At 46.6% G+C, this 288,358-nt stretch overlaps 1 protein-coding gene across 2 annotated transcripts; it reads left to right on the forward strand.

The window, feature by feature from the left end:
* Window positions 1-8,509: 8,509 nt before the first annotated feature.
* On the forward strand, window positions 8,510-182,555 carry LOC144937541 (gamma-aminobutyric acid receptor subunit gamma-2-like). 2 transcript variants are annotated; one of them, XM_078864799.1, is made up of 10 exons: window positions 8,510-8,560; window positions 45,621-47,494; window positions 50,394-50,542; window positions 82,975-83,042; window positions 99,807-100,027; window positions 102,588-102,670; window positions 104,025-104,162; window positions 112,344-112,496; window positions 131,870-132,078; window positions 177,996-182,555. In XM_078864799.1, exons 2-10 carry the CDS (start codon window positions 46,872-46,874, stop codon window positions 178,281-178,283), a joined length of 1,932 nt encoding a protein of 643 aa, XP_078720925.1. In that variant the 5' UTR covers window positions 8,510-8,560; window positions 45,621-46,871; the 3' UTR covers window positions 178,284-182,555. The 2 variants fall into 2 exon arrangements, with proteins under 2 accessions (XP_078720925.1, XP_078720926.1); XM_078864800.1 differs by having other exon boundaries at window positions 177,999-182,555.
* Window positions 182,556-288,358: the final 105,803 nt, after the last annotated feature.

Raw genomic sequence — 288,358 nt, forward strand, 5'->3', positions numbered from 1 at the left:
AAAACATAAACTAATTCTCACGACGTTTCGGCCACAACGCTAGCAGCCGTCCTCAGGTGAAGAACAGGTCTGTTGGAAAGACAGCGTCTGAAGACGCTGTCTTTTTGACAGACCTGCTTGCGTTGTGGCCGAAACGTCGTGATAATTATTTAATTATGTTTTATTTTTATTATTTTATTATTTCCCTTCTACGTGACTTTACCGAAAGAACCAAGAAGACTGCCGGTGCATTTACCACACCGAAGGGCATTTTCGTAAAATCATACAGTCCATCATGAGTTGCAAAGGCGATCTTGTGCCGATCGTTCTTTGACACTGGTATTTGCCAGTACCATTTTGTAAGGTCAAGCTTTGAAAAGTACTGGGATCCCCCCAGTTGCATGAACAACGACTCAATGTTTGGGATGGGCTCAGGATCTGCCACTGTGATTCTATTCAAGCATCGATAATCCACACAGAATCGCACTGTGCCATCCTTCTTCCCCACACAGACAACAGGGCTCGAATACTGAGAGTCTAACTCCTCAACCACCCCCATGTTAAGCATTGCTTCCACTTCATGATCGATTTGATCCTTCACTGCGATTGGTACAGGGTATAGGTTCTGTCTCACAGGCGTGTTGTCTGTCAACATGATGCGGAAGATAACTAGTTCTGTACTGCCTGGTCTACTTGTGAGTACCCCATTATACCTTTGCAAGAGGTTCTACACTTGTTGCTGTTGTTGGGGCCTTCGGTCAGTGCCAACACTAACGGCCTGCCACCCTTCTTCTGCATTCCGTTTAATGGTACCAGACCAATTCCTGGTTCCTCGCCTACCTCCCCATCTTCAGCAAAGCAAATGTTACCCCCCATCACGACCTCCAAGTGGGTGATGCCACATCAGGCTTCAAAACAGGGGGCCTTTCTCTCAATATATTTCTCTAGGATGTTGGCATGACACAGGTGTCCGGTCCCGTTGACCTCTACCCTGTAATATGTCACTCCCACCTTTCCAATTACCATATACGGACCTTTCCATCTCAACAGCAGTTTGTTTTGCTCGGTTGGCAACAACAGTAGAACGAAATCGCCTACTATAAACTTCCGGTCTTTAGCGCATCGATTATATTGTCGCTTCTGCTTCCCTGCAGCTGTCCTCAACGACTCTCTAGCCAATTGGCAGGTTTGCTCTCGCCTCTGCCGGAGCTCAAAAACATGCTGGCAGGTCATCTTCACCTCTTCCTCAGTCTCGTCTTTTGACCGCAGTGTTTTAAGTATACTTACGGGTCCACGCCCTGAGCGACCATATAACAACTCAAATGGGGCAAACCCCAAGCTTTCTTGTGGTGCTTTTCTGTAGGCAAAAGGTAAAGCTGGTAAATATCTGTCCCACATTCGAGGCTGCTCTGACGACATACATCGCAGCATGTTCTTCAACTTCCCATTACATCTTTCGACCAGCCCATTACATTTTTGGGTTATACGGGGTCGTCCACAGCTGTCAGACAGACAGGAGTCTACTGATCTCCTTAATCAAATCTGCCGTAAATTGTGCCCCTCTATCTGTCAAAATCTCAGTGGGTACCACAACGCGACTGAAGATTTCGACCATAGCTTCTGCCACTTCAGCCGTCTCAATCGTTTTTAATGCCACAGCCTCGGAGTAACGAGTAGCGTATTCCACCAACGTTAAAATGTATTGGTGTCCCCTTTCTGTCACTAGAAGAGGTCCTACTAAATCAACACCCACCCATTGTAAAGGTGTGTCAATCAACGGCATCTGCCCTCATGGCACCTTACTTACTCTGCCCTTTCCAACTGTCCATTGACAGATATCGCATGATTGACAGTAGCGCTCTATGTCTCTGGCCACTCCGGGCCAATGGAAATGTGCCAATATGTGAGTCAGCGTCCGCATAACGCCCATGTGCCCAGCCATAAACGAATCATCTGCTAGAGCCATCACTTGATTTCGTAATTTCTGTGGGACAATCAACTGCGTGAACATTTTCCCATTGTCCACCCTTGGACTCTGGAATTTTCTTTGTAAAACAGCAATGATGACCATAAGTTGGCTAGAAGTTCCATTGGTTGTTTCAAGGGCCCGACCTAGCTTAGCTTTTTCCCACAAAGTTGTTAAACTCGGATCCGAGGTCTGTAGTTCCTTCAGCTCTTGTGATGTCATCTGCTGCCCTAGTATGGTTACCATCTTTAAGGGTTTCACCGGCATTTTGGCCTTCTTTCCTTGCTCACGAGTAACCACAACTTGGGCAATGTCTGCCCCTTTAGTGTTTACCCTAACCTCATGTTGCTGCAGCCCAGTCGTATCAGGGTCTCCCAGCTGGCGTGCCCCCAACACATTCCAAATCACTACATCAAACAATGGTTGGTCCATGCATAACACTTGCACAACCCGCTTTAAGAATGGAGAGTCGATTTCCACTCTTGCAAATGGACACCGACGTGCTGTCCCATCCCTCAATAAGCACACACTTGTTCTCCCTTCCAAGCAGCATTCCTCCACATGCACCTGGCCACGGTTATTTTTGACCGGCCAAGGCGCACAGTTGTTTGAGCCGAGGACAGCTCTGTCGCAAAGAGGGAGGGGGGGGTGGTGATGTAGTGGATGTCCGAGCCATCCTCACACAATCGCACCACACAGGCACACAATCTCCACACTCAACATAGCGCACACCAATTACACGCACGGGAATACACTAGACGGGGGTCAAGGGTTGAAGGGCACTGACGTCACACGCACACAGCGCGCGGGACAGAGATGTAGATTAGGAAGTGGGGTGGAGATATAGGATTTAAAAGGGGCTGTGAAACGCGTGTTATAGGTTGGTTTTGAGGAACGAGTGTGGCTGTGGCTTCAATAATAAAGAAGTGCTTAACGAGTCTCCGACTCCTCTTCATACGGATGGTCTTACTAATTGTACAAATGTGCACGGTGCTTTCTTCAATGAAAAAAATTATTATCTGTAAATAAAGTATTTAACTACGTACATATATATAAGGTTCACAAAGTGTACATATATCTTTCTTATTTGTATTATGCACGGAAGTATATTAGGGATTAATGAATCCGGAGCTCTAGTTGCCTAGTTCATTAAACGTCACAGATATAGATTTGTATGAATAGTGCATTGCAGTGGCCAAAGCGAGACCCATAAGTCAATAGAGTCTTGATTAAGCACAAAATCACAGTTTTCTGCGAGTGTCAGTAGTTTTCCTGGAACTGTATTAAGATAATCTAAAATGCAATGTTGTCAGCTCTTTTTTTAATTCATGCAGCTCAATGCAGGCAGTCCCGACTGTTCGGTGCTACAATCCCAATGGATATGAACTGTTGGGCACATTTCCATTTTTTGTTAACTCTATGGAATGACCACGGGAGATGAAGTTTTAGTATGCAGGAACACCTTTTAATGCAGAATTATTGGTTATAAGTACACTTGATACGTTACACAGAATGAGTCATTCTATGACAAAGGGGCATAATTACAATGACTATTTATTGCAGAGATTCGCTGTTCAAACCCAACACGCGGCCCTGGCTAATACCACAGGTGTGATATTAATACAACTACCACCCCCAAAATGGTGGGATGGTGGAAAGGTTGCATAGGACTCTGACATTAATGTTGTGTCAACTAGTTGACGAGGCGCAGTCCGATTGGGATTTGCACGTTCCGGATGTTCTTGTGGCCCATAGAATGGCCCCTCACACTTTTACCGGGTTTTTGCCGTTTTTCCCTATGTATGGGAGAGAATGGGACACCCATAGATGCTCAATTGCACACGGAGCTGAATAAAAGGAAAACGGCCATACCGAGCCTTATGCGCCTTACCCTCAAACGATTGTCGGATGTGAGGGAGGCATCCCGAGGGAATTCGGCCAGGTGACAAGCTGCTAATGATAGGCTGTTGTGGCTCCGGGAATTTGGAACCAAAGAGAAACCGGGGGGTAAGGTTTGGTTGCACTGCCCCCAGGTATCTGTGGGCACATTGCCTAAATTGTATAGACCATGGCAGGGCCGGGTGGAGGTTATTGAGGTCATAAGGCCTGAGTGTGTACGGATCCAGTTTGGTTGTAGGCATTGGTATGTTCACCTGTCACGGCTGAAACGGTTTTGTCCGCCTCTCGGGATCCCTTCATCTCCACTACCCAAAGGCTGGGTGGTTGACGTGTCTTATGAGCTGGGGCATACGACCGCGGAGGTCGTGCCTCAGTGGATGTCTGTTCTTCCACCCACATGATCTCAGTGCGCGATGCCCCAGGAGCCACCGGATGCCTATTAAAGAATGCAGAGCAGTTGGCACCTGCTCCTTCTCCTCATGTCGTGTCTTCTTCCCAGGAGGGGCTGCTCCCATGAGGCTGTCTTCAAGTCGTCCCAGGGACCCCCGGGGCGACCGAACCCACCCCACCTGGGGACCCGGCGGCTAGGACATGTTCGAAGCACGTCCGTTTTAAATGACCCTTTTCCCCACCGTCTTATTTATCCCAACACCATTGCGGATCGCACACATGAGCTGGATTGTGCTGCCGGTTGTACTGGGTCCTTCAAGTGCTCGTGGGTTATGACATTTTTATGGGTGTTGGGTGGTGTACATTGTTTGGGGGTTGCGTTGGTCATGTGTTCACGGAAATATATTTTTTGGGTGCTCCTCGGTTACGTACATATTGTTTTGTCGACGGTTGCTGCTTAATTTGTTGTTGTTCTTAAACATTTGGTGAGGCAGTTGCTTGAGTTATAGTGATCAGCTGGGATGGCTGAGTTTTACGAGCAGGGGGTGATGTAGTGACATATAATGGGTCACTACGGTGCTTACCGCCATCTACCATCAGAGAGAGGAATAGTGGGTATGGTAGCCCTCCCTGCCAACAGAGTATACGGTGTGATGTCATTGAAGAGGTTTCTGGGGCTGGCAGAGTAGGGGGCAATCGAGGACATAGTAGCCCGATTGGCCGGCAGGGGCACGTGATGGGATGTAGGCCAAAGGTGACAGAGGGTACATGTGTAGTGGTGATACGCGCTGGGGTAAGGATCGTGTGCCAGCGCGTAGTGATTGGCTGTGTGTGTTGGTGACGCGCGCTGACGGTGAAGGATCATGGGTCAGCGCGGGGTCATGGGTTATGAGGCGGTGATTGGCTGGGTATCGGTGACGCGCGCTGACAGCGAGGGGATCGTGTGGCAGCGCGTGGGGATTGGTCAACTAAGGGGGTGCTCACGTCGCGGTCCGCATACGCTCCGTCTCCCGGGAGCGGAGGCTATAGAAGGCGGGGCGCACAGGCGCACGGGGAGTGCGTGACCAGTGAAGACAGAAGACGGAGGAGGAAGAGATAGGGCCCTGAGGCACCTAGTCCCGCTGTCCTTGTAGGGACCGGGGCCCTGTGTGGCTCAGAGGCGGGACCTTGGGACCCGGGGCCGAACGTCCGTGTGAGGGCCGGCCCGCGGGACCCAGAGGTCGTGACCCACGCCCAAGCTGGGGTGGGTCTGTAGGCTCCACGGACGCTACGGGGCTGGAGTGGCTGTGAGCGTGCACCGTGAGCGTGTAGCGTGAGCGTGCAGCGTGAGCCGTAGTAACCACACGTGTCAAGTGGAATGTGCAGCGTGAGTTGTAGTGACCACACGTGTCAAGTGGAGTGTGTAGTGTGAGAAATAGTGACCACACGTGTTATTGTGGGAAGACAAGATTTAATAAAGTGTGCTACCCGTCAAGTGGTTTCCCGCCGTCATTCCGAATACTTCACATGTTATAAGGCCCAAAAACCTTCTGGTGAAATCTGATTTGAAGCTTTCGTGACTGCAGGAATCCATACTCTTTGGTTCTTGCGGTAAAGTCACCTAGGTAGAAAAAAAAATAAAAATAAAAATAATATATCACGACGTTTCAATCGCAACACAAGCGTTCGTCATCAGGAATTAAAAGAGGGGGACAGCTGCTGAGGCAGACTGTTTTAAAGGTTTAAAATGGGTGTAGCAGTCGACCTCAGGTTGAAAAAAAGAATCCAGCAGTGAAACTGCTGAACCAGTGAGAGAGCTGTTACAACAAGAGGTTATTTACATGGCGATGGGCAAGCAAGTGGAGTCTGAGCTGGAAAGGAATTCCATCCTCGGACGCAAGCATGTCAGTTGTGTTAATGGGGGAGATTAGGGACAGAGATTAGCATGAAATGAGCTTCCGTCGCCGCATAAGAGTATCGTCCCCGCATATGCGCACAACAGCAGTGTTAATGGGAGATTGCACTATGTTGATGGGAGAGATTAGACAGGGAGATTACGGGGATTAGCAAGTTAATGTCATGGTTATGTGTAACACAAGCTGCGGCGCTGCCAAATGTGCTGTGAGGCAAGCGCGTCCACGCAAGAAAACTACCGCAACGGTGGTTGCGCTAGTGAGACACACAGCCTGAACCACTGATACATCGAGGCTAAGGGAGCAGAGGTGGCCATGTTAGTGAGACCCCAGACCGTTAGTTCAGAGGTACCTAACAGGGCAATGCAACTCAGAGAGTGGGAGATAACAGCCAAACGGCAGGGAAGAATGGAAGCACCACAGCAAGTTATGACTTTGCTTGGTTAATAACGTCCTTCCAATGATTGCTCAGCTTATATCCATCTTCTCAGTTGAAATTGTCTGTGTTTATATATCTGGATGGCTTCATGGACAAATCTTTGATGGTAGCCCGAAGGTTTGCAGAGTACCTTCGTCTCGGAAAAAAACAATATCATGCGAGCTCACTGCATTATAACAATGATATGCCAATGCAAAGGTATTGGTTCTGCCTTGTTTCAAATCTGCCTTGTGTTCGCGAACACGGTCCGAGACATGTCGTTTCGTATCCCCAATGTAACTGCTGCCGCAGACACCTTAGTTTTTAGACACCAGGGTATTGCATGTCAGGAATTACATCCTTCACAGATGGGATCAAATCACGGATTTTGTGTACTGTATTGAATCGGACTTCTTGTGTTTATTTAAGATTTTGGAAATATTTTTGGTAACACCTGATATGTATGGCAAGGTGATGGTTTTGATTGGGTCCTCAGATGGTTGTCTCCCCATGGTTGAGGATACAGTATTGCAGATTGTGCGGTCTGAGTATCCATTGTTTATTTAAAAAATGTATCTACGTGACTTTACCGAAAGAACCAAAGAGTATACCTTCTGGTGAGTTCCAGAAGGGGGCGTGGACAAGGGCAGAGCCAGGCAAGGGATACGTGGAAGGTGACCTAGAACCTTCTAGTGGGTTTTGGAAGGAGGCGTGTCCGAGAGCAGAGCGGGGCCGCGCTGAGGGGCATAAAAGGGGGGTCCCGGGGCTGCATTGGTTCTGTTTGCTAGAATGGAACCCACCGTGCTACATCTTTTGTCCGATCTTTGGTCTTCGTAGGCTTGGCATCGTGGATCAGGCAGTGTGCCAACAGACCTGACCCATTTATGTAGTTACACCATTGTGGTTGGAGAATAAGTGGTGTTGCCTCCTGAATCAGGCTAACCCACTACATCTGGCATCAAAAGTTCAAAAATTAGTTGTGAGAGACTCTAGAGTAGCACGATGCTTACAAGAAAGAAGCTGCTCACCATGGTGTCTTCGGATGGGGAAGACGGTGGGGATGTGATTCCCCAAACAACCCCGAGTGTTGCGACCCCAGAAAAGTTTCAAGAGGCGGCTGTCCCAGCAGAGCAGCGGGAGGAAACCGACGTCTCTGCGCTGTCGTCTTCAGGAGAGCGCCTTGCCGACTTGTTATTCACAGCTGCAGCGCTAGTGGCCAAGCTCGACATGGAGGAGCCCGAGGAATATGCCAGAGTGCAGGAGCCGCACGTGGACAGCCCTGCTGCTGCTGGTTGCCACGCACGGGAAAAGGGGGAGCTGCTGGCTGCGCAAGCAGCCGCCATTTTGTTGGCCGGACAGGACGCGACTCCCGCTAAATTGGATTTCCCACCTAACTCGCAGGGAGAGCAGCGTTCTACGCCATCCCACCCATGGACAGAGTGACGCTGCCGCAAGCCTTCATGCAGATGGCGGCTATCTTCGACCCACCATTAAATGTTCGACAGAAGTTCACCATGCAAAGACAAGGGGAAACTAAGATGCACCCTCACCTTCTGCAGTGCACTGATGTAGCTGGCGCTGGTTGCCTACCCGAAGATGGAGCTTGCGGGGTTGAACTCATTTGTGCTGGAATGTATGTTGATGCTGGCACACGAATTTAACGTTTTTCTGCCCGCCAAGGAAGAAGATGACTTGTCTTCGCTCAAGGTTGCGCGCTGCATCTAAGCACACTTTAACTTGTAACGGCAAGCTGGGATGGCTGCTTGCACAGGTCGTTCGGAGATGCTGGAGAACGCAGAACCCCCCCCCCCCCCCCCAAGGTCTGCGCATCGGTCGACGTGGATTTCCAGGGAAAGTATGATGTGCATCGGCGAGCGGGCTGGGACCAGTGGAATGGGACTTTTCTTCGCTCGAGGGGTGCCTTAAGTGCGGCTTGCCAGGTCATGTCTCCAGGGGAACTTCTCCATGACATCGCCATCTTCAGCCCGGCCGGCCTCCGCTCCCCAGAGCCCTCAGGTGAGTCGTGATGCATCACACACCCGGCTGTCAGTGACCTCATGCATCTTGTTCATATGCTGGGCCAGATTCGTGTGATGATGCCCCTCGTTGTGTTACAGAGCATGTCGATCGGGTTGTGTCGGGTGGCAGATGGCCGCAGCGACCACGTCAGTGGTCCACGTTGGGACATCATATTGTCGCTGCGGCGGCAGGATCATCGGCAATTATCGGAACTGTGCAAGGTGTTGAGATACGGATGCTCAATGACACTGGAGCATCCGCTACCATCATTTCTGAGATGATTTTTAATACGCTGCCGCATAATTATCATCATCAGAGCCCCATCGGAACTCCATGTTTTGCCGCAAATGGTGAGTCTTTGGGTATCATTGGCAAAATATCAGTGACAGTCTGTATTGGCGAGATCCAGATGACAGGTCCGGTGCTTGTTTCAAAGTCATTGGCTGTACCCGGTCTGTTGGGGACAGATTATCTTGGCAGAATGCCCCTTAAAATCTTGATGGATCAAGGGTGCATTGAGCTGCCGTTGGGCTGCCGGTTGGCATTTCTGTCCTCTTCGACTTGATTGTGTACAGCTAATGCTACAGTTCAGGCCCTGGTGAGGGAGACTATTCGAATTCCCCCCAGTGCTCAGATGGTTGTTGCCCTTGCGGCTGCGGAAGCAGGTCTTCTGTTAACCTCTTCGAATAAGGCGGTCCGGGGTCTTGCACTAGTGAGAGCGCAAACCATTGTTAGAGGCGACCAGGAGCCCTTTATCCAAGTGCTAAATGCTGGTTTGGGTGCCACGGTGATTCAAGCAGGGACTGTTCTGGCTCATGCATCCGCCGCGGGCTGCGTGGCTACGGAATCGGAGTCCGCCTGAATTGTGGTGGCGGTGGAGCACGGAGGGGCGTTGGACAAAGCTTGGATAGATGCACTTTGCTCCGAGAGCCCGATTTGTCTAATGTTTAAAGGGCCGAATTACATGCACTTCTCAGGGATTTTTCTGATGTTTTTAGTAAGGGGAAGTATGATATGGGCCGCACGTCCCTGATGCATCACCACATTGATACAGGTAGTGCCGCCCCCTTTCATAAAAACCCGTATAGATTTAACCCGAAAGAAATGGACCATTCTTGATTTGAAGCTTTCATGACTGCAGGAATCCATACTCTTTGGTTCTTTCGGTAAAGTCACGCAAGTATAAAATAAAATAAATCACAACGTTTCGGGCACAACACAAGCATCCGCTTGTGTTGCTGTCTCTGGAACGGATTTCGGGAAGCTTAACAAGGTCCGCTTGTGTTGCGCCCAAAACGTCGTGATTTCTTTTATTTTATACCTACATGACTTTACCGAAAGAACTAAAGAGTAGAGAAGAGCCATGTTCGACAGGCGGTTGACAAAATATTGGCTGTGGATATCATTTCCCCATACAACAGTCCATGGAGGGCTCCCATTGTCCTTGTTAAGAAGTAGGATGGGAGTTTGAGATTGTGTGGATTTCGAGAAGCTTAACAAGGTTTCCATGGCAGATGTGTACCCACTCCCATGGATGGAAGACTCATTAGATGCCCTCTTGGGTGCGCGGTTCTTCTCCACCCTCGACTTGTTGTCAGGGTTTTCGCAGTTGCCTCTGGATGAGAGTTCTAAACGTTAAACAGCATTTCGTAGACCCCAAGGGTTGTTTCAATTTAACAGCCTTCCAATGGGCCTCCACTCGGCTCCGGCCACGTTCCAGAGACAGATAGTACTGTCGGGACTCCAATGGGATTCCTGTTTTATTTACCTAGATGACGTGATCTTTTTTAGACGGACGTTTAAGGAACATTTGCAGCGGTTGCGTGCAGTCTTTGTCAAAATGCGGGTGGCTAATCTTAAGTTTAAGCCACAAAAATGTCATCTTTTGCAGAAGTCTGTTCGCTACCTGGAGCACATTGTTAGTGAATCGGGAATACCTACTAATCCTGACAAGACTACATGCATGCGCACATGGCCCACCCCTACTTTGATGGGGGAGGTGCGTAGTTTTGTACGGTTCGCGTCTTACTATCGCCACTTTGTTCCCGGGTTCGCAACCATCGCGAAACCTCTTCACATTCTAAATGCTAAGGGTGAGAGATTTTGGTGGGGGGAAGCGGAGGAGGCTGCATTTGTTGTGCTGCGGGATGGCCTGGTCAATGCCCCTCTCCTTAAGTACCACCATTTTTCATTGGCATTCATCCTGGACACACACGGCTTCGATACAGCAATTGGCACAGTATTGTCTCCGTTCATGGACAGGGTGGAGTGCGTTGTCGCTTATGGAAGCCGAGTGCTGTCGCCCGAAGAGCAGCGCTACTGTGTGATGTGCCGAGAGTTGTTGGCCATCGTGTATTTTGTCCAACAATACCGTCCGTACCTTTATGTTAGGAAGTTTGGGGTACGCACTGACCATGCAGCTCTCCAGTATGCACTGCGGGTTGAACAGTCATCTGGGCAGCTGTCCCGGTGGTTAGAGATCCTTCAGGATTACTCCTTTATGGTCTCTTGAGGGCGACAAAAGATTTACCTAGTGGTCCTCAAAGCGCTATAACATCATTGTGCCAACTGCTCTGCGGGGTAGAGTTATACATGCTTCACATGAACGATTGATGCACCTTTGCATGCAGAAAACATTGTTGACTCTTAAGCTCAGGATGGCAGAAGATGTTTATAATGTGTTGAAAGGGTGTGTGGAATTCGCTCGCTGAAAACCCCCACCGCAAATGGCCCATCCGAAATTGCAATCTATTTGTGTGTCCCGGGTGAACAAACTCGTCGCGCTCGACGTTCTCAGGCCGTTTCCCATCACTCCACACGAAAATAAATATTTATTGGTGGGGGTGAAATATATTTCGCGTTGGCCGGTGGCTTGGCCGCTATCGGAGCAGTTGGCTGCGGCCATCACTGAAGCGTTCCTTCATGGTTACGTGTTGGATAACGGGGCCCAGGAACGCCTCCTTATGGACCAGGGCCTACATTTTTCATCTAAATTGTTGAAGAAAGTGTATGTTTTGTTGGGTACTAAGAAGGTCCGGACTTCGCCCTACCACCCCCAAACTGGGGGGATGGAAAAACGGTTGCATAGGACCCCGACTTCAATGTTGTGTCAACTAGTTAATGAAGCGCAGTCCGATTGGGATTTGCACGTTCTGGGGGTTCTTGCGGTCTATAGAATGGCCCCTCATGCTTCTATCGGGTTCTCGCCGTTTTTCCTTATGTATGGGAGAGAACAGGATCCTCCCCCCCCCCCCCCCCCCCATAGATGCTCAATTGCACACGGAGCTGAATAAAAGGAAAACGGCCATCCCTAGCCTTATGCGCCTTACCCTCAAACAATTGTCGAATTTGGAACCAAATAGAAACCGGTGGATAAGGTTCGATTGCACTGCCCCCAGGTACCTGTGGGCACATCACCTAAATTAAATCGACCGTGGCAGAGGTTATCGAGGTCAAAAGGCCACAGTGTGTACGGATCCAGTTTGGTCACAGGCGTTGGTATGTCCATCCGTCGCAGCTGAAGACATTTTTTTTTCCCACCACCACCCAAGAAAGCCAGTTAGTAAGGTTTGTCACGTAAACAAAACGTGACAATTAGTTAATAGTTCAGCATACCGGCATGTTGGAGAGTAAGCCGACAATTAGTTCCTAGTAAGTTACTAGTAAGCTACGTGTACTACTAGTAAGTTACTAGTAACTAATTGTGGGTTTCCTCTCCAACACATGTTTTATTTATATGAAAAACCTTACTAATTGTCAGCGTAGAGTGGTGGTGAGTCAACGACACATTTATCTTTATGCGATCTAACCAAAAAAGGCATTTATTGTGATTAATATTGGTCACGAAAGCCTACTACGCATTAAACTGATGTGTCTGCAGCTACACCATCACCGGTTTCACATGGCCAGGGAAGCTGATACGAGGTTTCTGGTAATATATCTTCAGAAGCATTCGCTCCAGAATTAGCTTTTTACAGAATTCCGTCGTTATTCACGAACTTGCAATCTGCGATTTTGGCAATGCGTGAATCGCATCTCAAACTCTACAAGACTGCATCGAGAAAGAGAAATAAGGTAATGAGATAAAAGTGATGAGAGAGACTGTGATGTGATAAAGTGATGAGATTAAGCGATGCGATAAAGTTATAAAGTCGGGCATTTGAAAGCTTATTTACGTGTAAAAGTAATTCATGAAAAAAAAATAATCATTATCCGTGAAATGTGCTATTCACGAGCATTTCCGGAATGCATCCCTCTCGAATAACGTCAATGTTGCTCAAATATTTTACTCCCAGAAGGCTATGGGGTTGATGGGTTGTGTAAAAATAAAATAATCTATAAATATACATACTAACTGTGCTAAACATGTTCGTATACTCCATAGCCGATGATAATGTTAATCCTTTGAATCGGGGGATTCGTATACGTATACAGTATTTGAGATGGGGTTAGAAGGTGGTGCAGTCACGTGAAATGAAACAGCTGCTGACGCTGAAAATGAGCTCGACCCTTTGAAACGCGAGACACTGTTATATATATATCCCCATCACCTCCTCTTCATGGCATATGGAAATAAATGTGAGCTTCGTAAGCTGGGTCCCTTTGCATACCGACCATCCATCCCTGGCGGTGTCCTCACACGCAACAATGCTGCAACAATGCATTTTTGAACAATTTTTTCAAATAAATAAATTTGACACAATTATGGCACGAGAGTAAGCACCCATAGGGACCTGTTCCTTTTCGAATTTAGGATCAAGCTGTTTAATTGGATGTTCAGCTGCAGAAATTCCCACGCGTGGAATGCGCCGTGACAAACAAACATCATGATCCTTAATCAACCGCAGCATTGTATACGATTCAGGAGTGCTGACTGCGGAACAACTTCAGAGGGCTGTCGGTATGAGATATCATAAGTAGCTGGTCTATTCAATGATACCACGTGGGGTAATTTTGTTGCAGAAACACTCCAGTCACAGTGTCTCCATGCTCAGCAGGGTATTGGTGTGGACTTCCTTGCATGTTTATAGTTGTGTTTTTATCTTATTTTTATCCACTTAATTGTTGTACTTATCTGTACGTTATTGTTTTCCAAATTGTGACACTCGACAAAAACAGTCTCTTTGTCAATCGGTTGATCTTCATCACCACCACTACCCACAACAACCATGCAGACTTATACACAACCACGTGAGCACGCTGTATCTCAACCATCTAAGGCTGCCTTAACAGGGCAGCAATTTGTATCTGGCTCGTTGTCACTGTGTCGGTGCCCCATCTTGCAATGGGAAGGCTACGTGAGTTCCCAGTCAAGGCCAGGCTTGATAAAGCGAGGATCGCTTGATGAAAAGTCGACAGTGGTTGCAGCTTAGCGAGATTGATTCTGCAATAGAAATGTTCAATGTTCATCCTACGGATAGGATGAACACTGCCCAGTGCTCATTTGCACATTGGGACGATGACTGTTCGGCCCACTATATATCAGATCTCGTATTTTTAGAGTCGCTAGCGCTTTGACAGGGCTATTATATAATCCTAACGGAGTCCATAATTGTAAACATCTTAATGTTGTCCACCGCTGCACAAAAGCTGTTTCTTAGCCTTGACATCACAGACAACTTTCAGTGTTATCTTTTCACAAAAAAATACAAAGATCTCCCATAAAGCCTTAACTAATTGTTGGGGCAAGTTCTGTTAGCGAGGGGGTGGGTGTCCAGCACCACGCCCGGACGCCTTTGTCTCCCTAGTGGCGATGTTTACGCATCACACGAGGTACTCATTTGAGGCTGGTTCAGATAATCGCTATCACTCGTATTGACTGAGCAGGAATTGAACTCGGGGCGCCGGGCTCGTAGCAGAGTGTGTTAAGCACTATACCACTGCTCCCCACACACACATATATATTGTGAAGCTGTTATAGCAGTAGAAAATAAATGGCAACTTCATACCTAAAAAGTTAACAGCAACCAATAATGCCATTAACGTCATGGAATCATTCAAATTAATATTTTTGGTAATTTTTTGCTCCGCTAACTTTAAAGCAAAGTTTTTCTCGGAAAAGATGTGGTGGTACATGCAATGGAACGTTCACTTCGACTGAATGCTCAGCAACACGACTGTTATTATTTTTCTACCTTTATTAAAAACATGGTGAGACTTGTTATCTCAAGAGAATCTCAATTATAAACACGATTGCTGAGATTTCTCTACAGCAATTTTTTTACATCAGTCAGCATACAATTAATATTTTTTGCCGGTCTAAGAAATTTTAAAAAAGCAATGGGAAAATATCTACACGTAAACGTAATGGCTTGCTGACGAGTGTTAATAGTGCGAAACAAGTTTGTTGTTTTGCACAATTGTTTTGAGTAAATATGAGCCGTAAAAATCTAAGGACTGTTATGCAAAAATGATTTACTTATTCATATTGAGAAGAAAACATCATCCTTTGGTATATATGTATACAGAGTGCTCAAAATGGGTTGTAAAAGTCCCAGTTTGAAACCTAAACTAAACTTTTGTTATTTTACCAGGTAAGTCCCACTGTGCTATAAGGCTCTTTTTCAGAAGCGAACTGACCACAAATGAAATGTATAGCAGTGAAATACTCTAAACGCATGTTGATTCTAAAATATGCAGGGATAAAACGGATACAGATCCACGTGACCACAGGGAGACCACGCAAACTTTAAATATACAGGCATCGTCACGTTTGGGATCGAACCCATGACCTCCTGTATACCAGGCGAGGTAGTTAACATATCCTAGCCACCGTGATGATGATGAGAGAGAGACACGCAAACTCCAAATTTACAGCAGGCCAGGGACATGCGGTCAGGGGAGGCAGGGGAGGCACAGCCTCACCTGTCATACTTCAATGAAAATAGCTGTTACTAAAAGTAAAAAAAAGGAATAATAAAATTTAATAAATGTTAAGATTTTCCACTGTACTGTGTTATAAATGTAATTTATGTACGATTCCAATCATTTTTATAGTCAACATCGCCAAATTGGCGAAGCTCCGCTGCAAATACAGGAAGAGACGAGAGGTGAGGCAGCGACGAGCTCAGCCACCCCTCTGATTGCGCAACCCCTCAGTAACTGGATGAGCGCGGGCAATAAGCGCGTGCCTATTACTATCTCAGTATGTCATGAATGTAATGTTTGTAGACCCCTTCATTTCATGTCAATGCTTTCCATACTCCAGGTAACTTAATTCACGTATGTGTATAAATATATTTAGGCTCGCTGGTCTCGTCATGAAACTGCAATGAAAAAGCACCAGGGGAAGGAGCTATCACAGCTGCATCACTCCATGAGGCCAGGCCCCCCTCAGTGTGTGAATCTGTCTCTGACACTAGCCAGTGCCTCCCCAGCCATTGACCTCACCGCACGTCACTGCAGCAGGCGTCAGGGTCGGGATTGAACCCACGACCTCCTGTATACCAGGCGAGGTAGTTAACATCTCCTAGCCACCGTGGCGCAGACTTATTCGACCGACATCTCCCTTTGTCCCCCCCCCCTCCCCCGTGGTGACACATTACAGCATAGGAATAGTAATAGTCCTGAAAAGTGCCGGGTGGCATAGCGGCACATACAGCAATACGTCTCTCCTTTTTTATGTCGTTTCGCAAATACATCGTCACTTTATTCTGAACACCACGACCTGATTCGCGTCGCGCCTCAACCCACACACGTACGCCTCGGCATACCCCGTGAATCGCTTGGATTAACGCCGTTTCGATACTCGTATCTGTCGCACCTTTCAGGAATGTATCAGCCCGACGTAAACCGGGGCATGACTGCGCTGGCACTGTTCTACCGCTGTGTTTACAATGATCACCGTACAAAAGCGTTCGGGCGGCGCTCAACTTCATTGGCAGTGCCGAGGAAGTGGTGGAATATTGCACAACCTCACGATGGGATGAATCTCTAGATCTATGACACGCGCATTATTTTTTTTTAATAACAAAAATTGACAAGGACTTCGCTCTGTGACTGGAGCTACCAATGATCCGGACAGTCTGGAAGTTGGCATCTGTGTTCGAGTGGCTGGGATTGATTCATACCGATATCTGGTGGTATTTTGTTGAATTATGCTGCAGTAGATCATGGGCGGATTTTGGGGTGGGTGGTAACGCCCCCCCCCCCCAAACTGTACAATTGTATTCATTTATTTTCAGTCGTTTACAATTAAGATTAAAATATATCAATTATATGCGCCCGTGATTCCTAATATGAGGGACAAAGCCCATTTCCCCAAATATAGAAGTCAAACTCCGCCTAGGAGTAGATTCCACAGTGGTGATATACCTGGGATGACTAAGAAATAATTTCGGCTTTGATCTAAGGTGGAAAAGGTGCCAAACCTAATTGAGACATTCACAGCCAATGCAGTGCTTGATTTGCGCTTGTCTTAAATAATGTGAATAATTTTAGCTGGAGCAAATAAATGCATCACGTTTTGTTGATAAACAATCCCGAATATTGACGCTCAGACCACCGTATCAGACACTAATTCTGCGATGTTTCAGTTGTCAGTGTCTCTATGACTTGACAAGTGACTACTATGTATAGGACATACATCATCATTATAGCAGACGTGTCTAAGACTGACATCATTTACAATTACTGTGCTTCGCTAGGTTGGCAAACAATGATTTCCCCTTTCACAGCCTCTCCCACGTAACACGCACGTTCACAATTTCGAATTACTGTTGTGTTCATTGGGAGTGGAACTGTGGTGCCGTGGTTAGCGCACTGCGCTATGAAACCCAAAGGAGTGGCATCTGAAAAAGTCCTGCTCCTCCACAATGAGAACCCACAATTACTAGCGCGGCGATGCGGCTTGCGTAAGCACTGTGTTGCAAACGAATTCATTCAGCATTATCTACTTCACAGCTTTTGCAGGCAGACTCGGACATGCACTGATAACGCCACAGAGGACACCCAAAGTCACTTCCAACAGAAGTATTTCAATAAAGTCAGAATATCAATCTTCATTGCAGATCAATATTTGGTACCGCACTCGTTGCAACGCGAACAACGCGAACAACGAGAACCGACCGACCGACGCAACATGAACGCAATGCGTACACAACACAGGCAAGGTTTTAGTGTCAGAGTTCACTCGAAAGCGGTGACTTTATCGCTTCGATGCGTCGTTCAGTGCACTGATTTTTCGATGATGTATGACAGAAGTCGTTTTAAGGTGGTGATGTGAGGGATAATTGAGACTAGCCAGCGTGGCAAAACCGCACTCCTCGTTCTCACTCTCAACAGTGCAATACCTCGGGCGCCCAAGCGAGAGATGTATTTGTCTTTAGAGTGTCGCCAGCAGTCTCTTTGCTGCACGGCCAAGCACCTCAACACCTGGCGAGGCAGGAAGGCCACCGGGCTGATTGCCTAAGGCTATAGACCACACGGACCTAAAACATTGAACATTTCGATTTAAAGCTTTCGTGACTGCAGGGATTCATCTTCTTGGTTCTTTCGGTAAAGTCACGTAGAAGGGAAGTAATAAAATAATAAAAATAAAACATAATAAATATGCTAAATTCCTCTTCAAATGCAAATTCTTTTGTCAAGGCTCTCTTCCTCCTCCCTCACAGCTTAAATAGACACTCCAAGCCTAAGACGTGTCATTTAGACTCTGTCTTATCGACAGACATGTTCTTCACCTGAGGACAGCTGCTTGCGTTGTAGCCGAAACGTCGTGAGAATTATTTTATTATGTTTTATTTTTATTATTTTATTACTTCCCTTCTACGTGACTTTACCGAAAGAACCGAGAAGACATTGAACATTCATTATTGTGTATTTATACCATTACCTTAGGACTGGATTCCAGAAATCCTATATTTCGAGCATCTTGGAAAATGATTTTTTTGCAATGACGAACAAGATGTGACGTTCTGCCGCCTTTTCCAACGTATCCTTGAGTTGATTGAAAACAAATCCTAAATTTCTGTAGTCTCAGCATTTCCATACAAAATACACAGCGACTTGACAAGTCCGTTCGTTTAGAATGAATCCTATCAGTCATAGCTTTATTTTCACTTACAATCTCCAATTCCAAAACAGCCGTAATTTGCATGATTTTCTTTGCATGAGCCTGATGCGCTGGCTGTGTGTTCCATCATTTCTACTTTAATAAAAATTCAAGGAGGATTTTTTGCAGAAAATTGAAAAGGGCTTAACTGCAGTCTAAGCTGCATAGGCATTGAAATTACATCTTAAATGTTGATTGGTGTAAAGTGATACATATTAAATAACAGGCACAGAAACCACTCAATTTCAATTAAAAGAGGGTGGGAAGTATTTCTGAATGTTGATTCGATGAATGAATTTTGAATGTGTCATTGACCAGCTAAAACTGTTGACAAAAATACATGTTTATCGAGCAGAATTCTTGGATAGATTTCCGAGGAGTTGGCAGTGAAATGAATTATTTTCCGGCTGTACGGGGATTCACACTTGGTGATCAAATTACGATTCCAGACTACGGCTATTATCAGTGGTGACCGATATCTGAATCACTCCTGGGCCTTCCCTTTCTAAGTTCACACTGATCACCGTACTGAAGTGTGGTGAAATAAACCCCGTGATCCCATATGGTGTACGGGGGAACACGATCCAGCAGTGGATTGAGAAAGAGCTGTACATTATTATTTTCAAAGCGGAGTGGAAATCAGTCTCCACGTTGAGCCAGTTTGCAGCAAGTCACAGATTGAATTCCAATGGCCGCACAAGTAATTAAGTGTTTGAAGTCATCACTCCAAATTGTATATGACAAATCTTGTGCCATCATTTATTAAAGTGGACTATGTGCTACACGATATGGTTATAGCCCAAATTTCATATTTAAAACATAATATATAATGTAGAGCCCTTTGTAAATCCACTGCTTAAACGAAGGTCCCACTAATGTCATGTAATCATGCGGGATGTTTGACTATACTTTACCTTGCTGGTCAGTAAGGGATTGTGAATCATGGGAGGGGGTGGGAAGCATAGGTGGAAATATCAATCTGTATTGATGTTGGCCGTCACCAGCAATTAAACGGAGGTTGCCAAGTTAAATTACAGACTGCGCCATGCACCACCAATCCATTCATTGCCCTGTGGGGTTTTTACCTGTGCCAAAATAAAACCCGTACCAAACCAATTACCCACGGCAAAAAATAGCATGGCACTCAAATTATTGCCGATACAGTACTTGCCAACATGTAATAGCGACGATTAAGAGACTGCATTGGCAGAAGTGCACAAGCACAACAACAAAAACTCACCACAGCCATCATTAAAATTGCCTTGTAACAGTAAAAAAACAACCTCGATAATAGGCCTTAAAGAATCCGTTTTTATGTTATAAGGTAGTGTTAATAGTGCAAGTGGTACGTTTATTTGTGCCCCTACTTGTTCGAGGATTGTCAGGTCTTTCTTGCAAATATAACTGAAAGAGATGCTCAGATTGATCATGTATTGTCACTGGTTCTTAAATTATTATGGTGTCAGTAAAACTGAGATGTGAATATTTTCAATATTTATATTTTGCATCTCTATTTCTCTAATCTAATATTCAGAAGCTGTCTTCTAGTGTCCCAGCCTAACCCCTCTTCCGATGAGTATTTTTTGTATCAATGCCTTGTTTTTAATAACTTCATAATTGACCACTGAACCAAATCCTCCTCGAAATAAAAAGCCAGGCATAATAATGTTGGAATGGAATATAAAGGAGAGCAGTGGCTTGCCAACATTTTCACCCCTCCGTCTCAATTCTGAAAAGCTCTTCTCCAGCGTTCACACCTCCATCTCAAACTTAAAAAATCTGGACACGGGTTCAGGTCATCACCATTCTCAAGTGAGGCAAGCTGCCCGATGACGCCTCCCATATCATTGCTCTCCATGGCTACTAGCTCATGTAGAGGGCCCCCTTAACCCGACTCATACCCTCAATAGAACCACCCTCCGAAATGAATCACGTTCCATCTCATAACCTTCTGTCCCAAAATATTGTTTAATGGAGGGATGGTCAACTAGACACTGCTTCCACAAATGGCATCTTTTGGGTCAATAAACTGCAGCTAAATATCGAAATTGTTTGATTGTTTGCATTCAGACATTTGCGAGATAGTACTTGACAGATGATTAAGGGCGCATGGCTGAATGGCTGTGACTCCTACAGGCTCCCCAGTTTGTTTCAAATATATTTTTACTGCATCTACCTCTTATCTTTTTATATTTATATGTTTAAGCATCCTTAAAATATTAATGATGCTTTTATTTATTTTAACGATTAAAATATGTTAATGTTTGGCTTATCCATGTTGCGCTAACCTGCTACTCCTGCCTGCTTTTATTGCTTTTGAGTTTTGTTTGTCTCACCACTGTTTTTATTGCTTCACCATTTTAAAATCAGAGTACAAAAACCACGTCCCGGTCTGGTTTTATGAGAGAAACCCGCTGTTCTGCCCACCAGCTGGCTTGGTTTTGTAAGAAAAGCCTGCTGTACAGGCCGCCCTGCTGACTTGTGCTCTGAAGAGAAAAGCCTGCTGTGTAGCCCTCCTGCTGGCTCATCTTGTGAGAGGAGCCTCATGAGAGAACCCTGGGCTCTAAATGTCACCCGCTGCCTCGGTGCTCCTGAGTTAAGGCTGCTGTATCATCCCACCCACTACTGGCCGTGCTTGCAGCTGCTGATCTGCTTTCTCCTTATCCTCCCCCCTGTGATGTGTGCGGCTGTTGCATGGAAGGTCAGCCGGGTGGGCTGATTCGAAACTGAGTCGAAGCGTTGGGCCACTTTTAAATCAGAAGGGATGGTCTTCTCCACTGCATGGGATTATATGGTTTAACTAAAATATTGAAACACACATTTTTATCAGGTAAGGCCCGTTGAGCTATATAGCTATTTTTCAGAAGAGACCTGGCTATCACAAATTATAGCTGAACGAAGTGGCTTATTGTGTGGAAATGTATAGCAGCCAAATACTCGAAACGCGTGTTTCTAAATGTGGAGGACCAGATGACCTGGAGAATAATCCACATGACCATGAGGGGAACATGCAAGCTCAAAATATACAGCAGGCGTCAGTCGGGATCGAACCCACGACTGCCTGTATCCCAGGCGAGGTAGTTAACATCTCGCCACCGTAGTGCCTCTATTTGACATGTATTGCTGGTATTTGGACTGGAGACCTGGACGTAAGTAAGAGCCTGGATTTGTAACTTGGACTGATGTACTGCACAGTTTGATGCCTTGTTTTCTTTATTTTGTCTGTGATGTGTTTGGGAAGATATGAAGACGCTCAGGTAGTGATAGACTTCCAGGAAAAGTGGAGGAAAACTGGGCCTAATAGGGGAATGGAAAGGGGTGAATAGGTGGCGGTAGTAGGGATACAAAGATGCACTGGATGAAATGGAGCCAGCAGATAGGTCCTTCCTGTCTGGTTTCCATACCCCAAAATGTACAGTTTTGCCATAACATTTAGCGAATAATTCCTCAAATTTTCCGGGTCCCTGATCCACTGGAGTAGACACATGATAAATAGTCACAGCCATAGAAGAGGTATACAGATGTAGCGTGCTGGATTCAGAAATAGTAGCACGGTTGGCTACGTATGGTGCGAAAAAGTTCAACATACATACGTACAAATATGCTCTGGGTCACCGACCCAGACAGAGAGAGCCACCTGAATTTATGACCTGATTATAACCAACTACTGTAAGAAGACATCAGATGTGTAGTGTACTAATTCAGAGACACGAGTAGGATGGCACTCTCTCTCGTTCATTCAGGCCTTCACAGCCCTAGGGGATAACTACATACCAGATCAGGACAGCCAACATGTTTCCAGACCCACAGCTCGAAGAGACGAAAACCATGACGATGGCAGCACGACGAGATCCACTCCAGATGGCAGCAGCCCCGACTGTGAGTCGGAGCTCGCCTTTTATCCTCCCCAGCGTGGCCAGGCTCTGCCCTCGGCCACGCAACCTTCTGGATTCCCCGGAAGGCTCCGTGCCTCGCCCACAGGTCCAACTGGTACAACGGGCTGCTACCCCCACTCCCATTCTCTACCAGTCCCCAGTGCTTTGCGCTCCATTGACTCATTCTCTGTCACTACAGATGTATTCCTGATGAATATTGCAACTTAAATGTTCCTTAATATTAATGTATGTACAGTATATCATATTTTCAGGTTTATTAAGTTTGGGTACTGCAGTGTTAATCTATCAATGTCTGGCCAACCAGACATTGAAACTATTATCCCATCATTCCAAAGCTTAAAGAAATGGTTGACAGGTTACATGAAGTGGGTAAATCCCGTGGCTTGTTAAGAATTCCAGGACAGTGTGTAAATATTACACTCTTAGTTTAAGTTGTACAAAAACAACAACACTCAAATTCATATACAATGTGTTGAAATTACGTAATTAGCCTCCTCCGTCAACTTAGAGCCAATTTAGACAGTACACCTCATTTGTATGGGAGACCTGGGAGAAGCTACAGGCCTGGAGCAGTGCACACACATGGTAGATGTACAGCACAATGGCCAAGCGTAGCTCCTCCTCAAGTGAACATTGGGGCAGTGGTCATCTCTGTTCATGGCCGTGAGCTGGGATTCAATTTCAACGTTTCCTTGACAGGGGGCCAGTCTGACAAATGGCCATTCACTTCCGATTTACCTCAAACTGGTGTTTAATTTATAGACCCATGAAATATGATGGGCTTAGTCAACTCGCAGATGGGATGTCAGCTCATACCTTTCCGATTAACTCAAATACCATGTTACAAGGAAGTATAAATATCACTATGTTTAGCCATTGCATTATGGATCATATCACACCATAAGGGCAACATTGGAATATACATGATCTTAAAATATACATATTTGACATAATCATTCAACTACATTTGCACAATCACAAACAGATATAAGGGTGTTTTGATTAGATGATTTTAATAACTGTGCATCCAGTGTCAGTAAAAATGATATGCATAGTATTTAGTGAATGGGCTATCGCCCTGGTAAGCATGTGCAATATTTAGTTTCTCCAGATGTTGCCACTAGCTGGCAAACATATAATGTGATCAAAAACGTCAGTGCCCTTGCACAACCGCATATTTGTAGAGCAGTGAGCAGTTCAAAAATGTTTAAAGATGGCATCAATGTATATAATGTTATCGCCATTTTGCAGTTTTATTCTTCTAAAATATCGTCTTTCCTTAAAAGCACCAAGGGTAAAATTAGAACAAGCTCGCTGTTATTAAATGTCCAGTTGTGTAAGGGTGCCCCCCATCTTTGAGCACGTGATGTCATATAGCAGAACGTCTGTGGCCATGCCCCAAGAGCCGCAAATGTTTTCACAAAAAAATGTTCGTGAGAGAAGTTTAAGAAATACTCAAAGTAGTATATGTTTTGTTAATAACCCACTTCAGTAATATGCTTGGTGATCATTGAGTCGTGGTTAACTTTGGTTTAGTTTTATACAACTGAAGATTACGCATGTTAAACAATGATCTGTGTCGTTATGTTTTTTAATAAAGTAAAGTACTACAAATATGTTTTAGTGTGCAAAAACTCGCTTTCATATTTAACATAACACACTTTGGTGAGGGATGTTATTAATTACACCCTGATGTGGATTTTAATGGTGGGGTGGTGGGGGAGGGGCATGTCTCAGACCGTGACACATATGTAGGGGTGTTACGGGAGGGCAAACAAACACACAAGGGGTGTTTGCGCCCGCACGCGTAAGGGTGCCTACATCCACGTCCGCAACGGTTAGCCCTGGGGGGCGGTGGCAGCGCTGTGATCGCCCACAGCCCCACCCCTCGGGGGGGAATTGCTATATAAGGTGGGGAGCCGGTGGGCTCGGGGCAGAGTGTCGAAGCTTAACCAGCGAAGATCGAAGGCCAGCAGAATAGGCCCTGGGATGCTGTCCTTCTAAGGACCGACCAGAGCAAGCCAGTGGCTCGGCCCTGAGAGCCCAGAGCCGATGCTTTTGTAAGAGCCGGTCTGGTTAGCTAAGGGTGCCGAGATCCGAGCTTGACCAGGGTCGGGTCAGCTAGCCTCCCCTAGCTCTCTAGTGGAGGACTCGGGAGCAGACTAGCCGGGATTAGCGCTAGTGGTGTCTCCCTGTTAGACGGGTGAAGGGGCCGCTACCCCTTCAAGAGTTGTGTATTTCCCCCGGTGTGTAATAAATAAGTGTGCCTCCGACTACATCGTCTACGTCTCCTTGAACTCACTACAACTGGAGTCAGAAGTGGTCTTCTAAAATAACCAAATGGATACAAGATGGACGACTCGTACCGGGGGACCTGGAGAGGAAGACACCTCGGCTGACTCGGAGCCTGAACTCGTCGAGGACGAGCCCGTGCAACCGCTGCCGAGTCCACCGCCACCACAGCAGCCGGACGGGTGGGGGCCGTCGGCTGATGGGCTGTGGGTGGCTCACTCCCGCCTGGCGGAGCTACTATATGCGGCAGCCGCCATGCTAGAGGAAATTACTCGCCTGGAGGTTGGAGGAGCAGCACGGTGCAACGACAGGCGACACTTAACGGCAGTTCCCGCCATATCGACGGGGCTGGAAGTTGAATTTGCTGCCATCAGTACAGTGGGTGCTGAGGGCGGGGCCCCGGCACATCAGGTGAGCGATGGTCACCAACCAGTGGTCGCCATGTCATCAACGAGGGCTGATCACTGCTGCCTCCGTTCAGCAGCCGCTGCGTCATCAAAAACGGCCGACTTTGGCGAGCACCAATTAACGGCCAACGCGTCACCAGCAGTGTGACCGCCGATGGCGTCCGCCATTCCCTCCAATACTGTACAGAATGGCGGGAACGGCAGCTGGCGATCTTCGGCGGTGGAGTCCACGTTCCAGCAACGTTTGCCAGTCCTCAAAGAGCTTGTTCCGGACGGCGGTGACTGGGGAGCGTTCGAAAGACGGTTCCTCGCCCACCAGGAAATGTCACGATGGACGGACGACAAGGCGCTACGCGCGCTGCCGGCGACACTGGACAGCAACGCTCTCGCCACCCTCACTACGGCGCTGAAATCGGCACATGCTACACTGCAGTCGGCGCTTCAACTCCTGTCTGCAGTCTACGGGCCACCTTCCGACTGCAGACAACTATTTTACGACGGACAACGGGGCGCGAAGGAATCGCCCCTGGCGTACTGCATGGCTCTCCTGGCCCTGGCGAAAACGGCCTTCCCGTGCATGAATGAAGAGGGAATGGACGCTATGGTGGCGGAGAAAATCTTGTTGCTGGCTGACGATTTGAACATCGTCGTCTTGGCGCAGGACGACAAGGACATGTGTTCCCTGCGGGCCGCGTGGCACATCCACGCTAACCTGCTGTCCCAACGTCGTAAAGCTAGCAAGGCGGCGGCCGGGCACACCGTGTCTGCATCCACCCTCTCATCGGAAGAGGTTTGCGCTGTGGGTCGCCCGACGGAGTGGAGATCCGGTGAACGACCAGCTCGGGATGTGCCGAGCCACCAGGATCAGCCCAAGCCGACTGGGGCACTCACACGGTGCTAGAACTGTGGCCTCCGGGGCCATGTGGCTTCTGGATGCCGGGCTCCTCGGCAGCACGGTGCAACACCTCTGCCAGACGACGCTCCTCTTCCCAAGGTTCCGCAGCGAACTCCGGCAAGTCGTGGCACCCCACATGTTCGGCCTACGCACACACCTGTTACTCACTCACGCGCTGCATCTAACGGGTTTCGAAAAGTGGGTGTCGTTGTGTCGAACTGTGCGGCGATGGGGAGGGCGTTCCAACCAGGCCAGTGGTCTGAGTTGGTCCACCTTGTTGTTGCCGCGTCGGCGGGGTCGTCGGTCATTGTGGAACATATCTATGTGGTGGAGGTACGGGTCTTGGTTGATACGAGAGCATCGGCAACAATTGTGTCCGATTTAATTTACAACATTCTTCCCGTTCAAAGTCGCCCTCTGCTCCCGGTCGATGTTCCATGTTATGCTGCCAAGGAGAGCTCGTTGGGTATTATTGGCCAGATCCGCGCACAAATTTGTATTGGGGACATCAAATTATACGGGCCGGTGTTAGTCTCCTCCTCTCTGGCAGTCCCGTGCCTGTTGGGGACGGACTTTTTGGCCAAAATGCCAATTAGAATACTGATCGACCAGGGATGCATTGAACTCCCTTCGGGCCAATGATGTTTCTGTCCTCCCCCGCTACTGTGCCTACGGCCTTTGCGACGGTACAGGTGCTCGTTACGTGAACGGTACGCGTACCGCCGGGAGCTCAAATGCTCGTGCCTCTTCGGTTGCGTCGACCTTTCGCTAAGGGGATTGTGGATCAGGGTGTTTTGTTGGGACCGTCTAGGCCCGGGGTCAATGGATCCAATTTGATAGCGGCCCAGACGATTGTTAAAGGGAACGAGGACCCCTTCATCGCAGTCCTCAATGTTGGGTTGCAAACGGCTGTGGTTCCTCAAGGGACTGTGCTTGCACACGCAACGCCGGTACCTTGTGAGGAACCAGTCATTGGGCAGGTGAGCACCGCTCCTCCGTCGCAGCCGCATTTGAACCGTGATGAGGGGTGGCTAGATGCGCTTTGTGCGAGATCATCGGACCTGTCCGACTCACAGCGTGCCAAATTATGAACCCTTTTGCTCGATTTTTCCGATGTTTTTAGTCAACACAAATATGATATTGGCTATACTAAACTGCTGTGACATCATATTGACACTGGTGACAGCGCACCAATCCGCCAAAATCCTTTTCGGTTGAGTCCCGCCGAAAAAGATCATGTCAAATCGGCTGTAGATGACATGCTAGCTGCAGACATTATATCCCCTTCTACCAGCCCTTGGGGTGCACCCATCGTGTTAGTCAAAAACACAATGGCTCTTTGCAATTCTGTGTCGATTTTCGTCGCCTAAACAAAATCTCGGTGGCCGATGCATACCTGCTCCCTCGAATGGATGAATTTCTTGATGCCCTGGCTGGGGCACGGTTCTTCTCCACGTTGGATTTGCTGTCAGGGTTCTGGCAGCTCTCTCTGGATGATGAATCTAAACCAAAAACGGCTTTCCGAACGCCGCACGGCCTATTCCAATTTAACCGCTTGCTGATGAGGCTCCACTCAGCTCCTGCAACTTTCCAGCGCTTAATGGAATTGATTCGTGCTGGCTTGCAATGGGATGTTTGTCTGATTTACCTAGACAATGTCATCGTCTTTAGTAAAACATTCGAGGAACACCTTCAAAGGTTGCGGGCCGTTTTTTTCAAGATGCGTGCTGCTAATTTGAAATTCAAGCCGCAAAAGTGTCACTTGCTCCGCGAATCTGTGCGGTATTTGGGTCACATTGTCGGACGGTCAGGTATTTCTACAGGTCCCGCAAACACAATTGTCAGCTCCTGGCCGACTCCCACCTCGGTGGGGGAGGTCAGGAGTTTCATTGGATTCGCGTCGTATTACCGGTGGTTTGTCGCCGATTTCGCGACGATCGCTAAGCCCTTACATGCCTTAACATCGAAGGGGGTCAAGTTTCACTGGGGCCAGGAGGAGGAGGCTGCTTTTCACTCCCTCCGGGACGCCCTGGTGGGGGCCCTGCCATTAAGTTATCCCGATTTTTCGCAGCCCTTCTTGCTCGATACGGACGCAAGCAACACGGGCATTGGTGGTGTGCTTTCCCAGGTTGTTGGGAGCGTAGAGCATGTTGTGGCATATGGCAGTAGAGTTTTGTCTCCGGTGGAGCAAAGGTACTGTGTCACCCGTCGGGAACTATTGGCAATCGTTTTCTTCATTCAACAATACCGCCCATATCTGTACGGTCGCTACTTCACCGTCCGCACAGATCATGCAGCGTTACAGTACGCCTTGCGGGTTCAACAGCCTTCGGGACAATTGTCTAGATGGTTGGAGATTCTTCAGGATGTCGATTTTGAGACTACATATTGGAAGGGTGTTCGCCACACGAAAGCAGATGTTCTGTCGCGATTGCCGCTCACTTCCGATTGCGCTTGCTTCCTGGGTTCGGGGCATTGCATACCTCCGAATGAGAACCCTAATTTGGTCCTTGCTGCCGCCGCTGATGCACCTTCAATTGCGGGTCCTATTGAGCAAGAGGGGAGGGATTCCTTGCTGGGGTTGTCCGTTGCGGAGTGGGGCCGCCTCCAAATGGAGGATACTTCCCTCCTCGCGTTGCGCCGTCGCGTAGGGGGATCTGTTCTGGGTGCGACGAATATTGACTCATGGGGATTGTACCAGGGTTTCCTGATGCATTGGGATGGGAGGTCCCGCCGCCACAGGCTGGTGGTGCCTTCCACACTGAGGGGTAGGGTGGTGTGGGCTGCTCACGAGCGGCTCCTGCACCTGGGGACTCACCAAACCCTTGCCATGATCCAGCTGGATTTTTCTTGGCCGGGCATGGCAAGGGACGTGGATGATCTCCTAAGGTCCTGTACTCAGTGCGCGCAACGGAAGCCACCAGCAAAGGGGTCCAATCCACTGCTGCAGTCTATTAAGGTCACCCGGGTTAACAAACTCGTCGCACTTGATATTTTGGGTCCATTCCCTACTACACCTAGGGGTAATAAGTACCTATTGGTTGGCGTTGAATAGTTCACACGATGGCCTTGGCCTGGCCCCTCGTCAACCAGTCGGCAGCAGCCATCGCCGAGGCCTTTGTCCAGGGCTACATCCTCGACAAAGGCGCTCCGGAGTGGCTGCTGACCGACCAAGGTAAAAACTTCTCTGGTAAACTTCTCCACGAGGTGTGCGAGCTCTTGGGTACGAAAAAGATTCATACCTCCCCATATCACCCGCAAACTGATGGGATGGTGGAGTGTCTACATCGGACTATCACGTCCATGCTATCTCACAAGGTGTCTGAATCCCAGACCGATTGGGACCTTCATATCCCGGGGGTTTTGGCAGCCTACAGGATGGCTCCTCATGCAGCGACCGGATTTTCGCCCTTCTTTTTAATGTATGGTCGTGAGGCTGAACCGACTGTCGCGACCCAGCTGCGGATCTCCACGTCGCATGCTAAATCCAAATTGGCTGACCATGTCAAGTTCAACATCTCTAAATTGGCAGAGGCGCGGGAGGCGGCCATCCAAAATTCAGACCTCAACCAAAAGGCGAATGAAAGGCTCAAGCTGGGCCGGGTACATGTGCACTGGTGGAAACCAGGCGACAAAGCGTGGTTGCACTGTCCCCAAGTTCCACTGGCAACCTCGTCAAAACTGTTGCGGCGGTGGAGGGGTCCCGTGGAAGTGGTGCAGGTCTTGCGGCCCCAATGTGTCCGTATTCAGTGGGGGAAGCGTCGTTGGTTCGTGCACCCCTCGCGGTTGAAACCGTTCGTTGCGCCCCATGTTCCTACTCCACACACACATGGCCGAACATGTGAGGTGTCCACTGACTCCCGGAGTCCGACTTCGCTGCATGCGCCTGATTTACCACTGACTCTTCCACTTCCAGGTGCACCGGGACTGATGCGCTCGCAACCGCCAACCCCTCCCGGGGGGGTCGGAGGTCGCTCGTCTGCGAAGCCAGACGCTCTCGCACCCGAACTGTTGACACCCACCACAGGGCCGACCGGGGTTGCCCCTTGTGACGGTCCCGCTGCAAGAACGAGCGCCAAAACGCGCCGACTTTTGTGAGGCTGGCCTCTTGTGCGGCCCTTGCTGCGGTTACGGTGGAAATCCATTCGGGTGGAAAGACATGTATTGTATAATGTTGGTTTCTTTATGGGATGGGGTATTTATTGGGGGTACGTCGTTTTTTTTCTCTTTTCTGTGTTGTTGTTGTTATTGTTGTTGTTGCTGTTATTAATGCGAGGCACACACAGTTTTGGGGGGTTTCTTCTTTTATTGTTGAATTTTGTTGCAGCCGGGACGGCTGCAGGCTGTACAGGGGGGGTGATGTAGGGGTGTTTACGGGAGTGCAAACAAACACACAAGGGGTATTTGCGCCCGCACGCGTAAGGGTGCCTACATCCACGTCCGCAACGGTTAGCCCTGGGGGGCTGTGGCAGCGCTGTGATCCCCCACAGCCCCACCCCTCGAGGGGGAATTGCTATATAAGGTGGGGATCTGGTGGGCTCGGGGCAGAGTGTTGAAGCTTAACCAGCGAAGATCGAAGGCCAGCAGAATAGGCCCTGGGACTTCCTGGCTCGCTGTCCTTCTAAGGACCGACCAGGGCAAGCCAGTGGTGCGGCCCTGAGAGCCCAGAGCCGATGCTCTTGTAAGAGCCGGTCTGGTTGGCTAAGGGTGCCGAGATCCGAGCTTGACCAGGGCCGGGTCAGCTAGCCTCCCCTAGCTCTCTAGTGGAGGACTCGGGAGCAGACTAGCCAGGATTAGCGCTAGTAGTGTCTCCCTCTTCTTGGTTATTTCGGTAAAGTCACGTAGAAGGGAAGTAATAAAATAATAAAAATAAAACATAATAAAATAATTCTCACGACGTTTCAGCCACAATGCAAGCAGCCGTCCTCAGGTGAAGACCAGGTCTGTCGGGGAGACAGACGCTGTCTTATGTATCATAAGGGTTCTCACCATACAAACGCCGATGCCCTATCACGACTGCCAGCAGGCGGGGAGTGTGTTTTTTGGGTTCCGGTTGTTGTCAACTGGCCGGCTCGACCTCCCCCTCCCCTCTCGTTGCGTCAGCCGCGGACACAATGGGAGGGACGGGCGACGTCTCTGCCACACGGGATGCGATTTTGGGGTTTGACTACGAGGTGTGGGGGTGCTGGCAGTTGGAGGACTGTTCCTCCTTAAGTTGCGCCGGCGTGTCAGGGAGACCGCTGATGGCACTGCTTCGGGAGTTGTCGCCTCGTTTGTCCTGCATAGCGGGCTGCTCATGTATTGGGATGGAGGATTGCGCCGTTTTGCTATTATTATCCCTACTGCCCTGCGTGGCGAGGTTGTATGGGCTGTGCATAAACGATTGTTGCATCTCGGAGTGCAAATGCCACTGGCCACTCTTAAATTGGATTTTTATTGGCCAGCCATGGCCTCCGACGTCGAGGATCTGCTTAAGGGCTGCGTGCAATGTGCCCGGCGGAAGCCGCCAGCGGAATCCTGTTGCCCTCCGCTGCAATCCATCGAGGTGTCGCATGTTAATGCAATTGTCGCCCTCAATATTCTCGGGCCGTTTCTTACTTCCGCGCTTGGAAATAGGTACTTGCTCGTGGGCGTTGAGTATTTCTCACGCTGGCCTATGGCCTGGACGCTCCCGAATAAATTGGCTTTAACTGTTACCGAGACATTCCTCAATGGCTATGTTCTGGATAACGGTGCCCCCGAGCGCCTCTTGACGGATCAAGGTAGAAAATTTTCGCCCAAGCTCCTGCGTGAGGTTTGCGATTTGCTGAGACAAAAATGGTACGCACGTCGCTGTACCACCCGCAAATGGATGGCATGGTCAAACGCCAACACTGGACTCTGACCTCCATGTTGAGTTGCTTGGTCAGCGAGTCACAGGTCAATTGGGAATGGCATATTCCTTACGCTTATAGGATGACCCCTCACACGCCCACCGCCTACTCTCCCTTCTTTTTGATATATGGGAGGCGCGGGAAGCTGCCAGTGTTAACTCCCGGGCCAGACAGTTGGCCAACGAGTGGCTCAAAGGAGCCCGTGTTTCCCTGTGCGATTGGTCGCCAGGGGACAGGGCCTGGTTGCATTGTCCACAGGTGCTGGTGGGCACATCTCCCAAATTGCTGAAACCATGCAGAGGGCCGAATGATGTGGTTCGGGTCGTGTGGCCACAATGTATCCAGATTCGGTTTGTTAAGAGGAGCTGGTTTGTATACCCCTCTTGTCTTAAACCGTTGATCGTGCCGTGTGAGTTTGTTTCATCTCCATATCGCAGGAGCCGAGTGTCGGGTGTGCCCGATGAGCTGGGGAGTGCATCTGCCGACGCTGGTCCTCAGCAGAGTGTTTCTGTTCCACCCCCAAGCGCCGAGCGATTGATGCCTCACACGCAGACGTTGTGAAGGACCCGACGGCTCGGCCTACTGCTCTTCGTGAGGAGCCGGCTTCGTCGGGTCGATTTCTTGTTCTCCCCGGGCCTTCCAGGGCGGACGAGCCCAACCCGCCTAAAGGGCCAGCATCACGGACTAGCTCAAAGACTCTATTTGCATGATCCCCGCGCATTGCACACTCTCACACCGTCATGGGTTGTCACGCTCGCATAAGCCATGGTGAGTATTTGGCTGATCCTGCTCGCCATCGAGCTCACAAGCGTTGTTACACGTTGTGGGTGGGAGATGTTGATTGTGGGGATCTTGTACGACGCGATTGTTGGGTTGTTCATTTTTTTTTCCCTCGGTGTACAGTGAGGGAAAAAAAGTATTTGATCCCCTGCTGATTTTGTACGTTTGCCCACTGACAAAGAAATGATCAGTCTATAATTTTAATGGTAGGTTTATTTAAAAAGCGAGAGGCAGAATAACAATTAAAAAATCCAGAAAAACGCATGTCAAAAATGTTATACATTTTCTTGGTTCATTCGGTAAAGTCACGTAGAAGGAAAATAATAAAATAATAAAAATAAAACATAATAAAATAATTCTCACGACGTTTTGGCCACAACGCAAGCAGCCGTCCTCAGGTGAGGACGAACCAAGAAGATGAATCCCTGCGGTCACGAAAGCTTTAAATCGAAATGTTATACATTGATTTGCATTTTAATGAGGGAAATAAGTATTTGACCCCTCTGCAAAACATGACTTAGTACTTGAGGTCAGACTTTCTTGTAGTTGGCCACCAGGTTTGCACACATCTCAGGAGGGGTTTTGTCCCACTCCTCTTTGCAGATCTTCTCCAAGTCATTAAGGTTTCGAGACTGACGTTTGGCAACTCGAACCTTCAGCTCCCTCCACAGATTTTGTATGGGATTAAGGTCTGGAGACTGGCTAGGCCACTCCAGGACCTTAATGTGCTTCTTCTTGAGCCACTCCTTTGTTGCCTTGGCCGTGTGTTTTGGGTCATGGTCATGCTGGAATACCCATCCACGACCCATTGGCAAACTTCAGACGGGCATGTATATGTGCTTTCTTGAGCAGGGGGACCTTGCGGGCGCTGCAGGATTTCAGTCCTTCACGGCGTAGTGTGTTACCAACTGTTTTTTTGGTGACTATGTTCCCAGCTGCCTTGAGATCATTGACAAGATCCTCCCGTGTAGTTCTGGGCTGATTCCTCACCGTTCTCATGATCATTGCAACTCCACGAGGTGAGATCTTGCATGGAGCCCCAGGCCGAGGGAGATTGACCGTTCTTTTGTGTTTCTTCCATTTGCGCATAATCGCACCAACTGTTGTCACCTTCTCACCAAGCTGCTTGGCGATGGTCTTGTAGCCCATTCCAGCCTTGTGTAGGTCTACAATTTTGTCCCTGACATCCTTGGAGAGCTCTTTGGTCTTGGCCATGGTGGAGAGTTTGGAAGCTGATTGATTGATTGCTTCTGTGAACAGGTGTCTTTTATACAGGTAACAAGCTGAGATTAGGAGCACTACCTTTAAGAGTGTGCTCCTAATCTCATCTCGTCACCTGTGTAACGGCGTAAGTAGTGCAGGAGACGGTTGATGGAGGCAACACGTATTTATTTATAACACACAAAAGTAACAGTCAGCTATACAGCCTAGGAACACAGCCTACGACTAGCGTGCCTGACACCGGCTACGCTCTCAGGTCCTCCGGCTATGTATTTCCTAGGGAAGGCTATCTGACCCGACCTAGCCAGGGTACGGGTCCCAACCACTGGCCCGCTCAGATCCGGCCCTGATAAGGACGTCGGGCCGGGGATTCCCAGGGTTTCACCACTGAGCCACACAGAGTCCCGGCCCTGACAAGGGCGGCGGGGCTAGGGGTCCCAGGGTCCTACCTAGCTTGCCCCGTCTTCCTTCTTCACTGGCTCTTCTGCTCCAACGACTGCCTCGAGCTCTCTCGCGCACCGCCCTATATACCCAACTGCCCCCCGAGGGGCAGGGCTGTATGCGGACGTTGATGTAGACACCCCACGCACGGACCGTGATGTAGACACCGCAACATAATGGCTTGCTACACCCCGGTACGTAACACCCCTACATCACCCCCCCCAACCCCCCCCCCCCCGCATAGCTCGCAGCCGGCCCGGCTGCAAAACCCCCCTATTCAATAAAGTATACATCAAAAAGCAGAATCGTGTGTGTGTGCCCCGTAACAACAATAACCCAACAATTAACAACAACAACCAAACGCCCCAATAGATAACCCAACCCTCCAACACTCAACACCATGATCATATGTACAATGTCGAATTTTTTTTTAAAAACGACATTGCACCGTCCCGTGACCCGTGGCCACGACCCCACACGTCCAGGAGAAGCGGGATATCCGGACAGTCAAAGGGCTGCTCTGACATGGGCAACTTGGTGGATCCGGCCACACGTCACGAGAAGTGGCGCAATTTAGCGCGAGTCCACTTGGCCGGTCCGTCATACGGGACAGGGCATGCCTGTCCAACAGGCGACCCAGGTTGCCCTGGAAGGCTCGGACCGGGTTCCCCGGTTCCGCATGTGCTCCAGGGATCCGGCTGCTGGCGTTTGGAGGTCGTCTATTCCGAGGCATCTGGGAGCGGGTCAGTCAGAGGCATGTGAGGATCAGGCGGCGGCATCCCATTCCCCGAGTCAACGGACACAATCACATGCTCGGCCATTTGGACATGAAGGGAAGGTATGTGGTTCCATGAAAGGTTTCAGTCGGGAGGGGTGAACATACCAACAACGCTTCCCCCACTTAATCCGAACACATTGGGGGCGCGCAATTTGCACAACCTCGACCGATCCTCGCCATGGCCTCAGTAGTTTCGGGGACGTTGCCAATGGTGCCTGCGGGCAGTGCAACTGCTCGTTCGCCATCTGGCGAGATCTCGAGTTCAGCGTCGCTGCTTCCTGTGCCTTGACCAATTTAGAAATGTTAAATTTGATGTGATCAGCCAATTTTTACTTAGCACGGGGTTCGGAAATCTCCAACAGGGCATCCACGGGCGGATCAGCGACCCGGCCATACATAAGAAAGAAGGGAGAAAACCCTGTCGCCGCGTGGGGAGCCATCTTGTAGGCGGCAAGGACACCTGGAATCTGTTAGTCCCAATCCACTTGAGCTTCGCACACCTGTTGGCACAACATGGACGTAATCGTCCTGTGGAGCCGCTCCACCATCCCATCAGTCTGTGGGTGGTACGGGGAGGTACGCACCTTTTTAGTGCCCAAAAGGTCGCACACCTCCCGTAATAAAACGCCCGAAAAAAATTTTCCCTGGTCGGTCAGCAACTGCTCCGGGCACCCTTGTCCAAGACATAGCCCTGGACAAAGGCCTCGGCGACGGCCGCTGCCGACTGGTTGGCAGGTGGCCATGTTGTATCTATGCCCTGTTTTCCGTTATTAATATTAAGAATAATGAAGAAAAAAAAATATTATTTTTTCATTATATCTATATATACTTTTTTTAATTAAATGATGAAAACAACCCACTACAAGCACACCAGGAATCTGTGAAACGGCCATTAAACTGGTAAGAAGTCAGTCACAGAGAGGTCATAGACATCCAGATGGACAAAAAGATGTATGGACTAACCTCCCAAAGACATCTGGAGATGTACAGATAAGGTGCAAAGTAAATAACAGTTGAAACTCGCGTTTTCTTAACGTTTTCCTTACCGAAAAGTAGAAACTTAACAAAGATAATTAACCAACAAACAATATTTTTTATTATTAGTAATTCCCTTATATTCACCGCATACATATTATTTAGAAGTATATGTTTCCTATCTACACGACCTTCAGAAAAACTAAAGAGTACGAATTCCAGAAAGCTTAAGTGGAAACATAGTTACATTTAACCTCAGGACATTAAAATATAACTCAGAATAAAACACCAATCTCTGGAGAACTAAACTTGGCGAAGCCCCAAAATAATAATGTGACGAGGATCATTACGAATATTCATTAAACATAGACGAATGATAACCACGATACTAAGACCGAAGGAACTCATAAAATATAATTCAAGAATAAATGTAACACACAGGACCACATAAATGTATTACAAACATCTCCTCAGCCACCTTTGTCTTCCAGCGGGGTCTGGCAAGCAAGGAGGGAGCAAAAAGGTCACAAGGGTGGGGGGGTTTGTGCTGACATTGTTTGTTTTCTCTCGCAAGAGACGCGGAGAGAGGAGAGGGTGCTCACGTTTTGAGTTAAACACGGCCGTCTTTGTCTCCCCGCAGCACGGACAGCAAGATTTGCACACGCAAGCAAATAACATTCCCCACCCCTCCTTCCAGAATGGTTACACAGCTGTGTCTTTACTAATAAACACGCACACGACACACGAAACACACGGACGCAGATGTGTTCAACCCACAGAAAGATATATGACGGCCTTCAAACAACTCGGGAAGACTGAGTGGATTTTCCCAATATAAACCGGGGAAAAATCCATTCAACTCAGATCGTCAAGGGCTTCAGCCCCCACCACATCTCGTCAGAAGCCCTGGGCCCCACCTCATCTCAACGCCGACAACGAAGAAGTTTTCGTCATCCAGAATGACGAGGTTCGCGGGGTAGCGACGTGCCGCTACAAGCCGAGGTCTGCACCACCTGAGAAGAACCGCTACCCTGAGTCGCCGAGCTGCGAGTGAAGCCAACAAAGACGCCAACGTCCACCCTGCCACGAACGAAGCATCGCTCCTCGTCAGAGTGACAACCAGCGAACAACCCGCAGGAAAGGCGGAGATCGCCAAGCGAGCAAAGCAGAGAGCGTGAAGCAGTGGAGAAAGCCTGGTCAAACGGCTGTGAGGAGGAGGACAGCGCTGTTGAATGCGCCGTGTGTCTAATACACACCCAGATCAACCAGCATCAACCAAAACCGACTCGTCATCCCGCAGTGGAGAAAGAGAGTCAAAGTCTTCTGAACGAGCGCCACCGAGCGCCACCGAGCGCCACCGAGCGCCACCGAGCGCCACCGAGCGCCACCGAGCGCCACCGAGCGCCACCGAGCGACAACGAGCGCCACCGAGCGCCACCGAGCGCCACTGAGCGACACCGAGCACCACCGTGCGCCACCGAGCGACACCAAGCGTCACCCAGCGCCACCGAGCGACACCGAGCGACCGAGCATCTTCAAGGACAGCATCGTGCCAACTCGTCGTCCAGCAGTGGAGAGAGAGCGAGGGAGCAGCAGGAGCAGAGCGGCGGCCACGCCCAACCCAGAGAAAACTTATGGCCGCTGTTCGTATCCTCCCACACCACACAAGCTAACGACACAACTCCCGGCTCTAAGAATTAATTAATATTACAAGGGGACAACGCACACACAGCACGCACACGAATAAGAAAAAATTGTCATTGCGTTTCAAAAAGGGTTGCCATTTCGAGGTGGTGCGTTCAATATCAACGGATCGTGCAAAGCGGTTGCTGTCGTCGAGTTACATGAATAAGAAATGTTTTAGTCATTCATTTTCGTTAACTGCATAATCACGCCAATGAAGAAGTATTTTTAGTCATTCATTTTCCTTACTGCATAATCTTGTCCATGAATTTATTGACGTATACTTGCTTTCGGATAAGAGAGTGTCATGTGCTTGTTTAGAATAAAATTGCTTAACACCAACTGTTCGAGTGCTTCTTTCCAAGTCCATGCAAAACTATCTTATTCTTGATAACTGTATCCTGCGATGAGATATGAAAATGGAGACCTAAAATTATCATAACACACACTAAGATGATCGGTAAACGTTTAATCGATGATAATCGTGTTATCCTGATTGAGATAACAATGGATAAACGAAGCTAAGCCTAATTATCATAACTGCTCACAGTAACATAATCGCAAGCATCCGCATAAATTACTACGATTATCTCCGCGATTATCATGACTTATGCATATCATTACACGCATTATCATAATTTATGCATGTTAATACACACATTAACATAATTAATTAAATTTGCGCATTTTTCGGAAAATTATTAATTTTTATTATTTTTATCAAAATTTCATAATCCGACACATACAACAGCCAGGCCATGGGCCATCGAGTGAAATATTCTACGCCAACCAGCAGGTACTTGTTACCCCTAGGTGTCACCGGGAAGGGCCCCAAAATATCAAGCGCAACAAGTTCATTGATGCGCGAGACCTGAATAGATTGCAATGGTGGGTTAGCCGCAATGGGAGGCGGTTTCCGTTAGGCGCACTGCACACACCCTTTGAGAATGGTGGACATCCCTTGCCATACCCGGCCAATAGTAATCACGCTGGAGCAGAGCAAAGGTTTTGTGAAATCCCAAATGTAACAGTCGTTCATGAGCGGCCAGAACAACCCTACCCCGCACAGCAGATGGCACAACAAGCCTACGGCGTAGGGACGTACCGTCCCAATTCATAAGGAGGCCCTGTTTCATTACCCACGAGTCGACGCCAACTGCACCCTTATCGGAACCATTTGCCTTGCGACGCAGCGCGAGCAGGGACGCTTCGACCATTTGGAGGCGGCCCCACTCAACGAGGGACAATTTGAGCAAAGAATCCCCACCCGTCGGAGAGAAGGAAATCTCAGGTCACGGTGCATCGTCCGTGGCGGCCAGAGCTGCCGAAGGGACGACAGTCTGGGGTTTGCAACGTTCTGATCCCAAAAGACACGCACATTCCGTACTTGGTGACAACCACGACAGGGCATCCGCGTTGGTATGACGAACACCGTTACGGTAAGTAGTTGTGAATTGATAGTCCTGGAGGACCTCCAAGCGCGTATTGAAGCGCCGCGTGGTCCGTACGGACAGTGAAGTGTCAGCCGTAGAGATACGGTCGAAACTGTTGGATAAAAACCACAATAGCCAGTAACTCGCGACAGGTCATGCAGTACCTCTGTTCCGCCGGCGATAAAACCCTGCTACCGTAGGCGACAATGCGTTTGACACCCCCGATCACCTGTGAGAGTACTCCGCCAATGCCTGTGTTACTGGCGTCCGTGTCAAGCAAAAACGGCTCGGTGAACTCAGGGTAACACAAGGGCGGAGCACTCACCAAGGCGTCATGAAGGGAGTGAAAAGCGGCCTCCTCCTCCGGCCCCCAGCGAAACTTCACACCTTTTGCCGTCAAAGCGTGCAGGGATCTGGCTATGGTGGCAAACTGTTCGACGAATCGCCGGTAATAGGAGGCAAACCCAATAAAACTACGGACCTCGCTGACCGAAGTGGACGTCGGCCAAGAACTGATGCAATGTGTCTTAGCGGGATCAGTGGAGACACCTGAATGGCCGACGATGTGCCCTAAGTATCGCACTGATTCCCGGAGTAAGTGGCACTTTTGTGGCTTAAACTTCAATTTGGTGGATCGCATCCTGAGGAACACTGCTCTCAGACGTTGGAGGTGCTCCTCAAACATTCTACTGAAAATGATGACGTCATCCAGGTAAATAAAACAGGTATCCCATTGAAGGCCGGACAAAACCAATTCCATTAACCTCTGGAACGTTGCGGGAGCTGAATGGAGTCCTATGGGCAACCGATTGAACTGAAATAGGCCCACAGGTGTCCGAAACCCGGTCTTGGGTTTCGACACCTCGTCAAGGGGGAGTTGTCAGAATCCCAATAGCAGGTCCAATGTGGAAAAATACCGTGCCCCTGCTAAAGCATCCAAGGATTCGTCCATCCTGGGGAGCGGAAATGCGTCAGCCACAGAGATCTTATTAAGGCGACGGAAATCAACGCAAAACCTCAGGAACCCATCGTGCTTTCTCACAAGCACGATGGGAGCCCCCCAAGGACTGGATGAGGGCGAAATGATGTCGGCAGAGAGCATGTCATTAACAGCTGATTTCACATATTCCTTCTCGGCTGGGCTCAGCCGTCAGGGATTTTGCCGAATGGGGGCAGCGTCACCCATGTCAATGTGGTGACGTAATAGGTCAGTTCAACCAATATCATATTTGTGCTTGCTGAAAACGTCCGAAAATTCGACCAACTTGGCGCGTAATGCCGCCAGTTGTGAACTAGACAGGTCACTGGATCCAGAACACAGTGAATCCAACCACCCTTGATCACCCCCCGATTTCAGATGCGGAGCCGGAGCAGTATCAACATGCGCTATCAGCGGCTCTCCCACGGGTGCCGGTGCTGCATGAGCGAGCACGGTACCCTGTGGAATCACAGCTGCTCGTGACCCCGCATTTAAAACCACAACGAAGGGGTCTCTGTCCCCCCGCACCATCGTCTGAGCCACCGCCAAATCCAAACCCCTGACAGCTGCGTTAGACGGGCCTATCAGTACACCATGCTCCGTCGTACCCACACCAAGAGATTTCCGCAAGCGTAGGGGCACTAACATCTGTGACCCCGGTGGTACGCATACTGTCTGGGTTACCATCGCCTGCACCGTCGCACAGGCCGTGCGTAGATTGCTAGGGGAGGACAAAAATGCTATGCGGCGGCCCGAGGGGAGCTCGATGCAACCCTGATCAATGAGGATCTTGATCGGCATTTTAACTAGAAAATCCGTTCCCAATAAACATGGGACCGCAAGAGACGATGAGACCAAGACAGGTCCCGACAATTTAATATCCCCAATGCAAATACCCGCCCGAATCTGACCCACAATACCCAAAGATCCTCCATTCGCCGCATAACATGGAACGTCTACTGGGAGTAAGGGCCGACATTGAACGGGAAGAATATTGTAAATAAGGTCGGAAATGATCGTTGCCGATGTCCCCGTGTCGACCAAAACCCGAACCTCAACACCCTCGATCGACCCAGTAACCATGGATGAACCGGCCGACGCAACCACCACCCTATGGGCCAGCTCAGACCATTGGCCTGGTCCGAGCTCCCGTACGAACCCCCCTCCCCGCACTGAACCGGCACCCGAATGCCGTGGCCCATCAGGCGCGGCGCGGTGACTCGTGTGCAACGTGTGAGTGGGCTGAGCATGTGTGGTCCCGCGACTTGCCGGGGACTGTTGGGACGACTTGGGACCTTGGGCGTCGTCCAGCCGAGATCCTGTAGCGCGCTGACGTGGAGCCCAGCACCCAGAAGATACGTGGCCTCGAAGGCCGCAGTTGTAACATGTGACAAGAGTCGTCGCTGATTTCGGTTGCTCCAGCTTGCGTGGCGTTTGCAGGGGCGACTGACCTCCCGACCTCCAGTCCCCCGACTGTGCCGTGGCAAAGACCTCCTCCTGTGATAGAGCGCCTTGAGGTTCGCTGGGCGCCGAGGCTGAGACAGAAGCTGAGGCGCAGACAATGACAGACCATTGCCATTTGAGAACTCCGTGCACGTGAATGCTCGTAGCAACTCGCAACGGGCATATATCAGCGCCAATGCCAAAAGCGGCTCCGTGACCATTGCGTCTTTGCCTTCTTCGTCCATGCGAGGAAAAGCGGCGTCAGCGAGAGCCAGAAGTGCAGTGCGGTAGGCGAGAGGAGTTTCCGTTTCTCTCTTACGGCGAGCGTAGAAGTGGTGGCGACAGGCAGACGGCGGTCCATAGACCCTGGCCATCAGGTGAAGCGCAGCATGGAGTGTGGAGCGGCCAAACCTGAAGTTGGCCAGAGCGTCATCATCCAGAGTCGCTGGTAGCGCGTGCAGTGCTTCGGCATCTGTCCACCCTGACATCTCTTGGTGAGCGAGGAACCTCCGTTGAAAGGCTCCCCAGTCGCCTCCCTCTGCTTGAAAGGCCATCAACACGGGCAGTGGCTGCTGGAATGCCTGCCCCGCTCCCGGCTGCTGATGTTCCCGCGCAGTGCCATCGCCCAGGGAAATGGCGGCCCCTTCCACAGGTTGGTCGTGGTGACGTCTGTCGCGTATCAATGACATGGGAGGCGGTGATTGGAACCCCTCCCTCACGTGGTGCTCCCGGTCTCCGCCAGTCAACGAACTGGTTGGTAAAATGGCGCCAAATTCAGTGTCCGAGCCTGATTTTGGCGCCAATCCTCGTCTTGCGGCGCGGTGCTGGCGCGAGCCGGCACTTGGCGCCAGTTTTCTCCGCGGGCACCAGCCACCCCTCCTCCAGATGCAGTAATCTCCGCCAGTATGGAGGCAGCGGCGAGCAGCAACTCAGCCAGGTGGGAGTGAGCATCCTGGAGCCCACCCCCGAGCTGCAGCGGTGTGTCAGGTGGCCGCGATGGGTCCTGCAGCGTCAGCAGCTTGCTGACTTGTCTCCTCCTGGTCGTCACCCTGGCCCGGCCCGTGGGTACGAACTGTCTTCCTGGTATCCATCTCGTGAAGACAGGACCACTTTTGACTCCAGTTGTAACGGCGTAAGTAGTGCAGGAGACGGTTGACGGAGGCAACACGTATTTATTTATAACACACAACAGTAACAGTCAGCTATACAGCCTAGGAACACAGCCTACGGCTAGCGTGCCTGACACCGGCTACGCTCTCAGGTCCTCCGGCTATGTATTTCCTAGGGGAGGCTATCTGACCCGACCTAGCCAGGGTACGGGTCCCAACCACTGGCCTGCTCGGACCCGGCCCTGATAAGGACGTCGGGCCGGGGGTTCCCAGGGTCTCACCACTGAGCCACACAGAGTCCCGGCCCTGACAAGGGCGGCGGGGCTAGGGGTCCCAGGGTCCTACCTAGCCTGCTCCGTCTTCCTTCTTCACTGGCTCTTCTGCTCCAACGACTGCCTCGAGCTCTCTCGCGCACCGCCCTATATACCCAACTGCCCCCCGAGGGGCGGGGCTGTATGCGGACGTTGATGTAGACACCCCACGCACGGACCGTGATGTAGACACCGCAACGTAATGGCTTGCTACACCCCGGTACGTAACACCTCTACACCTTTATAAAAGACACCTGGGAGCCAGAAATCTTTCTGATTGAGAGGGGGTCAAATACTTATTTCCCTCATTAAAATGCAAATCAATTTATAACATTTTTGACATGCGTTTTTCTGGATTGTTTTGTTGTTATTCTGTCTCTCACTGTTCAAATAAACCTACCATTAAAATTATAGACTGATCATTTCTTTGTCAGTGGGCAAACGTACAAAATCAGCAGGGGATCAAATACGTTTTTCCCTCACTGTATATATTGTACATTTGGGTTTGGGTAATGTATTGCGCTGCTCTGTTATTGTTGGAGCACACTTGTTGTTGGTCTGTATATGTTTACGTTGGTTGCTTACTTGCGGGGGAGTTGGCAGCTGGGACGGCTGGAAGCTACGGGGGGGGGGGGGGGGCAGTGATGTAGTGACTGTGAATGTCATTGTGTGGTGCCGGGCCTGCGAAGCCACGGCGGATAATATGTTGTCATTACGTGCAGCCCGGTTACTGGGCGTAGTACCAGCCCGAGCGGGGTTTGGGTGAATGCTGGTCAGTGCGGAGGCACCACGTACAATGTGCTGTGCCGGCTTTTAGTGAGGGAGCGAGAGGGAGTGTTAGCAAGCCAGGGTTACGTTGGGGCATAATACGCTGGTTGACCTGCCGACACGTGACCGGATGATATTGGAGGGGGGCCACCGGTGGACGTGGGCTGCTGGGCGGTCAGGTGGTATAAATGAGCTCTCGGGAGCCTTCCGGAAAGAGCTCAAGAGATCTAAAAGGTGGCCATTACGAGGGGCAGAGCCAGCCCCAGCTCAGGCCAATATAACGAGTGCCCCGTGAAGGGCTCGGGGTTCTTCGGGTGTTGGTGAAGAAGATCCACGTCGGGTTAAAGAAGTCTCTAGTCACACGGTCCGGGACCCAGCTCGTGGTCCAGACCGGGATAGCGAACCGTGTCCTATTTTGCTGTAGCGTGGTTAGATGGGCGTTCAACACCCAAGTGTAGGTTACGTTATGTTGTGTGTTGAGTTGGTGTAATAAATAGTGTTTGCTTCTAAGACAACATATGCGACTCAGTTGGACTCACTACACTTGCATTATAATTTTTAGAGCAGTTCATATTTTGATGGTATCATGTGGTCATGCTCCATCACATGTTTTAAATCTATTACACAGTGAATATTAAACTGAAGCTTGACTTAAAAATGTTTATCGCAAATCAAATCGCAATATCTGTCATAAAAATCGCAATTAGATATTTTCCCCAAATCGTTCATCCCTAGTGGGAATTGCACATTCTCATGGCGGGTGTGTGTGTGTATCCATAGGACAAACACAAAGTGGAACAGTCCTCATATTTCGTGTGGAGGGACGAGATCTGTGACGCAGGCAATACAATACATATTGCAACCCCACCGCTGTGGGGACTGCACCTATTTTATTTACGAACCCTGCGAAAAGGGTGCTGTTGAAGCTGCTACATATACTGCTGCAGATAATGATACTGCTTTGAGTGGTGGTGCTTATAGTGTGGTGGTAGTGGAGATGGTGCTAATGATACTGTTTTTAGTGGTGGTGGTAGTGGTAGTGTGGTAGAAATGGTGATGGTGCTGACGATACTGGCTTTAGTGGTGGTGGTAGTGTGGTTGGTAGTGGTGATGGTGCTCATGATACTGGTTTGATTTGAGGTGGTAGTGTGGTGGTAGTGGTGATGGTGCTGAAGATACTGGTTTGAGTGTGGTGGTCGTAGTAGTGCTGATGATACTAGTTTTTAGTGGTGGTATTGGTCATGGTGCTGATGATACTAGTAGAGTGTGGTGGTGGGAGTGTGGTGGTAGTAGTGATGGTGCTGATACTGGTTTTTAGTGGTGTTGGTGGTCGTATGGTGGTAGTGATGTTGTTGATACTGGTTTGAGTGGCGGTGGTAGTGTGGTGGTAGTGGTGATAGTGCTGATACTGGTTTTTAGCTGTGGTGTGGTGGTCGTGATTATGGTGCTGATGATACTGGTTTGAATGGTGGTACTGTGGTGGTAGTGGTAATGGTGCTGATGATACTGGTTTGAGTGGTGGGAGTGTGGTGGTAGTGGTGATGGTGCTGATGATACTGGTTTGAGTGGTGGGAGTGTGGTGGGAGTGTGGTGGTAGTGGTGATGGTGCTGATGATACTGGTTTGAGTGATGGTAGTGTGGTGGTAGTGTTGATGGTGCTGATGCTACTGGTTTTAGTGGTGGTAGTGGTGATGGTGCTGATGGTGACCGACGTGACGTCAGCACGCGTGATGTCACGAGCAGATGCCGGCCGCGCCGCGTGGGGTCTCCTCCTCCACGTTCCCGCTCCTCCTCCTCCACCACCACCTCTCCTCCTCCTCCCGCTCCTCCTCCTCCCGGAGCGCACAGAGAGCCGATGCGGCCGCCGTCTCCGTCCACCGCGCGACGCGAGCCAAAAAACACCAAGCAGCAGGAGTCATCGTCGTCTCTTCTTACCGCTCTTTACCTCTCCCCTCTTTTAACCGTTTATTTTTTTTATCTCAAATTGTTTTTCCAATTGCGCCAATTTTTTTTTATTCTTTCTCCATTTTAGTTTTTCTTCCTTCAGGGAACGCGCCTTGACAATTTTGTTCCGTTTGGTTATATATACCATTCGATCGTCGCGTCAATGCGAGTTGCGATTTTGGCGAGGAATTAAACAAATAAAGGGTTCGCGTGGATAATTTGTATGCCGGTAGGCGCGCCAGCACTTATTGCAGAATTTTTAGGTTAGCCGCGCTTGCTCTCGCAACATCTCTCTCTCCTTTCCCTACGCTTGCTGTATTTCTATTCGTTATTATCGGTGTTATTTTCCTTTCTTTTTATCCTAAAAATCAGCCCATCAACCCCTCCCTCCTCCTCATCGCAAGCCCTGTCACCCCGCTCCATCCTCTCAGCACCCCACCCCTACCCCCCCATTCCCACCGGGTATCGGCGGCGCAGATAAAACCGTCAGTCCACAGGATACAACAATAGAAGGTAGTTTGTTCAGAAGATAGGCAAAAAAAAGGGGGGGGGGGCAATGGTTGGAATAATGCAATTGTAATTAAATGACACAACAACAGTTTAGGTTGTCTTAGTATGCACGATTCGGTCGAATTGATGGAGGAAGCTACAGGCTTTAATGGTATATGTTAAATAATAATATATATCTCAAATATGAATAAAGCGTACTCCCGGTGCCGTATATGAAAACCCGTGATTAATAATTGAACATTAAATAATTTCGCAAAAGGAGTGGCAATCGTAAAACATTTAAACAAATAAGAATAATCACCAAATTGTACGCATGTCACAACATTGCCTGAATAGAGCGATACAGGGTGTATCGTTATATTAAACGTCAGCAATCATTACATATATAGCAGGGCTCTAGAATCATAGTAGGAGTAATAATTAAATAATCTCTGGGTACAATTGGTAGCTGTTGTTGCTGCTGCTGGGTGTGCATGTGGCTTGGAGCCGGCTGTCTCTGCCTGTGATGGCCGGGCTGTGATGATAGTGATGATGGCGCTTCGGCTGGTGTCGGGGTGGCGGCCCGGGTCTGTCGGCATGCGGGAGCCTCCGGGATGGACCAAGATCCAGCGCCGCCGTCGTCACAATCAGCAACAGCAGCAGCACCAGCAGCAGCTTCACGAGCATCACGGCCACCACCACCACAATCACGACCACCACCATCACCACCAAAATCACCATCATGAAAAACGCCATCAATACAATCGCCAAGACTTGCAGCAGATTTGGAAGCAGGATCGACGGAGACCTGTTCGAGAGGAGCAGCAGAATCATCATCATCAGCAGCAGCTTCTTCAACAACATCATCATCCTCCTCAACAGCAGCAGTGTCCTGCATTTATATTCTGGGGCCGCACCGACTACACGGAGTGGCAGCCCATTCTCCTGGCCCCGCCAGCCCGGCAGGACAAAGAGGAGGGGAAGAGAATAATAAAGGAGAGGGAGAAGACGACGACGATGCTACAGGAGGAGGAGAAGAGGGAGGAGGTGGTGGATGTCGCCGGGGTTTCCCCCACCGTGGCGTCGCGAATGGCTGCGGTTCCTCTCCGAATGTCGAGGCGCGTTCTCCTCTTGGCTCTCATGCTGCTGTCTCTGCACGCCTGGTGAGGATGCCATGCCGCCGTATTCCATTCACATTCACGACCCCCCCCCCCCTCTTTCTCTCACAAGAGCGAGTCATCCATCGCCAGTCTACATCCATAACCCTGACGCTCATCATTAGTGCTGCCATCACGGTGGCTCATCGTCATTATTATTCAGAATTGAAATCGGGAGATGCTGTAATACACTGCGTGGGAATGGCGGCAGTCGTATCCGTGGTGTAGTCATTACTAAGACCATCGCTGTATGCATGTGTACGTGCATGCATGAGTGTGTGTGTGCGCGTGTGTGTGATATACGGTACACATAGTACACATGAATGGCAGCGTTTGCAGTGGTCATGTTGTGTGTGTGTGCACGCTGGGGCACTGCTCACAGGACGCGTGTATGGAGGGAAATCTGATCATTGTTTTGCCACATTGACATCATGAATTGACATTCAACGGCGTTATCATTGTCACCAACTCTGCAGGAACAATCTGGGAATTTCAGCGTCGTGTAATCTAACGGGTTGTAGGGGGGGCTTGCGGTGGTTATCACACTGCGATTTTAACTCGGTGGCCTTAGCTCGATTTTGGGCCGTGGCTAATATCAGTGGTGAGCGATATCAGAACTGGTGGTGCTCAACAACCTCGCACTGGACAGCGTGCTGTGAAGTATGGGCAACTGGCACGCGATGCTGCGAGACTTTCATCCTGCAGTTGATTGACGAAGGACTGTGAATATAATTCTATGTAAAAAAAACGTTGAAAAAACGTTGAAAAGCGTATATGTTTTTGGCATATGTGCATTGTCTTTCGTAGATGTGACTCGGTATTGTATTTTATAAACAATTTATAGAGAAGAGCTTCACATGTAGCCTGGCGCTCGTAAGGAATCGTGCATTATTGTGCTGTGATGACCGTGATTAGATTTGAATTGGATCACTCAAGTGGACATTCCATTGTGAGGTTTGAATGAAAAAAAACAGGGCTTTCATTGGTGTACCTATTTATTTATTGGGGGAGAAAAATTGGTCATCAACAGTTTTGCTGTGGTACAGATGTGCTTTAAGCCTTTACATACCACTGTATGTGATGGCCGCATACCTTCTTTGGGATTCCTGGTATGTATTATGTGGTGTCTGCCATATTATGAGAAAAGGGCCAGGCTAGCAGTACATTGTGCACGTCCGTTTATAAATGAAAGTCTTATTTCGGTGGAATTTAATCTACCCATATTAACGGTAGAAATTGGAGAGAAAAAACCCACCAAATTGAGGCACAGTAATTGGCTGGAAGAGAAAAGCATTTTGGGGGGATTAGGCATGCAATGATAAAAACATAAATATATAATGATGAAAAAAGGGAGTGATCACAAGGCATTTCAGACCAAGTCCTCGCCAAGATGTCGCCAATATTCCAATAACCATTGAAGTATAATGTACAGAAGAGCTCATGGTATTCTCTGGCAGTTCTCCTACAGCGCAGAGTGACGTGCTCGTGGCACAGTCCCAGTGTTGTAGTGCGAACAAGCAAACAATTCTCGTATCTGTCCTACCGCGTAAAAAAAAAGTAGCCGTAAATATTTTTGCACATCCCATCAGCTGCACTGCCTTTTGGGAGTGCGTAATTTCAGCAGCCTTGGTTCAACACGTGCAAAACTGTGGACCGGTTTCAAAATTGAGCGTCTCACCAGCAGTCAGGACTACTTGAACCAACGATGGTGAACGTCTGGGCAGCGTATGATTAATTTCATTTTTCTGGAGATTCCATGTGCCACCGTGAACATGGGATTTCGCATTAAATGCAATGTTTTCCACGCAAGTATGGTTCATTGTTTTTCGCGAAATTAATAGGAACACAGTTTCGCATTGTTTCTAATTCAAACCTCACAATTCCCAGAATTCCAAGTATATATATGGAGACTTGAACCTGAATACTGCATATCATTACGGTTTTTTTTTCTGAATACTGCCGATGATTCTGTAAACTCCGGTTACTCATTTTGATTTTGTCGCCCTGTCTGCTCTTTGGAGATGCCATCATGTCATCCATCTTTGGTCCCTCCCATCTTTAGCTTGCCATTCTGTCTCATGTCGTCCTTCACTTGGAATTCATTTCAGCTACAAAGTGGCAAAAATATATATATATATAACACGGTAAACTTCTGCCCATTCTCAAACATTGGGCAGCACAAATCTCAAATGGCAAACCCGAGCCAGTGGTGGTAATTCCTCATTCCTCTGGCAGGGACAAGTCTTTGCTAAGGGCAACCACTGCTGGCACCCGATGGCAAGAGTACCACTGTTCATCCATAAAAGGGAATTGAAATATCGAAAAAGAAACGATTTGATTATTTTTATTGGCCACTCTGTAGGTGTCTTAGTCAGGGTCATTGACTCTCCTAATCACTTAATTTCCTTTGCGTGATACTTTACATCTAACGTTAGGTCAAATGTGGCTGTTTATTGTCCCGTGTCATTTTGTTTCACGTGTTTTACATCACGTCAATTATCACTCGATATGTGTATATATAAACGGTGTGTTGTTTGATTACACGTCCCCCGCAAGCCATGTGTAAAATATTGCGGGAGACAGATATTGAGCATGTGGATGGGGTGCGGAAGTACGAAACAAATCATGAACCATTTTCACATGGGCGGCACCATGCATCCTTTGAGTCATTTAATAATGCATTGGCTCTGGTGAATAGGCAACATTAAGCAGAACATCTTTAAAAGTACAGCAGATGCATAGCGGATGTTGTGTGTAGATCATGACATGTGGAAGTGGGATATGGTTTGATTTTGTGTTGGTTTGTGTGGGGAGGGCGTTCTAATGGTGTGGAGTTATTTTAGTGATATTAAAAGCCCGCATCACCCAGTTTGCTATATTATGCCTTTTGTGTAATTGGTTGTAGCGCTGGCAAGATTGAAGAGGATGATTTCCAGGATATGAACGCTAACAAGACATGGGTCCTGGCCCCCAAAGTCTACGAAAGCGACGTCACCCAAATTCTCAACACGCTTCTGGAAGGCTACGATAACAATCTGAGACCGGACATCGGCAGTAAGTTCTCGCTTTTTACAGATACATTTTCACCATCTGCACTCGCCCACCCACTGAAAATTTGCTGTGACTCGGGTAACATGTGCACGGTGGGACATTCAAATGTACTTTGTTGGCAATATTGGCCAAAAATTCATGGCAATATGAAAATCGGTTATTTGGAGAGATAGTTTATTTACGTAATTACTTGCCCTTGTGGCAAAATATACTTGCCACCTGGGAATTTCAAGAGGGAATATTACATATGCTTATGAAACAAATATTTTAAGTTATCTTTGTACTTTATTGCATACTTAAGTTAATTATATGTTTTATTAAAGTGATGGTAATTACCAATTTTAAATAAACATAATTGAATAGCACCATGATGTAATAAAGCTCACGTTGTATTATGGATGAGCAGCGGGTAATGCGTCATGTTTCTCAAGTGTCATCCACAAGCGTCTACAAACCTCGGGTTTATATCCACAAATATCAGCATTGTCATTGTACGATATCTATCCAAAATATTCGAATGCTCATTTATGTCGATGCCAGTCTTTTGTAGTATAAGTCCATCTTCTTTACAAATGAGTCGATTTGACCAATCCATTTCCACTTTGGTTGTCCCCTGTATTGTTTGCTTGGTTGTCATTTTATAATCAGGTTTGAAATTCATTTATCACTCCTTTTGTGACAGTTTGCTGAAATGCAGTTGATTTTTTCCCCTTGTTATTAAAGTGAGTATGGTATAAATATTTATTATTCTTCAGTGCGATTAATTTGTTCCCTGTTGCTTTTTGAGTCATAGCAAACATATTATTTTACCAAGGAAAACCAGAGTTACAATGCCCTTTTTCAATAGGGGTCTGCTTATGACTTTTAGTCAGTTGCTTCTTTACTTGAATATTTTGTTGTAATATTGGAGGATATCAGAACACTTGGAGAAAAGCAGTGATGCAGATGCGAGGCTAACACTCGCAACTTTGTACAAACAGGACAGCGACCTGGCTGTCGTAGTGTCTCTTACAGGCACCTGCTTACCTGCAGATAGGGGCCCTGCAAAGGCTCTATCTAGGGTTGCCACCTGCCCAGGTTTAACCCAAATTTGACCTGGACAGTCTGGGATTTGGCATTTGTGTTTTGGTGGCAGGTATTGATTTGTAATGGTATATGGTCTCTTACTGTGTTGAACTTTATTGTAATGTACTGCAAAATTTGATATTAGACCTGGGCTGACTGAAAAACATTTCTGGACTTTTGCCTATAGTGTAAAAGGTGGAAAGCCTGTCTCCATCCTAGTGTGATTTCATCATCTCCACCTGCATGCCACTGGAGAATAGATTTTTATTAATCATAGACTTCCTTTAATTATTTACGTGTAATTTTCACGTATTTGTGTCATATCCGTTGTAAGTGATATTGATTCTAATTATTTGTGTTGGTGAAGGCCTCCATGGAAAATAGATATATTTTTCTCAAAATAAATATTCGATTATTTCAATCCCATTTCTTTCAGTAAGGTTCTTATTTAGATTGAGACATTGTCCCAGTCTCAGAATAGTATGCCATGTCAGCAACCAACCGCAAAATATATACATAAAATTTGAGCAGCATTTTATATTTCGATTTAAAGCTTTCGTGAATGCAGAGATTCAACTTATTGGTTCTTTCGGTAAAGTCACGTAGAAGGGAAATAATAAAATAATAAAAATAAAACATAATAAAAAAATTCTCACGACGTTTCGGCCACAACGCAAGCAGCCGTCCTCAGGTGAAGACCAGGTTTGTCGGAGAGACAGCGTCTGAATGAAACGCAGCATTTTATAGTATTTTTAGTAGTTCCCTGTTTTTGAACAATGTTGGAAGGAGCTCTATTGAAATGCAACTAAATGCTGCTCAATTCTTGTGGATGACCAACGATGTAAAGCTTAGGAATACATTAGCTTAGTCACATCATTTGGTGTCCTTTCTCAAGCCACCGCATGGAGACTTATTTATGAACAACCTTGACGAGAGAGCAAATTTGTTTGTATATTCATGGTACTCAATAAAACGGTATGCTACGTATTCCCATGCTCCCACAGTCCCTTATTTCACATCTTTTTAGATTGTTGCTTTTATGAGACATTCTAGGTATTGATAATTATGGGAAGACAAAATCAGGTTTTCAAAGCATTGCCTCCCTCTTTAGTGCCAGACATGAAAATATTGATTAAAAAAAATCAATTCCGTCCTGCTAAACCAAGTAACAGGAAATCATCACCAGCCATTATCTATCCACTGCCGGATGAAGGCCCCCCTAGCCTTCGCCATTTCCCATGATCCTGCATTACAACAATCGGTCTCGCTCCTGCATGCGCGCCGCCGATTGAAGATGACGAAATGCCTCATTCTGATCTCTCTTTCCGCCAGGAACTGTATTCGTATGTATGTATGTATGTTGATCTTTTTTCACACCGTACGTAGCCAACCGTGCTGAGAGGTGCGGGGGGAAGGACAATATACTAAACACGAGAAAAGCAGTTCTAAAGAAATGAGTTTTCAATATAGATTTGACAGTGCATAGCTGCAGTCTCTTCCTAATATTGGAAGCAAGAGCGTTCCAGACTGCTGCAGAAGCACATCTGAAAAAAGGCGCGATGCAGTGACCATGTTTGTGTTCGATGGCTCGCCAAAAACCTTTAAGACTCAGCTTGTTGCACCATGAGGATTCAGCTCTTGTGCGGCAGCTACATTGATTGTTGCATCAGGGCTCTGTGAGAGATATCAACAGCTTTGGGTTAGGGGCTTTATCCAGCAGTGAATAGAAATTGGCTGATGATCTTTTTTATTGTAAATGCCATTTCCTTGTGACCATAAAACATACAGCACTTTTTAGCAAAGTGTATATGTCCTGTTGTTAACTAGTTTAAATTATAAGTGTGTGTCAAAATACATGCCGTATATGCCGTTTAGCAAATCTATATATTACACACATCTGCTAATTTTATGTAGGTTAAGAAAAGATATTCATCTATATATAATTATTGTTTAATGAATTGAGCACAATAAGTGTGAAAGCAATTGGAACAATGTTCCTGTGTGTGGTATGACAGAAAATTATTCTTAAAAAAAAATTATGACATTGGAAATTTTGCAAAAGTCAAAGATCAATATATTCACAGTGAGGTTCCCTGTCATTGGGCTTGTCCATTCACGGAAATTCCACCTTGCTTCGGTGAGCCAGTCCATCATAAGACAACCACTGTTGTAGCCTAACAAAGTTAAGCAAAAAGTTTGAACTCTAAGACTATTCATTGGATAAACACGCTGTAGATGATCGCGGTGACTCTAGTTCGATTCCTGGCCACGGCTAACATCAGTGGCAAGTGATATCGGAAGCAGTCATGCCCTCCCCACTCCCCTTCATCAGAGAATGTGGCTGCTGTTATTACTTACAACGTGATAAGCTACTTCGTTGAGCTATCATTTTTGGCCAGGTTATGAAAAAGAGCTATATAACTCAGTGGGGCCTTACCTGGTAAAAAAAAAAAAGTAAACCCAAAGTGACCAGCCTGGTGAAGTATGGTCAAAAAGATGCCATGAACGACGTGGAGTAAGTGGGGTCCGTCATCCATTTGTGCTTTGAGTGCTGTAGGTTGGCAATCACCCGATCGGGAATTCAGCACTCAGCTGGTGCCATCATATGCATTATATGCTAATAACATGTCCAACTTTTAAATACTGCACGGAGTTTTAAAGTGTCCCTGTTGTGGTGGGCTACATACTCTGGTAAAGTTTTCCATTGGGTAGATCTTTGCAGAGTAAACTATAAAACTATCAACAATTGTTTTGTTACAAGGTAAGGGCCACTGAGCTATATAGCTCTATTTTGGAAGCAACCTGGTCACAAAAGAGAGCTCAGCGAAGATGGCTTATCATGTGGAAATTTATAGCAGCTAAATAGTCTAAATACATGTTTCTAAATGTGGAGTGGAAAATTGGAGGACCCGAAAAAAATCCACGCGACCACGGGGAGAACATGCAAACTCTAAATATATGTAGTAGGTTCCAGGAGACTTGGACGACGTAGTTGGAGGCACACTTATTTATTAACCACAATGTACATAACAGGCCGAGATGTACAACACTCTAAGGGGTATCGGCCCCTTCACCCGTCTAACATGGAGATCACACAATCTATGTCACGGCTAGCCTACTCCTAGGTCCTCCACTACAGGGCTAGGGGAGGCTAGCTAACCCAGCTCTGGTTAAGCTGGGATTACGGCACCCTGAGTCCCCAGACCGGCTCTTACAAGAGCATCGGCTCTGGGCTCTTGGGGCCACGCCACTGGCTTGCCCTAGTCGGTCCTGAGAAGGACAGCGATCCAGGGGAGTCCCAGGGCCTATCTAGCCGGTCTTCTTGCTTCGCTGGTTAAGGCTGAACACTGAACCCCGAGCCCTCCGGCTCACTGCCTTATATAGCAACTCCCCCACTGAGGGGTGGGGCGTGGGGGATCCCAGCGCCGTGTTAGACCCACCGGCTAAACGGTGCAGACGTGGATGTAAGCACCTCTTGGCGTACGGGCATAATCACGCCCAGTGTGTTTGTTTTGCCCTCCATAACATCTCTACATCACCCCCCCCCCCCTGTACAGCCCGCAGCCGTCCCGGCTGCAACAAATCACAATAAAGATGCATCCCCCAAAATCCGTGTGTGCCTCGCGTAATAAGCAAGAACAACAACAAGAAAGAGAAAAATAACCCGACGCACCACCCCCCCCCGAATAAATACCCCATCCCGTTAAAAAAACCCACATATATACAATTTCCAGGACCCCCCCCCACCCCACGACCCCCGCAAGGGCCGCACAAGCGGCCGAACTCACAAAAGTCTGCGCGTTTTGGCGCGCGTTCTTGCAGCGGGTTGGCCCAGTGGTGGGTGTCAACAGTCCGGGTGCGAGAGTGTCTGGCTTCGCTGCTGAGCGACCCCCGACCCCCCCGGGAGGGGTTCGCGGTCGTGAGCACGTCAATCCTGGTGCACCTGGAGGTGGAACAGTCGGTGGCAAGTTAGGCGAAAGCAGCGAAGTCGGACTCCGGGAGTCGGTGGAGCCCTCACATGTTTGGCCATGCGTGTGTGTGGTATGAACATGGGGCGCAACGAACGGTTTCAACCTGGAAGGGTGCACGAACCACCGACGCTTCCCCCATCGGATACGCACACATTGTGGCCGCAAGACCTGCACCACTTCCACGGGCCCCCGCCACGGCGCACCAGCTTAGACGAGGTCGCCAGTGGTATTTGGGGACAGTGTAACCACGCCTTGTCACCTGGTTTCCACTGGAGCACATGTGCCCGACCCAGCCTGAGCCTCTCATTCGCCCTTTGGCGGAGTTCTGAATTCTGGATGGCCGCCTCCCGCGCCTCTGTCAATTTAGCGATGTTTAATTTGACATGGTCGGTCAATTTTGATTTAGCATGCGGCGTGGAGATCTGCAGCTGAGTCGCGACAGGTGGGTTAGCCTCGCGGCCGTACATTAGGAAGAAGGGCGAAAATCCGGTCGCCGCATGAGGAGCCATTCTGTATGCCACCAAAACCCCCGGAATATGAAGGTTCAAATCAGTCTGGGATTCAGAGACCTGTTGGGACAGCATGGACGTGATAGTCCGATGCAGACCCTCCACCATCCCGTAAGTTTGCGGATGATATGGGGAGGTACGAATTTTTTTCGTTCCCAGGAGCTCGCATACTTCGTGTAGAAGTTTACCGGAAATTTTTTTTACCCTGGTTGGTCAGCAGCCGCTCCGGAGCACCTTTGTCGAGGACATAGCCCCGGACAAAGGCCTCCACGATGGCTGCTGCCGACTGGTTGGCGAGGGGCCAGGCCATAGGCCATCGCGTAAAATATTCTACCCCGGTCAATAGGTATCTATTTCCCCTAGGTGTAGTGGGGAATGGGCCCAGAATATCAAGCGCAATGAGCTCGTTAACTCGGGAAACTTTGATAGACTGCAATGGTGGGTTAGACCCCCGCGCTGGTGGCTTCTGTTGCGCGCACTGAGTACACGACCCTAAAAGATCACCCACGTCCCTTGCCATGCCCGGCCAAGAAAAATCCAGCTGGAGCATGGCAAGGGTTTTGTGAGTCCCCAGGTGAAGGAGTCGCTCGTGCACAGCCCACACCACTCTACCCATCAATGCGGAAGGCACCACCAGCCGGTGGCGGCGGGATCTCCCGTCCCAATGCATCAAAAGACCCTGAAATAACCCCCACGAGTCGACATTTTCCGCCCCCCGACCAACTCCCCCGATGCGACGGCGCAAAGCGAGGAGGGAGATGTCCTCCATTTGGAGGCGCCCCCACTCCGCAACAGACAACCCCAGCAAAACATCCCTCCCTTCTTGCTCAATAGGACCCGCAATCGGAGGCGCATCAGCGGCGGCCGCAAGGACCGAATCAGAGATCACATTCGGAGGTCTGCAACGCCCCGAACCCAGGAGGCAAGCGCACTCGGAGGTGGGCGGCAAACGCGACAGAGCGTCTGCGTTTGTGTGCGAACGCCGTTACGATAAGTAGTTTCAAAATCGAAATTTTGGAGAATCTCCAACCATCGAGACAATTGTCCCGATGGCTGTTGAACCCGCAAGGCGTACTGCAGCGCCGCATGATCTGTGCGGACAGTGAAATGATGACCGTACAGATATGGGCGATATTGCTGAATGAAGTAAACGATTGCCAATAGTTCCCGATGGGTAACACAGTATCTTTGTTCCGCTGGAGACAACACCTGACTGCCGTACGCAACCACATGCTCTACGCCCCCAACAACCTGCGAAAGCACGCCCCCAATGCCCGTGTTGATTGCGTCTGTATCGAGCAAGAAGGGTTTTGTAAAGTCAGGATAACTCAATGGCGGAGCCCCCACTAGGGCGTCCTGGAGGGAGCGAAAAGCAGCCTCCTCCTCCTGACCCCAATGAAACTTGACCCCTTTTGATGTCAAGGCATGTAAGGGTTTCGCAATTGTAGCGAAATCAGCGACAAACCGTCTGTAATATGACGCGAATCCAATGAAACTCCTGACCTCCCCCACCGAGGTGGGAGTCGGCCAAGAGCTGACACATTGTGTTTTGGCGGGATCTGTGGCAATACCTGAGCATCCGACAATGTGACCCAAATACCGCACGGATTTGCGGAGCAAATTACACTTCTGGGGCGTGAATTTCAAATTAGCAGCCCGCATTTTGAGAAAAACGGCACGCAACCTCTGGAGGTGTTCATCGAATGTTTTACTAAAGACGATGACATCGTCTAAGTAAATCAAACATGAATCCCATTGCAACCCAGCCAGGACCAATTCCATTAATCTCTGAAAAGTTTCCGGCGCTGAATGGAGCCCCATCGGCAAGCGGTTAAATTGGAAAAGGCCGTGCGGCGTACGGAAAGCAGTTTTAGGTTTAGATTCATCATGCAGAGGGAGCTGCCAGAACCCTGACAATAAATCCAATGTGGAGAAGAACCGCGCCCCCGCCAGGGCATCAAGCGATTCATCCATCCGAGGGAGCGGGTATGCGTCGGCTACAGAAATCTTGTTCAGCCGACGAGAATAGACACAAAACCGCAATGAGACTTCGTGTTTTTTAACTAAGATGATCGGCGCTCCCCAAGGGCTGGTTAGAAGGGGATATAATATCCGCAGCTAGCATGTCGTCTACGGCCAATTTGATATGATCCTTTTCGGCGGGACTCAACCGAAAAGAATTTTGGTGGATTGGTGCGCTGTCATTTGTGTCAATATGGTGTCGCAGCAGATTAGTACAACCAATATCGTATTTGTTTTGACTAAAAACGTCGGAAAACTCGCGCAGGAGGATTCGAAGCCTCTCACGCTGTGAGTCGGACAGGTCCGATGATCCCGCACAAAGCGCATCCAGCCACCACTCATCACGGTCCGAATGCGGTCGCGACGGAGGATCGGCGTTCACCTGACCAATTACCGGTTCCTCACAGGGTACCGGCGTCGCATGCGCAAGCACGGTCCCTTGAGGAACTACAGCCGTTCGCAATCCCACATTGAGGACCGCGATGAAGGGGTCCCCGTCCCCTTTCACAATGGTCTGGGCCACTATCAAATCGGGTCCGTTGACCCTGGCCCTAGATGGTCCCAACAGAACCCCCCGATCCCCAACGCCCTTAGTAAATGGTCGCCGCAGCCTAAGAGGCACGAGCATCTGAGCTCCCGGCGGTACGCGTACCGTCCTCGCAACCAGTGCCTGTACCATCGCAAATGCCATACGGACAGTAGCGGGGGAGGACAAAAACATCATACATCGGCCCTACGGGAGTTTGATACAACCCTGGTCGACCAAGATACGAATCGGCATTTTGGCCAAGAAATCCATCCCCAACAGGCACGGAACCACCAGCGAGGAGGAGACCAATATCGGGCCGCATAATTTGATGTCGCCAATATAAATTTGCGCGCGGATCTGTCCGTTAATGCCCAGCGAGCCCCCGTTAGCAGCGTATCATGGAACATCAACGGGGAGCAAAGGACGGCTTTGAACGGGGATAATGTTATAAATTAAATCGGACACAATAGTTGCCGATGCTCCCGTATAAACTAAGACCCGCAACTCAACCCCATCAATATGCCCCACAACGACCGACGACCCCGACGACGCGGCAACAACGCGATGGGCCAACTCGGACCGCTGGCCCAGTTGGAACGCACTCCCCAGCGTGGCACGTTTCGGCGCGACGACAGGCAATTTTCGACCCCCGTTTGTTGCAGTGCGTGAGTGTGTCACAGGTGTGTGCGTAGGCCAAACGTGGGATGCCACGACTCGCCGGAGTTTGCTGGTGAAGCTTGGGTAGAGGCGTGACGTCCGGCCGAGGCGTCGCACCACGCTGTCGAGGAGCCCGGCATCCCGAAGCCACATGGCCCCGGAGGCCACAGTTGTAGCAGCGCGTGAGCGCCCCAGATGGCTTGGACTGATCCTGACGGCTCGGTCCGTCCCGAGCTGGTCGTCCCCCGGATCTCCACTCCATCGGGCGATCCACAGCGCAGACCTCTTCCGATGGGAGGGTGGTTGCAGCCACGGTATGCCTGGCTGCAGCCTTGCTGGTCTTGTGACGCTGGGACAGCAAGTTAGCGTGGATGTGCCGCGCGGCCCGCAGGGAACACATCTCCGTGTCGTCTTGCACCAAGACGACAATGTCCAAATCGTCCGCCAACAGCAGTATCTTCTCTGCCACCATGGCGTCCACCCCTTCCTCGTCCATCCGAGGGAAAGCCGCCTTCGCTAGGGCCAGGAGAGCGGTGCGGTATGCCAGAGGCGATTCCTTGGCGCCCCGCTGGCGATCATAGAACAGCTGCCTGCAGTCAGAAGGTGGTCCATAGACTGCAGACAGGAGTTGAAGTGCCATTTGCAGCGTGGCGCGCTTCGCTCTTGGCGCCGAGGTGAGGGTAGCGAGGGCGTCACTGTCGAGCATCGCCGGTAGCGCACGTAGTGCTTCGTCATCCGTCCATTGTGCCATTTCTTGGTGAGCGAGGAAGCGTCTTCGGAAGGCTCCCCAGTCACCGTCTTCCCCCACAAACTCTTTGAGGGGTGGTAATCGCTGCTGTAACGCGGGGTCCGCAGCCGTAGATCGCGCCCCGTCGTTCCCGCCACTCCGCACAGTTTCGGCGGGAAGGGCGGGTGCCATCGGCAGTCGCTCTTCTGGTGACGCGCCGGCCACTATTGACGATGTGGCGGCTTCTGGTTGGCGAATGTCGGTCACCTGACGTAGCCTGGCCCCACCCTCAGCACCCACTGTACTGATGGCGGCAAATCCGACTTCCAGGCCCGTAGAAATGGCGGGAACCGGCGTCGTGTGTCGTTCGTCGTCGCACTGTGCAGCTCCTCCAGCCCCCAGGCGAGTGATTTCCTCCAACGTGGCGGCTGCCGCGTAGAGTAGCTTCGCCAGGCGGGAGTGAGCCAGCTGTAGTCCATCAGCCGACGGTCCCCACCCGTCCTGCCGTTGCGGTGTGGGTGGACTCGGCCCCGGTTGCTCGGATTCGCCCTCCGCAATCTCGGGACTCTGAGTCGGCCGAGGTTTCCTCATTCCCCGGTTCCCTGGTACGAGCCGTCCGACTTGTATCCATCCTTAGAAGACCACTTCTGACGCCAGTTGTAGTAGGTTCCAGGAGACTTGGACGACGTAGTTGGAGGCACACATATTTATTAACCACAATGTACATAACAGGCCAAGATGTACAACACTCGAAGGGGTTCAATCTTAATTTTGGAGCTTTCGTGACTGCAGGAATTATTCTTTGGTTCTTTCGGTAAAGCCACCCCACAGAGACGATCACCCCTCTCTGTACCTGTGTTGCTCTCTCTGTGTATCTTGGTGATATCTGTCTGCTTATATGTCTGTCTGTGGTTTTCTGGTTAGATGTTGTGTCGCTATTTCATTATACCTGATGATGATTGCTTGTGTTGCAATCGAAACGTCGTATGCTATTATTTAATTTATTATTTTATCTTTATACGTGACTTTACCGAAAGAACCAAAGAATAACTCGAAGGGGTATCGGCCCCTTCACCCGTCTAACAGGGAGATCACACAATCTATGTCACGGCTAGCCTACTCCTAGGTCCTCCACTACAGGGCTAGGGGAGGCTAGCTAACCCAGCTCTGGTTAAGCTGGGATTACGGCACCCTGAGTCCCCAGACCGGCTCTTACAAGAGCATCGGCTCTGAGGTCTTGGGGCCACGCCACTGACTTGCCCTGGTCGGTCCTGAGAAGGACAGCGATCCAGGGGAGTCCCAGGGCCTATCTAGCCGGTCTTCTTGCTTCGCTGGTTAAGGCTGAACACTGAACCCCGAGCCCTCCGGCTCACCGCCTTATATAGCAACTCCCCCACTGAGGGGTGGGGCCATGGGGGATCCCAGCGCCGTGTTAGCCCTCCAGGCTAAACGGTGCGAACGTGGATGTAAGCACCTCTTGGCTTACGGGCATAACCATGCCCAGTGTGTTTGTTTGGCCTCCGTAACACCTCTACATATACATGCGTCAGGATCGTAATTGAACCCATGACCTCCTACATACCAGGCGAGGCAGTTAACATCTCGAGTAGGAAAGCGCTGTAGTTGGCGAGTCATATGTTTATGATTTCATTAAGTTTTCACTATCTTCTTGGTTCTTTCGGTAAAGTCACGTAGAATTGAAATAATATTATTATTTCAATTCTACGTGACTTTCTTTCGGTAAAGTCACGTAGAATTAAAATAATATTATTATTTCAATTCTACGTGACTTTATTTCAATTCTACGTGACTTTACCGAAAGAACCAAGAAGATGAATCCCTGCAGTCACGAAAGCTTTAAATCAAAGTTTTCACCAATTACGGTATATCCCAATTATACTATCGGAAAGCACAGGACAAAGGCAATCTCCTGTTTGAAACTCCACTGCTGAAAACGACCCGTCACCACACATTCACCAAGCATCTAATGTATTGCAGACTCAGGAATATGACGTTTCACTCTGCAGTTGAGTAAGTGATCTTTATCTATTGGAAACATTCATTCTTAAACCTGAGAAAGGCCAAATTGGGTATGAAAAAGTGCAAATGTAATGTTGTTTTTGTGCAGTCATTTGTTACCAAGCTGAGACGACAAACTCGCTAAAATTGAGGATCAGGTGTTATTTTGGGGTTGCTGTCTGGTGATTTTAACACATGATCAGTCAGAACACTGAACTGGCATTCAACCATTGTAAAATATTTGAGGTTGTGTGTGTTTAAACGGAGCATTTGAAATTGCTTTCCATGTCGTTCGCGTTGCTTTAATGAACCATAGCAATTGGTTTCATTTCCATGACTGCGACACAGGCCATGAGAGTTTCAGTAAATCTTGAGGTTGGGCAATGCTGTGTATGCCATTATTGTTTTATTTTCGCAGTTTTATTCACAACTATTCTTGGTTTTAGATTTTAGGTTTATAGAAAACTGGGAGATGAATGTAAAGTTTATTTTATTAGGAATCTACTAGAGTTATGTACTATTCAATTCAGATTTGAAAACGAATTCCCGGTGAAACGTCATACTCGAATTGTACATATTATTTGGGTCTTTCTTCACTCTCTAACACACCGGTGTGCTGAACTAGTAACTAATTGGCATGTTTTGTTTACGTGACAAACTTTACTAATTGGCCATTCTCGGGTCGTGGCTGGTTTAACAATGCATTTATATTTATTTATCTAGAACTGCTTATTGTGTTTAGTTTGTTGTCTTTCGCCCACACCTCCGATTAGCACGGTTGGCTATGTACGGTGCAAACGAAGTTCAACATACATACAAAGTTCTGATCTAACAGTGTCTCATCAGCAGGTATTTAAGGCAAAGACCCTACCTTTAAGACACGTATCTTACTTCAACGCAAAATTATATTGCACATAGCACAAAATAATGGTTTGCATTGTTGCAGAGAATATAAATAACAAACTAGCAGTCTCCTTCCTATATCTGTCTCTCCACATGATTGGTGACATAAAGAGTACTATGATTTCTGAATGTGGAGAGAGATATATGAAAGAGACATATTCCCTACTTATCTATTTTGCTATATATGCTCATTTTAATTAGTTGCCCGATGGGAGTAGTACACTTTCCATATTATAATGACACGGGTCGGTTAATCCATAGCAAGATGAACTCCACAAAGGGGTACCAATTTTATGAACCACAGTAGTGTGATGGGCTTAATTGTAATCCCCCATGGGTTAGAATTTGCTCTCCGACCAGATTTCCATCACCTTGAAATTATTATTTATGTATTTATTAAGTGCATGGATAAATATATAATATGCTTTTCTGGCTTTTTTGCACGTTCAAAGAGCAATAATAGTGTCACTATATATGTATACTACTAAAAAGATCACCTCATTCACCTTTCCCTGCCTATAATAGAAAAAAATACGCCTCAGGCAATGGCTTTTCTTCACAGCAGAGATATGACAGAAGGATTTACTTTCTCATAGTTAGAATAGTGTATGCCTGTTACAGCTGGACAGACGAGAAATTATGTAAAGATAATCTCTGAAGGATTTCAAGTGGTCACAGCTGCTGGAATGAATGGCAGTGCATTATATGACTCCCAGTGACAAAAAGGGATGTTCTGAAGTCAACAATAATGTATCCCCCCCCCCTCTTCTCTCCAACCCACTCCGTCTACTCCCACGCTTGGTCCCCACTCGGTGGGGCATCGAGCCCAACTTTCTTCCCTCCTCTGAATTCACGTTAGGACCTATGCCCATGGAATTTCTGTAACTCCCCCCCCCAACCTCATCCCACGTCGCGGTTCGTGCTCAGTATCGGGCTCCTCCCACCGCGGTGGCGAGATGTTAAATCCCTCGCCTGGTATGCAGGAGGTTGTGGGTTCGATCCCGACCCCCGACCCCTGACGCCTGCTGTAAATTTTGAATTTACATGTCACTCTCCCCGTGGTTGCATGGATTTTCCTCCGGATCCCCTGGTTTTTCCCTCCACGTTTGCAAACATGCGTTTAAGAGTATTTGGCTGCGATACATTTCCACGTGATAAGCCACTTCATTGAGCTATATAATTTGTGGCTAGGTGACTTCTAAAAAAGAGCTTTACCTGGTAAAATGAAAAAAATATATAGTTTAGTTTATAATAAAAAAAATATTTAAAAGATGAACGAACTTCTCAAGCAAAATAGACTTAAACCTGAAATCCGCAAGGCAACTTATTTCACGATCAGAAACATGAACCTTTAAATCAAGGATACTGGATTCACGACTTGATTGGTTCAAGTACTAATCAGCTTGGTTATAGCAGGCAATGTGAAAACATATGCATCCACAGTGCATCGCGGCTAGTGCAGAAGATTGTTTTCATTTTTTACATAACTCAAGATTGTATATGGATTTACAACATGGTTTAATACCGTAAATTCTTACGACTCAAGTATACCGGATTTTGGGGTAAGGCAAAGAGTGCTACCGTACAACAACAAATCACGTAAAAATATACCCAAAATCTCGACCGGAACACGGTTCGCTCACAAAATGAAGCTGCATGCGGTACAACACGGCGAAAACATGCACGCTAAAATTGCGTGGCAAATTTGAAATACTTTATATAATGACTGGGAAGTGTAAGATGCTATCGCTGACCCCCCACCCCCATTAATCTGCTGCTCCCAATCGTTGCCGCCTACTCTGTTAGGGCAGTGAGCCCAAGTGCCTCCAGACGGCCACCTATTCCAGGGTGTTATACTGGTAGGAACCTCCTGGTTACACAAGCCCACAGGGGATTATTGTGTCTGTCAGTCCATCGTGCATCCAAAAATGGGAGGGGTGGGGCTGGGTGGAGAGGGGACTGTGATTAACGCCCCCGGATTGGTTGAAGTGTGTCATGTGACCGCGAGCTGCCCACTTCGTGTTGTGGTGCACCCCGCACCTCGGAGGCCCGAGAAGCGGTAAGATCACGGCCACAATCCGGGGGCCCTGAGGGAGAGCCGTGCTCTGTCCATTACATTAGTACTCGAGTTTTTTTGGTGCTTAAATCCACTGCTGGATGAAGGCCCACCGCACGCTGTGCGAGTGGATCGTAATGATTTACTTGACCAGTCTGTTTGGGGCCGCCGCACGCTATGGTTCTTTGGGGACGCTGCAGGCTGTAGTTGTGTGGGATAAATATATATTTTTATTTTGAGTGGGGACAGTCACAGAGGCGGAATTTGCACTGGGGGAGGGTGGGGAGGGGCTGGGTGGGGAGGGGTTGGTCACCCCGTGGTGCCCTTATAAAACTCAACGTTTAACCTACTCACGCCGGCTTGTGCCCGCCCTTACAGTCGGCCATATTTGCGGAATACACCACGCGCCGTTGACACTGCCCATTGACCGAGCAACCCAACGTTCCTACCAGCTCCCTCTGCAGGAATGTGTTTGTTACGGGTTCGACCACATTCTATTCTACTCTATTTAGGATTTATATAGCGCCCTTTACAGTATCTCGCTCTGTGATGTCCGTGTTCTGGGTTCTTGAGTAAAGAAAAAATAAAATATATCGCCGACCATTGCAATAATTACAATTGCCATGCGTTTGTGCACTCGCAATTCTAAACTTACTTATGTATCTGTTGAATTTGGTAAACCGTGCACTTTGGGGCCGTCCATAATTGACGTCACGCACCTGGGGGGGGGGGGGGGACACATTTGTGACGATGTGTGACGTCATCAAAATGCGCAACTTTAAATAAATATAGACAACACGTTCTACTTAATTAAATAGACTTCATAATACATGTTTTCTCCTACAACATCAGAGTGCAGCGGTACATTAAATACGCACTACAATGACAATAGTTTAAAGTTATTTGAAGCATGTTTTATTTTGGGGGGGGGGGGGGGTAGAGCTTTGTGACGTAATATTTGAGGGGGGGGTCTGACTTTTTATGACGCCGTATGATGAAGGGGGGGGTCAAAAATCGTCAAAAATCGCGTGACGTCATTTATGGACGTCTCCTTGAACCTGCCACACGTGGTCTCGATTTAATGCTGATAGTGCTGGCTTGTTTTTATTTAACATATATTCAACAAATAAACGTTTCAGCTTCCACATCCAGCGAACTCAAACCTCCACCACCTGTGTTTCATATGTCACGTGTTACTAAACTGTATATGTAATATGTATCTTTAACGGGTAAATATTTTATGTAACTTTCAGTGTGTTGGTTTAAGTTACTTCATATATTCGTGGAAGGACTGTCACTGGTGAGAGATCAGTCATGGTCGAAGTAGCAAAGAATGGTTGGCTGATTCTACCGAAAATTATCTCAATACAGAAATTTGGCTCAACAATGTGTCTGATTTAACTCCATGGACAAAGTACAGATGTCTCAAATTTAATGGTTAGTAAATTATGGCAAGACCTCATCACTTATGACATATCCTTTACTGGATGGTAATCTGTGAAAAAGCTTCATAGCTCATCAGATTCCTCCAGGACAAATAAAGATTCTGACTCTGACCATTTTTAATTCAGATAAGAGTAAGAATTGGGAATCGGGGTTAAAATCGACTCATGTTGCATTTTCATGGGTAAATAAATGTGGCAATTTTATTACAATAAGAAAAAAATCATATTTGATCACCGTTTGCATTTAAAACTTTAAATGTATCTCGGCACATTGTGCACGAAGGTACAGTAGCAATATACTGTGATGCAGCTGAACCACAAGCCTCCCAAGCAGAATGCCAAAGTACAACTCCTGCCTAGGGTTGCCTTTGACAGGGTGCCACGGTGGCGAGATGTTAACTACCTGGCCTGTTATGCAGGAGGTCGTGGGTTTGATGCTGACCCTGACGCCAGCTGTATATTTGAAGTTTGCGTGTCTCCCCATGGCCGCGTGAATTTTTCTGCAGGTCCTCCGATTTTCCCCTACACATTTAGAATCAACATGCATTTGAGTATAAAAGGCATTTTTGTCTGTATGTCTGTCCGTCTGCGTGTGACTGATACTTGCGAGGAATTGGGCTCGCGAATCGTGGGTTAACGTTTAAAAAAAAGTACCCAGGTAGAACGGCATAAACCCCGTGGTGAGCCAGCGCTATTCTGATTTCGCGTACATCACCTTTAAAGTCCTTGAATTAGCTATCTAGTGCAGTTTTTTGTTGTTTATTTATTACGTTGCGCCTCCAAGCGCACGCCAAAGCACGCATCTTTGCATGTGTGCCCCGAGCGACGCACACACATTCGATAGAGGGGATTCTTATTCGCGTTAAAAATGCAACAAAAAAACACAAGACCTGAGGTACATTCTTTGTGTGTCCCCCACCCCAATGTGTGCAATTACTACTATAAAGCTTACGTACTGTTACTGTAGAGCGGGTGGCAGGATGGTAGCGGGGGGTATAGCAGCCCAGCCCCAGCCTGCCAAGGTGCCAACCCGGCCGGCTGGACAATCTAGGCGAGGCCGGGGCTTTGCACTGGACTAGGCCTCACCACTACGCTCTGTGAAGTGAGTACTACAGTGAGGGAAAAAAGTATTTGATCCCCTGCTGATTTTGTATGTTTGCCCACTGACAAAGAAATGATCAATCTTTCATTTTAATAGTACATTTATTTGAACAGTGAGAGACAGAATAACAACAAAATCCAGAAAAACGCATGTCAAAAATGTTATAAATTGATTTACATTTTAATGAGGGAAATAAGTATTTGACCCCTCTGCAAAACATGACTTAGTACTTGGTGGCAAAAACCTTGTTGGCAATCACAGAGGTCAGACGTTTCTTGTAGTTGGCCACTAGGTTTGCACACATCTCAGGAGGGATTTTGTCCCACTCCTCTTTGCAGATCTTCTCCATGTCATTAAGGTTTCGAGGCTGACGTTTGGCAACTCGAATCTTCAGCTCCCTCCACAGATTTTCTATGGGATTAAGGTCTGGAGACTGGCTAGGCCACTCCCGGACCGTAATGTGCTTCTAGATTTGAAGCTTTCATGACTGCAAGGATTCATATTCTTGGGTTTTGTTCGGTAAAGTCACGTAGGTAAAAAATTAAAATAAAATAAAAATCACGACGTTTTGGAGGCAACACAAGCCTCCGTCTTCAGGTGGAACCGTCACAGCACGCTTGCTGTATCAAGTAAATGAGAAATTCCAAGAGATCCGACCCCGTATATATACCGGTTGAGGGGGGGAGGAGCCAGGCCAGGCCCTTGGATAGGAGTTTTTTTTATTATTATGGTAAGGTTGGTGCAGCTAAAGCTACGGCTAGTCTACATAACATAGGACTGAGCCTTTGTTATGTAGACTGGCTGAGAGGGGGGGGTGCCAGAGTTGTTAAAGTGCGGCTACAGCTAATGGGACCGAGCCCCTGCCATGTAGATGGTTAAAGCAAAAAAAAGAGGGTCAGGAAGAAACGGCCTTAATGTGCTTCTTCTTGAGCCACTCCTTTGTTGCCTTGGCCGTATGTTTTGGGTCATTGTCATGCTGGAATACCCATCCACGACCCATTTTAAATGCCCTGGCTGAGGGAAGGAGGTTCTCACACAAGATTTGATGGTACATGGCCCCGTCCATCGTCCATTTGATGTGGTGAAGTTGTCCTGTCCCCTGAGCAGAAAAACACCCCCAAAGCATAATGTTTCCACCTCCATGTATGACGGTGGGGATGGTATTCTTGAGGTCATAGGCAGCATTCCTCCTCCTCCAAACACGGCGAGTTGAGTTCATGCCAAAGAGCTCCATTTTGGTCTCATCTGACCACAACACTTTCACCCAGTTGTCCTCTGAATCATTCAGATGTTCATTGGCAAACTTCAGACGGGCATGTGTATGTGCTTTCTTGAGCAGGGGGACCTTGTGGGCGCTGCAGGATTTCAGTCCTTCACGGCGTAGTGTGTTACCAACTGTTTTCTTGGTGACTATGGTCCCAGCTGCCTTGAGATCATTGACAAGCTCCTCCTGTGTAGTTCTGGGCTGATTCCTCACCGTTCTCATGATCATTGCAACTCCATGAGGTGAGTTCTTGCATGGAGCCCCAGGCTGAGGGAGATTGACAGTTCTTTTGTGTTTCTTCCATTTGCGAATAATCGTACCAACTGCTGTCACCTTCTCACCAAGCTGCTTGGCGATGGTCTTGTAGCCCATGCCAGCCTTGTGTAGATCTACAATCTTGTCCCTGACATCCTTGGAGAGCTCTTTGGTCTTGGCCATGGTGGAGAGTTTGGAATTTGATTGATCGATTGCTTCTGTGAACAGGTGTCTTTTATACAGGTAACAAGCTGAGATTAGGAGCACTCCCTTTAAGAGTGTGCTCCTAATCTCAGCTCGTTACATGTATAAAAGACACCTGGGAGCCAGAAATCTTTCTGATTGAGAGGGTGTCAAATGCTTATTTCCCTCATTAAAATACAAATCAATTTATAACATTTTTGACATGCGTTTTTCTGGATTTTGTTGTTGTTATTCTGTCTCTCACTGTTCAAATAAACCTACCATTAAAATTATAGACTGATCATTTCTTTGTCAGTGGGCAAACGTACAAAATCAGCAGGGGATCAAATACTTTTTTCCCTCACTGTATTGTAGAGTAGATATATACTATTATAGAGTCGGTATATACAACTATAGAGTGGGTAGATACCAATGTAGACTAGGTAGATACTACTGTACACTTTGTAGGTACTGATACTGTAGAGCAGGGGGGGGGGTATGGCAGCCCAGCCCCAGCCTGCCAAGGTGCCAACTCAGCCTGCTGGGCAATCTAGTTGAGGCCTGGGGCTCTGTATGGCTCTATTCCTCACCACGGCACTTAAGTAAGTACTATATTCTTGCTTCTTTCGCTAAACTCACGTGGATAAAAAACTCATTTAAAAATTAAGTTAGTAAATATCAAAATAATAATGTGTGTGTGTAGACAACAAATATAGAAAAATTAAGTTAGTGAATATTAAACTAATAATGTGTGTCTAAGACCATGTGTGTGTGTGAGTCGATATGCATGTGTGCGTCGATGTGTCTTTGTGAGTCCATGTGTGTTTGTAAGTCGATATGTGTGTGAGTTGATGTGTGTGTGTGTTAGTCGATGTGTGTGCGTGGGTCCATTTTAGTGTATAAGTCCATTTGTTTGTGTGTGTGTGTGTGTAAGTCCATGTGTGTGTGTAAGTCGGTGTGTGTGTGAGTCGATAAGTCTATGTGTGTTTGTAAGTCTATGTGTGTGTAAGTCGATGTGTGTGCGTAAGTCAATGTTTGTGTAAGTCGATGTGTCCGTGTAAGTCGATGTGTGTGTGCGAGTCGATGTGTGTGTGTAAGTCTATGTGTGTGTGTAAGTCTATGTGTGTGTAAGTCCATGTGTGTGTGTGTGTAAGTAGATGTTTGTGTGAGGCCATGTATGTATGTGTGTGAGTCGATGTGTGTGTGTCAACGTATTTGTGTGAGTCGATGTGTGTGTGTGAGTCAATGTGTGCTTGTGTGAGTCAATGTGTGTGTGTGAGAGTCAATTTGTTTGTGTGCGTCAATGTGTGTGTGTGAGTCAATTTGTTTGTGTGTATAAGTCCATGTGTGTGTGTAAGTCCATGTGTATGCGTTTGTGTCGATGTGTTTGTGTGTAAGACGATGTGTGTGTGTATGTAAGTCAATGTATGTGTCTCTGAATCGATGGGTGTGAGTCGATGTGTGTGTGTGTACATCGATGTATGTGTGTGTGAGTCCTTGTGTGTGTGATTCGATGTATGTGTGTGTGAGTCGATGTGTGTGTGTAAGTCCATGTGTGTGTGAGTCTATGTGTGTAAGCCCATGTGTGTGCGTTTAAGTCGAGGTTTGTGTGTGTGAGTCGGTGTGTGTGTGTGTGTGTGTGTGAGTCGATATATGTATGTGTGTGTAAGTCGATGTGTGTATGTGCGTGTGAGTCGATATGTGTGTAGGTCGATGTGCGTGTTTGAGTCGCTGTGTGCACCGGGCAGAGATGATCTCCCAAGCGAAATGCTGAGGGCGGGTGGCGTTTGTGCACAGACTGCCATACATGACATCATAACAACAGTCTGGACCACTGGACGGGTTCCGCAGGATTCGAAGTATGCCCTGGTGGTCCCCCTCTTTAAGAAGGGGGACTGCACAGAATGTAACAACTACAGGGGCATCTCACTCCTTCATGATAGTGAGCGGGCCTGGGTAAAACTACGTGGCCGGGAGTCGGAGCCATTCCCTGTACACCTTGGGGTGAGACAGGGATGTCCTCTGGCTCCCACATTATTTAACATCTATTTCGACCATGTAGTTCGTGAAGCCTTCAATAGCTGTACCGGAGGAATTTCCATCCGGTACAGATACAATGGGAGGCTAATCGGCGCCCGGGTGCGGTCAAGGGATGGCTCCTTATTACTCAACCACATTATGTATGCTGATGATCTGGTAATTGCTGCTCACTCAGAGGAGGAGTTGGAGGCGCTGCTGCTGAACCAGGAGCCTTACCATCAGCCCCACCAAAACTAAGCACCTGCCTGGGTATTTTGTACCATCGGACACTCCACCCCCACAACTCCCAATTGGTGATAGGGCAGTTGTGGAGAGAGTGGAGAGTTTCCCATACCTGGGCAGTGTTCTCATGACCGGCTCCTGTTTAACAGCAGAGGTCTCACTCCGTATCAGTTGAGCGGCATTATCTTTTCATCGGTTGCGTAACGCTGTGTGGAAGCTACCTGGTCTGTCGCTCCGCACGAAGCTTCAGGTCTTCTGGGCCACAGTCATTCCCTCCCTTCTATACACTTGCGAAACGTGGACCCCCATAATGGAACATTTAGGCTGGCCTGACCTTTCGATCCATTTTGGGTTTTACCATGCTGGATTGTATGAGGAGCTCACAAATCCTTGAAAGATCTGGGCAAAGTCCCATCTGTGAGCTCCTCCGGCAGGCAAGGCTGCGTTGGCTGGGTCATGTAGCCCGCATGCCCAGCCACCGCATGCCTAAACAGCTTTTGTTCGGCCGAATCGAGGGGGCTAAACGGGCGTGGCACAGGCTAGAGAAGAGATGGAGTGATGTGGTACAGGAGGACGTGGAGCTGAGTGGACTTGCCGATGACTGGTACCAGCGGTGTCAAGATCGGCTTCTGTGGAGGAGGCTCGTAAAGGACGCTAGTGAGCAGTTGGAGGCAGTCACCCTCCAACAACAACAGGAGGCGGAGGTGCGACGCTCACAACAACGAGCGAAGCGCCGGGTGGCTAAAGCACAGCAAGTTGGCACAGTAGCGCGCACAGGTGGTGCATCAGTCAGTCGTCTCGGTCATCTCAGTCAGTCGACCCGTGGCACCTGGGTCTGCCCTGTGACCTCCTGCCAGCGGGCGTTCGACACTTCACGTGGCCTCAAGGTACACATGGCCTGGCACAAGCGTCGTGGTGACGTCACCGCCACTTAGTGGCGAATGGCGGTTGTTGTTGTGTAAGTCGATATGTGTGTGTGTAAGTCGATGTGAGTGTGTAAGTCGATGTGTGTGTGTGTAAGTCGATGTGTTTGTGTGTGTGGGTCGATATATGTGTGTTTGTAAGTCGATGTGTGTATGTGTGTATCTTTTACGCCCGGGGGACACTGGGTGCTTCCCTCTAGTCTATTGATAATGACAAGCCACTTCTTTGAGCTATTATTTGTGGCCAGGTCGTGTCTGAAAAAAATGCTATATAGCTCAGTTGGCTTTTCCAAGTGTAATAAAGGACTCTTGCACTGGGTCTGTCTCCGTTGTCCTTTATTGGTTCGTACAACTTGCCCGCACGGTGTCTCGCTCAGTGTCTTCTCCGTCTCCCGCTCGGCAGCCCCACTGCTGCCGTTGCTCCTGCAGCCCCGTTGCTGCCCCACTATGCAGCCCCGCTGCTGGCTCCTTACACAGCCTCTCTGCTTCCCGACCTGCAGCCCCACTGCTGCTCACTATGCAGCCCCGCTGCTGGCTCTCTGTCTCCTCTGTGCCCGGACACCGATGGCCGACGGTGTCGAGTCCCAACCCTGTGGCGATCACGCCACTTTCCTTCTCCTTCCCCGCGTGGCCTCCTTCTGTCTCTACTCTCACACTCTCCTCGAGCCCTTCCGGTTCCTGTCCTTAAAAGCTCTCTTTCTCCCCACGTGACCCTAACTCCTCCCATCTGTTACGTCACATCCAGCGAGCCCGTTTACGCAAGCATTACACCACCCTCCCCCGTAGAGAAAATTCCAGCCGTCCTTGGCTGAAACAGAACAAGTAATGCGAGCGACTTCCAACCATCAGCCGCGACCGGACAACGGAGAATATAACGATAATAACAATAACAACAACAACAACAACAATCAACGAAAAGAAAGAGATTTTGAACGCGTGCGGGTCGCCGGCCCGTCCCGGACGAGCGGCGGCCCCCCTGCAGACTGAGAACGCGACGAGGTTTTAGGAGCGACGGGATCAAAACCGCCCGTCGCTATTGGAGGCCCGCCAACGCCAAGGTCCCGTTCCCCCGAAGAACCTGAGTCCGGGGTGTCCCGCAACTGTGTCTGTGGTGGGGTTGGAGGGGCGGCGGGGTCAGGTGTCCCCGCAGCCATGGTAGGCCCACCCAGAGCAGGGTCCGCTGCCTCCGCCAGCGTCACGGCCGGTTCGTCTGTCCTGGAGGGTCCTTCCGCGGTACGTCCGTGTACGAGGCCTCCTGCTGGGGTGGCCCCGGGATACGGGCCCAACAATCCCTGGAGAAGTGGCCTTTGCGACCGCAGCGAAAACACTCGACGTCGTTGCGACGCACAGCACTCCCTCCGTCCCGACACTCCTGCGTCGGTGGTGCAGACCGCGGCCCCGGCCCTCCCCGGGCAGGCCACTACGCGGAGGCGGCCGTCAATTCCTGCGGGCCCCCGCCGTCAGGAACGTAGACCGCCTTCTTGGGATCCCAACCCGCGGCACCCCCTTCAACGATAGGCCCCCCCGTCCACGCTGTCACCTGTTTCCAACGGCGCAGATTAAACTGGGCATCCAAACACTTTGCAGCAGCCCGTGACGTCAACTTCTCATGGCCGCACACCGGCATAGGGATCCCCAAGTCTCTCGATAGCTCCAGCATTTTGCCCAAAATAAGGGGTTCCAATAGGTCAGGCTCCGTCTCAGGGTATGCGGCCATGGCCAATTCCAGAACAGCACCCCTGTATGCCACCGGCGACTCTTCGGGTATCCACTGGCGCTGAACGAATCGTCGGTGAGCATCATCCGGAGGCTCGTACGCGTCCGCCATCTCATCAAAAACCCCTCTCAGTGTCTTCTTCTTCTCGGCCTTGATGGAACGGAAAAATCTGACCGACTCATCGTCGAGAAGAGTTGGCAGGACTTCCAGGGCCTCTGCGTCAGTCCATCTGGCGGAGCGTACCGCCGCCAAAAATCGGCAGGCGAACGCACTCCAGTCCCCGCCAATTGAGAATTTCTTAACTGTCGTCAAATGGCGGCTGCGGGTCCTCGCTCTGCTGTCCTCCGCAGACGGCGCGTCGCATGGCATGTTCAAGATGGCGTTGCACCGCAACGTGTCAAAGATGGCGGCTTCCCGCCGCGGAGGGCGCAAGATGGCGGCTTCCCGCGGTTCTTCTCCCGCCACGCCCAAGATGGCGTCCTCGTGCCGCGTGGTGGAGGGCGCTGGCGGCGCAGGCAAGGCCCTGGTCTGTTGTTCACCTCCGGGCCTCCCCGAACCCGTCGCCGGCGTGACAAGGTCGCACAGTTGCGCCAAGATGGTCTTTAACGTCTCCAGCTGGGCCGCCATCTGTCGCCATCTCTGGTCAGCGTCCCCCAGAGCGGGCGGATCCACCGAAGCGGCGACCTCCTGCACCCCCGGGCCGTCACTCGTTCCCGCGTCGATTCCTCCCTCCATCGTTGGCAGCGCCACTACCTGAGGAAGGTCGTCATCGTCGGTAAATGTAGCAGACGATGGTGCGGGGATATTCTTTCTTCTGAGCTGTTTTGACATGCCGTTTCACTTCTGACACCAGTGTAATAAAGGACTCTTGCATTGGGTCTGTCTCCGTTGTCCTTTATTGGTTCGTACAACTTGCCCGCACGGCGTCTCGCTCAGTGTCTCCTCCGTCTCCCGCTTGGCAGCCCCACTGCTGCCGTTGCTCCTGCAGCCCCGTTGCTGCCCCACTATGCAGCCCCGCTGCTGGCTCCTTACACAGCCTCTCTGCTTCCCGACCTGCAGCCCCACTGCTGCTCACTATGCAGCCCCGCTGCTGGCTCTCTGTCGCCTCTGTGCCCGGACACCGATGGCCGACGGTGTCGAGTCCCAACCCTGTGGCGATCACGCCACTTTCCTTCTCCTGCCCCGCGTGGCCTCCTTCTGTCTCTACTCTCACACTCTCCTGAAGCCCTTCCGGTTCCTGTCCTTAAAAGCTCTCTCTCTCCCCACGTGACCCTAACTCCTCCCACCTGTTACGTCACATCCAGCGAGCCCGTTTACGCTCGCATTACACAAGTAAAATAAAACTACTTTAGTTTATATTATATGGTTCTTTCGGTAAAGTCATGTAGATAGAAAAAATAATAACAATGAAATAATAAAAATAAAGTGAATAAAACATAATAGAAATTTCACGACTTTTCGATTGCAACACAAGCAGTCGTCATCAGGAACAGGGAGGTTAGCGTCTGAGGGCAAGCTGTTTAATAAGGTTTAGAGATGGGCGGGGCATCTAATGTTAATGTCGGAGATGTCTCCGACACCGCCAGTAGGTCTACATCAATCAAAGAGCTGTTTATAAAGGTTTAGAGATGGGCGGGGTAACTGATGTTAATGTAGGAGAAGGCTCCGACACCAGCAGTAGGTCTACACCAATCAAAGCATTGCACTTCGCTCCATACACCCTCACTGCTGACGGTGGAGGTGGACAAGAAAACACAAATGAAGTCATGACCGAAAGTGGTTGATGACATCTTTCAAATGATTGCTTAGTTAAAACCGTTGCCTCGGTTTTAAATTGTGTCTGTGTCTGTATGTATGGTTTGCTTCATGAACGAATCTTTGTTGATAGCCAGTCAGCTTGCAAAGTACCATCGTCTTAGAAAAATCAATTTCACGTGAGCCAGCCGCTTAAAATAATGATCAACCACAGCAGAAGTATTGGTCCTGCTGTGTTTCAGATCTGCCTTATGTTCACGAACATGGTCCGAGACATGTCGTTTGGTTTCCCCAATGTAACTGCTGCCGCAGATACAGCTTAATTCTAGATTTGAAGCTTTCGTGACTGCAAGGATTCATATTCTTAGGTTTTTTCAGTAAAGTCACGTAGGTAAAAAATTCAAGTTAATAAAAGTAAAATAAAATAAAAATCACGACATTTCGGAGGCAACACAAGCTTCCGTCTTCAGGTGGAACCGTCACAGCCACGACAGCTGTATCACGTAAATGAGAGATTACAAGAGCTACCACTCCGTATATATAATGGTTGAAGAGGGGAAGGGCCAAGTACGGCACACTTTTTATTAATATGGTATTGTGACTAAGAATAGACTGCATAACAAAAGACTGAGCCTTTGTTATGGAGAGGTGCGGTTTGTGACTACGCCTAGCCTACATAACAAAAGTGTGAGAAAATAAATAAAAAACTAAACCTGGTAAAACAAAACTGGCTGTCTATCAATAACCTGTAATAGTTGTCTGTCAAATAAGATGGTCCAAATAATTGTAGTTAAATCTTTTTTGCATGGTTAATCACATCTTTCCAATGATTACTCAGTTTGTAACCATCATCACGTTTGAAATTTTGTCTGTGTTTGTATATTTGTATGGCTTCGTGTACAAACCTTTGATGGTAGCCAGGAGGTTTGCAGAGCACCTTGGTCTTGGAAAAGACAATTTCATGAGAGCCCACAGAATTGTAGCAATGATCGGCAACGGCCGAAGAATCAGTTCTGCCGTGATTCAGATCTGACTTGTGCTCGCGGACACGATCAGAAACATGACGTTTCGTTTCTCCAATGTAGCAATCACCACAACTGCAACTCAGTTTGAGAGGAGACCTGACGGATCCTTGGGACATTTTGTCTACAGGAAAGCCACCCACACAGATTCCTACTTGAAACCAGATTCCCACCACCACCCATCTCAAAAGAATTATCTCATCAAAACGCTATACCACAGAGCCCATGGCATTTCTGACCAACACCACCTGGCCAGTGAATTAAGACATGTACATCGGTCCCTCAGGATGAACAGATACTTTGACCGCACCAACCGCCAAGCTGTCCCACCATACAGAAACAGCCACATGAAACTCTGACCAAAACTATCACATTACCATACATAGCAGGCGTGACCAAAAAGATCTCCAAAATTCTAAACAAACATAAGATCCAAGTCCGATTCAGTACAGTGCATAAAATCCGTGATCTGATTCACTTGTGAAGGATGTCGTTCCTGACTTACAGTATCCTGGTGTCTACAAACTGAGTTGGAGTTGTGGTGATTACTACATTGGACAAAGGAAACGTCATGTTTCTGATCGTGTCCGCGAGCACAAGTCAGATCTGAAACACGGCAGAACTGATTCTTCGGCCGTTGCCGATCATTGCTACAACTCTGTGGGCTCTCATGAAATTGTCTTTTCCGAGGCCAAGGTGCTCTGCAAACCTCCTGGCTACCATCAAAGGTTTGTATACGAAGTCATACAAATATACAAACACGGACATATTTTCAACCGTGATGATGGTTACAAACTGAGTAATCATTGGAAAGATGTGATTAACCATGCAAAACAGATTTAACTACACTTATTTGGACCATCTTATTTGACAGACAACTATTACAGGTTATTGATAGACAGCCAGTTTTGTTTTACCACGTTTAGCTTTTTCTTTCTTTTCTCACACTTTTGTTAAGTAGGCTAGGCGTAGTGACAAACCGCACCTCTCCATAACAAAGGCTCAGTCTTTTGTTATGCAGTCTATTCTTAGTCTTAAGCCTCACCTTTCCATATTAATAAAAAGTGTGCCGTACTTGGCCCTTCCCCTCTTCAACCATTATAGATACGGAGTGGTAGCTCTTGTAATCTCTCATTTACGTGATACAGCTGTCATGGCTGTGACAGTTCCACCTGAAGACGGAAGCTTGTGTTGCCTCCGAAACGTCGTGATTTTTATTTTATTTTACTTTTATTAACTTAAATTTTTTACCTACGTGACTTTACCGAAAAAACCTAAGAATAAGATACAGCTTAGTTTGTAGACGCCGGGATATTGCATGTCAGGAATCTTGTCCTTCACAGATGGGATGAGGTCACGAATTTTATGCACTGTGTTGAATCGGACCTGGATCTTGTGTTTGTTCAAGATTTTGGAATTATTTTTGGTTATCCCTGCTATGTAAGGTAAGGTGATAGTTTTGATTTGATCTTCAGATGGCTCCTTCCTCACGGTTGGGGTGATGGCTTTGCGGATTGTTCCAATATTATGCCTTTTGGTGTCATCTGGTCCAACCCATGTGAGACTAGGCTCTAAGGAAAGCTGTCTCGGGTGTGGACTAATCAACTTCCAAGGACAGTGCACATTATCAGAGTTATGTTTTTTGTTTGCATTATGACTGCAAGTATTGTGGTCTATGCAAACATGACTCCTTGTAAAAAAGGTGTCAGTTTTGATGCCAGATGGAAGGGTAAAAAAACAATTATCGTGTCTAATCTTGTCCGATTTCAGAAGCAGAGTTAAGTCTGGATCATGCTAGGATAGGCGACCACCATGCATGACAGGTGCTATAGGCTATAACCTCCAGTGCTGTGGTGGACAGCAGAGGGCAGTGCAGTAAAATACATTGTTGCACTGTACTTGTATGCTCCTACATCTGTGTCCCTCACCTTGACCAACCCACACTGACCAGAGTGGTAAAGTATTGGTCAAATAACCCACATTAACTGCAGTGGCATGGGGAGGCCCTGATTCATCAGTGGATACACAGACAGCTGTACATGTGCAATATATTGGAATCAAAAACTTTTTAGATATATAATTACATACCGAGTTACAACAATGCTATATATTTCAAAATATGCAGTCTTTTGTGTTCATATATTGCAGTTATATGCAGCATATGCCAAATCGCATTCAATATTGTGGAACCATATGCACCCCCATTTGCTCGATTTTCCAACTCCATTGTTCCCGCTGAGAATGATGATGATGCAGGTGTGAGTGCATGTGTGTGTGGGAGCAGTTAACTGATAGTATATTTGCACACTTGACATTCACACATTTGCATGCCAGTGCTTGGTATCGATGTGAGAATGCCGGATTTCTCATCTAGAAAAACAAAAATAACAGTGTATGGATATTCACACAACGTGGATATCCCCTCCGTGACAAGGGCCTGCAGGCTTGCTTCCCGCTCTGCGCTCGATTCGTGCGGCTATTTTGTGTCCGTCGTTCTGTCTCTACCCATCGACGCGAGGGCCGCTTTGTAGAAAATTTGATCCATTTGGCATTTTGCAATTCACGTGCCTCCTGTTTCTGAGCCGAGACGCCCCCAGGTCCATCCCGCTGCTCCGTGCCGCCATTGAGTAATGTGGGGAATCCGGCCTAGCGAAACGGTGGCGAAAATTTTTGGTGGATACTATCTAATCTTTAACGAATTTATATAGCGCCTTATTCAAGGCGCATAATTAGTAGTGGTGGAGACAAGGTGAATGAAATAGATGGAAGGAAGCAATGGGCAAATTTATGATGATGCGTTAAATCGGTGAAAGCTAAATTGATGACAGTCGGTGATGATGAATGGATTGAATGAATGGGGGATGAGTGGGAGCCATACGAGAATGTGAAGATGGAAAAGCAATGGTGGCGGATATGAGGTGGAGATTAACGCTAGGGAAAATAAGTGAGTTTTGAGTGCGGAGCGTAAACTAGTGAGCGAAGATGGCTGTTTAATGTGGAGAAGTTTGTTCCAGTATGGGCGGTGACATCAACGCATGTTTTAGAGGTTTGGGATTCAACTAATATTTTTTTACCATGTAAGGTCCACACTGAGCTATATAGCTAATTTTCACAACTAACCTGGCAACAAATGATAGCTCAACGAAGTGGCTTATCGCATGGGAATTTCTCGAAGCCAATTACTCTAAACGCATGTTGGTTCGGAGAAAAATCCTCGCAACTACGGGGAGAGAGACAAGCAAACTCCAAATATACAGCAGGTGTCAGGGTTGGGATCGAACCCACGGACGTCTTGCATACCAGGTGAGGTAATTATCATCTCGCTATCATGGCGCCCAGGTTATTACTGCAGTTGTATTAACCATAAATATATGCTCCATCTGCTTCACGTGGATTTTAAAGAATCCCATAAATAAAATAATAAATTGTAATGTTATTTGATTTGAGTAGACAATTTTGCATCTCGTGCTAAAAAAATTCCACGTAAAAAAATCACCTTCAAATGAATCAATTGTGATTACACTTAGTAGCAGCAATCACCGCCCCCTACCGACAGACAAATGCTTAGCTCGCAGGCCAGGTTCTGAGTCACCTTGTGCCGCACAGGGACAGCTGCCACTGGGTTGGGGGGATCCTCTTCCAGTGTGTGAGATGAGATGCGGTGTAGAAGCGATGTGAGATGTCTCGACGAGAAGGGGGGCAGCCTCTATCAAAAAACAAATCCTCGTAACTAAATTATGATCGTGCAGAAATGCATCAATCACACGGTGTGGCATGGCTTTGTGCGGGGAGTGCTGACAGGGCACGCTGGCCCGTGTCTGTGTGAGCGTATCGCCTCAATTGTGAATGCCACCTAGGTCGCTCTTGCAAGATGCATTGTTTCATGCGTCTCAGTGGGTTTATTTCATCTCCCGCTTAAGTAAGGATGATAACAACGATTCCGCAGACGTCTCTGCATTTCAAATGGGTGCCCCAGGTACGTCGCGCGGCGCGTTGCACATCGTTGGTAGCTTATTGCATGGAATTCAGAGGCAAGAGTTGGTGGACCACCGTGCGTAAAGGGTTGGTTGCGGGTGTTTCCCTGGCGTGGTTCGTTGGATTGAGTGTTGGCAATCCATTAATCAGCTGCAACAGCATCATCAATTATCTTAAATTAACTAATCGCCACCGTCATTACAAAACCGCAATCATGTTTTTTTTTCTAAATAGCATAGTCATTGTATTTAATTAACGCTGCCTTTGCCTTCATGCAGCACTAACTCGCACCCTTGAGAGTTTATTGTGAGTGAGTTCATTGCCAGTGAGTGAGTTCATTGCGAGTGAGTGAGTTCATTGCGAGTGAGTGAGTTCATTGTGAGTGATTGAGTTAATTGCCAGTGAATTCATTGCGAGTGAGCGCCTTCATTGCGAGTGAGTTAATTGCGTGAGGTGGAGCGGCGGCACCCGATTGGTCGGCTTGGTGTGTCATGCGTGCATGTGACCGACGTCACAGCGTGAGGTCCCCGTTCTCTCCGCCCCCCCCGATGCCGATTGGCTGCGGTGACTTGTTGCGGAATGGCACTTCGTCCGTCCATTACATACGCCGAAAATTGAGACGTGAATTTCACGCTGGAAAAGTGTTAAGCGATAAACCGCCACGTGAATATCGCCTCACTATTTTTTTTTATTCCTGACACTTTCATAACTCCCGAGGAAAACGGCGAAGAGCATCCTCCTCAGTGACACCCACTGGGAAGATTCCAATTGTATATGGTCGATGATCCGCGCATGGCAAAGCCGCCACAAGTGTCGAGTGAACAAACCACGCTTGATAGCTCAATCAGGAGTAGACGCTTCCACGGACAACGCATGCCAGAGTCCTTTGCTTTCACTGGGAAATTGTGACAAGACAGGACTGGTGTTGACACCCATAGCAATCATGTCAGTAAGAGCTGTATGAAGCTGCGAAACAAATGTCGGTGCGTTGCAGTGTTGAACACTACGTGTATGTGAGTGTCAATGTGAAGCATCAGCAAGTCTCAACATGTTTTCCTTGGCGATCCTGATTGAGATGTTTGGTAAATGTTTGGTATTTCTACTTTAAGCATTTAGGGAATAATAGTCAAATTTCACGCAGATATGGAAGCTCTTGGAGTATTGGTCACATTATTTCTTTGTAAGTACATTAATGCACGTTCAGATGTATTGAGGCACCCTTTAAATACATTCAGTGTACGTATATGCACTTACATATATTTCAAGAAACGCATATCCTCAAACAAGCTGAAATAAATTGTTAATATCTCAATTTATAAACAATGACTATGAAATGTGAAGATATATACTGGAAGACGCTAACGCTTTAGGTATTGGCCCTTCTCTAGAGCAGAGATTGCCAAAATGCCATAGGATTATCATGCAAAACACTTTTTCTTTTTTACGTTTTACTTTGCCGTTGTACTGTACAACATGTATTCATGGGGCATGCAATATAAACATGCGCCGTCTCTTACTCCGTGTACATCGTGGTGTTCACCAGTGCCTGCGTTCGTAAATGGACGATTGGCGGTACACCGGTGCAGCATAACACACTGGTCCTCATAAAACTGTCCAACATCTAAATTTGAAATGACTAAATGTATCTGTTTATCGATATTTAATTGATCCAGTCGCCAAGGTTTATTCAGTCTTATTAAGACGAAATAAATCTGAATCGAGGGACCGCCCAACCAAGTCTAGGGCACGAGGAGTCAAATCTGCCTTTGGAACAGGGAGCCAATCATCATCAGGCTGGGTACTGCTATACGGCAACAGACTGAAGCTTCGTGTTCAGCTGCTCATAACGTTCGTCTTCCAACTGCTTCCACATCACGAGAACTGATTTGGACGCACCACCCCACACGAATTTCTGACCGGAGTTGCGAATCGCAGGAAATGAAATAATTATTGCTATTTTTTTACTTTTTGTTATACCATGCACCACTACCGGTGTACTGCAAATACATTCAACTGTCACTTGAATCCTGTTTCTCGAGTACTGACTATATCTCCCTATGTGCGTCTGCGACAGTCCAGCCGATTACCGTTGAAACGGACATCTACGTCAACAGCATCGGCCCAGTGTCAGCTATTAACATGGTGAGTAAGCCCATTCGGCCCACGGTTATTTGTTTACTGTTTTTCATATTCTTTGGGTATTTCGGTAAAGTCATTTAGATAGGTTAAAATTAATCAAAATTAAATAAACAAAAAACTACGACGTTTCGATCGCAACACAAGCAGTCGTCATCACACAAACGGTCGTCTCTCCGCCTGATTGACGACCGCTTGTGTTGCGATTGAAATGTCGTAGTTTTTGTTATTTTTATTAATTTGAACCTATCTATGTGACTTTACCAAAATACCCAACGAATATGAATTCCTACAGTCATGAAAGCTTTAAGTCAAGGTTTTCCATATTGTTTCCTGTAGTGTACGTTTTCTTTAATGCTCGTAAAAATACAACCCCCCGATTAGTTAAGATTTGAAGAGAGTAAGTACCCCAGCTGGATGGGTCTCTCGGGAGGAGGGCATCCAAGATTTAAGCTGGCAGCAACACACACCGGGCCTTAATCACATTTCATCAGGTGGTTGTTAATTGGGTACCATCATTATCAATGATGAATGTTATATTTCACCTCTGACCATTGCCATTCTTGGCTCGCAATGGAGTGTCATGGATATTTAGTGAGCTTTTCACTGAGACAGAACTCCTTGAACGGCAAAGTTTGAGTTGTTGTTCTTGTGACCATACTCTTAGGTTTTTTTTCTTTCGGTAAAGTCACGTAGGTAAGAATAAATAATAAAAATAATAGAACTAATATAAATTAAATTATAAATCACGACGTTTCGGAGGCAACACAAGTCTCCATCATCAGGGTGGACCGTCACGGCTAGATTTACTGTATCAAGTGAGGCAAAATTCTAAGAGACAGGCTCTTAAATACAAGTTAATGGGGGGAGGGGGGAGGGGCTTATCTGAATGTGGTAGCCAATGAATAGAACGTGTTGAGGGGGTGGCTAAAAGAGAACAATAGGTGCACATGTTGTTTTACCCGGTGTTGGTTGGCAAACCAACTGTGAAAAGGAGAGTACTGTTAAACGCTGGGGATGTCAACAATCGGTAAAGTAGAATAGTACCTGTCAAATAAGATGGTCCAAATATGTTTAGTTAAATATTTTTTACATGGTTAATAACATCTTTCCAATGATTACTCAGTTTGTACCCATCATCACGGTTGAAGTTATGTCTGTGTTGTGACCAGATTTAAGATTTCTTGCAACTGTCTTCATTAATGCTGCCATATAACAGATGAGTGAACAAATTGGGAAATGGCCCTCATTATTTAAAACAGAAAGAAAAAACATAGTGACATTTCGGCAAGTGTACTTGGCATTGTGCATTGTATATATCATTGCCGGGATTCTCTCTCTCACGATGGCTGTCGACCACACTGAACCATGCTCGATTGCAGGATGGGAGATGTGCGTACACTGTGTTCCATGAATGAAAAATCTCAGATTCACCAATGTATGACTGTGGTGAAGCCCAAACAATCATACGCATCACCGACGAGTGCGCCATCCACGCACATACCTTGGCAGTATCGCTGCAATCCACACAGCGCCTACTGCTGCCTTGAAATGGTTGAAGGACCTTAATATTCAACTATAACATCTAAACAAACTTGCTTTCTTGCCATACGTTACAAGAATAATTTAAAACGTTGGTCAGATCATCATCAACAACTTTAGGTCACACCTTGTGTTACTATTTATATCCAATGGAACAAGTTTTCAGATTGAACGAGTTTGCATTGCGTGGATATTCCTCCAGGAGCCCAGTAAGCCGGATCCTCTGGGTTTTCCCTCCATATTTAGAAACATGTGTTTAGAGCATTTGGCTGCTATAAAATTCCTTGCGATAAGCCACTTCGTTGAGCTATCATTTGTAGCCAGGTTGCTTCTGAAAAAGAGCTGTATCGCTTAGTGGGCCTTACCTCATAAAATAAATATCATAGTAAATAGTAGTATTCATAAAATACCAAGTACACTGCAAAAATAAGTATAACCACCGTGCTGTATTATCGACACATGTACAAATTTGGCTGCGGATTTTATAGTCTGAACCCAAGAACTCCCAAATAAGAAAATTACCCTCGATCAAATTATATACATATTTATACAGCATGTGTCACGTTGCTTGGGTAAACAAGGTCTGCCTTGTAAAATATACATCGAGTATTAATGGAATCGCACCTAATTTAATAAAAAAAAATAAAGCATATTACCGCTGTGGCATTGTAGGGGTCATAATGAGTGTATAGCCCCAAGGTTAATTTCGCAGAGGCAACAAGGCACGAGGACCACTAATGGCTAAGGCAGGTTGGAGATCTTCACTGCACAGGAACTTCGAATGGATCTTCCGCGCTAACATTCCACGGTGGTAGAGCACTTTATGTGTTCGCGAACCGTCGATCACCAGAATTTTTGCGTTATTATACATTCTTTTAATCACAGTCGCTAAGCATAGGCCTGAAGGCCCACAACGTCAAAGTGGCCAGCAACAAAGAGCACTGTCAAAATTGTCATAGATGAGCATTCACGCATTGCTTGGATTGAGCAAGGATGTGGAAATGAGACAATAGGGACGGATTTCCAAAGTCGAGCTGTGTGAAGTGCCGTGTCCTGAAGTGCGGTGGTTCAGCACAGTGTGGATGAGACGACTCAGTCTGGTAGACTCAGTCGACTCAGTCTCGCAGCTTGGGTGACTTGAGTACTCAATATGGAATGGGGGAATCGAGGAATGAAGTTCATGGGAACGGTAAACATTATAGTAGCAGTGAAAGAGTGATACGGAGGTGACAGACTGCCAGTGAGCGAGTGACTCAGTGAGTGCTGGATCATCAATCACCCTGATTGTTTCAGTATGAACTCTATCTGATACAGTGGGGTAGGAACTTGGTGTGCGCCACCCCAGTTATGACAATTATTATCCCTGACATCGAACACTGTTACTATGCAGCCCTCACATTCACATCGACACGCTTTGACAATGGCGGAGAGCTTCACATTATTATTTGTCTATGGAAACACACCACTTATTAAGTGCTGGGCCGGAGTCCATTGGTAACTTGGGCCCAACAGGGCCCATGTACGGCGCGAAGCCATCGGGTATGGGAGGCATGTGGGGTGCAGGGATTCCGGGGTTTTGGGGTACTCGAAACGCAGGCGCCTCTGCCGCCGGGGCCGCCCTCCAGGGTTTTAATCGGCGGATATTCACCACCGTCTCTCAGCCCCTCTCCCCGCCCTGGATCAGCACTGTCCAGGGGGAGATCTGCCACACCACGGTCCAGGGTCCATGCCAGTAGGTGGTCAGCTTCCCCACCTGGCCGGCCCCTACACATAGGGTATGCAGCCATACCTTAGAGCCCGCCGAGTAGAAGGGGGGCTCCGCACGGGGGCGTGCGCCCTGCTCTTAGTGCTGATGGGCGGCATCCACCTGTTGGTAGGCCCAGCCATGGGTCACTCGCAGGGTCCCCATTAGGTGCTCCATGGGTTGGCTGCCTTCCTCCGGTTATGGCGGGGCAACGCCGAACAACATATCTGCCAGTAGGCAAGACTCACGACCAAACATCATTATGAAGGGGGTCTGTCCAGTGGATGTGTGTACCGTGGTGGTGTAGGTGAACAGCCTGTACCGGTTGCCTCGGTGGGACCGCGGGAATGGCCCTTGTAGGTCCACCCCAACCAACTGGTTCACCTGGCTGACGTGGAACAGCCTCAGGGGCACCTGATACCGTGCCGGTTTCTGCCCACACTGTTGACAAGCGCGGCAGCCCTGTACCCAGGCTGCCACGTCTTGCATCAGTTTGGGCCAAAGATACTGGCGATGCCGTTCCCCATCATGGCCCCCAAGCAGGTGGTCATGCATCAACCGTAGCAGCTGGGGTCGCACCTGGGCGGGAACACAGATGCACCCCGGCTGCCCGTCTTCAGCTAGTTCCCGCACCACCCCATCTTTCACACACACCGGGGGTACAAACCACTCCATGGTCCCTTTACGGCGACCTTCTCCTCCCGCAGGGCTGCCTCCACCACTGCCAGCTCCAGGTCCCGCTGCTGGGCCTGTCGCAGTTGTTCATTGTCCAGGCCAGAGAATGCACAGCCGACGTCCTCTTGGATCTGATTGGGCGGGGCAGAGTGTCCCGTCGGGCCCCTGGCTGCGGGGTCCGTGCCTGCCAGGTGGCCCCCCGGGCCCCCGGCTCCTTCCGCAGAGACCTTTGTGGCACACACGGCACTCTCTCTCTCATTGGAGGGGGGTTAGTCTCAGGGCATTCTAGGGGGGCCGTTACCTGTCGGCAGTGTTCCCCCATGAAGCAAGGGTAGGCCTCCTCAGCCCGTGACTCGGAGCACACCGCAGGTCGCCTCGACAATGTGTCCACGTTTGCGGGCGTCCGTCCGGCCCTGTACTCGATTTGCAGTTTATATTCCTGCAGCTGCGTCAGCGCGTCAGCCACCTGGCCATCTGCCCCCGCAGTTCCTTGAATGTGAGGAGGAACTGCAGAGCATAATGGTCAGTGCACACGGGACATTTCCTGCTATACAGATAAGGCCGGAACTGCTTACATGCAAAAATCATGGCATACAGTTCCTGACGGGTCATGCAATAGTTCAGTTCAGCCCCGCTCAGGGTCCGGCTGGCGTATGCGATGACCCGCTCCATCCCATCCTGCGCCTGTGACAACACAGCACCCAGACCACTGCTGCAGGCGTCAGTGTCCAGGATAAAATCTGTGGAAAAGTCAGGGAAGGCCAGGGTGGGGGTATGGGTGAGGTAGTCCTTGAGGGTGGTGAAGGCCGTCTGGCAGGCCTCCGTTCAATGGTAGGGGTTCTTAGGTGAAGTTAGTTGGGTGAGGGGGCATGCAATCTCGCTGAATCCCTTCACAAATCGATGATAATAAGTGGCTAGCCCCAAACATTACCTGATCTCCATCAGGTTCTACGGCTGTGGCCACTCCACTACGGCGCGTATCTTTTCCGGGTCGGTGCACACCCCTGCCTCGCTGACGCGATGTCCGAGGTACCCAACCTCGCACTGGGCAATATAACACTTACGCGTTTGGGCTTGAGATGGGCCATTCACAGTCGTTGGAACAGCTCCCGTAACCTGTACCAGTGCTAAGACAGGGACCTACTGAACACTATCATGTCATCCAGGTAAATCAGGCACCAGCACAACCGGGGCAAACCAGGGGCTCGCTGAGGGCTAGATTATGTTATCGTGGAGCATATCCGCGACCGCCTCTTTAATCTGGGCCCGTTCGGGTGCGCCCACTTGGTATGTGGGGAGTTTAATGGGTCGGGCTGCACCTGTGTCACTTTGGTGCTTAACGAGGTCTGTCCGGCCCACATCCGAATCATGCTCACTAAACACGTCGGCGTACTCCCGCAGTAACCCTCGCAGCTGATCGGCCTCCACCTTGGTTAAATCTGCCCAGGGTACCTGTAGCGCGTCAAGCAGGGGGACGACCTCCGCTCGGTGGGTCAGGCCGACCCACCACGCCAGGTCCTGGTGGTCCTCGGAGCGGCAGAGGTCCTCAGCCCAGAGGGCAAACACCGAGCTGCTAGTGTGGCGTGCGTGCAGGGGGTATAGTGTGGCTACCATGGTGAACCATTGTAGCCTCGCTGGGGTACTGTGGGCGTTAAAAACTCGCATAAACAGTCGGCCCCCAACAGTGTTTACCAGCGTGGCCAACCCTACAACCCCGTACCTTGCCGCCAACTCTGGGTGAGGAGTTAACATTACCTCACCCGATGGTCGGTGGGAGGGGTCGGTGGAAGGCGTTGTTACCGGCACCAGCATCTCCGCGAGGGGCCCGATGGTGATGGCCGACACCAAGATAGTGGCCACGGGTTCGAAGCGGGGGTGATCCGGCTCCCGTCCCAGGAACGGAATCTGCTCCCCACTGCTCTCCACGGTGGCGCATCGCTGGCAGGGCTGCACATTAAGCCCCAACTTTTCCAGGAGGTCGGTACCTGAAATACACTCATGGCACAACACGCTCGAAATATAATTCTTGGTCACACACCTAGTGCCCGAGGCGGACCTCCAGGGTGACCCTCCAGAGCAGTCCCATGCCAGCTTCACTTCCAGTGCGCAGCAGGCAATCCGGGGCCTGTAGGCGGCCCACGTCAACACCGACCACGTTGCAGTGTGCTGCGCTCACGAATGAGGCTACCGCCCTCGTGTCTAACAGAATTCGGATACACCGCCCATTCACCTGCCCTTCCACCAGCAACATGGCCCCCGTGATTCCTGCCACTCGCTGCTGCAGCTAGCCGCCCGCAGTTGCCGTGTTCTTTGGTGTTGTGATCAGCATCTGCGTTGGGATCACTTGCTCAACATTATTATCGTCTATTTGTGTTGGGACCGCATTGATTGCACCCCTAGTTGGTCTACTCTAGGGGGCGTTGGCGGTTAACCCTGGCACGTGTCTAGCATGGGCGATCTGGGGACAATCCCTCATGAGATGTCCCCGTCGGTCGCATAGATAGCACGTCCGGGGAAAGGTGGTGGCTCCATAGGAGGCCCCTTGGCCACTCCCCCCTCCCGATTCACATTTGTCCGAACTCGGCCTCTAATTGAGACACCCGCCCAGTTAGTCTCTCTACCATGGAGCGTAGTCCTCCCACCTCAGCCTGGACCACCTCCACTGTGGATTGCAGCATGTTTATATTTCCGTGTGCTCGGGTCACCTCCCCATGTACTTGTGTCACCTCCCCGCGTAAATGGGTTACATGGCCGGCTATATCCCCTATGCCGGTATGTAGCCCTGCCACCCATCCTGGGGCTGCCTCCTTGGCAGAGGTGTGGACTCGAGTCATGTGACTTGGACTCGAGTCAGACTCGAGTCATGAATTTGATGACTTGCGACTCGACTTGGACTTGCATAACAATGACTTTGTCCCACCTATGAGATGTGGACTCGAGTCATGTGACTTGGACTCGAGTCAGACTCGAGTCATGAATTTGATGACTTGCGACTCGACTTGGACTTGCATAACAATGACTTTGTCCCACCTCTGCTCCTTGGGTCCCGGAGGCTCCCTCGTCCCCCCCCCACCTCACCGTCCTGGCGAGCTCCTCCTCTTCCCCTGGAAAAAGGCTTGCGATGGTGCGCTCCCATCCCGGCCCTTGGAACTGCGCAAACTCATGAGCGAATCTCTCACATACACGCACACGTTCAACAAGGGTGCTAAATGGGAGGTGTGGGCAGCCCGCATCTGGCTGCCACCATGAGGTGCTAGTGAGATACTGCTGGACCTTCTCGGCGGCGAGGTCATCAATAATCTCGGCAGCGTACCGCAGGTGTGCACTCTGCGTTAGCGAGTGCACATCCTCGCCGGATCATTTTCAGTCGTAGGCCGCTATGTTGTAAAAGAAAAACCGTGCTAGCTCAATTATGTTTTCCCACGTCTTTTTTGCGTAAGACAGAGGCTTTAAGAACTAACCACTGAGACCACTGGTTATTACTTTAAAAAGTAACATCTGTCCTTACCGAGAAATGATTGTCCATCTTAATGTCCGCCTTAATTATTGTCCATATTGATGATATTCATTTCATTTCAAAATGTTACCATGAGGCAAAGTTTAATGTGTTAAGGATATTTTTTTCCGTAAATGTAATTCATTTAGCTGCGCTGTGTTCTGAGTAAGTGCGCACGATTCGGATTCATGGCACCGTGGACAAATATAAACTTGCTGGACACGCTGCTCTTGAGGCACGTTGTTGTTATCACTCTTTATGATGATTTTCAATGTTTCAAAAGCTACTCAACTTTCCCTTGCTCATGTTTTTCATGATTTTGATCCTGGTTTTTCTTGCCATCGATGATTTCTTGTGTCCCTCCAACAATGTTCTCCTTTTCCTTCACATGTGTTGTTCATTCTATTCTTGCGTATGACTATATGTTCGGGAGCTCAATGCCTATGTCGTGGTCTGCTAGCCACGAGAGGGCTTCAGGAGAGAGTTTGTGTAGTTTCACTCCTCCGTTGAAGGGGTGCAAACCACTAGAATACTATCAGGTCCATAGTTTGTGTTGCATGGCCACAATCATACTGTGTTTATCTTTAGTCCTAACTGCTTTTTAAAGTGAAAGTAAACAAAGCATTCTGGGAATCAAACTCAGACACAGAAATGAATTGTTATGACAAATAAGTGAGCTTGGGCATTACACATTCTGAGAAGGGATGATGGCGGATGGAAGAGACTAGTGGCAGAATGACAGGCGCCAAGGTGGCGAAAAATTAACTACCTCGCCTGGTATACAGGAGGTTGTGGGTTTGATCCCAACCCTGGCACTTGTATATTTGTGGTTTGCATGTACTCCCCGTGGTCACGACGATTTTTCTCCGGGTCCTTGGGGTTTTCCCTCCACATTCGGAATCAACATACGTTTCGAGTTTTGGCTGCTATAATTTCCACATGATAACACAATTAATTTGGCTATCCTTTGTAGCCTGGTCGCTTCTAAAAAATAGCTATATAGCTCAATGGGCCTGAACTGGTAAATTACAAAAAGTTTAGTGTCAGTTTAGTTTTTACAGTCAAAGGAAAAGACAACCATTATGGAGAGGAAGCGATGAGATCAGTTGACGTGCAGGAGTGAAACCAGTTTCAGTTCAGTTTCATTTATTTGGTATAGCCCTGTGAGCCATTCGGCTCTTGAATCGGGTGCAACCGCAACAAACAAAAAACAAAAACATGAACAATAAAACGTCTTAAAGTGACTATGCGCAAACAGAAAAATCCAGGGGAAAAAACTGCAGTCTTCCAGAAAAAAAAGCATCGTACACCAACGCTATGCAAAAATCCCAGTGGGATGCAAGTAAACAACAACAACCACAAGACAACTTAGATTAAAGCCATCATTCTAACTCCGTACTACAACAAACAAACATGGCCAAATTTCGAAATCACCAAAATAAAGCCATAAGCAATGTAACAGTGATCATAGGAACTGTGACCGAAATTTCACAATAAACGACATAAACAACACGAATCACCAAACCCTGTAGCCATAGCTGGCTGCATGAGTCACTCCACAACAGCACGAGCATCAATAGGAGTATCAAATTTTTTCAAATGCACCTTTAAAGAACCATGAGGGATGGCGACAGCTTGGGGAAGCCTTCACTCAGCACTGGATAGACCATGGTTGAAGATGATGATGTTGATAAAGGTGTGTACATATGTAATGCGAGCAAGGATTGAGGGGGGCGGAGTCTGGGTCACGTGAGGAGAGGGAGGAGTTAGGGTCACGTGGGGGAGAGGATTTAGGGAGAGAACAGGAAGGGATCGGGGAGAGAAGACGGTGTGAAAACGGGAGGAGGCCACGCTGGGCAGTACTGGGAGGGTGGCGCGATCGCCACGTGTTGGGAGACCTCGGCACCGTCGGTCATCGGTGTCCGGGCGCAGGGGGGCTAGCGGGCTGTGGAAGGCTGGCCGTGAGCGAGGAGGAGTGGAGCAGCAGGGTGGCTGCAGGGCGGAGCAGCAGTGTGGCTGCGGAGTGCTCGACGGAGGAGACGCGGGCCTGAGCGAGGATGCCGTGGGAGTGAGATTTACACGAACCCAAATAAAGGACAACGGAGATCGACACTGTGGAAGAGTCCTTTATTACACATATAATGAGTGCAATGCCTAAACAATGATGTTAATCTTACCATAAACGATTCTATTATCATAGCCTGTGTTTAACAATATTCAAATCACAAGAAATCATCATCATCGATCGCAGGCCCCAGTAGTTGTGAATGTTCATGTGTCCTCCCGGTTGACCTCCCATGACCCCGCATTGTGGTGGCCATTCCCCAATGACCATAACGAGAGGCCGAAGGTCACAGATCATTTTTTGTATAAATAGTTTTTGGTTACAGTAACGTATCTTAACTACTGTAACGCATTACCACTAAACATTATTTGGCACAAACGATATACATAGGTTTTTTTGGTGTTGCACAATTGTAAATCCGAAATTCAAAATACGTAGTTGGCATACTGTTATTAAAATCTACTTTTTCAAACTAGCACAATATTAATATTACCTGTTCAAATAAATGTGAAAACAGGCTTTCGCTCAATATGTACCTTGTTTGAAGAGGGCAAGTCAACTCCAACCCCGAGATCTGTTCTCCCTCTCTGGGTTCTTCAATCAGTTTCCGAGATCGCCAAATCATTTTTCCATTCACGTACTGTATCGTCTGTGTTCTCCAGTCGTCTGGGTGTAAAGTGGGCTAATGTCCTTGGCCAATCCTGGCCAGCTGGCTGAACAAACTCAATAAGCAAAATATATTTCTCCAATCCAATATTCAGAACCAATTTCCTAATGTTGCTGTGAACAATATTTATTTTTTGTAAATGAAACTTGATAGTGAAAAGCAGAATCAGAAAGGGTTTTATTCGCCATGAAAGTTCGCACAGACAAGGAATTTACTTTGGCAGGAAGGTGCATACATTAAACATATAGGAATCTTAAATCTTAAATAAGTGGTTTACAAGTCTAACTATACTAAAGGTACAAGTCTAACTAATACTAAGGAGCTGAAGTATGTAAAAATGTAATACAATAAAATCTAAAATATACAATAGCTACAATATACAATATAAAATTACAAAAATGCAAATAGGGTAACATAGTGCAAATATGGAAGGGTGTCATTGTGCAGATATTGTGTTAAAGTCTGTTTGAGCGTTAAAGTCAGTTTGAGCCCCTGGCCTTGTTGAAGAGGCCAGCAGCGGATGGGAAGAAACTGTTTTTGTGGCGTGAGGTTTTGGTCCTGATGGACCGCAGCCTTCTGCCGGAGGGGAGTAGCTGGAACAGAGTGTCCAGGGTGGGAGGAATAGGCCACAATCTTCCTCGCTCGCCTCAGGGTCCTCGAGGTGTACAGGTCCTCGAGGGTAGGCAGATTGCATCCAATCACCTCAGCAGTGCGGATGATACGCTGCAGTCTGATCTTGTCCTTGGTAGTGGTAGCAGCATACCAGATGGTGATGGAGGAGGTGAGGATGGACTCAATGATGGCTGTGTAGAAGTGCACCATCATTGTCTTTGGCAGGTCGAAATTCTTCAGCTGCCGTAGGAAGTACATCCTCTGTTGTGCTCTCTTTATGAGGGAGCTGATGTTCGGTTCCCATTTAAGGTCCTGGGAGAGGATAGTGCCCAGGAAGCGGAAGGACTCCACAGTGTTGACTGGGGAGTCGTACAGGGTGATGGGGGTGAGTGGGGCTGTATTCTTCCTGAAGTCTACAACCATCTCCACTGTCTTAAGAGCATTACGCTCTAAGTTGTTCTGGCTACACCAGGTCACCAGGTTGTCAGCTCCCCACCTATAGTCAGACTCATCCCCACCAGAGATGAGCCCAATGAGGGTGGTGTCGTCCGCAAACTTCAAGAGTTTGACGGACGGATGACTGGAGGTGCAGCTGTTGGTGTACAGGGAGAAGAGCAGAGGGGAAAGGACGCAGCCCTGAGGAGATCTGGTGCTGATAGACCGGGAGTCAGAGACTTGTGTTCCCAGCCTAACGCACTGCTTCCTGTCAGACAGGAAGTTTGTGATCCACCTGCAGGTGGAGTCGGGCACGTTCAGCTGGGAAAGCTTGTCCTGAAGCAGGGCAGGGATGATGGTGTTGAAAGCAGAGCTGAAGTCCACAAACAGGATCCTGGCGTAGGTTGCTGGGGAGTCCAGGTGCTGCAGGGTGAAGTGGAGGGCCATGTTAACTGCGTCATCCACAGACCTGTTGGCTCTGTAGGCAAACTGCAGGGGGTCCAGGAGAGAGTCTGTGATAGCTTTGAGATGTGCCAGCACCAGGCGCTCAAAATACTTCATTACCACAGAGGTTAGGGCGACGGATCTGTAATCATTAAGTCCTGTTGGCCTTGGCTTTTTGGGCACAGGGATGATGGTGGGGGACTTGAGACAGGCTGGTACATGGCATGTCTTCAGTGAGGTGTTGAAGATGTTGGTGAACACCGGAGACAGCTGGTCAGCGCAGTGCTTGAGGGTTGCTGAAGAGACAGAGTCTGGCCCAGCTGCTTTGCGGGGGTTCTGCCTCTTGAAAAGTATGTTAACCTCTCCCTCCTGAATTGAGAGTCATCTCTGTAGTGGGGGGGGGAGGGGGGAGGCTTCTTGGGTGGGAAGGGGTAGTACAGGACAGTCCAATTGTCTTTCAAATCTGCAGTAGAACTCGTTCAGGTCGTTGGCCAGGTGGGAGTCATTAGTGGTGTAGGGGGCTCTGGGCTTGTAGTTGGTGATCTGCCTGAGCCCTCTCCAGACAGAAGCAGAGCCGTTAGCAGAGAACTGATGTTTTAGTCTCTCTGAGTACAGTCGTTTAGCCTCTCTCACCGCCTTGCTAAACCTGTTCTTCGACTCTTTGAATCTGTCTCTATCCCCACTCCTAAACGCTCCTCCTTCTCCAACCTCAACCTTCTGAGCTTTGCTGAAACCCAGGGCTTGTTGTTGAAGTTCACCCTGGTGCGTGTTGGAATACAGCAGTCCTCACAGAAGCTGATGTACGACATCACAGCCTCTGTGAGTTCATCCAAGCTATTGGTAGCAGTCGTGAACATATCCCAGTCAGTACAGTCCAAGCACGCCCGCAGATTCTCCATAGCCTCACTGGTCCACTGTTTAGATGTCCTCACAGCAGGTTTACAGAGCTTTAGTTTCTGCATGTATGCAGGAATCAGGTGGACCATGGCATGGTCAGTGTCCCAGTGCTGCTCGGGGGACAGCATGGTAGGCTCCACTGACTGTAGTGTAGCAGTGTTCCAGAGTGTTCCCTTCTCTGGTAGGGCATTTAATGTATTGTTTGTATTTGGGGAGATTACCTTTGTTAAAATCGCCGAGTACGATAACCAGGGAATCCGGATTTTCTCGCTCCACATTCAGAATCTGGTCGGCGAGCATGCGTTGGGCCTCTTTAACCTGAGGACCCGGCGGCAAATAAACTCCGACCAATATGAGCGACGCGAACTCGCGAGGCGAGTAAAAAGGTTTACAGTTTATAAAAAATGATCCCAGGTCCAGACAACAATGTTGCAGAATCACTGTTACATCTACACACCAGCCACTGTTAGTGTAAAAACAAATACCACTGCCCAGAGGCGTAGCTAGGATATTTTGCGCCTGGGGAAGAACTATAAAATTTGCGCCCCCCCCCCGTTTAATCACATTTTCCTATTACATCGAATAAGGAATAATTTAAATTTTAATGAAACATTGTATTTAAAAAAGCAAATTTATAGAAATTATATTACATGGCTCACTCAGTCACTGTCGTAGACTGGTTGACATAGTCTACAAAAGATACATTTTTCTTGATTTCACTGTCGCAAACTGGTCAATCACGTAATCAAAATCTGTTTTTTCCAATGTTTCTCTTTCAACGCTGAGAAGAGCAAGATCGCTGAGACGATTTTGTCCCATTGAAGCACGCAAATACGACAAAATAAGTTTCAATTTGCTGAACGACCGCTCACAGCTTGCAATTGAAACTGCTATTGTTAATAAAATTTGCAGTGAAATTCGCAAATTCGGAAATATGTCGTCTCCATAAAACACAAACCAAGAAGATCCAAAGGAGTTTCTGGTAGAACTTGATTCCGGTTACTGAGCAGCATTTTGCAATCTCCAATTTCTGTGAAAAGTTCGTGGCCATTGATGTCGGTGTCATAGAAATTTCCAAAATCTTTGCAATTTCGACGAATTGCATCGACATCTGTGTCGGATAGAAGAGTTTTGACGTCCAGCAGAAATCCAAATTTTGTGTTCAGGTCTTTTAGTCGTAAAAACCGTGTTGACATCTCCTGTTGAAGTCGATAAAATACGCTCTTCATAACGCGCACAATTTCTTCTTCTGCTGAAAGTCCTGCATCTCTTGCCAGTTCTCCTGGCATCTTCCGACGTCGCCTAATTCTTCTGTCCACATCGATCTCCCAGGCTGTGCATCTTGTTTTGGCGTTTTCTACAGCAAATTGGCTCAAATCATCACGAAGCTTGACAAATGCATGCCCCAAAGATTCAAGATCAGTTTCTGCTTCCTTGAAATTCATAGTAGGATCCTGTAAGCGCTTCTGAATACGATCAATTTTTCCAAGAATGACATTCCAGAAATGTAATAAAACTATGAAGTTAAAATTTAATACGCATGCCTGTAACTGTTCTGCATCACTTCTGGTTTCAGGCGTCATAGTTACGTCCTCCGATAATTTGTCTAGCAGCCCTACTAGTTCATCCAGTCCTTCGTAGATAGCTTTAACAGCTTCTGATAGTGCACTCCAGTGTGTTTCAGGCCGTCGTAGTTTCCGCCACCAAAAAACAGGCCAGTGACTAAGGCTGAAAGACTGCGCCTCTCTGTTGTTTGGGACGTTCTTCCATGTAAGTTCTTAATAGGCGCGCGTACCAAAATGTAATTGCATGACATGTAGGCTGTGTGTGACGGGATACATAAACTTTTAGGTTGAAGTGTAGATTTGTGCAGTAGTTTCAGGCTGCCGCGCCCGCCGCAATAAGTTATAATGTAACGTTGTAAGTCTCATTTTGGCGCCCCTTTACCTTGGCGCCCGGGGACATATGTACCCCCCTGCCCCCCCCTAGCTACGCCTCTGCCACTGCCCCTCGTCTTGCCGGAGAGTGCTATGTCCCGATCCGATCTTACGAGTTGGAAGCCTGCCAGTTGTAATGCAGTATCCGGGATCAAATCACACAGCCATGTCTCCGTGAACCACAAGACAGAGGATAAAAAAGTCTCTGTTTTTCACCATCAGTAGCTGTAGTTCGTCCATTTTATTGCACAGTGAACGTACGTTGGAGAGGGAAAAGCTTGGAAGCACTGTTCGGATCCCGCGTTTGCGTAGTCGAACTAGAGCCCCCGACCGTTTACCCCTTCGACGGCGTTTCGCTGCTTGAGCAAAGCCGAGCGCGGCTTTGACTAGAATGCCCACTAATTCTGCCTGGAAGCAGAAAAGTGGGAAATAAATCCACAGGGGTTGTTTCCGTAATGTTTTAAAGTTCGTCTCTTGTTAGAGAACTCCGAAAAACTTGACAGAACACTGAATTAACAGACAAAACAAGACAAAACAGGGTGCACCAACCGGCCGAGGCTGCCATCATCGGCGTCATGCTGGGGATAAGCAATGTAATGATGCGCCGGAAGAAGAATGTTTTAAATCGGAGCGTATTGCTCGCTCGGGTATGCATATCTGACACAGGAACACTGGAAAAGAAAATGGATCAAAAACTGAAAAAGTGCGCAGGAAAGCATGGAGACACGTGCTAAGAATTGCACTGAGGGAGAATTAGGAACACACATTGTGGAACAGAGCAAAAATCAGAAATGCCATACATAATAGAGGTTGTTGGGTTACATTGAATAAATATAAATGCGTCGTTAAACCTGCCACCACCCGACACAGCCACATAATAAGGTTTGTCAGATAAACAAAACATGCCAATCCGTTACTTGTACAGCACACCGGTGTGTTGGAGAGTAAACCCACATTTACAATTCCAGTACGACGTTTCACCAGTAATTACAACCAGCATCATCAGGCGACAGCCAGAGTTGTATAGAAATCCTCCTGTTTCGGTCTTAAATAGAGGAGGTAAATGTGATATCGTCACTTGTGAGCCAAGGCCAGATAAGGGTTAGGAGGGGCTAACAACACATTCATATTTTCGCGATCTACCCCAAAAAACTCTTATGGATAATATTCATCGCGAAAGCTGACTATGTGTTCATCAGAGATGACATATTTGGCAAAAGAGAGAGGATGCCACCGTCACGATAGACCAATGTGGCACGTGTGAAGTGGGTTTTGATAGCAATTGATCCAAACTCTGTGGCCCTGTATTGGGATGTTTGGCCATCTCCGTTCATAATTTTTTTTGTAGATGGTGAACAATGATAGTGAACATTTTTTGTCATTTTAAATTGCAATTAATAATGTGGATGATAAAAAAATTACCCATCCTCAAATATTGACGAGGTTCGTAAACAAAGACAGAGGGTACACACAATCTCTCTCCAAACGTGTTCGGCACAAACACGGCAGTCTTCTCTTCAACCTGTCATTAATCCGTAATTAGTGGTTCGAGTATAGAGGTCTCATTGGTCAGCGTGGATGCACACTACCGGTGAATACCAAAACTCGATTCACAATAAACGGCCCCATTGGCGTAAAGCACCGCCAGCATCACCACCTTTGCCGCTGAAATAACGGAGCGACGTTTTTTTAAATATTTTGTCTGGAGCCAGCGTGTTTGCTGAGCAAAGGCTGCAGCAGCAGCAGCAAACAGCAGCAGCAGCCGCCGTGTAGACATTAGCATTCATCTTGCTTGCAGGGAATCGGTGCTGGCTACAGATTTAGCTTATTGATTGCTCGCCCCGGTGTGATCATTCACGCCTATAGAAATTGACACTTCGCTCCTCAGCTCGTGTTAAATTACGCTGGCCATTATTGGTTTTAATACTCTCACTATTTCTTCTTCTCTGCCTTCTTCGTTATTTCCCTTATAATTCTCCCTTGTTTTTTTTTTTTGGGGGGTGGGGGGGGGTCATTCCATTTCTCCTTTTGTCATTGTCGTTTTTTACTCGTGTCGTCATATGTATCTGCATCATCTCTTGTCAATTCCTTCGTCTGATCATTCTTCATTTTGCTATATATATCTTTCAATGTCTTTACTTTTCATCATCTCTTTCGTCTACCATCATCAACTTTATTCACGTGTTCTCGTATTTTCACCGTTTGCTTTTCTCCTCTTTTTACCATCTTGCGTTTAATAATTATGGTTCTTTGCAGGAGTACACCATCGATATATTCTTCGCCCAGACGTGGTTTGACAGCAGACTTCGGTTCAACAGCTCCATGAAAGTGTTGAGATTGAACAGCAACATGGTGGGGAAGATCTGGATCCCAGATACCTTCTTCCGGAACTCAAAGCAGGCTGACGCCCATTGGATTACGACCCCAAACCAATTGCTGCGCATATCAAACAACGGAAAGGTGCTCTACACACTGAGGTAAGATTACCTCCTGAAGCATTCCTCTACCATTCTCAGCACAAACAACTGGCTGGTTGAGCTTAATGATGAACGTAATATTATTATACCCTTAATGGTTTACTCAATATATGCCTTGAATGAAAGAAATGTTTGCATATACTGTGTACATTTAGAGAGTTCATCCTTACAGTGAGGGAAAAAAGTATTTTATCCCCTGCTGATTTTGTACGTTTGTCCACTGACAAAGAAATGATCAGTCTATAATTTTTTTCAAATAAACCTATTTGAACAGTGAGAGACAGAATAACAACAAGCAAATCCAGAAAAACGCATGTCAAAAATGTTATAAATTGATTTGCATTTTAATGAGGGAAATAAGTATTTGACCCCCTCTCAATCAGAACGACTTCTGGCTCCCAGGTGTCTTTTATACAGGTAACGAGCTGAGATTAGGAGCACACTCTTATAGGGAGTGCTCCTAATCTCAGCTTGTTACCTGTATTAAAGACACCTGTTCACAGAAGCAATCAATCAATCAGATTCCAAACTCTCCACCATGGCCAAGACCAAAGAGCTCTCCAAGGATGTCAGGGACAAAATTGTAGACATACACAAGGCTGAAATGGGCTACAAGACCATCGCCAAGCAGCTTTGGTGAGAAGGTGACAACAGTTAGTGCGATTATTCGCAAATGGAATGAACACAAAAGAACTGCCAATCTCCCTCGGTTTGGGGCTCCATGCAAGATCTCACCTCGTGGAGTTGCAATTATCATGAGAACGGTGAGGAATCAGCCCAGAACTACACGGGAGGATATTGTCAATGATCTCAAGGCAGCTGGGAACATAGTCACCAAGAAAACCGTTGGTAACACACTACGCCGTGAAGAACTGAAATCCTGCAGCGCCCGCAAGATCCCCCTGCTCAAGAAAGCACATATACATGCCCGTCTGAAGTTTGCCAATGAACATCTGAATGATTCAGAGGACAATTGGGTGAAAGTGTTGTGGTCAGATGAGACAAAAATGGAGCTCTTTGGCATCAACTCAACTCGCCGTGTTTGGAGGAGGAGGAATGCTGCCTATGACCCCAAGAACACCATCCCCACCGTCAAACATGGAGGTGGAAACATTATGCTTTGGGGGTGTTTTTCTGCTAAGGGGACAGGACAACTTCACCGCATCAAAGGGACGATGGACGGGGCCATGTACCGTCAAATCTTGGGTGAGAACCTCCTTCCCTCAGCCAGGACATTGAAAATGGGTCGTGGATAGGTATTCTAGCATGACAATGACCCAAAACACAAGGCAAAGGCAACAAAGGAGTAGCTCAAGAAGAAGCACATTAAGGTCCTGGAGTGGCCTAGCCAGTCTCTAGACCTTAATCCCATAGAAAATCTGTGGAGGGAGCTGAAGGTTCGAGTTGCCAAACGTCAGCCTCGAAACCTTAATGACTTGGGGAAGATCTGCAAAGAGGTGTGGGACAAAATCCCTCCTGAGATGTGTGCAAACCTGGTGGCCAACTACAAGAAACGTCTGACCTCTGTGTTTGCCAACAAGGATTTTGCCACCAAGTACTAAGTCATGTTTTGCAGAGGGGTAAAATACTTATTTCCCTCATTAAAATGCAAATCAATTTATAACATTTTTGACATGCGTTTTTCTGGATTTTTTTGTTGTTATTCTGTCTCTCACTGTTCAAATAAACCTACCATTAAAATTATAGACTGATCATTTCTTTGTCAGTAGGCAAACGTACAAAATCAGCAGGGGATCAAATACTTTTTTCCCTCACTGTAAGGTGTGAAAGAAGTTCAACATGCATGCATTTGTGGCCACGTCGCTCATGAAAATGAGCATATAGCTCAGTGGGCGTTCCCTGTTAAAATAAATAAAATAGTGATAGTTTAGTATTGGAGAGGATACTCTGAGGTTAAGTAACCAAGCGGAAGGTCTCAGACCATATTGTCTGGTGGTATCACTGGCAGCTATTGCTATTGATATTTTACATCCAGGTAACTGTATTTCCTGGTAGTTTGGTGCACTTGCAATGAGTGAGTCCAAACTGGAGTGACTCGTCACTGGCCGGCTGCAGTGCACACAGGGAGCTCCTCGTGGGTGGCATCTGCTGTTAAGGGGGACACAGCAGAAGGCATGCGTTTGCAGGCGTAGGTCAGTGTGCCCGTGACGTGATCATATTTAGCATAAAAAAATGAACCACAAGGCAATTGTAAAAACAAGCTCCTGTTAAGCCAGCTATCGAAGCTTCATTTTCTAAAAGGCATGGGTGTGGATTATTCATTTGATAAACACTCTGGAATTTACTTTTCACTGACGAGAAGCACAACACCCAGGTCTAGATACGTGTGATGTGCTAATGTTGTCATGAATATTGACAGAAACTGCTTTTTCACTATCATGACAATTGCGTTGTATATACACCGTGCTGTATTTTTCTTTCGAAGAGCAACTGTTTATCCGTTATTTTGTGCACAAATTTTTCACTTTGCTGCATGCTATGTTTTGCGCTGCTAACCTATGCAGGGTTATGCTTCTCTTATGCCTCTTTCTATTATTAGATTGACTATAAATGCAGAATGTCAGCTTCAGCTCCATAACTTTCCTATGGATGAGCATTCCTGTCCCCTGGAATTTTCCAGTTGTAAGTATTAAAACGTGTTAATAGATGATTCTGAAAATCATTGCGATTCATTCAGACTCATAAAACTCATTTACTACCTGTCTTGATATGAACCAGAACATCGCATGTGATAACAAATCATTCTCTTCACAGTGTGTGTGTGCATGGAGTATGTTTGTATGTAAGTATGCGTGAGTTTGTGAATATATGTGAGCTTTGTCTACCATACGTGGGTGAAATACATTCATTCCTGTAAAGTCACCCAACCACAATAAAATCCATTAAACACACGACGCGTGCGTAGTTCATGTGAACGTGCAATGTCAATTATTTGCACATTTTTAAAAATGTGGTCATGTTTTTCATGAATAAAATTTGTTTAAAATGCATTGTCTGCATGGTATATGTGTATACTGATTATAATTCGGTAACTTCTTAGAGGTAATGATTTTGCATCAATGCCTCCTTTGTCTATCAAGTTGAAGCACCATGCGCTATCGTTATTTATGCGGTGTAGTGTAATGGGCACGGTGCGTGCGTGCATGTGGGGAGCGGTAGTGTAGCCGTTAGCGCACTGCGCTATGAACTTGGCCACCCGAGTTCAATTCCAAGTGATGGCCACCAACACCAGTGACGATTATCTGATCCGGTCTTACGCCTCCCCTAGGGACACTCAGCCTTAAATTAGTACTTTCTGCGTTGTGTAAACATCGCCACTGGGGAGACAAAGGCGGCCGGGCGTTGTTGTTGGCCACCCACCCCCTCGTGCCGTGCCAGGCTTTATAAGTGCTAGCTAACAGCACTTGCCCTAACAATCTGTTAAGGCTATACACGGGGTCTTTGTCTTTGTTGGGGTATTTAAACTGTGCAAGAGGCAATGTCAGAGTGGTTACTGGGCCCTGCTGTAGCCTTCGTCCCATCCACTCGACCTGAAATGAGTACGAGGTGCGGTGCGCCTACGCCAATAGGGTGTGGGTACAGCCAATGGCTGTACCCACACCCTTAAGGCGCTGCGTAGGCCGTTGCCAAACAGTGCCTAACAAAAGGGGAACATTCTTCAAAGAGTTAAATACTTAAATAAAATTTGTGAAAATGTTTTAACTCGGAAGTATCTTGAGATGGAACATCTCGTTTGCAAGGGTGTCGATTGACACACACACAGCAAACGTGAAATGATTGTACAAATATTTGTGTCCTATATATGCAGTATATACACAGTAGAGTATCATCTATGATGGACAGTACAGTATATTCACGTGTTTTATAGTGGTCTATTATTTATGATCTAAGAGATACATGTGTATATTATAACGTTTACTCATGATATTAGCGAGTAGGTGATCAGTGCAATGGCACCCAACCATTGCTTTTGCAGACGGTTATCCCAAGGATGAGATCCTTTACAAATGGAGCAAGAGTTCTGTGGAAGTTGCCAACCAACGCTCTTGGAAGCTCTACCAGTTCTCCTTCCTGGGCCTCAGGAACACCACCAATATCCTGTCGACTGATTCCGGTGAGACCCTTGCTCATCACACCTTCACGTGAAAGCCCGTGGCTTGTACTGTATCATTCATGTGCGCTATCCGTACGTGCGGCGATGGGGCAGCGCACAACTCGCGATTTAGAAGGTCGTGAATGAGTTCACCCGTAGGTTTGGGATCAACGCAGCCCATCATCCCTCTGGGGTTGATATAAAATGAGCACCACCCTGTGGAGAGTCTTCGTGGGAAGACTGACCAAAGGCAGGGTAATGTGGAATTCATGTAAGTGTTGAACTTCTTTTGCACCGTGTGTTGTCAACCGTGCTAATCAGAGGTGCAGGGGAAGGACAACAAACGAAACACAAAAGCAGTTCTAAATAAATTAGTATTCAATCTAGATTATTTAAAAGTGCATAGCTCCAGTGTCTTCCTAATATCGGAAGGAAGAGCATTCCAGACGGCCGCAGAAGCGGATCTGAAAGCGTACGATGCGGTAACCGTCTTTGTTCGATGGCTGATATCCCATCTTAGGACCTACCTTCTTGGTTCTTTCGGTAAAGTCACGTAGAAGGGAAGTAATAAAATAATAAAAATAAACATAATCAAATAATTCTCACGACGTTTCGGCCACAACGCAAGCAGCCGTCTTCAGGTGATGAATGAAACACTGCCAAGCTTGGAGCGTATATATAAGTTGGGTTGGAGGTGGAAGAAGAGCGCCTTAACAAAATAATTTGCATATCAAGAGGAATTTAGCATATTTATGGGAAATGCGTAGGAGGTGGGCGGGGGGGTTTCAAAGTCATATTATGCCCATGCATTATGCAGGATTAGCAGCATCAAAGGGAGGGGGTAGGGGGTAGCATTAACAAAGGGAGATAATGTTAATAGTATGTAGAAGCCACGAAACATGTCAATGGGAGAGCGGTGGTAGAAGACCCGCAGCGGAGCAAATAATGCATTCCCTGTGGAGAACACAAGATACACAGTCAATGCCAGTGAGTGGACTGCGGTCTGAAAGTCACCGTAAACGTGAACAACAATCAGTTAAGATCCGAAGATGGATTCTGGCTCAGCAATCATTGGAAGGACGTAATAAACCATTTCGGATCTTAACTGATCAATTTATAAAAATTTTGACATGCGTTTTTCTGGATTTTGTTGTTGTTATTCTGTCTCTCACTGTTCAAATACACCTACCATTAAAATTATAGACTGATCATTTCTTTGTCAGTGGGCAAACGTACAAAATCAGCAGGGGATCAAATACTTTTTTCCCTCACTGTACCAGTCCTGTACACGTTGTATATACCAGTCCTGTACACGTTGTATATACCAGTCTTTTACACGTATATACCAGTCGTGTACACGTATATACCAGTCCTGTACACGTTGTATATACCAGTCCTGTACACGTATTTACCAGTCCTGTACACGTTGTACATACCAGTCCTGTACACGTATATACCAGTCCTGTACACGTATATACCAGTCCTGTACACGTTGTATATACCAGTCCTGTACACGTATATACCAGTCCTGTACACGTTGTACATACCAGTCCTTTAACATTCTGATTTTGCTAATAAACCAAAAAATTGTGCACATTTTGCCCATGACGTGACATTTATTTGATTGGCTCTGTCGGGTGGTGGAAGGTCATGGTTAAAAGTTGGCATTGTACCTACATGACGACAACCCAAAGGAAACCTATTACACTGTGTAACACGTTTTTTTGTTCCTGGATAGTAAGCGTTATTTTCTAATTGCTTATGCCTCAAACGTATAGAAAATAAATGGCTATTATTCACCACAAACTTTGCTTTTGTGACCAGGACTTTACTTGAAGGAATGACACAAATGCACACGTTTTCTCATTGAAAATAGGTACATTTCAAAATATGACTGTCCTGGTCACAAAAGCAAAGTTTGCGGGGAATAATAGTCATTTTCTGTACTTTTGAGGCATAAGAAAACTGAAAATAACAGTTACTACCCATGAAAAAAAAATGTGTTACACAGTGTTATGAATCATGATATTGGCTGTGAAAGCCTACGTATATAAGGCCCTATTTTTCCTTGCTTCACGGGGATGATTGTGTTTGATTGTAGTTTGTAATATCAAAATGTTCCTTGCTATAATTTTGTCAGTTTTTTTCAGCACGATAAATATAGAACTACGAGCAGCTTCTTATAACGAGATGGGAAATCATCCAACTTGAGATGTTCATGCATGCTGACGGATGGGTACACTGTCATCGCCTATGAGAATACATATTTCATGGTGTTATTTGAGCACAATTTGATAAGTAAATTTACGAGCCACCAGAGTATCATATTAATTAGTCCATCTCATTTGGGTGTACATTACTTTTGCGAAAATGATTACATTCTTGCTAATTAATTGTTTGCCGTTTCTGTTCATTCTGGAGGGCATTTGTTTATCCCCAAAATTAAATACATATGGGGCAATAAATATATTGAGAAAATGCACCTGGTATCATGAAATGAAATTAAACATCAGTGTCTGGGTTCAATGAGGAGGCTAACGCTTTTGTTGGAAGACTGAGCCAGCACTGTCGAGATTGTCAGTTGTAATCCTGGCAGCAACATTTGAGATTTTAAACCAGTGCACTGTGTCTCGCGGGCCCGATATAGCCGGAGATGGCACGATAAAACCGCGATGCGTACCTCTTTCTCGACTCAGCCTCGCCCGGTGTCGGGGTGGACCAACTGCGTGCACCCTGTGACTGATAAGTGCCAAACCATCCTCTAAAGCACTAGAAAGGGCACCGCGTAGTAGCGTTGCCTGAGAGAGGCCTATTGAAGTTCCTCCATAAAAATAGTTCTTTAAAGGGTGGTGGCTTCAAAAGCCATTCCCTTGACATGTAACGCCGTGCTGCCTGAAGTTGTTGTTTTTCCCCGGAAGGCCTTTTTCACTTCATGACACAACTTCCATGAGAAGAGTTGCGATACAACGTACGTTAAACATTCAAACAATTTTATTGCACTCATGTAATAAACTGTTAAGATGAATCTCTCTTAGTTTCCCCTAAACAACTCTGAAGCATGATCTGTAAAGTGGACACACCCCGTGAAATTATAACGTTCAAACGTGAATGCATAAGGAAGTCACTGTTTGCCCATTCCACAAACGTGGTCATCCAACCAAACAAACTTCAACTCTCTTGTCTGCGAATATAGTATCCATTCCTCGGAGAGTTTTTGTTTCGGCTGTTCCATGAAAAAGGAATATGGCATTTAAATGTGCTGTCTAATGGTTAAATAAGGATTGTTTGTCGGTTATTAAACATTACAAAAATAGAAATATTGTTCTATGTTTACGCAGTAGCTAATCTATACATGTTACCTGCTCTTTATGATTGATGCCTGGTTGTACTTTTATCAGCCAAGCCACTGTCCATCTACATTAATTCTCTGTGACTCATCACAGGGGGAGAGTTATTTTTAGTTCACCCGCAGGAAGATGCAGCTCTACTCTTTTCATTTGAGGCGCCATATGTATACGATATGCTCTAGGTTTTGTTTCCCGTATCTCAGTAGGCTCCACAATCGTAAGACCTTAATTCAGCAACTTTGAGCTCAAGCAAAAGTAGTGATTGCGTATTGCTAGAAAAGGCGTACATTCCAAATGTATTAATATTTGTCGTTTTTTCTTAAAAGTTAATTTAAACGTGCCTATGCATATAACCCGAGGCGATGAAACGTTCAGGTGTGGGACGCGACTAATGAAATGAGCTCGCGCTTGGAGTGGGTTGGAGCAGAAGGGATGGATGTAACAGCAGCGCAGGAGAGAAAGAGCGCGGGGGCAGTGGCAAACGTTCACCGTCAACACCCCCCACTTCACCATCATCCGCACACGAGCTCATTTACATTCACGGGGGACGACAATGCGCCCCGCTCGTGCTCTGCGGGGGGGGCTTCTGAGACGGTGACATCATGGCGCGGTGACGTCAACGGCGGCGGGGGCGGGGCCGAGTCGCACGCACGGTAATTGTCACGACCGTGGTTTTTAGTGCCTCCGTGCAATATTGTGCAAGGGCGCAATGATGTCGCGTCCATTCTTGCGCCGTGATGGGCAGCAGCGACAACGTCGAGCTCCGCTTCAAACGCAATGAAACGGAGAGCAGGCGACGGGTTGTTTACTTTGCGGGACCCGTAGTTAAGAGGCTGCGGTGGCCATAATCGCACTGCTCGTGACTTGTGTCTTTAATATCCCATCAATGGAGGAGATGCGTAACAGCGACATGTTGTTTATTTGCGGTGGTTCATGGTTCCACCGGTGTCTTCGAGGGAATGTCAAAGCCAGGAGGTTTTGGGTCTCGAACTAGGTGTTCGTGCATGCCATATACGGAATATTCTATGCACTTATTTAGAACTCTTTGGTGTTATTAATTAACAGCATCCTAAACTCGAGGGGCCGAAGTAATGGGTACAGTTAGCGAGGGAAATGTCATCCTGGCCTGATATGCTGTTGCTGAGGCTGCCTTATGGCAGTTTATTTTTACTAATATTTTTCAAATTTTCTCTTTGACATTGGCATGGATTGGCCAACTCCTGTCAATCATGATGTAGCAGCGTACAATAAACTACAAATATAATCAGGTGGGTGCAGGAATTACATTTCCGACAGCATCTAGGTCACACTAAGTTAATAGTTATTATATTGCACGTGTTTAAAATATAACCGTTCATGTGCACTAAATGCATATTGAAATAATTTTTGGCACTGCCATAGAAATATCGCATTTTTTACCTCTGACTAAGGGCTTCCGAAGGAGATTACAAATACATGATTCTATATGAAAGGGTATTTGGACTTGCGACTTTGCTCTAATTAATATAGATTTAAAATGTTTGCACAATCGCAATATTAAATTCAGCAATACGTTTATAGATACCAGAAATAATCACGTTAATAACAAGACCGTTCATCATGGGACCGTTCCAGATTTTTCAACACAATCTACCCTGTGGTTAACTGCTAATCATGCACATTCCTCCAGGCAATGTATTCAAAGAAATGACAATGCACTACTCTAATACAGCGATCAGATTTAACATTAAAACGCATTTTAAAAGCAGACTTAACGCCAGATCGGGCTGTACATTATTGAACTTGTGCTGCACCATTGTCCAGCAATATAATGGTTAACCGATGTTTAAACATGGTGCACATTATTCTTTACTGTCGTCCAACCTTACATTTATCCAATCAAAATAATCCTTCCAAAATATCTTAAACATGCATGCAAATTGGTGCTCAAGTTGCTCGTGGTTTGCATATCATTGTGAGTGCTCTTCTGACTGTGACAACTAATTTCCTATAAATTATACAATAACTACAACACCACTCTTTTTTTTAATTAGAATCATATGTCTTCTTGGTTCTTTCGGTAAAGTCACGTAGAAGGGAAGTAATAAAATAATAAAAATAAAACATAATAAAATAATTATTCACCTGAAGACGGCTGCTTGCGTTGTAGCCGAAACGTGATAATTATTTTATTGTTTTATTTTTATAATTTTATTACTTCCCTTCTACGTGACTTTACCGAAAGAACCAAGAAGATGAATCCCTGCAGTCACGAAAGCTTTAAATCGAAAAAGAATCATGTGACTGTATTAGGATGACCTTTATTATTGAATGTGATGAGCACTTGACACCTGGGGGTATTGGGATGAGGGGGTGGATTTTTAGTCATGCAGTTACTTTTATATGATTATAATTATATGCAGGGATGAAGTGGTGATGCAATGGTTAGCCCACTGTGTTCGGAACCTCGACCACTTGCGTTTTATTTATAGCCGCGGCCAACATTGGTGGCGAGCGATATTTGAACTGGTCCTGGGGCCAGTGGCGTAGCTAGGATATTTTGCGCCCGGGGACGAACTATAAAATTGGCGCCCCCCCCGTTTAATCACATACCAAAATGTAATTACATGACATGTAGGCTGTGTGTGGCGGGATATATAAACTTTTAGGTTGAGGTGTAGATTTGTGCAGTAGTTTCAGGCTGCCGCGCCCGCCGCAATAAGTTATAATGTAACGTTGCAAGCCTCAATTTGGCGCCCCTTTACCTTGGCGCCCGGGGACATATGTACCCCCCTGCCCCCCCTAGCTACGCCTCTGCCTGGGGCCCACCATCACCAATCTGCACTGGATGTCTGTGCAAAAAAAGGAGCTTTATAGCTCATCGGATTCCTCCAGTACACATAAAAATGATGCCCAGGATGAAGGCCTCTCCACACTGTCTTACAATGCCATGATCCATCTCATTTCTGCACCTGAAACCCATTGCATTGCCTCATTCCCACTGTGCTTCTCCACAGCGCCCTCTCCTTTGGCGATCATTCCATTGCTCGTATTGTCCAATGGCCATCGGCTATTCTAGTGGTGTCTCCTGCTCAAGCCCACAATGGCGTCGCGGTGGCGAGATGTTAACTACCTCACCTAGTCCACAGGAGATCGTGGGTTCAATCCCGACTGACACCTGTATATTTGGAGTTTACATGTTCTCCCCGTGGTCGCGGAATTTTTTCCCTGGGTCCTCCGGTTTTTCGTTCCACATTTATAAACGTGCATTTAGAGTATTTGGCACTTTATTGACCTATCATTTGTGGCCAGGTTGCTATTTGCACCTGATTTCTGATCCATGTGTTTCTGTTGCTGATCTCGTGTCAATGTAGGTTATATGCTTTAATAGAAAACCTTCTTGATTGGGCACAGTGGGTTTGCAGCTTTCTGTTGTCAATTTGAGCTTTTCCAACAGTGCCAAATCATCTGCTCTCATTCACATCGGTTTCATAATCGTTATCCAGATCTGCCTTTAACATTTTTTATTTGTTAAAACATCCCGCTGTGTTTTCTGGTAATATCCCTTCAGATCTTATTTAATTGTTGTCCATAATTTTGTTATGTAGGCTTCTTTATGCCATTCTACAATTATGATGGTCAGCACATCTTGAATGGCTAATACTAAAAAAAATCTTCACTTCTTCAACTTACGTTTTCGTAAAATATTTTGTGAAGTTCAAAACTTTGCACATCTCTTCAGTGTTATGTTTTTTTTGTAAGTGGTTTCGATAAATTGGATGACTGCTTCGGCCTCCATTGAATTAAAACGTCGTTTGACAACCAATCAGAGCCACGCATAATGGTATTGGATATGATAGACAATGTGTATATGATGAATGTAATTTTTTTTCCTGACTTGATTGTTTGGCCTCTAAAATGGCCATGATTTGGTCCCATCAGCATTGGGGAGACAAAAGTGGTTGTGCGTAGAGATTACCACACCACCACATGCTTGTACTGACCCGGCATTGGCTGTGCTGGCCCCACCAGTGTGCAAGGCCACTTTTGGGAGTTGTGTGTGAGTGAGCATTTGGGAGTTGTGTGTGTGAGGATGTGGGAGAGGATGTGGGAGTTGTGTGCGTGTGCAAGAGCAGTGATGCAGTGGACCAAGCACCACCTTATGATCCCAGCGGTATTGGATTGCTTCCTAACCCCACACATTCCTGCCACGTTATATCTGAATGTGGTAATGGATTTTCCCTCGGTTAACTTGGGTTTAAAATGAGTATTTGATGGGCTGTGTAAATACAACCATGATAGGTAGTTACTGACATCGCTTACCCCTTTGGTCTGTATACTAAACAGGATACCTTTCTATTGTGCAATAAGTCAATGTTTTGTGAACGATATGGTAAAACACAATGTATACTTTCATTTTACTTTACCTGTCCAAATGTATCTCTTACCAGTAATGTATTAGTGCACCTACTGTGGGTTTTTAGATCATCCTTATATTAAGTTGGTGCACCATCTTTAGTTTTGTAAAGGTTTTTGGCTGCTTATGCACGTAAAAAATGTAAAGACTTTCAAAGATTACACCTGCAGCTTCTTGCTAAATTTGTGACTTAAGTGTATTGAAATATTGCATGTCTCATGTCAACTGTGAACACCGACAATTACGAATTAAAATCTGGCATTATAGCCAGTTCACCAATATTGCATATAGGTCTTCAGTCTGACCTATCAACCTCAGCACTGCCCTTGTATTTAACTCTTGTGAATTATTTAAGCTGGACCTCTTGTTGGTTGTTATATATTGGTGGTGGGTGCACTTGAATTATTAAACAAGTAAGCCTATGGTGTTTTGTCATTTTGTCACTTCCTTTCTTTCCAGGTGATTACATCGTCATGACGGTTTATTTTGATTTGGTGAGAAGAATGGGATATTTCACCATTCAGACGTACATCCCCTGCATACTGATCGTTGTGCTGTCATGGGTGTCCTTTTGGATCAACAAAGATGCCACTCCCGCCAGAACATCCCTCGGTGAGTCCCATAATTGATGACTTTGGTCAGTGTTAATGTTTCTGCATGATTTTGTTATATATGGATGTATTTTTTAACTAGACTCTTGTTGATTGTTATATATGTGTGTGTATATATATAGGAGGAGCGGTTGTGTAGCGCTCTGCGCTACTAACTCAGCGACCCGAGTTCGATTCCTGATCACGGCCACCAAAACCAGTGATGATTATCTAAACCAGTCCTGGGCCTCTCCTAGGATGGCTCGGCCTCAAATGAGTACCTGGCGCAATCTGTAAACATCGTCACTGGGGAGACGAAGGCGGCCGGGCGTGGTGCTGGCCACCCACTCTCTCGTGTGCCGTGCCGGCCTTCATAGGTGCTCGCGAACAGTACTTGTCTCAACAGTCTGTTATTGGTTATACGAGGGATCTTTGTCTTTGTATATATAACCATTCCCAGTTGTTGTGCAGGCACAAAGCACTTATTGAGTTCCCACGCAGGAAGGGAGATGCATACATCTGTATTTAAAATTACATCGAACTATGTGTTGTATATAGAAAACAAAGAAAAAGATTTGGTGTTGTCCCTGCTGAAAATCTAATTCACGCTAGTATCTTCTTATTGTCATTGAAACATTACAAAGGGGAGAAACCGTGGGCAGTTTAGATCGCGTGTTTTTGCAGTATGTTACTGAACAACCATTGTCATTAATTGTAATGTTTTTATTTACATGAGGATAATCGTGTACATGCAGCATTCTGCAATGCTTTCCAATTATCCGTTATGCTTGGAAGTATTTGAATGCATATTGCCTACTTTGAAATATGGATCAGAAAAATGGATATCAACAAATACAATGGAAAGGGTGTAAGGAATGGAAAATATTCACAAGAGCATGTAGAAAATCCTTTCCCAGTTTTTAGTCAATGGGCCTGGACCAAAAAAATGACTTATTGGTTCCACCTGAGGTGGCAAAGTCTCGTAATTATTTTTTAAATCCTCCATGTGTGTGGGACATATTCTGATATGATAACGTTTGCGGAGTGGCAGCTTAGTTGTAGTTACCATGAATTTTATACCCATACCCTATGACAGGCGTCTGGAACAATAAAATGGGCATTATTACTGAAAAACTACCTAGACCAAAGCCAGTTAGGTCACAAACTGGTCTTTATTGGTTTAAATACACAATGAAAACACAGGATAATAAGGAATACATTAACATTCGCATATACTTAGTCAATGATACATGTCATCCCATATATATATAGTTAGTGATGGGTATATGTGAAGAAGGTTACATCATTTTTATCAAGCTATGTGCGTACTTAGATGGTGTTAACAAGGGTAACCATGTCCAGAATCACCACACTGTGCATAAATGTATACTACTACCACAGTAATACTATCAGAATCACCACCCTGTGTCACTCATCAAACTGTTCGTCTTTCTCGTCATCTGACTCCCAGAAGTCAAAGTCAGGTTCTGGATCATCTTGCAGTTTTTGGTTACAGCAGGTCTGTAACCTGCACATGTCTGTGCATGTCAGTCAATTTGACAGGCATGTGCAATTTGTCATTTTGCATAAACGCACACACTTGCATGCTACCAGTTCCAAGACCATATCTGGTGTGGGTGGGGAGTGCATCCAGTAAATGGCCAACTTGCCATCATCGTCTGTCTATCCATGCTCACCACAGGGTTAGCCTGCAGACGGCACTTCCAGACTGCTGCCTGATAGTTGGCTCGTTGAACATGCATGAAGAGACAGTCTCTACATGGTGGCAGCTAGCTGGACTCGACTTCTCCCCTTTTGGTGCAGAAGAGATGGTAGTGCAGTTCGTTCACCAGTGCTGCTATTAGCAACATACATGTGTAGTGGGTTCGAATTAGGTGCACACACACACACAGCTTGGAGGCAACACTATTTATTAAACGGTAAGTAATATAACACTGTACATGAGGTGGTGACCACCTTCCTCAACTCACTAACACTCTGGAACGCGACACAGACTGGACCAGGCAGGCAACGGCCTGCCTGGCCCAGGACGACGACCCATGATGTCTTCACTTCGGAGTACAGTACAACAGCCTCGCTCTGCGTTCACACCACGCTTATATATTTGCTTTTGCGTGGCTGGCTCCGCCCCGGCGTGGCTGGCTCTCTTCAGGCCACGCCTCCCTTCCCAGGACACGCCTCACTTCCCCCACCTCTGGGAAGGTCCGGATCCCTCCACCACGTGACCCCCCAGGCACCCCCTTGGGGCCCCCAGCCTTCGTACAGGCCGACACAGTAGTGACCGTTCTATGTCACTACATCACCCCGCCCTGTATAAACACACAGCCGTCCCCGGCTGTAACACAACTGTGAAACATCGAAAAGGTGTGCCTCCGAACCAGCAACATCAATAAATGACCGGCGACTGATAAGAAATACAATCACGTAATATATACAGAATCGACGAGGGTAAAAGGGAACTGCATAGAAAATGGGGAATTAACAACAAATATACATTAAAACTGGCTAACCCACTTACGTTCCAGCACAGCCCCCCCCTGTGAGAATCACGCATGCACTGACATGTGAGTGTGGCCATTGGAACGACGGCGTAGGCAATGAGCAAGGAGTCTGAGAGGCATGTAGAGCAGCCAGTCTTCAACGAGTCCATGTGGCCGGGCCTGGGGAACCAGAAGCGGCCCAAAGGGCACGGCCCCTCCCCCCAGGAGTCAGAACAGGAGGAGCAGGAGTAGCTGACGCATGCTCCACTCCCCCCCCAGTCCATAGCCGGTCGGCATAACCGGCGACTCCAAGGTGCCAGGTAGATACTGCCTCCTGTGACGAGAACCAAACCCTCCTGAGGCATCACTCAACGAACACTCGCCTCCGCTCTTCGGACATGACAGTCACCCGTTAGCACCCCCCCGCCTTTCCGACGTGGCGTCACAACCAGTAGCACGCGTCGGCCATATCGGGGGGAAGAATTTCCATGTTACCACCCCACCGCCTTTCCGACGCGGCGTCACAACCAGTAGCACGCGTCGGCCATATCGGGGGGGGAATTTCCATGTTACCACCCCACCGCCTTTCCGACGCGGCGTCACAACCAGTAGCACGCGTCGGCCATATCAGGGGGATTTTAACCCAGTCTCTCTCCAAGACTCGCATCGCAGCATATAGCTGTACCGACCGAGCTGAGACCCAGTCTCTCTCCAAGACTCGCATCGCAGCATATAGCTGTACCGACCGAGCTGAGACGACCCAGTCTCTCTCCAAGACTCGCATCGCAGCATATAGCTGTACCGACCGAGCTGAGACGACCCATCGTTCACTCACTACACAACATGCCCCCTAACAACTGAGGGATACAGTCCCAACGTAACAGGACAACTCCACCTGAACCTTACAAATCTCCAGCCCACTGTTTAAACGCACCTCGGAGTGTCTCGTGATGGGACCACACTCTCTGAGCCATGTGAGCGCACAGCCCACTAGGCTAGACAAGCCACGGAGTGTCTCAATCTCCGGGCTGTCAGGTCAAGCTGTCAGACACAGCATGACGGGACCACACTCTCTGAGCCATGTGAGCGCACAGCCCACTAGGCTAGACAAACCATGGAGTGTCTCGATCTCCGGGCTGTCAGGTCAAGCCGTCAGACACAGCATGACGGGACCACACTCTCTGAGCCATGTGAGCGCACAGCCCACTAGGCTAGACAAGCCACGGAGTGTCTCGATCTCCGGGCTGTCAGGTCAAGCCGTCAGACACAGCATGACGGGACCACAATGGGCCATCCTGGTCAGGATCTGCGCCCCAAGATAAGTGACAGCCAGCACCACAATTCAAAATCCCTGGCAGCATGTCACCATCGCAATTTAAAACCATCACAACACATACAATTTGAATTATGATCCCCCACAGAACTGATCCAATGCCGAACAGGTACGCACAATTTGTGACGATCCCGAATATTCAATGGACACAACAATACACCTCACTTCCCGTATCCTTACACATCATCTCCGAGACTCGCATTGCAGCATGCAGCTGTACCAACCGAGTGGAGAGAGCAACGCAATTTGACAGCAATTAACGGAAACGCACCCCCGATCGATGTAGAACACAAGGGGCATTCCCGCACAAAAGACATCATCTGTGCAACAACGGACAGGAGCCAACCAGTGAGGTTGAAACACACCGATCCTGTCATTTCAAAAACCCCTTCAACATTAACCATGGGACTCAGGGCATTCGAATTTTGAGAGCAAAAAAACTATACACAAACCCCAAGAATCGCCGAATTGATTAATACAGTATATGCAGTATATGAAATTTGTACAGTCAATCATTTTGTGCAATGCTCCATCCAGTCCCCACATGGCAACACACACAATCAATACTCCAGACAATCCGTACATAGTAAATAATCACAAGCAAGTACCCAACAGTCCATACACTGTTAACAATTCCAAGCAAAGCTCCATACGGTCTGTACCTTGGCAACAATGACGATCAAAGTTTCTTACAGTTACACGTGACAATCACGAGCGAAACTCCATACAGTATACACAATAACAATGGCGATTTCGCAACAAAACGATGTAACAACACGAGTCATTAACACGCAACCTACAGGATATCAACAGAGCTCGGGACACCCAATAACGAATTAATCATTAACTACACCCAGAAGATACCGATCTCGACGCCGTAATTAACAACAACACTTGTTACAAGCAGAAACCCGCATGGTCGCCGCGTCAATTTATCACGCACACAACCGGACGAACACGCTCCGCAAACCAGCGAGTTAAAAAAACACGCGATCGCAACCCGGCACACGCAAGATGGGTGAAGATATTATTATTTTTCTTGAGGCCGGGTGCTTGTCATGTCACGACTCGCCTGGCAAACTGTGAATAGCGGAGGGCGGCAAGGTGGAGCACTGGGACGGCCCGAAGAATCTTTCATGGTGAACACGGCCTGCTCTTGCGAACCCATCCACCTCTCGCGCTCGAGCAGAAGACTGGAACTCCCCCTCTGCAGGCGTTGATGTCGGCGGGAGCGGCATTTCGGCAGCAGGAGCAGCGTTTTGGCGGGAACCGCGACCCGATCAGCCGCCGAGTTGGCGGGAGCGGCGTTTTGGCGGGAACCGCGCCCCGACCAGCCGCCGAAATGGCGGGCCCACCACGTGGCCCGCATGCCCGGGCCTCCCCCGCCAGCCCCCGCAGCGACGATGGTGTCCTCTCCCCGCGGCTCCGTCGCTCCGTTCCCGATGGCGGCGAAGCAGCAGTGCGATGCCAGTCCCGCCGCTCCGCGTGCAGCGCCATCTCTCTCTCTCTGTCACCGGGGCTGCCATCCCCGGGGCTGTCCGAAGGATGGTCGTCACACCGTCCCCGTTGTACGAAGGCGTCCAGGTGAGTTTTATATTTGTTTTTCGTGTGCCCATTTTACTTCCCTAGGATAACACCTAGCAATATTTATTTTTCCACCTTCTGACGCCAAATGTAGTGCGTTCGAATTAGGTGCACACACACACAGCTTGGAGGCAACACTATTTATTAAACGGTAAGTAATATAACACTGTACATGAGGTGGTGACCACCTTCCTCAACTCACTAACACTCTGGAACGCGACACAGACTGGACCAGGCAGGCAACGGCCTGCCTGGCCCAGGACGACGACCCATGATGTCTTCACTTCGGAGTACAGTACAACAGCCTCGCTCTGCGTTCACACCACGCTTATATATCTGCTTTTGCGTGGCTGGCTCCGCCCCGGCGTGGCTGGCTCTCTTCAGGCCACGCCTCCCTTCCCAGGAAACGCCTCACTTCCCCCACCTCTGGGAAGGTCCGGATCCCTCCACCACGTGACCCCCCAGGCACCCCCTTGGGGCCCCCAGCCTTCGTACAGGCCGACACAGTAGTGACCGTTCTATGTCACGACACATGCGACAGGTGAACTGCTCAATTTTCTGTAACAGCTCATCACTCACATTCCATAACTGCCCCAGTCGACTAAAAGTCTCTTGGCAGGAAGTGTCCTTTCTCACCATCTTCAGGGCATTCAGCTTCCCTCGACCAGCGAATGCACTGACAGTGTTGCAGCCTGTAAAGGCCTGTAAGCCAATTAGGCTGTCACAGATGCTGTCTCCAAGTGACCTTGCCAGTTTGCTGATATCGACAAACCGTGTGTGGTTCTGTGTCCCACACTTCTGGTAGATGGGACAGGTGATGTCCTTCTGGGAGCCAAGACAAAGCACCATGACATCAGTGTCCTCCGCTGTGATGATAACTGCCTTTTAGCCCACATTTGCTGCATGCAATGCATGCGGGAGCAGACGGGTGTCAGCTTCGTCATGCATGGAGTGCATCTCTGCTACTTCCTCACACTCATCTTCTGTCAACTTGTAGCAGGTTTCCTCACAGGTCATGTGCAACACCTTGCCATGCAGCATATCTCTGTATCGTGGGAGTTTCCACTCTTCCACCAGACACTTGATGAGACTGGTTTTGTTGGAGGGACTGCACGGGAATTTTTTCCACTGCTGGACGTCGTGTCCCCCTGCAAGGTTCTTGTACTGGAGAGTGGTGTCTGCACCCCGGTTAAGTCGTTCAGCATCTTTGATCGAAGTCTGTCGATATAACCCCATCTACGTCCATCAATGATGGAAGTAGATGGGGTTTGGATGTCTTCTGCAGGGGACACATTCTTTTAAAGCTCTCTGGCAAGTGCAGCCTTGTTTGTTTTTCGTAGGGACCCATCAGCTTTTGCCAGTGCCCATGGCAGTGTGCCCAGTGGGTGGGCAAGAACATCCTTCATATTCGCCTTCCTGCTTTCAGCCACCAGGATCATTTGGCTGAACAGGTTTCTATCTGCCTTCAGAACCACATCCTGTACCTTCTTTCCACGTGATGTTTTTGTGCTGATATTGGAGAATGTCTTTAGACTTTGCTTGGTCATCTTGTCGTGGAATTTCACAGATGGTGGGTCCTCAGCTAACATTGTTTGCTTAAATACCTGGTAGGTCTCTTCTTCTATCTCCAGATCTGTCTCATCAGGGGACATAGGATTGATCCAGTTATTCTCCATAAGGTCAATGAGAGACTGGACATTTGCTTAATCTCTCTTGATCCTTGGACCCTGTAGATCTGGATGGGACAGTTTGGACCTGCCTTGACCTATCAGGTATCTCAGCTGTCTGAGGTACATGCGTCTGTACTGAACTGTTTGGTCACGGCTCCTGGCTTCAAGCTGAATCCCTTTGTCCCTCCAGCTGTCTGGGTGTCTTTGTTCATCGCTTCTTCAAAAGCTTGGACAACAGAGATTCGACCAAAGGGATTGGTGGAGCCCAGTTGAACTGAGAAGCCTCCTTCCATGAATTCCGTATACACATCTAGGTGTGTAATGGGCAGCTGGGACATCTGGACGTAGTAGTAGGGGAGGTAGCATGCATAATTAATCCTATCATAAGCGAAGCACCATGGGATCATTGTTACATTGCTTGCCAAGTGTAGCATCCAGTCTCCCTCTCTGGATGCTCAGATGAGCCTCAACAAGATTTCAACCATGTCCAAATAGGACATCCAGAAGGTCGAGAGGCTGCCATTTCCACCACTGAGGAACTCGCGGTAGACTTCAAACAGTTCCATGATGTGTGTACATGAGCTGTTCTCGAGGACCTCCTTCAAAGCGGCTTGTGAGACTTCTTTCCCAAGGTTGTCAATGGTCCTCAGTGTCTCATCCAGATGAACCATATCGTTCATGTGAGTTGTTTCCAACCAGGACAGGAAATCATTCCATGTCAGTCACATGAGAGCCTCATACAGGTGTTTGTGTAGTCGCACTGCCCTGTTGTACTTGCGGCCATCCATAACACCAGAATCATTCCAGACTGAATGCAGAGATCTCGGAGTCCAGCATCTTGGAAACGCTTTCCTATTATTGCCAGCAGTGTGCAGATGGTGCGGAATACCCCAAGCCTGACGATGTTATCATGGAAGGTGTTAAGATGTTAAAATACCAAACTGAAACTTTTTACAAGGAATCATGTCTGCATTAACCACAATGCTTGTGGTCATAATGCAAAAAAATATATACTGTGATAATATATGCATTGTCCTTGAAACTGATTGGTCCACACCAGAGACAGCTTTCTTTTGAGCCTCGTCTCAAATGGTGTTAGACCAGAGGATGACAAAAGACGTACAGCACAAAGACAATGCACTATCAGAGTAATGAGAGCTCGGGGCGAGCATCTACATCATGGGACCTCCTTTGCCAGTACCAAAATATGATAATAGCTTTTCCCCTTTTTTCTGGCAACAAAACAGTTGTTAAGATGTTAAAACACCAAACTGAAACCTTTAACAAGGAATTATGTCTGAATTAACCGCCGTGCTTGTGGTCAGAATGCAAACAAAAAATATACAATGATATGCAATTCAACTAGGTTATTTCTTTAAATGTGAAGACAAATTGCGATGAAAGATGCTAGAAAACGCTAATTTCAGGCTTTGTGTACTTGGCAAAGTTTGTATAAAATCGTAAAAACTAACCATTTATAAAATATAAATAGTTAGTTTTTATGATTTTAATCATCAATTATTACCAATAACAAAGTTAATGGTAACAAAGTTAATGGTAATAATTATGTGCATGTTATGAACGTTTACAATTTACATAAGCAAAATATCAAAATTGACAAACTGAGCAACAATCTTTATTTTTGCCTGTAGTGTCTGGCCTTAACTAATACAGTAATCTTAACAGGTACGTTACCAATACATTGGGGGTAAAGTTAGCACTTAATATATCTTTACTGAACATAAATAATACAGAACCACCAGTACTTGCCTCACCTGCCAGTACGTGATCATGAGCAAACAAGCTGCTAGGAACAGAAGGAAAATAGATATCACTAATCTATTCCTGACTTAACTAAGTCACTGAAATTGAAGAACAAGCGTGCATAAATGCAAGGATATGTATGAAATACATGCATTGGGGTCATACATCTATTTTATACATTATTTATCGTCTTAATAAACAGCAGAGGTGTTGTAATCTTTCAGTTGTAACGTCCGGGCAAATATGCGTGATTGCGATAGGTGCAAAAACAGGTTTTCCGCTAGAAAAATTAAACAGCTGCTCGTTTGGAAAGGTTATTATATATTATTTTACTTCTGTAGTGACATCACAGATGTCACTGTGTAATGCTGGCTCTAGACAGGCACGGCGTGCGATGTATTGCCATTGCGGGCGCCATGTATATGTGGGTGCAGTACCGGCCCTAAAGGGGCTCAGTGAGCGCTGTCTGACAGTGCTGAGTGGCACCACGCTCTGCGTACAGTGCCGACTCCTACAGGATAGGCTGTGAGAGTCCCGGCCATGGGAACGGGGTTACCAAGGGCCATGTGACTCTGGTTGACCCTAAAGGACATGTGACCAGTAAAGTCTACACAGGGGCCCCAGGTGGGGGCTAGGGGTGGTTACGTGTCAGGGTCAAGAACCTGCTAGAGGACTCGGCTTATATAACAGAGGATATAAGCCGGGTCCCCGAGCGTGACTGGCTCCTGTTGTTCATCCTGAAGAATCTATGTTCTACGTTCTACGTCCTACAAGAGTCACCAACACGTGGACCTGGTTCTGCACCAGGGTCCGGTCCATCGTAGCTTATTCAAGTGTAATTAGTGTAGTTGGCCTGGTGGTCCACCACCATAGGTTGTCAATGTGTTAAGGGGTAGTACTCCATGTGTTGGTTTGAATAAATGAATTGCCTCAAAGAAGTGCGTCTGCGACTCGGATGAACTCACTACACTTCTGTTGGTGTAACAAATAAAATGGCACCATTAAAGTTTTGCCACCTTGGGTGGTACCAATATCTGGTCTGGCCCAAGGACTATTTGTTCATAATAGCATCACTAGCCCAGCCCACCTCTTTTATGACCATTGGGCTACACCCATTTCAAACCTTTAAAACAGCCTGCCCCAGCAGCTTTCCCCCTCTTTTTGTTTTCTTGATGACGATTGCTTGTGTTGCGATCGAAACTTCGTTATAGTTGTATTATTTTTTATTCACTTAATTTTCATTTTTATTATTTTATTGTCATTATCTACGTGACTTTACCGAAAGACCCAAAGAATAACATCAGAACTTTATATATCCTTCATTTACACTAGATTATCTTTACGAGAGTCATTGTGACTCCCTACTCTAGACAGACAACGGACAAAAATAATGTGTCAACACTTTCAACATTAGTTTCAAAGCAGTAAAAATACAATTCTCTGCTGATGTGTGTCGTGGGTTACATATGTTACCCAAGCCAAACGTGCATACATTGAACATGACGTAACTATTTTACGAGGTAAAATGCCTATTTAAAACTGGTCAGCCAGAAATGTTTTTAAAATGTTATTCTCATCAGGCTCCATGGTGTTAAGCGCTGTCTCCAACCGTTAACTCAATCTCTCTGGCCTCTCTATATGCCATGAAGAAGGGCCATTTGCCTCAAACATCACCCGTTATGTATTGTTTCTTTTAAGGCCGTGGTGTTATTGACGGCTGTGTTAAGTGTTTTTGTTGTTGATTTTGCTTGTGCACCATTGCCAACGCACTATATAATTTGCGACAAATTTAGAATTACCTTCAGATTCATTGCAAATTCCTGAGCAGGCCCAGACTAGCCTTAGGGCAGTAGTCAGTAGGGCAAATTCCAGGTGGGCCGGTCCATTCCGAGGGCCGATGGGCCATTCTGTGCGGGGAAATTGCAAATGTGATCAGAGTAAAAAATATATAACATTTTTTTGTAATCTTTGGTTCTTGCGGTAAAGTCACGTAGATAGAAAAACTGATAATAATGAAAAAAAAGTGAGCGTACTGGCAGTCTATAATGTAGACTGTAGCCTGGTAGACTGTAGCCTGGGTTTTAAGCTGGTGAACGTACTGGCAGTCTATAATGTAGACTTATTCTGGTTCTTTAAGTAATAAAAATAAAATTAAAATAAACACAATCGGTCGTCATCATGACGACCACTTGTGTTGCGATCGAAACGTATCAACATTATAGACTGTCAATACGCTCACCAGCTTAAAAACCAGGCTACAGTCTATCGGGCTACAGTCTACATTATAGACTCCCATTACGCTAACTTTTTTTTTATTATATTTTTTTCTATCTACGTGACTTTACCGAAAGAACCAACGAATATAAATGTCTGCAGTCACGAAAGTTTTAAGTCAAAATGTAATTTTTTTTTACCTCAAATGTGTAGGCTTCATTGCTTATTTACACTCTCAGTTGGGCATTCAGTCCTATATATTTGGCTGCTTCAAAGATTCTTCCTCACCGGTACCCCATGTATTTTTGGACCCAGCTCCAAATGTGCCAATGAGATTGTGCATAAATTTGGGCCTGCTATGTTTACAAATGCCTGGGCCGATTTTTAGTCCCAGTCCGTCACTGTACCCGAGGCTACTTTTTAAAGTCATAGAGTCTAACGGGTATTGTACGTTTAAAACGCATGCTCTATTACCACCAGTGTAAGATTCGTAATACATTTTTGGATCAAATCGCCACGTGTGGTATACAATGGACATGCATGACGTGTCGGGTGGAGGAGGGTGTACGACACACACTGTAATTAGACCCATGCCATCTGAATAAGGAATCACCGATGCATTGATAATTATAAAAATATGGTTTAATAGACATTTTAGTCCCGCATGCACTGCTCCCTTTTTCCATTTCGGCATCTCACACATACAGTGAGGGAAAAAGTATTTGATCTCCTGCTGATTTTGTACGTTTGCACACTAATGAAGAAATTATCAGTCTATAATTTTAATGGTAGGTGTATTTGAACAGTGAGAGACAGAATAACAACAACAACATCCAGAAAAACGCATGTCAAAAATGTTATAAATTGATTTGCATTTTAATTAGGGAAATAAGTATTTGACCCCTCTGCAAAACATGACTTAGTACTTGGTGGCAAAACCCTTGTTGGCAATCACAGAGGTCAGACGTTTTTTGTAGTTGGCCACCAGGTTTGCACACATCTCAGGAGGGATTTTGTCCCACTCCTCTTTGCAGATCTTCCCCAAGTCATTAAGGGTTCGAGGCTGACGTTTGGCAACTCGAACCTTCAGCTCCCTCCACAGATTTTCTATGGGATTAAGGTCTAGAGACTGGCTAGGCCACTCCAGGACCTTAATGTGCTTCTTCTTGAGCCACTCCTTTGTTGCCTTGGCCGTGTGTTTTGGGTCATTGTCATGCTGGAATACCCATCCACGACCCATTTTGAATGCCCTGGCTGAGGGAAGGAGGTTCTCACCCAAGATTTGACGGTACATGGCCCTGTCCATCGTCCCTTTGATGCGGTGAAGTTGTCCTGTCCCCTTAGCAGAAAAACACCCCCAAAGCATAATGTTTCCACCTCTATGTTTGACGGTGGGGATGGTGTTATTGGGGTCATAGGCAGCATTCCTCCTCCTCCAAACACGGCGAGTTGAGTTGATGCCAAAGAGATCCATTTTGGTCTCATCTGACCAGAAAAACTTTCACCCAGCTGTCCTCTGAATCATTCAGATGTTAATTGGCAAACTTCAGACGGGCATGTATATGTGCTTTCTTGAGCAGGGGGACCTTGCGGGCGCTGCAGGATTTCAGTACTTCACGGCGTAGTGTGTTACCAACTGTTTTCTTGCTGACTATGGTCCCAGCTGCCTTGAGATCATTGACAAGATCCTCCCGTGTAGTTCTGGGCTGATTCCTCACCGTTCTCATGATCATTGCAACTCCACGAGGTGAGATCTTGCATGGAGCCCCAGAGCGAGGGAGATTGTTTCTGACATTTGCGAATAATCGCACCAACTGTTTGTCACCTTCTCACCAAGCTGCTTGGCGATGGTCTTGTAGCCCATTCCAGCCTTGTGTAGGTCTACAATCTTGTCCCTGACATCCTTGGAGAGCTCTCTTGGTCTTGGCCATCGTGGAGAGTTTGGAATCTGGTTGATTGATTGTTTCTGTGAACAGGTGTCTTTTATACAGGTGTAACGGGTTCCGGAGACACTTGTAGAGGTAACTTCTTTATTACAATCCAACAGCACTCCAACAGTCCTGATACTCTGTTACAGCCTAGGTACACAGCCTAGGTACACTACTCTGGCTACGCTCTGGAACTCACCTCACAAGGACATAGAGCCGGGAGTTCCAGAGTCCCACCACTGGCCCTCACATCGTCCCAGGGTCCTCAGATGGCTGGTCTTGGGTCTTGGGTCTTGAGCTACAACTGGCCCTGATCGTCCAGGGAGCTTCCCTTTTATGCCTAGTCCCCAACGAGGGGTGGGGCCGTGTGCGCTTCCAGATATCCGACAGAGCATACACAGCCCCCCCCCCCCCCCCCCCCCCCCCCGTTGGTGGCGCCAAGGGGCTTAAGCGCCTGGGCCGCCCGGGAACCCAGCGCCTGGCGCCAAGGGGCTTAAGCATCTGGGCCGCCTGGGAACCCAGCGCCCGGCGCCAAGGGGCCCACGCGCCTGGGCCGCCCAGGGTCCCAGAGCCCCCCAGCAGCCCCTCCCATGTCACTACACAGGTAACAAGCTGAGATTAGGAGCACTCCCTTTAAGAGTGTGCTCCTAATCTCAGCTCGTTACCTGTATAAAAGACACCTGGGAGCCAGAAAACTTTCTGATTGAGAGGGGGTCAAATACTTATTTCCCTCATTAAAATGCAAATCAATTTATAACATTTTTGACATGCATTTTTGCTGGATTTTGTTGTTGTTATTCTGTCTCTCACTGTTCAAATAAGCCTACCATTAAAATTATAGACTGATCATTTCTTTGTCAGTGAGAAAACGTACAAAATCAGCAGGGGATCAAATACTTTTTTCCCTCACTGTATATATATATATCACTTTAATATCAAGATAACTAAAGTAACTACATTCAATGAGATTTGGAAAGTGTATGATATCAGAAGCACAATAACTCAGCAGTGATGTCAGATTTGGATACCAAGTAGCATCCTTGCTTGATCAATCTCAGCACAATCTCTATGTTTCTGTCTCCAGCAATTCGGAGGAGTAGATGTCTCTCTGTCTGTCTGATAAATAAGTCATCACATCTGAATTTGACTAAATTAAATGCAGAATATTTTTTTTCATCACGGTCTTATCAATGCCAATATACTAATGATTCGTTTTTTTTATCGAATGCCTATTACAGCGGGGCATATATTTAAAAGCTTTGTACGCGATAAGCAATTTACATCACATCTGATAAGAGCACATTTGAAAAGGGGCACACCCAGTGGCAGCTGTCCCTGTGGGCACAAGGTGGCTCAGTTCCTGGCCTGTGAGTGGGCATCGGTCTCTCAGTCGGGAGTGATGGCTGCTACATGTAATCCCAATTGAGTAATTGTGTTTTGCCATTCATTAGTGACGATTAAGCACTAACTCATCACAATACGATTTTCTCTCTCATTTAGTTCCTCGCATTTTAACCTTGGTCCTCAACAGCACGAGCATTATTCTCCAAACTCGCCCATTCTTCCCCCACTCATAGCGATACTTGTATTGATGACCTTCATTCCTTTCACAACCGCCTGTTATTTTCTTGCCAGGCAACAATGTGAACAAAGCATGTATTCAATCCACTTTTGGAAATTGCAAATTAATGTTTCAGTTGGCTCAGGCTATCATGCTTTATAGCTCAATAAATGTTTTTTCTCTGTGCCGAATCAACATTAGTTGTTCCCGGAGCTAGGCTTGGCCTCGACCATATAAATGTGGGATTTATTTCTTGGTTACCAACAGAGACGAACGATAATCCACGGCTTCTGTATGAGCATGGAGAGACTCTATTACTTTTGACCTTGTTCTCACCAAATATAGCATCACTCGAAATTATTTGTCAATTATAACCGCAGCTGTTTTGGTTTAATATTTGAGGTATCACGTTAAAACATTGGCAGATTAGGAAGTAGGTTTAAATAGAATGATTCAAAGAAAGTAAAAATAAGTACTCCATAGTAATGGCTTGAACAATTTTCTTTAACAAATTAGATAGTCAAAGTGATTTCAAACGAGAAGCAAGACATTGCTCATCTCCTGTTTCTAGCCTGAGCCAGGGATGAGAACCTCTCTCCATAAGACAGCCACTGATGGCTTCCCTACAGAAGACTACTCGTTTAGTCAACCAATGGGTGGACACAATAACCCAAAGACAATTTCGACTCGCAACCCTCGCGATCGCAAGGCGCTCGCTTTACCGACAAAGGCTCCCAGATCGATAGCTCGATATATAAAGTACGTTACATAAATGCATTAAGTGGAGATATTTTTTTGGGTTCTTAGAGTGAGTTGCCTGCGTGTAGAATGCAAAGGTGACGATAAAACATCCACGCATCCTCCCGATTCCAAAATGCCTAACCAGACGAGATGACGTCGGGTAATGAAAGTCAATCAATCCAAGTTTATTTCTCATATGCACAGGATATAGTGAAGTGTACACAGTACAATTGCATACTTACTTGGGACCCACGTTTGTGAAATACACTTTTTGCAGCTGACGTATGATTTCATTGTCTTTAGTTTTTTTATATTGGATTTAATGAAAAAAAGATTATGATTTCAAATGAACTCAAAACAGGCTAATGCTGTTGAACGACATTAAAGCACGACAACTACGTAAACGTTGCTTAAAGCAACTTTCAATATTGCCGTGATTAACATTGCAACAGGCACCCAGTGAGTGGGTCGGTGGCAGGGCACGTACTGTACCTTATGATTGAAAGGTTTTGAATTCCATTCTGGATGAGCGTGACTCATGTGGAGCTCGTTCAGCCAAAGGGCTGAGGAGAGGGAGGAAGGGAAAAAAAAGCCCGGGTGCTGAATTCACAATGCAGACGCTGCATGCAAAATTCACCGCACTCTACCTCCATCGCATAACAAACCCCTGATGCATTATTTCAGACTCGTGTAATAAAAAAATCTGTTCTCTTGATGAATGCATATATGTATGTATTTGTGTATGCAGCCAATAATTTATGTCGACCTGTTGAGCAAACTTTACGGATGGCAAATCACCAGCAGTATTTTTTCCCCTCTCTTAACTAATGCAACGAATGACATGTAAATATAAATTGAATAACTGGTTACCCTTCATGAGAACGGACCTTAAGCCTTTGTGAACCCAGTTGCCTTCTCGAAAAGCTATTCCGTAATGAGCTGTGGCTGTCCACGTGTCCAACCTGCATGTAACTTTCCCTCCTTAAAGCAGAATGTGATACTATTTGCTATGCATTACAGGACCATAAAGGCCAGCATAACTAATTCATGTATTTGAGCCAAGCCAAAGTTTAATGTCACTATGCCCACAGTGAAATGCGTATAATAGATTATATATGGTTCCCGTGAGGAGCAACCCTGCTGGGGATATTAGTGCTTTATCGTGGAAACTGGTTGATATGTTTTCAACATAATCAGCCATGCCTTATCCACTTCTCTATGAAAGCTTCCTGCTGCGGTGGCGAGATGTTTACTACCTCGCCTGGAATACAGGAGCATATGGGTTCGATCCCAACCCTGATGCCTGTATATTTAGAATTAGCATTTTCACCCCATGGTCACGTGGATTTTTTCCTTCACATTTATAAACATGCGTTTTAAGTATTTGGCTTCTACAGATGTCTACATGATAAGCCAGCTATTATTTGTGGCCAGGTCACTTCTGAAAACGAGCAATATAGTCCAGTGGGCCTTACCTGGTAAAATAAAACAAAAAACTTCAGTTTAATAGTTTAAGAATGGCCATCTCTCTTCTGGGAATGTATCCTGCCTAACCACAATGTTAATTTCACAGTTTATACGATGTCGCTGGTTTGGATCTGTTCTCTAATGCATGAACTCCTCTTATTGTGTCTCAGTGTCAAATCTGAGAACACATTTCTTCATGCTTATTTGTGTAATTTTCAGCTTTTGTTCTTTTTATTGGTCCCTGTCCATGTGTTTCACAAAATACACTGCAAGTAAACTGAGCAAGTGATGAGTCGTGAAATGATGGCAACTTAACACTAATTGCGCATTGACATATATTCAACCAATGATCAGTCTTCTCATGCCTTAATAACAACTGTTCTATATAATTTTGAGTTTTTTGTACTATTTGTCTCTGTCCAAGTGTCTCACAAAATATACTATACATAGTGTATACATATATATATATATATATATTTTTTTTCCAAAGCAGATGTTGTATCTCTCAAAATTACATCAAGAAAACATTGCATGATTCTGAGAATGGCATTTATTTTAAATGCCTTATTTTTTGAGGCAACGCAATACGAATTTGATGCCGAATCTGAAACATTACAGTTGGCACGTTATAATGATTTACGTCACGTATTGATATTTTTCCGTATTAATATTCGTTTTAAGAAAAAAAAGTGATGTTAGACATCAAATGTTAAAGATGATTGAATACTAAAAAATAAGACGTGTTAAATGAAATTCCCTGTGTTATATTACTGTTCCTCATGGTAACTCTAATATAGGCTCTGTGTGAGAATGCTGTTTAGGTTAAAGGTGAAGCAATCCACGTTGTGTTTAATTAAAAAATAATATGTGCCTTTTTGCCTCTCAGTGTTACCTATTGCCAGCAAAGGGCTTTTTGCTGAAATACTGGTGGAAATTTGTGCGATTTAGACACATTAAAAACACATATATCTTTCAGAATGATGTTGTAGGCGGTTCATGAATATCACAACGTGTTACCTGAATTTTGTAAGCGATCTCAGTAAGTTGTTGGTGCAGGCAGCCGATGCACATGCTTCAATCGCACTGTCTAATACACTGCCCTGTTACATATTTTTTTTACAGTTTTACAACAATTTGGCGTGTGCTCCAGACGCTTGCAATGCCTGGCTTATTCCAACTCTGAGTGGGAGCGATTGCAACACATGCAATTGTCATGCAAACTGTGTATGACAGTGCGTCGAGGCTATGTTCAGGAACATTTATTCAACATTTATTTCGTTGCTGCTGGTCTGCTTCAGTGTAACGGATTTTCTTCATCATGAAGATTATTTTTTTTGTTAAATTACTCTATGGCTTATTGGGATAATGCTGTGACAGTGTCACAAGTCCTGAAGCTCCCAACACTGCGTTCATCCCAGTTCAACTCCCAGGTTCCCACCAGATATTGAGGTCCCTAGCTTTGATCTTCCACAATGCTCATGGGCCACAATCCTAAACCGTATGAATCAAGGCAGATCTGGATGCTTGATGCACTCTCCGGTGTGTGACTGGTCACCCAGAACAGACCCTGGAACGTGTAATGATTCAATGCCCAATTCGCAAATACCAAGGGGGCATTGTCACAGCGGTGATACACTCCAACTACTCCTGATACAAGCATCTGGCTCAACCGCCTCAGTCTAAAATTATCATTGTTGCTGTGCATCAAACATCAGCCATACGAAGAAGACCAGATATTCCCATGCGCAGCTTCGTTTGATGTTCTTAATATTGCTCAACAATGACTGCAAACAAATAATTGACAATTTGGCCAAGCTGATTGCAATACATAAGAAGCCTTTTCTTAATGTTCAGTTCTAATATTTGTCTCTGCCCTGCAAGAGTAATCTGATACTGTAGATCAAACAAAAAACACTCAACTTTGATGTGAAATCCACAATTTGGTTTTGTTATTTTTTTTACAAATAATGGGCTTTGTGCCTACAGAATGTAAACTATATGAGTGCACTGCATGTTTATATTTTGGTACTGGAGCTGTACTCAGCTGGTTTAATCGAACAACCAATGTGAACCACGCATCCTGCCTTGGTCATAGCCATCAGAATACCACGAGTTTAAATCGGGCCATCATCTCCCCAGATATGGTTAAATCTTAAATATTGTACTGTGGAATGTGTAACACTGGCTCAGTCAGGGACGCCACGGTGGCGAGATGTTAACTACCTCGCCAGGTATACAGGAGGTCGTGGGTTCGATCCCGACCCTGATCCCTGTATATTTTGGCTTTTCATGTTCTTCCCATTGTCGCTTGGATTTTTCTCCGGGTCCTCCAGTTTTCCCCTGCACATTTAGATACCTGCTTTCAGAGTATTGGGCTGCTATGAATTTCCACGCGATAAGCCCACTGCATTGAGCGATCATTTGTGGCCAGGTCATTTCTGAAAAAGAGCTATATAGCTCGGTGGGCCTTACCTCGTAAAATAAAAATAAAATGGTTTCGTTTTCGCTCAGTCCACCTTTAGCGATGGGCCACGACTCCATCGCTCGTTGGGCTTTTGAGGCGATGGTTTGATTTCCACTGAGTGAAGCGTCGCCTGCCCTGCCTTGCCATGCTTTGCTTCTCCCATCGCAGGGATCACGACGGTGCTGACCATGACCACTCTGAGCACCATCTCCCGCAAGTCGCTGCCCAAGGTTTCCTATGCAACAGCCATGGACCTCTTCGTCACCGTCTGCTTCTTCTTCGTCTTTGCCGCCATGATCGAGTTCGCCATGCTCACGTTCTTCGTCAGCAAGAAGAAGCTCAGTGGTGGCAAGAAAAAGAAGAAAAGGCACGCGCCGGTGAGACGCGGAACGCCGTGATGCTTTGTTACACCATGGGCAGACAGGCGGCTGGGTGGCTCGGGGCCGTGACAGTGCTGCTGTGAGCAGTGTCAGAGAGCCGGTCAATCATTGCAGAGACGTTGAACCTACCTCAACGCCCCCGTAAATGGCTTTTGTGCTGATATTTTGAAGGAGGGAGGAAAAACAAAGCTAAATGTGTGGGAAAAAAACATATATCTGGCACTATTTCTTTTGACCTGGATACTGAAAGTTGATCTGGACACTGAAATTATCGTTCTTGTTTTTGCAATAGAAGACAGCGCCTGTCTTATCCAGTCGTCTTCTTGTTGTTTAAACGGGGTCAGCCCCTCTAATTTTTCGCGTTGCACTATTTTCGGCATCCTCCTGCCCTAGATCAACTCTCGCCATTCCCAGTCCACCTCATCTTCGTTCTGCCTCTTGGTTTCTTGCGTTGGACGTCTGTCTGAATAACTCTCCGTTGCCATCCCACGCCTTGGGATCTGTCCTCAGGCTGTGTCCCCAACACTACAGTTGTGATCCTCCCATATTGTCATTCATTGCTGATACATTCATTTTGCATTGAAGAATCACATTTCCAAACCTTTTTATCACTTGGAAATAGTTCATTTCAGAATCAGAATCCGAATAATTATTTATCTTGGAGGAATCTGATGAGCTTTAAAGCTTTTTTTCACAAACGTTCAGTAGGGATGGGTCAGAATGTTACAATAACAAGCAATAAAAAAAATACGATAGGAGTGAAAATAATTGGAAAGGTAAACAAGGCACAAAAACATACAAATTAGACTAAACTATATTTATTAAAATCTTGACTTAAAGCTTTCGTGACTGCAGAAATTCATATTCTTTGGGTCTTTCAGTAAAGCCACGTAGATAGAAAAATAATAAAAAATATCGCGACGTTTTAATCGCAACACAAGACATCGTCATCAGGTGAAAATATAGCGGTAGAGCTGCTGAGGCAGGATGTTTTAAGGTTTGAGATGGGTGTAGCCCAAGGGTCATAAGCGAAGTGGGCGGGGCTCGCGATTCAATTTGCATGTAAATGTAAGATTGGGTAAATCGGAGAGCCACCTCCACGACGACGAAGCTGCAGAGGTGGCCATTTTATTGTGAGAGATTTGCATGTCAATGTAAGATCGTAGAGCCACTGCCACATCGAGGAAAACGAGCAATGGTGGCTGTGTTAGTTAGACATTTAACCTGTTAATGTTAAGACATTTAACCTGTTAATGTAACACCAGAGAGTCGAAAATAACTACTAACATCGGTAGGTAGATGGAAACATCACAGCCGGTTATTACTTAAACTGGTTAATAACGTCCTTCCAATGATTGCTCAGTTTGTACCCATCTTCTCGGTTGAAATTGTGTCTGTGTTTATATATCTGGATGGCTTCATGAACGAATCTTTGCTGATAGCCAGTGGATTTGCAGAGTACCTTTGTCTTGGAATTTTTTTTTTCATGTTTGCCCACAGCATTACAACAATAATCAGCCACGGCTGAGGTATTGGTCCTACCATGTTTCAGATCTGCCTCATGTTCACGAACATGGTCCAAGACATGTCGCTTAGTTTCCCCAATGTAACTACTGCCGCAGACACAGCTTAGTTTATAGACGCCGGGGTATTGCATGTCAGGGCTCACATCCTTCACAGATGGGATAAAAAATTGTATGTACTGTGTTGAATCGAACCTGGATCTTGTGTTTGCTCATGATTTTGGAAATCTTTTTCATGACCCCTGCTATGTTTGCCAAGGTTATGGTTTTGATTGGGTCCCTCAGATGGTTCTTTCCCAATGGTTGGGGTGATAGCTTTACGGGTTGTGTAGTCTGAATATCCATTCATCTTGAGGGCTTGGTGTACATGTTCCAGTTCACTGGCTAGGTGGTGATGGTCGGAAATACATCGAGCTCTATGGTGTAGAGTTTTGATGAGGGAATTCTTCTGGGATGGATGGTGGTGAGAGTCAGGTTTTAGATAGGCATCCGTATGGGTGGCTTTTCTGTAGACAGTGTCCCATTGAGCCATATGGTCTATTTTCGATTAAAACATCTAAGAATGGTAACTTGCCATCCTTTTCCACCTCCATGGTGAATTTGATGGCTGGGTGTATGGAATTGATGTGGTTTAATAATCGGCCCAGAGCTGGTAGACCATATGGCCAGATCACGAACGTGTCATCTATGTACCTCTTCCACAAGTAAGGACATAGGGTGGATGCCTGGATGTCATCTGTCTCAAAATTTTCAATGAAACATTGGCTACAACTGGAGATAAGGGAGAACCCATTGGGGTACCTTAAACTTGTTTGTAGAATGTTCCATTCCAGGTGAAGTAATTGTTGGTGAGGCAGTGTCTTACCAGGGCCGGTACATCAGCATTCAGTCCTTGTTGGACCAAATCTTCAATGATTGCAATGGTGTCAGGCACAGGAACTTTGGTAAACAAAGATACTACATCGAAACTGACAAGCAAATCACCTGGAGATAGTGTAATGCGCTAAATTAACGATACCAAGTGAGCTGAGTTAAGTACAACTGAGGTGGTCTTGCCAGTGAATGGTTGTAAGGTCTCAGACAGAAATTGGGCAAGTTTGTAGGTGGGTGAGTCAATGGTGGAGACAATAGGACAGAGTGGTGTACCTTCTTTATGGATTTTTGGTAAGCCATAAAATCTGGGTAGTCTAGCATCCCTTGTCAGCTGAGAGGATGACTATGTCATCTCTATTTTTTTGTTGAGAAAGCTCAAAGCGCTCATCTTTACTGATGTTGCTATTAGGTGTCGTTTTTGAGGATTACAGCGATTTCTGATCTTGCCACGTCTGCAGGGATGTGTCCCAAACCCTTAAGGGCTATGTCGACCTGGGCAATGATATCATCAACTGGGATGTGTTTAGGGGTGACTGCGAAATTCAACCCTTTAGCTAGAACCGATTTTAGGCTGTCGGAAATTGGGCTATTACTCTGATTGATAACAATCTTGTCACCGTCTAACTTTTTAACGTGTGGATGTGGCTTCTTCGACAGGAGGTTGAACTTGGAAATCAGGTTATCTTTGCATTTAGCTGACATTGAGGCAGTTGAAGAGGCTGTCATGTTTTCTACATGTTCCCAATCAGATTTAGACATGTTTTCCGTCAATGGTAAGTATGATTGCAAGAGAGTATTGTATTATTCTCTCTGAGATCAGGACTAGGCCGGCCCTGAACAAGATCCGTTTAGCATTAGGAGACGGCAGCAGATGTCAGTGTAAAGGCGATCAGTATTACCTTAGTGTCGCGGCATCTCTTCAGAAAAGTGAGCGACTCGATCAGATGAGCCTTCTTGTCTCGAAGTTTGTTAAAAGATCTAATACAGTAGTTGTGTGGAAACCCTCTCCGTAGAGGCGGTTAAATCTTGACTTAAAGCTTTCATGACTGCAGGAATTCATATTCTTTGTGTCTCTCGGTTAAAGCCACGTAAATAGAAAAAAATATATATCACGACGTTTCGATCGCAACACAAGCAATCGTCATCAGGTGAAACAATAGCGGGAGAGCTGCTGAGGCAGGATGTTATAGAGGTTTGAGATGGGTTTAGCCCAAGGGTCATAAGCAAAGTGGGCGGGGCTAATGATTACATTTGCATGTAAATGTAAGATCAGGTAAATCTGAGAGCATTTTACCAGGTAAAGCCTACTGACCTTTGAGCTTTTTTTTCAGAAGCGACGAAGTGGCTTATCACGTGAAAATGTATATCAGCCAAATAATCTAAATGATCTAAAATCTTCCTTACCATTCGGTAACAGACAAAACAGTTTTTTTTATTTCGTTTCACTGAAGTTCACTGAAGTATATTCACGTCCAAGAGATCGCTGAGGCCAATAAGCCATTACAGGTTACAACTTCCTTGCACGAGATTTAAAATTGTTGCACCGTTGACACCCAACATCCAATGTTTGCCATGTTCTCTTTTTCACTTTACCACCTCTGTCAACTCTGATGGTCTTTAGCGATAATTGTGGAAGTTAATTTAACAACTAGCTTAGAAAATATAATTATCACCTCCATTGCTTGGTCTGCAGCTGCTTGTTTAACAGCAGAAGCTGAGTGCAATTGAATACAATCAGGGTGAGTTAGTTTAACGATATGGATTTGTTGGTGAGAGTTACTAACAGGCAGTTAGTTTATTTTGAGTACTGTGAGATCAACTGGCACTTTGAACTGGCTAGGATAAGTCTTTTCTCAGGCACCCTACCATCACTGAAGGAACAGGGAAAATTGACCTGTCTAATGATAACCTGTCATTTTCTTTCCACTGCTGGATGAATATCTCTCCACACCATTGCCATTCATCATGGTCCTGCACAGCCATGATCCATAGATCGCTACACGTGCAGCATTACAACGGTGAATATACAGAATTAAAATGTCAATAATTATCATTTCAGATGTCTCACTGCATTATACTTTAGCTCTGTGCTTCGTTTATAATCAAGACAAAGGTCTAAGTGCACCCATGTTGCAGTATGCATGAGGAGGACCTGTCCACATTGGTGGCCCTATCCAGCAGTGGGAATTCCACAATCCTATGGCATCGTCCAAATTTTCCCCACTGTTAATTTCCCAAAGAGCGGTGGGCATTATATGGACCACAGGGGGATGTTGGGTTGAGTTGACCTCCAGTACGCCTATCCCAGTGTCACCTATCCATATTATTATCTATAAGTTGTCAACATAAAGTATTAACTACGACTATCATTTTACCTAAAAGTGGATGTAGACTTCGTGATTAATTGTGCATTAGACCCGGGTGAAAGTCACATTGAAACATCTCTCCAGTTGAGACTTGTGCATGAATTGTAATGGTACCGTGCAGGACACTGATGAGCATTTGTCTGACATACATCTGTTTATCAGCATGCGTGGCTATCCTATCTGTGTGCTTATTTATTCTAGCAAGATGTAGGGTGGGTCGGGCGAGTGGTTTATAGTGTAGGTCAACGTGGTAATGCAAGAAATGTGCTGATTGCAGATGGAGGGCAGGGGGAGTGTGTCTTGATCCAGCACTCTGGCGGATGTCGATGATAGATAAGCTGAATTTGTTTATGGGAAGCACAGTGAAATTGAAGATGGTAGATAGCATGAAAATGCTGACGAGTGTTTTGGTTTAACTTTCCCGATGTTGTTGATTCCAGATAAGTTGAATGTGCTGTTCTAAATAGGCTGCCTCCGTTGACACCAATTATGGTTGGAGTGCAGGACTGAATCTGTTAACACTTGATACGGTGTTGAAGTGAGATAGGGTGAATCGGGTAAGAACCAAATGGTTTGGGGAGTTGTTATTATAAGTGTACATTGGTATTTTTATTGTATGACTGGTTTTGCTGTTGTGCAAATTATTGTTGTTTAACACCATCTTTTCACTTTGTATCATTAATATGGATTTGTCTGTGAGACCTCTGTTCATTTAAATTTATATGGAGATCATGAATTCCAAATGGGCAGTTAAGAAAATAAGTGACGGAGGAAAAGCCACGTGTTTAAGCAGCAATAACTTGGATGCAAAGTCACGCAGCTCATCAGTCATGATTTATCCACTGCAGAATGAAGGCCTCGCTAAGCCGTTGCCTTCCCTCCTGATTTTGCATTGCAACAATCCACCCAACTTCTGTGCACAAGCCGATCTCATGACTCCACGGCCACGGTGTTCATGCTCTTGGGTGCGGCCTCTACCCTGTTTGCTGCCACCTGCATCTTTTGTCTCGCCCACCCGCTATCTGCCATTATTGCAAGGCGCCCTACTTAAGCTCACTTTTATCTTCCTAACATTTATTCCGTTCCGAGATGTCTGCAAGTTACAGGCTGGGGTGTCCCGTTCACCACTGAAATTCGGAACACGCAAGCGGTTAGTGTTATTTTTATTTAGAGATGTGTAGCGCCATTGTTTTTAAACACGTTGTGCTCACTGCAGATAACTGTAGAAACACGACTATACTCCCTCTATGATAGCTGGCGCCAAACTGTGTCACATGCCCCCTCCCACATTGTCTTGTGGGTGCCTCGGTATTATTTTATTTTAGTTTTAACTCCGATTGTCTGTGAAACTTCCACACTTTTCATTCCCCCCCCCCATTGTATTTATATATTGTCAATGTTGCTGATCCATATGTAAAATCAGGTAATATGCACTGATTAGAAACGTTCTTATTTTGGCACGTTTTGGTGTGTTGCTTTCGATGAGTGTGTATGCTATTTAGCAACTTCGTCACTGCAGTGCCAGCTGGGGAACTGGACGATGGGACACCGGTGAAAAAGTCCTTTCAGTAAAAACATGTGATGAGGTTCGTCGGATCAGAATGGGGCATTGTATTATTCCAAAGGGAGCAATAGATAATGTTTAAAAATACAACTTCACGTATTGCAAGAAAATAATTGTATGTATGTGAATGTTGGAAACAGAAAAACGTTAGCATTTCTAATGCAGCAACAAACTAAACAAATGTTAGACTGTGAGTTGAAATGCAATGAAATATGACAGTGCACGGGAGGATTTGTTAGTGGGATTAAGATGAGGATTTCCAATTTGCATACCTGTAAATACTGTTATGACGAGTAATACTATAAAGGCTGTTTGCGAGAATCGCAAAATCCCACACAAAGCAACGGTAATATGAGGCAAAGCCTACAAAACTGCGAACCTCTGCGACAGATGTGGGGGTCGGCCACGCACGGACACAAGCAGTTTTCTCCGGGTCTGTAGCGACTCCTGACGCACTGATCACATGGCCCAAATACTTTACAGAAGACTGCAGCAAATGGCACTTTTGTGGTTTGAATTTGAGGTTAGCAGCACGCACTTTGACGAAGACCGATTCCAGACGCTGCAAATGCTCGTCAAATGTGCGGCTGAAAACAATAGCGTCCAAATATATTAGACAGGAGTCCCACTGTAGTCCCGCCAAGACCCTCTCCATGAGGCATTTAAAAAGTGGCCGCGGCCGAGTGGAGGCCCATAGGAAGCCGATTTAATTGAAACAGCGTCTGGGGTGTGCGGAACGCAGTTTTTGGTTTGGAGTCCTCATCCAATGGCAACTGCCAGAAGCCTGATAGCAAATCTAGCATCGAAAAGAACCGTGCACCCGAGAGGGCATCAAGTGAATCGTCCATGCAGGGAAGCGGGTAGGCATCTGCCACCGGAATTTTGTTACATTTATGAAAATCAACGCAAAATCGGAGACCTCCATCCCTTTCTTAACCAATACTACGGGGGCCCCCCAAGGGCTATTAGAGGGAGAGATGATGTCCGCCACCAACATTCATCGACAGCCAAGTGGACATGATCCTTCTCTCTAGGGCTAAGATGATGAGAGTTCAATCGAATGGGGGGCAAATTCCCCATGTCTATGTGATCAGATAGTAGGGACGTGTGTCTGATATCAAATTTACTTTGGCTAAAAACGTCACCAAATCATTTTAATAGTCAGATTTGTCATCCTTTACTACGCCAGTCACAAAACTGAAATTCAGTGGCGTCTTCATGGCATCTTCTGCTGAATGAGCAGGCGTCGCGTGCACTAAAACAGTACCAGCGTGGATAACTACGTGCGAAGGACCCGCGTTAAAAATGTGCAAAAAGGGTTCCTGGTCCTTCGACACGACTATCAGGGCACCCACCAAGCAGGAGGTCCATGAGAAGAAGTGAGAGGGAGTTAAGAGGACTCCCACCTCAGGCATTTGCAATTGCAGGGGTTTATACAACCTCAGGGGTACCAGCATTTGGGAACCCGGTGGAACCTTCACCGACTCTCTAACCAAAGCCTGTACACTGGCGGCAACAGGAGTCAGCAAAGTAGGAGAGTTTAAAAAGCTTAATCAACGGCCCGACGGCATCTCCATACAACCTTGGTTGATCATGATTTTAAGGGGCATTTTGGCAAAAAAAGCTGTGCCCAAGAGGCATGGCACGGCCAATGTCTTTGAGACCAAGACAGGGCCCTCCAATTCAATGTCACCAATTCTAATGGAGGCAACGATGTGTCCAAAAAATACCCAAACTATCTCCGTTTGCGGCAATGCAGGCCCCCTTTACAGGGCTCAACCGACCAACGCTGTGTGGTAAAATGCTGAAGATCATTTCAGATATAATGGTGGCTGACGCACCCGAATCCACAAAAATACATACTTCTACCACTTGAATAGAACCAACGACCGTGGAGGAACCTGCCGCAGCTGCCACAACCGCCACAACCCGATGTGCGAGCGCATCCCATTGGTGTACTGGCTTTGACCACCCAGCGACCGACCGCAAACTCACATTGTGAGGTTGAAGAACGTTAGCAGTGCCCCTGTGATCGTGAACCCAATCCCCGCTAGATGTGTGAGGTGAGGGAAGCTGCCGAGTGGCTGATGTGTTGCGACTTGCATGTGGCCTTGCTGACGACGCCGATGTGGAGGCGGAGGCTGATGGGGTCCTGCCGAAGGCTCCAGGGGCATTGCGGCAGCCCCTGGCGATGTGGCCGGGCTGGTCACGCGGTGGGTGCCGGCCCATGCGAGAGAGGAGCCACCGCTGCTCTGGCCGACGTCCACCAGCACCCTTTCCGCGCTGGTCGCGTGCACTGAAAGCGGCGAGACGTTCACCGTCATGTGGCGTGACGACCTCCGCTGGACCCAGGACCCCAGCACACGCCGCCACACTGGGCCACTGGCACAGCTCGAGGTGGGCCTGGATCCCTTGAGCCACCTTCAGAGTAGATATGTCTGCTTCCTCCACAATGGCTAAGATGACGCCGAGCTCCTACACCAGCAAGAGCAGCCGCTCCAATGCCAGGAAGTCGAGCGTCACCTCGTCCATGTTGGGGTAGGCCGCCCGTCCAAGCGCTAAGAAGGTGCTGTGAATGGCGAGAGGCATCTCAGCCTCCCCTCGCCTCCACAGCAAGAACTTCCGGCGAGCACTCGAGGGCAGCTCGAAAATTGTGGCCATGCAAATGCACACCAGGGGGAGCGTAGCCCGATCCGCAGCCGGAATGTAAATGAAGGCAGCCAAGGAATCATCGTCCAAGTGCCTTGAGTGCTTCGTCCATAGGCCTTCCCACCAAGGTGTAAGCCACTTCAAACCGGCGTTTATAAATGGGCGAATGGGGGACAGACGCCGAAGCTTGAAAGGACCGGATTTGAAGTCTGGTGCGGGCGCCTCCTGCTGAACCTGAGTTCCTCTTTTGTAGTTGAGTTCTTTTTTGGTGAGTCCATTGTGGGCGCATGTGTGAGTAGACGTGATGAGCAACAAGATCAGCCTCCTCCTCTTGAAATGGCTGCCGAAGTTCGGCGGGGCGCATCTCTAGGGCCCCGGACTCCGGGGACGTTGTGGGGACCTCCTCTGTGCTGTCTTCGTCCTCCGACCGCACAACAGGTGGGTTTTCTTGCTTTGCAGCCGACTTGGACATGGTGGCGAAGTTTTCCGGCCACTCTGACACCAGTTGTCGTGCAGTAGAACCACGCGGAGATGAGGAATACTATAAGGGCTGTTGCCGTTTATTAAAACTGTTACGCTCAACACTATGCTCACACCAGGGGGGGGTGGGGGGGTGTAGGTGCTCTCTATCTCGGTCCTTTACCCCAGCCACTGAATGCTATCTGGGTCCTGCCCTCGGCTATCCTTTGGGGCTCTCTCACTCGTATGCCCAGAGCGGGGGTTCAGCCAACACTGCTTCTGTGATGAGGAGAGAGGAACCCTCTCCCAGTCGACCCTTACTGAATACTCAGGACCCTACCCTCGGCTATCCCCTTGGCTCTCGCACTCGTCTGCCCGGAGCAGGGGTTCAACTAACATCACCCGCGACGAGGAGGGAGAGACACCTTGCAGCAGATCCTTGCCCTGGCTCCACACAACGACCACCCCTTTGTCACGGGGTCCCCCTTAAGATCCCCTTTGGCAGCTCCTCCCCCTAGCTCGAACCCACCTTTGTTCCCGAAGGTACCTCTTACACCACCCGTGACATAACGTCATCCATAACTGTCAACCCGCTCGCACCTCGTTTTGTTCGCCCCCTCATGGTTACTCACAATACTCCTCGACACTAGTATAAGGTTGCACAGCTCATCATAGCTTTGCTATGGCTCAGTGAACTTAAGAATTAATTACATATGCACACACACATGTATAAGACTGGTATATATATGGCCCAAATCCTAGCAGCCTGAGAGTACAAACTCTGCCATATAAAATCGTGGCATGGCAACGTGTAGCACTGCACTGCTATATTCTACGTGACTTACTGATATATTTAATAGAGCTAAATTATTGCGACCACTGTAACATTAATTCATTTTATCTTAGAGGGCAGGGTTAATATAACAGAATAAGAAATACAATAGAATATAATGAAGGTTTTTTCATAAAAAAAATTTTGAATGTTCCTTTCAAAAACCTAAATGAAATGTCAGTTCATTAATTCTAGTTATAAGAACATTAATAGAGATTAGTTAACACAATATATGTTTAACACGTAGGCTTTCGCGACCAATGTTATTCATAATCAACGTTTTTGGGTTTAGATCGCGTTATTTATAAATGTGTCGTAACCCTCCACCACCGGACACGGCCAATCATTAAAAATGTGTCAAATTGTAAATGTTGTGGCTTCAACACACCGGTGGGCTAAAGCAGTGAACTATTTGTCTTTTGTCAACGTGACACATTTTTAATGATTGGCCGTGTCGGGTGGTGGAGGGTTACGACACATTTATAAATAACGCGATCTAAACCCAAAAACGTTGATTATGAACAATATATGTTACAGATTTGCACATCTATCCCTTACAAGGTTCCAGATTTACCCTTTAAGATGAAAGAGTAAGTCGCATGGCTCTCCGTTCTTCTATAATGAATGTGGGCATGGAAAATGGGTTTTAGGGTTCAACTATTTTTATGAATATTGGTGTTGCAACTTGGACACATGAAAAATAAAGGTGGCACTGTGAATATATTTATAAAATATATTGTGCGTTGGCACTTTTGAGCTAGAATGTTTTTCTTCTTAAACAGTTTTGGGATTCTATGCCACTTTCTCTAAGTGCGTACTTGTTCCAGCAACAGTGGAAAGAGTGGACCTTCAAATTCCTTCAACCTCAGCCACGAACATGGTACAATGTTACGTTTGTGGCATTGGATTAAAATGTCAACTTTATTTTGAAAACTTTTAATATGTTGACTGTCTTCGGCAGACAATTTTCAGCAAATGCTGTGACATATGTTTGCACCCAATTGATATCGAAAGGAAGTGTGATTTTGAGTTTCAATAATGGAAATACTATGATCTTCTGGAGTGAAATATATTTTGAAAAGTAGAAACACCAGTTGGGTTTTAATTTATATTGCAACTGGCTGGACTTAAGACAGTTTGATGTATGAAAAGACATATTCCACTTAAGACCATTTTTCTAATTAGCTATGTATCAATTGCTTTGAAAATGATTTTGCATGGACTTTTGCAAAAACTATATAAAATTGCTTCGCCTTCATGAGGAGGGTGTCGAGCCCACAAATAATAACAGCTACAGCAAAATGATGCATTGCATATCCAGTCTTTTTCAACAACCGCGGTCTATGATGGCAGCCATTGTATATACACAATGGCTTTCATATTGGCACTCGGTGGCATTTTCCCAGTAAAATAAATCACACATCTTGTACACAGACCCGTGCGTAATCTACACTTAGGTTGGATGTTGCGTTCAGTGAAAGTCCATTAAAATATATATTTCTTATCACATCTATCATTGTGCAATGTAGCCATGGCAGTAGATTTTAGAACAGCTTTGAGCCAGCTGTGCAAAGTGTGCTTATTGTTTATAGACTCACTGGAGATATGGAGAAGCAGCAGTGTGCTCCACTCTCATTAATGCACATCCATTACGTGAAACACTTCTTGGCATAAGCATAGTTAAGATCCAGCATCGCCCACCACCATCTTGTCAAATTCACTGCATTAATACTGGCGGTCCTGTTTACCTACTGACAACGGGTCACGTGCGCGAAGATACACTCGTTATCTCGTGTAACCAATACAGAAAATAATTAAACAAATGTGATCGTCGCGTAGTTGTACAACAGCATTGTGTTTGTTGGTTACCTTCTATTCAGGCCTATTTTTATAGCTCACAAACCCCAACCAATTTCGATTGTTCTTTGTGCCCACTGTGGACACATTCAGAGTGATAATTATGACATTCACAGTGATAATTATCACTGTGACATTCACAGTGATAATTATCACTGTGAATGTGTCAGGGTAGGATGGGTGGCTGACCTTGTTGCTCATCACGTCTACTCGCACATGCGCCCACAAAAGAACTCAACCACAAAAGAGGAACTCAGGTTCAGCAGGAGGCAAAATCAGCTCTGGCCATGCAGGAGCAGGACAATACCCCCCCTGCACCTTCGACGAGCATAGTTGGCTACGTATGGTGTGAAAGACGTTCAACATACATCCGTACATATGTAGTGGGTTCAACTGAGGCGCATGTTTGAACCTGGAGGCAACACGTTTATTCCGGACCCAACGGGGTAATTACATAACCACACACAAGATTCTGATAAGGGTGGTGACCACCACGGTTAACTACATAACCACTCACGGGAATACTATATAATCGGCCGAGTCAGCTAACACACTGCCTGGCTCCCGATGTCTTGTCCGAAGCCTGAAGATCAAAGACCGAAGACTTTGCTTGTGGATTCTGTTCCCAGGGACAGTCCCTCCTGCTTCCCTGCTTCGGGCTTTTATTCGCCCTGGCATGGCCAGGCTCCGCCCTTGGTCACGCCCCATTCCAGATTATTCTCAAGGGCTCTGGTTCCACATCATATGTCCCTCTCACCCCCTTTTGGGGGGGCACCTTTCCACCTCGTCCGGTCACGTGCCCTCTCGGGTTCACCCAGAGTGCTATGTCCTCGCCCACCCTTTCTCTCACTGTTGCCAGGGCTATGCCCCCTAGACAGCCCTTCCATGGAATTCATTCTCTGGTGCTAGAGAGAGGCTCCACTCCTATAGTACCACTCCTCAATTGGTACTGTCGCTGCCCTATAGCGATGCCTTTTATGTCACTACATCAACACCCCTTTGTGAAATACAACAGTGAACAACCGATGACCGCGCAATAAATACAGTATGTACAACAATTATACAATTCCCGAGAAAGGGGGAAGAGAGAAAGGAGGGAAGGAAGAGACAACAAAAATGTGAGCAATGTACAAGGACCGGTGCCACCCTTCCACCTCCAGCACGACCCTACCCCCGTATGTGTGTCAACACCCATGAGCACAAGAACAGCCAGGTTCAGCCAATTATTCCTCTGACTTGCGAGTGTGGCGAGCAACAGACGGCGTAGGGGAAAACAGCACGGTGGAGGAGAGTCATTTTAACCGGGCAGTCTTTGAACGAGTCCTCGTCGCGGGGCCCCCAGGTGAGGTGGGCATGAGGTCCCTGGAGGTCCCGGGGGGAACTTGAATGGCCTAATGGGCACGGCCCCTCCCGAGAATCAATGACGACGGACGGAGAGTGGGTGAGCGATGGTCGCTCCGCATTCGGTAGTCCGTCTTTGGCCGGTGTAACCGGCGACGTCGAGGGCATCAGGTGCTTCGATCCTGTGGGTGGAATCCTAGAACTCCCCTGAGGCACAACCTCCGCGGACGCCCACCCCAGCTCATTGGACATACCAGACACCCAACCCTTGGAAAGTGGAGATGAGGAGACCGCGCAAGGCGAAACAAATGGTTTGAGTCACGACGGGTGTACAAACCAATGCCGGCAACCGAACTGGATCTGCACACATTGTGGTCTGTTAGCCTGTATCACGTTGACCGGACCTCGCAGTGGTTTGTATAATTTGGGGGACATACCCACCGGCACCCGAGGACAGTGCAGCCAAGCCCTGTTACTCGGAGTCCATTTCTTCTCCGACATGCATAGCCCCCTTTGCCTCTCATTGGCCGACTGCCGCAGGGCCAAGTTCTCCCTGGAAGCCTCCCGTGCCTCCGACACTCATTGAAAGTTAAGGTGCATGGGGCCAGGCATGTTAACTTTAGACTTCGTAAGCTCTGTGTTCAGTTGGACATCAATCGGGGGATCCTGTTCCCTTCCATATAAAAAAAAATGGTGAGAACCTGGTGGAAGTGTGAGGGGCTATTCAGTAGGTTGCAAGAACCCCGGGGACATGCAAGTCTTAGTCGCACTGGTGACTCGCTGACCTGCTGACTCAACATAGACATCAGGGTCCTGTGCAGCCATTCCACCATCCCACCATCCCATCAGTTTGGGGGTGATAGGGGAATGTTCGAACCTTTTTGGTACCCAAAAGATCACACATCTCCTGCAACAATTTGGACGAAAAATGTTTACCCTTATCAGTAAGGCGGCGCTCCGGGGCCCCCTTATCTAGCACATAGCCATTATGCAATGCCTTAGTAATATCTTCTTGGTTCTTTCGGTAAAGTCACGTAGAAGGGAAATAATAAAATAATATAAATTAAACATAATAAAATACAATTCTCACGATGTTTCAGCCACAACGTAAGCAGCCGTCCTCAGGTGAAGAACAGGGCTGTCGGAAAGACAGCGTCCGACTGAACACCACCAAGCTTGGCAGCGTATATTTAAGCAGGGGTTAGAAGAGGAGAGCGCCTTGACAAAGGAATTTTCATATAAACAGAGGAATTTAGCATATTTATGTAAAATTCAGATATGGGATTAGTCACTGGAATGTGTAGGTGGTGGGGGGGGGTCTCAAAGTCATATTATGCTCGTGTATTATGTAGAATTCGCAGTAATAAAGGGAGGAAGTAGGATTAGCAGTAATAAAAATAGGGAAATTTTAATAGTAAGGAGCTGCAGCAGCCAAACCACCACGTAAAAAACTAAAATATAAACTGCATCAATATCATCAATATACTCAATATACTCTCCAATAAGCTGAGCTACTAGCAGGAAGTCATACATTACACTTCTATGTCGCAAAAAATATAATATGCCTCCAGCTAAACTTTTTTCTTATATCACACGGATATACCCCGTACTATACACTGCCATAGACAAACCCAACATTAAATTATATACTGCATTACTATACACCACCTTATACCTTAAACTATACATTGTAATATTACACTATGTATTATTCTACACACCCTACTGTATATCACACTGCTGTATATTCACTATACAAATACGATATTATTTGTTACCTTATACATTATATTGGTAATAGCCGCAGCTGACTGCTTTGGAAGTGGCTAGGTCACTTTCCAGCGAGAATTTTTTTTAACTCCCACCAATAAATGTATTTCCTCGTGGTGTGGTCAGGAAGGGCCCTAGGAAATGAAGCGCGACGAGTTCATTTATGCGGGACACAAAAATCGATTGCAACGGCGAACAGCACATTTTCGGCAGGGGTTTCCGGCGCGCGCATTGCACACACCCCCTTCAGCACGTTGTATACATCCCCCGACATTCCGGCCCAGAAGAAGTCAATTCTGAGGGTTGCGAGTGTTTTCTGCACACCATGGTGCATCAGCCATTCGTGTACCGCCCAAATGACCCTGCCCCTCAGGACAGTGGGTACCACGATGCCATAGCAGCACAACCCACCATCCCAACGCATTAAAAGACCCTAGGATCACATGGGCCACCCCGCGTCGGTTCACCCCCTCCTTGGCGTTTGCGACCTGGCACCTTATTTTCAACAAGGAGGCATCCTCTGCCTGGAGGCGTCCCCATTCAGCATGGGTTAGGCCAATGGTGGCATCACCCGCATCTGAAACGTCGGAACCATCGGGGGGGTGCAGCGTCCACCGACACCACGAAAGAGGGTGGTAATCCCGCATTAACTGGCTTGCAGCGCCCCGCACCCGTGAGACATGCACACCCATCACTCAGCGGCAGGCACGACAGAGCATCGGCATTTATGTGGCGAAGACCCTTTTGATATGAAACTGTGAACGAATAGTCCTGAAGGACCTCCAGCCATCGAGAGAGCTGGCCGGACGGCTGTACAATGCACAGCGCGTACTGGAGAGCCACATGGTCTGTGCGTACCTCAAAGCTCCGACCATACAGGTAACGACAGTACTATTGAACGAACCACCACTATAGCCAGTTATTCTCGGTGCGTCACGCAGTAATGCTGCTCGGCTGGTGACACTCTACTCCTGTATGCCACCATGCTCTCCTCACCGTCTACGACCTGAGATAACACGGCGCCAATGCCAGTGTTATTGGCGTCCGTCTTCAGGACGAAAGGTAAGGACAAATCAGGATATCTAAGGGGAGGTGCGTTGACAAGACCGTCCCGGAGCGCGACAAAAGCAGCGTCCTCCTCCCCCTATCAAATTTTTTGTCCCTTGGCCGTACGATCGTGGAGAGGTTTTGCGATAGTGGCGAACCCGGGCATGAAACGGCAATAGTAAGAGGCGAACCCAACAAAACTACGCACGTTCCCCACCGACTTGGGTGTAGGCCATGTGCGCACGCACGCAGTCTTTACTGGGTCCATTGCTATTCCCGACGCACTGACGATGTGTCCCAGGTACTGCACCAACCTTTGAAGCAGATGGCATTTCGGCAACAACCTGATGGGTTAAATCCGACCTCTGACAAGGCCGGTGCGGCCAGCTATTTCTCGGTAAAACCCGGACTCCCATGCATTCCCGACCCGGACATGCACCGCACGAACGCGCACCGACGCTCGAAACCTATAAATGAGGTGGCAGCAAGGGTCGAGTGTGTGGTGTGCCGCAACTTGCCTGGGGACCCAGTAGAGTAAATGATGGCCAGGTGGAGGATGACGGCGGCCTGGAGAGTTCCCCTCGTGCAGCGCGGCATCTCTTCGCGATGTGCCCCAGCAGGCCGCAGTCGTAGCAAACAACAGTGTCGCTCCTAGGGTGAGAGGTCCCTCTCCACTGGTCTCGCCCTCCTCGTTGCCCTGCGTCGCCCTTCTTCCAATGTCCGTCGTTGACCGAAGTGCATACTTGGGGATCTTCAGCGTCTTCGGGTGCACCAGGTGCCTTGGAAGGACCAGAACACGTGCTTGGAGGCATTTCGCGATTTGAAGAGAAGACAAGTCACTGTCTTCTGTGGCAGGCAGTTCAATATGAAGCTCATTAGCCAGTGCCAGCAAATGCTCAAGCACCAGCGAGTCCAGCCCGTCCCACTCTATTTTGGGAAACGCCGCCTGCGCCAACAATAACAAGGCGCTGCGGAAGGTGAAAGATGTCTCGGATTCCCCTGGCGTCCGCGCGGCAAACTTGTGACAAACGTTGGACGGCGGATAGAAAATCGCTGCCATCTGTGTAAAAGCCCGCGGCAGCATGTCCCTTTCGGCAGCTGGGATGGCATAGAACGTAGCCAAGGCATCGTCATCTAAAGCTCACAGTTTGTCGTGAAGCGTCTCCTGAAGGCTTCCCAGATGCCACCCGATGACGTGAACTCTTTAACGAATGGAAGCCGTCGCCATAGAGGTAGAACTGCCATCGACGTTGTTGGCGGGAACTCGGATTTGGCGGGAAGATTTTTCCGCCCGTCCACCAAAATGGCGGTGGCGTGCGTGGGCTGCACGCCCGGAGATTCCCGAGTGCGGAAAATGGCAACAACTACTTCCCGCAGCTCTGGCTCTCCGATCTCTGTCGGCGGCTCCTCGCGGTCCAGCTCGGAGACCAGCACTGCCGCGGCAGCCAGCAGCGAGGCGAGCACGGTGCGCCCGAAGGTCTCTCCCCGACGGCGGCGAATCGGCGGTGTGATGTTCATCCCACTGCTCTGCCGGCAGCACCGCCTCGCTCCCTCTCTCTGCGGCTGCGACTGCGTGGGCTGTCTGGGGGATGATCCCCTCTTTGTCCGACGACATCTTTGTCAGTTGTCATCTTCGAGTAAACATCTTGCCTAGTCTAGGACTATCACTTAGTAAGGTTTACCACTTCTCTCACCATTGCCAGCGCTATGCTCCCTAGAGAGCCCTTCCACACTCTGGTGCTAGCGAAAGGCCCAGCCCCTACAGTACCACTCTTCACTTGGTACTGTCGTTGACCTGTAGTGACGCCTTTTATGTCACTACACATACATACATTTTCTGATCTCCCACCATAGATGGTGTGAAATACAAACTTATTCCGACAATCCTCTAAACTAGCCATATAATACTGGGATAGCTAATATCCTCAATCTGATTATTATTTTAAGTCGGTCAGAAAAATCGGCGGTGTGCTTTGCTCATTAATGGTTCGATCAGCAAGAAATGCTTATTTTTGTAACTCTAAGCATGGGTTTTCTCATGATGCCAAACAATCTTAAATGATTACGAGGACTCAGTGTCCCCTTCCCAGGAACACTACCTCTGCTGCAACATATTCAGTAGCAGCAATCGCTGCAGTAAAAATATGAAAGCAACATAGGAAGCATGAGCTGAGGCCTCCTTTACCACTAAATGGTGAATGTTACTTTCGTGTGTTCGGGTGATAGTTGAATGATCCATTGATTGAGATATGCGATAGGTGTTTTTTTAAATATACAGAATTTGCATGTGTAATATCTTCAATAATGGTGGGAGACGAGTTGACGGGGCAGCACTGTTTATTCACAACGGTTGCACACGTAACAGTCCCAACCGAGATAACACCTATGTCACGCGTGCCTGACTCGGCCACACACTCCGTCTTCCCCGTGGGGTACGCGTACCTAACTCTGCCTCGACTCAGGCTCTCCGGCTACGCTCTCCCCACGGGGAGCTATCAGACCCGCCTTGTCAGGCCACGGGTCTCGACCACTGGGCTACACAGCCCGAGCCCTTACAAGGGCGTCAGACCGTGAATCCCAAGGCCTCGCCTCTGAGCCTCACAGAACCCCGGCCCTTACAAGGGCAGCGGGGCTAGGGGTCCCAGGGCCTATCTCTTCCTCCGTCTTCTGTCTTCACCGGTTACCAACTCCCCGAGTGCCCGCGCGCATCGCCTTACATAGCCCTCCGCTCCCGAGGGGGCGGAGCCTATGCGGACCGCGATGTGAGCACCCACTCGATGTAACCAATCACCACGCGCTGCCTCACGATCCCTCCTGCCAGCGCGTATCACCACTACACATGCGATGGTTCTTGGCCAATGTTGTGGCTAACACATGATAGGGCACGCCATTATTTCTGCGAGTACCTTAGTTCCTTAGTACTAACTGCAATACTGCAATGTTTTCCCTTCATCAGAAAAGAATAATAGTAATTCCTACGATTGGTATTTATGCCATTATAATGTGCAAGGCATTATGTTTCACAGACTAGCGATCTGCCAGTAGCAAGCGATGTTGCAATGTAGTTTTAACCAGTGAGGTATTTTGCAGGTAATTTAAAATTTGACAAAGTAGGACCGTGATGCCTGCGCACAAGGCCTACTCTTTACAAAATACCACGACGTACTTTATAGTTAATACACATGCAGTAATAACCAGGCTGACAAACCACAAACCTCTGCAACAAGCACTGAAGGCTATCCGCTGGGCAATATCACTGCCACAACATTGATACAATAATTCGTACAAATTAACTTTCTGACACCTATCTATCACGAAGATAAATGTAAACTCGCAGTGTTTCAAAGATGACATGTCCCTTCTGATATAATTGTGCAGCGTGAGAGCCGAGGGCTCCAAGAAGGCCCTGGCAAGTTTAACGAGGCGAGACCAAGTTCCATCACTCTGAGACGATCTTGCGGTGTGCAGCCACAATTATCACCCTATGATTTATATCTGGCTGTACATATGTATGTTGATCTTCTTCCACACCCTATGATTTATATCTGGCTGTACATATGTATGTTGATCTTCTTCCACACCGTACGTAGCCAACCATGCTTATCAGAGGTGCGGGGGAAGAACAAACTAAACACAAAAAGAAGTTCAAAAGAAATTACTTTTAGATTTAAAAGTGCACAGTTCCAGTGGCTTCCTACTATCGGAAGGAAGAACGTTCCAGACGGCTGCAGAAGCACATATGAAAGCACGCAATGCAGTGGCCATCTTTGTTCGAAAGTTGTGATTCTCCCTGGACCATCTTGGTGGCACTGCATTCCACGGCAATGATGCCCGGGATCAGATTTGAAATGGCAACGGAGCTCGTCCTAAAGATGTCCATAGACACTAACGTGAGAGCAATGTGGCGAAAGACGGGATGCTGGGCACTGCTTGAGTTTGGCAATGTCTCAATAGCAGAGTCTACTTCTATTATGCTGCCGGCCCTCACGCCTCTACAGACCAGAGTGAATACGAACCCTGAACAGCCGTCCTTTGTAGAAGCTCCTATTTTGACACACATCACGCTTTGTTTACAACTAGGCAAGGGGGGCAATCACCTTCATGTCCCCCCTTTTTGTAAATCTATAATGAAAGTATTATGGATTATATTATGACAGCCTTGACCTGCCGAGTACAAAAATCAATCAACTGTCTTGGACAGAAAGTAGAATACGTTGGCGAGAACACCAAAGAGCAGCGCGGAATGATGCCTTTGGCAACTTCAAGAAGTCCACCATTTTAAGATCGCTATTCCAAACAGGAATATCGTGTCGTGCCAGTGGTACTTATCCATATGTTATGTTCATACTGGTGGGAATAAAATACAGTACGTGGCTAGTGTCAAACACAATGGCGCTTTCCATTCGTCACATTATAATTTAACGCATGATTGTTTGGACCGAATTAATATTGTGTCCGCTGCATGTTATTTTTTTTTTACAAAATACTATCAGGAAATTAAAGCAGCCCATTGTGATTATGTATAAAGACGTGGGTTTTATGGTCATGGCTAGCAATATAATGATGTACAATAATTCGATTTTACCATGCCCAAGCACAATATATTGGGCATAGTTCAAATTAATAATACTAAGAAAAAAATCATGAAGAGATCTTCATTATTTATTTAACAAGCCCAGTAACAAAACACGAGCGACAGGGACAGGGTACAGATATTCCCGCGGACGACAAGCCCCGAGGCCAGGTGCGCTCGGTCAGGGGAAAGCCAAGGTGGTTGGGCTCGCTCCCCTATTACTCACGTAGAGGCAACGTTCATAACTTTGTAAGATAGTTTATTTTGAAAGATAAAATTAAACTAATTGACTAATGTATGAGAGGCTTGATCAATTGACTTAAACCCCAAGGGGTAGAGAGCACAGCTATGTGGTCACAGGTCATGTGCACATTTACGTCACTTGCACTGCAATATCATGAGTCAGAGGCGCATGCAAGTGCACAGAGGTGAAAGAACGAATACAGACCCGTGAGATACAGCACGCATCATATTAAACATTATGCGCCACAACAACATGGATATTTGAGATGCAGAAGGGATTAGCTTCGATCATTCATCTGCAGATAACCTGCAAGTCAGGTCCCAGTCAGTTAATGATATCTGTGATAATTCAACAATCGTGTTGTCATGGCCAAGGATAGTTCTGCCTTTTGAATATCTATAGGCATTATTGATGTCATCATCCTATGAGGGAGGCTGTGGATAGGTGGAGCAATTGTGGAAGGAAGAGGGCAGGTAACTAAGATAGGCTTAGACGTGGCACCCAGAGGTCAGCACCCACGGAGGAGACCTCACGGTAGATGGTGCAGACTGTGAGAAGAGAGTATGGAATATTTGCAACACTTTCGGGATTGAGGCATCATTGGCATTGTTAATCTCTTCATGGTCATTAAATGTTTGGTTTAGTGGCCAATGAGTTTAAACATTTTTTTTAATAAAATAAACTATTTTTTTTTTTTCACCAGGTAGGGACCCACTAGGTTATGTAGCTCTTTTTCAGAAGCGACCTGGCCACAGATGATAGCTCAACTAAGTAACTCATCACGTGGACATCTATAGCAGTCAAATACTCTAAACACATGCTCTAATTTGGTTTCAACTCCTGACACCGCTACGTTGATCATCTCCACATTTATACATCTGGTCCAGAAGTTTATCCATTAGTCATACTGCGAAGGGCACAGTTGATGTCTTCAAGTGTGACATCAAGAACTTCCTCCTCTTCATCTGCGAGATGGTCTGATTACTGGGCTATAAGATTGTTTTATGTCATTGAGATCTGCATAAAATTCCCTTCACTTGTTATTAAGGTTATATATCTCTCTTTCGTGAATTATGGTTCATCATTCTCCTTAAGGCCGACTCTTTGTGAGTTGCCAATCACCAACCTAACATCAATACACCTTGCCCTACCCTGCTGTCATCACGAATGATGATATGAAGTTGACATTCTCGACTTACGGTTTCCTGTTGAGACTCCCTCCACTGAAAATAGCTACAATAATCTGATTAGAAATATATTTGTGATTAAATTAGATTAAGCTTCAATTAAACATTTTATTCATCTGCATCGTTGTGGTACTAGCTGATCTTCTTAATTAGGCACATCTGCGTCTGCTGATGGTGTGAAACTCCAACTCCATAACCGACATCAAACCAATGAAATAGAGGTGAGCGGGAGTCGGTTGGTGTGATTTTGGAAAACTTAATTTTACCACGAAAAGCAAAATACAAATGTGCCGAGAAAGGTTTAGGCAGGATACATTGCTAGAATGGATGATGGATGAAACTAGTTATGGAATGGCAGCCAAAGGAATGAACATGCCAGAGAGGATGAACACCTTAGAGATGGTGTAAAGAGATGAGCTCAATTCCAGGAGCGAGATGGGATGGTGACATCTCAATAGCATAAGAAATGGTGACAATATGGCAAGGATTCATTCCAGCAGTGGCTAGTTCGTACCCGTTGATGACGTTTATGAGATTCGTATACAGATACGTCGCATGAAAGGCAAAATATATGGTTTGTTTCTTAAAATGATTATTAGAATTATCTCCTGAGTAAAAAATTACTATTCACTATTGTATGGCAACTGTAGGCTAGCAACTGTGACAGATGCTTGGTTTGCCATTTGGGAGACAGTTGCAATACGTTCAGGAAAGCCCTCCCCCTTAGTATTTGCATAGGCCTACGGCACATGTCATTTGTTGCTATTATATGCTCAAAGAATTGTCCACTAGTCGACGCCAACGTTGCTTTTGTTGATATTTGTGCTTGCGTGTAAATATCCAGGAAGAGTGAATTTGTGCAACACTTTAAATGTCAGAAAATACAACCGTCGTTTCTGCCAGAACTTTTTTAGGTTTTGGGATTGTGTTTGCCAACTGGTTCGTCATTGCAGCCACCTCGGTAGTATAAAACAGATGGTATAAATAAATCAATACAGTGCCTCTTACATTATTTCTACCTCCAAATTTTAATTTTAGAATGCATGACGCCATTTTGAAATGTCGTCTTTGTTCAGGGTGAGTTTGTGTGTGTTGTGCCTTTACGTAATGTGTGGAACCAACTAAAATCTTCATGTTATGTGAATACGAAAATAGAGTTACATATGTATTTTAGTAATGCTTTTGTAATGTATTTGGTAATCTAAATTGTACATTTTTACAAAAACATGTACGTACAAAATTTAGCATGAAGCTTTGGTGATTCCACATGCCTCGGGCGGGGACGACTCTCCATAGGGCAACTGTCGTTAACCACCCAGTAAAATTGTTTGATTTTGTTTTGTTTTCTCAAGTATAGCTGCAGTAGTCTGAAGTGATTTCACAGTGGTTAGTGTGCTGAGTTATGGACCAGGCCATTTAAGTTTGATTGCAGGTAATGGCTAGTATCAGTTGCATATGATATCCGAGCCTGTTCTGGCTGCCCCATTCCTTTTAAACACCCGCACTGACCAGCACGGTGAAGTACTCTCAATCCCCATGACTGACACGACATGGGGAAGCCTTTATCCAGCAGTGGAATGCTAAAGGTTTGTTAATGATGTTAATTATCAATGCCTTAAGGTATTTTATTATCCCTCTGGGGTCAATGATATTATTAACACTTACATACTGTTAAGTATGCAGTTCTGTAGAAAAGCCTGCCTTCTAATTCTAGTCCAGGGTCACTCAAAATACGAGTACTATTCCTTTGCTCATTTGAGCAGGACAGGACATTATTATGTATATTATCTATGTAATGTATTAGAATGTGGTGTAATATATTAGAATGAATTTCCCACCACTAGTGTGATATCATTTACAAGAGTACGACTTTGCGAGTGTCATGGTCAAACATTCTAAATGAATAAAATAATATGTATCTACTGTAATGGTAGCTCATCCAGGAAATAAATTGACTCTTGATAATAAGGATGGCGAGTTAGAATCCCAGGCAGGACAGGGTCAAGTCAGCCCATCACTTCTCTAGTCAGTAAAATAAACTCCGCTTGGCAATTGCACTCGGTGGGAAGTCAACACTGGGTGTCAACATAGAGGCTTGCTCTAAAAAGAGATTTCCACCACGAACAGAGTGCTCCCCATTGGTGCCATAGCCTGTCAATTTAATAACTTCCTCTACGTACCCTGAGCTTCTCATCTTGTGTCTCGATCGGTTCGCAACCTGATATACAGCAGGTCCTCAGTAATCCGCGGTGATGTGATGGACCAATATCATGGATCCCGTAATCCGCGGCGCACCGCGGAGGTGAGTCTCATGATTGTGGCCGACACGGAGTGCCGCGTATTACGAAGCAGGTAAAAGGGCCGTGCGATGGTATGGCATGCGAAAATTGGCTAATTAATCTGCAAAGTTATCACGGATTAATTGAGCCGTGCACCGCAAATGGTGCAAATCTGCCAATGTGGAAGTAGTTTAACAGAATAGTTAGACTTGATATCCAAGTCAAAGAAATGCAAAAATCTTCTCCACTCAGCATATAAGCACAGCCAGTCAATAATATAAAACAAAATCCCTGCGGCTCCGCAATTCAAACACTTCACAAAAGAATGCACGGCTATTAAAATCATTATACGTTTTTCATAAAATAATGCAATTATAATACGCACTATAATTATTATGATAATCCACGGACATTGGGAGGAGCCGTAGAGCTGCGGGTAATCCGTTAAATGGAGGAATTTGCGGATTGGAGTGCGGATTTTCAGAGTCCTGTTGTAACACGATTTAAGTTCTGTTGCTTTCACCAAGGAAAAGTTTTGGGCAGCATCTCACATTGGCCGATCCAAACCTGCCCACGGGGAAGATAGGCCTGGCCGGGGGCATCGGTGACAACCTGCCCAATAATCAGCTACCATCCTAAGGGAATTTATATATGGCCAAACATACGAACTCCTTCCTCCAGGCTAGACAATTACATGGCCCACACTCAAAAATAATTTATGAATCATTGTAAGTACTTGCTGCGAAAACCTATGTGCTAACCCTGAAGGACATTCTTTTTTGTGAAAATGTAAATAAAAACCATTACTTTTTGAGTCAATAGGTGAATTGAAGATACACTTCTTCTTTCTTTGGCACATGTTGTGACATGTACTGGAAGATTCAATCGTGCCTATCCGGTGCTCACTGATCTGCTTTGGCTTCCAGTTGCTGAACGAATACATTATAAGGTCACACTCATTACACACAAAATGCTTGCCTCAAAGGAACCATAATACCTTATTGATCCATTAAGCAAACTCCGGTCATCCTCGCAAGAGCGTTTGGCTAACCATCGAACAAAGAAGGTCACTGCATCGTGCAATTTCAGATGAGCTTCAGCGACCATCTGGAACGCTCTTCCTTCCGATATTAGGAAGTCACTAGAGCAATGCACTTTAAAATATAAATTGAAAACTCATTTCTTTAGAACTGCTTTTTGTGTGTAGTTTGTTGTCCTTCCCCCTCACCTCCGATTAGCAAGGTTGGCTACGTATGCTGCGAAGGAAGTTCAACATACGGGCTCAACATAGTTGAGACATTTATTCAACAGACATTCATACAGTTGGCTACCTACGGTGCGAAAGAAGTTCCACATGCATATAATTCAACATACATACATAAACTGGACAGATTCTTATTAATTATTGGCAAAAAAAAATTCTGCATATCAAAATGTATTCAAAGATCAGACGTTCATTACGAGGCTGCTTTATTTCCTTCTGGGTCTTGTGCACCCATCAGACAGCGCACGTAAACATGTCCCTGGGGTGGCAAATGCTTTGCTATTTCCCCACATCATAATACACTCATTTTGAATGCACTCGTCCCAATCAGTGAATGCATCAATATTTTCTTTTTTAATTAAAATTATTCATTTTTTCCACAGCAGGATTCATTATTGAAACACATTCAAAGGTCGTATTCACACCCCGGAATATGCCCGTGGAGGCTCTCCACTCGGAGAGAGCGAGAGAGAGATAGAGAGTGGCGTAGCATTGCCGCTATGCGCACATAGCTCCAAGGTCGTGTGGTGGGTTGTGGAACACTAAGCCATACCTAGTCACCACGCCAGAAAATAAACCTCTGCACCTATATGCTCTCACCCCGAGCTATAAATATTCTGATACGTACGCCTTTGTACTGTGCGCCTTTTGGCATTCTCTGGTCTGACACTAAGCCAGAAATAAGTCTATCTCTGGTATAGGCCAATCAGTTTCAAAGACAATGCATATATTATCAGATGTTTGTTTGCATGTTCACCATGAGTACGTGTGGTTAATGTAGACTTCATTCCTTGCCAGAAAGGGTAAAAAAAATTCTTATTTTTCGTACTCGTGGAAAAATGATTGAAATCGGCGATTCCCAGTAGTGAAGCTGCGTGGCAGCAGATGACAGGGGTGCATGCCTCTCTTTTGCCTTTGATCTAGAACAGTGGTTCTTAACCTTGTTGGAGGTACTGAACCCCACCAGTTTCATATGCGCATTCACCGAACCCTTCTTAATTGGAAAAAGAAAATATGATTTTTTCAAATTCAAAACATAGGTATATGTTTTACAGGTGCACAAAATGAACCGTGCATCAACATCACTGTGTTCAAAGAACAAAACCAGCAAACATGATTTTCACACAAAAACAAAAACATAATAATGAATACTTACTGCAAATCAGTGTGACTTCTGCTGTTGCCTTTCAGAGACCAGTTCAGAAATGCGCGGCTTCACCTTGGCAAGTGCCACTCTCATGTCATTTTCGCAACAAAGTCTGTTCCTTTTCTTCGTTTTTATGTCCAGCATCCTCGAAAAGGATTGCTCGCAAAGATATGTTGTAACAAACGGTATGAAAATCTCCAGGGCTTTCTTAGCAATAACAGGGTACGTTACCATTTGTTGACACCAAAACGTTGAGAGCGTTGTAGTTCTGAAGAGTTGCTGTTGAACCTGGCTCTGCTGAATTTCAATGATTTCGTCGAGGTATTCATCATTGACATCTGCTGTCTCAACACTAAACGTGAACGGCTGTCTCACCCATGCTGGATATGACTCTCTTGTAGGGAAGTATCCGTCGAGAGACTTTGCAAGCTCATCTAAGTGCGTGGCAATTGCTTGCTTCAGTTCCGCGGGTACAGACATGTCTCTGATTCCAGATACATCTTCGATCTTACTTACATAGTCGTCCAGGAGGGGAAAGTTTGCGAAGTTATCGTTCTCTGTTCGTCGTTTCCATAACGGTAGCTTTTATTGAAAAGCCTTCAGGTTTTCTTCCGCTTCAATGATGTTGACTCCACCGCCCTGCATCTGCTGATTGAGATGATTGAGAGCTGCGAAAATATCAGCCATGTACGCTAAAATGAGAATGAACTCAGAATTTTTGAAGCAATCTGCACGACAATGTTGGTGCTCTTGCAAAAACAGGGCTAATTCCACACGCATGGCAAAAACACGATTCAGCACCTGTCCCCGGGATAACCACCGAACAATAGAATGGTACAGAAGTACCTCGAATTCAGAGCCCATTTCTTTACACAGCTCACTGAAGATGCGGTGCCTCAGAGCACTATTTCGCACATAGTTCACGATGCTGTGAGGATCGGTCTGTTGATGGGTACAAAGCCGAGAACAGGCAGAGTAGCCTTTTCATCGAATCTGCCACTCTTCACCTTGAATTTAGCGAGCGTTGTGTTCTTGTATTCCCCATCTCCATGCAGCTTAAGGAAATGTTCCCTTAGTTTTGCCGGTGCTAGACTAGAATTGCTCAACTTGGCATTGCAAATCATGCAGTTAGGACGCTGACTCCCATCACGTTCTGTTATACATTTGAATCCATATTGTACATATTCGTCCGACCACTTTCTTTTTTTGCTCGACATAGTTAGTATGAAGGGATTAAAATATTAAGAAAGAAATCACACGACGTACCATCACGACAGTCACAAGTCGACTACCGAGCGCACCAAATTCCCTGCAGTACAGATAGGCCAAGCGATGTAGCGTGATCACTTGCAGCCAATGATGGCCAAGCCGGACGTGTCATCACGAATCATATGAGTCGGGTGTGTGTCTTAACCTCCGCCGAACCCCTGAGACTGACTCACCGAACCCCTGGGGTTCGATCGAACCCAGGTTAAGAACCACTGATCTAGAAGGAGCTGCCTCTGGGACCAAACCTGGAGATGACCTTGCAGAGATGCAGGTTTAGTCACAGATTACATTAAACTCGCATGGAGTACTGGCGCTGAGGCGTTGTCCCAATACGTAATCCTTCTGACAACGACGACGACGACGGTGAAGAGTGCAGTGGTGAAGTACCAGAGAGGAAACAGTGAGCATTGCTTATCTAAATATAAAACACCAACATCGGCCAGGTTGGCGCGGTGCAAACACGTGTGCCTCACAGCAACAATGGCTGGGTTGAATTCCCGACTCGGACAGATTTCTTCTTAGTGGAGTTTGTATGTTTTCTCTCCCCCTGTGCCACATGGGTTTCCTCCGGATTATCTGGTTTTCTCCCAATTATTGTACGTTTTTACTCAATTGAGACTGAACGTGTATGGCTAAGGCTATGCACATAGCAGCTCCATGCATATGCTGCAGTACGATTCCAGTCAGCTGGCATTGGGATCAATACCAGTCGGCCAGCATTGACCAAAATTGCCATTGAAAGGTATTACGTAGACATCGTGATCCATTTTAACGGTGATTCAACTCAGCTAGCCAGGGCCCATGGGCCCTGTTTTTCTTTCCCGAGTGCTACGCCTTGCTCTCTGCCACAGCCCAGCCCCAACCCCCAAAAATCCCACGATTCAAATCCCACGAGGAATCATTTGTGGCACTACTTGAGCAGATTGGCACAAGAGAGAGGAAAGTGGAAACAAATGACGAAATGGGCAGTGAACACCTACGGGCTTAACTGCCCATGGATTGTGATGATGGTGATGATAATGATGAGGAATCATATTCGATAATAATATAATCACGAAATTAGGCTAGGGATCGTGAGTGTTTGTCCACAATAATCTTGACAAGTTATTCCTGTAGTATCTCTGAATGGCTGTAGTCAAGCAATAACAAAGGATTCTCGTGGAGAGAAAAAAACATCCCCAAAGCAATTGGTTTTATTTGGAGAGAAGAGCTGCGTTGCAACTCCAAGTTATTGCATTACAGGTAAAATAGGCCAACTCCTGAAGAAATGCAGAGAGATGGCAGAGTGGGCTGAGGTAAGTGCAGGTGTTTTTGGCAGAGGTTCATGCTGTCACCCATTTGAGTTCAACTCTTTGTTCACTCAAGCAATTGATTGTATACGGTAGAGACAAATAGGAAAGCCAGCCAAAATAAATAAGCAGGTCATACACCCCCTTCATACATCTCGCCTGTCATGTAGACAATAAAGGTATATTTGTTTACACATTCCATCACCCACGGCCTGCAGGGAGTGCATAATTCAGACAGCATCAGTTTAATACGAGCAACCTCTGGACCAATTTCAAGATTCAGTATCTCATTGGCAGAGTAGACAGTACTTCAATATTTTTTGTGGAGGGACAAAATATGTGACGGAGGCATATCCACGTTTAGGATAATAATTAATTTGTGTCATCATGAAAGGTGATTTGTACTCGAGACACTTGGGAGTCTACCTATGATGCAAGTTTTTTAAGGCTTTGGCTGGAGTTATCGTGCAGCCGTTGGAAGTTGAGATACTGAGGACCAGTGCTGTTGTAATGGCTTGCCATGTTAGTTCACTATGGAAGTTTTCACTTTTATTATCACCAATTCAAATTTTCAAAAACGATGTTGATTTTTGCAATTAGGGATGGAGCTTCTGCACATGTATCACAAGTTTTAGTAGGAAATGAGAATATGGAGGTAACAACGGAACAAATAGTAATGCAATAAAGCATGGGTGACGAGAAGGGCAGGAGGCGTGGTGTCAACATATTAGCTTTTTAATCGACGGAGTTGAAGGGTCAACTATAGTGTTGGTAGTAAGCATGTAACACATTTACAATTAAAACATCACAGGAAGTGTATAATACTGATTTATTAATGCAAATGGACGGACGTGAAAAGGTTACCTGCAGCCTGACGGACGCAACACAACAAAACAAGAGTGGCAGATTATGCGTCACGGACGATGCAATCAGGATGGGACAAACGACAAACCAAGAATCGATAGGGGAATCAAATATTAACCACAAAGTATGACAATCGGTGTAGGTAACTTGAACAATAAAAGTATCACGTGGCAGGAAAGCACCGTGGGCAAAATGAGGAGGTTTGTGATGGGTGGAATGCGTGTTGACTGGCACCAGAATGGCATCTGGAGGTCAGCTCTGTACATGAGACTTGCATTGCAAGGTTATGGCTTTGACTTTTTAATTCAGGTCACCAACGAAAAAAAGACTTGAAGTCTCAATGGATTATTGCCTGGTAAAATAACGTATATAAAAAAATATATATATCTGCATATCCTAACTGTGAGCAATAAAAGTTTTGATTTAATATACCTTCAGGTGTGATTTATAAAGCTGGATGTGGGAGTTACATGACATCTTCCAGGTCATGTTACCTAACTTGACACTTGTTTCACCATAAGACATCTCGAAGAATATTTTATTCATATCATGGCATGATGCTGCTGATAGCATAATTGAAGTGAATTTCTGAATACATTACCATCCAAAAGAACCCTCATATTTCGATTTAAAGCTTTCGTGACTGCAGGAATTCATCTTCTTGGTTCTTTCGGTAAAGTCACGTAGTAGGGAAATAATTAAATAATAATATTAAAACATCTATTTTATAATGTTTTATTTGTATTCTTTTATTATTTCCCTTCTACGTGACTTTACCGAAAGAACCAAGAAGAAGAACCCCCATAGTCTCTGGCTGTGCCCAGTGGGCATCTACCATGAATATTAAGGATTAAATGTTAACCTACTCCTTAATTAGTCAAGCAGTGGAGTTTAAGGGAACACAGCAATCGGTGGGTCGCTCAGGAGCTCAATGCCTATATCCCTGGTGACCATCAAAGGGAAAATGTTTTCACATAGAGCCAGTTTGATACTTTGATAGTCTCAGCGTGGCCACCAGTAACTACGCATAAATATGGATATGCGTACATGAATTGTATCACGTAAGTTTTCAGGTTGTTAATATCTGTAAACGTGCAGAACAAACTAGTCGTGTACATAGCTGGTTGTGGTTCGAGAGTCTGTTGAGAGAACCAGTATTTTAGTGTCTACTTTTGAGGTCCTCACCTGTCAGGATTTTCTATTATGAATCGCTATCTTGTTTGGTGTACATAGGATGTAACTATGTATTTATTTACACGTGTTTTACGTAGAAAAGCCTCACCAAGTTTCACAGTACGGGGCAATGTTGCTTGATGTAATTCCATTTGAATAATTTGCAGGTAAAAATGTTCAACATTGGGATGTTTTTGGCCAAAACTAGTTACACGGTGTTTTTTAAAGCTTTGGTTAACTCGAGGACCTGGAGCAAATCAATACCGAACAGGGGGAGAAATTACAAACTCCACAGAGAAAGGCAAAAGAGTAGGGAATCAAACCCAGGACTTCTTTCTGTGAGAAACTAGTGTTACCTCTTTGCCACATTCTACTTTAATTAAAGCATTGCGCAAATTGCCTTGGATGAATTCAAGCGCGTAGCTCAGGGACTCTTCAGCTCTGTGAAAGGGTTTAGTCCTTTACGCAAACGATTGACCGGCTTGTTTCGTCTCACTTGGTCAAGCATATGATTCAAATATCCCTCTCTCTGCAATTCCATGTACATCCTGGTCATCCTGTATACACATTGTGTTTTGACTATTGTGTATGTGTGTATAATCGTACACATCATACATTGCCTCAGTGGGCAATTCATCACCTTCAATGCATTCATGGCTCATGTGTATATCACAAGAGTTACCCAGAGTGCATTGTGCAATTAGAGTCAGTTCTCTTCAAGGGCAGCCTCTGCTTTTCAAATGTCTGGAGGGCTCTGCGTTTATGCATTGAAATCGGGTCCTTGAAATTTTCGGGCGGACTTAATGTTACAGAAGCGCTCAATTCAACTGCATATAGGCTGAATTCAGAGTTTTCCTGTATTTAATTACAGTGAAAAAGCTCAAACAAATATACATTAATTGGATGTTCCATACTCATAGGCAGCAATTTGTCCACTGCTGGATGAAGGCCTCCCCAAGCTGCTGCAACCAACCATGGTCTTTCGATGCAGCAATCCATCTAGCTCCTGTACACTAGCTGATATCATCATTCCATCTCCGCAGAGGATGTAATTTGGGACTTATTCCCTTCTTTGCCTGCCATTCCTTCATCAGTCTTGACCACCGGCCATTATCTCTTCTGCTGCCGTGAACACATTTTTGTGTTTAGTTTGTTGTCCTTCCCCCACACCTACCATTAGCACGGTTCGCTACGTATGCTGCACTGCGAAATAAGTTTAACATATATATGCAAAGTTCTTGCCACAAATGAACCAGAAAACCTTACTGATCTCGTACAGGAGCATAAACCATCACGCAAACTCCAGTCATCCTGGCAGTGGATTTTGGCTAGCCATTGAACAAAGACGGTCACTGCATCGCGTGCTTTCAGATGTGCTTCTGCGACCATCTGGAATTCTCTTTCTTCCGATATTAGGAAGTTACTGGATATGTGCACTTTTTAATCTAGATTGATTTCATTTCTTGAGAACTGCTTTTGTATTTAGTTTGTTGTCATTCCCCCACACCTCCTATTATCATGCTTTGCTACGTATGGTGCGAAAGAAGTTCAACATACATTCATACTTTTTTTAGGTTTTTTCGGTAAAGTCACGTAGGTAAAAAATTAAAATTAATAAAAGTAAAATAAAATAATAATCACGACGTTTCGATTGCAACACAAGCAATCATCATCAGGTATAAATGAAATAGCAACAAAAAATTCTAACCATTTATACCTGATGATGATTGCTTGTGTTGCAATCGAAACGTCGTGATTTTTATTTTATTTTACTTTTATTAATTTTTTTTTACCTACGTGACTTTACCGAAAACACCTAAGAATATGAATCCTTGCAGTCACGAAAGCTTCAAATCTAGAATTTAACCACTTCTACGGGGAAGTTCCAAGTTTACCTTTTTTTCTCTCTCTCTGGGTTTTTGTTTTCTCTATCTGCCTATGTATTTAGTGTACTTTTTTCTGTCTACACTCGTTTTTTGTCGTTCTTATGTTCTGCTCTGTCTGTGTGTCTCCGTTCCTTTTGTTTTATGTTTTGTCTTTCTTTGGAATTTTCACACTTAAATTCTAACTTAGCAATCTTTGAAATACGTAATCGACCAGGCTATGCGTTGTGTGTTGACCGACTCTCTGTGTTGTATTACATAACATTTCGATATTTTGCTAGGTTATTTAATTTAGTGTGTTCTTTCTCCCTCTCTCCTAATGTTCAAACTTGCTTTCTTTACTACGCGTTTTCCGCGCTCATTGACATGTTAATTTGTTACGCGTTTTCCGCACTCATTGACATGTTAATTTTTTATCTAACCCCCTCCATCTCTCTGCCCCCGCCCCCTCTGCCTATTTAAGGCCACTCAACAGAGACGATCTCCCTCTCTGTACCTGTGTTACTCTCTCTCTATGTATCTTGGTGATATCTGTCTGCTTATATGTCTGTCTATAGTTTTTCTGGTTAGAATTTTTTGTTGCTATTTCATTTATACCTGATGATGATTGCTTGTGTTGCAATCGAAACGTTGTGATTTTTATTTTATTTTACTTTTATTAATTTGAATTTTAAGTATTTACCTACGTGACTTTACCGAAAAAACCTAAGAATATGAATCCTTGCAGTCACGAAAGCTTCAAATCTAGAATACATTCATACTGTGCAAGCCCATTTGCTTTTCTTGCAGGTAATGTGATGTCTACATTCAGTGTGCTCTCTAATCTATGTGTTCCTCTTTGTAGTTCCAAGCATGTACATCTCCATGCTTATTTTCACACTTATCAGCTTTTGTTCTCTTTGTCAATGTCCACGTTTCTGATCCATATGTCTGAGCAACTAATATAGGCAAAAGGGTGTCTTGTCATTAACTTCAGTTTTCCAAAAGCACTATAACCTGGTCTTGTCCACATCTTTATTTCATCAGTTGTTCCTGGTGTGCATTCAATAACTGCTCAAGGAATGTGGATGGTCGTGTGGTGTCCTAGTTGTGTCCCTTCTCCATCCATCTCTAACTGTGCGACAGAAATGTTGTCAAATAAGTTTTGTTTTGCTCATATGTATAAGACTTCAAATAAAAAAAGGAATTGCGCTCTCTCTGCATATGTATGCAATCCAAGGATTTATAGGAAAAGGTTGATCGATTTTAAATGCATTTGAGTAATATTATGTATAGTGTATTTAGAAATTAACAGGTTCATGATATTTCGATTTAAAGCTTTCGTGACTGCAGGGATTCATCTTCTTGGTTCTTTCGGTAAAGTCACGTAGAAGGGAAGTAATAAAATAATAAAAATAAAACATAAAATAATTCTCACGACGTTTCGGCCACAACGCAAGCAGCCGTCCTCAGGTGAAGACCAGGTCTGTCGGGGAGACAGACGCTGTCTCCCGTTTCGGCCACAGACGCTGTCTCCCGTTTCGGCCACAACGCAAGCAGCCGTCCTCAGGTGAAGCAGCCGTCCTCAGGTGAAGACCTGCAAGCAGCCGTCCTCAGGTGAAGCAGCCGTCCTCAGGTGAAGACCTGGTCTTCACCTGAGGACGGCTGCTTGCGTTGTGGCCGAAACGGGAGACAGCGTCTGTGGCCGAAACGGGAGACAGCGTCTGTCTCCCCGACAGACCTGGTCTTCACCTGAGGACGGCTGCTTGCGTTGTGGCCGAAACGTCGTGAGAATTATTTTATTATGTTTTATTTGTATTATTTTATTACTTCCCTTCTGCGTGACTTTACCGAAAGAACCAAGAAGAGGTTTATGCTAACATTACTGCATGAGAATTGCACTGCAAAACAGGTTCCAATCCCTGAGCCATTTGAAATGAGAGATTCCACACGTGTGCGTCCCTGGGTCCCCTGCTCAGTGTGACCACCGTGTGAAGTGGCTCAAACATCAGAATACGTATCACTCTTGTGTCACCGGTTTCCCCATTATGCAGTTGCCCTTTCTCTTTGGACAGGGTATTGAGAAACAGATGGATTTATATGCTAAGTCCAACTTGTAAAATATAACAATAATAATTTCTTATTCACCTGCGAAAGTCACACTGAGTCCAAATACTTTTTTTTCAGGTGAGTTCTGCAGCATTGAGATGTTTGGGCAACACCGGTTTACATTGTAAATCTAGGAAACCCAAAGGAAACCCAAGTGGAACAGAGGGAGAAAATTAACCCGTTTTCCCATTCAGAGACATCTGCAAGTTGCAGGGTAGGTGTCCCATTCACCACTGAATCTCGGAACTTGCAAGCAGTTAGCGTTAATTTATTTAGAGAGGCGTAGCGCCATTGTTTTCAAAGACGTACTCACCGCAGAGAACTGTAGCGACACGACCACACTCTATGACAGCTGGCGTAAGACTGTGCCACACGCCCTCCCTTTTACTTTCAATTCCCTTCCGATGACGTACGTGTAAGTCATCGAAATAGGAAACGGTAAAAACTCCACGAAGAAAGGCACCAAAGTCGTAAATCTTCTGTGAGGCACAAGTGTTGCCACTGTGCTACCGTGTCAGTCCTGTTATTTTTTTCGTCCCATGTAAATGTTTTGGTAATCCTAGACTTTATGTCATGAGTTGAGGAAAGAGCTCGGCGAATCGACATGTTCTCTGAAAAACTGAATACCGTAATCCATTTGCGTTGATGCATTTCATACAACATTAATTCTGCTTCATGGGAATACTTACATCCCTGTTTTACATTTTTATTAGAGGCTGCTTACTCTGGGGAACATGAAAATAGCATGTGTTAATTGGACAGTACTTATACATCATAAGCGGAGACATTGAGAATAGGCTTTGCAGTATATTAAAACAATACATAAATATTACACGATTCACTATACCAATTATAGTAAGATGTAAAATATGCACAAGATGTAAAAAAACATTCACACAATTTAATTATTGTAATATATTACAATTACATGATAAATCTAATGAAGACTGAAGGCTGTCAACTACTGTATAACTAGGTCACATCGCTGCTTTCTGCTTCTTCTCTCACACAGATCAACTTTGGAATTCCCTCCCGTCGTCTCTTTTCCCAAACTGTTACAATAACCCTTCTCAATTGGGGCACCACGGTGGCGAGATGTTAACCACCTCGCCTGGTATACAGGAGGTGATGGGTTCAATCCCTATCCTGACGCCTGTATATTTGGATTTTGCATGGTATCTACGTGGTTCAGTGGATTTTTCTCCGGATCCTCCGATTTGTCCTTCCACATTTAGAATCAACGTGCTTTTAGAGTATTTGGCTGCTATACATTTCCACATGAAAGCCACTTCATTGAGCTATCATGTGTGGCCATGTCGCTTCTGAATAAGTATAACCCGTAAAAACAAAGTTTTTCACTATAAATTCTTTATATGCGTGGCAGCGAACTTAATATAAAGGATTTAAAAATATATTCGACTGTGGAGGACGCGGGGATCGATCCCGCGACCTTTGGCATGGGAAGCGAGGGCGCTACCAACTGCGCTACTCCGCCACGGCCTGTGGAGGGGTTACGCTCTGGGCTCTTATACTGTGACGTTCAGCCAAAGCGATGAATGAGTTCTATTTGAATATATGTAAAATAAAAAAATTTTGCCTAAAAAGTGTAAAATTTTGGGAATTTTTTTTCACGAACATTAATTGTCTGGCACAACGAGTCTGTGTGGAAAATGTCAGCTCGATTGGAAAACGGGAAGTGGGTTAAAAAACGACCGAAAGATTTGCACGGTCGTAAGCAAGCAAGCACGCAAGCACGCAAGCAAGCACGCAAGCAAGCAAGCATGCGAACTTAATATAAAGGATTTAAAAATAGCTACTAGCTCAGTGGGCCTTACCTGCTAAAACTTTTAAAAGTTGTTTTCATTTAATTCAAGGAATATTGACACCCTTATCTCTTACAATTTTGATTGTGCTGTTAGTTGCTGGCCTCTTAACGTTTCGGGCTTATGGACCCTGTGCTCTCTTACTGTGTTAAAAAATCGTTTGTGAAGAATATTCAAAATAGGTAACACATTCAGGCTATTTCTTTTTAAATATTCTAATTGAATGGTCCTCTTGAATCAGCAGGTGTGAACTTCGTGATGTAAACGGAGTCCCACTGAGGTGCACATATCTTATTTATGTGACTCTCCTGGCCTCCATAAAAGTGAATTTGACCACGACAGATATATTATTGATCGGATGTGGGATTTTAGTCAGAAACCCAAGGTTAACACCCTTGCTCTTTATTGAAGAGTGAGACAGGATTTTTAATGTCCAGAGAATAGAAAGTGACCTTGGTTTAATGTCTCATCCATAACAGGACACCTTAGGACCATTTATAAAGTTGAGTCCTGAGGAAAAGACGAATGCCTACATTTTTTGAGAAAGTCCTGCCAGATAAAATGTGAATGCTTATTGTTGGTAAGCAAATGTATTTTTCTAAATAATCTGGCAGGCTCATGTATATAACAATGATGCATTGGTGTTTCAGGGTCTGACGGATTTTAAGGACAGGTGATTTAACACATATGTTTTTTGCAGCCAATATTATGATTCGTAGTTATATTGTGGGTTAGGCCACACTATGATCTAGCCAAATTTGCTAATTCCTGGATATGGATTTTAATTCTGACTTTCTGGATGTAGCCCAGATGATGCTTGATCAAATCTCAAGCGAAACATCATATGTAATTGCAATTTTTTTTTTAGATTCATTCTTCAAATTACACTTAAACAAAAGTACATGGTGCGTTATATGTTTATACACATGCCCGTTTAACGTTTCTGGCTTTGTCGGGTTGTGGGGGGTCCTAACGAACATCGCAATTTTTTCCGGATTATCATGTGGCAAAACCCAAAATTCAACTATGAGTCAGGAGAGGTGATGTTAATGTGAATAACAAACTCGAACATATTTCTGGCAAGGTCTGTTAGAAGCAGATCTGCCTGTCTCTGCTTTTAACAGTGTTTCGGTACCGGGGCAAGACACGGAAGCTTTCTAGAAAATGCGATTTGATTGCAATGGTGATGGATGAGGCTATTAAACCTAAATTGCAGGTATCGAGAGGAAGTGGGAGTCTGAGCATGTTTGAGAATGCTGTGTTTAACAAACGTTGTGAAAATGTCAGGAGGCTGAAACTACTTGGGACTAAATAAACCACTTTGGAACAGGAGAGAGGATAACTTAAATGTTAAGAGGTGGGAGTCGAGATGAAGGTGTTTTCTATGCCACTCTACACGTTGTCCGGAGTTTTCAAAAATAACTGGGAAAAAACCCGCTGGGTTTTGAATATGCGTGCATGCTGAAGATACCAGGACATTGTGTGATAGGGTAAGCAACGTATAAGATTTTAATGGGAAATTATAGGTCAACATCTTGTAAATGAAATCAGGATGGGAATATTGATATGGATAGGACACGAGTGCAGGATGAAGGAGGGCAGGTTACCGAGACAGGCATCGGAGTTGACACACAGATGTTGGTGATCTCGTGGAAGACTCAGATAATGGATACTGTGACAGCAGACCTTGGAGGTTGAGCTTTTGACTGTACGATTTGTTGTGGGATTCATCACAAGTGAGTAATGGAAAGGTGTGGTTGCATCAGTGACATTGCTCATAATAACCTCAAAACCAGGTGCCCCCTAAGCTTAATTATTTGACCACAAGTGGTTAATTAAGAAGAAGCAGTGGCAAATGCTAACGTGTGTGGATCTAAATTTGAACGCATCAGTCATCATCAAAGCATCACCGCTTGTGAAGCTATGTTTAATATATAGACAAAAATAGCCCAAATGATTGTTCACCAAATAAATAACTGTTTCAAGTCCACATTTACGATATATAGACATTGAGCTTGAATTTATCAAGCTCCATTATTACACACGGAATTCCAAATACCAGTGCAACCAACCTGAAACGCATTAAACTCATGTGCAATTGCAATTTGGCATTAATGGCAGGAATTCGGCCTGAGATGTAAAATGGTGATCATTTTGGTTTGGATTTTGAACATGAGGGCACTGAATATTGGTTGCAACACCATAAACCTTTTATTCAGCTCAGGGGGGTATGAAAAAAAGAGCTACGTCTTTTTCCAGCTCCATTTTAAGCTAAACATATATATTAAAAAAACCCATTTAGCTGAAGGACCAGGAGTTGACGTAGAGGTTTTGTAGAATGGATCTAGTTGCATCTCGGCTGATTAGCACAAAGGGCTTCATTTTCATGTTGGTGAGCAGTGGTCCCCAGCTAAAAGCAGACAAAGAAAATAAGCAAGGTGGCTTAACACACATGTTGTCTACTCAACTAAATATACAAGGACAGCTCCTGAGTGTATGATAGAGATATGTAGTCGTTGAATTAAATTTCCCGTGAAATTGAAAAAACAAATCAGTGGACATAGGAATAAATCAGATAACACGCAAATCAGATAGTGGTATTAATGAAATGTTTGCGAAACAACGTAAAAGAGGGAGACGTAAATCGGGGTATTACTGTACAGCAATGCCTCGCAAATCGTGGACTTGCCAACTGCAGAATTAATGTATACATGGTTTATTATGTGGATAATTTACCAAATGCGGACTTGATATTTTAAATATCCACGGGTCATCACGGGTCCCCAACGCGCACATTTTACAATTTTCGTGGGGCCACGGGACTCCTCGGCGCCACGGCACAACCCATTGCCGCCCATGGCACTGCGTCGTCGCTTATCAGCTGTCCGTCTCTCTTGTTGTCATTCTCGCAGCGCATAAACCGCGTTACAAGCGGGAGAGAGTGGGTTGAGCCCCATCTTTAGAACCATCCCTTCCCCCATCATCTCATTGTTATCATCATCATTGTTGTGGTTCCCCTAACCCCCTGTTTCCCACAGCAATGATGATGATGATGCAAATTTCGATTTAAAGCTTTCGTGACTGCAGGGATTCATCTTTTTGGTTCTTTCAGCAAAGTCACGTAGAAGGGAAATAATAAAATAATGAACATAAAACATGATAAAATAATTCTCACGACGTTTCGGCCACAACGCAAGCAGCCGTCCTCAGGTGAAGAACAGGTTTGTCGGAAAGACAGCGTCTGAATGAAACACTACCAGGCTTGGAGCGTATATTTAAGCTGGGTTGGAGGGGGAAGAGCGCCTTGACAAAAGAATTTGCATATCAATAGGAATTTAGCATATTTATGGGAAATGCAGATATGGGATTAGTCATTACTTGTGGAATGCGTAGGAGGTGGGCGGGGGTTTCAAAGTCATAATATGCCCGTGCATTATGCAGGATTAGCAGCATCAAAGGGAGGGAGTAGGGTTAGCATTAATAAAGGGAAGGAATGTTAATAGTATGGAACTGCAGAAACTAAACCACCACGTAAAAAACTAAAGTATAAACTGCATCAGTATCATCAGTATACTAAATATACTATCCAATAAGCTAAGCTACTAACAGTAAGTAATACATTACAATTCTATGTCGCAAAAATTATAATATGCTTCCAGCTAAACTTTTTTCTCTTACATCACACGGGTCTACCCCGTACTATATACTGCCATAGACAAACCCAACATTAAATTATATACTGTATTACTATACACCACCATATACCTTAGACTGTACATTGTAATATTACACTATGTATTATTCTACCCACCCTACTGTATACCACACTGCTGTATATTCACTATACAATTACGATATTATATATAACCTTATACATTGTATTAAACATTACACTTTTATACTATTTATTATTATACAATCTGCTATACACTATACCATTGACCGTCGCGTGAAAGGTACTAAGGGAAAGCAACGAAATATGTCAATGGGAGAGTGGTGGTAGGAGACTTGCAGCGGAGCAAAGAATCCATTCCCTGCGGAGAATAAAAGATATATAGTCAATGCCAGTGAATGGACTGCGGTCTGAAAGTCACCGTAAATGTGAACACAATCAGTTAAGATCCGAAATGGTTTATTACATCCTTCCAATGATTGCTGAGCCAGAATCCATCTTCTCGGTTGAAATTGTCTCTGTGTTTGTATATCTGGATCGCCTCATGAACGAATCTCTCATGGTAGCCAGATGGCTTGCAGAGAACCTCTGTCTTGGAGAAGTCAATGTCATGTGAGCCCACTGAATTGTAACGGTGATCTGCCACGGCTGAGGTGTTTGTCCTACCGTGTTTCAGGTCTACTTTATGTTCATGGATGCGGTTCGAGACATATCGTTTGGTTTCTCCAATGTAACTGCTACCACAGAGGCAACCTAGTTTGTAGACGCCAGGGTACTGTATGTCTAGAACCACATCTTTTACAGACGGGACCAGATCACGGATTATATGTACTGTGTTGAATCGGACCTGAATCTTGTGTTTAATCAGACACCGTCTTTCCGACAGACCTGTTCTTCACCTGAGGACGGTTGTTTGCGTTGTGGCCGAAACGTCGTGAGAATTATTTTATTGTTTTATTTTTTTATTTTTTTATTTCCCTTCTATGTGACTTTACCAAAAGAACCAAGAAGATGATGATGCACTTACCAACCGCGGATTTGCCTACCTCGGCATTTTCCCAGGAACCTAACCCCCCGTGGTTGGCGAGGAATTGCTGTATAAAGCCTGCTCAGACTGATTTTGCTGTATAAATTCCTGCTCAGACTGATTTTCTGTGAGAGTCCATGGGTCTCCATGTGAATCACAACACTCACCACAGACACTGCTCACATTCACCGAACACACTACATACACACACCTCTTACACTCAACTGATTTTTGTGTTCTGCTTTTTGTAATCAGAATGTTGTACCCCCCCCCGCACACCTCCGATTAGCGTGGTTGTCTACGTACGACGCGAAAGCAGTTCAACATATATACTCACCGCACACCATTACACTCGCCTCACGCACTCCACTACAATGAGGCTTTTGAAGCCAACTCACCTTGAAGCCTCTCTAGCGTGACAGCGGCCAGTGCAGTGGGAGGCAGGAGAGCGAGCACACAAGCAGGGCGAGGTTGGGGGCTGCGGGACACGAGTGTGGACGGCGGGACACGAGTGTGGACGGCGGGACACCGACCACACGTCTCCACCTCTGCTGCTGTTCTTGATTCTGCTGATGATGTTGCTGCTCCCGCCGCTGCTCGCCGCATGTCACACGCCCGTAGCATCATGATGCAGAGCTTTCCCCGCCTATGCTAGGTCTTACTGTCAGACTCTCAAACAGATGATGCTGGCAAGCCTGGGCAGGGCCTAGGCGATCAGGGAGCACGATCATTGTGGTGAAAAACCCAGGACGAATTGTAAAGATGAATAATTATTAAGTGTGGGTGCCGTTGTGCAACTGGGGATGAAAGTCCATGGATGTGAAAGTATTTGGACAAAGAGAAAAGGCCAATTAAAAAAAATTCCATTGCAAAAAAAAATAATCACCAAAAGGAAATAATAAGCAGCCACACAGACACAACGATACATTTGGGCTCTATTCAAGTTCATAGCACTCATGGGGAAACCTTGGCAATTAATACAAAAGACTTTGAACTACACAAACATTGTGAAATCTACTTATAAAATGCTATATTATGCGTGTAATTAATGTGTCTATGAAACAAATCAATTGCAGTTTAACTCATTCTGGATCAAGCAGAATTGAGGATAGCATCCAAATACAATGCTGGAAAACAATTATAACATTATGGAACACAATTTTTGTTCCTGGGTAGTAAGTATCATTTCGTAATTGCTTATGCATAAAAAGTATAGAAAATGGCTATTCCCCACAAACGTTGTTTTTGTGACCAGGACAGTGATATTTTGGAATTTACCTATTTTCAATGATAAAACGGTCGAATTTGTGTATTTTCGTTCACATAAAGTCAGAAAAAAAACCATATGAATAAAAATGTGCATGTATTTATACTGAAATCATACAAAAATTACTACAAAAGATTTAGAAGTGAGTCATTTTTCGAGATTTACGATTATACTGTAAATCACTTTCACGAATCAGCCCCCAAATGTAATCTCCCATCATGTTCTCGTTATACTGTCCTTGGTAGCGGCGTTCAAAAGTCCAGTGTATCCTGGTGAAAACGCTCACCTTGCTCCTCCGAGTACGCCCCCATGTTCTCCTTGAATTTATCAAGATGAGCATCAAGGATATGGACTTTGAGGGATATCCTACAGCCCATTGTGCCATAGTACTTCACCAGATTCTCAACCAGCTCCACATAGTTTTCGACCTTGAGATTGCCCAGGAAGCCACAAACCACTGCGACAAAGCTGTTCCAAGCCTCTTTCTCCTTACTAGTGAGCTTCTTGGGGAATTCATTGCACTCCAGGATCTTCTTTATCTGTGGTACGACAAAGACTCCTGCTTTGACCTTTGCCTCAGACAACTTAGGGAAGAAGTCTTGAAGGTACTTGAAGGCTGCCGACTCCTTATCTACAGCTCTGACAAATTGTTTCATAAGGCCCAATTTGATGTGCAGTGGTAGCATTAGCACCGTCCGGGACTCCACCAGTGGCTCCCACTTGACGTTGTTCCTCCCCACAGAGAACACGGTCTACGTCACTGGATCTTTGACAACATTGTGCATTTTTTAAATCAATGCGCTTGCATTGTGCATTTTTATAGCTGAGCTTGGCCACTGTATTTGAACTGTGAACCTCCTACAATAAGCAGTGAACACACTCCCGCTAGACCATTTGACAGTGTTGCTGAAACAATTATAAGCCTGCCTTATCATCATCATTTGCATGTGTCGAGTTGAAGGATGGCATCCCACCTGTTAAGGTAGGAAGCTGTCGATGTATGTATGTTGAATCTCTTTCGCACCGTACATAGCCAACCGTGCTAAACGTAGTTCTAAAAACACATCTAAATAAATACATACGGTGTAAGAGTCAAACTGTTCAGTAACATGCTTGATAAAGGATACGGAATTTGATAATGGCGGTGTTTGGGTTTGTGAGCCCTTTTAAAATGGTCAAATTTTTTTTTTACTAAATATGTCCAAGTAAAGAAACTTCAATAGTGGTTGTCCTGTAGGAATGTGAATTTCAAACAATATATCAGGTCTGCCTGTGGAGATGCGCTCATACTCATTGAATACTTTTTTAAATCCTTTATATTAAGTTCGCTTGCTTGCTTGCGTGCTTGCTTGCGTGCTTGCTTGCTTGCTTACGACCGTGCAAATCTTTCGGTCGTTTTTTAACCCACTTCCCGTGATCCAATCGAGCTGACATTTTCCACACAGACTCGTTGTGCGAGACAATTATTGTTCGTTAAAAAAAATTCCCAAAATTTTACACTTTTTAGGCAAAATTTTTTTATTTTACATATATTCAAATAGAACTCATTCACAGTTTAAGAGCCCAGAGCGTAACCCCTCCACAGGCCGTGGCGGAGTAGCGCAGTTGGTAGCGCCCTCGCTTCCCATGCCAAAGGTCGCGGGATCGATCCCCGCGTCCTCCACAGGCGAATATATTTTTAAATCCTTTATATTAAGTTCGCTGCCACGCATATAAAGGATTTATAGTGAAAAACTTTGTTTTTACGGGTTATACTTATTTATATATATACCTGAGCTTGGCTGAAGTAAGCAGATTTTTGTTCATACACCATACACGTTTGTATGCAGTAATTTTTACTGGGATAAGATATAATTTCTTCTTCAGAGCTAGCTTTCATCTCGGGTGGAAGCTCAGCTTTTCGAGCTCAAGATCTCAGCGGCGCTCACTCACTATTCTGACGTTCACGAGCACTACCTCTCTGAGTCATCTGGCCACCTCCTCGTCACTGTCATTGCTAATTTTTCCCTCACCTCAGGGGGGCAAGCTTGCTCATCTCAAGCTGTTTGCCCTAAAACAACCACTTCTCTTGCAGCTGCTGCAGCAAAACATCAATCCTGTTCTAATTCCCCACCCCTGTCCAATCCAAACTCTGCACTGGTGTTTCGATGGCCTTTTTTAACCCTTTCTCATTCCGGTGACGTACTTGTATGCACGTGTATGTTTTCGGAATGGAATCGGAAAGGAAAAACTAACATAAAATAACTTTTGTCACAAGGCCATGCAGGAGGGTGTGTTGACACAGTTTGGCGCCAGCTGTTATAGAGTGGCGGTCTTGTTGCTACAGTTCTCTGCAGTGTGTATTCATTTAGAGAGGCTTAGCCTCTCTAAATGAAACTAACGCTGAACTAACGCTGAACTGCTTGAGCTTTCCAAGATTCAGCAGCGAACAGGACCCCACCCTGCAACTTGCAGGTGTCTCGGAACGAGAAAAAGTGGTTAAGCGAATGCACATTTTGTGACCTCGAATCTTCTCATATCGTTGCTCAAGTCATTGTCGTGACACTCCTACCCACCCTATCGTCCCCCCCGCCCCCGCTGAAGCAGAACCCCGTTGTGCTGGACGTGAGACCTGGTTCGGCGACGGTGCCCATGAATAACGCCATGCAGCACCTCTCGGCCGAGGCGGAGGAGGAGGGCGGCTACGAATGTCTGGACGGCAAAGACTGCTCCAGCTTCTTCTGCTGCTTCGAGGACTGCGAGCGGCGGTCGTGGAAAGAGGGCCGGATCCACATTCAGGTCCTCAAGCTCGACTCGTACTCGCGCGTCTTCTTTCCCATCTCCTTCACGCTCTTCAATCTCGTTTATTGGATCGCGTACCTTTACCTGTAAAAAATGGGTTTGTTGGAGAAACAAAGACGTGCAGAAATGAGAAACAGGAAAGGAAAAAAATAAACCGAAATGGCAATTAAGGAAACTCAAAAAGAACAAGCGCCACCGCCCATCCACCCATGGTCGCAAAACTTTTTTTGAATTCCTGTTGCCGTGTGACAGGAAAAGCGTGACCTCAGCTGGGTTACCTAAAGATAGCGCTTACATCTGATCACGCCTCCCTCGGAGGCGGAACTACTCCACACTGAACTGCAGCAAGTGTATGTCTGAGTGGCTGATGTAAAATACCGTGTATAGCAATTGCATAAACAATGTGTGAGGAGGAGAAATTATATTTACTAAATATGTTAATTTTCTTCATATTGGCGATTCTAAAACAAACCGACTACTGCTGTTAAAATTCTGAAAAGCGTTAATTACGAACAATGTGATGGAATTTGGGGTTTCTGCTTGACTTAAGTCAATTCTTAATTGTTCCTTGTTAAAATTAAGTAAACACACATCCAATTATGATATTGTCTAGAGTTACATTTACGTTAAAAACGTATGGCAGTCAACGCCAAAATTCATAATTGGTACAAAAACTAAAGTGAGGGAAAAATATATACGCGCGTTTGTGTGTTTACATTTTACATAACTTACAGGCACTGAATAATACCGTTTGAAACATGATGTGAGAGCACTGTAAATACCATATTTTCTTGAAGTGTGAGGCACTTCGGAGGGAAGATTATGAGAAGACTCCACGTGTGAAGCTGCTGACATTATTGTGTCATGGTTACAATCGGTGCTGCTTTCAAAGCACACTGCAAAGAGTCTGGGTATGCAGGCATGAGATACCCATTTCTTGTTTAATGCTTTCACCTGAAATTGATTTCTTAAACTGTTGTCAGTGTTGCATTATTATGATGATTATTACGGATGAGTTTTCATGACAGACTACACGTCACAGAAATGCTTGTCAGCTGTAATGGTTACTACCAAGATCAATGCTAAATTCTCACAATTTATGTATGTTGAAATTATTTCGCATTGTATGCAGCCAACAGCGCAAATTCAAGGTCCGGGGGAAGGACAACAAACTATACACACGCAAAAAACATGACAAGGGTTTCACAAACTTTGGTAAATGTCAGCCATATGTAGCTCTCCCCCTCAATGAGTCGTTAACATCATTAGACCTCCTTTGCTAGTACCAAAATATAATAATAGGGTTTTTCCCCTTTTTTTCTGGCAACAAAACTGAAACCTTTTTACAAGGATTCATGTCTGCATTAACCACAATACTTGCAGTCAAAATGCAAACAAAAAACATACTATGATAATATATGCATTGTCCTTGAAACTGATTGGTCCACATAAAGGGATGGCTTTCTTTTGAGCCTCGACCCAATTGGTGCTCGACCAGAGGACGCCAAAAGGCGTACAGCTCAAGGTTAACGAGTCGTCAAGGTTAACGAGTCGTTAACCTTAACCGAAATATGAAGATTATGAAACATTTTTTTGCAGACACTTCCTGGTGCTTGCAATGATATATTTTTCCACATTTGCAGGTTAATCAGTGAAGTACACTCCTAAACTAGTTTCAATTTGTAAGGATATCAATGATTTATGCTTATACAGCCTGAATATTTCCACATGAGGGACTCGTCAACATGGTGTGACACGTGTTAATTCGGCAAGTGATAATATCAGAGCTGTGTACGAATGCGGCGTCAATAAGTATAACTTGTCCACTCTTTGTGAGTCTGATCAACAGTTCTGACCAATACACAAGTACAATGTAGGGGAAAAAATCTCTGCCAGCTTTAGCACCTTTCCAAATATGGGGGTATTTGACATGCACTTATTCTGAATCCATGCAAGCCTTCTTTCATTTCAAATTGATTGTGTTTGGATTATTCAATCTGCCAGGCGCACTATGGAATATCTCAGTCATCCAGGGTTCAGAGCGGTAGAACTGCACGGTTCCCCGACCTGTGATGGCGATGGACACAGGATCACCAGGCCCCCGATTGCCCAGGAGACAGACATGGCCATTACTTCTGGACCCCGTGGGTTTAGAAACACGACGAGTGATATCTTACATGGCATTGGGGGAAAATGGCCCAACGTGTGATTGAATTTATGGCGCAGGGTGACCTTAATCCACGCCTCATATGCATCCTGTCAAAACACTTGATCAGCCAAAATCCATGACGCTGACAACACGGGTGAAAGGCCTGAAACAGAAGTGGGTATTCTTCGAGGGCATCTTGTGAAACGTTCAAATGCTTACGAACAAGGTGGCTGGACCGATCTGGCTCAGGCTAGCGTACCGAGGGGGAAGGGCTAGGGCTTTTTACAGTATTTTACACGTATACTCTGAACACTGTACATTGCAAAAACCTGGAGATTTTGTCCACTGTACGTTCGAATAAGCTTCTTAGCAGAAAACTGTTTCCAGGCAGGAAATACAACCGTATGTGTCATGATTGGTCCGTCGTCTATGGTAGTTACTCAAAGCATTTTATATAACAAATACTGAACCTTAAACTGGAATGCATGTATGTTTACTAGAGCATATAAACACCACTACTTTGAAGCTTTTGTGATTCAATCCAATCTAAGAAGGGTAAGCAAACGTTTACAACCTGAATTACACGGAAACTAGGACAGATGCATTTGCAATAAAACAGTATACGTAGTTATCTAAACACATTTATACTGATCCAGGTAATGAGGTTATGCAGAAGAGTCATTGTTATGCCTTGCATGCCTTACTTAATATCCATACACATTGTGAAATTCTAAATGTGAATTCTGCAGTATATTACAAGGTCAAGCCTTCTTTTTTTAGCGGTTTTAGCGGAACATAGAGACTAAATGAATTAACATAATCTCCGAGTGTGGTACACTAACATACTCTACCATGCCTGAAATTGAAACAATGTAAGCGGTGATATACATGTCACAAAGGGACAAGAGCAGATTTTATCATGACCAGTCTCATGCATCTCTTCATTGACATTGGTCCATTATGTCAGTTGACTTTAAACCATGAAGACATCAATTATTACAAATTACCGAATAATAGTCATTGTTTGAAAATGTAGCTCACACTTATATGCTAATTACTTATTTGAAATTTAAATTCACGCTATAGTTTTCTCCCAAGGTCAAAGTAATGCGTATCTTAGTAAGGATTTTTTTTTTGGGGCCAACAGTGCTAAACTACTGTCTCTATCAAGTATTAGACCACAAAGTGGGATATTATGACATCACAATATTTCATAAGATTTTGGAATTATTTTACCATCTGTTCACATAGTCACGGCATATTATTTTACCAACAATAGGCAATGGTTACTGGAATATGCCAGGAAACATTTGACATTTAGGCTGAGAGTGTTATCCAGGGTAATGTCAAAGTGTTATTATGACCAATCGAGCTGTGGACAGTGTTCATATCCTTTGAGGGCTTAAGCCTAAAGCCAATTTATCGACCTAAAAAGGTATATTGGGCTGAGTTGATTCCTAGTCAGGAATTTAGGCCCAAATCATCCTCTAGAGGTGATAGAATGAGTACAACATCGTGGGAGATTGACCGTGGCTGTGATATGGCATGACTGACCCCTGCCATATCAAGATAATTTCTACCACTGGCCACGCGTAGGATATCATCGATTTAAATATCATCACAGTCTATTGAGACCGCTTAACGGAGTGTAACCCCCTCTACTAAAACTGATAATTTTCTGTGAACTGCCATACACATTTCCAACTGAGGGATAAAGTGATACCATTGAATAAAGTTTGCATCACTTGAGATGCAGACAGTACATTTTTCTAAGCATAAGGGCTAACAATACAATCTGAAGCGGGCAATATACAGGGCAATGCCGTTCAGTGTGGATATCATACTTACACATTTGCTGTTTGTGTTGTGATAAAGCAGCACGGAGAGAAGGAAGTGCCCCATCGTTTATTGGCTCTTAACATTTTACCAAAACATAAGCTGTGCCACCTTGTCTATGTGTTTAACTCTGCCAGATATATATATGGCTTGATAGGATTCCTTATTTAAATTAATTTAGACTTTGAACGATTTTATTGTCTACGGTAATGTATACAGATGGACTATTTCTCTTGGATTGCTGGCAACAAATGATTACAGCACTGGGTTATTTAGATAACAACTTTAATATTTTGCAAAAATACAGACAAAACATGTTATATAAACTTTACCTTCTACGTCAGCGTTATTCAACTCAATGATGCAGTGTACGTGTAATGCACCTTTTAATTATGGACACTTTTAAAATTATGTTTTAAGATCAAGTATCTGTAAAATTGTCCACTTGCTTATTTGGCCAGAAACCAACTTAGCTCGTTGTTTTTTTATTTTTAAATCAGTCCAACAATGCAATTTAAGAGTAGAATTCAAACAACTGTTGGGTGGCACTTTTATCCACGATTGGTCCTCAGACCAGGCCAATGTGTCAGTGCTCATATGCATTGGTGGTCCCGTTCTTCTCAAAGGCAGGGGCCAGAGTCCACGTAGCATTCCCGCTGGTAATTTCCCATAAGGCGTTGTTCGCTTTGTAGACTTGAGGAAACACGGTGGGCTGGGTTGACTCCCAACTGGGAATTGAGCTCATGACCTCATCGTTTGAGATGAACGCACTCACTGTGCAGGTAGCCAGGCTGGTTGAGATAATTATTCATTATCTTGGCATGGGCCGGTTACCCATTAGCACTCCTACTCCTGTTGACTATGATCTCGGAGTGTATTTGTGTGTTTTTTACACAATTTCAAGTAAAACATTTATCACAAATATTAGAATACAAACGTATTTAGGTGTTTTTTGTTGCATAAATGTAAAAAAAGCTTGATGTCAAAGGAATAAATTTATATTAATGGTAATACCAGAAATGTTAATGCCTTCGTTTATCGCCACCCCAATTTAATAGTGTGTTTTTTTTAGCAAACTGGGAATGCCGAACTATTTGCATGCTCACGTCTGCAAGCTGAATTTAACACATCCAGTAAAATAGAAAATTACTATATACATGCTACCACTATATTGCTTCATCCCTAAGATGACATATTTATTATACAGTCCTTATTATATCTGTATGTGACAAAATATTTCATAAACGCACAAATAATATGTTTCAGTCATTTTAAATTTCAGAATTATAGCCACACCTTTGTATGCATTGCAGTGCAGTGTGTAATTTAAAGCCTATCCGAGCCAATGTGTTGCTTTCAAACTCTAATACACGTGAGCATGCAGGCACATATGCTGCGAAAGCTATCAATACTTCCTAATCTACACCTTGTTTGTAAATGTGCAAAGCTCCCTCAAGCGAGAGTAATCTCACTTGTATATTGATCTGTTGAGGGGCTTGGCTGCACTGATATTAAAAAGGTGCCAGGGAGGCAACATTTGCGTCCACACCTCTTGTACAAAATCAACACAAGTTAATGAAGAACAACATTGGATAAGCGAGTGTAGTACAAATTGAACAAGAGTCCTCAGTTTTTATTATTCTGTGAACATATGCTCTGTGAGTTATGCTTAGCTCCACGTTTTATTGTTCAAATTATTGAGTGCATCGTGCAAATACGAACCGTGGACACTGCTTATTTTCGTTGGCAGTCCTGAACAAGTGAAGGAATTTCCACATTCCTATGGCAGAAGCCAGTCTCTCCACAGAACCGTTGTTTTTTTCTAGATTATCAACACTTTAATTTCCCTGGACTCCTCATAGCAGAGTTAATGGCAAGATTGTGCATGGTACACATTTTGTTTTCATCCACAGTTTTCATATGCAAGTCTTTTTTCAGTGATGCGTATTTTATACAAAACCAGTTTCAGATGGAATACGGCACAATGTATTTGCGATAGTGCCAAGATGTCATCTCTTGATTCGCTTGCGTTGAGTTCTTTATTGTAAAATGGAGGCCAGTTGCTTGCAGCTTCGCAAACAGCCGCAGCCCTGCAGAGCAACAAACGTGCTGCCTCTGAGTGTATGGCGCTTTGTTTGCAGTTACACAAAACACGCGCCTGAAATGGAACGGTCATAGAGGGGAAACATAGAGGTTTATGCACAAATGAAATGAGACCCATACTATTGTATGCATTTGGCCATGATAAATGTTGAATTTTTTCCATTTATTGTAAGCTTTTATTATTTATATGCCCTGTGGATTGAATGACATTGAGATTAAATGACAAATTCTTCGTATACATCACATGTAATGTGCAGCCATTAGTTAATCCAATGCTGGATGAGGACCGACATGGTACAGAGACTGCTTGACCATACTGCACCACGCTGTGTGGGTTGTGAAGGGAGGAGGCCCAAAGACCGGTTCGGATATCACTCGGTTCAGATATCACTCGCCACCGATGTTAGCCCTGGCCAAGAATCTAATTCAGGTCCGTTGGCACTGTGTCACCACTCCATCCTCATTACAAGTACATGCACAGCCTATGTTGCCAATCCCCTGATGAATGAGGGCCTCCCCCATGCCCTGCGGGTCGTGAGGGATAGTTGATTATATTTACCGTGGTGGTCAGTGCAAGTGAGTGAAGTTGGGGGGGAGTACAAAACAAAAATGCATTTTTCAACGCTGTCCTCTACTGCACACATCGCCTGTTATGCGATCCAGGCTCAAGCTGATGAGCTTCCGAGATCTGATGAGATCGGGCACATTCTGTGTGATTTTGTCGAGGAAGCCACGGAAAACACCAAAACCAGGCATTTTTATAAATGGTTGATTTAATTACTGACAGCATATACAGGGTTATAGCTGCGGAGGCAAACATTGATTTGTTACAGTTACAGGGCTAATGACATTATTGCCATGCCACACTCACATGTCTGCTGTGCATGTGCTAAATGAATTGTTTCACAGTTAATCATGAGGCAATCAACTCTAATTCCTCAGCACACATTAATATGAAAAGCATGAGAGAACATGTGCAGCATATAAAGGGACTAAAGAGCAGTGCTGTACTTTGCATTCCCTGATCTGTGGTACTTTCAAATTGTCCTGTAGAGAGCATATTAGATTACATCGGTACTGGATGGTACATTTAAATTGTAATTGCACTGGGAATCAGTATTATTTGAAATCTAATAGAGACGTTGTAACCGTGGTTGGCATTCCCTTATGGTCGTTGGCACTGTGGTTCGGGTGCCTGCAGCAACATTGCGGGATCAGAGGTGTAAAGACGGGGCCTACAAACTTCCCAAAGGGGGCAGGGATGATGGAACATAAAAATGGTCTCGGACTTTTAAGAAGATCAACCTGTCACCTTGACCGAAGCCGTTGGTGCCACCCCACCTCGCCAGTGCTTTCTTCATTCCACCAGATCCTGCAGCTGCTGCACAGTATTACTTTTTTTCACTGAGTCTCAAGAGGGTCCTGCTAAGTATTCGAAGTAGGAGGTGACGTTGCTGCTATGTGTAATCCCAATTTAAAACAATAAAATAAATATTTTATTTTACCAGGTAAGGCCCACTGAGCTATATTGCTCGTTTTCAGAAGCGACCTGGTCACAAACGATAGCTCAACGAAGTGGCTTATCACGTGTAAATTGATAGGAGCCTAATACTTGAAACGCATATTTCTAAATGTGGAGGGAAAAACCAGAGGACCCAGAGAACATACAAACTCCGCTCAGGCAGGCAGGCACCCAAGGAAGGAATCAAGCCCAGGTACTTCTTCCTGTGAGGCACAAGCGTTAAGACCATCCCATCCTACCGCCCAAAAGTTGACACACAAGATGACAGCGGCCCTAAACATTATTGGGGAGGTGGTGCAAGTGCCCCTTTTTTGCCAGCTGCCTTGGGCACGCCTCTGTTCTTAGCCCACAGTGAATGGGACGTATTGCTATGGTGGGTACCAGCCTCTGTCTGGGACAGCCACTGGTGACGTCCCACAGCTCAGCAGGCGGTGCTCGTTATACCGGCGCTGCAGGGACGATTGCCTCAATTGGCTTTGACCAGGCTTTGAACGCACGACCTTGCCACGATGAGCCCATGGCTCGCAGTGTCTGAACTGAACCGTGATCCGTAAAGACTGATAGAAGCATGAGTTGACAGAAAACCACATACAGAGGAATCAAGTGGGCCATGTAATAAAGATCAACCTTGTTAGTGAGCAATGACTCCTTAATTATCTGGGGCACGCGCACTGAGGTGGAACCAAAACAGTCGCGAACCTCAAATATACACAGCGTGTATGCGGAGATGCACACACTTACTTTGGATCTCTCGCTAATTGAGTGGAGCTGCACCGTGTTTTAAACAACATCCATTTAGCATCACAAATGAAGGCACAATCAAGGCACAATGCAATCTAATTGCCAATTTTGACATTTGTCTGTACTTTTGATTACCTGTTCTAGAATGCTATAAAATGCTAAATATAGTATTGTTACTGTAAAAAATGATTGTCACATTTTAAATCTAAATACAGTGCAGTATTAAAGTCCGTTCCCTTTATGTCATATACTGCACGATATACAGACCAAATTGAAATTGTGTCTATGCTAAGATGAGCGGTGGGTGGGGTTCTTCTCCTTTGGCAGCCCTGAGCCAGTGGTGGAAGTTCCACATTCCTCTGGTGGGGTTCATTACCTTGCATGGGACAACCATGCTACTGGGGACTGGATAGGGTTTCGCGGTTGTGCTGCATCGCTCTACAATGTCCGACGTTTCTCTCCACATGCCAGGAGCTTCTTCAACAACTAAACTGAAGAAGTAAGGTTGCCAACTCTACTCCTGGATTGGCCAGAAGTCTCAACCGAAATTGGCATCGGTATCCCAGTGATGATTAAAATAAATCCGGGGAATGATAATAAAAAAACTAAAAAAAAATATATTTAACCAGGTAAGGCCCACTGATTTATGTAGCTCTTTTTCAGAAGAGACCTGGCCACAAATAATTGCTCAACAAAGTGACTTATGTGGAAATGTATCGCAGCCAAATACTCTAAACGCATGTTTCTAAATGTGGAGGGAAAAACTGGAGGACCCAGAGAAAAATCCCCGCGACCGCGGAAAAAGAGAGACATGCAAACTCCAAATATATAGCATGCGTTATGGTCAAGGTTGAACGCACCACCTCCAGCATACCAGGCGAGGTAGTTAACATGTTTTCACCGTGGCGCAGAGAATAAATTAAAGCCAAAAAAAATCCCATAATAGTTTCAGTCTGAGTTGCCAACCCTACGAAGAACAAGAACAGAAAAAAAAGCTTCTAGTATATTGAGTGGAACGTCGAGCGAAACGTGAGACCTATAATGGCGAACATGCGACACAGCCCGAAAACATAGCGGAGAGGAGAACCACATATTATACCATATTCTATAATATATGATCACTGCATAAGACTTGTGGTCGGTGCACTCAACTACTCCTGCAGTTGCCCGGTAATGTAATGTTTGGGGAATTACCATACCGAAATGACTAATGTTAGCACACATTAGACATGCGACATTAACATTAAAATCCTGTTACATTTTGTGCTGCAGTAAAACATGATCACCCATAACTAACGATGAAATAAATAGTTGATAGATTTCATTTATTCATATTTCTTCACAAAAGACCTGCTGAGCATTGATGCACTTTCATCTAGTTAAAATAAAGGAGTCGATTGGTTTGTCCTTTTTTCTCTCGAACGAGCTGTGAATCTCAACAGTGCCACGTGAGAATGAGGCCAAGGGCCAGTCTCAGGGCTATTGGGTCAAGGTCAGAGTGCACGCACAGATGTTTCGTACGAATGAAAGTCAAAGTGATTCCCCACAGTTGCTTACCAAAGCGACGGGTAGAGCTCGCAGAATGTTTCGTTAAAATTCCGTTGTAAGTTGGCATCATCTGACTTTGAAAGTCTGTAGTAAGTCCGCATCATCTGACTTTGCCTACACTGCCATTATATATACAGTGTATAAATAATTCACGAGTGTCCGTCCATCACACTCTGTATCTCGCACACAGTTCAGAGCACGAAAATTAAACAGGAACACAAAACAAATGTTTCTCTTGACGAGGACATGTGCCCAATGAACAACATTTTGCCCCCGTTATTTCCAAAACTGTACGTCTGAATCAAACCAATGGCGGCCAATTTCTGATGGCTTCCTCATTGATTTACGTTGAAACACGATGTTTACGCACGACGTCATCGTTCCTTAATCCACGAGAATAGCTTCACCACGGTGACGTCACCCTATAGGGCTGACAGGCGATGGGTGCCGACGTAGCGATGGCACTTGACGCTGACACCGTACGCAATCGCGACGCGGGGTTATTATCCCTCGCAAACGCGCGGGCAGTGCTCGTTATGACGGTGAGACTGCTCGTGGAAGATGATGTCAAATAATCAGGCATGCAGCCACGAGCATACATGAAACGTGAGTTTTCATAGCTCTGCAAAGATCCACGTGTGTTGTTGGGCTCAGTCACGTGGTAGTTTCGTGCCAAATGTCATGTCATGAACCCTCCACCACCCACCACGATTGTCACGTTTAGAAATATATTATTCGCAGGTGCCGATGTATCAATCAAATTACGTCCAATATATGTCATGAAAAATCTTCAGCCACCGGTGAGGAGCTTTATTGGTCAGGATTTTATCGACACATTGGCCACATCTAAATAATATCTTTGTGAACGTGAAAATCGTGACAGTTGGTGGAGGGTTGATGAAAATAATGTTGGTGTTAAACTAACACCAAGTGGCTTAACCCAAAAACAAATATGGATCCGGGTACTCACATGTTCAAGTGCTGTAGTGTTTTTCATTTCTCATTCATAAATATACAGCCATTGCATTGAATATACAGACACTGTCACTCTGAATAGAACCAAGCATAGCATTTGTGTTGAATACAGTAAGAGTAATTTGCAGCCCTTTGTCAATTCTTGGCTGGATAAATACTTGATCATACTTTACCGCTCTGGTCAGTGCAGATTTGTGAATTGGGCGCCAGGACTGGTTTAAAATATCGCTCATTAGCCACTAGCTGTGGCCGGGACTCAAACTCAGGTCACTGGGTTCGAAATGCAGTGTGTTAACCATTGCACCGCAGTTCCGCCAAATTTTAAGATGCATATAAATGTGCAGTAATGTTTAATTCTTGTTTAGCACTCTGTAAATGTGTGGATCTTTACGTAGTTTTAACTCAAGGTAAAAAGTCTGTTTACCTTTTATTTTGCATCTCCACCTACATTATTAATGTCATTGTTAAAAAAAAAAATCAGAACGGATGTTACATTTATTTTGTTTACATGGTGATATTTTAGTTTCAATTATAATCGGTTTGTTGTATGACACGATAGCATGTATGTACATTACAAGGGAACTGGGAATAAATATCAATTATTTAGCTGCATTTAGCTTTAAATACATATTATATCAACAGTTATGTTATGTGATGCTGATCACGAGCACTGCTGGTGTACGTTGATCGGTGGCTTTTGGGCTTTATATTGAGCAGGTACAATGGGTACATCATCTAATAAGTTATAGTCTAGGGCTATAGGCCAATCAGTGGAAGCTCTTTGGACATATCAGCAATTCAAATTCAGTGTCTGCTTGAGTTCGCTCTTAAAATTCCACATTCCTATAGTAGATACCGATCTTGCCATAGCACAACCATTGTTGACTTCTCACAAATGGATACTCATTTCAGTAATCTCAGAAGAGCTATGAGCTGCATCTGCCCCTGACAAGCATTGACCATTCATCCAAATGCTCTCGGCACAGTGCCACTCGGATAATAATATAGCAGAAATTTATCTTGAATACATTTGAAAAAATTGCTTTAAACACTGATATTTTTTACAATTTTTCCCATTAAAATGAGCTCAATCATACATTAATGCATTTCTTTTTAACCTGTATGTGATTAAAAAATGACATTATCATTGATACACCACCAGCATGTCACATCTAATATATATTTGCTTAAGATACATTCCCTAAATGTGATAACATCTGATATTGACCAATTATTACAAATAAATACCACTAAACTGTTATTTGCATTTAATGCCAGTTGATTCTATTTCTCAATTCGTGCTAATTGCCAAAGCTCTTAAGTTTTGAGTACAGTAATTGATTGTTATTTTAGCTTTTGTCAATATCTTATACACACTTAAAATGTAACAAAATACAAAAAATATCATCATTATATAACTTTACATACATTCTACATTTACCATGTGTCCAATATGTCAGGTATCAGAGCTTTTGATCACCAACAATACTTTTTTGTTCACCTATATACAACACGTCTTTTTTATTTTTACTTCTTGTTTTTGAAACGTTATTTACAGATTTGTTAAACTTACATAAAGCAAACTTGTATGTGCATGTGATATCAACAGATTACTCATATAAAATGTAAATGTATTGATAGTTATTCCATTGAAATATGTAGTCATTGTCATATATGAAAATTAAAATGACACTGGCAATTTACATTTGATCTTAATTACTTTTATCTGGCTATAGGTCACTGCATATTTTTGTCATTTTTACTATGATAACATTGTGTATTCGTTGTGTACTGAATACTACATCTGTTTAATGCGTAACCACAGCTTGGCAGATACATTTGTGTTTGGTACAAAGTTGAATGTGCTCTATTGGGTTGTGATAATGTTGCATGTCTCTTAAGTTATTTGTACGTATGCATAATTGTTGCAAAAATGAAATTCGAATCCTGTTTAAGTAACGCCGATCTTCATTCCTGCTAGGTTTCTGCCCTGAAATAATTTGTCATCTAAAAGTCTCGTTCTTTTTGGCATTCTAACAACACACGGTTACGTACGTTCTACTGCATGTTTCATAACATGGGCACTTACGCTGGGAAAAACAGGCAGCTGCATGAGTTAACATCCGACGAATAATTGGGCTTGCATCCTTATAGTAAAATAAGGATAACAAAAATAAAACCAGTAGGTCAAAAAGAAAACATAACATGCCTCTACCGTTTGAAATTCTGTGTGTCTCACGACTATGGGATGCTTCTCTGACATTGGAAGTGTACGTGAATGTCTCCAAGGTCATTCCTTTCCACTGCATATCACCTTTGACAAAACACCTAATGAAGAAATGCACAAAATGAAAAAAAATGTGAACGAAACATTGTTGATTCTCAAATTACAATATTGTATAATTACAGTAATTCGATTTTAAACCTTAAAACATTAACATAACGATGTATAGCAACATTATTTATGATTTTTGTTGAACTTGTTTCATAGCTGTGATGACAGTACGTATGCGTTGCTGTTCTTAGTGCGATATACTCATGTTATGAACCCACCCGCTGGCTTATGAAATCCACCACATCTAAGTAGCACCCGTATGTCTTTCATATCATAAAAGCAAGCGTTTAAGTTTTCGCTTTCAATTACGTACGATGTATATATTATATTCGCAGAATCTGGATCCTCAAGAGCTTAGCGAGTTATAGTTTAGACGTGACATTTGTTTTTGAGGAAACAACCTCGAGTGCAAACGTCGGCAAACAATAACGCAGGGATGTTCTGTTGAATGATAAAAAAAAAGTTCATGTTGCTCCCCCCACAACCCCCTCTATTGACAGAAAAAGGTTTTCGCTATTTTATTGCAATTGGCCTCATGATGTATCAGTCATCTTGTAACCATGTGTTGCAATAATACATATAACAAAACATCACACACCGCTTTGGCAAAAATATTAAGGCCTTGAATTAAAAATGTGCAAAAACCAAGTTTTTATATGAAAACTAAAAAAAATCACGTTTATCCGGGAAGGTTTTGTGTGCATAGCGCTTTTGTAAAAAAAAACAGCTGCATTATTACAGCCAGTAGGTAGAATTTTATAAAACAAGAAACCAGTGCCAGTCAAATGAAAGTTAACTTACTATAGTTTGCTATTAAGACCAAACCAATTTATTTTAATTGCAACAAAATTTGGGTAATCACCATTATCGTCATCTCTCTGTTAAACCATATTAGATTACATAGATTAGTGATAAATGTATATTGCCTTTTTACAGGATGTTAATGACCTTTCTTAATACTTATATAGCATATGTTACCATTCTTGTACATTGAATGTTCACAAATATAATAAACTTTTATTTCTGAAAAAAATTATCGTACGCGTGTATTTATTTGCATTTCGTGTGTGGGTGCTGTTACGCGTCAGGAGCTTTGTAAACGCTTGGAGGTGTGGGGGAGTCGATCAAACTGCGTTGGCTGTCTGGGATGTGGGCAATGCATTGCGAGATGTTAACTAACTCGCCTGGTATACAGGAGGTCGTGGGTTCGATTCTGACCCTGTCGCCTATATGTTTGGAGTTTGCGTGTTCTCCCATGGTCATGTGGATTTTCTCCGGGTCCTCCAGTTTTTCTCTCCATATAGAAACATGCGTTTAGAGTATGTGGCTGATACAATATATTTCCACGTGATGAGACACTTCATTTGGGCTATCATTTGTGGCCAGGTCACTTTTGAAAAAGAGCTATATAGCTCAGTGGTCCGTACCTCGTAAAAAATAGTTTTTGTATGTATTATTTATAAAACTTTGACTTAAAGCTTTCGTGTCTGCAGTAATTCATACTCTTTAGGTCTTTCGGTAACTTTAACGAAAGACCCAAAGAGTGTTTATTATTTATAGATTTACAACCCCAAAAACTGCAGCTGTGGCGCGATATAAAACCTCACATTGTTGATGACTTTCCACAGACTAACTTCAGCAGAGGTCTACAAGAAATGAACATGCGTGGCCACTGAGGATGGCTACCACATGGCTCGGTGATAAAGCACTCGCTGAACGAACGCACTGCCCAGGATGCGCACGGTTTTCTGCTTGTTTCAGAGGCTCGTAGCTTGACTCCTGACTTGCCCAGCAACCATGGGTGGATCAGTCGTCCCTTGCCCGAACTGCCACACCGATACCAGGGTGGAACTCCGTTCCATAGAAACGGCTTCGATCGATACATGCATAAATATAAATCTAGCTTAATGCGCATAATAAGCGAATGCACGCTGGCGCCAAATTTACATCGATCGAGATCAATATTCTCATCCTCAAATATCAAAACAATAAAATGCATTTAGTGAGCTTCATGAGTGTGAGTCACATAAAATTACAGTAAAATTACAACTCCAACCAGTACAGAATCCAACTACATGAATGGTAGAGAGCTTCACGTCCTGCTTTGTTTATTACAACATAAGGAAATGGAGAAAAGGCTAAAAGGTCCCAAAGAATCATGAAAGACATGTTGGACATTACACTGATAGACAAACATAGATTAAAAGGAGAGAACGTGCCCAAAAGGGTTGACCACGTGTGAGAACAAGCTGCATCATGGCATCACGAGTCAGTGAAGGATTGTGTCAGTGTTCAGCAGTGGAGAGATCGTGGCTGATAATGTTGATGACAAAAAAGTAAGCATCTGTTTCAGCTCGACAAAAAAAGATCAATCCCCTAGATGCCTGTAAACAAACATAGTATTGTCCTGTATATGTGGCTTTCATCCAGGAAATCCAGCAAACCTTTCCAGATTATATTTTCCATGCCATGTGTGGCCTTCAGAAATCCTGCAAGTTTCTTATTTTAAACTTTCTAGGTTATTTTTGTATGTTTTTTTTGTAAAACATGACTTTTTTATGTTTTCTAAATGTAACCTCATTTGTTTAGTGCATTGTTTTATATGTTTTATATTTGCTATACTCTCCTGATGCTGCATTTATGTTGATGCAGGTGATATTAAAAAAATTAACCCGTAAAAACAAAGTTTTTCACTATAAATCCTTTATATGCGTGGCGGCTAGAGTCCTCTCGTCCTCTGGCTTGAGATGGCTGCCACCTATGGGTCAGATGATTGCCTGCCACCATTAAGCAATTGGTAATTACATATAATTTTTTTTCCCTAAAAAGTGTAAAATTTTGGAAAATGTTTTCACGAAAATTAATTGTCACGCACAACGAGTCTGTGTGCACAATGTCAGCTCGATTGGATCACGGGAAGTGGGTAAAAAAACGATCGAAAGATTTGCACGGTCGTAAGCGCGCAAGCAAGCAAGTGAACTTAATATAAAGGATTTAAAAAGGGACCGCAGTCTCAGCGAGTTCTCACGTGGTTTTAAATAAACATCGCCCACCAATGGGGAAGCAGTGGCTAATGAAATCACGCATTTATGCCCTGAAAATAATTCGGGCGATCCGAATTCGATTCCCGGCCATAGAAAAGCGGCCATGGAAAGTGATATCTAAAACAATTCCTGGGCCTCCCTTTGCCAACCCGCATCAATCTGCATAGCGAAATATGGTCAACTAACTCAAATGGTCGACATGGTGGAGGAAGGCATTCATCGAGTAGTGGTTTTATGGTGAGCTTTGTTTTTTTAATCCAATTTAATCCATATACGTATGCCAAGTACGGCATAGGTATATGTTTTCAGGGAAAAACGTGACCTTGGTAGTAAAGCCTTATACTAGACAAAATATATATGGTTTACATATCCCATGAGCCACATGGCCTTCTGGGAGAGTGTAATATCAGCAAATGTTGGGTCAACACACGCAAAAACTCTGGATCAGTTTTGCCATTGAGAGTCTCACGAGGAGAAAATTTTGGTTTAATAATTGGTGGCTGCGCTGATGTTAACCTAGGATCTAAGTGGCGATGGCTCCGTGCTAAGACTGAGGATTCGCCCCCCCGAGCCACGTGGCCATTTCCTTCAGCATCCTTCTCACACAACGCCTCTCAATAGCCTACAGTGTCCTGAGCCCTCTGGAGACAGGGTCTACAATTCACACCCCACCCCCCATGCAACCTCATGGACATCACAAGTACAACGAAGGCTGCAAATCCTCATAAACAACCCTGAGAATCTGTCACGGTGTCTAAAAAATCAGTGCAACATACGCGCCGAACGATCGACACCGTTCGTTTAAGACGCAGGATTTCACAGCAAATATGATTGATAATTGATTTTTGGGTTAGGCCACGTCATGCTGAATTTGGTCGTGAGACTTTTCTCTTCAACTTAGCGATGAGCTGCTACAGCAATAATAATTGATGCATTAAATGTTTTGTACACCGCGTGACAATGTAATTTGTTTGGCTCTGTCGCCGTGGCAAGAGGGTCTTAACCAGACAAATTTGGTCAGATCATTGCGTGGCCGAACTCAACAAAAATCCCTCGTGAGTTGCACCTTTAAGTGTTGAAGCCTCGCCGGGCTGCTTGCCGCCTCTCATCGCAGACACTGTGTAGTGAACTTGTGCATTCATCCTAGGAGCATGAATTACGATATATAAAATAAAGTATTATTATGAGGAATATTTTCTTTGATTGACTGCCCTCTCTGATGGTGCACTCCCACCCTTGCTTGTCTGCATTTGTTTTTTTATTTGATTCAACATTTGCTTGAGATGAGTTTCAATTCATTGGAAACTGTGTAATGTATACTACACCTTATCTTGGAAATTGTCACTGGAATGGTTGTTAGAGTTTATAAATCAGATGTGGCAGCCTCTACTTTGTGCCACTGGAGAGAACATTCAATTAACATTTTTTTTAGTTTTAATCTTTTCATTTTTTGTTTACCCAAGAAAGTTTCACTGAATCTCAAACCACTCTTTTTTACGGAGGCCATAATATGGGGCGATATTGCCCGTTGTCATCCTAATCGAGTCGATTAATATTTGGCTGCTATAAATTTCCACATGAATAGCCACTTCACACTCATGACACACAGAGTGCTTGCCACAATAAACCACAATACCTTGCTGGTCTCGTCAATGAGCTTTCTGTCGCCCCCTAACTACGACCAGTCTTATCCCAAACTCCCTATCAATCCCTCTTGTTTTACTGCATCAAAACTACACCACTACTTACAATAGCCCAATTCTTTATTTTAAATTATTATCAGGCTATGTACAATTGTATAATTGCTGTAAAGCACCTTGATAAAGGCGCTAAATAAATCTAATTAAGATAAGTTAACAAGATAAATCATGCGAATTCCGGTCATCCTCACATAGGCTTTTGGCTGGCCATCGAACAAAGACGGTCTCTGCATTGCGTGCGTTAATACACACTTCTGCGGCCGTCTGAAACACTCTTCATTCCGATATTAGCAAGCCACTGGAGCTATGCACTTTTAAATCATCTAGATTGAAAACTAATTTCTTCAGAACTAATTTTTACGTTTAGTTTGTTTCCCTCCCCCCGCATCTTCGATTAACACGGCTGGCTACGTACATACATACATACGTGCATACATCGCTGAGCTATCACTAGTGGCCAGGTCGCTTCTGCAAAAGAGCTATATAGCTCAGTTGACCTTACCTGGTAAAATAAAAAAAATCGGTGAACAGGAGGAACACGCAGGCTTGTGCACTACCACTGCACCACCCTCCCGCTACTGTGGGTTTGATTTACATCTCATCTCTGACTGCTGCCACGGCTGCAATATCACTATCATGTCTTATCTTCTCTCCAATTGGCCGCGTGCTATACATTAATACGCCTAGCATTGTGGTCGATACAATTAAAATTGACTCTAATGACAAAAATATCTTGCACTTATGTTATTGTTGCTTTATTAAAATGTGCTGACATTGCAGTGATATTTGGATGAGGTGCATCAATAGGGTGCAAAGACAAACAATGCTTCTGTGCTATAATCAATGTCATAATCAATGGCGATACATTTTGCTTTGTTCAAAAACGTAGTGACCACACACCCAGGAGGGAAAAGCTGATTGCGTTATGTAATGAATTAAAACGCTGTAGTGCTATGCAGGTCATGTTAGGTTTCAAGCCACTTACAAAACACATGGAAGAAGAATGCACCAACGTTGCAAAGACAATTTATCTATTATCAGACCGTGTGTGTCTGCATATTCCCCACAATGTACGTGTGGTTATTGCAGATTTGGTTCCTTGCAAACGGTATCTATTTGATGTTTGAACATATTAACACCTTGACTTAAAGCTTTCGTGACTGCAGGAATTAATATTCTTTGGGTCTTTCGGTAGAGCCACGTAGATAGAAAAAAATATGAGCAAACACAAGATCCATGTTCGATTCAACACAGTACATACAATTCGTGATCTGATCCCATCTGTGAAGGATGTGATCCCTGACATGCAATACCCCGGCGTCTACAAACTAAGCTGTGTCTGCGGCAGTAGTTACATTGAGGAAACTAAGCAACATGTCTCGGACCGTGTTCGTGAACATAAGGCAGATCTGAAACACGATAGGACCAATACCTCAGCCGTGGTTGATAATTGTTTAAATGATGTGGGCACACACGAAATAGATTTTTCCAAGACGAAGGTACTCTGGAAACCCACTGTCTACCAGCAAAGATTCGTTCATGAAGCCATCCATATATATGTAGTGTTGTAAAGGACGGACTTCTAAACTTATTTATGGCACACACTGTTTATTGTCTTAATACACAGTCTCTATCACACAAAGGGGTATATGGTCCCCTCACCCGTAACCCTGATGAGGTACAGCCTCCGGACCTTGTACAGCTCCACACTCACGCTTAGCTCCTATTCTAAGGAGGTACAGCCTCCGGACCTTGCAGGCTAACGAATCTCCCTGCTATCCCAGCGTCCTCTGGCTGAACCTAGGGGATCTCTCCCCGACCACTGGTTACACTGAGCCCCAGCCCTGACAAGGGCTGGAAGGCTTGGTCCAGGGTCCTAGATGTCTTCGGCCGACTTGGGTCTTCGTGTAGCAGAACTGGCCAAGAGCTCTCAGCGCTCTGGCTTTTATACCTGTTCGTGGCTGGGTTGTCCAATCCACGGCCACCTTGTGGAACCCTCCGATTGGTCCTTCCCAATCTGGCGTTTAGATCCTACCTCACCCCATTTGACCCTGACCGTTTGATTTTGAGCGGGAAAACCTTGTTTACGATCCGCTCTCTCACAGCTTGCGAACAGTGAGTAGTTATCACCACTACATCACCCCCCATTCGGAAGCCTCAGCCGTCCTGGCTGTTACAAAGAGAAACCCCCCCCATCAATGAACCGATGTGTGTGCCAAAAAAACAACAAGAACCACAAGAACAACAACAACAAGAACGCCCGATATAAATACCCCACCCCCCCCCCCCCCCATAACACAACATTGGTACACGGTGAGAGACAATCACCAATAACGACATTCGCGACGCAACAACCCATGCAGCGTTCCGCTGCAGATAAAAACGATGGTCAATCATGAAAACCGACGCGATTTAGCCCGCGTATATTTTGCGGGCCCATCGTAGGGGATGGGTGTCCTCATCCGGGTTGCAGGCTGGTCAGGCAGCCTGGCAAAAATGTCGGTAGGGACAGGGGGCCTCTCTGCGGAGACTCTTGGTGCAGACGGGTCAGGCAGCCTGGCAAATATGTTGGGTGGGTCAGGAGGCCTCTCTGCGGAGCCTCTTGGTGCAGACGGGTCAGGCAGCCTGGCAAACATGTTGGGTGGGTCAGGAGGTCTCTCTGCGGAGACTCTAGGCGCAGGCGGGTAAGGCAGCCTGGCAAAAATGTCGGGCGGGTCAGGCAGCCTGACAAAAATGTTGGGTGGGTCCTGAGGCCTCTCTGCAGAGACTCGTGGGGCCCCCCGGTTCCCAGCGGCAGAACGCGGCTCGCACGACTCCATCAGTCCCGCATCATCTGCGGGAGGAATGACACGTCTGCGCCATGGATTAGGTACCAACGGGGCGACATCCGGCTCTTCGGACACATCACACGCTCGGCCCTCGTGTTGTGAATTTGACGCAGAGCCGCGCGGAGAAACAAATGGCTTCAGGCGAGAAGGGTGCACAAACCAGCGACGCCGTCCCCAACGGATTTTAATACATTGTGGTCGTACAATCTCGACGACTTCAACCAGACCCCGCCATGGTTTAAGGAGCTTTGCCGATGTGGACACCGGCACCTGGGGGCAATGAAGCCATGCCCTATCACCTGGTGCCCACCGATGCATGGACGTGCGAGGGGCTTGCAACCTCGAATTGGTCTGCTGGCGGGAGGCGGAATTTTCAATCGCCGCATCACGTGCCTCAGACAGCTTCCGGAGATTGAAGCGTAAATGATCAGCGAGCTTCGATGACCGTGGAAGCTGCTCTATCCCAAGCCGAACGTCAGCGAGGGGAATGGCCTCCCTGCCATACATTAGGAAAAACGGGGAGAACCCCGTCGCTGCATGTGGCGCCATGCGGTAAGCAGCGAGGACCCCTGGGATCTGCAAGTCCCAGTCTACGTGGGATTCATCAACCTGATGGCACAGCATAGAGGTGAGGGTTCTATGCAGCCGCTCCACCATGCCATCTGTTTGGGGGTGAAAGGGCGAAGTGCGCACCTTCTTAGTGCCCAACAGGCGGCATACCTCGCTCAACAGGGTACTTGAAAAATGTCTTCCCTGATCGGTCAGCAGCCGTTCTGGAGCGCCCTTGTCCAACACATAGCCTTGAACAAAGGCGTCCACGACGGCTGCTGCCGACTGGTTGGGGAGGGCCCAGGGCATAGGCCACCGTGTAAAATACTCAACTCCAACCAGAAGGTACTTATTATCACGAGGCGTTGTAGGGAAAGGCCCCAAAATGTCAAGAGCAACCAGCTCGTTCACACGGGATACCGAGATGGGCTGCAGTGGTGGGCATGCCGGCTTCGCTGGCGGCTTTCGTTGTGCACATTGGGTGCAGCCCATTAAAATATCTGTCACGTCGCGAAGCATGCCCGGCCAGTAAAATTGCAATCTTAGCAACCCCATGGTTTTGTGCACACCCAGGTGTGACAACCACTCGTGTGCCGCGCACACGGCCGTACACCGCAAAGCCGAACGCACCACAATTTTGTACTGGCAGGAATCAGCATCCCAATGCATGAGCAGACCGCGCCGCATAGCATAAGAGTTAAATTTACCCAAACGTGAAGTCGTATCACATGCGCGACGACGCAGAGGCAACAATGACGTGTCGTTCATTTGGTGCCGACCCCACTTCTGACACCAGTTGTAGTGTTGTAAAGGACGGACTTCTAAACGTCTTTATGGCACACACTGTTTATTGTCTTAATACACAGTCCCTATCACACAAAGGGATATATGGTCACCTCACCCGTTACCCTGAGGAGGTACAGCCTCCGGACCTTGCAGGCTATCTAATCTCCCTGCTATCCCAGTGTCCTCTGGCTGAACCTAGGGGATCTCTCCCCGACCACTGGTTACACTGAGCCCCAGCCCTGAGAAGGGCTGGAAGGCTTGGTCCAGGGTCCTAGATGTCTTCGGCCGACTTGGGTGTTTGTGTAGCAGAACTGGCCAAGAGCTCTCAGCGCGCTGGCTTTTATACCTGTTCGTGGCTGGGTTGTCCAATCCACGGCCATCTTGTGGAACCATCCGATTGGTCCTTCCCAATCTGGCGTTTGGATCCTACCTCACCGCATTTGTCCCTGACCGTTCGATTGAGCGGGAAAACCTTGTTTACGATCCGCTCTCTCACAGCTTGCGAACAGCGTGTAGTTATCACCACTACATATATATAAACACAGACAAAAATTAAACCGAAAAGATGGGTACAAACTGAGCAATCATTTTGAAGGACGTTATTAACCAGGTTAAGTCATAACTGGCTGTGATGTTTAATAATTATTTTAGACTCTCTGGTGTTACATTAACAGGTTAAATGTCTTCACATTAACAGGTTAAATGTCTCACTAACACAGCCACCGTTGCTCGTTTTCATCGATGTGGTGATGGCTCTCATTTTATCTTACATTGACATGCTAATCTCTCACAATACAATGGCCACATCTGCAGCCTCGTCGTCATGGAGGTAGCTCAGCTCTCCGATCTTCCATTTACATGCAAATTTATTCACTAGCCCCGCCCACTTCGCTTATGACCCTTGGGCTACACCCATCTCAAACCTCTATAACATCCTGCCTCAGGTTGCTTGTGTTGCGATCGAAACGTCGTGATATTTTGATCATTTTTTCTATCCCACGTGGCTTGACCGAAAGACCCAAATAATTTTAACACCTGTTTTATTGCCAGAAAGGGTAAAAGCTATTCTTATTATTCATACGTTGCATTCTTTATTACTTGTCATTCCTGAAGAAATTTAGACGTCTCTTTTTTAAATCACGTTCTATGGACGAGTTATCAGGACCAAACAATATAGTTTCGCAATGATAATGTGCATCATTGTGGAGAATATAACATAATACATGAGCAGATAATACGCCTCCACATATCTGTGACGAGGGGGCGATATTCATTGTCTCGTCAATAGCATTCGAACCAAAGCTATACACAGTAACACTGTGAGATTGAATTTCGATGTGAAGCTTTCGTGACTGCAGAGATTCATCTTCTTGGTTCTTTCGGTAAAGTCAACGTGACTTTACCGAAAGAACCAAGAAGACTGTGAGATTGTTTTAACACGTATTCCTATTATAACTGGTGATACACATACTTACCATAGCCAAAAAGAAGTGTGGCTGTTAGCCTATACCAAACCTCTAATCTTGATTTGAAGCTTCCGTGACTGCAACAATCCATACTCTTTGGTTCTTTCGGTAAAGTCATATAGTTAGAAATAAAATAAAATTAAACAAATGACTACGTTTCGATTGCAACATAAGCAATCGCCATTAGGTGGGACAACTATATTAAGAAACAACTGCTAAAGAATGCGAGAGAGCTGCCATGGCACGAGGTTATATAGACTACTAGCGGTAAGTACCCGGCGTTGCCCGGGCGAAAGAGGCAGACACACACATGGACTTACACACAGACATCGACCCACACACGTAGAAACACATCGACTTACATGCACACACACATATGGACTCACACACACAGACATCGACTTTAGACACACACATGTAGTGACATATACAAATCGACTGACACACAGACTTACACACACATATCGACTCACACAGTGAGGGAAAAATGTATTTGATCCCCTGCTGATTTTGTACGTTTGCCCACTGACAAAGAAATGATCAGTCAATAATTTTAATGGTAGGTTTATTTGAACAATGAGAGACAGAATAACAACAACAAAATCCAGAAAACCGCATGTCAAAAATGTTATAAATTGATTTGCATTTTAATGAGGGATATAAGTATTTGACCCCCTCTCGATCAGAAAGATGTCTGGCTCCCAGGTATATTTTATACAGGTAACGAGCTGAGATTAGGAGCACACTCTTAAAGGGAGTGCTCCTAATTACAGCTTGTTACCTGTATAAAAGACACCTGTTCACAGAAGCAATCAATCAATCAGATTCCAAACTCTCCACCATGGCCAAGACCAAAGAGCTCTCCAATGATGTCAGGGACAAGATTGTAGACCTACACAAGGCTGGAATGGGCTACAAGACCATCGCCAAACAGCTAGGTGAGAAGGTGACAACAGTTGGTGCGATTATTCGCAAATGGAAGAAACACAAAATAACTGTCAATCGCCCTCGGCCTGGGGTTCCACGCAATATCTCACCTCGTGGAGTTGCAATGATCATGAGAACGGTGAGGAATCAGCCCAGAACTACACGGGAGGATTTTGTCAATGATCTCAAGGCAGCTGGGACCATAGTCACCAAGAAAACAGTTGGTAACACACTACGCCGTGAAGGACTGATATCCTGCAGCGCCCGCAAGGTCCCCCTGCTCAAGAAAGCACATATACATGCCCGTCTGAAGTTTGCCAATGAACATCCGAATGATTCAGAGGACAACTGGGTGAAAGTGTTGTGGTCAGATGAGACCAAAATGGAGCTCTTTGGCATCAACTCACCTCGCCGTGTTTGGAGGAGGAATGCTGCCTATGACCCCAAGAACACCATGCCCACTGTCAAACATGGAGGTAGAAACATTATGCTTTGGGGGTGTTTTTCTGCTAAGGGGACAGGACAACTTCCACCGCATCAAAGTGATGATGGGCGGGGCCATGTACCATCAAATCTTGGGTGAGAACCTCCTTCCCTCAGCCAGGGCATTGAAAATGGGTCGTGGATGGGTATTCCAGTATGACAATGACCCAAAACACACGGCCAAGGCAACAAAAGAGTGGCTCAAGAAGAAGCACATTAAGGTCCTGGAGTGGTCTAGCCAGTCTCCAGACCTTAATCCCATAGAAAATCTGTGGAGGGAGCTGAAGGTTCGAGTTGCCAAACGTCAGCCTCGAAACATTAATGACTTGGAGAAGATCTGCAAAGAGGAGTGGGACAAAATCCCTCCTGAGATGTGTGCAAACCTGGTGGCCAACTACAAAAAAACGTCTGATCTCTGTGATTGCCAACAAGGGTTTTGCCACCAAGTACTAAGTCATGTTTTGCAGAGGGGTCAAATACTTATTTCCCTCATTAAAATGCAAATCAATGTATAACATTTTTGACATGCGTTTTTTCTTGATTTTGTTGTTGTTATTCTGTCTCTCACTGTTCAAATAAACCTACCATTAAAATTATAGACTGATCATTTCTTTATCAGTGGGCAAACGTACAAAATCAGTAGGGGATAGAATACTTTTTTCTCTCACTGTACATACAGAGACTCAACAACAACAACCGCCATTCGCCACTAAGTGGTGGTGACGTCACCACAACGCTTGTGCTAGGCTATGTGCACCTTGAGGCCACCTGAAGTGTCAAATGCCCACTGGCAGGAGGTCACGGGGCAGACCCAGATGCCACAGGTCGACTGACTGAGACGACTGGCTGATCCACCACCTGTGCTCCCTACTGTGCCAACTTGCTTTGCTTTAGGCACCCGGCGCTCCGCTCGTTGTTGTGAGTGTCGCTCCTCCGCCCTCGGTTGTTGTTGGAGGGTGACTGCTTCCAACTGCTCAGTAGCGTCCTTCACGAGCCTCCTCCACAGAGGCCGATCTTGACACCGCTGGTACCAGTCATCGGCAAGTCCACTCAGCTCCACGTCCTCCTGTACCACATTACTCCATCTCTTCTCTAGCCCGTATCGCGCCCATTTAGCCCCCTCGATCCGGCCGAAGAAAAGCTGTTTGGGCATGCGGTGGCTGGGCATGCGGGCTACATGACTAAGCCAACGCAGCCTTGCCTGCCGGAGGAACTCACCGATGGGATTTTGCCCAGATCTTTCAAGGATTTGTGATCTTCTCACACAATCCAGCCTGGTTAAACCCAGGATGGATCATAAGTAGGCCATCCGAAATGTTTCTAACCAGCGAAGATGTTCCATTAGGGGGGTCCACGTTTCGCAAGCGTAGAGAAGGGAGGGAATGACTGTGGCCGAGAAGACCTGAAGCTTCGTGCTGAGTGACAGACCAGGTAGCTTCCGCACAGCGTTACGCAACCGATGAAAAGATATTGCCGCTCGACTGATTTGGAGTGAGACATCTGCTGTTAAACTGGAGCCGGTCATAAGCACACTGCCCAGGTATAGGAAACTCTCCACTCTCTCCACAACTGCCCCATCACCGATTGGGAGTTGTGTGGGTGGAGTGTCCGATAGTACAAAATACCCAGGCAGGTGCTTAGTTTTGGTGGGACTGATGTTAAGAGCCATGCTCCAGTCTCAGCAGCAGCGTCTCCAACTCTTCCTCTGAATGAGCAGCTATTACCAAATCATCGTCATACGTAACGTAGTTGACCAATGGGGAGCCATCCCTTGATCGCACCCAGGCATCGATCAGCCTCCCATTATATCGTACCAAATGGAAATTCTCCCGGTACAGCTAGTGAAGGCTTTACGAACTACGTGGTCAAAATAGATGTTAAATAATGTGGGAGCCAGAGGACATCCCTGTCGCACCCCAAGGTGTACAGGGAATGGCTCTGACTCCCATCCACGTAGTTTTACCTGGGCCCGCTCATCATCATGAAGGACCTTAATGATCGTGAGCAGAAGGTCAGGGACACCGAAAGCACGAAGAACAACCCAGAGCCCAGGCCTACTGATGGTAGCATAGGCCTTGACCAGGTCAATAAAGCAGAGATGTAGGTCTTGTTGGAATTCCCTATACCTCTGCTGTAGCAGACGGACAGAAAATATGGCATCTGTGCAGGACCACCCTTTCCTGAAACCTCATTGGGGCTTCGCAAGCCTCTCCTGAGCGTGCCTAGCAAGGCGATGTTGAATAATCCTTGCCAGGACCTTTCCCGGCACACTGAGGAGTGAGATTCCCCTGTAAATGTTACAGTCTGTGTGGTCGCCCTTCTTAAAGAGGGGGACCACCAGGGCATCCTTCCAATCCTGCAGAACCCGTCCAGTGGTCCAGACTGTTGTTATGATGTCATATAGGGCAGTCTGTGCACAAACGCCACCCTCCCTCAGCATTTTTCCTTGTAGATCGTCTCTGCCCGGTGCCTTTCCTGGTCTCAGACTCCGGATCGCCTTCAGTACTTCCTCAACAGATGGCACCTCAGCCAGCCACTCACAGGGGGTGACTTCTTCCAATATTTGAGGCACCACAGCCTCAGCAGGGTTATCCCCACTTTGTGCCATTATGTTTTCCTGGCTGAGGGATTTCCCCTCCCCCAGGACCTCACAGAAATGCTCAGCAAATCTGCAAACCTGTTCCTGTGGGTCGTAGATTGGATCACCGTTATTTCCCCTAATGATGGTAATAGGTGTGGCGCTGCAGGTTACTTTTTTGATGGAGTTAAATAGTGATTTGTGATCGCGGGCCACTGAGGCAGACTCCATCTCCTCAGCAACCCGCGACCACCACCCATCCTTGCAGCGACTTACGGCTCTCCGAACCTGCGACCGAAGGCTGCGGTAAGCCTCCTCATTCTTTGACGTGGGATGATGTAGCCGATGAGAGTGGGCCTGTCGCTTTTTCTCAACTATCCTGAACACCTCCTCTGTCAGCCAGGGTCTCTGGGCAGGTTTGGACCGTGTACCCAAAGAAGTCATTGCAGCTGCATGAGTCACAGACCTAAACCTCGCCCATTTACCCTCGACATCAGGAGGAGTGGGGGACGATGCCAACCCCAGCCGCAAGCGATGATGACATTCTCGCTTGCAACTTTCATCAGCTGAGACCAGGCCACTTTAGATTGGAATGGGGTCCTGTGTGTACACCCACCACCGGAGTGAAAGAATGGCAGGCGCATCTTACAGATGACAGGTCGATGGTCAGAGGGCAGATCAGCTCCACGGTAGGTCCTGGTGTCAAGGACATGGGCTCGCATTGACTGGTCCGTCACTATGTAGTCCAGCAGATGTTCTTGCTTGGACCTGGCATGCATCCATGATATTGTATTGATGCGCCGATACCAGAAGAGCGTGTTGATAATTACAAGGCCATGGGCTGCACACAAATCTAGCAGCCTCCTACCATTTTTATTCAGCTGATCTGGCCCATGCCCTCCAATCACTCCAGACCAGGTGGCAGCATTATGACCAACTCGGGCATTGAAGTCACCCAACAAGATGACTCTATCCCGAGTGGCCACTGTGACAGGAGGTCATAGAAGGCATCTGACTCATCGGCTTTGCCTGCATCCCTCCACGGATGTTCATCTTCGGTGAGGGCATAAGTAACCACAACCACCACTCCCCACCTCCGGTTGATGGGAAGGCGAGCCCAAAGTAGCCTGGGGCTTACAGCTTCCCACACCTCACCACCACGCTCCCACGCCCCCTTCATTATTTTGTTCAGAAGAAGAGCCACACCCTGTTGTTTGGCAGTCTCCTGCCCCGAGTAGAGGACTGTCCACCCCTCATGGTGGCAGGAGCCAGAACCGGTCCACCGGACCTACTGAATGCCACAGAGATCCAGGCGGTACCAGTCCAGCTCCTGACAGAGGAGTGGCAGCCTCTCCTCCGCAGTGAGCATTCGAACATTCCACGTGGCTACACGAAGTGGTTTTTCGTTGTTTCTGGAGGAGCCCCGAGGGTAAAGATTCAATCTCCTGGCTCCGCCAATTGGAGTTTGGCCAAGAGACGTCATAGATGCCTGTCCCCCCGGGGCCTCTGGCACAAGCTTATTAGTTACAAATTTAATTCGTGGTTTAGTGGTAATTAATTGAAGGTGGAGGGGTTACCAGCCCCTCACATCCGTCCAGAGCCCCCGTTTAGCCACTGTGGTGGTCACAGAGGCCATGAGGGGAAAGACCAATCGGCATTGGCCCTCCCCCCACAGCACTGTCCACGACAGAGTTGCCTGTCCGGCACCGCGAGGAGGTAGCGGGGTTGTTTTTCCGGACTACGTACAGACACACACATATGGACTCACACGCACAAATGGACCAAAACACACACACAGAAAGAAATGGACTTACACTGACTCACATGAAGCGACGCACACACAGTGACTAACACACACGCACACCGACTGACACAAACGCACAGACATATCGATTCACACACACAAACACATCGACTCTGACACACAGACAGATGGACTGACACACACACACATTGACACACACAGACACATGGACTTAGACGCAGGCATTATTATTTCGAAAAGCAGTAACTTAGTTTAAAATGACTAAATTTCGATTTAAAGCTTTCGTGACTGCAGGGATTCATCTTCTTGGTTCTTCCGGTAAAGTCACGTAGAAGGGAAGTAATAAAGTAATAAAAATAAAACATAACAAAATAATTGTCACGACGTTTCGGCCACAACGCAAGCAGCCGTCTTCAGGTGGAGAACAGGTCTGTCGAGAAGGCAGAGTCTCGACAGACCTGTTCTCCACCTGAAGACGGCTGCTTGCGTTGTGGCCGAAACGTCGTGAGAATTATTTTGTTATGTTTTATTTGTATTACTTTATTACTTCCCTTCTATGTGACTTTACCGAAAGAACCAAAAAGGTTAAAATTACTAGTTGTCTACACACGCACACCACGCACACACATTGACTAACACACACACCTCGACTTCTGCACACACACATCGCCGGTATGCACTATCACTACAGCAGTGTAGTATCTACTGACTGTAGCAGTATTTACTGACTGTAGTGGTATATACTGACTGTTTTAGTATCTACTAACTCTATATAGCAGTATCTACCAACTGGATAGCAGTATCTACTATCATTACAGCAGTGCATACCGACTGTGGTGGTACCTGCTTTCACTACAGCAGTGCACACGGACTGTGGTGGTACCTTCTTTAACTACAGCAGTGCAAACCGACTGAGGTGATTCCTGGTATCACTACAGCAGTGCCTAGTGACTGTGGTGTAACCTGCTATCAAAAAGGCAGTGCATACTGACAGTGGTGGTACCTGGTATCACCAGAGCAGTGCATACTGACTGTGGTGGTACGTGCGTTCACTACAGCAGTGCATACTGAATATCATGGTATCTGCTATTATGACAGTAGTGCATACTGTGGTGCAACCTGCTTTCAGTACAGCTGTGCATACTGTGGTGGTACCTGCTATGCATACTGTGGTGGTACGTGCTTTCACTACAGCAGTGCATACTGAATGTCATGGTATCTGCTATTATGACAGTAGTGTATACTGTGGTGGTACATGGTTTAACAACAGCAGTGCATACTGAATGTGCTGGTACCTGCTATTACAGCAGTGCATATTGACTGTGGTGGTAGCTGGTATGATTACAGAAGTGCATACAGTGGTGGTACTAGCTTTAACTGCTGCAGTGCATAGGGACTTTGGTACCTGCTTTCACTACAGCAGTGCATAGTGACTATGGTAGTCACTGCTATGATTATAGCAGAACATAGTGTGGTGGTAGCTGCTTTGAATACAGCAGTGCATACTGTGGTGTAACCTGTTATGATTACAGCAGGGCAAGTGACAGTGGTGGTACCTGCTATGATTACAGCAGTGCATAGTGACTGTGGTGATACCTGCTAGCACTACGGTAGTACATGCTGACTGTATATCTATACAGTGATCCCTCGTTTATCGCGGTTAATGGGGACCGGAACCCCTCGCGATAGGTGAAAATCCGCGAAGTAGGATTGGCCCCCTAGGAATTTCCGTATATGTGTGTGTTGGTACCAGAATGTTTAAAATATGTATATTTATACTTTATATATATATTTTACTTAAATCTATTTAATTATAAAACCTTAATATTATACATTCACTCTCTCTCTCATACGATACGTATTATGGTGTTCTACACTCACCAATGACAGTACTATCTTGAGACTTGACTCCAGTAATGACGACGACGATGATGACAATGACGATGACAATGACGACGATGACAGACCTGTGCAGTTCGATGAATGTGATTATGAATGATGATGATGGTGTTACTGCACAGGTATAATGAGGCCTTTAAATCAGTTCGAAAAATCCGCGATGCACTGAGGCCGCGAAACTTGAACCACGAAGTGGCGAGGGATTACTGTATATATAAAAGGGAAATTTGTGAATGTGTTTGTTCAAAATGTTTAGTGTACTTCCCGACATGCAACAAACTTTAAATTTGCCATGTGGGTACTTTCCAGTATGTATACCATGCAAAAATTATAAAAATAGACTTTTGTATTTTTTTTTGGGGGGGGGGTGCGCAATAATGCATACTTTTTTCACGCAAGTGAGCTGTGACGTCACATCTGTCATGTCACTCCCGCAAATGCGGAAGCGTAACGCAGTGTGCCTGCTAATCGCGAGTAAAGTTAAATACAAATGTATTGCAGGTCTAAGGCGTTCTTCGCGCAGCATTGGTTTATTATTTGAGTCGTTTACTGCCGTACGCACCCTGAAAGTTGTGTGTGTGCAGCATGCACGTGTATGTGTACCTATGGACGCGCGCGTGTTTGTGTGTGGGGAGCGGTAGTGTAGTGGTTAGCGCGCTGCGCTCACGGCCACCACCGGTGACGATTATTTGAACTGGTCCTGGGCCTCCCCTAGGTCGACTCAGCCTCAAACGAGTAACAACTGTGGTGTGTGAACATCGCCACTGGGGAGACAAAGGTGGCCAGGCGTGGTGAATCCAAGTCCCGGGCGAAGCCAGGTAGTAAAGCTAGTGCAGTATATATCGAATCTATAGCACAAAGTACTCAGCAAACAGAGTGCTGTGGTGTGGCCTAGTCTCGTGCAGAGCCCCCAGCCTCGAAAAAGGACTATACTATTCCCACCGCGGGGCTTAGGGCGTGCTGGCTGGCAATTTTTTTTTACTGCTGTGGTGGTACCTGCTATGATTACAGCAGTGCATATTGTGGTGGTACTAGCTTTCACTACAGCAGTGCATACTGACTGTGGTGGTACCTGCTTTCACTACAGCAGTGCATACCAACTGTGGCGATACCTGCTGTGATGACAGCAGTGCATACTGACTATGGTGGTACCTGCTATGATTACAGCAGTGCATACTGCTGTGGTGGTACCTGCTATGATTACAGCAGTAGATACCGACTGTGGTGGTACCTGCTATGAATACAGCAGTGCATACTGACTGGTAAAACCTGGTATGATTACAGCAGTGCATACTGCTGTGGTAGTACCTGCTATTACAGCAGTGCATACTGCTGTGGTGGTACCTCCTATGATTACAGCAGTGCATACTGACTGTGGTGGTACCTGCTATGATTACAGTAGCGCAGGGGTCGGCAACCTACGGCTCCGGAGCCGCATGCGGCTCTTTACGGGCTGCTTCTTGACAATATGTACGTATGTACTCAGATGTATTGCGGCTCTTGAAATACTGAATTTTGTACCGAATTGGAAAGAAATGGCTCTTCTTGTTATTTTGGTTGCCGACCCCTGCAGTAGTGGATTCCGACTGTGGTGGTACCTGCTTACACTACAGTAGTACATGCTGACTCTATCTATCTTATACATAAAAGGCAAATTCGTGAATATGTGTGTCTGTTTGAAATGTTTAGCATACCGTGATGGCGGGGGGGGGGGAGGCCGTGATGGCATGGAGGATGCCGTGATACACTCACTCATCTTACACTGAATCACTCACACATCATACACTGACTCACTCACACATCATACACTGACTCACTGACACATACACTGACCCACTCATCATATGCTGACTCACTCACACATCATACACTCACTCACACAACCATTGAACTATTCACTCATCATACACTAATTCACTCATCATACACTCACTCATCATATACTGACTCACTCATTCACACATCATACACTCACACTACCACCAACTCACTCACACATCATACACTGGGAGTGTCATGCTGCCAACTATGGCTGCAAGTTTGGTCGTACGTGTTATGTATATAGTTTATTGTGAAATGAGAATGACAGTTCCTATAATTACTGTTGTTACATTGTTTTTATAGCTTTATTTTGGTGATTTAGAAACATATGGTTAATCTATCTTACGGTTGTTATTGTTTGACTTGCATCACACTGGGATTTGAGCATACAGCGTTGTAATACGTTTTTTTAGATTTGCTGGTTTATCCAGGATGTTTCTGTTGCGCGTCATCGCTTCAAGACGATTATAAAGTAATCTACAACCTTCGATTCCTTTGTGCGATTTAAATCGGTTCTTGGCACGCTTGGGTTAAATTTTTTTATGAGTTTTATTTTCATTTGTATGTCATGATTTTAAGTTTTCAGAAGTTTTTAAATCTATTTTTGCCCCGGTCAACGCTGGGTATTTCCCGCTATTAGCAGTATATATCGACTCTATAGCACAAAGTACTCACCTGACAGAGAGGCCTCGTCCCATGCAGAGCCCCCGCGCCTCGCCTAGATTGCCCAGCCGGGCGAGGCTGGGGGCTGGGCCGCTACCCCCCCCCCCCCCCCCCAACAACCCCCCCCCCCCGCCCCACGTTACTATAATCCTGTCTAGGCACTATAATTTTAGTATCTACCGACCCTATAATGGTAAGTGCACACATTGGGGTGGGGGGGAGAGAAGAAGACGTAACACTGTTGAAGTATTGGAAAATGACGGCAGGAAACTCCTTGACGGGAACACACTTCTTTTATTAAATCTTGACTCGTAACAATACAACGCGTGGCCTCTCTTCTCACAATGCGCTTCTCTTGACTCTGGATTCTGTGCTGCCGGCTCTCTGTGCCTCGTGTAGACTCCGCGCCTCGGCTACACTCCTCTCTCGCCTCGTGTAGACTCTGCGCCTCTGCTACACTCTCCACTCGCCTCGTGTAGACTTTGCATCTCCCTCTGGCTACACCGTATGCATACTCGGCTCGTGTAGACCTTTCTCTCTCGCTGGCTACACCGTATGCATACTCGGCTCGTGTAGACCTTTCTCTCTCGCTGGCTACACACTATACATTACTCAGCTCGTGTAGACCTTTCTCTCTCGCTGGCTACACACTATACATTACTCAGCTCGTGTAGACCTTTCTCTCTCGCTGGCTACACACTATACATTACTCAGCTCGTGTAGACCTTTCTCTCTCGCTGGCTACACACTATACCTTACTCTCCTCTACTCTCCATTACTCTCCTCTCCGGGCTCTATCTCTGCACCTTCGTCTTCATTCTTAGATGGTTCCACTTCTGCCCCCTGCTCCTCTGTGCATCACCTTATATACCCCTTCTTCCCGGGAGACGGAGCGGATGCGGACCTCAACGTCGGCACCGCTCCTCAGTTACCCAATCCCCACGCGCTATCCCTACGATCCGGTTCCGCTCAGCGCGTGTTTCCACTCCCCGACCAATCACACCGCGCTGCTACCCGATCACTCCCTCTGGGCGCGTCACCGGCACACAGCCAATCAGCAGCCCTACCCCCACCCGCGCACTGACGCCTGCTCCTCCCCGTCAGCGCGCGTCACCACACACACACCCGTACATACGCGCTGGCACACGACATATACACCCAGCGCGTATCACCACTACATCACCCCCTCCCACATAGCTCGCAGCCGGCCCGGCTGCTAACAACAACCAACCGCGACGATAAAACGACAACCAACAAAAAAAAACCCCGTAACCCCCCGAGTGTGCCCCGTAACATAACACAACAACAACAACAACAAGAATAACTATGTACAGATTGACAATGAACCCGAAAAGTCAACAATAACACGATACGAGCAAATTCGAAACGAACGCGCCCCACGTCCCTGCGACTACACGCAGTGACGAGGCGCTCCAACTGCCCCGACTCCTCACGAGGCAGGTCATGCAAAGTAGCACGACCTGGCGCGAGTCCGTCTGGCTGGTCCATCGTATGGGGCGGGACACTGACGACCGTCCGGCGGTTCCGGCTGCTCCAGACGGCGCGGAACGGGCCTGAAAGGGCCGGCCCCGCCGCGGAGATCCGGCCGCCGGTGATCGGCAGCTGTCAGTTCCGAGACACCTGGGAGCAGATCAGGCGAAAATACGTGTGGATCAGGCAGAGACATTTCCCCCTCTGGGTCGCCGGTCACGTCACACGCCCGGCCATCACGACACAAGGGGAGGCCATATGGAGGCGAGAACGGTTTCAGTCGGGAGGGGTGAACGTACCACCGGCGCTTTCCCCACTTTATCTGAACGCACTGGGGCCGTGCAACGCGCACGACCTCCACGGGTCCCCTCCACGGTCTCAACAATTTAGGCGACGTAGCCAAGGGTGCCTGAGGGCAATGCAGCCAGGCCCTGTCACCTGGTTTCCATTCGTGCATGGACACCTTCCGTGCCCGCAACCGTTCATTAGCAATTTGGCGAGCCCGCGAATTAAGCCGCGCGGCCTCCCTTGCCTCTGTCAGCTTGTGAATATTAAACTTAATATGTTCTGCCAAATTAGAATTAGTTCGTGGAGCGGACAGGCCAAGTTGCGTTTCTATTGGCGGGTCAGCTTCCCGACCGTACATCAAATAGAATGGGGAAAACCCCGTAGCTGCATGGGGGGCCATTCTATACGCGGCAAGGACTCCCGGGACCTGCAGGTCCCAATCTACATGTGCCTCGCACACCTGCTGGCACAGCATGGAAGTCAAGGTTTTGTGGAGTCTCTCCACCATCCCGTCAGTCTGCGGGTGGTACGGGGAGGTACGCACCTTCTTGGTACCCAACAGATCGCACACCTCTTGCAACAATTTACTCGAAAAATTTTTACCTTGGTCGGTCAGCAGGCGTTCGGGAGCCCCCTTGTCCAGGACATAGCCCTGGACGAAGGCATCCGTCACAGCCGCTGCCGACTGGTTAGCGAGAGGCCACGCCATAGGCCATCGGGTAAAGTATTCGACCCCCACTAACAAATATTTATTCCCTCTCGGCGTGACTGGGAAGGGCCCCAAAATATCGAGTGCAACGAGCTCGTTGGTACGCGAGACCTGAATAGATTGCAGCGGTGGATTAGCTGCCACGGCCGGTGGTTTACGCCTGGCGCACTCAACGCACCCCTTCAGAATATGCACCACATCACTTCCCATTCCCGGCCAGTAATAGTCACGCTGAAGCAGGGCAAGCGTCTTGTTAACCCCCAAGTGCAAGAGGCGTTCGTGTGCCGCCAAGACAACCCTCCCCCTCACAGCGGAAGGCACCACGAGTGCGTTCCGCCGGGACAAACTGTCCCATTTCAATAACACGCCCCGCTCAAGTACATAGGAGCCGGTACGCTCCTGGTCCCCCTCGGGACCCCCAACCTTGCGGCGCAATGCTAGCAGCGAGCTGTCCGCCATCTGGAGGCGGCCCCATTCGCTGAGCGACAGCGAGAGCAGCGAGTCCCGACCCTGAGAGGCAGTGGAATCATCCCCGATCGGTGCGCCCGCTGTCGCAGCCAGTGCCCCCATCTCCCCCGCAAGCGTCGGTTTACAGCGCGCCGATCCCGACAAACACGCGCATTCATCACAAGGCAACAACCGCGACAAGCAATCGGCATTCGTGTGTCGCAACCCCTTACGGTACGTAGTCGTAAACTGATAGTCCTGGAGGACTTCCAACCAACGCGACAACTGGCCCGAGGGCTGGGCGACCCTCAATGAATACTGTAGCGCCGCGTGGTCCGTTCGGACTGTAAAGTGACGACCATAAAGATATGGCCTAAACTGCTGCACAAAAAAAACAATGGCAAGCAGCTCGCGACGGGTGACACAGTAGCGCTGCTCCGCCGGAGACAACACCCTACTACCGTAGGCGACAACTCTTTCGACACCCCCAACGACTTGGGATAGCACCCCCCCAATGCCCGTGTTGCTAGCATCCGTGTCCAGCAAAAAGGGACTGGCAAAATCGGGATAACACAAGGGTGGGGCACCCACCAAGGCGTCCCGGAGGGAGCGAAACGCGGCCTCCTCCTCCGGTCCCCATTTGAACTTCGCTCCCTTCGCCGTTAGAGCGTGCAAGGGTTTTGCAATAGTGGCGAAGTGCTCAACGAACCGCCGATAATAAGAAGCAAACCCGATGAAACTACGCACGTCAGAAACGGACGTAGGTGTCGGCCACGAACCGACACAATCCGTCTTCGCGGGATCGGTGGAGATCCCCGAAGAATCGACAATGTGACCCAAGTATCTAACGGACCTACGAAGGAGGTGACATTTGGCCGGTTTAAATTTCAACTTAGCCGATCGCATTCGCAAGAACACCCCTCTCAATCGCCGGAGGTGTTCCTCAAACGTTTTACTGAAAACAATGACATCGTCCATATAAATCAAGCATGTATCCCACTGCAAGCCCGACAAAACCAGCTCCATAAGCCGCTGAAACGTCGCTGGAGAGGAGTGAAGTCCCATGGGTAACCGGTTAAACTGGAACAGCCCCCCTGGAGTCCGAAATGCTGTCTTAGGTTTCGACTCTTCGTCGAGCGGCAACTGCCAAAACCCCGATAACAAATCAAGAGTCGAAAAATATCGCGCACCAGACAATGCATCGAGGGACTCATCCATCCTGGGGAGCGGATACGCGTCAGCCACAGAGATCTTATTCAGGCGACGGAAATCAACGCAGAATCGCAGGGACCCGTCCTGCTTCTTAACCAGCACAATAGGCGCTCCCCACGGGCTAGAGGAGGGCGAAATAATATCGGCTTCTAGCATATCGTTAACAGCCGACTGAACATGTTCCTTCTCCACGGGACTCAGTCGGAAGGGATTTAGCCTGACCGGCGCCGCATCGCCCGTTTCAATGTGATGGTGCAACAAATCCGTGCACCCAATGTCATACTTATGTTTACTGAATACATCAGAGAATTCAATGAGCAACTCGCGCAGCGCACCCAACTGCGCCGCCGACAAATCGTCCGAGGCGGCACATAACGAATGGACCCACTCAAGGTCTTCCCTTGGCTCAACGTTCCGCGCGGGGCTCGAGCCCACCTGCGCAACCAACCCATCATCCCCAGGGACCTGCGCCGCGTGAGCCAGCACGGTGCCCTGCGGAATGACAGCTGGTCGCGACCCCGCGTTCAAAACCATCACAAACGGATCCCTGTCAGCCCGCACCAAAGTGTGAGCCACCGATAAATCAAGACCCCCGACAGCCTTGTTAGAAGGACCCAAAAGCAAACTCTGTCCCGAAGCCTCCCTCACCCATGGTTTCCGCAACCGGAGGGGAATCAACATCTGTGAACCCGGGGGCACTTGCACTGTCTGCGTCGCCACCGCTTGTATCGTAGCGCACGCCGTCCGAATGTCAGTAGGGCCCGTCAAAAATGAAATCCGGCGACCCGATGGCAGTTCAATGCATCGTTGATCGATAAGAATTTTAATGGGCATTTTAGCCAAAAAGTCAGTGCCCAAAAGACACGGAACTGCCAAAGAAGACGAAACGAAAACGGGTCCCGACAATTTGATATCTCCAATGCAAATGGACGCCCTAACCTGACCGATAATGCCCAACGATCCCCCATTAGCGGCGTAAAATGGCACATCCACTGGAAGCAGCGGACGACATTGGACCGGAAGAATATTATAAATGAGGTCCGATATAATAGTTGCCGATGCCCCCGTGTCCACTAACACCCTAATCTCAACCCCATCAATAGATCCCGTAACAACGGACGAACCCGCCGAAGCAGCCACAATTCTATGCCCCAATTCCGCCCATTCAATGTCTCCCTGGTCCCGGCCGAACCCCCCTCGCCGAACCGAATCCCCGAACCTTAACCGGCCCTCCTCCGCCGCAACGCGGCGTCCCATGTGTGCCGAATAAACAGGCCGAGCGTGTGAGGTGCCGCGACTTGCCGGGGATTGTAGAGATGACTTGGGCTCTCGGTCGTCGTCCAGCCGAGCTCCCATGGCGCGCTGCCGCGGAGCGCGGCACCCGGACGCCACGTGGCCCCGGAGGCCGCAGTTATAGCACGTGACGAGGGTCGGAGTAGATCTTGGTTGCTCCGACTTTCGGCCCGATCGCAGAGGCGACCGGGCCCCCGGCCTCCAGTCCCCTGGTCGTCCCGTGGCGAACGCCTCCTCTCGTGGGCTGACGACTTGGGGTTCGGCGACCACCAAACCCGGGGCTGCGACGACAGCAGCGTTGCAACCAACGCCTTGCTTCCGTTGTAGGGCCTCGTGCGCTTGAATACTCGTGGCGACTCTCAAAGAAGAAATATCAATCTCGTCAGCTGTGTTGATAGGGACCCCCAGGTCCTGCGCCAACTTGAGCAGCTGCTCCAAAACCATCGCGTCTTGGCCCTCCTCGTCCATCCGAGGGAACGCAGCATCAGCAAGAGCCAGCAACGCCGTGCGATAGGCCAGCGCGGTCTCCGTGGCCGCTTTCCGTCTTGCGTAGAACTGATGGCGGCACGTAGAGGGAGGCCCGTAGACCCTGGCCAACAACCCCAGCGCATCCTTCAGCGTGGAGCGGTCCGACTTCCGTGCAGCCCTGAAGGCCGCGAGCGCATCGTCGTCCAGCATGGCGGGCAATGCCCGCAGCGCCGTAGCATCGGACCACGCTGACATCTCTTGATGGGCCAAAAACCTTCGCTGAAATTGGCCCCAGTCTCCGCCTTCCGCCTTGAAGGCTGACAACGTGGGCAGGCGCTGCTGAAAAATGAAGTCATCCGCCTCGTGGTTCCTCTCCGCCTGTCCGTCGGTGTCTAAGATGGCGGCTCCAGCAGCAGACGTAAGATGGCGGACCCCCTCGCGCGCTGATGACGTCGATGCGCGCGCTTGGGAACCCACCACCACGTGGCGCTCGCCGTTCCCGCCAAAAGTAGGCCCAGGCGCAATGGCGGGAATCCCCCATTCGTTTTGGCGGGAATCTGCGGGGCGACCTTGTAAAATGTCCCCCACCGTCCCCGCTCCTCCCGACGAGCTGATCTCCGCCAAGATGGACGCGGCGGCGAGCAGCAGCTCCGCCAGTCGGGAGTGCGCCTCACGAAGCCCGGCGTCTGTCCCCGGTCGCTCGGCCGGCGCCGTCGACGGACCCTGCAGCGTGGGCAAGTCCTCTTCCTCACCCCCCACCACCAGCGGCCCCGAGTCGTCCAGGTCTTCCTCGCGGTCAATCCCGTGGGTCCTACGGGTCTTCCTCGTCTCCATACTTGGAAGCCCGTTTCACTTCTGACGCCAGATGAAGTATTGGAAAATGACGGCAGGAAACTCCTTGACGGGAACACACTTCTTTTATTAAATCTTGACTCGTAACAATACAACGCGTGGCCTCTCTTCTCACAATGCGCTTCTCTTGACTCTGGATTCTGTGCTGCCGGCTCTCTGTGCCTCGTGTAGACTCCGCGCCTCGGCTACACTCCTCTCTCGCCTCGTGTAGACTCTGCGCCTCTGCTACACTCTCCACTCGCCTCGTGTAGACTTTGCATCTCCCTCTGGCTACACCGTATGCATACTCGGCTCGTGTAGACCTTTCTCTCTCGCTGGCTACACCGTATGCATACTCGGCTCGTGTAGACCTTTCTCTCTCGCTGGCTACACACTATACATTACTCAGCTCGTGTAGACCTTTCTCTCTCGCTGGCTACACACTATACATTACTCAGCTCGTGTAGACCTTTCTCTCTCGCTGGCTACACACTATACATTACTCAGCTCGTGTAGACCTTTCTCTCTCGCTGGCTACACACTATACCTTACTCTCCTCTACTCTCCATTACTCTCCTCTCCGGGCTCTATCTCTGCACCTTCGTCTTCATTCTTAGATGGTTCCACTTCTGCCCCCTGCTCCTCTGTGCATCACCTTATATACCCCTTCTTCCCGGGAGACGGAGCGGATGCGGACCTCAACGTCGGCACCGCTCCTCAGTTACCCAATCCCCACGCGCTATCCCTACGATCCGGTTCCGCTCAGCGCGTGTTTCCACTCCCCGACCAATCACACCGCGCTGCTACCCGATCACTCCCTCTGGGCGCGTCACCGGCACACAGCCAATCAGCAGCCCTACCCCCACCCGCGCACTGACGCCTGCTCCTCCCCGTCAGCGCGCGTCACCACACACACACCCGTACATACGCGCTGGCACACGACATATACACCCAGCGCGTATCACCACTACACTGTGATGAACAACTTACCTCAGGTTTGCGTGTAAACTTGTGTGCATTTTGAACGGGAATGAGAAATCTCCCCCACCCTCCACCGATGACGCGTGTGCGTTGCCAGGGCAACCCCTCTGCAGCTTGGGCAGCAAAAGTAAGTAAATAAAGAGAAATCGCACAAAATCGCGATTTTAACCACTTTGAAGGATGACGGAGGAGAAAACAGAATAGCCTATTCCCACTGCGGGTTTCTGGGCGTGATGCTCGGCAAATTATTTTCTACGTGAACCCCACGGTCCGAGCGCCAAATCCCTCGCAAGCGAGCAAACACAGAGGAACAGACAGAGGTACAGACAGACAAAGAATGCCTTTCATAGGTTAGAAGAAGAAAGCAAGATAATAAAAATATAGAAAGCGTACATGGGCGGGGCTAGAGATGGGGGGGGGCAGAGTAAGATCTGCGGAGGCGACAGGAGAGCTAGGGGGAGAGAGAGGTGGGGGGTTGCCAATGCAGAAACAATGCCAATGAAGCAACAATGCCAATGCAGCAGCAATGCCAAACGCTAGGGATGCGGGGGGAAATTAACTCGGACAAAAAACAGACTAGCACCTGGCAGATATGATGGAGCTAGGGGGAAAGAGACGTGGGGGGGTTGGGGGTGGGGCAGAGTAAGATCTGCGGCGGCGACGGGAGAGCGAGGGAGAGAGAGGTGTGGGGTTGGGGGTAGAGGCCGACCGAATTTCGGTTTCGGCGCCGAAAGTTGGTAAATGGCCACTTTCGGCATGCTTTCGGTTTCGGCTGAAAGTAAATTTTTAACTTTCGGTTTACTTTTGGTTTCGGCCTAAAGTATTTTTTTTACTTTCGGTCTGGTTTCGGTCTCGGCCGAAACTGATATTGATTTTCGGTCGTCAACCGAATATCTATTTTTAGAATATAACGCTAGTGCTAAGTCTATAAGCCGATCAGTCGGTGCTAGGCAATCCTATGCGATAGACTGCAAACGCACGTCAGCAGCAGCAGCTTGCGAGCGAGCCGCAACCATGGTCTGGGGCCGTCACGCACCTAGGGGGGGGCAGCGACTGCATAGCGATTCGCGTGCTGCGCTACGAACTCAGCGGCCCGAGTTCGATTCCCGCTCACGGCCGGTGACGATTATTTGAACCGGTCCTGGGCCTCCCCTAGGTCGACTCAGCCTCAAACGAGTAAGTGGTGTGGTGTGTCAACATCGCCATTGGGGAGACAAAGGCGGCCGGCCGTGGTGAATCCAAGTCCCGGGCGAAGCCGGGTAGTAAAGCTTCAAATCTAAAGCTAATCAACTTCAAGGACAGTGCATATCATTATCATGATCAGATTTGTTTCTTTTTGTTTGCATTTTTACTTCTTGTGTTGAGGTTATTGCAAACATGATGCCTTGTATAAAGGTGTCAGATTTTGTACCAGTTAAAAGGGTAAAAACCTATTACTATATTTTGCCACTGGTAAAGGAGATCTCATAGTGTAAATGCTTACCCCGAGCTCGCAATACTCTGATAGTGCACTTTCTTTGAGTTGTACGCCTTTTGGGGTCATCTGGTCCAACACCAATGGAGACTAGGCTCTAAAGAAAGCTGTCTCGGGTGTGGACCAATCAACTTCAAGGACAGTGCATATCATTATCATCATCAGAGTTGTTTCTTTTTGTTTGCATTTTGACTTATTTTGTTGAGGTTATTGCAAACATGATGCCTTGTATAAAGGTGTCAGATTTTGTACCAGTTAAAAGGGTAAAAACCTATTACTATATTTTGCCACTGGTAAAGGAGATCTCATAGTGTAAATGCTTACCCCGAGCTATCAATACTCTGATAGTGCACTGTCTTTGAGTTTCGATTTAAAGCTTTCGTGACTGCAGGGATTCATCTTCTTGGTTCTTTCGGTAAAGTCACGTAGAAGGGAAGTAATAAAATAATAAAAATAAAACATAATAAAACAATTCTCACGACGTTTCGGCCACAACGCAAGCAGCCGTCCTCAGGCGAAGAATGAGAACATTATCAAGCTAGGAGCTTATGTAGGTGTAGCGAGGAGGAGCGCCTTAACAAAAGAATGTGCATATGAAGAGGAATTTAGCATACCAATGGGCAATGAGTAGGAGGTGGGCGGAGGGGTTTCAAAGTCCCATTATGCCCATGCATTATGCAGGATAAACAGCACCACGGGGGGGCGCAAGGAACAACGTTAATAAAGGAAAGGAATGTTAATGATATGTAGCTGCATTTACCCAACAACCACGTAGAAAACCAAAGTAAAAACTACATAAAAAACTAAAATATAAACTGATACTTACTATACTCTACAATAAGCTGAGTTGCTAACAACAAATAATAACTTACAATTCTACGTCGTAAGAAGTATATAATATACTTCCATCTAAACTTTATTCTCTTAGCATATACAGTACTATATACTGCCATAGATAAACCCAACATTAAATTATATACTGTATTGCTGTAAACCACCCTATACTTTATACATTTTAATATAACACTATGTATTATTCAACTCACCCTAATGTGTATCGAAATGGTTTATTACGTCCTTCCAATGATTGCTAAGCCTGAATCCATCTTCTCGGTTAAAATTGTCTCTGTGTTTGTATATGTGGATCGCCTCATGAACGAATCTCTCATGATAGCCAGATGGCTTGCAGAGAACCTCCGTCTTGGAGAAGTCAATGTCATGTGAGCCCACTGAGTTGTAACAGTGGTCTGCCACGGCTGAGGTGTTTGTCCTACCGTGTTTTAGATCAGCTTTATGTTCACGAATGCGGTCTGAGACGTGTCGTTTGGTTTCCCCAATGTAGCTGCTACCACAGAGGCAACTTAGTTTGTAGACGCCAGGGTACTGTATGTCTGGAATCACATCTTTTACAGACGGTACCAGATCACGGATTTTATGTACTGTGTTGAATCGGACCTGGATCTTGTGTTTAATCAGGATTTTGGAGATCTTTTTTGTGACCCCAGCAATGTAGGGTAAGGTGATGGTCTTGAAAGGCTCCTCAACAGGATCTTTCTTGATGGTTGGAGTGATGGCTTTGCGGATTGTGTAGTCGGAGTAACCATTAGCCTTAAGAGCTTGGCGTACGTGTTTGAGTTCACTGGAAATGTGTTCATGGTCGGAGATGCATTGGGCTCTATGATATAGAGTCTTGATGAGGGAATTCTTCTGGGATGGATGGTGGTGGGAATCCGGTTTTAGATAAGCATCCGTGTGGGTGGCTTTCCTGTAGACAGAGTGGCTCATTGAACCATCAGGTCTCCTTTTGATTAGGACATCCAAAAAGGGTAGCTTGCCATCATTTTCGACTTCCATGGTGAATCTGATGGCTGGGTGTATGGAATTGATGTGGTCGAGAAATTGGTCTAGAGCAGGCCGGCCATGTGGCCAGATGACAAAAGTGTCGTCTACGTACCTCTTCCATAAGGTCGGGCGTAGAGTGGCAGTCTGGATGGCGTCCGTCTCAAATTTCTCCATGAAGATGTTGGCTACAACCGGAGATAGGGGGGAGCCCATTGGGGTGCCCTCAATTTGCTTGTAGAAGGTTCCATTCCAGGTGATCTCTGAAAAACGCTAAGATGCCAGCTAGCAACATCAGCAAAGATGAGCGTTTTGAATTAGCTCAATTAAAAAAGAGGGATGACATTGTCATCCTCTCAGCCGACAAAGGCAATGCCACTGTCATCATGGACAAAATAGAATACAACAACAAAATTCAAGAACTACTCAACGATGGCAGCTATACAAAAATAAAAAGAGACCCCACCAACAGCCTCGTCTCCAAAACCAACAACATCATTTCTGCTTCAACCGCATTAATTGATCAGACCAAACAGTTCTCGTTGAAACCTTCTGCAGCTAGGCCACCAAGATTGTACGGCTTGCCAAAGATACATAAAGAAGATACACCTCTTCGTCCCATTGTCTCTACTATCAACTCCCCCACTTACAAACTGGCTCGTTTTTTGTCCGAAATCCTACGGCCTTTCACTGGAAAAACCACCTCTGCAGTACTAAACTCTACTGACCTGGTATCGACAATCAAGGGGATTGCCCTGTCCCCAGACGACCTGCTTGTCAGTTTTGATGTGGTTTCCTTGTTCACCAAGGTGCCTGTGCCTGACACCATCGCAATCATTGAAGACTTGGTTCATCAAGGACTAAATGCTGGGGTACCCCCCCTGGTGAGACACTGCTTAACCAATACATACTTCACCTGGAATGGAACCTTCTACAAGCAAATTGAGGGCACCCCAATGGGCTCCCCCCTATCTCCGGTTGTAGCCAACATCTTCATGGAGAAATTTGAGACGGACGCCATCCAGACTGCCACTCTACGCCCGACCTTATGGAAGAGGTACGTAGACGACACTTTTGTCATCTGGCCACATGGCCGGCCTGCTCTAGACCAATTTCTCGACCACATCAATTCCATACACCCAGCCATCAGATTCACCATGGAAGTCGAAAATGATGGCAAGCTACCCTTTTTGGATGTCCTAATCAAAAGGAGACCTGATGGTTCAATGAGCCACTCTGTCTACAGGAAAGCCACCCACACGGATGCTTATCTAAAACCGGATTCCCACCACCATCCATCCCAGAAGAATTCCCTCATCAAGACTCTATATCATAGAGCCCAATGCATCTCCGACCATGAACACATTTCCAGTGAACTCAAACACGTACGCCAAGCTCTTAAGGCTAATGGTTACTTCGACTACACAATCCGCAAAGCCATCACTCCAACCATCAAGAAAGATCCTGTTGAGGAGCCTTTCAAGACCATCACCTTACCCTACATTGCTGGGGTCACAAAAAAGATCTCCAAAATCCTGATTAAACACAAGATCCAGGTCCGATTCAACACAGTACATAAAATCCGTGATCTGGTACCGTCTGTAAAAGATGTGATTCCAGACATACAGTACCCTGGCGTCTACAAACTAAGTTGCCTCTGTGGTAGCAGCTACATTGGGGAAACCAAACGACACGTCTCAGACCGCATTCGTGAACATAAAGCTGATCTAAAACACGGTAGGACAAACACCTCAGCCGTGGCAGACCACTGTTACAACTCAGTGGGCTCACATGACATTGACTTCTCCAAGACGGAGGTTCTCTGCAAGCCATCTGGCTATCATGAGAGATTCGTTCATGAGGCGATCCACATATACAAACACAGAGACAATTTTAACCGAGAAGATGGATTCAGGCTTAGCAATCATTGGAAGGACGTAATAAACCATTTCGATACACATTAGGGTGAGTTGAATAATACATAGTGTTATATTAAAATGTATAAAGTATAGGGTGGTTTACAGCAATACAGTACATAATTTAATGTTGGGTTTATCTATGGCAGTATATAGTACTGTATATGCTAAGAGAATAAAGTTTAGATGGAAGTATATTATATACTTCTTACGACGTAGAATTGTAAGTTATTATTTGTTGTTAGCAACTCAGCTTATTGTAGAGTATAGTAAGTATCAGTTTATATTTTAGTTTTTTATGTAGTTTTTACTTTGGTTTTCTACGTGGTTGTTGGGTAAATGCAGCTACATATCATTAACATTCCTTTCCTTTATTAACGTTGTTCCTTGCGCCCCCCCGTGGTGCTGTTTATCCTGCATAATGCATGGGCATAATGGGACTTTGAAACCCCTCCGCCCACCTCCTACTCATTGCCCATTGGTATGCTAAATTCCTCTTCATATGCACATTCTTTTGTTAAGGCGCTCCTCCTCGCTACACCTACATAAGCTCCTAGCTTGATAATGTTCTCATTCTTCGCCTGAGGACGGCTGCTTGCGTTGTGGCCGAAACGTCGTGAGAATTGTTTTATTATGTTTTATTTTTATTATTTTATTACTTCCCTTCTACGTGACTTTACCGAAAGAACCAAGAAGATGTCTTTGAGTTGTACGCCTTTTGGCGTCATCTGGTCCAACACCAATGGAGACTAGGCTCTAAAGAAAGCTGTCTCGGGTGTGGACCAATCAACTTCAAGGACAGTGCATATCATTATCACCATCAGAGTTGTTTCTTTTTGTTTGCATTTTGACTTCTTGTTTTGAGGTTATTGCAAACATGATGCCTTGTATAAAGGTGTCAGATTTTGTACCAGTTAAAAGGGTAAAAACCTATTTCTAGTAAAGATAGTATTTCATAAATCTTGTCTTCGGTAACTTCGGTTATATACCTTTCTGTTTCGGTCTTGGTCGAAAGTGCAGTTAAACTTTCGGTTTCGGCTTCGGTTTCGGCCGAAAGTGTAGTTAAGGTTTCGGCCGAAAGTGTAGTTAAACTTTCGGTTTCGGCTTCGGTTTCGGCCGAAAGTGAAGTTAAAAGTAAATTTGTAACTTTCGGTCTGGTTTTGGTTTCGGCCGAAACCAGAAATTCAGTTTCGGTCAGCCTCTAGTTGGGGGGTGGGGCAGAGCAAGATCTGCGGTGGCGGGGGGAGAGAGAGGTGGGGGGTTGCCAATACAGCAAAAATGCCAATGAAGCAACAATGCCAATGCAGCAGCAATGCTAAACGCTGGGGATGCGGGGCGGGAAATTAACTCGGAAAAACAGGCCAGCACCTGGCAGATATGATGGAACAGCTCATGTACCCTACCTCTATAGTCTATATAACCTCGTGCCACGGCAGCTCTCTCGCCTTCTTCAGCAGTTGTTTCTTGCTGTAATTGTCCCACCTGATGACGATTGCTTGTGTTGCGATCGAAACGTCGTGATTTGTTTTATATTATGTTCTTTCTAACTATGTGACTTTACCGAAAGAACCAAAGAGTATGCAAACCTCTAATATTCTGTCCACTGACCACTTAGTGTCCGACTAATGACCATGATGCCACTCAACTGAGTTTGAGGAGTAGAATATCATCCCAACCCGTTGTTATTCCCGCTAGCCAGAGCCACGTCATCCCTCTGTCTTCTCTGTAGTGGTCAGTAGGGTGTTTTGGGAGTAGTGGTTTGGGAAAGACACCAGGGTCACCTAAAATTGAGCAGTGAATTGAAAATGTAGCAAAACTAATTAACCTAAGTAAACAACAATTTAACATGAGCAATAAACGGTAAACTTAAAATATAACGCGAATGGTGTCTCCAAAGTCTACAGATCCGGTCCATGACTCACAAGGCAATTTATTTTGTCATACAGAACACTGACAAAAGATGAAATTATGTTGCTGCTGATGGTGTTTCTGATAATGATGCTGATCTTTATATATATATGTTGGAGTGCAGCCTTGCAATTATTTTGATTTAGTCATATTGGTGACCCAGGTCACTCGTGCAAATGAGACTATCCAGGTTTCTTGAGTAAACAAAAAAGTTATTGAATCTAACCCCTGTAAACTACTGCTGCATATACACGAGTGCGTGTGCTGTACGCTCGTGCGTGTGTGTTTTCACATCCCAACGCTCGTATTTTCATTCAGCCAAATAGTTCAATGAAGGCTAAAATAATTACGCTGTGCCTGGCTGCACATCTTTCATCTACATTCATCCTGTTCACTGCACAATCCCAAAGACAACGATCCCCCGCATAGCCTGTAACAGACTGTTGGGGCAAGTGCTGTTTGCGAGCACCTGTGAAGGCCGGCATGGCACACGAGGGGGTAGGTGGCCAGCACCATAGGCGACCGCTTTTGTCTCCCCAGCGGTGATGTTTACACACCGCACCAAGTACTCATTTGAGGCTGAGTCGACCTAGGGGAGGCCCAGAACCTGTTCGAACTCGGGCCTCCGGGTTCGTAGCACAGCAGGCTAATCACTACACTGCCGCTCCCCATAATCGCACAACCCCACATGTACACACCAATTCCAACCGTCCATGCTGTCTGATTTATTTGTGACACAGATTCAAAGACAAACAACTTCCTGTGGTTCATGAACCACTGATTACTAAGCCATTTTAAGTGACTTTCCAGAATTCTCCATGCCAGTCTTTTTTTAAGTGTTTATAGTATGATAATTGGTTTTTTACCCTTTTATCTGGCAACAAAACTGACACCTTTTTTACAAGGAGTCATGTTTACATAGACCACAATACCTACAGTCATAATGCAAACAAAAAACATAACTCTGATAATGTGCACTGTCCTTGAAGTTGATTGGTCCACACCTGAGACAGCTTTCCTTAGAGCCTAGTCTCACATGGGTTGGACCAGATGACGCCAAATACCTGCATTATGCCTGCAGGTATTGTGGTCTATGTAAACATGACTCCTTGTAAAAAAGGTGTCAGTTTTGTTGCCAGATAGAAGGGTAAAAAAACAATTATCATATTTTTACTGGCAAATGAGGTTCCAATGGTGTTTATAGTATGTCACTCCAAAATGGTTATAGGAAAGGTCATTGAATAGCCTGCAGCAATGGGTCTTTTGTGGTTACATATTGGCATACTGAAGCCTTCCCGTTTGCCAACAAAGCAATTTTGTACTTTCTCTCCCCAATAGATAATTTGTAAAGTAACAATTTATTTATTTCTTTGAGAAAAGATACACTTTTAAAACTCTTTCATTGCAGATGTAGTGGTGGTATTGACGTGCGCCGACTGTGACAGTGATGGATCACGGGGCGGCGCGGGGTGCGGGGTTGGGCACGCGTTGTGGGCGTGGTGTGGACGCGCGCGCCGGGAGTGACAGATGACGGGGCGGCGCGGCGTGAGTGGTGAGGCACGATGAGATGTGGGAAAAGAGGATCGTAGCCAGCGCCCGGCGATTGGTCGAATAAGTGGGTGCTCGCAGCGACGTCCGCAGGTGGGGTATAAAGGGGGACGCGCGAGAGCACTCGAGAAGAGTTACCCAGTTGAAGACCCGAAGACGGAGCTGAAGACCTAGTGCCACGAGACCCCTAGTCCCGCCGTCCTTGTGGGGACCGGGGCCCTGTGTGGCTCGGAGGCGAGGCTGTGGGACCCGGGGTCCGACGCCCCCGTGGGTCGGGCTGGGGACCCACAGTCGAGACGGATACCCCGGGCAGGGAGTGTCCCGAGTAGCTCAGGGGCGTTAGTCGCCGAGTAGCTAAGTGGATGTTGGTCATCCGAGTAGCTCAGTGGCGTTAGTCGCCGAGTAGCTAAGTGGGTGTTTGTCACCCGAGATACTAAGTGGATGTTGGTCATCCGAGTAGCTCAGTGGGCGTTAGTCGCCAAGTAGCTAAGTGGGTGTTTGTCACCCGAGATACTAAGTGGGTGTTTGTCACCCGAGATACTAAGTGGGTGTTTGTCACCCGAGATACAAAGTAGGTGTTAGTCACCTGTGAACGAGTTTGATAAAATAAAGAGTGTGTTACCCGTGAAGTCGTCTCCCGCCGAGTTACTACATTACAACTGGCGTCAGAAGTAAACCTGTCTTCAAGAAGTATGGACACAAGGAAGACTACCCGTACCCACGAGCGAGGTCGGGATGACGACGGCGTACCGGGGACACCGACCTCGGGAGTAGAGGACGAGGAGTTGCCGCCGATGCAGCACTTCGCGGTGATGGCCGACGCTCCGCTTGCCTCCGACACCAGCCTCCAGGACGCGCACTCCCGGTTGGCGGAGTTGCTACTCGCCGCCGCCGCTGTCTTGGCCGACATCTCCGTTCCGGCGAGCGGAAAAACGGCTGCGGGGGTCGTGGAGGAAGCGACGTTGGAGGATTCCCGCCAAAAGGCGCTTCGCGCCAAAAGTCTGGAAGTTGCCGCCGTTTTTGGGGGGCCGCCACCGATTGGCGGGAAAGACGGACGCCACGTGGCCGGACACCTCCGCGCAGCGCAGCCCACGTCATCAGCGCGCGCCGGAGCCCTCCATTTTGCGCCTGACAACCGAGCCGACATTTTACACAACTCCAGCGGAGCGCGGGAAAATCTCTCCGACGTCGACGACGATCGGGTCCTCCAGCAAAGATTGCCCGCGCTGTCGGCGTTCAAGGCGGATGGGGGCGACTGGGGAGCCTTCCAACGAAGGTTCCTCGCTCATCAGGAGATGTCGGGGTGGTCCGACACCACTGCCCTGCGTGCGTTGCCAGCGATGCTTGACGACGACGCGCTTGCAGCCTTCACATCTGCTGCAAGGTCGTCCCGCTCTACGCTCCAGGCCGCACTACACCTGATGGCGAAGGTGTTCGGGCCGCCCTCCACGTGTCGCCACCAGTTCTACGATCGGCGGAAGGTGGCTGGGGAAACGACGCTAGCCTACCGCACGGCACTACTCGCCTTGGCGGACGCAGCTTTTCCCCGCATGGATAAGGAGGGGAAGGACGCCATGGTGACGGAGCAGCTGCTGGTGTTGGCCCACGAGTTGGGGGTCCCCATCAACGTGGCAGACGAGATGGATATCTGCTCCCTGGCGATCGCCACGAGCATTCACGCGTACGAGGTCCTCAAACGCAAGCCGGGGGTCGTCTGCAAATGGGCGGGGAACGCGGCACTGGCCGCCACGATCGCCGGACCTCAGCCAGCTGCGGTGCAGGAGCAGGCCTTCGCTGCATCGCGTCCGGGGGAGTGGAGAACGGGAGGTCGTTCGCCCACACGTTCGCCCCGCAAGCTGGAGCAACCGAAACCTACGACGTCCGTCGTCTGCTACAACTGCGGCCTTCGGGGTCACGTCGCAGCCGGGTGCCGGGCCCCGCGTCAGCGCGCCACAGGACCACGTCGGGACGACGACCAGGGCCACAAGTCATCCCAACAAAACCCGGCAAGTCGCGGCACCTCACACGTTCGGTCCACAAACACGGCACATTCGGGTCGCCGCTTCGCGGTGGGGGGTTCGCGGCTGGGTGCCGGGGGTTCAATTCGGCGAGGGGGGTCCGTACGCGGCCCGCAAGCAGTCGAGTGGTCCGAATTGGCCCACAGGATCGTGGCTGCGTCGGCCGGGTCGTCCGTGGTAACGGGGTTCATTGACGGGGTTGAGGTCTGGGTGCTTGTTGACACGGGTGCGTCGGCCACCATCATCTCGGACCTTATTTATAACATTCTTCCCGTCCAAAGTAGACCCCTTCTGCCAGTAGACGTGCCATTTTATGCGGCGAATGGGGGATCCCTGGGGATCATCGGCCAGATTCGGGCGACTATTTGCATTGGTGACATTAAATTAGCGGGCCCTATTTTTGTATCATCATCGCTGGCCGTTCCCTGTTTGCTAGGTACGGACTTTTTGTCCAAAATGCCCATCAAAATTCTTATAGATCAGGCCTGCATAGAGCTTCTGTCAGGTCGGCGGGTTGCGTTCTTGTCGAGCCCTACCAAAGTGCGCACGGTTTGTGCGACGGTGCAGGCGCTGGCGACTCACACTGTACGGGTGCCCCCGGGATAGCAAATGTTAGTACCCCTTCGGTTCAGGAAGCCACTCGAGGTGGGTGCGGAGGCACAGGGGGTGCTGTTGGGGCCGTCAAACAGAGCCAGTAAGGGCCTCGACTTAGCGGTTGCTCAAACCATGGTGAGAGGGGACAGTGAGCCGTTCGTAATGGTCCTGAATACGGGGTCGCGGCCGGCCGTAATTGCGCAGGGAACGGTGCTGGCTCACGCCGCGCCGCTACCCGTTGAGGAACGGCTCGTGGCTCAAGCAGATTTCACTGTCAAGTCGCATCCTCAAAGTGATGAGGGGACTGAGTGGTTGGACTCGCTGTGTGCGGGTTCTGCTAACTTGTCCGGGGTGCAATTGGGAGCATTGAGGGGTTTGCTCATCGAGTTTGCTGACGTGTTCAGCAAACATAAGTACGATATCGGCTGCACTGACCTGTTGCGCCACCACATAGCTACAGGGGACGCGGCCCCTATTCGTCAGAATCCCTTCCGGCTCAGCCCAGCCGAGAAGGAACATGTGCAATCGGCGGTTAATGATATGTTGGCGGCCGATATCATTTCGCCCTCTTCTAGTCCGTGGGGTGCTCCTATTGTCCTAGTAAAGAAACAGGACGGGTCCTTGCGGTTTTGTGTCGATTTCCGCCGCTTAAACAAAATCTCGATGGCGGATGCGTATCCGCTCCCCAGGATGGATGAGTCGCTGGATGCCTTGGCGGGAGCGCAGTTTTTTTCCACACTCGATCTGCTTTCTGGATTTTGGCAATTGCCACTCGATAACGAGTCTAAACCTAAAACTGCTTTCCGGACACCTGGCGGCCTATTTGAATTCAACCGTTTGCCCATGGGCTTACATTCCGCTCCCGCCACGTTCCAGAGACTCATGGAATTGGTTTTGTCGGGCCTCCAATGGGATACCTGTTTGATTTATCTTGACGATATCATCGTCTTTAGTCGGACTTTCGAGGAGCACCTCCAGCGACTGAGAGCGGTGTTCCTCAGGATGCGTTCCGCTAAGCTTAAATTTAAACCGGCTAAATGTTTTCTGCTTCGGGAATCGGTCAGGTATTTGGGCCATATCGTGAGTCGTTCAGGGATCTCGACGGACCCTGCTAAGACGCATTGCGTCAGCTCATGGCCAACGCCAACCTCGGTCACGGAGGTTCGTAGTTTCATTGGTTTTGCCTCCTATTACCGTCGTTTTGTCAAGCAATTTGCCACCATAGCCAAGCCCCTGCACGCTTTGACGGCTAAGGGTGTGAGGTTTCACTGGGGGGCGGAAGAGGAGGCTGCGTTCTGCTCCCTCCGTGACGCCTTGGTGCAGGCTCCCCCCTTGTGTTACCCCGATTTCACACAACCGTTTTTGCTTGACACGGACGCCAGCAATACGGGTATCGGGGGGGTGCTCTCACAGGTGGTCGGGGGGGTTGAACGGGTGGTCGCCTACGGTAGTAGGGTTCTTTCCCCCGCAGAACAACGCTATTGCGTAACTCGTCGTGAATTGTTAGCCATTGTGTTTTTTACACAGCAATTCAGGCCGTATCTTTACGGCCGTCATTTTACGGTCCGGACGGACCATGCGGCTCTACAATACGCTATGCGCGTGGCACAGCCATCGGGCCAATTGTCCCGATGGTTGGAGGTCCTTCAAGACTACCAATTCACGACGATTTACCGCAAGGGGTTGCGACACTCAAACGCGGACGCCTTGTCGCGGTTGCCGCCGTGCACGGACTGCACATGTTTGATGGGATCGGCGCGGTGCAAACCCCCGGTCGCCGGCACCCCGGGAGTTGCGCTCGCCGCCACTGACACCCCGGGAGAGGACGCCCCCACGGGGAGGGATTCGCTGTTGTCGTTGCCCCTCATTGAGTGGGGCCGCCTCCAGATGTCCGACAGCTCCCTACTTACGCTACGTCGGAAAGTTGGCGCTCCCGAAGAAGGGGAGGCGCGGGTCGGTTCCTGGGTGTGCAGACAGGGCCTTTTGATGAGGTGGGACAACATGTCCCGGCGTCACGTGCTCGTTGTGCCTGTTGCTATGCGGGGTAGGGTTGTTCTGGCAGCTCATGAACGGCTCATGCATCTGGGTTTTCACAAAACGCTCGCCCTAATCCAGCGAGACTATTATTGGCCGGGGATGGGTAACGACGTGGCGAATATTCTTAAGGGATGCGTAGGGTGCGCCAAAAGGAAACCGCCACCATTGGCAGCTAATCCACCGCTGCAATCCATTCAGGTTTCGCGTATAAACGAATTGGTAGCGTTGGACATCTTGGGGCCCTTTCCGGCTACACCAAGGGGAAATAGGTTCCTGCTGGTTGGCGTGGAATACTTCACCCGATGGCCTATGGCATGGCCGCTCGCCAACCAGTCCGCTGCGGCGGTGGCGGACGCCTTTGTCCAGGGTTATGTGTTGGACAAGGGCGCCCCCGAACGCTTGCTGACGGATCAAGGGAAGAATTTTTCGAGCGTTTTGTTGCGCGAGGTGTGCGACCTGTTGGGTACAAAGAAAGTGCGTACTTCCCCCTACCACCCGCAGACTGACGGGATGGTTGAGCGTCTGAACAGGACGATTACGTCTATGTTGTGCCAACAGGTCTGCGACGATCAGGTTGATTGGGACTTACAGGTGCCGGGGGTACTCGCGGCCTATCGAATGGCCCCTCATGCGGCGACGGGGTTTTCCCCATTTTTTCTTATGTATGGGCGGGAGGCCGATCCGGCCATGGACGTCCAACTGGGGATTTCCCAGCCACGTGCAAAATCTAAATTGGCAGACCACATCAAATTTAATATCGCCAAATTGACTGAAGCGCGGGAGGCGGCAAGGTTGAATTCGCGGTCGCGGCAAATTGCAAACGAGAAATTGCATGAGCGGAGGGTGCATACGCATGATTGGAAACCAGGCGATAAGGCCTGGCTGCATTGTCCACATGCACCGTTGGCTACGTCCCCCAAGTTGTTGAGACCTTGGAGGGGACCGGTGGAAATTGTGCGGGTTGCACGACCCCAGAGTATACAGATTAAATGGGGGAAACGCCGTTGGTACGTGCACCCCTCCCGACTGAAGCCCTATGCGGCACCGTGTGACCCCGTTCTGTGCCGTGACGACCGGGCGTGTGATGTGACCGTCGACTCGGGGAGGGAGGTGTCGCAGGCTGATCCTCACGTGTCTCCACCTGACCCACCCCCAGGTGCCTCGGGCTTGACGGCTGCTGACCGTCGAGAGCCTGATCCCCGGGGCACGCACGAGTCCTCGATGCCTGGCCGATGTCTTCCTGAACCGCCGGCACCACCGGACGTTCAACCGCGTCTGGTGCCGTACGACGGACCGGCAAGGCGGACTCGGGCTAGGTCTCAACAATTTTCATGAAGACGTTTTTGCTCTACACCGAGCTCGCCCGGTGTTCCCCTCTGCCGGGGTAATGTCCCGTTGTAGGGACGCTCGGAAGAAAAAGGGGACACTGCACGAGTCGAAAGAAAAAAATAAAATTTTCCATTTATTTTCCTTTTTGCATACACATTGCTATTGTCACTCGCCGGTTTGTATATATTGTTCTATTGTCGCGGTGGCATTGGTTGAGGGTTGCGGATGGTAGTGTTCGCGTCGTGTTGTGTTGTTAGGTTAGTTGTTGTTCTTGTTGTTGTGTTGTGTTACGGGGCACACAGGGGGGTTTGTATATTTTTATAGCAGCCGGGGCGGCTGCGAGCTATGTGGTAGGGGGTGATGTAGTGGTGGTATTGACGTGCGCCGACTGTGACAGTGATGGATCACGGGGCGGCGCGGGGTGCGGGGTTGGGCACGCGTTGTGGGCGTGGTGTGGACGCGCGCGCCGGGAGTGACAGATGACGGGGCGGCGCGGCGTGAGTGGTGAGGCACGATGAGATGTGGGAAAAGAGGATCGTAGCCAGCGCCCGGCGATTGGTCGAATAAGTGGGTGCTCGCAGCGACGTCCGCAGGTGGGGTATAAAGGGGGACGCGCGAGAGCACTCGAGAAGAGTTACCCAGTTGAAGACCCGAAGACGGAGCTGAAGACCTAGTGCCACGAGACCGCTAGTCCCGCCGTCCTTGTGGGGACCGGGGCCCTGTGTGGCTCAGAGGCGAGGCTGTGGGACCCGGGGTCCGACGCCCCCGTGGGTCGGGCTGGGGACCCACAGTCGAGACGGATACCCCGGGCAGGGAGTGTCCCGAGTAGCTCAGGGGCGTTAGTCGCCGAGTAGCTAAGTGGATGTTGGTCATCCGAGTAGCTCAGTGGCGTTAGTCGCCGAGTAGCTAAGTGGGTGTTTGTCACCCGAGATACTAAGTGGATGTTGGTCATCCGAGTAGCTCAGTGGGCGTTAGTCGCCAAGTAGCTAAGTGGGTGTTTGTCACCCGAGATACTAAGTGGGTGTTTGTCACCCGAGATACTAAGTGGGTGTTTGTCACCCGAGATACAAAGTAGGTGTTAGTCACCTGTGAACGAGTTTGATAAAATAAAGAGTGTGTTACCCGTGAAGTCGTCTCCCGCCGAGTTACTACATTACACAGACACTGAAGTATACGCCTGCAGGAACTGACAAGCATCTTTATAAAAAAAAAACATGGCATCATCCTGCTGAGACAAAAGAAGGACTGCTTTTTGGAAAGTCGATAGTGGCTGTCACATGGAAAGACTGGGCCCCGTCATGGTTGGCTACGTGCGGTGTGAAAGAAGTTCATCGTGCATACATATCAGCTGCTGGTTTTTTTCTTCGTTTGTCCCTTGTAGCAAGCTTTAAATGGTGCCCGGCTTTCTGTGCGGTTCTTAAATCAGTTAATTCTTCACAACGGTGCTCATCAACGCGAACCAGTGCTTTGGTAGTAACTGTTGTTCACATGCACGCGATTAGCGCACATCACTTGATACGCAAATGGCACGAGGTGCCGCACATGGCTCCTGTGCTTTTGCGATTGACGGCACGCGTGGCTCCTTCTGCTGTGACCCGAAGCTCGCTTGTGTAAGCATCTGCATAATCCTATCTAAAAACGACATTCTTTGTCTGTCTGTCCCTCTGTCTGTCCATCTGTCTGTCTGTCCGTCTGTCTGTGGATGCACACTTGCAAAGGATTTGGCTCGCAAACCGTGGGGTTTTCGTCTTAAAAAAAGTAGCCAGGTACCACGCCATAAGCTCCGTGGTGAGCCAGCGCTATTCCGTTTTCCCATCCGTAGTTAAATAAACAATTTAATGCTATTTATTTGTATTATTTCATTATTTCATTGCACTGCTCCGCGAGCGACACAGCACGCATTGCGCATGCGCGAAACGCTGACAGGGGGTTGCCCCTGGCAACGCACACATGTCATCGGCGGAGGAGGGAGGATTCTAATTTGCAGAAAAATGAAATGAAAATACACAAAATGCTGAGGTAAATTCTTCACAGTGTTATCTCCTCTTCTCCCTCCCACCCCAATGCGTGCAGTTACTACTGTAGTGACGTAAATTGTGTCACTAGGGTGTTCGCGCCAGCTACTGTTACAGTAGTGCAACTGTGCATCTGGAGCCTCTCTCTTGCACTAGAGTCAGTACGGCACGTCAACCAGTCCTAGGGGGCATAGTCCTGGTGATGGCCTGATAGAGAGCAAGTGACGACGTGATTGCCTGAGTGGGGCACGTGATACTCGGTCGAGATCCTTCGGGAAAGGTCTTGAAGGGGGCGTGGCCGAAGGCGGAGCGAGGCTACGCTCAGGAGCATAAAGAGGCAGTGTGTTATGGGCGTGTCTGTGGAATGAAGCCTGGGTCCTGCATCTCGTAGTTTCCGTGTCTTTATCTAGAGCAGTGGTTCTTAACCTTTGTTGGAGGTACTGAATCCCACCAGTTTCATATGCGCATTCACCGAACCCTTCTTAATTGGAAAAATAAAATATAATTTTTTCAAATTCAAAACATAGGTATATGTTTTACTGCTGCACAAAATGAACCGTGCATCAACATCACTGTGTTCAAAGAACAAAACCAGCAAAACATGATTTTCACAAAAAACAAAAACATAATAATGAATACTTACTGCAAATCAGTGTGACTTCTGCTGTTGCCTTTCAGAGACCAGTTCAGAAATGCGCGGCTTCACCTTGGCAAGTGCCACTCTCATGTCATTTTCGCAACAAAGTCTGTTCCTTTTCTTCGTTTTTATGTCCAGCATCCTCGAAAAGGATTGCTCGCAAAGATATGTTGTAACAAACGGTATGAAAATCTCCAGGGCTTTCTTAGCAATAACAGGGTACGTTACCATTTGTTGACACCAAAACGTTGAGAGCGTTGTTGTTCTGAAGAGTTGCTGTTGAACCTGGCTCTGCTTAATTTCAATGATTTCGTCGAGGTATTCATCATTGACATCTGCTGTCTCAACACTAAACGTGAACGGCTGTCTCACCCATGCTGGAAATGACTCTTGTAGGGAAGTATCCGTCGAGAGACTTTGCAAGCTCATCTAAGTGCGTGGCAATTGCTTGCTTCAGTTCCGCGGGTACAGAAATGTCTCCGATTCCAGATACATCTTCGATCTTACTTACATAGTCGTCCAGCAGGGGAAAGTTTGCAAAGTTATCGTTCTCTGTTCGTCGTTTCCATAACGGTAGCTTTTTTTGAAAAGCCTTCAGGTTTTCTTCCGCTTCAATGATGTTGACTCCACCGCCCTGCATCTGCTGATTGAGATGATTGAGAGCTGCGAAGATATCAGCCATGTACGCTAAAATGAGAATGAACTCAGAATTTTTGAAGCAATCTACATGACAATGTTGGTGCTCTTGCAAAAACAGGGCTAATTCCACACGCATGGCAAAAACACGATTCAGCACCTGTCCCCAGGATAACCACCGAACGTTAGAATGGTACAGAAGTACCTCGAATTCAGAGCCCATTTCTTTACACAGCTCACTGAAGATGCGGTGCCTCAGAGCACTATTTCGCACATAGTTCACGCATTCCACTACAATCTTTAATACTTCTGTAATAACAGCCATAGAGGGTTCACGTGGGGATTGGCTTGCCGGTCCTGCTTGTAGCCAATAAGGGTTGAGATAGGGACCATGGCCCAGGCGTAATCACGACATGTCATCAGGAGTGATTGGCCTAGCCATTCGGGGCCCCAGCTAATGGGGAGCCGGATGAGGGGCGTGGTCCCGGGATTGACAGGGAACCATCGAGAATGGTCAAAGCTGTCCATGAACGATTGGCTGGGGGGACCACGTGACGAAGGTATTAAGAGAGAGTGAGGGAGAACGATCGGGAGCAGACTGAAACTGACAAGAGCAGGGTCACGCGCGGACGGGGCTCTGGGTGCCACGTGCGCGGTGGGGACTTAGTGCGAAGTCTGTCCTCTCTCCGTTGTCTGCCAGCAACGGAGAGTGAGTGAGCAAAGTGTATTGTGGAGTGGAAATAAAAGGACTGATCCCGAAGCCGTCTCAAGAAAGATTATTACACTTCTGTCAGTTTTGGAGGCAAGGTTTTTGTTGCCAACGCATGCCTGTGCAGAATACAATGCGTAACAATGATGTGTGGTGCATCAGCTTTCACTAGCGCACCAAAACCAGACTTTCTTCCCAGCATGACTGGAACTCCGTCCGAACAAACTCCAGAAACCATATCCCACAAAAGATTGTTGTCTTTGAAGAAGTCATCCACAAGTTTCTTCACATCGGCTGCCTTAGTTGTTGTTGTAAGAGGCTTACAAAATAAAAAATCTTCCTTTATCACGTCGTCTTTCACATAGCGCACGAATACAGCAAGCTGGCTTAGATTGGAAACGTCTGTGGTCTCGTCGAGTTGCAGGCTGATTTTTGCCGGGCTTGAAATCAGATCTGCAACTACTTGAGCCAAGATGTCTTTGCTCATGTCCTCTATTCTGTCGCTGATGGTGTAATTTAAAAGAGGAATTTGGGATAACTTAACTTCAGCCGCTTTTCCCAGCATGATATTCGCCATCTTCAACACAGCTGGTTTTATGAGTGTTTCACCAATGGTATGTGGTTTGCCCTGCTTTGCGATCAGGTAAGCAACTTCGTACGATGCTGTGAGGATCGGTTTGTTGATGGGTACAAAGCCAAGAACAGGCAGAGTAGCATTTTCATCGAATCTGCCTCTCTTCACCTTGAATTAGCGAGCGTTGTGTTCTTGTATTCCCCATCTCCATGCAGCTTAAGGAAGTGTTCCCTTAGTTTTGCCGGTGCTAGACTAGAATTGCTCAACTTGGCATTGCAAATCATGCAGTTAGGACGCTGACTCCCATTACGTTCCGTTATACATGTGAATCCATATTGTACATATTCATCCGACCACTTTCTTTTTTTGCTCGACATAGTTAGTATGAAGGGATTAAAATATTAAGAAAGAAATCACACGACGTACCATCACGACAGTCACAAGTCGACTACCAAGCACACCAAATTCCCTGCAGTACAGATAGGTCAAGCGATGTAGCGTGATCACTTGCAGCCAATGATGGCCAAGCCGGACGTGTCATCACGAATCATATGAGTCGGGTGTGTGTCTTAACCTCCGCCGAACCCCTGAGACTGACTCACCGAACCCCTGGGGTTCGATCGAAGCCAGGTTAAGAACCACTGATCTAGAGTTAACTCGCTACTCACATAGTTAGTGATTTCACCTACTATAGAACCCGTTCAGTGTTACCCACTAGGGAAGTTTTTAAATAAAAGTGTTGCCTTCAAGTCCAGAGTGTAATGTATGACTTACTGTTAGTAGCTCAGCTTATTGGAGAGTATATTTAGTATATTGATGATACTGATGTAGTTTATATTTTAGTTTTTTACGTGGCGGTTTAGCTGCTTCAGCTCCTTACTATTAAAATTCCTTCCCTATATTACTGCTAACCCTACTCCCTCCCTTTGATGCTGCTAATCCTGCATACTGCATAATGCACAAGCATAATATGACTTTGAACCCCCCCCCCCACCACCTCTTACGCATTCCACAAGTAGTGGCGAATCCCATATCTGCATTTCCCATAAATATGCTAAATTCCTATTGATATGCAAATTCCTTAGTCAAGGCGCCCCCTCCCCCTCCAACCCAGCTTAAATATACGCTGCCAAGCCTGGTGGTGCCCATTCAGACGCTGTCTTTCCGACAGACCTGTTCTTCACCTGAGGACGGCTGCTTGCGTTGTGGCCGAAACGTCGAGAGAATTATTTAATTATGTTTTATTTTTATTATTTTATTATTTCCCTTCTACATGACTTTACCGAAAGAACCAAGAAGATTACATTTGGTGTCAGAAGTAAAACAACATGCTAACAAGACAGCAACTTACCAAGACGTTTTTAATGGAGGACGGCGAGGGGAGATTCTCCAGACGGCCCTGGGGGTTTGCAAGCCCGGTTACTCACTGCATGGTGGCTTACAGCGGGTGGGAAGCTGCATCTCCACGCCGCTGCCACCAGGGTGAGAGCACAGCACCGCACCGTTGTTTTTTTATTTTATTATTTTGTTCGCGGCAGCTACACTGCGCACCGAGCTCTGAGCTGGAGGAGCCGGTCGAACAAGTCGGTGTGCCGGGGCCGCTGTTCCCGTGCGCGCGGGAAACCCAAGAAATGTGGTGCGAGCGGACACCATTTGCGGCCGGGCGGGGCGTGGTTCCCGCCAAAATTGTGCTTCCCGTCAAAAACGTGATTCCCACCAAAATCGACGCCTGCAGAGGGGGAGCGTCACTCGTCCCAGGAGCGCCCCGTCGTCAGATCTCAGTGTGGCGCTGGGTCGAATTTGTGTTACTTGTCGTCGGAGTGCGGAGTATGAGGATCGGGTTGCTTTGGGTGAAGTATGGCCGCGGCGTCCATGTAAGTAGTGCGCTTTGTAATATAGTTTTTTTTGTTGTGCATTTTCGGGATCGCCGATTCTTCTGCTTATTGTATAATGTACATTGATCAGAATCATCTATTTTTGTGAGGTCTGTATGGTGCACTGATCGTTGTGGGGAATGTGTGATGTTGCCATCAAGTGGAGTACTCGTAGACTCGTCGGAATCCTGTGTTTAGCAGAAATGCGGAGATCCAGAATCGTCTATTTTTGTGAGGTTTGTACGGTGCATTGATCGTTGTAGGGGATGTGTGATGTTGCCATCAAGTGGAGTACTCGTAGCCCCATCGGAATCCCGTGTTTAGCAAAAATGGGGAGATCCACAGAACAGGTCCGTTGGTTAAGTCATGGACTGTATCCCATCTGTTGTGGACCGATTTACATATTTTTATTGTGTGAGAATGCCCCTTATGTTCCTAATGGATTGAGGGTGCATTGGGCTGTTAATTTCCGCCAAATAGCATTGCTCTCTCCGCTCGATTGTGTGCAGCCAGGGGCTGAGTTGCTCGATTGTGTACAGCCGAATGCTGCAATGCGAGTCTTAGAGAGTGATTGGTGTATCCTCTCAGCTCAATTGTGTACAGCCGCAAGCTGCAATGCGAGCCTGGTGAGAGAGACTGTTTAAAATAATTACCCTGATACGGCTGACGCGTGCAACTATTAAATTGTGACGTCACGTCGGAAAGGCGGTGGGGTGGTAAAGGGTGAAATGAGATGTCCATGATCGTCCTCCAAGGGAGGGTTGCTGATATGCTCGGGGAAACTCGCTGAGATGCCGTCCGCGCGTGTGGCTGCCATTTTGTTGCAAGCGCAGGAAACCGTGGAAATGTGGTTCGCACGGGCAGCCATTTTGTGGACGAGCAGGCCAGGATTCCCGCCAAACTTGTTGCTGCACCTTGGTGTGCTGCATAGTGGCTCGACCTTGAAGCGCGACTTCCTTGAGCCAGGACATGGCTCGACCTTGAAGCACGACTTCCTTGACCCGGGATGTCGGAAGACGTCCAAATAGTACTTGAGAGGTGTGTCATTTCATGGGCAGCTGAAGGTTCAGATTTTGCCCTATCACCACCTGCTTGACGGAATGGTTGCACGGTGGCATGAGACCTGAAGTTCATGTTGTGTCAATGGATGTGTGTAGACCCAGTCTGATTGACGCGTTTGTTGTGCATCTGTCACGTTTAAAACCGTTTCTTTTTTTCCCCCGCCAGGCGGGATCTCTTCAACCCCACAACCCAAGGGCCGGGTCGCTGATGTGTTCGACGAGTTGGGGCGTGTGTCTGTGCAGGTCGTGCCTCAGGAGTTTTCGGGTGTTCCACTCACAGGATCCCAGCACCTGGTACCTTTTGGAGTCGCCGGTTGCGCCAACCAGAAGTGGATTGGGGAGAGTGGAGCAGCTGTCACCCACTCCTGCTTCTCCCATTTGTCCTTTTTCCCGGGAGAGGCAGCACATGTTTGACCTTCAAGTCCGCACGTTGAAATGACCCTGCCCCACCATCTTATTTATCCCTACGCCGTTGAAGATCGCACACACGATCACACACACACACGATCACCCACACATGAGCCGGATTGTGCTCCTGGTTGGACTTGGTCCTTCATGTACTCGTGGGTTGTGACATGCTTACGGGTGTGGGGTGGTGTACATTGTCTGGGGGTTTTCTTGTTCATATGCTCGCGGAAAAAAATTGGTTTGGGTGCTCCTCCGTTGATGTACATATTGTCTGGGCGATGGTTGCTGCTTGCTTTGTTGTTGTTGGGTTTTTGGTTATTGTTACACAGAAAATTTTGGGAGGCTTATTTTTTTGTTTTTGGTTATTGCTGTTGATATTAAGGGTATAGTGATCAGCCGGGACGGCTGTGTTTTAGAAAAGGGGGGGAGGGGGTGATGTAGTGACGTAAATGGTGTCACTAGGGCGTTACAGTAGTGCAACTGTGCATCTGGAGCCTCTCTCTAGCACCAAGTACCACCACAGTCGGTATGCACTGCTGCAGTGATAGGCAACCACCACAGTATGCACTGCTGTAATCCGAAGTACCACCACAGTATGCACTGCTGTAATCATAGCAAGTACCACCACATTCGGTATGCACTGCTGAAGTGATAGCAGGATCCACCACAGTTGGTATGTAATGCTGTAGTTAAAGCAGGGACCACCATAGTCGGTATGCACTGCTGTCGTCATAGCAAGTACCAACACAGTCGGTATGCACTGCTGGAGTAAAAGGAGGTCCGACCAAATTTGGTATGCCCTGCTGTAGTTAAAGCAGGTACCACCACAGATGGTATGGACTACTGTAGCAATATCAGGATACCACCACAGTCAGTATGCACTGCTGCAGTGATAGCAGGTTCCACTACAGTCAGTATGCACTGCTGCAGTGATAGCAGGTAGTGATAGCAGGCACCTCCACAGTAGTTATGCACTTCTGTAGTGAAAGTAGGTACCACCACAGTCGTTATGCACTGCTGTAGCGATAGTAGGTACCACCACAGTATGCACTGCTGTAGTGAAATCAGGTACTACTACAGTCAGTATGTACTACTGTAATCATAGCAGGTACCACCACAGTCAATATGCACTGCTGTAATCATAGCAGGTACCACCACAGTCAGTATGCACTGCTGTAGTGATAGTAGATACTGCTATATAGAGTTAGTAGATACTAAAACAGTCAGTAATACCACTACGGTCAGTAAATACTACTTTCCCATCAGTAGCTACTACTGGCTCAGTAGATACTACTGTACAGTCAGTAGATACTACTTACTCAGTTGTATGTAGGGTGTGTAGGTATATATACCTACGCGGGGATAAATATATATTTTTGAAGGGGGGGGTCGACAATTTTCGGAAACCTTTTATATCAACTATTTACTCCTCACTTTTTATTACTTTTTAGACTTCTGCAAGCCTCTTATAGTTTTGTTGGTGGAGAAATGGACAAACTATTGTGAAAGCCACCGGGCTTTCACAATAGCTTAGTATATGTGTATGTCCAAGTAAGGTTTTTAAGATAAGTTTTGAAATATATTTTTCGCCCGGGCAACGCTGGGTACTTCCTACTAATTATAAATAAACATTGGATACAACTTTCACCACATTCACATTGGGAACGGTTTCGGTTTGGCATCCTTGAGGTTCATGGGGCTAGTAGCATCGACACAGTGCTTAGCATGCTGCTAAGCACTGTGTCGATGCTACTAGCCACAGTGAACATAATTGGCGATTGATATCCAAGCAGATTCTGCTCCAACCCACACGAACCAGTGTTGTGAAGTATGTCAAATGACGGTGTTCTTCCTGAGCACATATAATACACACAGTATCGTGATCTACGACCTCTTGATTCGGTATGTGATATTTTCAAACCTTGGTCATTGCAAAACTCGAACCCTAACCCTAGTAGATTACTGGTAGCTCACCAATGGGAAGAATACCCCAAACAACCCCCATAACCAAACGATATTCGGGTGGCCTTCATCCAGGAGCAGATTGACAAAAGGCTGTTAATTATTACTATTATTGTAATGTATGTGCGTATGTTGAACTTATTTTGCACCATACGTAGCCAACCGTGCTCATCGGAGGTGCAGGGGGGAAAAAGTCAATAAAATGAACACGAAAAACTTTGGAAGACGTGAGTTTTCATTCTACATTTAAAAGTACATAGCTCCAGTGGCTTCCTAATATCGGGAGGAATAGCTTTCCAGATGGCCGCAGAAGTGCATCTGAAAGTGTGCGATGTGGTGACCACCGTCTTTGTTGGATGGTTCGCCAAAAGCCACTGCGAGTGTGACCGGAGTTCACTTGATGGTTTATGCTCCTTGACGAGATAAGCAAGGTTTCCTGGCTCATTTGTGGCAAGTAAAATACGTTAAGTCTGCACACTGCAATCTTGTTCGTGCTAATTACGAGGGGATAATGATCACATAACGCCAGGGTCGCAATGTGGTAGAGCGTCCGACTCGCAATCTAAACATTGTGAGTCGGAAACCTAGTTGATGCTTGATTTAGCTCATCGTCCCTGCGGAGTCAACAGTGGTGGCCGTATGGAGTGATTGCCCCACGATAGAGATATGTTGTAAGTTCCACCGCTGGCTCAGTGCCACCAATGGGGAAGCGCGCGAGTTTATGCTTGGTGTTCCGTGCACCCCTCTGCTATTTTTTGTTCTCCCCCTTTTTTTCCTTTGGGTAAATACACTCGGTCTTTCCAAATGATGTCGACTTGTGTGCACATGTGCATTTATACTTACCTTTCTATTACTTTAAATCATTTAGTTCATCTGAGAGAGAGAGAGAAAAATGATATGGAATGCACCCGCAGATGTGCTGGACCATGCTGAAATGGATGATACGGAGGACCTAACTTTACATGTAGATTTTAATAATTTTGAGACTAATATCGTAGCTTGTTGGTTGAATACATTAGCAGTCAAGATGATACCACTTCAATCTTAATGTCTCGTCCCCCATAAACATCCACATATTAACATTCACCAGTCTTTTCAATGCATTGTACGCATCCGATGGTTGGTGACTGATGGAATAAAGAGGAATGGAGTTTTAGAGGTCATGGTCCAGTTGTCAGCACACACGCCACGGGGTTGATTCATGCAGCTGCCATATAACACGTGCAGTGTTGAGAAGGTGTACGCAGAGTAGCAGTGATCTGATGTACACAATGCAGATTGCAGACACTTGCCTTTGACAATAATTAACAGCCACGTGTCACTGTTTCATGCAGAAGAAACGTTATTCGTTTTTGCTGTGAAATATGCTTACGAGGTGAACCATCCATAAACTTAAATTTCGATTTAAAGCTTTCGTGACTGCAGGGATTCATCTTCTTGGTTATTTCGGTAAAGTCACATATAAGGGAAATAATACAAACAAAACATAATAAAATAATTATCACGACGTTTCGGCCACAACGCAAGCAGCCGTCCTCAGGTGAAGAACTATATTATGTTTTATTTTTATTATTTTATTATTTCCCTTCTATGTGGCTTTACCGAAAGACACAAAGAATATGAATTCCTACAGTCACGATAGCTTTAAGTCAAGATTTAATACATTAGTTCCTTATGGTATCAATGTTTTTCATTTTTAAAGTATGTTTTAATGAACATCTCTATTGTAGTTGTTTCACTCTCAACTGGCTCACTCAACGGTTGCGCGAGGAGGTTTAACAAGAAATTGATTCATAATTGCCTTGATGATGCTGGCTGTAACTACCAGTGAAACGTCCCTACCCAGTTGTTCAATGTGCGGATCGCTCTGCAACAACACCGGTGGTGCTGCTGCAGCAGTAATTAATTAATCATGTGTATTAATACGGCAACTTTATAAATGAGCTGTGTCGAGTAGAGGAGGGTTTACGACACATTTTTACTTTACGCGATCTGACCTAAAACTTGATCATGATCAAGGAATTGAAGGTTTAAAATAAACAGGCGCTTTACTGAAACAAATTAATTACAGGGTCACTTTTTAGGAAGCCATTGGAGCTCTGCACTTCTAGATCAAGACTGATTCCAAGAACACAGGATGAGATGTTATTATCCTTTGTGCAAGCACTTCCAAGAGTTCATGAACAGTGAGCCTGGTGAAATTTGGGGAGCGCATCGTCAGTAGTGTACCTTTGGTTCCCAGGGTGTTTCGGCCTTTCACACTATACACCCTCCCCAAAGGCGGCCAGCGACAGGGTGATCAATCCTACGCTTGCGTCCCATTCCCAATTAGTCATATGAGTTGCGTTGTTGTTGATAGCTAACATCCCATGGGACTATGCATGGCAGGGGCGTCCTCCTCCCTGAGTCAAGCATTGTTGACCGCATACCTCCTGGCCCTCTCACTTCGGGGCCCAGCTGGGGTAATTTCTTAAGAACTGCTTTTTTGTGTGTATTTTGTTGTTCTTCCCCCTCACCTCTGATTACGACGGTTGGCTACGTACGGTGCGAAAGAAGTTCAACATACACACATACACTCTGAGATGCAGTGCCCATTCAGCAATCGTACTCCCAGCACCTGGAGGCAGACACACAGCTAGGCTGTAATCCTGCCTCACTACTTACATCACACAACTCCAATGTCCAAGCACAAAGTTCGCATCTAGCATATCGAAGGTGGGCATCGCAATGGCGAGATGTTAACTACCTCGCCTGGGATGCAGGAGGTCGTGGAATCTATCCCGACCCTGACGCTCGCTGTATATTTGGAGTTTGCACATTCTCCCCATGGTTGCGTGGATTTTTCTCCGTGTCCTACGGTGGTCCCTCCACATTTAGAAAGATGCGTTTTGAGTATTTGGCTGCTGTAAATGTACACATGATTAGCCACTTCGTTGAGCTATCGTTTGTGGCCAGGTCACATCGTAAAAAAGCTATATAGCTCAGTGGGCCTTACTGGTAAAAAAAAAATTAGTTCAGTAGTTTAAGGTTTACGAAACGAGTTTGCAGAATGACATAGCCACGGGTACCCATCTAGTTTACACGGGAACACTAGGCCGCTGCCCGAATTGGATTGTAGGCATTCTCCTGTCGTGGCAGTGTGCCGGCCAGCCACCAAGGGCGATGATGACGCGCAATGGTGCCTACGTTTTTGGTAATGGGATGTAAATAATTATTCATTACTGACACAGTTTATTACATGCTTTCATTTAACTTTGTTGTTGTTGCCGTTGTCGCTCAATTTTAACCCACTTCCCAATGTGGTATCGACTGCAAACATGGTATACTTTATTTCATACTGATGACAATACTATATTCTATCATAAAAATATATATATTTAAACATTCTTTTCATATGTTTCGGCTTGGGTCGAATTGTCCACGGTCAACTGACGTTGGCTGTAATTGGCCACGGTACCTTACTTTGTTGAAAGCTTCGGGACCACTTCCTGGAGTCGTGGAGTTCTGCCATTACGAGTACATTTCATAAAAGCGTGTTTTAATAAAAGTTTTTTAAATATTTCTTATTTTTAAGCACAGAACATAACACATACGATGGACATTTTAATACATTTTCACACACCATGGTGACTACTCATGTTTATTCAGACCTGGTCATATTTTATTAAATGCTAAATAAATATGCATGCACCCATAATCTTTTACATCAATCAATGTGGCCAGTATATTGATAGAGTGAGTTCACGATATTTTGATATGTTGATTAATCAAATCTTTGTTTTCATGCACTATGAAATCAGTGAGCCAAGTTTGATTCCGGGCCATGAGAAACGGTCAGTGCTGAGTGACGTGTTGAACTGGTTCTGCGTCCCTCTTCACCAACCTGTATTGACCACGATGGTGAAGTATTTTTTTATTTTCTTTTTTCTCATCTTATTCTTATCTTATCTATATAAATAAAAGTCTCCGTGCGCTCGCGCTTGCAGGGGATTTGGCTCTCGGACGGTGGGGTTTAAGACTGAAATAATTTGCCAGGCGGCACGCCCTAAGCCCCGTGGTAGGAATAGACTATTCCGTTTTCGCATCCGTAAACTTTAAAGTAGCTTAATTAACACATTTGTGCCGTTTCTATTATTCATTATTTACTTATTGCACGACATCGACCGTACCAAGTGATGCCAATTGCGTGGGGGGGAGGCGGACCCTATCAAGTGATGCGCCTTCGCTCGAGCTCACGGGGACATTTTCTTTTACGCGTTTTACAGGCAATACATACACACATCACGCTGCGGATATTTATTCACAGTGTCATGTCCTCTTCGCTCCCCCCCCCCCCAACACGATGCGTCCAGATTATACTACAGACTCCGTAGATATTAATATTTTACTGCTTACATACCATTATTCTTGCACGGCCAGGGGATGCTGGGGAAGGGATAGCGGCCCGCCCCTAGCCTGACAACGTGCCAACTCTGCCGCCTCGCCAATGTAGGCCAGTACGGGGACTACGCATGGCACAAGGCCTCAACACGCCTATGGTAAGTACAAAGTTCCTTGCTTCTTACGCTAACAACTCAAGTCCATTGTTTACTATTGTTAAACACATTAGTTGACAAACATTACAATAATAATGTTTGTGTGCAGATAAAAGCTCAGCTTCATTGTTCAACATTATGAAACAATTCTAGATTTGAAGCTTTCGTGACTGCAATGATTCATATTCTCAGGTTTTTTCGGTAAAGTCACGTAGGTAAAAACATTAAAATTAATGAAAGTAAAATAAATCAAAACGTCGTGAATTTTATTTTTGTTTTGTTTTATTTTACTTTCATTAATTTTAATGTTTTTACCTACGTGACTTTACCGAAAAAACCTGAGAATATGAATTATGAAACAAGTTGACATGTTACAATAATTATGTTTGTGTACACAAAACTCTTTTTGGATTTTTGGGTTGCTCAATTTCCCCTTTTTTTGCTGCGCTTTTATAACGCTGCCACGGTCTACTGCCAGTCTGTGATTTCTGCTTATTTCTTAAATGCATTTCTATTGTTTCCATCGCTCACGTCACGCTATTTGCTCATACGTAGTACTGTGATACTGATAGCTGTGCCATCATCGGGGATTGCTGTGCCCGTCGATGTGTGTGTGTGTCAGTCCATGTGTATGTCTTTGAGTCCATATGTGTGTGCGTGTAGAGCCATGCATGTCGTTAACTCCATGTGGGTGTCTTTTTCGAACGGACAACGTCAAAGTGTTTATGTGTGTGTGTTAGTCCATGTGGGTGTGTCAGTCGATCTGTGTGCATGTACGTCGATGTGTATGTCAGTCCATATGTGTGTGTGTTAGTCCACATGTGTGTGTAAGTCTATACATGTGTGTGTCACTCGATGTGTGTGTGTAAGTCAATGCGTCTGTGTGTGAGTCCATATGTGTGTTAATCCATGTCTGTGTATCTAAAGTAGATATCTGTGTGTCACAGTCCAGATGTGTGTGTGTGTAGGGCTATGTGTGTGTCAGTCTATGTATGTGTAAGTTCATGTGTGTGTGTCTTAGTACATATGTGTGTGTGTAAGTACATACTGTATGTGTGTTTACGTCAATGTGTGTTTTAGTCCACGTATTGCTGTGTGCGAGTCGGTGTGTGTGGGTGAGTCGCTGTATGTGTGTACGTCTATATATGTGTGTGCAACTCCATGTGTGTATATCTCAAGTGGATGTCTATGTGACAGTCCACATGTGTATGTGTGTGTACGGCAATGTGTGTGTCACTCTATGTATGTGTGTGTGTCGCTGTATGTGTGTACGTCGATATGTGTGTGTAACTCTATGTGTGCGTATCTCAAGTGCATGTCTATGTGTGTGTCAGTCCATATGTGTGTGTGTCTGTAAGTCGATGTGTTTGTGTGTGTCAGTCCATATGTCTGTGTGTGTGTGTATCAGTCCATGTGCGTGTGTGTTAGTCGCTGTGTGTGCATGCCTCCATGTTAGTCAGTGTAACTCCATTTCTTTGCGTGTCTGTAGGTCCATGTGTGCATCTTAGTCCATGCGTGTGCTTTATTCACCTGCTCAAGGCCTATGCTACCATCAGTAGGCCTGGCCTCTGGGTTGCTCTTCGTGCTTTCCGAGTCCCGAACCCACTCATCACCATCCTTAAGGACCTTCATGATGGTGAGCAGCCCCGCGTCTTAACTACGTGGCCGTGAGTCAGAGCCATTCCTTTTACACCTTGGGGTGCAACAGGGATGTCCTCTGGCTCCCACATTGGACCACGTAGTTCGTCGAGCCTTCAATGCCTGTACCGGAAGAATTCCCATCTGCTACAGATACAATGGGAGGCTGATCGATGCCCGGGTGCGGTCAAGGGATGGCTCCCTATTGCTCAACCACGTTATGTATGCCGATGATCTGCTAATGGCTGCTCACTCCGAGGAGGAGTTCGAGGTGCTGCTGCTGAACCTGGAGCTTGCCACCAACAGGTGGGGCCTTACCATCAGCCCAACCAAAGCTAAGCACCTGCCTGGCTATTTTGTACCATCGGACACTCCACCCCCACAATTCCCAATTGGTGATGGGGCAGTTGTGGAGACAGTGGAGAGTTTCCCTGGGCAGTGTGCTAATGACCGGCTCCGGTTTAACAGCAGAGGTCTCACTCCGAATCAGTCCAGCTGCAGTATCTTTTCATTGGCTGTGTAATGGGTTCGAATTAGGTGCACACACACGCAGCTTGGAGGCAACACTATTTATTAAACGGTAAGTAACATAACGCTGTACATGAGGTGGTGACCACCTTCCTCAACTCACTAACACTCTGGAACGCGACACAGACTGGACCAGGCAGGCAACGGCCTGCCTGGCCCAGGACGACGACTCGGGACTTGACGACCGATGATGTCTTCACTTCGGAGTACAGTACAACAGCCTCGCTCTGCGTTCACACCACGCTTATATCTGGTTTGGCGTGGCTGGCTCCGCCCCGGCGTGGCTGGCTCTCTTCAGGCCACGCCTCCCTTCCCAGGACACGCCTCACTTCCACCACCTCTGGGAAGGTCCGGATCCCTCCACCACGTGACCCCCCAGGCACCCCCTTGGGGCCCCCAGCCTTCGTACAGGCCGACACAGTAGTGACCATTCTATGTCACTACAGCTGCGTAACGCTGTGGAAGCTACCTGGTCTATCACTTCGTACGAAGCTTCAGGTCTTCTCGGCCATGGTCATTTCCTCCCTTCTCTACGCTTGCGAAACTTGGACCCCCCCTAATGGAACATCTTCGCCGGTTAGAAACATGTAGGCTGGCCTACCTACGATCCATCCTGGGTTTAACCAGGCTGCATTGTGTGAGGAGCTCACAAATCCTTGAAAGATGTGGACAAAGTCCCATCGGTGACCTCCGGCAGGCAAGGCTGCGTTGCCTGAGTCATGTAGCCCGCATGGCCAGCCACCGCATGCCTAAACACCTTTTGTTCCGCCGGATCGAGGGGGCTAAATGGGCGCGGCACGGGCTGGAGAAGACATGGAGTGATGTGCTACAGGAGGACTTGGAGCTGAGTCCACTTGCGGATGACTGGTACCAGCCGTGTCAAGATCAGCCACTGTGGAGGAGGCTCCTGAAGGACGCTACTGGCCAGTTGGAGGCAGTCGCCCTCCAACAACAACAGAGGGCGGAGGAGCGATGCTCACAACAACGAGCGGAGCGCCGGGTGGCTAAAGCACAGAAAGTTGCCACAGTAGGGGCCACAGGTGGTGCATCAGCCAGTCGTCTCAGTCAGTCGACCTGTGCCATCTGGGTTTGCCCCGTGACCTCTTGCCAGCGGGCGTTCGACACTTCACGTGGCCTCAAGGTGCACATAGCCTGGCACAAGCGTTGTTGTGACGTCACCGCCACTTAGTGCCGAATGGCGGTTGTTGTTGTTCAGTCTATGTATGTATCTATGTGTGAGTCCATTTGTGCGTGTAACTCTATGTGTGTGTATCAATGGATTTGCGTGTGTCTGCCTTTTTCGCCCGGGCAACGCCGGGTACTAACCGCTAGTGGTTAAATAAACTGCTGGAATAAAATTCTAGAACTTGTTCAGGGAATGTGTACGGAGAAATTAAATACTTCAATCATTGAATTACGCCATAGCCATACTTCTATTTTAAAATGGAGATAACCCTGATATGTTTTAAACTACAGACCCATTAGCCTCTTCACGCACACGTATCAATTGTTCACAAACAGTTTTGGGAACAGAATAACAGACAAATCACTGGGCAACCAATCACAGGAGCATGTATGGTTTAGGACAGATTAATCTAACATCGAACACATGCATACTATTAGTTTGTGTTTAGTTTGATTTCCTTCCACTGCAGTGCAGTTATGATTAGCACGGTTGGCTACGTACGATGCGAAAGAAAGTCAACATACGTACATTCATTCATCAGAATCTGGAAAGGCCAATGAATTTCAATTTTTATAATGTATATATAAAAGGGAAATTTGTGAATGTGTGTCTGTTCGAAATGTTTAGCATACTTCTCAACAGGCAACAAACTTGAAATTTGGCATGTGGGTAGCTTCCAGACGGTACACAATGCAAAAAGTATAAAAATAGATTTTTGTATATTTTTTTGCGGGGGGGGGGGGGGCGCAATAATGGATATATTTTGCATGGCAAGTGAGTTGTGACGTCACATCTGTGATGTCACCCGCATGTGGTAGCGTTACGCAGTGTGCCTGCTCACGTCACGCACCCCCCACCCTCCGCCTAGGCCGTGTATTAATCCAAGACAAGAATCCGAGTTTCGGGCGAAGCCGGGTAGTAAAGCTAGTAAAGTATAATGCAGTGTTAAAACCAAACTGTTTTTAATCCATGTCAAGTCAAAAAGCCTCAGCTCACATGGCCGTGCAGAAATGCTGCTCATTTCCATTAATGGCCTTGAGTCACTGGTAAACATTCTACAGTACTATGGCAAGAGCCAGTCTGTCTATAGCACAACCACTGTTTACTTTCCCACAAGTGGCACTACCACTTGTGTTAACTCCAAGCCTGGGCTTCAACATAGCCCCTTCTCATTGTGAGTCAACTTCTCGAGCAAGACTGCCATCTGGATAGACGACGTGTTGTATGACTACTATATATTCAAATTTTATCTGATCTAAATGAATTGCTTGCAGCCATAATAATTATAAATTATTATAATCACAGTCGGTTTTCATTTTACGAGAAAAAAAAACATATAGGGGAGAGCGTAGCCGATGAGAATGTTTATGACTTTAATCAAATTCTTTTATGAAATGTGCCAAGTTTCTGCTCAAGGTCATTGTAACTCAGAGGTGGGACAAAGTCATTGTTATGCAAGTCCAAGTCGAGTCGCAAGTCATCAAATTCATGACTCGAGTCTGACTCGAGTCCAAGTCACATGACTCGAGTCCACATCTCATAGGTGGGCCAAAGTCATTGTTATGCAAGTCCAAGTCGAGTCGCAAGTCATCAAATTCATGACTCGAGTCTGACTCGAGTCCAAGTCACATGACTCGAGTCCACACCTCTGTTGTAAGTTAACCCTAGCAGTTTCAGTTCAATCGTTTATCATTACCTAGTTGCATGCCGATGTCCCTTTAATTCCTGGTTTAGTGAAAAACCTGACCTTGACCCTTCAATGTAGAATGTTGGGGAACATGAGTGAACGTCATTCCTTGTAAATTATTGTTCTGGGTAGTGTTCTCTCTGATCTACAATGGAGCCCATCATTTGATACATATCCCTGTCATTTAACCTGATAAATCCAGCAGGCCAGGTGCACTGCAAATAATGTGTGAATTTGCGTAGACAGTGACTACATACTGTGACAAATATCACGTTATCTTCAATAGCAAAGCTGGAAACAGCACAGATAGGGGTTTATACCTGAACAATTTACGAATTATAACAGCTTCAATATGTAAAGGCATTTTTCATAATTTTGGAACCTATTTTAGCGTGAATTGAGGAAAACATACATACACACAACGGGGAATGGGCCTGGTAAGGTAACGGTGCAGGCCTTCAATTACTTGTCAAAACAGCCATGGAAACGCTGGCTTTTAAGACATGCTCTACCATGTACTTGTTAGACGCAATCCTACAACACAAACCATTCTGATGATTCAGTGACACTTTACTTGGTAAATATATATAGAATTAAATCGTTGAAAAACTACGTGTTGCTGATTTTTGGACGAAATAGAAAACTCTGAATCGACCCTCGGATACGAAACTTTGAGTGATCCAAAATGTTTGCTTCAGATTGATCCGAAATTATGCTGTAACATAAAACGGAATCAATGATGTTCCATCACTTCCCCATGATTTTTCGGCCAAAGTCGGTACCATGCGACACTGGGTGACATCACTTTTGTGAGCACGTATTGTGAATTATACATCGCTTCTTCAGCATTTGTTTTTAATCAGAAAAAATATATGAAACCGTCCTTAAAAATCCTAAATCTGAAATGCTTGAATCTGAAACCATCCATACAAAAAAAAAATTCCAGTGGCATTGGAGCAGCCAAACCGTTTGACGAAAAACCACTGGTAACCGTGTGGTGTCATGGGTGTTTTGGCTGTCTCTGAAGCAATGAAAACCCTGGTTTGAATCCCGAAATTTCGCTTTTTCCACAATTATTTTCAACTCATGCGAGGTATGAAGCACGGAAACTATTTAATAGCTTCTAAACTTGAATAAAACAAATACGGTGATGTAAATGCAACCACATTCCAAGTATATGCACGTGTTTAAAGCTGAGTCTAAATGAATGTGATGCAAATAACGTGAAATTTGTGTATGTGTTTATGCAACACCATTTTGAATTTACACCGCTAATGTAAGTCCACAATCGATAATTGTAATAATTTCCCTTTTGATTGATAGGAATGATAAATACCACTACACTATATCATTATTCCACGGTATTGTCTGATGAAGTCCTGGCTACTTGCTAGTTCTAGGGTGCTACGGTGGTGAGACGTTAACTAACTCACCTGGTATACAGTAACTCGTGGGTTCAATGCTGACCCTGACGCCTGTATATTTGGCGTTTGCATGTCACTCTCTCCCCGTGGTCTCGTGGAATATTCTACGGGTCCTCTATTTTTTCCTCTACATTTAGAAACATGCGTTTAGAGTATTTGGCTGCTATAAATTTCCACACGATTAGCCACTTTGTTGAACCTCTGAAAAGGAGCAATATAGGTCAGTGAGCCTTATGTGGTCAAATAAAAGAAATGCATAGTTTAATTTCTTGATTAGAAATGCTGCCACTTCGTGCCTAAAACGATCAACACTATGGGAACCTCATTTGCCAGTAAAAATATGATAATTGGTTTTTTACCCTTCTATCTGGCAACAAAACTGACACCTTTTTACAAGGAGTCATGTTTGCATAGACCGCAATACCTGCAGTCATAATACAAACAAAATAACATCACCCTGATAATGTGCACTGTCCTTGAAGTTGATTGGTCCACACCCGAGACAGCTTTCCTTAGAGCCTAGTCTCACATGGGTTGGACCAGATGGACCAGATGTGAGACTAGGCTCTAAGGAAAGCTGTCTCGGGTGTGGACCAATCAACTTCAAGGACAGTGCACATTATCAGAGTTATGTTCTTTTGTTTGTATTATGACTGCAGGTATTGCGGTCTATGCAAACATGACTCCTTGTAAAAAAGGTGTCAGTTTTGTTGCCAGATAGAAGGATAAAAAAACAATTATCATATTAAAACGATCAAATTAAACTTAAATGCATACATATTCTACCCTCTAGTTTGTGAACACAAGCCTTCTATGTTTTCATTGAGGTCAAATGCAATTGTTTTTGCACGGTTGCTGTTGTCTCCAGAGGAAGGCAGATACGCATTAATGTTTTATCTGCTTCTTTGGGCGGTGATCAATATTGTGCAGGATATGTGTATGTAGTCTCAGCTGCATATGAAATGAAAGTGCTGGTATTGTAGCTTGCTTGCACACAACATAAAGAAATACTGAACTCCATGGGAAATCCTCTTCTCCGTGGTCATGTGGAAGGCCAATATTGCAGGTCCTGTTATCCATGGGTTTATCCACAATTATACTCCACTTATCCACAGGAATAATGCTATTATCACATAATATTACCACTGTTAATAGCATTACTTTTTTGCCACTCGGCTCATTTTATCGGCAAAATATTGTGAGATTATAGGAGTGGTTGGTAATGGGAATGGATAATAAGATTTCTACATAAGGCATTTAGTCAGGGACCAAATTAAAACTGCTGTTGAAGTAATTTAATAACTCTTCCACAAGAGAGATTATATCACGAAGAATTTAAATATGTTTATTTAATAATGTCATGCAGAGCCTGTTGCATAATGTGTTAACCTTGAGGTGTTTGTGAACGTTAGCGAACATTTGTACTTCTACACATATTAGAAGCCTAAAGATCCCTTGCTAAAATATAAACTAAGCCTCAATGACATATCACAATGGAAAAATAAGGGGCACCTGGGTTACATTCAATAGTTTTATCTAACTGGCAGAGGAAAAAAAAAGTTTTCTTTTACATTATTTTCTCGGAAGAAATGTTTGTTGCCTTTTGTCCAACATGACCTTGCGGTGTTCACACGCATGAAGAGCCGGCCGATGATGGCAGCCTCGGCCGGTTGGTGCACCCTGTTTTGTCTTGTTTTGTCTGTTAATTCAGTGTTTTGCCAAGTTTTTCGGAGTTCTCTAACAAGAGATGAACTTTTAAACATTAGGGAAACAACCCCTGCGGATTTATTTCCCACTTTTCTGCTTCCAGCGGCAGAATTAGTGGGCATTCTAGTCAAAGCCGCGCTCGGCTTTGCTCAAGCAGTGAAACGCCACCGAAGGGGTAAACGGGCGGGGGCTTTAGTACGGCTACGCAGACGCGGGATCCGAATAGTGCTTCCAAGCTTTTTCCTCTCCAACGTACGTTCACTGTGCAATAAAATGGACGAACTTCAGCCACTGATGGTGAAAAACAGAGACTTTTTTCATCTTCTGTCTTGTGCTTCACGGAGACATGGCTGTGTGATTTGATCCCGGATTATGCATTACAACTGGCAGGCTTCCAACTCGTAAGATCGGATCGGGACATAGCACTCTCCGGCAAGACGAGGGGCGGTGGTATTTGTTTTTACACTAACAGTGGCTGGTGTGTAGATGTAACAGTGATTCTGCAACATTGTTATCCGGACCTGGAATCATTTTTTTATAAACTGTAAACCTTTTTACTCGCCTCGCGAGTTCGCGTCGCTCAATTTGCTCGAGGTTTATTTGCCGCCGGGTCCTCAGGTTAAACAGGCCCAACGCATGCTCGCCGACCAGATTCTGAGTGTGGAGCGAGAAAATCCGGATTCCCTGGTTATCGTACTCGGCAATTTTAACAAAGGTAATCTCAGCCACGACCTCCCCAAATACAAAAAAATAATTAAATGCCCTACCAGAGAAGGGAACACTCTGGATTACTGCTATACTACAGTCAGTAGAGCCTACCACGCCGTCCCCCGAGCAGCACTGGGACACTCTGACCATGCCATGGTCCACCTGATTCCTGCGTACAGGCAGAAACTAAAGCTCTGTAAACCTGCTGTGAGGACATCTAAACAGGGGGCCAGTGAGGCTATGGAGAATCTGCTGGCGTGCTTGGACTGTACTGACTGGGATATGTTCACGACTGCTACCAATAGCCTGGATGAACTCACAGAGGCTGTGATGTCGTACATCAGCTTCTGTGAGGACTGCTGTATTCCAACACGCACCAAGGTGAACTTCAACAACAACAAGCCCTGGTTTTCAGCAAAGCTCAGAAGGTTGAGGTTGGAGAAGGAGGAAGCGTTTAAGAGTGGGGAAAGAGACAGATTCAAAGAGTCGAAGAACAGGTTTAGCAAGGTGGTGAGAGAGGCTAAACGACTGTACTCAGAGAGACTAAAACATCAGTTCTCTGCTAACGACTCTGCTTCTGTCTGGAGAGGGCTCAGGCAGATCACCAACTACAAGCCCAGAGCCCCCCCCCCCCACTAACGACTCCCGCCTGGCCAACGACCTGAACGGGTTCTACTGCAGATTTGAAAGAAAATTGGACTGTCCTGAACTACCCCTTCCCACCCAAGAGGCCTCCCCCCCCACTACAGAGATGACTCTCTCAATTTAGGAGGGAGAGGTTAACAGACTTTTCAAGAGGCAGAACCCCCGCAAAGCAGCTGGGCCAGACTCTGTCTCTCCAGCGACCCTCAAGCACTGCGCTGACCAGCTGTCTCCGGTGTTCACCAACATCTTCAACACCTCACTGGAGACATGCCATGTACCAGCCTGTCTCAAGTCCTCCACCATCATCCCTGTGCCCAAAAAGCTAAGGCCAACAGGACTTAATGATTACAGACCCGTCGCCCTAACCTCTGTGGTAATGAAGTATTTTGAGCGCCTGGTGCTGGCACATCTCAAAGCTATCACAGACCCTCTCCTGGACCCCCTGCAGTTTTCCTACAGAGCCAACAGGTCTGTGGATGACGCAGTTAACATGGCCCTCCACTTCACCCTACAGCACCTGGACTCTCCAGCAAACTACGCCAAGATCCTGTTTGTGGACTTTCAGTCCTGCTTTCAACACCATCATCCCTGCCCTGCTTCAGGACAAGCTCTCCCAGCTGAACGTGCCCGACTCCACCTGCAGGTGGATCACAGACTTCCTGACAGGAAGCAGTGCGTTAGGCTGGGAACACAAGTCTCTGACTCCCGGTCCATCAGCACCGGATCTCCTCAGGGCTGAGTCCTTTCTCCTCTGCTCTTCTCCCTGTACACCAGTGGATATGGTTGTGGACTTCAGGAAGAATACAGCCCCACTCACCCCCATCAGCCTGTATGACTCCCCAGTCAACACTGTGGAGTCCTTCCGCTTCCTGAGCACTATCCTCTCCCAGGACCTCAAGTGGGAACTGAACATCAGCTCCCTCATAAAGAGAGCACAACAGAGGATGTACTTCCTACGGCAGCTGAAGAAATTCGACCTGCCAAAGACAATGATGGTGCACTTCTACACAACCATCATTGAGTCCATCCTCACCTCCTCCATCACCATCTGGTACGCTGCTACCACTGCAAAGGACAAGAGCAGACTGCAGCGTATCATCCGCACTGCTGAGAAGGTGATTGGCTGCAATCTGCCTACCCTCGAGGACCTGCATACCTCGAGGATCTTGAGGCGAGCGAGGAAGATTGTGGCCGAGTCCTCCCACCGTGGACACTCTCTGTTCCAGCTACTCCCCTCCGGCAGAAGGCTGCGGTCCATCAGGACCAAAACCTCACACCACAAAAACAGTTTCATCCCATCCGCTGCTGGCCTCTTCAACAAGGCCAGGGGCTCAAACTGACTTTAACGCTTAAACTGATTTTAACACAATATTTGCACAATGACACCCTGCCATATTTGCACTATGTTACCCTATTTGCATTTTTGAAATTTTATATTGTATATTATAGCTATTGTATATTTTAGATTTTATTGTATTCAATTTTTACATACTTTAGCTCTTTAGTATCAGTTAGACTTGTACCTTTAGTATAGTTAGACTTGTAAATCACTTATTTAAGATTTAAGATTCCTATATGTTGAATGTATGCACCTTCCGGCCAAAGTAAATTCCTTGTCTCTGCGAACTTTCATGGCGAATAAAACCCTTTCTGATACTGAAACAAATACGGGCTAACCCTTTTTGTACGATATTACAGCAGAAGGAGTATTTATTATATAACATGTTTCGGTGATTCATAGTTGATGTGCAAAAAATCATGTTTACAACGTGGGCTCGGAGACATCGACATCCCACGTAAATTCAGACATGCATTTCAATTCTTCTGTAAATTTTGCATGGCACTGCTTAGAACGCCGCCTGCATTTAAAGTATAGTACAGTGTGCGTTAGAGGCCGATTTTGTCAGATACGTGAATGCAAGTGCAGGAGTAGAGGACGGTTAGGGTTTACACACTGTCCAACAAATTAACATTAGTTTGCTGCTGACATTACTTTCAACTGTTTGGTGGAATGATAACACCTTAAGAGTCAAAACGTGCGCCTAGGAACACCAAGCTTTAGAATATGGTGGCATTCGGATCAGATACAATTGAGGCCTTTTTTTAATGTGATGTTTGACCGAGTGGTGCTGTGGCACAACTGGGAGGTCTCAGCCAAGAGGTCAGCTCGGGATTCATGGCACCAACATGTGGGAGGTAAACTCACCGTTCACCATACGAATGTGGAATATCTCTTCAGGACTCAGGCCCACCAAAGGAGACAAGCCTTGCCCCATACTTTGCTTTTCAGGAAGACATGAAACACATGTTTGCTTTTATTAACCTGTTTCTGACTTTCAATAAAAAGTGTTGCTCATTTTTGGTGAAACAAGTACTGCTTTGCTGCGTAAGTCCACAGTGGCTATCCTAGAGATAGACTCGCCCTGCCATTGAAACGTGGAATTTCCACCACCGGCCCAGGGTTGTAAATAGGAGATGAGCACTGCTTCAATGCTCATTCGAGCAGAAACTGACCGACTTTGACTTTCAACAACAAATTAAACTCAAAATTTCAAAGCATGGATTGGAATTTTGACGTTAAACCTTCGTGACTGCAGGAATTCATATTATTTGGTTCTTTCGGTGAAGACATGTAGACATAATTTTTTTAAGTGATTAAAAAATAAAGATAAAAAATAAAATAAAAAGAATAAAAAACAACAAAAAATATTAATGTAGACTGTAGCCTGGTTCTTAATCAGAGTGAGTGTACTGGCAGTCTATAATGTAGACTGTAGCCTGGTTATTTAGTTTAGTGAGTGTAGTGGAAGTCTATAGTGTAGACTGTAGTAATGGTTATTAAGCTGGGTGAGTGTAGTGGCAGTCTATAATGTAGAATTATTCCTGTTTTTTTTCAGTAAAAAAAGTTTTAAATGAAAATAATAAAAAATTAAAGATAAAAAATAAAAAATAAACATAAAACCACGATCACAACACAAGCGATCGTCTTCAGGAGGAAAGAGGGAGATGGTCACCTAAGGCAACCGTTTATAAAGGTTTAAAAAATGGGCATGGCACAAGAGCAAAAGCTCCTTGCAGTGCAACGAAGTGGGCGGGGCATATGTGCCCTGGGGTCAGAGAGCACCAATGTGAAGCACAGAACATGCAGTGTCACAAAATGTCTCGGTGTCAGAACGAAGTGGGTGGGGGACATGTGCCCTGGGGCAAGACAACAAGAAAACGACACAAATAAAGTCATGATTTGACCTGTGCTCCCCCGACAAGAAAACACATATCAAGCCACGACCCAAAGTGGTTGATGACATCTTTCCAATGATGGTCTAAAGTCGGTTTTGGCTAAAGGGTTGAACTTCGCATTCACCCCCAAACACGTACCATGGGATGACATTATTGCCCAGGTCGATGTAGCTCTTAAGGGTTTGGGACACATTGCTGCAGACGTGATAAGATCGGACATCGCTGCAACCCTCAAAAGCGCTAAGATTCCAGCCAGCAGCATCAGTAAGGATGAGCATTTTGAGTAATCTCAATTGAAAAAGAGGGATGATATCGTCATCCTCTCAGCCAACAAGGGCAATGCCACGGTCATCATGGACAAAACCGTATACAATAACAAAATTCATTATCAGAGCATTATCAGAGTAATGAGAGCTCGGGGTTGAGCAGCTACATCATGGGGAAGCTGTCTCTGGTGTGGACCAATCAGTTTCAAAGACAATGCATATAATTTTAGAGTATGTTTTTGTTTGCATTCTGACCACAAGTATTGTGGTTAATGCAGACATGATTCCTTGTAAAAGGTTTCAGTTTGGTGTTCTAACATCTTAACACCTGTTTTGTTGCCAGAAAAAAGGAGAAAACCTCTTCTCATATGTTGGTACTGGCAAAGGAGGTTCCATGATGTAGCTTTATTTTCATATCTACGTGACTTTACCGAAAGAACCAAAGACTATGGATTGGAATGTTTTATGTTTTGCAGACGACAAACTTATACAGTGTAGAAGAAATTGTAAATTCAACAAAATAAGTAATTAAACGAGCAATAAGGGGCCGTCCATAAATGACGTCACGCACCTAGGGCGGGGGGGGGGGGTCAGACATTTGTGACGATGTGTGACGGGGGAGGGAGGTTTGAGAAATGTGACGTCACATCAAAATGCGCAAACTTTAAATAAATATAGACAACACGTTCTACTTAATTAAATACACTTTATAATAAATGTTTTCTCCTACAATGACAATAGTTTAAAGCGATTTGAAGCATGTTTTATTTTATTTTGGGTGAGGGGGGGGCAGAGCTTTGTGACGTAATATTTGAGGGGGGGGTCTGACATTTTGTGTCGCCGTGTGACGAGTGGGGGGGTCAAAAATCGTCCAAAATCGCGTGACGTCATTTATGGACGGCCCCTAAAACAACAAGAACATCTGCAACAACAAAACGTCCTGTTCTTTGCCGGACGAATAATGTCCCAACGTTTAAGCATACACGCTGTTATACCGACTATAATCACCCAGGAATGTCCTTAACGCTCGTGACGTCACTCTACGTCGACCAGACCCCTCATTAATATGTATTAGCAGGTGCCGTCCTGAAAATGTACACCACCCCACCCCTCCTCATTATTAATCATGAGCGGATGACGTCTCTCCATATTGGGTCGACCCCCCCCCCGTCGCGTCATACCCACCCCTCATCAATAATCATGAACGGCTGAGTCACTTCATATTGGTTACCCCCCCCCCCCGCGTCATAACAATGACGTCACTCCACAAGCAGAAAGGTGGAGCGGAAACTTACATTTGTTTAGGCACAATTGCTTGCACTTTGCCCCTATTATGAAGTAATCTACGCGTCACCTTATGTAACGTGCCAAAAACGGCTGTGTGTCTCCCGCGCGTCACTCCACATGCGGCCCCTCCCCTTATAAATATTCACGTGTCGCTGCATTTCATTACTAACGCTGAGGAAGTTGGAGCGACTATTGGTGCTTTTGTAACGCCAATTCAGCCATCTTTATACAGAGTTAACCATAACATTAATGCGACGTCACATTGCACTGCAGTTCCTGGCTTCGTTTCCTTCTTCGCCACGTCTAACAAAAGGTAAAACAACTTTACGCTTTCAAATTATACTAAATAAAAATGTATGCTAAAATCAACATTTTTCAGCTGCTTTGCGGCCATTGACTCCAATTTCAATTGTTTGCAACTCTGGCGAGATTAAGCGGATAACTACACCTCAGAGCACTGCACCTAAAGTCTTTGTCCGTTAAATACAGTGGCACAGCGGCATTGCGTCAGCTGTTGCGTGCAACAATCACTGCCATTACTGCAGTGCTGCAGTCTAATGCTGTGAGGTGTTTTATGCTTTCCTTTTGTGCTACTTTAACTCGCATTAATAGTGCTATAGTTACATGCAAAAAGGTGTTTTATGAAAAAATTGGGCCAATATTCCCCGCCGTTACATTCAGCTAATGCCTACTATAATCACCCAGGAATGTCCTTAACTCTCGTGACGTCATCCACCTAGACCAGCCCCCCATCTTTAATTTTAATTAGCAGGTGACGTCCTTCAAATGGACATCCCCCACCCCTCATTAATAATGATGAGTGGGTGACGTCACTCCGCATGGAGAACCCCCCTCATTAACAATCATGAGCAAGTGACGTCCTCCAAATGAACACCCCCCCCCCCTGCCATTATTATTACCTACTATAATGATCCAAGAATGTCTGTGTGCAATGCTCGTGAAATCACTCCACGTCGACCAGCCCCCCTCATTAATAATAATCATTGACAGGTTTCGTCCTCCACATGGATCCCCCTCATTAATAGTAATGAGCGGGTGACGTCACTCCACATGGAGCACCCTCCCCCCTCATTAATAATCATGAACAGGTGACATCACTCCACATCGAACAGCCCCTCTCGTTAATAATCATTATAATGTGACGTCCTCCAAATGGACCCCCCCCCCATTCATACACAACCCCCCTCATTAATAATCATAAAGTGACGTCCTCCAAATGGACACCCCCTATTCATAATAATTCGCGGCTGACGTCACTCCACATGGGGGGCCGAGATGCCCCACCCCCTCCTTGGCGTCAACTTACAACCCTCACTACAAAGCGAGAACCCTCACGTCGCGCGATCTCTGTAACGCTTTTGAGACATCAAAGTAAAAAGGGCCTCATGATGACCAAGGGATTATAACCTTAAAATGAAATAGGTCTGTGTCACCCCGCCCTTACAAATTGCACACACATTAATGCAATGATTATCACGTCGCGGTGTGCTTTTCGGTTGCAAGTTTCAGATTTACTACAATACAGCTGTCCTTGGACGGGCAAAAAGGCTAATTAATTAGAGTTGAGCTTGGGGCGGGGGATTATAAGGCCCATACCAACACAGAAGGCCCCTATCATTTTTCATGCTGCTTTCATAAAACAATAAAGACAATCAAAGATCCCTCATATAATCGAACAGACTGTTGGGGCAAGTTCTGCGAGTGCGCGCCTATCAAGGCTGGCGCGGCACAAGAGGTGGCCAATGTTTACACACCGCAACTAGGTCATCATCTAGGGCTGAGTCTACCTAGGAGAGACCCAGGACCAATTCACTATTCACTGTGGACAGAGTGCGATAAGATCTGCTTCGTGCAGCGCTCCCGCCACATCCATGTGGATTAGGGGAGTGTCACTGCATCCGGAAAGCATTCAGATATAAGAAGACGGGGAGCACATGGGGCAAGACATGTTGAGTGCTACACGCGTTGAGAAATTGTTTATTTCGAAAACGGCGGTAGTTTAACGTAGCATTAATGGACTGCACAAATAACAGTCTGCAAATTTACCCATTAAACATTAACTGTATACATTAATAGCAAGGATAAAAACATTGTAACGTGTGAAAAAGAAAGATTAAACTATTTATTTGAAACCAAACAAGTACACCCTTGAATTAGCATGAGTCCGGGAAGCTCATAAATTCCTGAGTCATTATTTATAGAAGAGAGTTTGCACATTTAATGATTTCTGAGGTCACCGAGTTTTCCGTAAGCACACATACCCCTAAAGCATAACTCTTAAATACAAATATTTGTTTCCGATTTACTCATAATGCAAAGAAGGTTCTCGGGACTTGAATCCATGGTCGCGAAACTAGTTTTCACGATGTAATTATCATGATGCAAGCTTCTTCGACATTTTTGTAATGCGTAATTTGCATTCTAATTCTGTTGATTTTGTGCTTCATTGTACCTCCAATAAACATCCTTCAACTATAGTTCAAGAAACATAGCCTTCCATTAGTCTTATTATTATTGTAGTGGATTCAACTGAGTCGCAGACGTACTCTTTGGAGGCAACACATGTATTAATACCAACACACGGGGTAACTACCCCTTAACTTATAACAACCTATGGTGGTGGACCACCAGGCTAACTGCACTAATTACATGGTAACTAGCTACCGAACCACAGCTTGGGTCCAGATCCACGTGTTGGAGACTCTGTAGGACGTAGAACATAGAACGTAGATTTTTCAGGATGAAGAACAGCAGCCGGTCCCTCTCGGGGACCTGGCTTATATTTGGCGTGGCTGGCTCTGCCCTTGGCCACGACCACCTTTGAGAATCCTCGAGCAGGATCTCGGACCTGACACGTGACCAACCCTAGCTCCCACCTGGGGGCCCTGTGTAGACTTTACCGGTCACGTGTCCTTCGGGGTCAACCAGAGTGCCATGGCCCTTAGTAACCCCATTCCCATGGCCGGCATTCTCACACTCTATCCTGTAGGGGTCGGCACTGCACGCAGAGCGTGGTGCCATCCAGCGCTGTCATTCAGCGCTCACCGAGCCCCTCCAGGATAGAGTATGAGAGTGCTGGCCATGGGAATGGGGTTACTACCTGGTGCCCGCGATGTCAATACATCGTATGCCGTGCCTCTCTAGGGCCGGCATTACACAGTGACATCCGCGATGTCACTACATTATTATTGCAATTTTACAGTGTATAACTCTTATTATGCAAATTCTGTCAGTGAAGCAATAAATATGAAATAATTCGATTTGCAATTAAATGCACGATATTATTTAACCACTGTGTTGTCAATTACTCTGAAAATATTTTCCAAAGCATTCATCCATGGGACAATAGCGGTTTAGAATTTAATTGTGTTTACAATTTTAGAACCATTGCCATGACATTTAAAGAAATTAGCGCCAATAATCATGATACATGTAACGATATTTTCAAAATTATCAAAATTATTACCATGGTCCATCTGTGCCAAAGAAATTCAACATACATGTTATATTGTATACCATATTATCACTATAAATCTGACTCTCTCTTTAGTGCTGCCTAACGGCGTGTGCGACTTCACGATGATATTGGTCCCGGTCTAGCACGGCGTGTAGAGTTTGTGCTGTTGTTAATTGTAGCCATGTTTTGATGTTACTGAGCCATGTCGTTTTTGGCCGTCCTGGTCGTTTTTTCCCTTCGATTTTTCCTTCCAGGATTTGCTTTAATAGCTGGTATTTGTGGTCGTTTCGGGCAATGTGGCCTAGGTAGTAACACTTCCTGCTAATGATGGTCTTCAGCAGTTGCCTGTCAGTGCCCATATCTTGCAGAACTTGTGTATAGGTGGTTTTGGCTGTCCATGGGATTTTCAGCATTCTTCGATACAGCCACATTTCGAAAGCTTCGAGCCTTTTTGTTGTTGTTGTTGTTGTCAGTGTCCACGTCTCTACTCCGTACAGCAAAATTGACCAAATGTAGCATTTCAGTGTGCGCAGTTTCAGTGATGTACTCAAGTTGCAGTCTGCAAGGAGTGTTTTCCATTTAATAAATGCTTGCCTTGCTTGTTCAATTCTGCTCTTGATTTCGACTTCATGGTTCAACTGACCTTCAATGACAAGACTAATAATACCCAGGTTATTCACAGACATTCCCCATAATAAAGGTTAATATCCAAGTCATCATATTACATTACATGTGAAAATACGAATTAATGCGACCTCCATAATTAAGTAATCAGTAATAAAATACTGATAAGTTTTAAAACACTGACTTGTCAGAAATTTATGAGACCGCACTTGGTAGTACACGAATACATCCCGGTGTTGGTATACGTTGTTCCCCGACTTACAGAGGCTGACACGTGTATTACTTTTCTCAGCATTGAATCATCGATAATAACGTGGCATTAGCAAATATATTTTTGCCGAACACAAGGACTCGCAGAGAGTTAGGCCCAAACATGCAAACCATTCAGACAAAGCGATTTTTCATGTAAAGAACGATGCCATCTTTTTTGACTCACAATTTAACGACCGCTCTAAGTATGCTGATTACCCAATTTCTGCACTGAATTTGCATATTATAATTCCTAATTAATACGAATGTGTATTTAGGTTTTATTTACTACCACGGACATGTTACCACTAATTGGGACGTTGTAATGTAGCCAGTGAAAGCTTGCGTTTGTATAGATTTTAGTAATTCTTTTCGTGTACATTTGTTTACGATTGTCATTGGGTGCGTTTCCTGATCCAAGACCCCTCCCACTGCCCCCCCCGCCCCACTGCCGTCTCCTCCATCCCCAGTCAACCTCCTCAAAACACGGCAAAACCAATGCAGCTGAAATGGTGCACATTGCGTGGATGAACAGATTTGTGGACACGGTGTATTGTCTGTTTTTTTGTCATTATATTTTGTTGTTGTAAAACAATTAAGCTCATGATTGTGTACTATGTATATTGTGTTTTTGGTGCAATCTAGGAACCATATCCAACGGAGAGGATCCTTCGTCCTTGCCTCTGAACAGTTCAACAGTATTAGTTCAAGCGAGCCTGATTGCTGACGAGACATTCAATGTCAAAACCGGTCCAGAGTTGCTTGCGTTGAACCAGTGCTGCTGAAATAATTTACTCTCAGAAGGCCATGTGGCTCATGGGATGTGTAATTTTTTTGTATATTTTCTATTGATAGACAAATATGGGAAGAGGCATATAAATATTACTCTTTGGTTCTTTCGGTAAAGTCACTTAGAAAGAAAATAAATTAAATAATAGAGTACGACGTTTCGATTTCAACACAAGCAACCGTCATCAGGTAGAACTAAATTTGAGAGAGACAAAACACAGACACGCAGACAGACACAAGCAGAGAGAGACAACACAGACACACAGAGAGAGACACAGAGAGAGAGACACACAGAGACACACAGAGAGAGAGACACAACATAGACACAGAGACCCAATGCCTCTGTGTCGAGGCCTTAAATAGAGAGGGGGGGGGCAGAGAGAGGTGGGTCTGCTGGGGCAGCTGCTGGAGCAGTGAAATTATCATGTCAATGAATCCACTCCGAAGCGACCGAGGGAATGAAGATCGAATGGCCCTATGAGAGCCTGGTAAATTTTAAAGAGAGAAATATTTTGAGAAAACTAAATTTAGCAAATCTTTTGGAAATGTAATGTAATGCAACACAGAGAGTCGGCTAACACAGTTAACGCATAGGCTGGTTGATTACGATCTCCAAAGATTGCTAAAATTGGAAGTTAAGTGTGAAATTTGACAACCAGAGACACACAGAGAGATGTGTGGAAATCCACCCCGAAGCGGCCGGGGGAGAGAAAGAGCGAATGGACCTATGAGAGCCTGGTAACTTTTAGAGAGAGAAATAGGCCGTTTGAGAAAACAAACTTAGACATTTTTTTGGAAATGTAATAAATATTGTTTCTCCTCAAATGGAAGGTCGCTCCTTTCTCTCTGTTGTCTACACACCTCCTTCCCCTGCCTGTCCCCACTGTTGACTCCCTTTCCCTGTTCAAGTCCCATCAGCCATGTTCGAGCCACTGCTGGATGAAGGCCTACCGAAGCCGTCACGGTCTCTCACGATCCTGCGACATAAAACTGCACCGAAAGACCCTCCAAAAATTGATTGTAATCGCTCCGGTCTCTTGGACGTGTTCTGGTGGCTTTTTGGGGGAGGCCTTCATGCAGCAGTGGATAGATCATGGCCGATTATATTTCAAAGCTCACATTCATCCTAACATTCAGCTGAGATCTTAATGGCTCGTATATCCTAAGTGGAACTCGGAGGGGGGGGGGGGGAGGTCCCTGTCTGATTAGAGTCACAGGCTGTAATCAGTGCTCACACCTGCAGCTCCGATGAGACTGGACACGTGTTTGCAATTAGTGGTGGAAGGATCCTCGCCGTGTGGTGCCGTTTACCGTGTGTTCAGTGCCGCTACCTCCCCCAACCCCTCTGCATATGCCACCCGAGTCTTCTCTGTGGCGTAAATTTCCAACTTCCCCCTCCTTCCACCAATCGCAATGGCGCAAAGGTCCATTGCGGTATCGCAGATATGACTTTTTAAAATAGCCGCGTACAATTAACTCGATCGTAGAAAATGTTACCTTTGAGGCGAAGTATATTGTTCGCAGGTACAGCAGGAGGGCATTTGAAGGTGCTTTGAAGCGGGCGTGCGTTGCTTAGTTTGAAACTTTGGAGATGACTATTCAAGGAAAACATACGGCAGTGTTACGTGTCAGGAGTCATGCGGTGCACAATATCAACGCTTTTTTTTAACTGTCAATTACATTTTAAGCAATCTCCTTAGATTTATCCAGAAGAGAGACAATTTGTATTTGGTGTCTCCTTCATCAGGACTAATATTACAAGACATAAAGACTAGCATAAACAGGAGTAGTAATATATGTGGATAATTTTTGTTGTAGGTCATGCTGTATCGACAACAAGGCGTGCGAAATAATCATTCAAGACACAACTGACAGAATGTATAACAGAAATAACTAATGCTAACTCGCATTACCTGGTTAGAAATATGCGGCATTTGTAGGTGGTTATGATAATGGAATTACGTGTATGCAGAGACAGGAATAAATAATGTTTCATATGCCATCTCAAAGCGCGTAAAAAAGGTCTGCATTTAATATCACGAGGCTGCGCTACGCTGTCAGATCGACGCCAGATGGTTTATGGATCCGTCGCCACGCGCAGCACTCGCCAACGTGCACGGCATACAGCAGACTCGGGCACGCGACCTCGGAGCGGATGACCCCTCGTGTCTGGCGTGCGCGCGACCTGGAGTGTGAGCGAGAGTGCGTGCATGCGCGCGCACGTTTGATCGCTTCGTGTCTATTGGACATCTGTGAAAAAGAGCACCATAGCTAAAATGAATCCTCCAGTATAAATGCTGATTCTGCTTTATACAAAGAGGTGGCGCGGTGGTTGGAGCACAGACGGCACGATACCAGCGATCTGAGTTCAAGTCCCAGCTGTGGATAACATCAGTCGCAAGTGGTATCGGATCCTGCTCTGAGTGTCACCTAGATCAACTCAGCATTAAATGAGTCATACGAATCATCGAGCACCTTCAGTATTCACGCCATTCTCTAACATTCAGTGTGAATCAAACTGCAAATCTCTGAAACCTCTGGACCAGCATCATGCCTGGCTACAAAGACGATGCTCTAGTATGGTGTACCAGCCTTAATAGGTACTTGCTAGCAGCCCTCTGTCCAAAAAACTGTATGGCTACGTAAGATATTTGGCCATTTGTGTATCTTAATGCAGTCTAGAACACACTATTGTAATTGTCCCTTCGAAGTTATATGTAGAAGGCAGTAGTGGTTACTGCACTGTGCAATTTACGATTGCATTGGCTCAGGATTAATTCCTGCTCATACAAAACATAAATGGAAACTGGTATCTGAGCCTCAGCCGAGGTCAACGCATCCTAATGAATCATAAAGTGAAGTGTGTCAGTGTCAACACTGGCACCGGCAAGGCAGAGAGACATGCACGGTGTGGAATCCCCCACCATGCTTGCCTCAATAGCTGCCTGGCCGCAAGTACAGGCCCTGACCGTGAAATGATCCCAGTACATCAGTGCTGTCTCAGACTACTGAGACAGTGGTGAAACTCGAAATTACGATGGCAGGAATTGGTCTCTTCTGAGGACAACACCTTAAGTGACCACATTAGGGAAACGCATTTCTATAAACTATTATAGCTTTTTTTATGTCAGAAGCGATCTGGCCACAAATGATAAGCTCAACGAATTGGCTTATCATGCGGAAACTTATAGCAGCCAAATAGTCGAAATTGACACTCCTAAATATGAAGGGACAACCCGGAAGATCCAGTGGAAAATCCACACGACCACGGGGAAAACATGCAAACTCTACAAGTCCAAAATATATAGGCATCAGGGTCGGGATTGAACTTACGACCTGTATAATAGGCGAGGTGGTTAACATCTCCTAGCCACCGTGATGATGATGATGAGAGAGATGTGCAGACTCCAAATATACAGCAGTCGTCAGGGTCGGTATCGAACCCACGACCTCCTGTATACTAGGGGACGTGGTTAACATCTCCTAGCCACCATGATGATGATGAGAGAGAGACACGCAAACTCCAAATATATAGCAGGCATCAGAGTCGGGATCGAACCCACGACCTCCTGTAAACCAGGCGAGGTAGTTAACATCTCCTAGCCGCCGTAATGATGATAATGAGAGAGAGACACGCAAACTCCAAATATATAGCAGGCGTCAGGGTCAGGATCGAACCCACGACCTCCTGCATACCAAGCGAGGTGGTTAACATTTCGCCATCACGGTGAGCAGGGTTATTGTAACAATTTGGGTAAAGAGACACATTCCTCACTGAGCGCTATGGCTATAATCAATGTTAGCACCACTCTTCCGTCTTTGTCTGCCCAGTGTTGATGTCCACATTCTTCGACTGCTCATGCAGGACATGTGCAGCGACACCGTGAAGGAGCAGCGCCAGACTCGGGACGGCTCTATCCCATGCTTGTGTCGCCCGACGTGTACAGAAGGTTAATTGTAGTGTAATGGTGCTGTATACTGCAGCAGCGATGGGCACCTGAAAAGGACATCCTTGTGGGCAGCTGTCTGGCTCTCGAAAGGCTGTCCAGTGTTGCCATCCTTAATGAAACCGCTGCTATCACTTCCCAATGATTAAATCCCATTATTGATTTCAATTAACCGTACCACCTGTTAAGAAAAGGAAGTGGCTGGGTTTGGTCAGGACACGTCGCTAGATGGGATGACGGCCGGTGGTGGAAAATGCGGGAGAGGCAGCCATGGTATGTAGTATGCTGAACTTCTTTCGCACGGTACGTAGCCAACCCATGCCAATCAGAGGTGCGGGGGGAGGAAAACAACACTAAACGCAAAAAGCAGTGTGAAATAAATTAGTTTTCAAACTATATTTTAAAAGTGCATAGCTCCAGTGGCTTCCTAATGTAGTGGTTTCACGCGCGCCAAGGGGGGAAATTGTAAACACGTGTGGGTTGTGGACAGTGGGGTCGTATCAGGACAAGCAGGTGTTGCTGGGGGACAACGGCCGGATGGAGACGGCTCGTGAGGTAATTATGGGATGCAGGGCAGTGATTGGCCATTTTTTGTTGTCAGGGATGAGGTGGCGCCAGTAAGTCTGGGAATGGGAGCAGGTGGCGGCGGGGGCCGCGGGCGCGGGGCATCGGGGGGGACGCCAGTTAATTAATTCGAAATTAAAAGGGACGGGGATAAATACGGGAGCGTGAGAGTGAGACGGGGAGTTGTGCTGGGAGCTGGACGAAGACGGTCGGAGCAGGAGAAGAAGATATGAGAAGATACAATAGGGTAGCAACGGAGCAGAAGAAGAAGTATAGGGTAGCAGTAGAGACGGAGATGAAGAAGAGATGAGAGATAGAATAGGGTAGCGGTGGAGCAGGAGAAGAAGAGACGAGAGGAAGGATAGGCTCGCAGTGGAACGGGAACGAGAGAGAAAGTCGGAGTGAGACAGAGAAGCCGAGAGAGAGCGACAGCTGGAGTGAGATGGATGTGAGAGAGAGACAGTCCGAGTGAGATGGAGAAGTCGAGAGAGAGCGACAGCTGGAGTGAGACGGAGGCGAGAGATAGAGACAGTCGGAGTGAGATGGAGACGCCGAGAGAGAGTGACAGCTGGAGTGAGACAGAGAAGCCAAGGGAGAGCGAGACGATCGAAGCCAAGACAGGCGATGCAGAGAGGAGAGTCGGGGGAGAGAGAGACGGAGAGAGAGAAAAAAAAGAAGTTGTCCGCGTAAAGTTCAGCACTACATCTGGTGTCAGAAGTGATTGCTGAACTGCGCCGACATCAGCTAAACTGAGAAACGTACCGGCGGACTCGTCGGACGACAGCACCGATGCAGACGTTGTGCCCCCATCAGTGCAAGAGGTTGCCGCTCCCCCGGTGGACCTGGATGATCGGGTGCCTCCGGGGCAGGAGGGCGAACCAGGCGTTGCAGAGACCCTGAGCCCGGCTCAAGAATGGAGGGCCGTCATGGTCCAGTGGGAGGCCAAGTTGGCGATGCTCGCGGAGGCGTTCGACCGCTTCACAGTGACGGAACGAGCGTCGCCGACGGTGTCGGGCCAGTCCCCGCCCGCTCCTGCGCTACCGCTGGTGGCCGATGGCGCGGCCACGACTACCGCCATGCCGCGGACGGAGCCGGACCCCGCTGAGGCGCCGGGGTCGCCACCCCCGGGTTCACGGCACCGACTACACGCGGAGCGCTTCGAGGCAAAAGTCGGTGACTGGACGGCATTTACGCGGCGCTTCCGAGCGGCGTATCAATCACTCAACTGGGCGGAGAGCGACGCGCTACAGACCCTGCCGATGGTCCTGGATGACGACGCACGGGCGGCGTTCTACGGCATCCCTACTAATGACCGCTCATCGCTAGCGGGGGCATTCGCGGCAATGCAGGACATTGACGAACCGGTGTCAGTTACCAAGCGGAAATTTCAGTTAAGAAAGCGGGCGGACACGGAGTCTCCCCTCGCTTACCACAGCGCACTGTTGGCCCTCGGCCAGGCGGCTTACCCGGCAATGGACCAAGCCGCTCTTGACTCCCTGGCCCAGTAAAAGCTGCTGCTGATGGCAAAGGAGCTGCGGGTCATCCTTTCTCTTCCCAGCAACAGCGACGACGACATGTCGTCTTTGCAGATAGCCAGGAACATTCAAACCAACCTGGCAGCCTCTGGTGGTGTGCGCCGGCGTGGCTGGGTGCCCGGCGGAGTTGGAGGAGCTGGGGTCACTTGCAGCAGCGGCCGGATTGCCGCTCGTGAGCATGCCCCGTCGCCCCGAGATGTACGGAGGTGGCGTGCAGCAGACGTGCTACGAGTGCGGGCGGCGAGGATATTTCCCCCGGGACTGCTGGCGACGCAAGGGCGCTTTTTCAAGGGCGCCGGGCGACTACAACCGCGGATTTCCCCCGTTCCGAGGTCTACAGGCAAGTCGCGACACATTCAATACACGGACGTTTCCTCCACATCATCCATCCACGTCACCTCACCTTGTAACCACTCATTCGTACCGGTCGCACGGCAATGTTTTATGGAGCGCGTTAGTACATTGCGTTTTGGGTGCCGCGCCGGGTTCGTCGGACGTGATGGCGCTTGTTCAAGGGGTGGAGGTCAGGGTAATTGTCGATACAGGGGCTTCGGCGACCCTCATCTCTTTGCAAACTTTTTGGTCGTTGCCAACCTCACCCCAGGCCTTGAAACCAGTTGATGGCCCATGTATAGTGGCTAATAGGGGTAGCCTGGGAATTTTGGGTCGCATGTTCACAACAATTCAGATTGGAGAGGTGTGTGTGATGGGATACATTTTGGTTTTCACTGCCCTGGCTGTACCGTGTTTGTTAGGCACGGATTTTTTGCGGAGAATGCCGCTCAAAATCTCTAAAGAGAAGGGATGTTTGGAATTGCCATCGGGGAAATGTCTTAAATTTTTGGGAACTCCATCTAAATTCACAACTGCAAACGCCATGGTGCAGGCGGTGGTTAGTCGCATGGTGCGCCTTCCACCTGTGACGCAGATGCTCATGCTGCTGCGCTGGAAAAAGGGCCTGCCTTTGGAAAACCTGCAGGAGGGTATATTTCTAACACCTTCGAATGCTGTGTCACAGACGCCCTCCTTAGTCGGGGCTTTTACGATGGTGCTGGCAAATTGCGACCCGTTCATACAGATTGTCAATACGGGGCACGAGCCCATTGTCATTCAAGAGGGGACTACGTTAGCACATGCGTCGGCAGCGCAGAACTCAGACGCAGAGGTGTGCTTGGCAGCGAGTGAGGGGGATGCACTGCCATGGTGTGACGAGGAACCGGACTGGTTATGGGATTTGTATGAGCAAAACCACGATTTGACACCCGAGCAGCGGTCGTGTCTCCGCAAATTGTTTTTGGAATTCAGGGATTTTTTCAGTTCAGGGAAATATGATGTTGGTCGTACGTCCTTGTTGCGGCATCACATAGAGACTAGAGATGCACCTCCGATTCGCCTAAATTCCCATCGTATGAGTCTGCTGGAGAAGGATTGTATTCGGCAAACTGTGGATGAGATGTTGGAACAAGATATCGTTTCTCCTTTCTCCAGCCCGTGGGGGGCTCCCATCGTACTGGTTAAAAAACGTGACATGTCCCTGCGATTTTGCGTCGATTATCGCAAGCTAAATAAGATTTCGGTAGTAAATGCGTACCCGCTTCCGTGCATTGATGACTCATTGGACATCCTGTCCGGCACGATAATTTTCTCGACCCTCGACCTCTTATCGGGCTTTTGGCAATTGCCCCTGAACGAAGAATTTAAGCCGAAAACGGCCTTCCCAACACCGCAGGGATTGTTCCATTTCAACGTGCTCCCCATGGGGCTACACTCCGCGCTGGCCACCTTCCAACAGTTAATGGAACTCATATTTTCAAGATTGCAGTGGGAGTCGTGTTTGATATACCTTGACGACGTCATTGTGTTCACTAAAGATTTTGAAGGGCATTTGCAGCGATTTCATGCTGTGTTTGGCCGGGTGCGGGATGTAAATTTGAAGTTTAAGCCCCAAAAGTGCCACTTGTTAAGGACGTCTGTCAAATATTTGGGTCACGTTTTTAGCACATCGGGATTCGCCACTGATCCAGACAAAACTAGCTGTGTACGCACGTGGCCAGTGCTGAAAACGGTGTCGGAGGTGCGTAGCTTTGTGGGGTTTGCGTCGTACTACCGCCGATTTGTCAAAGATTTTGCCACAATTGCGAGGCCACTGCATACATTGACCGCCAAGGGTAAAAAATTCCTCTGGGGTGACGAGGAACAGCGTTCGTTTGAGATGCTTCGGGACGCTTTAGCAGACACACCGCCGCTCGGATATCCGGATTTCACCAAGATGTTTATTCTCGACACAGACGCCAGTGATACTGGCATGGGTGCTGTCTTGTGACAAAAAATTGCTGTGGTTGAAAGGATTTTTGCGTACGCCAGCCGCGTGCTGTCCCCGGCAGAGCAAAAATATTGTGTAACGCGCAGGGAGCTGTTGGCCATTGTACACTTCGTTTAGCTGTACTGACCATACTTGTATGGCAGGGATTTCTTGGTTCGCACTGACCACGCGGCGCTGCAATACTCCTTGCGGGTTGACCAGCCCTCGGGCCAGATGGCCCGTTGGCTCGAAATCCTGCAGGGATACTTTCTTTACGGTCCAACACAGGAAGGGGGCGTGTCATGTCAACGCAGATGCTTTATCGCGATTGCCTCAGCCGTCAGGCTCGTGCAGGTGTACTGAGGGTTCGCTGCGCTGTGGTCCGCCGCTGTAGGGCGTTCCGGCTATGGCCGCCGCAGATGATTCGGGCCTGGCTGATGGGATCCCCGCCGAGGGGTCTGGCTTACTGGCTCGTTGGTCGCGCCTACAGGTGGACGATTCCTCCTTGTGACACGCACGATAAGCTGATGCATTTGGGGGAGAAGAAAACCGCGCTGACCTTGTTTAATGATTTTTATTGGCCGGGTATGCAAAACGACGTTCACCTTTTCGTTAAGGCCTGCCATGAGTGCACGCGGCGGAAGGCGCCTGCGCAACCATATCTGGTACAGTTGCCATCGATACGAGTCTCCCGCGTAAACGAAATTGTAACCCTGGATATTTTGGGCCCGTTCTCTGTCACTCCGTGGGGTCACAAATATTTTCTGGTAGGTGTCGAATACCTCACTCGGTGGCCTATGGCATGGCCAATGGTGGACCAATTGGCGGGGTCGATCGCCGAGGCCTTCCTGCAGGGATACGTCCTCGATAAAGGCGCCCCAGAGCACCTACTCACCGATCAGGGCAAACATTTTTCCTCCCGTCTACTGAAAGAAGTGTGTGACTCACTGGGTACGAAAAAGATTTGGACATCCCCGTACCACCCACAAACCGACGGGATGGTCGAGCGCCTGCATAGGATGCTGGCATCTATGTTGTGCCAACAGATTAATTCAGCGCAGACTGATTGGGACCTATACATTCCGGTGGCCCTAGCCGCTTACAGGTTGGCCCCGCATGCCACAATGGGGTATTCGCCATTCTATTTAACGTACGGTCAAGAACCAGAGGCCCCAGTCCTGGTCAAGTTGGGTGTGCAAGTGAAGGGGAGGTCATCGGCGGTGTCTTCCCCCATGCAGGTGGCATTAGACCGTCTGAAGGAGGCTAGAGAGGCCTCGTTGGGTAACACCGAGAGATGGCAGGCTGCTAATGAATGCCTGCACGGCACACAGTATCCGCGAAAGCCCTGGTGTGTGGGGGATAGGGCTTGGCTGCACTGCCCTATGGTGCCAGTGGGCACATTGCCAAAGTTCCATCGACCCTGGCAGGGGCCCGTTGAAATTGTGGAAACTCGTTGGGACCAGTGTCCGAATTCGATGTGGCTGGCGCTTATGGCATGTTTTCCCGTCGCGCCTTAAGAAATGTGTGTCTCCATATGATGCGTCATCTCCCATCCCGGAACGGCCTGTATTAAATGTGTCTGATGAACCTGTGGTGCAGCGGCATGTGAACGCACCTCAGCAGTCTACCCCTCGAGTGGCTGCAGGACCATCGCTATTGACTCGGGAGAGGCTTTCTGGCAGGCTCTGGCCGTGTGGCGGTTGGCCAGCCACAATCTCGTGAGCCGCCCCGGGACACATGGGAGTGGGATGCGGTCACGCCAGCTGATGACCACTGTCACGAGGGCGGGCACGCATCGAGGGCGGAAAGCAGCCCCGTGTTAACAAGGGAGCATTCCTCACCTTTGTCCCCTGTCCATCTATGCAGGGGTGATGGACCGGCTGCTGAAACCCGTTGAATTCGACTGAAGCTCTTTTGTACTGAATCCGTTGTTGGTGGGACTCTTTTAATTGTGTTGTTGGTTGTTGCAGGTTGTTCACCCATCCACTGGTCGCGCGTTACGTTGCTTGTGCTTAGCCGGGACGGCTAATTCTTTATCACGGGGGGTGGGGGGGGGGGTGATGGTGTGGATTAATGCGCACCAAGGGGAGGGACAGTGGGGTCGTATTAGGACAAGCAGGTGTTGCAGGGGGAAAAAAGGCCGTACGTAAACGGCTCGTTAGGTAATTATGGGATGCAGGGCAGTGATTGGCCGGTTGTTGTTGTTAGGAACGAGGTGGCGCCAGTAAGTCTGGGAATGGGAGCAGGTAGCGGTGGGGGCCGCGGGCGCGGGGCGTTGGGGGGACGCCGGTTAATTAATTAGAAATTAATAGGGACGGGGATAATTCCGGGAGCTTGAGAGTGAGACGGGGAGTTGTGCTGGTAGCTGGACGGAGACGGTCAGAGCAGAAGAAGAAGATATGAGAAGATTGAATAGGGTAGCAGTGGAGCAGAAGAAGAAGTATACGGTAGCAGTAGAGACGGAGACGAAGAAGAGATGAGAGATAAGATAGGCTAGCAGTGGAACGGGAACGAGAGAGACAGTCGGAGTGAGACGGAGAAGCCGAGAGAGAGCGACAGCTGGAGTGAGACGGAGGCAAGAGAGAATCAGTCGGAGTGAGACGGAGAAGCCGAGAGAGAGCGACAGCTAGAGTGAGACGGAGAAGCTGAGGGAGAGCGAGACGATCGAAGCCGAGACGGGCGAATCAGAGAGGACAGTCGGGGGAGAGAGAGACGGAGAGAGAGAGGGAGGAACGGAGCGAGCGAGGCCGGCTTAGCGTGGCGAGCGAGTGGAGAACACGCTGGAGAGTGGATGGCGGAATCTGTTGAGTTTGATAAAATAAAGTGACGACGGAAAAATAAGTTGTCCGCATAAAGTTCAGCACTTCACTAATATCGGGAGGAAGTCCCAGATGGCCGCAGGAGCGTAATTCAAAAGCGCGCGATGGCCAGCCAGAATCCACTCCCGTGCGCACTTTGCAATGGAGAATAATGTTGTACACCTCGTACCAAGGCCGTAATTATAATATAAATTGGGGGGGGGGGACACACACCCCCCCAAACATTTAAATATGCTCAAAATGCCCCCCCCCCAATATACTTTGCTAGAAAATGTATTTCTGTTTATATGATTGTGGTTATGGTTGTACTTTATTAATCCCTAATCTCTGCCATTACATACAATGAAACAAGAAAAGGTAAAAAAACAGCAATGTAATACAATACATTATTAGACATTGTAAAAAATAAATAAAAAGTCCATCCTATGTGTAAGTGAATTTTTTTTTATTTTAGGCAGGAAATTTGTTTTCAAATTTAGATATTTATTTTCTGGGAGGGAGATTTGGGCCCCCCCCCAATGTTGACTCTATGGCTACGGCCTTGCCTCGTACAGATACGTACAGGGTAGTCCAGATGTCTTGTGAACCCTTGCTCAAAACATCAAGTTTTAGAGAATGAAATCGGAGGTCACAATACATCTGGACCACCCTGGACAGTGCCGTGAAGGCTTGAAGGAGATACGACAACGTTGGGAATGTTTATTCTGTTCATGATTTCTAATTGCTCAAGGTTTTGTAAGTGATGCAAGATCATCCGGTATTTGACTTACACTCGTACCTCAAAGCAAGATGCTTCTTGGGTTCGATTTCCGACTCTGTTACCCCTCTGTGTGGAGTTTGTATGTTCTCCCTCTGCTCTGCATGGGTGTCCTCTAGCTTATCCGGTTTCCTCCCATCGCCAATAAAGCACATGCAATATAACTGTGCTACTGTGCCAAATGACACCACAAATTACTCAATTGAGATAACACGCAGCAGCAACATCGCCCCTAACTGCGACAACTTGGAAGAAGATTCCTGGAAAATAGTCTTGAGACTTAGTGAGGCATTTATGGGCAAACAAGCCTGATACCAATGACAATATGCTTCCCATATCCAGTGACAAGGACAACAAATAAGACTGGAGGAAGGTGCTCTGTGACATTGGCTTTCTATGTTTCCTCAATGAAACACTAAAAATGCTTTGCTGTGATATGCTCCTTATATTAACCAACCAGTCCTATCTCCCTTAACTTAACACTTTAAATATTCATAATCAACGTTTTTGGGTTTAGATCGCGTTATTTATAAATGTGTCGTAACCCTCCACCACCCGACACGGCCAATCAGTAAAAATGTGTCACGTTGACAAAAGACAAATAGTTCACTGCTTTAGCCCACCGGTGTGTTGAAGCCACAACATTTACAATTTGAGTACGACGTTTCGCTGGTAATTGCATCCAGCATCATCGGGCAATTCGCATCATCGGGCGAATTGCCCGATGATGCTGGATGCAATTACCAGCGAAACGTCGTACTCAAATTGTAAATGTTGTGGCTTCAACACACCGGTGGGCTAAAGCAGTGAACTATTTGTCTTTTGTCAACGTGACACATTTTTACTGATTGGCCGTGTCGGGTGGTGGAGGGTTACGACACATTTATAAATAACGCGATCTAAAACCAAAAACGTTGATTATGAATAACATTGGTCGCGAAAGCCTACGTGTTAAACTGACTTTAAATATTTCCATTAGAAATATTTCCCATACACAAATGTAATTTCATTGTTGTAGTTTAAGGCCCATTAGAAAACGTTAAGAAAGGTGCAATTGAACATAAATATTCCTAGCCAGTATACGATGGTAAACGGTAAGTTAAGCAAATCTCCCTGAGAGCATGGGCAGGTCCATATTTCTACTAAACGAAAGGCTAGATGGGCTGAGTGAATCACAGGGACCGTAATGAAACATCTGGGTCGCACAGGGTGGGAAAATGTGGCCCAATTTGATTTGATTTGGGCGCTCATTACTCAAAACCTCAGCGAAGGATCTGGGAGTATGAGGCTAAAGTGCGTTAGGAATTGGCACTGTTTAACCACTGACTGTAACCTGCATCCTTCATTGAGCCTCTGATGTAGTTTGGATTTATTAAGATTAGGCGGTACATGGCTGTGTGTGCGTGCACATTGTGGTGAGTGGTGACAGCGGTTCAGCGCACTGCACTACGAACCCGGCGACCCGGTTTGATTTCCGATCACGGTCCACACCCGCTGGCGATTATCTGAACCGGTTCTGAGCCTCCTCTAGGTCGACTCAGCTTCAAATGAGTACTGTGGTGCAGTTTGTAAACATAGCCACCTGGGAGACAAAGGCAGCTGGGCTTGTAGCTGGCCACCCTTCCCTTCGTGTTCCTGTGCCGGCCTTAATAGGTGCTCACGAACAGCACTTGTCTCAACTGTCTCTTAAGGCTAGGCGGGGATGTTTGTCTTTGTGCGTGCACATCCACGCACGTGTGGAGTGTCAAATGTGAATACATATATGCGGGGCACATTGATATTGGCTACATTTTCAAATAGAGAATACAGTACTTTTAATCAATCTATAGCATGGTATTGTCTGTCAGGAACAAGAGGTAGTGAATGGCAAATGGATTAATATTTGGTGCAACTGCAATATGTTGCAATCTGTCTGTAATTTATCTGAGATCACGATTCCAACTCTTGATTATTTCGCTGCATCAATTGGCTACTAGATACAACAGTGGCTGACTAAATGTATAGAATGATCTCTGTTGTATGAATGTAGATAGTGCGTCGTATATATTATTATACAGTTGCATTATTATTGTAATAGTATTATACAGTTATGTTGTACGTCTTTTTAGCAATGGGATCATGGGTGAAAGCAATGGAGAACAAGTGAAGAACATACAACAAACTCCATACAGATAGACGCCTGATTCTGGAATCGAACCCCGGGGCGTCTTGCTGTGAGCCACACGTTTTACCACGGATAGCATTTGAAACACGCATTTCCCAAGTGGACAAGTTAACCAGAGGACGTGCATTACTGTAGTTGGCGCAGAGGTTGTGTGTGGCGCAAGGGAGTGTGCGTCACCATAAACCACATACATCATCCTACATGAAACGCATTAAAACTTAGTTGTTAAAGTGTTTTATGTTGATCAAGTGTGAAGTGCCCTGTCCTGTGCCGCACATAACTGTCACGCTGATTAATCCACGCGTGTGACTGCGACCCGCCTGAGTGAACACGGATCGTGTTGCGGACGTATTTGTGGACGAAAGTCGGTGAGTGGCACTGCAAGTTCAGGTCGCGTTAAATGGGAGTGTGTTTGACACGGGGCTTCCCTTTAATTCCATTCTCCCACACTATCGCCTCCCTACCCTCAGCAGTAAATCGTTTACAAATTAGGTTATTGCTCATTGCGTGCCTTGCACGATTTGTGCGCAGCCCGGTGAAGCCATGATGTCACGCGTGCGCTCCGTGGTGGGGCTGAGTGGGCTTAGCCTCGTGAGCATGTTCACCTTGGCTCGTTCAGCAGCGTTGAACGGTTGATTTTTCGGCACCACTGAGTTTAACATCGGCAAGAGGACATGAGTAAGGGGTGTATATGTATGTGCAGTCGGTTCTCCTTCGACGCGGTAGTTGCGTTCCTGAAAAACGCCGCGTTATGGACGAAACTGCGTGATAATAAATAATATAGTGTAAAGCACAGTCCGGGACAACACGTGAGATGCGTATGCAGGCTGAACAGAGACCAGGACGCTTGGGTAACATCTAGAAGCATCCAGCAGCATCCTGCCTTGTGTGATGTTATGTCAAGGCAACCATACAAACGATTATTCCTATTCGCACGACGTATTTCTGTTCACTCAATTGCGTTGCATGTAATTCGCATCCGTGTTATATAAAACAAATATCTGTTCCGTATCTAATTCGCATCATGAAAACACGCGTAAAACGAGAACAGACTATGTTCAACTTCTTTCGCACCATACGTTTGCCAACCATGCTAACCGGTGGTGTGGGATGAGGCATCAATATATTAAACATTGATATACCTAAAATTCAACACATTGTTCGGTGATACTCAATTGGCAGTCGTGATAAATAATCATTACAAAAAATAACCACAACAAATTCGTCAATACTGCTTTTAAAGAGGAGACAAATATAATAGGTGACGTTTCGGGCAATAACTGTTCTTAATAGCATGTGCTATAACCTATAGAGTATATCAAATAGCAACGTTACATCTGCTTTTCGGTGTTTTAACTTTAAACCTATCTACAGTGCATGAACTTGTCAACGACGTTTGGAGCAAGGTCATTATTTTCCACCAAAGGACTGCAATTTACAACTACTCTAATTGCAAAGCATGTTACCAATGTACCGATGTTCTTTGCCCATCGCTAATGTGAATACAGTGCGTACAGTTGTTTCATGGGGCTTGATAAATTTAACCTGGGTTCAGCCTAAGCTTTTTGCAAGCCTTGGCTGAGTACCTGAGTGAATATGGTTTTAAAATTGTGCACACACAGCCAAGTTTAAATCAATAAGCCCATCCCATGGAAGCCTATCTCAGATTTAGCACTAAATTATTATTTGTTAAATGAGATTAAATTTTGACACCTCCTATCAGAGGTATGCGCTGCAAACTGAAGGTCCTTGAGCAAGGCAATAGCTGAAATTTGTCCATGTCAAATGAAATAAACTTTTTACATTTACTGGCACTTAATAGCTGCAAATTAGTTGATCACAAGATCGTGTGGTGTGGTAAAATGTGGGTATTCAAACCTCTTCTAACACGTCTGGCCGGCGTAGAAGAATATGCCAAATGCCTTCACGAGCTCCTCGCATCGCGTGCTTTCAGATGTGCTTCTATGGCTGTCTGGAATGCTCTTCTTCCGATATTAGGAAGCTACTGGAACTGTGCACTTATGAATGTAGATTGAAAGTTTGTTTCTTTAGAACTGATTTTTGGGTTTAATTTGTTGTCCTTTCCCCGAACCTCCGATTAATACGGCTGGCTGTGTACGGTGTGAGCCAAGTTCAACATACCATACATACAAATGAACATGTTTACATTTACTGCCACTTAATATCAGCAAGTTAGTTGACCACAAGATCGTGTGTGAAGGGGTCAAATGTGAATATTCACCCCTCTTCCGACACATCTGGCCAGCGTAGAAACATTTATCAAAAACCTCCTGGAGGGCCTCATGAGAGCTTCCTCCAGAGGAAGCGCCAGCAGTGGCGTGAGCCATCAATTAGAGGGCTCCACCGTTACTAATTAGGAACATGCGTTTAAATTATTTATATTATTTGGCTGCTATACATTTCCGCATGATAATACACTTCGTTGAGATATCATTTATGGCCAGGTCGCTTCTGAAAAAGCTAAATAGCTCAGTGGGCCTTATCTTGTGTTTAGTCTGTCCCCCCCCTGCAACGTACGGTGCAAAAGAAGTTCAACTTACATACCTGGTAAAATAAAAGTGTTTAGGTTTAGTTATTTTTTTCGTGATTTTCTTACCTTTCCTATACGTTGGCACTCGTGTTTTTGTATTGTTTGTCGTTTTAACTTTCTGACTCGCCCCCACTGAACATCTGTGAACAATAGCTTTATAGCTAATCGGATTCCTGCAGTATAAAGATTCTGATTATGAAGAAAGATTATGATTCTATTGAATAGCCAATATATAACTAGTATCAGGAACGAAACTCACAGGGGCCTTGAGATTGTGTGTATGATAAGTCTACATTCTACTTTGTGTGTGTGTACAAAACACATTCCTGCGGAGGGAGCTGGTAGGAACGTTGGGTTGCTCGGTCAATGGCCAGGGTCAACGGCGGCGTGGTGTATTCCGCGAAATATGCCCGACTGTGAGGGCGGGCACAAGCCTGCGTGAGTAGGTTAAACGTTGAGTTTTATAAGGGCACCACGGGGTGACCAGCCCCTCCCCACCCAGCTCCTCCCCACCCAGCCCCACCCTCCCCTCCCCACCCAGCCCCTCCCCTCCCCACCCAGCCCCTCCCTCCCCACCCAGCCCCTCCCTGCACGACGTACACAATAATCCCCTGTGGGCTGGTGTAACCAGGAAATTCCTACCAGTAACATGCATTTGAATGACATCTCCACCAGTCACATTAGACAACTGCTTGCGATTTTCTAACTCCCAGGACCATCTTGTTTACGGGTACCTTCCGATACTGCTGTATGGAAGAAACACAACGATTTAATTAGGAGAGACTACACGCATTGCATTGCAATCAAACTGCATTACAGATTTCGCCTCCGTCTGGCTGCATCGGTTAATTGTGCCACAATAGCAGCAAGGCCATTGGCGGGTGGCCTCTGGTTAGCTGGCACGACTGGGCTACGGTAAATATAATTCAGTAATTGTGGCTGAAGGGGGCTGCAGCCACATTGTTAATTAGCCAGGCCTGGGCCCTACTGGCCTTGGTGAGGCCATCGCCACAGTCAAGAACTTCACCTCACATGGCGCTGCCGTCAGAAGGGCGCTTTGCACCGTTGGGTATCTGCCTCCGTCAGACGTGATGCTGGTGCCCACGCCAAGGCATTTTTGGGCATCATTTGCAACGCACAACACGCAAGCATGAATGCACGCAAATTCGATTGCCATGAAGTTGGAAATCATCAGAAGTTGCAAGTAGATACTCTTCTCCTTTAAAGAGGATTCATAAGAAAGTGCAGTCCATATTTTATAAAGTTGTGGCATTAATTTACAGTATATACATGATTGATCAGTACATAGCCTGGGTAGAACAAAGTCTTTGCTTGTAATATTTATGCAAATTGAACTGTTCAATGATTTTATGATAAATTAATCGAATCAAAGCTCACACGTCTCCCTGCTCAAACAAGCAGCCCGAGTAACAGTCGACTCTTGGCAGTCCTGGGAGAGCAGTGATAATTCCACGTTCCTATGGCAGGATATCATCGTCAAAGGATGACTGCTATTGACTTCACCTCAGAGGGGTGATGGTGTGAGTCTGTTCTCGACTGGGACTGGAAGCCACGGCATCACCTGATTAAGAATCGGAATATTAATTTATACTGGAAGAATCCGATGAGCTATAAAGCTATTTTTCATCGATTCAGTTGCAGTTTCATTTATTTGGTATAGCCCTGTGAGCCATTCGGCTCTTGAATCGCGTGCAACCGCAACAAACAAAAAACAAAAACATGAAAAAGAAAACACCTTAAAGTGACTATGCGCAAACAGAAAAATCCAGGGAAAAACTGCAAAGTCTTCCAGAAAAAATACACCGTACACCAACGCTGTGCAAAAATCCCAGTGGGATGCAAGTCAAACAACAACTACAACCACAAGACAACTTAGATTAAAGCCTTCATTCTAACTCCGTACGACAACAAACAAACATGGCCAAACCAAAAAACTTTTCGAAATCACCAAAATAAAGCCATGAGCAATGTAACAGTGATCTTAGGAACTGTGACCGAAATTTCACAATAAACGACATAAACAACATATACCACCAAAGCCTGTAGCCATAGCTGGCTGCATGAATCACTCCACAACAGCACGAGCATCAGTAGGAGTATCAAAAATTTTCAAATGCACCTTTAAAGATCAGCACACTAAATCAAAACACAAGATCATACGTTCAGGCAGTCATCCGGAACGAAAACATTTGATTTTAGGCCACTGAATAGCAGTGACAGCTAGGGGTGTATACCCCCTCTAGAGCAGTTTTGAGTGAAGATCTCATAGGTAGTGATTCAAGTTGCAGTTTATTGGCAATTGCATTCCAGACCCTGGGGGCCTCAATAGCAAAGGCCCTTCCTCCAGTATTTGTACGGCAATAAGGAATGTGAAGCTGATAAATTAGGTCACATTTGTTCTTCGAAACAGAGAGGAGATCCAGCAAGTAGTCTGCAGATTATTTTGTAAGTACATCGTGAATAAATAAGATCTGGTGCACAAGCCGTCGAACATTAAGAGATGTTAAGTTTGACCCAATGTAGAGATCACATTGGTGAGTCCTATATGGGCAGTTCAATGCAAATCTTAAGGCCGAGTGATGAATTGAGTCAAGCTTCTTCAGTACAGTGCTTGGGGCTGATTTGTATACGATGTCACAGTAATCAATCCCTGCTGAGGCCTGGAAGATCCTTGGTAGGCAGGGTGCTACCCTCCTTATCCAGCTCTTCAGCACCATCACGAGCACCGGTGAGGCCCCAGAAGCCTGGTCGACCAGCACGACGGTTCCAATTTGGAAGGGTAAAGGGGACGTGGCAGAATGCTCGAATTAAAGGCCAATCCGGCTCCGGTGTCATGCGATGAAGATCTTTGTGCGAGTTTTGGACACGAGGATTAGAAACATCATCACCCTATCACCCAACCAATGCGGCTTCGTCAAAGGATGTGGCACTATGGACGCCATATTCGCGACGAGGCTCCTGCTGGAGAGGCACAGAGAGAAGAACAAAGCTGTGCACGTGTCGTTCCTCGACCTTGAAAAGGCATTTGACAGGGTCCCCCACGACCTCATCTGGCACTCGCTTCGATCCCATGGAGTCCCTGAATCGTACGTGCATTGGGTGCAACTCCTATACAAGAACGTCACAAGTGCAGTCAGGTGCACAGTGGGCATATCACCGCCATTTCCCATCAGCGTTGGAGTGCACCAAGGATCGGCCCTGTCACCACTCCTGTTTATCCTGTGCATGGACACGATCACTGCCGACCTGCACACGCCCCTGCCATGGTCAATTCTCTATGCGGATGACGTCCTCCTCTCAGATGAAGAGAGAGGAGATGTGGAGAGACAAACGCGCCTGTGGAAGGAACGTTTGGACGAAAACGGGATGAGGTTCAACATCAAAAAGACGGAGTATATGGAGTGTGGCCCCCAAACCGACGGCACCATCAGCATTGACGGAGAAGATCTGAAGAAAGTGACGGACTTTAATTACCTGGGCTCCACCATCAGCTCAGATGGAAGCATCACGACTGATGTGAGGTCACGAGTCAATGCGGCA

Source organism: Lampetra fluviatilis, chromosome 19 (genome assembly GCF_964198595.1).
Source record: "Lampetra fluviatilis chromosome 19, kcLamFluv1.1, whole genome shotgun sequence".
NCBI classification, from domain to species: Eukaryota; Metazoa; Chordata; class Hyperoartia; order Petromyzontiformes; family Petromyzontidae; genus Lampetra; species Lampetra fluviatilis.

Bases quoted from the DNA above. Each gene is read 5' to 3' on its own strand.
- LOC144937541 (XM_078864799.1), top strand. From the start codon at position 46,872: ATGATAGTGATGATGGCGCTTCGGCTGGTGTCGGGGTGGCGGCCCGGG. The intron at 112,497-131,869 runs GTGAGTCCCATA...CTCCCATCGCAG, and splicing joins TCCCGCCAGAACATCCCTCG to GGATCACGACGGTGCTGACC. The intron at 132,079-177,995 runs GTGAGACGCGGA...CCCCCGCTGAAG, and splicing joins AGAAGAAAAGGCACGCGCCG to CAGAACCCCGTTGTGCTGGA.